General features: G+C 55.5%; 15 protein-coding genes across 20 annotated transcripts in view; 7 read left to right on the top strand and 8 right to left on the bottom strand.

Annotated features, from left to right (window-relative positions):
* The first annotated feature begins 4390 nt into the window (after nucleotides 1-4390).
* LOC144947253 (laminin subunit beta-2-like) lies at nucleotides 4391-50535 on the top strand. 2 transcript variants are annotated; one of them, XM_078876474.1, is made up of 36 exons: nucleotides 4391-4657; nucleotides 7792-7855; nucleotides 12581-12768; nucleotides 13446-13584; nucleotides 13917-13990; nucleotides 14148-14336; nucleotides 15917-15980; nucleotides 23674-23876; nucleotides 25818-25938; nucleotides 26703-26891; nucleotides 27215-27394; nucleotides 27982-28094; nucleotides 28433-28512; nucleotides 28638-28782; nucleotides 30127-30213; nucleotides 31227-31385; nucleotides 31543-31670; nucleotides 32186-32306; nucleotides 33033-33225; nucleotides 33407-33550; nucleotides 35980-36211; nucleotides 36474-36637; nucleotides 36868-37092; nucleotides 37546-37766; nucleotides 37947-38043; nucleotides 38671-38852; nucleotides 39325-39515; nucleotides 40065-40249; nucleotides 40808-41049; nucleotides 41588-41791; nucleotides 42228-42372; nucleotides 43539-43746; nucleotides 44323-44464; nucleotides 44724-44900; nucleotides 45097-45256; nucleotides 46492-50535. In XM_078876474.1, exons 2-36 carry the CDS (start codon nucleotides 7831-7833, stop codon nucleotides 46626-46628), a joined length of 5454 nt encoding a protein of 1817 aa, XP_078732600.1. In that variant the 5' UTR covers nucleotides 4391-4657; nucleotides 7792-7830; the 3' UTR covers nucleotides 46629-50535. The 2 variants fall into 2 exon arrangements, with proteins under 2 accessions (XP_078732600.1, XP_078732601.1); XM_078876475.1 differs by lacking the exon at nucleotides 30127-30213.
* A 2837-nt stretch (nucleotides 50536-53372) lies between these two features.
* Nucleotides 53373-66398, top strand: LOC144947254 (protein shisa-4-like). Its single transcript, XM_078876476.1, has 5 exons — nucleotides 53373-54019; nucleotides 57613-57790; nucleotides 58969-59105; nucleotides 59278-59535; nucleotides 59941-66398. The coding sequence occupies exons 1-5, from the start codon at nucleotides 53956-53958 to the stop codon at nucleotides 60012-60014; spliced, it is 711 nt and encodes a 236-aa protein (XP_078732602.1). The 5' UTR covers nucleotides 53373-53955; the 3' UTR covers nucleotides 60015-66398.
* A 2444-nt stretch (nucleotides 66399-68842) lies between these two features.
* Nucleotides 68843-80476, top strand: LOC144947255 (NF-kappa-B essential modulator-like). Of its 2 annotated transcripts, XM_078876477.1 has the most exons (7): nucleotides 68843-69465; nucleotides 72754-72824; nucleotides 73925-74035; nucleotides 74880-74946; nucleotides 75453-75578; nucleotides 75933-75974; nucleotides 76689-80476. In XM_078876477.1, the coding sequence occupies exons 1-7, from the start codon at nucleotides 69298-69300 to the stop codon at nucleotides 76920-76922; spliced, it is 819 nt and encodes a 272-aa protein (XP_078732603.1). In that variant the 5' UTR covers nucleotides 68843-69297; the 3' UTR covers nucleotides 76923-80476. The 2 variants fall into 2 exon arrangements, with proteins under 2 accessions (XP_078732603.1, XP_078732604.1); XM_078876478.1 differs by lacking the exon at nucleotides 75933-75974 and having other exon boundaries at nucleotides 68846-69465.
* TAFAZZIN (tafazzin, phospholipid-lysophospholipid transacylase) lies at nucleotides 80023-90855 on the bottom strand. The gene is made up of 10 exons (XM_078876479.1): nucleotides 89432-90855; nucleotides 88044-88172; nucleotides 87349-87394; nucleotides 86621-86706; nucleotides 85667-85747; nucleotides 85013-85054; nucleotides 84252-84314; nucleotides 83673-83725; nucleotides 82861-82938; nucleotides 80023-82480 (listed from the first exon to the last, which is right to left on the bottom strand). Exons 1-10 carry the CDS (start codon nucleotides 89541-89543, stop codon nucleotides 82382-82384), a joined length of 789 nt encoding a protein of 262 aa, XP_078732605.1. The 5' UTR covers nucleotides 89544-90855; the 3' UTR covers nucleotides 80023-82381.
* A 3140-nt stretch (nucleotides 90856-93995) lies between these two features.
* Nucleotides 93996-110033, top strand: RBSN (rabenosyn, RAB effector). The gene is made up of 14 exons (XM_078876480.1): nucleotides 93996-94367; nucleotides 95767-95991; nucleotides 96161-96304; nucleotides 96802-96902; nucleotides 97899-97944; nucleotides 98294-98455; nucleotides 98955-99241; nucleotides 99764-99834; nucleotides 100095-100181; nucleotides 100345-100447; nucleotides 100992-101096; nucleotides 101699-102007; nucleotides 102834-103214; nucleotides 104276-110033. The coding sequence occupies exons 2-14, from the start codon at nucleotides 95838-95840 to the stop codon at nucleotides 105134-105136; spliced, it is 2811 nt and encodes a 936-aa protein (XP_078732606.1). The 5' UTR covers nucleotides 93996-94367; nucleotides 95767-95837; the 3' UTR covers nucleotides 105137-110033.
* MRPS25 (mitochondrial ribosomal protein S25) lies at nucleotides 109934-116811 on the bottom strand. The gene is made up of 4 exons (XM_078876481.1): nucleotides 116631-116811; nucleotides 115927-116033; nucleotides 111335-111422; nucleotides 109934-110799 (listed from the first exon to the last, which is right to left on the bottom strand). Exons 1-4 carry the CDS (start codon nucleotides 116765-116767, stop codon nucleotides 110610-110612), a joined length of 522 nt encoding a protein of 173 aa, XP_078732607.1. The 5' UTR covers nucleotides 116768-116811; the 3' UTR covers nucleotides 109934-110609.
* A 552-nt stretch (nucleotides 116812-117363) lies between these two features.
* LOC144947262 (carboxypeptidase A1-like) lies at nucleotides 117364-128103 on the top strand. 2 transcript variants are annotated; one of them, XM_078876485.1, is made up of 12 exons: nucleotides 117364-117535; nucleotides 120348-120590; nucleotides 121011-121092; nucleotides 122921-123055; nucleotides 123317-123427; nucleotides 123919-124020; nucleotides 124653-124754; nucleotides 125167-125277; nucleotides 125490-125580; nucleotides 126089-126288; nucleotides 126913-126997; nucleotides 127682-128103. In XM_078876485.1, the coding sequence occupies exons 2-12, from the start codon at nucleotides 120511-120513 to the stop codon at nucleotides 127867-127869; spliced, it is 1287 nt and encodes a 428-aa protein (XP_078732611.1). In that variant the 5' UTR covers nucleotides 117364-117535; nucleotides 120348-120510; the 3' UTR covers nucleotides 127870-128103. The 2 variants fall into 2 exon arrangements, with proteins under 2 accessions (XP_078732611.1, XP_078732612.1); XM_078876486.1 differs by having other exon boundaries at nucleotides 117364-117526.
* A 1247-nt stretch (nucleotides 128104-129350) lies between these two features.
* P4HTM (prolyl 4-hydroxylase, transmembrane) lies at nucleotides 129351-137489 on the bottom strand. The gene is made up of 7 exons (XM_078876487.1): nucleotides 136032-137489; nucleotides 134221-134302; nucleotides 133670-133889; nucleotides 133210-133395; nucleotides 132952-133042; nucleotides 132018-132141; nucleotides 129351-131364 (listed from the first exon to the last, which is right to left on the bottom strand). Exons 1-7 carry the CDS (start codon nucleotides 136290-136292, stop codon nucleotides 131078-131080), a joined length of 1251 nt encoding a protein of 416 aa, XP_078732613.1. The 5' UTR covers nucleotides 136293-137489; the 3' UTR covers nucleotides 129351-131077.
* A 1510-nt stretch (nucleotides 137490-138999) lies between these two features.
* On the bottom strand, nucleotides 139000-159398 carry ARIH2 (ariadne RBR E3 ubiquitin protein ligase 2). Its single transcript, XM_078876484.1, has 16 exons — nucleotides 159243-159398; nucleotides 151470-151589; nucleotides 150686-150844; nucleotides 150125-150192; nucleotides 149176-149239; nucleotides 147810-147957; nucleotides 146564-146685; nucleotides 146009-146118; nucleotides 144586-144703; nucleotides 144296-144346; nucleotides 144039-144060; nucleotides 143244-143395; nucleotides 142637-142780; nucleotides 142148-142216; nucleotides 141297-141380; nucleotides 139000-140658 (listed from the first exon to the last, which is right to left on the bottom strand). Exons 2-16 carry the CDS (start codon nucleotides 151539-151541, stop codon nucleotides 140584-140586), a joined length of 1458 nt encoding a protein of 485 aa, XP_078732610.1. The 5' UTR covers nucleotides 151542-151589; nucleotides 159243-159398; the 3' UTR covers nucleotides 139000-140583.
* Nucleotides 159399-161907: 2509 nt separating this feature from the next.
* LOC144947179 (uncharacterized) lies at nucleotides 161908-179470 on the bottom strand. Its single transcript, XM_078876370.1, has 7 exons — nucleotides 179356-179470; nucleotides 177049-177169; nucleotides 176230-176381; nucleotides 176022-176087; nucleotides 174724-174843; nucleotides 173228-173360; nucleotides 161908-164640 (listed from the first exon to the last, which is right to left on the bottom strand). Exons 2-7 carry the CDS (start codon nucleotides 177089-177091, stop codon nucleotides 163508-163510), a joined length of 1647 nt encoding a protein of 548 aa, XP_078732496.1. The 5' UTR covers nucleotides 177092-177169; nucleotides 179356-179470; the 3' UTR covers nucleotides 161908-163507.
* An 8968-nt stretch (nucleotides 179471-188438) lies between these two features.
* Nucleotides 188439-202828, bottom strand: LOC144947260 (ETS domain-containing protein Elk-1-like). Of its 2 annotated transcripts, XM_078876482.1 has the most exons (9): nucleotides 202412-202828; nucleotides 198378-198507; nucleotides 195212-195379; nucleotides 194210-194418; nucleotides 193171-193845; nucleotides 192682-192906; nucleotides 191197-191400; nucleotides 190100-190219; nucleotides 188439-189835 (listed from the first exon to the last, which is right to left on the bottom strand). In XM_078876482.1, the coding sequence occupies exons 4-9, from the start codon at nucleotides 194414-194416 to the stop codon at nucleotides 189740-189742; spliced, it is 1527 nt and encodes a 508-aa protein (XP_078732608.1). In that variant the 5' UTR covers nucleotides 194417-194418; nucleotides 195212-195379; nucleotides 198378-198507; nucleotides 202412-202828; the 3' UTR covers nucleotides 188439-189739. The 2 variants fall into 2 exon arrangements, with proteins under 2 accessions (XP_078732608.1, XP_078732609.1); XM_078876483.1 differs by lacking the exon at nucleotides 198378-198507.
* A 16723-nt stretch (nucleotides 202829-219551) lies between these two features.
* On the bottom strand, nucleotides 219552-233072 carry KLHDC10 (kelch domain containing 10). Its single transcript, XM_078876488.1, has 8 exons — nucleotides 232806-233072; nucleotides 225515-225736; nucleotides 224460-224763; nucleotides 223713-223797; nucleotides 222887-222953; nucleotides 222734-222781; nucleotides 222084-222223; nucleotides 219552-220775 (listed from the first exon to the last, which is right to left on the bottom strand). The coding sequence occupies exons 1-8, from the start codon at nucleotides 232870-232872 to the stop codon at nucleotides 220560-220562; spliced, it is 1149 nt and encodes a 382-aa protein (XP_078732614.1). The 5' UTR covers nucleotides 232873-233072; the 3' UTR covers nucleotides 219552-220559.
* A 4176-nt stretch (nucleotides 233073-237248) lies between these two features.
* LOC144947266 (cysteine-rich with EGF-like domain protein 2-B) lies at nucleotides 237249-252677 on the top strand. 2 transcript variants are annotated; one of them, XM_078876490.1, is made up of 11 exons: nucleotides 237249-237464; nucleotides 238938-239333; nucleotides 240736-240818; nucleotides 241687-241797; nucleotides 242205-242296; nucleotides 242473-242652; nucleotides 242835-242936; nucleotides 243430-243513; nucleotides 243765-243860; nucleotides 244119-244262; nucleotides 251899-252677. In XM_078876490.1, the coding sequence occupies exons 2-11, from the start codon at nucleotides 239208-239210 to the stop codon at nucleotides 251961-251963; spliced, it is 1083 nt and encodes a 360-aa protein (XP_078732616.1). In that variant the 5' UTR covers nucleotides 237249-237464; nucleotides 238938-239207; the 3' UTR covers nucleotides 251964-252677. The 2 variants fall into 2 exon arrangements, with proteins under 2 accessions (XP_078732616.1, XP_078732615.1); XM_078876489.1 differs by lacking the exon at nucleotides 251899-252677 and adding an exon at nucleotides 245381-245620.
* Nucleotides 252678-263659: 10982 nt separating this feature from the next.
* UROC1 (urocanate hydratase 1) lies at nucleotides 263660-281495 on the top strand. The gene is made up of 20 exons (XM_078876504.1): nucleotides 263660-263922; nucleotides 265901-266031; nucleotides 267803-267896; nucleotides 270631-270690; nucleotides 271284-271412; nucleotides 273124-273185; nucleotides 273779-273845; nucleotides 273974-274117; nucleotides 274460-274548; nucleotides 275081-275143; nucleotides 275655-275834; nucleotides 276599-276696; nucleotides 276834-276909; nucleotides 277468-277598; nucleotides 278418-278488; nucleotides 278906-279004; nucleotides 279222-279321; nucleotides 280140-280221; nucleotides 280593-280692; nucleotides 280888-281495. The coding sequence occupies exons 1-20, from the start codon at nucleotides 263797-263799 to the stop codon at nucleotides 281047-281049; spliced, it is 2064 nt and encodes a 687-aa protein (XP_078732630.1). The 5' UTR covers nucleotides 263660-263796; the 3' UTR covers nucleotides 281050-281495.
* Nucleotides 281496-282217: 722 nt separating this feature from the next.
* Nucleotides 282218-282812, bottom strand: part of BYSL (bystin like) — a 6651-nt gene continuing 6056 nt past the window's right edge. The window contains exon 7 of the mRNA XM_078876507.1: nucleotides 282218-282623. Within this exon, the coding sequence (XP_078732633.1) occupies nucleotides 282254-282623 (370 nt within the window). The 3' untranslated portion in view covers nucleotides 282218-282253. The remainder of the gene's footprint in view (nucleotides 282624-282812) is intronic.

The raw sequence follows: 282812 nt of genomic DNA on the forward strand, positions 1-282812 counted from the left end.
TTAAATAAATATAGACAAGACGTTCTGCTTAATTAAATAGACTTTTTAATGCATGTTTTCTCCTACAACATCAGAGTGCAGCGCCACATTAAATACGCACTACAATGACTACCTCCCTCCCTCCCCTCCCATTCCCCTGCCAGCGATATACACGGGGGAGTTGATTCTGATTCCAGTGGTGCAAGGATAAGGGAATGACCGAACACGGCATTTGGCACAGGGAGACTGACCACTGAGAGGGACTTCGGGCCCGATTGGCCTCGTGGCCAGCCACTTCCCGTCGTGGCCAGGAGACCCACGACCCCAGGCCCTGCGCGATGTCGCTGCTGCCACGAGGGAGAGAAGCCACCACGCGCGTCATCTCCATCACTCGCGTCATCTCCATCACTCGCTCCACACGCAACCATCGTGTCCACCACAACTACCACCGCCAACTCTCATAGTTTTCACCACCACCACTATCATCGTCATAACCACCACCATCGATCTTGTTTACGACAGCAGTCTGTATAACACCCCGTGATATCATTTACAAGAAGTTGCCCAGTGTGCACCTCCGAGGTTGTGGTTAAAATGTTTAACTGCAGCAGCTACAGCAGCCGAGTGGTAGTGGTTGTTGTTCTTGGGGGTGATAGTTTTGTTGGTGTTGTTGGAACTGGTATTGGTGGTGGTGTTGTTGGTGGTAGTGTTGGTGGCGGTGGTGTTGGTGGTGTTGTGGTTGGTGGTGTTGTTAGTGGTGTTGTTCCATGGCTGTACCGGAGGAATTTCCATCTGGTACAGATACAACGGGAGGCTGATCGATGCCCGGGTGTGGTCGGGGCATGGCTCCCTATTGGTCAACCACGTTATGTATGCCGATGACCTGGTGATTGCTGCTCAGAGGAGTTGGAGGCGCTGCTGCTGAACCTGGAGTGTGCCACTAAGAGGTGGGGCCTTACCATCAGCCCCACCAAAACTAAGCACCTGCCTGGGTATTTTGTGCCACCAAACACTCCACCCCCTTAGCTCCCCATTGGTGATGGAGCAGTTGTGGAGAGAGTGGAGAGTTTCCCATACCTGAGCAGTGTGCTTATGACCAGCTCCGGTTTGACAGTAGAAGTCTTACTCCGAATCAATCGGGCGGCATTATCTTTCAATCGGCTGTGCAATACTCTGTAAAAGCTACCTGGTCTGTCGCTCTGCACGAAGCTTCGGGTCTTCTCGGCCACAGTCATGCCGTCCCTTCTCTGTGCTTGTGAAACATGGACCCCTCTAATGGATCATCTGCGCCGGTTAAAAACATTCAGGCTGACATGGCTACGATCCATCCTGGGTTTAACCAGGCTGGATTGTGTGAGAAGCTCACAAATCCTTGAAATATCTGGACACATTCCCATCAGTGAGCTCGTCCGGCAGGCAAGGATGCTTTGGCTGGGTCATGTATCCCACATGCCCAGCCACCGCATGCCCAAGCAGCTTCTGTTTGGCCGAATAGAGGGGGCTAAACGGGTACGACATGGGCTGGAGAAGAGATGGAGTGATGTGGTACAGGATGTGGAGCTGAGTGGACTTGCCGATGACTGGTACCAGCGGTGTCAAGATCGGCCTCTGTGGAGGAGGCTCGTGAAGGACGCTACTGGGCAGTTGGAGGCAGTCGCCCTCCAACAACAACGGAGGGTGGAGGAACGACGCTCACAACAATGAGCGGAGCGCCGGGCGGCCCAAATGCAGCAAGTTGGCACAGTAGGGGGCACAGGTGGTGCATCAGCCAGTCGTCTCAGTCAGTCGACCCGTGGCACCTGCTGGGTCTGTCCCGAGACCTCCTGCTGCCAGCGGGCGTTTGGCACTTCACGTGATGGCCTCAAAGTGCACATGGCCTGGCTCAAGCGCCGTCACTTAGTGGCGAATGGCGGTTTAATTGGTATTGATGATGACGATGATGTTGTTGGTGGTATTGTTGGTGTTGTTGGTGGTGGTGTTTTTGGTGGTGGTGTTGTTGTTGGTGGTGTTGTTGTTGGTGGTGTTATTGTTGGTGGTGTTGTTGGTGGTGTTGTTGGTGGTGTTGTTGGTGGTGTTGTTGTTGGTGGTGTTGTGGCTGGTGCTGGTGGTGTTGGTTGTGGCGGGAGAGCATCAGGGCAGTCAGTTCATCATCAGAGTGAAATGGCGGCGGGGCTCCGGTTTGAGATAAAAACCCGCGCGGCCAAAACATCCACAGCCTCGCGCCTTCCTGGCGAGGTCAACCTCCCCCCTCCCTTCCTCCCCTCCCCCTTCTTCCCCTCCCCCCTTCCCCCCCTTCCTCCCCTCCCCCTCCATCCCCCCCTTCCCCGCCAGCGATGAACAAAGAAATCCGGAGTCACATTCCGCTTCCCGTCCCCCGCTCCCTCCCCTCCATCCCTCCCCCCACTCCCCTCCCTGCTCTCCACCCCTGCCCCCCCGCTCTCTCCCCTCCATCCCTCCCCCCACTCCCCTCCCTCCCTGCCCCTCCCCTCCATCCCTGCCCCCCCCACTCCCTCCCCTCCATCCCCCCCACTCCCTCCCTGCCCGTCCCCTCCATCCCTGCACCCCCCCCCACTCCCTCCCCTCCATCCCTGCCCCCCCCACTCCCTCCCCTGCCTCCCTGCCCCCCCTCCCTCCCCTCCATCCCTGCCCCCCCCCCACTCCTTCCCCCCCTGTAACGCGCGCGAGTCGTCTCCGGCGTCCGCCCAACGAACACGACGCAGGCGCCGGGGGGATGTCGCCCGCCGTCTTTGTCGTTCGACTCATCCCGCCAGGCCGCGCGGGGCCTCTGCGAGCGACGTCTCTCAGCCGTGACGGAGTCGTCACCTCGAGCCTCCTCCTGCTGCTGCTGCCACCGCTGATGATGCTGATGATGCTGCTGCTGATGATGAAGAGACACTGGCCGATGCGTCTGACGGGATGCGTAAAGACGCGTTGATTGTTGTTTGTTGTTGTTGTTCACGTGGAGGGCACCGATTCCGAAGGGCGAACGGGACGTGCCGCTTCCACGTGGCCTCGCGCGCACGCAGAGCCCCCCGTGAACCTCTCACCAAATAAAACTCCACGCAGCGAGTCGCCCCCCCCCCCCGGGAGGATCCTTCCCCAACTGCGATGATTTGGACCGCCACATGCACGCGGGCGGAGTCTCTCTCCCTGTGTGTGTGTGGGGGGGGGGCAATCGGCGACCCCCGAAAAACACCGCGGCCTCTTCCCCCCCTCCCTCGCCGCCAGCCACAACACTTTTCTCACCAACAGGAATCCCATAAACTCCGTAAAAAAATTTTTTTAAACAACGTTTTTATATTTAAAGTGCACTCAAAAGTGCAAAATAAAGATCTCTCCCACCCCCCTATGACCCATCGACAGACTGCTGGGGTCAAGTGCCGTTAGCCAGCAGCACCTACGGCACGGCGCACGAGGGGGTGGGTTGACCGACGCAGCGCCCGGCCGCCTTTGTCTCCCCTGTGGCGATGTTTACGCACCGCACCGGGTACTCATTTGAGGCCGAGTGGACCTAGGGGAGACCCAGGACCGGTTCAGATAATCGTAACTGGGTGTTGGCCGTGAGCGGGAATCGAACTCGGTTCGCTCGGTTTGTAGCGCAGGGCACTGAACCGGTCCGCTAACCCGAACACCCCCAACCATCACCAACACAAGACAAAGATCCCCCGTGTAGCCTTAACAGACGGTAGGGGCAAGTGCAGTTAGCGAGCACCTATGAAGGCCGGCATGGCACGCGGGGGGGTGGGTGGCCAGCACCACGCCCCACCGCCTTTGTCTCCCTAGTGGCGATATTTACACACCGCACCAGCTACTCATTTGAGGCTGAGTCTACCTAGGGGAGGCCCAGGACCGGTTCAGATAATCGTCACTGGGTGTTGGCCGCGAACGGGAATCGAACTCGGTTCGCTGGGTTCGTTGCGCAAGGCATTGAACCGCTACACGGCCGCTAACCCGAACACCCCCAACTAGGGGTCGGCACGGTTTGAACCGACTCAAACTGGTTTCAAATTGAGCAATCCAAACCAAACCAGCGACGACTGAACCAAACCAAACCAAAACCAAACCAAACTAAGCTAAACCAAACCTCTTAAGTTGGCTTGAACCAAACTAGTTTGAGCCGGTTCCACCCTGTCCAAGCCAAACCGAGTCGGTTTTCGTAGCCCCAAACCAAACCGAACCAGTTCAAACAGAGCCAAACCAAACCGATTTGGTTCGGTTCAAACCGCGGTTTGGTGGTTTGAGCCAAACCGTGCCGACCCCTACCCCCAACCATCACCAACACTGTACTACATTCACCAGCACCTCCACCACCACTTTTTTCCAACCACGCCAGCCGCCCAGCCATGCCCCTCTCATCCCGTGTTCCCCTCCCCCCATGCTCACCCCCCTCCTCCTCCTGACTCCCCCCCTCCCCAATCATCGCCGCTCGCTCCGAGCCCCGCAACGCACAGAGCGACTCTCACACAGAGAGACTTCTCACACAGAGACACACACACAGAGACACACACAGACAGAGAGAGAGAGATACGCTCACACACAGAGAGACACACACAGAGACACACACACAGAGAGACACACACACAGACACACACAGAGACTCTTGCACAGAGACACAGAACCCTCGCCCAATCTCCAGTGGCAAGCCGCGTGCAGCAGAAAACTTCAGGCGAGAGTCGCGGTGAGTGTCACGGGGGGGGGGGGGGGGTCTGTGTGAGAGTCACGTGGGGGGGGGGGGTCTGCGTGAGAGTCACGTGGGGGTCTGTGTGAGAGTCACGTGGAGGGGGGGGTCTGCGTGAGTGTCACGTGGGGGTCTGTGTGAGTGTCACGGGGGGGTCTGCGTGAGTGTCACGTGGGGGGGGGGGGTCTGCGTGAGTGTCACGGGGGGGTCTGCGTGAGTGTCACGTGGGGGGGGGGGGTCTGCGTGAGTGTCACGGGGGGGTCTGCGTGAGTGTCACGTGGGGGGGGGGGTCTGTGTGAGAGTCACGTGGGGGTCTGTGTGAGAGTCACGTGGAGGGGGGGGTCTGCGTGAGTGTCACGTGGGGGGGGGGGGGTCTGCGTGAGTGTCACGGGGGGGGGGGGGGTCTGCGTGAGTGTCACGTGGGGGGGGGTCTGTGTGAGAGTCACGTGGGGGGGGGGGTCTGTGTGAGTGTCACGGGGGGGTCTGCGTGAGTGTCACGTGGGGGGGGGGTCTGCGTGAGTGTCACGTGGGGGGGGGGGTCTGCGTGAGTGTCACGGGGGGGGGGTCTGCGTGAGTGTCACGTGGGGGGGGGGGTCTGCGTGAGAGTCACGTGGGGGGGGGGGTCTGCGTGAGTGTCACGTGGGGGTCTGTGTGAGTGTCACGTGGGGGTCTGCGTGAGAGTCACGTGGGGGGGGGGGTCTGCGTGAGTGTCACGTGGGGGTCTGTGTGAGTGTCACGTGGGGGTCTGCGTGAGAGTCACGTGGGGGGGGGGGGTCTGCGTGAGTGTCACGTGGGGGGGGGGTCTGCGTGAGTGTCACGTGGGGGGGGGTCTGTGTGAGTGTCACGTGGGGGTCTGCGTGAGTGTCACGTGGGGGGGGGGGTCTGTGTGAGTGTCACGGGGGGGTCTGTGTGAGTGTCACGTGGGGGGGGGGTCTGCGTGAGTGTCACGTGGGGAGTCTACGACTCGCCGCAGCGCCAGGCTGGGTCACGGGTCGTCAACTCCGCAGGAGCGGCCCCCATCTGCGTTTCGCACCGACGGGGGCTTTCAGTTCGAGCGCTGCTCACCGCTCCGTGTCACCACCCGGGCGCGGCGGGCGGCTCCCACGAACTCTGCTCGCTCTGCCTTGCCCGCCGATGACCGCCACGCAATGCCGCGGGGTTAACCGCGGACGATGGAGAGGTGGCGCGTGTAGGTGGGGGGTAGAGTGCGGTGTGGGTGCCCTCGTCAGTGTCGAGACGTCTGGCCACCAGTGGAAGAGTCGGAGACTCCACACAGCCCTTCAGAGGTGCTGCCCATAGCTCCCCCGGCAGGATGATGATGACGATTGGTCTCGATGATGATCGTCTCGATGACGATGACGAGTTTCGAGTTCCAAACGAGTGGGAGCCGAGCGGCCAGGCTCTCGCGCACTCGCGACCCCGCCAGCCACACGGACCGCCCTTCCCCGCCCGCCCGCGGGAGCGCATCGCCTCGGCCACACCGCGGACAGCCGCTCACGCCTTTCAGTGCCTCATCAGCAGCGCCGGGCTCGAGCGAGGCACAGTCGCGTCGCCTCTTGCGCTCTGCCGCCAGCAGCACCCTAGGAGGCTATCACAGACGTTGAGTCGTCGTTTGTGACGGTTTCGTGGGTTCGATCCCGACCCTGTAGCCTGCTGTTGTAGATTTGGAGTTTGCGTGTCTCTCTATCAATCATCATCATCACGGTTGCTAGGAGATGTTAACTACCTCGCCTGGTGTACAGGAGGTCATGGGTTCGATCTCGACCCTGACGTCTGCTGCAGTATATTTGGAGTTTGCATGTCTCTCTCTCTCATCATCATCACGGTGGCTAGGAGATGTTAACTACCTCGCCTGGTATACAGGAGGTCGTGGGTTCGATCCCGACCCTGTAGCCAGTATATTTGAAGTTCGCGTGTCTCTCTCACTCCTCGTGGTCGCGTGGCTTTTTCTGCGGGTCCTGCGGTGTTTCCCCCTCCACGTTTAGAATCGACATCGCCACGCGTTCAGAGCGTTTGGTCGCTATCAATGTCCACGTGATGAGTCCACATTTCGTTGGGCTCACGTGTGTGACCGCGCCGCTTCTGAGAAGGAGCTAAGTAGCACAGTGGGCCTTACCTGGTGAAATAAAAAACAATTGTTGGGTATCTTCTTGGTTCTTTCGGTAAAGTCACGTAGAAGGGAAATAATAAAATAATAAAATTAAAACATAATAAAATAATTCTCACGACGTTTCGGTCACAACGCAAGCAGCTGTCCTCAGGTGAAGAACAGGTCTGTCGGGGAGACAGCGTCTGAGGACGGCTGCTTGCGTTGTGGCCGAAACGTCGTGAGAATGATTTAATTATGTTTTATTTTTATTATTTTATTATTTCCCTTCTACGTGACTTTACCGAAAGAACCAAGAAGATGAATCCCTGCAGTCACGAAAGCTTCAAATCGAAATTTAAATTGTTGTGTAGTTTTCACTCCCCCTCTCGCCCAGCACACTAAGGCCCAAAGGTCAGACCCGTCAAGCGACCAGCAACAAAGCGGCACTAAGTTGGAATAGACAAGGACACGTTGTACAATATCATCCATAAGAGGGGTGTTTTTGGGGGTTAGATCGCGTAAATATATAAATGTGTCGTTAAAACCCGCCACCACCCCACACAGCCAACTAGTGAGGGTTGTCACGTAAAACAGAACGTGGCCAATTCGTCACATTTACGCCTCTACAGTGAGGGAAACAAGTATTTGATCCCCTGCTGATTTTGTACGTTTGCCCACTGACAAAGAAATGATCAGTCTATAATTTTAATGGTAGGTTTATTTGAACAGTGAGAGACAGAATAACAACAACAAAATAATAATACTTATTTCCCTCATTAAAATGCAAATCAATTTATAACATTTTTGACATGAGTTTTTCTGAATTTTGTTGTTGTTATTCTGTCTCTCACCGTTCATATAAACCTACCATTAAAATTATAGACTGATCGTTTCTTTGTCAGTGGGCAAACGTACAAATTCAGCAGGGGATCAAGTACTTTTTTCCCTCACTGTATATAAGGAACGAAACAAGTGGACTTCTCCACAAATCTGTCTGTCGAGCGAGAGAGAGAGACGATGATGTCCCTGTCTGTCCCTCCACCAGGACGCGCCCACTGACAGCGACCGGACGGACGGAGCCGCGATGGGGGTCTCTGCCGTCATCCTGGGTGAGTCTCTCTCGCGTCGTCCACCCCTCGGTGCAGCCGCCAGAGTAACACGCAGACAGACCGGGACATCGCCCCCCCCCCCCCCCCACTTGTACAGCGATGCGGACCGCCAACATACGGGGGGGGGAGACCACGACTCCTGCCTGTCCCGTTGGGCGTCTGCGCAAAAAACGAAGAGCTTCATCGCTCATCGGATTCCTCGGGTGTAAAATTAAACGTTCAGAGACCTGTGGATCTCGGCGAGTTCGTTTCCACCCCCCCCCCCCTTTAACCGGTGCCGCTCACCCCCACCGCATCCCTCGTCCGCTTCTGGCGGTGAAGTTTGAGCGTCAAGAGAGAGGGTGGTGGTGGTGATGGGGGTGGTGATGGTCGAGAGGGTGATGGTGGTGGTGATGGGGGTGGTGGGGGTGGTGGTGGTGGGGATCGTGGAGAGGGTGGTGGTGATGGTGGAGAGGGTGGTGGTGGTGATGGTGGTGGTGGTGGTGGAGAGGGTGATGGTGGTGATGGTGGTGGGGGTGGTGGTTGTGTTGGTGGGGTGGGGGACGGTCATCCACATCGTAGCTATCATCGCCACTATCATCACCATTATCGCCATCGTCTTCATTATTTATACCATCGCCATCATCATCGCCACCACCATCGTCACCATCATCATCGGCGCCATCATAGTCGTCATAATTTCTGCCATCGCCATCATCATCGTCGTCACCGTCATCATCGTCGCCATCGTCGTCACCATCATCATCATCGTCACCATCATCATCATCACCATCGTCACCACCATCATCGTCACCACCATCATCGTCACCATCGTCATCACCACCGTCACCGCCTCGTGACCGTGCCCCCCACCGGCCGTGGTTCCTCTCCAGTCTGCGTGTGTCCGGCGTCGTGTTGGTGATCTTCCTGACGCATAAACACAACCTGCAGCAGACTGTTGGGGCAAGTGCTGTTAGCGAGTAGCAGCACCTATGAAGCACACGAGGGGGTGGTGTGGTCAGTACCATGCACGCCCGGCCGCCTTTGTCTCCCCCGGTACTCATGTTTACATACCACACCGGGTACGCCACTGGGGAGATAAAGGCGGCCTGGTATGCAGGAGGCCGTGGGTTCGATCCCGACACTGGCGCCTGCTGTATACTTGTAGTTTGCGTGTTTCTCTCTCTCATCATCATCACGGTGGCTAGGAGATGTTAACTACCTCGCCTGGTATACAGGAGGTCGTGGGTTCGATCCCGACCCTGACAATGCCTGCTGCTGCTGTATAATTGACGTGTGCGTGTCTCTTTCTGTCCCCGTGGTCGCGTGGATTTTTCTCCGGGTCCTCCCGGTTTTTCTCCTCCACATTGAGAAATCCCCCCTTCGTTTAGAGTGTTTGACTGCTGCTATACATTTCCGCGTGATGATGATGGTTGCGATAAGCCACTTCCTTGAGCTATCATTTGCAAAAACACTTTTAGCTCTCTAGATCCGTGGGTCTCACATCTGGTGGAATCAATTAAAGTTGTTTTTTTAGTTCAGTTCAAACGAGAGGGCCGCGGGCGCATTGTCGGCTTGGACCTCCAGCCCGCCCATTCTGGCCACAAACTCCATCTAGGCCCGCAGGGGCGGGGAACGTCCGGCCCGCGGGCCGTATGAGGCCCGCGAAATCATCTGGTGTGGCCCTGCCAAGGCAACCGCAGGCAGGACTCGAAATTCAATAAATCTCGGAGCAAACCTGGAGCAGCAGTTGCGAGTAGCAGCGACATCATCACCAGCAGCTAACATCACACGTCTCGCCAAAGAGAAGCGGTTCCAGCCATCGCATTCGGGGTGAGTTAATTCAATGTTTGACCAAATATAAACGGGCTAATTATTAAGTTGATAATTTTGTATGGCCCGCGAATGATGTTACAAATATCCAAATGGCTCTTGACAGAGAAAAGGTTCCCCACCCCTGTTCTAGGGCCACCACCACCACCCACACCAAGACAAAGATCCCCCGTCTAGCCTTAACAGACTGTAGGGGCAAGTGCTGTTAGCGAGCGCCTATGAAGACCGGCACGGCACACGAGGTGGTTGGTGGCCAACACCACGCCCGGCCGCCTTTGTCTCCCCAGTTGCGATGTTTACACACCGCACCAAGTACTCATTTAAGGCTGAGTCGACCTAGGGGGAGGCCCAGGACCGGTTCGGATAATCGTCACTGGGTGTTGGCCGTGAGCGAGAATCGAACCCGGGTCACCAGGTTCGTAGCGCAGCATAGCACTAACCGCTGCACTACCGCTCCCCACACACCACAACCACCATCACCACCACTCCTCTTTGCTTTCATCAAGAAAACTCATCGCCACAGACTCACCGCCCCCACCGCCCCCCACCGCCCCGCCCCCACCGCCCCCCACCGCTCGTCCTCTGCGCGCGCGTCTGGGAATGCGCTCGTCTCTCTCCCCGGCCGAGGGCCCCCTCCTCCCACGCACCACGTGGGCCGTGGCCCGGCCGGCTGGGGTTTGAAGTGGGGGGGATGGGGGGCGGGGTGGGAGGATAGGGCGGCGGGGGGGATGAGAAGAAAGGGTGGGTGGATGAGGGGGATGAGGGGGGGGCGGGGGAGGGCGGGGCGGGGGACAATTTTCCAGTGCCCCCCCCCCACCGGGGGTTTCCGCCACGAGAGGGTTTTTTTCGTTATCTGATTTTGAAAAAACCCCAAAGGCCTCCCCCTGCCCCTGCTCGTGTTTGCGGGGGGGGGGTAGTGATGGTGGTAGTGATGGTGATGATTGCGGTGGTGGTGGCTGTAGTGGTAGTGGGTAGTGATGGTGGTGGTGGTAGTGATGGTGGTGGTGATGGTAGTGAAGGTGATGATTGCGATGGTGGTGGCTGTAGTGGTAGTGGGTAGTGATGGTGGTAGTGATGGTGGTAGTGATGGTGATGTTTGCAATGGTGGTGGCTGTAGGGGTAGTGGGGAGTGATGGTGGTGGTGGTAGTGATGGTGATGATTGCGATGGTGGTGGCTGTCGTGGTAGTGGGGAATGATGGTGGTGGTGGTGGTAGTGATGATGGTAGTGATGGTGGTGGCTGTAGTGGTAGTGGGGAGTGATGGTGGTAGTGATGGTAGTGGCTGTAGTGGTAGTGGGGAGTGATGGTGGTAGTGATGGTAGTGGCTGTAGTGGTAGTGATGGTGGTGGCTGTAGTGATGGTGGTGGTGGTAGTGATGGTGGTGGTAGTGATGGTGGTGATGTTTGCGATGGTGGTGGCTGTAGTGGTAGTGGGGAGTGATGGTGGTGGTAGTGATGGTGGTAGTGATGGTGGTGGTGATGGTGTTTGCGATGGTGGTGGCTGTAGTGGTAGTGGGGAGTGGTGGTGGTAGTGATGGTGGTAGTGATGGTGGTAGTGATGGTGGTGGTAGTGATGGTGATGGTGGTGGTAGTGATGGTGGTGGTGATGGTGGTAGTGATGGTGGAGGCTGTAGTGGTAGTGGTGGTAGTGATGGTGGTGGTAGTGATGGTGATGGTGGTGGTAGTGATGGTGGTGGTGATGGTGGTAGTGATGGTGGTGGTGGTAGTGATGGTGGTGGTAGTGATGGTGATGGTGGTGGTAGTGATGGTGGTAGTGATGGTGGAGGCTGTAGTGGTGTTTGCGATGATAGTGGCAGGGGCGCTATGAACCCGTCTTCCCAAGTCCGATTCCCAACACCAGCGGCGATTCATTTTAACCGGTCCTGGAGCTCCCCTAGGTCGACTCGGCCTCAAATGAGTACTTTGCGCGGTGTGTAAACATCGTCACAAGGGAGACAAAGGCAGCCGGGCGTGGTGCTGCCCACCCATGGCGCCCGCTACCAGCACTTGCTCCGACAGTCTGATGGTGGTGATAGTGGAGGTCAGCATGATGGTGGTGATTGATGGCTTTGTTGGTGGTAATGGTGGTGGTGGAAATGGTGGTGGTGGAGGAGGGTTTATTCCCCCCTCTGGCCTTTGTTGTGGGGCCATGCGGTGGAATTTATCAAGCCCCTTGCCACCCAGGGATAGTGGGTGGGGTGGGTGGGTGGGGGGTTAATGGGTAGTGGGTGGGGGGGGTTAATGGGTAGTGGGTGGGGTGGGTGGGAGGGCAGTGGAGGAGGGGGTGACCCCTGTAACTATTGACCCCCCCCCCCACACGAGCCCCAAAACGAACGATGCCACGTGATCTGGGGGGGGGGGGGTCAGGGTTCGCTTCTGGAATCGGTTGCACGTCCGTCTCGTTCCGACCCCCTGCTTCGAGTGCGCACCCCCACTGCCCCCCCCCCTGCCCCCCGCCCCCCCCCCCCCATGTGCATCGTGAGCCCATAAAAAAAAATCGACTTTGATGATCAGCAGGGGGGGGGGGGCGGGAATCGGTGGCGCACAGGGACAGACTGCCATCAGCAGCAGCGAGTTCCCCTGGGCGAAAAGCAAAAGCGCAGCTGCGCACTGAAACGATTCGCCGCTCGCCGCAGAGGCTCGCGGTTCAGATCCGGCAGGCCGCCCCGGTCAACATCGCGGCACGCATCCACCGGTAGAACGCCGTCCGCTTGCCAGCGGACCGTCGTACGCGTCCCGCGACGCCATCCCGACCGAGTCGGACGTCATCATCGCGCGACAGCGCTCGCGGTCCAAATTGCGCCGCCCGTTACTCGGTGGGGACAACATCGAACGTGTGGTCGCGGCCGCTCGCCCCCCCCCCCTACCCGCCACGTGAAACCGCCACGTGAACGCGCCCGTCCGTTTCCCGCAGCGGCGTCCGCGCTCCTGGCCCTGCTGGGCCCCGTTTCCGGCGAGCCGGAGATGCCCCACGGCTGCGCGCAGGGCAGCTGCTACCCGGCCACGGGCGACCTGTTGGTGGGGCGCAGCGACCGCCTCGGGGCCTCCTCCACGTGCGGCCTCGCGCAGCCGCAGCCGTACTGCATCGTGAGCCACCTGCAGGTGCGCACGACGCACGACACTCGATGCTCGCCGCTCGCCGTCTGTTTACGAATTCCACGGTGCCACCGTCGGCACCCGGAGTCAAAACAGACCCCACGCAGTCACCGTGCCCACACACACACGCACGTTCAGTCACCGTGCCCACACACACACGCACACGTTCAGTCACGGTGCCCACACGGACTACACCCGTCTGTGAAACACACGAACAAAGCGACCGTAATACGAGTCGAGCCAACGCCTCCGTCCCGACCGGCCAGCGTTGAACGACCCCGCGGCGACACCCCAATTCAGTCGCTTCCAACGCGGGCGCCAAAATTCTCAGCCGCTCTGGATTTAGTTTTTTTGCCGAGGGGGGAGAGAAGGCCCCTGATTGGCCGCCTGCTTCTCGTTCTGATGGCGCGACCCCCGGCGCCGGGAACGGAGCGGCGGGGGGCCCCTCGTTGACGAGCGGCTCGCGAGGAAACCGCGTCGCAGCGACGACGAGCCGACGTCGATGACGTTCCGCGGGTAGAGAGTCGCGTCGCTGCTCGGGAAATCTTCCCGGAGAAGCGAGTCCGCGGGTCGTCCGTGTATGCGAGCCCGGCCTTAATAGGCGCTCGCCAATTCGCTTTTGCGCGGTTTCACGCGGTTTCACGCGGTTTCACGCGGTCACGTGGTCACGTCGCGCCCGGCAGGATGAGAAGAAGTGCTTCACGTGCGACTCGCGCGAGGAGGTGGGCGGCGGCGGCTACGGCGCCCTGAGCCACGGCGTGCACAACGTCATCACGGCCTTCGCCCTCGACCGCAAGAAGGCCTGGTGGCAGAGCGAGAACGGTGCGGCCACACCCGCTCACCCCGCTCACCACGCTCACACCGCTCGCACCGCTCACCTCGCTCACCCCGCTCACCTACTCAACTATTTGCCTGCTCGCCCCTCTCAACTGCTCACCCGGCTCGCTCACTCACTCGCCTGATCAGCCCTCTCGCTCACTCAACCCACTCACCCCGCTCGCTCTGCTCACACCGCTCGCTCACTCACCCGCTCGCTCACTCAACCCGCTCACCCTGCTCGCTTTGCTCACACCGCTCGCCCACTAAACCCGCTCGCTCACCCACTCACCCCAAGTTTCCATGTCGCATGTTCCCATGTTGCGTGTCGCGTGCAGGCGTGGAGAACGTGACCCTGCGTCTCGACCTGGAGGCTGAGTTCCACTTCACCCACCTCATCATGACCTTCAAGGTCAGAGGTCAAAGCGATGGTGGTGGTTGTGATGTTGATGATGATGACGATAACTGTGATGACGGCGGTGATCGTGTTAACTTTACGATAATGACGACGATTCTGTTCTCGTTACGACGACGGCGCTGACGGATGTCCCTTCGCGTGCCGCGTGCAGACGTTCCGCCCGGCGTCGCTGCTCATCGAGCGCTCCGCCGACTTTGGCCGCACGTGGCAGATCTACCGCTACTTCGCCTACGACTGCTCCGCCGCCTTCCCTGGCGTGGCCACGGGGCCGCTGCGCCGCGTGGACGACGTCATCTGCGAGTCGCGATACTCGGACATCGAGCCGTCCACCGAGGGGGAGGCACGGCAACGCCGCCACCGCACACCGCCACGGCACAACAACACCATGGCACATCACTATGGCACAACACACAGCACAACAGCACGTCACAACACACAGCACAACAGCATGGCACAACGCCACGGCACATCAACACGGCACAACAGCATGGCACAACACCACCGCACAACACACAGCACAACAACACGGCACATCACTACGGCACAACACACAGCACAACAGCACAGCACAACACACGGCACAACACACGGCACAACACAAGACGTGCGACCCACATCGCGCACGCGCGCACCCGGGGAGAACCTCGCTGTGCTGATGAGGACACGCGCACGTACACGCGCACGTACACGCGCACGTACACGCGCACGTACACGCGCACGTACACGCGCACGTACACGCGCACGTACACGCGCACGTACACGCGCACGTACACGCGCACGTACATGCGCACGTACATGCGCACGTACACGCGCACGTACACGCGCACGTACACACGCACGTACATGCGCACGTACACGCGCACGTACACGCGCACGTACACACGCACGTACACACGCACGTACACACGCACGTACACACGCACGTACACGCGCACGTACACACGCACGTACACGCGCACGTACACGCGCACGTACACACGCACGTACACACGCACGTACACGCGCACGTACACGCGCACGTACATGCGCACGTACACACGCACGTACACGCGCACGTACACACGCACGTACACACGCACGTACACGCGCACGTACACACGCACGTACACACGCACGTACACGCGCACGTACACACGCACGTACACGCGCACGTACATGCGCACGTACACGCACACGTACACACGCACGTACACACGCACGTACACACGCACGTACACGCGCACGTACACGCACACGTACACACGCACGTACACGCGCACGTACACGCGCACGTACACACGCACGTACACACGCACGTACACACGCACGTACACGCGCACGTACACGCGCACGTACACACGCACGTACACACGCACGTACACGCGCACGTACACACGCACGTACACACGCACGTACACGCGCACGTACACGCGCACGTACACACGCACGTACACACGCACGTACACACGCACGTACACGCGCACGTACACACGCACGTACACACGCACGTACACACGCACGTACACGCGCACGTACACACGCACGTACACACGCACGTACACACGCACGTACACGCGCACGTACACACGCACGTACACACGCACGTACACGCGCACGTACACACGCACGTACACACGCACGTACACACGCACGTACACGCGCACGTACACACGCACGTACACGCGCACGTACACACGCACGTACACACGCACGTACACACGCACGTACACACGCACGTACACACGCACGTACACACGCACGTACACACGCACGTACACACGCACGTACACACGCACGTACACACGCACGTACACGCGCACGTACACGCGCACGTACACGCGCACGTACACACGCACGTACACACGCACTGGGGGTGAGAGCCGGGGGGTCCCCGAGGTGATGTGAGGTGAGCGTGCGGTGGCCCGGTCGGTGTCTCCGCAGGTCATCTTCCGAGTGCTGGACCCGGCCATCAAGATCACCGACCCCTACAGCCCGGCCATCCAGAGTGAGTGACCTCCGGCTTGTGTGATTCTGCGCGTGTGTGTGTGTGCGATTCTGTGTGTGTGTGTGTGTGCGATTCTGTGTGTGTGTGTGCGATTCTGTGTGTGTGTGTGCGATTTTGCGTGTGTGTGATTCCGTCTTCGTCTTTTGAGAGCGGTGGTGCACCGGTTAGCGCGCTGTGCTGTGGACCCGGCGACCTGAATTTGATTCCCATTTGACTCCCGCTCACGGGGCAACACCGACGACAACTATCTAAACCGGACCCCTAGGTCGACTCGGCCTTAAGCGAGTATCTGGTGCGGCGTGTACTCATCGGCGCTGGGGAGATCAAGGCGGCACCGTGGAGCGCCGTGCCCGGCCTCAATAGACGCTCGCTAACCGCCCTGCGCCCGGCATGCTGCAGGATAGTGTTGTGTGCGCAGCTGCGAGAGAGCGGGGCGGTTTGGGATGAGGTTGTGCGTTAGTCCGCTACTCCCTCCCCACCTCCTTCCCCGCCCGCCCCCCCAGGGTCTCATTTAACCCCTTCCCACAGCCCCCACCACCGGCCCCCACCCCCCCCTTACACGTGTGCACCCCCGCCCGCCGTGGCTGATTCAAGGATGCTCGGCCTTCGCGTGGCCTCCGGTCGCACAGCCCCCCTCGTTGCCCAGTGGGAACAACCGAAATAACCCGCAGCACGCGGCACGGCCGAGAGAATGGCGGCGCGTTCTCAAACTATCGACGCGTTTTTATTTTTTTTATTTTACCAGGTAAGGCCCCGATAGAGCTATTGGACGTTTTTGTTTCAGAAGCGACCTGGCCACAAATGGTAGCTGAACGAAGTGGGCTTATCGTGTGGAAATGTATTGCGGTCAAATACTAAATGTGGAGGGAAAAAGCGGAGGACCCGGAATGGAAATCTACGCGACCACGAGACGCCGCAAACTCCAATTATTCAGCAGCAGCAGGCGTCAGGGTCGGGATCGAAATCACGACCTCCTGTATACCAGGCGAGGTAGTTAACATCTCCTAGCCACCGTGATGATGATAAGAGAGAGAGAAACACGCAAACTCCAAATATACAGCAGCAGGCGTCAGGGTCGGGATCGAACCCACGACCTCCTGTACACCAGGCGAGGTAGTTAACATCTCCTAGCCACCGTGATAATGATGATGAAAGAGAGACACGCAGACTCCAATTATTCAGCAGCAGGCGTCAAGGTCGGGATGGCACCCACCACCTCCTGCACACCAGGCGAGGTAGTTCACAATAGGCAGAGGCGCAGCCCTGCAACGGCTGGTTGGCGCCACTGCTGGTCGAAGGAGCCTCCACTGGAGGAAGCTTTTAGAGCCCCTCCCCCTCCTTGCTAGAGGGTGCCTGGCCTCCTCCTCCGCGTTGTACCGCACCGCTGCGCGGTCCACGCTGCTGGGCGGACAGTGCTGCACGAGCGTCCAGAGGTTACGTCCGCCAAACGACGGGTTTCTTGTGCGGGGAGAGGTTGGCAAAAGGCCTGGGGGCGCGGCCTTCATCCAGCAGCGGACCGATCGTGGCGGGGCGAGGAAGCCACGGCGTCGCCATTGCGCACGTTTACCCAGGAGGGCCTCGCAGGCTCACAAGTTTTCCCAAGTTTGGTGTGATCCCAAATTTGAGCGATGGTGGAGGTCGATTTGTTCGGCGTTGGGACCTTTGGCCGACAGCGGTTCCCGCTGTGTGAGTGTGTGTGTGGGTTTAGCTATGGGATGTGGTGGCAGCCGGAGGGAAAACCCCGTGCAGGACAAGGGGGGGAGAACGTACGGACCCCGCGCAGCAAGCGGCACCCGAGTCAGGAATCGAACCTAGGCCCCTCTTGCTGCGAGGCGCCGCCGGTCCCGACAGCTGTAGCCACCAGGCCCGCTCCCCGCCCACGTTGTTGTCGGTACAAGGCGTCAGCATTCACCACAGCGGCCGGGCCCAGCTGGGTCCGAGTTGTGTATTCGGGTTTTTTTTCCGTCCGGCTGCTCATTCTTAATTACTTGCAGAGACATTCCAGAGGTTTGGGAACGTGGGAAGAGTGGCTCCAAGTGTGGTATTTGTCCTCGGTGGGGCGTGGGCCAGAGATGATGCAGTGGGGTGGGGGTTGGATGTTCTGGGCTAGCGCTGGGTGCCTCCCTCGTGGGAACGGCTTTCGCGTGGTTTCTTGATGCACGACATCGCGTGGAGGAGTGGAGAGAGTTTTATGACGAGGGTGTTCTGGCAAATCTGGCAGACTCTTTTTTTGAATTTTGTGCCTCGTGTCCGCGAGGCCACCGGGGAGAGTTGGCTTCAAGTGCGTGCGTGCGTGCGAGCATCACCGGTGACGATGAACGAGTCGTCGTGTAAGACATCGCCACTGGGGAGACAAATGCGGCCGGGCCTTCGTAGGCGCTCGTCGACAGCACTTGTGTGTGTGTGTTTGTGTGTGTGTGTTTGTGTGTGTTTGTGTGTGTGTTTGTGTGTGTGTGTTTGTGTGTGTGTGTTTGTGTGTGTGTTTGTGTGTGTGTTTGTGTGTGTGTTTGTGTGTGTGTGTGTTTGTGTGTGTGTGTTTGTGTGTGTTTGTTTGTGTGTGTTTGTGTGTGTGTGTTTGTGTGTGTGTTTGTGTGTGTGTGTTTGTGTGTTTGTGTGTGTGTGTGTTTGTGTGTGTGTGTTTGTGTGTGTGTGTTTGTGTGTGTGTTTGTGAACGTGAGTCCCGATTCGAACCAAAGAGCTTGACAATTCCGGGTCCAGCCGACCCGTGGGAGGGAAGGTTCGAGATCTGGACTCTGCTTTCTCACCGCACAGCACCATGGGAAGAAATCCCCATGGTGCCTTGCGGGTCCAACACAGTTGTGGGTAGCTGGGGGGGGGGGTGAGAGAGGGGGCTGCGTTGCGAGTGCGTCGATGGGAAGAGAACGGCGCCTCTGTGTTTCACCGCAGAGCAGAACTCACAAGGATGCCACTGTTCGTGCCCACATATGGCCGTTGCGCTCGAGTGGATATTTAGTGACACTGCCTGTGGGGTAGAGACAAGGCGGTTGTGGGTCTCGCTCGGCGCACCACCCCCCCCCCCCCGTATGCTGGCGGTCATGAGCGGAGTTTGGAGAGGTGGGGGGTAATGCAACCCCCCCCCCAAGAAAAAAACTGGTCAACTTTATTAACTTATTTTCAGTAAAAAATATGATAATTGTTTTTTTACACTCTTATCTGTCAACAAAACTGACACTTTTTTTTTTAAACATGACTCCTCGTAAAAAAAGGTGTCAGTTTTGTTGCCAGATAAGAGGGTTAAAGACCAATTAACTTATTTTCAGTAGTTTACAATTAAGATGTAAAAAAAATGTGATTGTCTCGACACGCAATTCCTAATTCGAGGGACAAAGCGAACCCACTGCACCCCCCAAATACAGTAGTCGAACTCCGCCTATGCCGGGGGGGTGGGGGGGGGTCACCACCATCGCATCGCTGGGAACTCTTTTAGGTCGAGACCCGAGAGGTGCCGGGGGGGGGGCGATGTGTGGGGTCGCCGCGTCACGCGTCGGCACACTCGGAGAGGCAAAGACAGACACCGCCACACGCTACACAGAGCCTTGTTCCATGGAGCCTTGCTCCATAGAGCCACGCTACATAGAGCCACGATACATGGAGCCTTGTTCCAGAGCCTTGCTCCATAGAGCCACGCTGCATAGAGCCACGATACACAGAGCCTTGCTCCATGGAGCCACACTACATGGAGCCACGCTGCATGGAGCCTTGCTCCATAGAGCCTTGTTCCATAGAGCCACGCTACACAGAGCCACGATACACAGAGCCTTGTTCCATGGAGCCTTGTTCCATAGAGCCACGCTACACGGAGCCACGATACACAGAGCCTTGTTCCATGGAGCCTTGTTCCATAGAGCCACGATACATGGAGCCACGCTACATGGAGCCTTGTTCGCGCTGTTGGGGGTGGTGGGGTCAAGCGCCGTTAGCGAGCGGAGCCCGTGAAGGCGGCGGGCACGGCGCGCGAGCCGGTGCGGTGACCTGCACCCGGCCCCCTTTGTCTCCCCCCCCGTGCTGACGTTTCACGCCACTGCACTGTCCACAAGAATGCACTCCCTTCCTCTCCCTCTCCCACACGCGCTCACGCAGTCACTCCGCACACGCGAAGCGGCGGCTCTCTCACACAATCACCCACGGCACTCGCTCTTTCCTCGCTGTTTGAAGTGGATACTGGGGGGGCGGGAGGGGAGAAGTGGGGGGGGGGCGACTTTGACACACACACAAAAACAAACACTGCTCTCTACTTTTCCACACCCAACTGCGACCCCCAACCCAATCCCACCACCCTCTCCTCTCCCACTCTACCACCAACCACCACCACCGCGCAGTGTCGGATTATGTTATAAAGGGGTCCTAAATAAAAAAACATGTAAATATGAAAACACACACATTTCTTACTTGCACAGTAAAGTAATTGTATTTTTTTCATTTGCTATACAAACGGATAATACGACCAATCGCTAACCTTCGACACCCAGTCGTTCATAAAAGTTGAAGGCGGTATAGTACTATAGTAACAGAGCAAGTGCAGAATCACTGAACCGGAATTGATAGCTCGAAAGCATTTAGCGCGGGGCCCTTGAAAGTGCGGGCCCGTGGCTACTACACATGTAGCTGCTACTACACATGTAGCTACATGTGTAGTAGTAGCTACTACACGTGTAGTAGTAGCTACTACAGGTGTAGCTACTACACATGTAGCTACTACAAATGAGTAGCTACTACATATGATGTAGCTACTACACGTGTAGTAGTAGCTACATCATGTGTAGTAGTAGTTACTACACGTGAAGCTACTACACTACTACTACACGTGTAGCTACTACATATACAAGTAGCTACATTATGTAGTAGCTAATGTAGCTACTTGTGCTACTGGGATAATCCGGCACCGCCACCACGATCACAAAGACAAAGATCCCCCGAATAGCTTCAAAATAGTTGGGGCAAGTGCTGTTGGCGAGTAGCACTATGAAGGCCGGCACGGTACACGAGGATGGTGGATGGCCACGCCCGGCTGCCTTTGTCTCCCCAGTGCTGATGTTTTACACATCGCACCGGGTATTCATTTGAGGCTGAGTCGACCTAAGGGAGGCCCGAGACGGGCTCAGATAATAATCGTCACCAGTGTTGGTCGTGAGCGGGAATCGAACTCGGCTCCGCTGGGTTCGTAGGGCAGCGCGCTAACCGCTACACCACCGCTCCCCCACCACCCCCACCACCACCCCCCCCACCACCATCACCTCCACCACCCCCACTCCACCACCACCCCCACCACCATCACCTCCACTCCACCACCCCCACCACCATCTCCTCCACTCCACCACCCCCACTCCACCACCCCCACCCCCACTCCACCACCCCCACCACCATCTCCTCCACTCCACCACCACCACCCCCACACAGCCTCCCAATCCAAACATCCTCTCCCCCTCTCCTCTCCCCCTCCCCAACCCCACCACCAACCCACAGTCTCTAAAAGCCCCAGCCTTGAAAGGAACCTTGTTTGGAAATGGAACCTGTTTACACCGCGCTTACCCCCCCCCCAGCACACACGCACGTCTACAAAGACAAAGACCCCCCGTGTAGCCTAAACAGGCTTTTGGGGCAAGTGCTGTTGGCGAGCGGCACCTATGAAGGCCGGCACGGCACACGAGGGGGTGGGTGGCCAGCACCACGCCCGGCCGGCCGCCTTTGTCTCCCCAGTGCTGATGTTTTACACACCGCACCGGGTCCTCGTTTGAGTCTGAGTCGACCTGGGGGAGGCTCAGCACCGGCTCAAGTAGTCGTCACCGGTGTTTGTGACCGTGAGAGGAAATCAAACTCGGGTCGCCGGGTTCGTAGCGCAGCGCTCACCGCTGCGCCACCGCTCCCCAATGCGCACTTGTTCGATGGTTCCTCGTCGTTGTTCAAGTCCCGCTGTCTACTCACCTCGAAGGTGGCACTCCCCATTACAACAAAGACAAAGATTACCCCCCCCCACCCCGCCCGTGTAGCCTTCACAGACTTGTCAGGGCAAGTGCTGTTAGCGAGCAGCACCTATGAAGGCCGGCACAGCACACGAGGGGGTGGGTTGCCAGCACCACGCCCTACCGCCTTTGTCTCCCGACTGCGCACCGAGGGGGAGGCCCAGGACCGGTTCAGATAAATCGTCACCGGGTGTTTATGACCGTGAGCGGGAATCGAACTCGGGTGTCCGGGTTCGTGACCGTCGCGCCACCGCCCCACGGCGCTCTGCAGGTGTACGGGCGACGTGCCCGTCACCGCAGCACGGGTCCCTGCGGATGTCCACGTCCCCCAGCGGCACAAGCGCCGCCCTTCCGTTCTATTCCTGGATCCGGACGGATGACGGCAGAGGCCGCGGCTCGACCCTGAATCTAGCCAAGGGGCGGGCGGCCTCGCCGAGTTGCTGTGGCCTCGCCGAGTCGCTGTGGCCTTCGACTAACGAGGGGGGGGGGGGAGACGTTGGGCTTGCGGGTTGGCGAAGGTCACCGCGAGCTCGTCGCTTCGTTCTCGAATTCTTCGGGCCACCGACGCGTGAGAGAGCGGTCGCTCGCTCCTGAACACTGCCCTCATCGCCTGAACACTGCCCTCATCGCCTGAACACTGCCCTCATCGGGCTCGGGATCTTTGTTGAAGACTGCAGGAGGAACTCGATGAGCTGCGAAGCGCTTTTTCACACATGTCCAGTGGGGGGGGGGGTCAGCGAGTTGCAGCAAGAAACAAAACAACAAACGCAATAGGAGTGTGAAGAATAGCAACGGTAGGCAAATAAGAAATGTTTTAAAATAAAGTATTTTTATTTTACTAGGCGAAGCCCACTGAGCTGTTGGCTTTTCTTTTTTTCAAATGTGACCTGGCCACAAATGATAGCCCAACGAAGCGACTTATCGTGTGGAAATTTATAGCAGCCAAATAATTTGAATAATCTCAGCGCATGTTTTCAAAATGCACGCGACCACGGGGAGAGAGAGACGTGCAAACTCCAACTATACAGCTGCGGGCGTCAGGGTCGGGATCGAACCCACGACTTCCTGCATAGCGGGCGAGGGAGAGCAGGTTTCACCTGGTGAGTTTAGAGACCACATCTAGCAGCGGTTAGATCCGCGACGTTTCGCGATGGGGAACCCCAGGGATGCCATCGCGTGGCCGGTCCAGACCAGGCGATTTGTAACGTGACCGGCTGGCCGCGGGAACCCCACACGCGCCGTGGCCGTCTCGTCCGTTCAGCGATGTTCATTTAGCGCGGACACATCGCGTCACGATCGGCCGCGATCTCTCCACTGCTCGATCAGGGCCTCTCTAAGCCGTCGACATCCCTCGGGACCTTGCGATGCGACAGTCCGTCGATCTCCTGCGCGCCAGCTGGTTCTACCGCTCCCATCTCCGTGTTGGACGCGCTCTCGGTATCGCCCCCCGCCGCCGCCTCTGGCTGCCGCTCTGTCGTTCCTCTCGACCGCCGGCCCTCGTTCCACCCGAGCGGCCGGCGCCGTCACGCCCGCTCGCCCTCTCGCTCTCTCGACCGTCGCGGCGATCGTTCGAGTAGTCGACGCGACGCGGCACGGTCACGGCGTGCGGTCGCTGGATCGCCGATTCGTTGCGAGCCTCCTGTGGACTAACTCGACCGCTCGTGTCCCACGGCCCCCAACCCTCCTCCGCTCCGCGCGTCGCCGCGGCCCAGGCCTGCTGAAGATCACGAACCTGCGCATCAACTTCACGCGGCTGCACACGCTGGGGGACAACCTGCTGGACTCGCGCGTCGAGATCAAGGAGAAGTACTACTACGCGCTGTACGAGCTCGTCGTGCGCGGCAACTGCTTCTGCTACGGCCACGCGAGCGAGTGCGCGCCCATCGACGGCGTGCGCGGGGACGTCGACGGCATGGTGGGTGCACGCGGATCACGCGCACACGGACACGCGCACGCACGTGGACACGCACACGGACACGCGCACGGACGGACACACGCACACGGACACGCGCACGGACGGACACACGCACACACACGCACGCACGCGCACGCACAGACACGCGCACGCACGTGCACACGCACGCCCAGGCCAGGCCCGCTCTTGTCTCTGCAGCGCCGCTGTTTACACACTGCACCGGGAATTCATTTGAGGCCGAGTTGACCTAGTGGAGGCCCAGCGCCAGTCTAAAACTAATTTTTATTTCAGCAGGTTATGCCCACTGAGCTATGTGGCTCTTCTTCAGAAGCGATCTGGCTACAGATGATAGCTCAAGGAAGTGGCTTATCACGTGACAATTTGTAGCAGCAGCCCAATACTCTGAACGCGTGGCGACGTTGATTCTAAATGTGGAGGGGGAAACCGGAGGACCCGGAGAAAATCCACGTGACCACGGGGAGAGAGAGAGACACGCAAACTCCAAATATACAGCAGCAGACGTCAGGGTCAGGATCAAACCCACAACCTCCTGTATACCAGGCGAGGTAGTTAACATCTCCTAGCCGCCGTGGTGCCCCCAGTCAAACATTCACTGCCGACGTTTTTCGGGAACATAACTCAGCTTGCGGTGCGCTAGCCACTGCCCCACCGCTCCCCACCAAACAAAGACAAAGATCCCCCGCATAGCCTGTAACAGACTGTAGGGGCAAGTGCTGTTAGGGAGCACCTACGACACACGCACACCGTGACGCGCCGCACGCCCGTGCCACTGCTCGCGGCACATCTCCTCTGCTGGGGCCTCTCGGTTCGTCCGGTGAGAGGTCCGGTGGTGGAAATTCCCAGAAGCCCTCACATTCCGGCGGAGCAGCCAGGCGCACCTGCGCCGGGGCGCACCTGCGGAGCGTGCCGGCGTCTGTAATCTTGGCAGCTGCGGCCGCATTGTTTGCGTTGTTTTGTTCTCGGGCTTTCAAGGAAAAATCCGAGCGAGCGGCCGATGGGTTAGCGATAGCGGCGGCGGCGGCGGCGGCACAAAGACGCGCCGATCGCGCGCGCGGAGCCGGAGAGAGATTCGAGATGCGAGCGAAGCAAAGGTCACACGCAACAAGTTGATGGAGTGGGCAGAGGCCGTGCGTGTGGGAGGGACGCAGGCACGGAATCACGACGCTGGGATAACGGGGTGCACGGGAGAGGGGGAGCAGTAGTGTAGTGGTTAGCACGCTGCGCTACGAATCCAGCCACCAGAGTTCGATTCGAAAACGTCGCCACTGGGGAGACAAAGGCGGCTGGGCGTGGTACTGGCCACCCACCCCTTCGTGTGCCTTTCTGGACTTCATAGGTGCTCGCTAACAGAACTTGCCCCAACAGTTTGTTACAGGCTATACGGGAGATCTTTAGCACCGCAAGCCGAGCGATGTTCCCGACAATGTCGGACGGTGAATATCTGACAGGCGCTGGGGTCTCCCCGAGGTCGACTCGGCCTTAACACCTGGTGCAGTGTGTGAACAGCGGCGCTGGGGAGGCAGCAGCCCCCTTGATCCGCGGGTTCCACGCGTGCACCTCGGGCACGCTTCCCTGCCCACCCGTTTGCCACGTGTCTGCGCGTATTTGGCGCCGCTCGCCGTGACCCCAAATCGCCGCTCCCTCTGCCCTCGCCCGCCCTGCCGTTCCATCTTCCATCGCTCCGACCCCCCCACTGCCTCCGTCGCCGCCCTGGGTACGCGAACGCCGCAGAGTTCCCCCAGTCGATTTGCGTCCCCCTCCCGCAGCCGTGACGAACGACGCAACGCGGCGCGGCGGTCTGTCGCTCTCTTCTTTTTTTTTACGATCAGAGGAAACAAGAAGATGCTCGGTGTAGTCGGCACTTTGCTTCGTTCATTGTTTCGTTTTTTTTCTCTCTCAATGCTTTGCTCTCTGCTGCAGGTGCACGGGCGCTGCGTGTGCAAGCACAACACCGAGGGGCTCAACTGCGAGCGCTGCGAGGATTTCTACAACGACATGCCGTGGCGCCCGGCCGAGGGGCGCAACACCAACGCCTGCAAGCGTGCGTGCACGCTCCATTTATCACGCGCGCGCGTGTGTGTGTACGTGTGTGTGTGTACGTGCGAGCGTGTGTGTACGTGTGTGTGTGTACGTGTGTGTGTGTGTGTACGTGCATACGTGTGTACGTGTGTGTGTGTACGTGCGAGCGTGTGTGTGCGTGCGAGCGTGTGTGTATGTGCGTGTGTGTGTGTACGTGAAGTGTCGAACGCCCGCTGGCAGAAGGTCATGGGGCTGGGTCTGCCCCGTGACCTCCTGCCAGCGGGCGTTCGACACTTCACGTGGCCTCAAGGTGCACTTGGCCTGGCACAAGCGTCGTGGTGACGTCACTGCCAATTTAGTGGCGAATGGCGGTTGTTGTTGTGTGTGTACGTGCAAGCACGTGCGTGCGCGTGAGGAGGTGCTCGCTAACAGCACTTGCCCAAACAGTCTGTTAAGGCTATATGGGGGATCTTTGTTTTTGTGGATCGGTAGTGTGGCCGTTAGCGCGCCGCCCTACGAACCCGGCGCCCTGAGTTCGATTCCCGCTCACGGCCAACACCGGTGACGATTATCTGAATCGGTCTTGCAGCGGTGTGTAAACATCACCACTGGGGAGACAACGGTGGCTGGCCACCCACCCACTCACGTACTGTTCCGGCCTTCATAGGTGCTCGCTAACAGCACTCTCAGGCTATACGGGGGATCTTTATCTTTGTGTTTTGCGTGTGCATGCGTGTGTGTCTCGCCCCGCGCCCACCACCCCCACCCCCACCCCCCCTCGCGCAGGCTGCAACTGCAACAACCACGCGGTGCGGTGCCACTTTGACGGCGCGGTGTTTGCCGCGACGGGCAACGCCAGCGGCGGCGTGTGCGAGGACTGCCAGCACAACACGGCCGGGCGCAGCTGCGAGCTCTGCAAACCTTTCTTCTACCAGGACCCGCTGCGCGACATCCGCGACGCCGCCGTCTGCGTTCGTACGTCGCCAACACGCCCCGCGTCGCTCTCACGCCGCCGGTGCCGTGCCACCGCGCGGTACCGCACTCGGCCGTGTCATCGTTTTCGTTGCGTGCACTCACGTTTTCTGCGCGCGTGCGTGGGTATGTGTGCTTGTGTGTGCACCTGAGTCTACCACGTGACCTCCTGCTGCCAGCGGGCGTTCGACACTTCACGTGGTAGCCTCAAGGTGCACATGGCCCGGCACAAGCGTCGTGGTGACGTCACCGCCACTTAGTGGCGAATGGCGGTCGTTGTTGTTGTTGTGTGCGTGCTTGTGCGTGCGCGTGCGTCGGGCGGGCAGCGTGCGACTGCGACCCCGACGGCTCGCTGAACGGGGGGATGTGTGACGGACACACCGACCCGTCGGCGGGGCTCGAGTCCGGGCAGTGCCGCTGCAAGGCGCACGTGGAGGGGCCGCGGTGCGACCAGTGCCGGGCCGGGTTCTACGGACTCGACGCCGAGCAGCCCGACGGATGCCAGCGTGAGCAACCGCCACCTCCACCACGGCCATCACAGTCATCGCCTCCACCACCGCTACCACCACCACTGCCTCTACCACCACCACCACCACCGCTACCACCACCACCGCCTCCACCGCTGCCACCACCACCGCTACCACCACCACCACTGCCTCCACCATCACTGCCACCGCCATGATCACCGCCAATCACCATTAACTGTTACTGACAATCACCATGGCCATTACCGCGAATCATTGCACACGTTAACACCGATAACCACACCCAACGTTCATCCCAGCAGCAGCAGCAGCAGCAGCACACATTGCCGCCCGGTTATTACCAAGAATCAATCATCATCATCATCAGTAGTGATCTATCCGCTGCTGGACGAAGGCCTCCACAAGCCGTTGCCATCTCTCACCTTCTTGCGATGCCACCACGCTCCGTCTGGCTGCCGCGCACGGCCAGCCGATCTCATCGTTGTTGCGTCTCGTGTCCCGTGTGGTGCTGCGTTTGCGTGGCACGTGTCATGCGTGCTCCCCGTGCGTGCTCGTGCTCCCCGTGCGTGCGTGTGTACTGACCGCGTGCGCGTGCCGTGTGCTCTCAGCCTGCCACTGTAACCCGCTGGGCACGGTGGGTGGTGCCGCGGCATGCGACGCCGTCACCGGCGAATGCTACTGCAAGCGTCTCGTCACGGGGCGCAGCTGCGACCAGTGCCTGGTGAGGGTCGCGGTGTGGGGGGGGTCAGGGGTCGCGGTGTGGGGGGTGGGGGTCAGGGGTCGCGGGGCGCCGCGGGATCGGACATCGCCGATGACGAGCGCCGATCCGACGGCGGCTTCTTCCGGTTTTTGAGTTTTGCCGACCGCCGGGCGGTGCCGTGGGGGTGACCCGCGGTGTCGTGAGGGTGACCCGCGGTGCCGTGGGGGTGACCCGCGGTGCCGTGGGGGTGACCCGCGGTGCCGTGGGGGTGACCCGCGGTGTCGTGAGGGTGACCCGCGGTGCCGTGGGGGTGACCCGCGGTGCCGTGGGGGTGACCCGCGGTGTCGTTCTCCCCGCAGGCGGAGCACTGGGGACTGAGCCACGACGGGAGCGGGTGCCGCCCGTGCGAGTGTGACGTGGGAGGCGCCGTCGACAACCGGTACGGGTCTCGCACCGGCGGCGCGCGGCCGCCCCCCCCTCGGTCGTCACTTGGCGCGACGTCCCCGCGGTGCGGGCCGTGTTGCGCCGCCGTTTGACCGGTGCCGTCGGCGCGCGTGCCCGCAGGTGCTCCGTGGAGTCGGGGCAGTGCCACTGCCGCGGCCACATGGGCGGGCGGCCGTGCTCGCAGCCGGACTCGGGCTTCTTCTGCATGGCGCTCGACCACTACACGCACGAGGCCGAGACCGCGCTGCCCGTCGACTCCAACGGCGTGAGTTCCCGCGGGGGGGGCGGGGGGGGCGGGGGGGGAGGGGTTTGGGGGGTTCGTGGGCGGACCCGGCGGACGGTCACGGAATCACGGGAACCGGGGGTTGGGAGGTGGGTTTCCGGCAGAGGTCGCAAACGGGTTTTGATTCCTTACCCGTACCCGGCCGCACCAGGGTCGCAAACGGGTACCCGTACCAGTACCCGGCCGGGTACGGGTACGGGTACGGGTATCGGGTAGGGTACGGGTATCGGGTAGGGTACGGGTATCGGGTAGGGTACGGGTATTGGGTACCCGATTGCGACCTCTGGTCTCCGGGGAACGAGAGAGGGTCATGGTGGGTGACCGGGGTAGTGGCCGGAGGAAGAGGGGGGACTGGGGAAATGCAGGGTGGGGGTCGATCGACCTGGGGGCACCTGGGGGGGGCTTCTGATTGGACCAGGGCCACGAGTGGGCAGCGTCTGATTGGTCAGCGGCGCGCCTGGAGGCTGCGCTGTCACGGCACGAGGTGGAGGGCACGGGGAGGGACGATGGCGGAGCGGCGGCCGGGGCCGGGAGCGCGCGCCCCGAGAGGAAGACGTCCCCCTCGGAGACAGAGCCGCGAAATCGGTTTGGGTGCTCGTCGGGGTGGGGTCTTTGGGGAGGGCCCTCATCCGGCAGTGGATCGATCGTGGCCGATGCCGGCGGTCGTGAGTGTACCGATTCATTTGCAGGGATGGTGCCGGAGGAGAGGCCACCTGTTCTGTATCGGTCGCTCCGATGTGGCTGTGGTTGGGTCATGGCCGATACGATCCTGGCCCGGCCTCTACCCCTCACCTTACCCTCAGCCTCAGCAGTAACCTTTGGTTCCCTCTACCAGAATGTTCATCTCCTCCTCGTGCACCTCAAACTCCGCGCTTGCCTTCTCCAAGCTCAGGCGACGTTGGGTCCGCACAGCCTCCGTCGTGAGCGAGCGAGGGTGTGAGTGACTTTGTGCATGGGCGTCTCGGTGACAATGCGAGTGAGCGAGTGTTTGTGTGAGTCGGTGCGATATTGAGTGAGCGCCCGTCTCTGTGTGCATCTGGATCCACGTGCATGTGTGTCAGTGTGCGCGTGTCTCTGTGTCAATGTCTATCCATGTGCATGTGTCTCTGTGTCAATGTCTATCCATGTGCATGTGTCTCTGTGTGTGTGTATGTATGTATGCGTGTCTCTGTGTGTGTGTCTATTTATGCGTGTCTCTGTGTCAATGTCTATCCATGTCCATGTGTCTCTGTGTGTGTATCCACGTGCGTGTGTCTCTGTGTGCGCGTGTGCCTCCGTGCGTGCCCCCCCCCCCCCCCCCCGTGACCGGACGGCGCTGGGCCCCAGACCCCCGGGGGGCTGGCGGAGTCCCTGCTGACCCCCTCGTTGTGTGAGGAGCGAGAGCGCGTCAAGCAAGGCCTCCCCACAGGCCGGGTAAAAACCTCCGCGGCCTCGTCCAGTTTGCGCGGTATTACTCACCTCTGACCTCGGGCTTTCAGCACAATAACAACAACAACAACAACGCTTCGTGTTTCTCTCCCCCCCGAGTTGCGCGCCGTTCGCGCAACTCGGTGAGACGACGCCTCCGTTCGGCATCTCGTAGAGCAGCGCGGCGCTTCGTGCCAAAGAACGGCCTCGGATATCGCAAAAGCGCTTCTGAGATCGCTTCGAGCGACCTCTGGGCCGCACGGCGGCGGGCAGCGCCGCTCGCCGCTCGACCTCTAGACGGACGCCGCGTCCCGCGACACCGAGAGCCCGGTTCGGGTGGAACCGGGACCCGGGCTCAAAGTTTTTTCGACCGGCTCCGCGAGAGAGGCGGTGGTGGCCTGGACGCTCGTGCTGCCCCCTCGTCACTGCCACCACCGCTGCCCCCCCCCGCCCGTTGCTGGCTTGTGCATGGCTTGCTGCTGCCCTCACTGCAAGTCCCACCAGACCTGAGCTGCCCGTGTTCCACGATGTCTCACCGTGTCTCACCCTGATTCACAGCGCCACGCTGTCCGATTTTGCCAGACCAGCCTTGGGGTCGTGGCTGCCAGTGCAGAAGGCCTCTCATGTGTGACCCTCCTGTGACCTCTGATCCTTAACCTTGCACCTCCTAGCGTGACCCCTACAGTGACCTTGACCCTTAGCGTGCCCTAACGTGAACCCATGCCTTGACCCTCCCCATGGTCTCTACCGCAACCCTTACCTTACCCTGACCCCAACCCTGAGCCCTACACCGCGACCCCTCCTTTCCACAGGACGCACACCGGCTTTGCCACGCGGAGTCCGCTTCATTAACGCATTAACGCGGCGCCGTGCGCTCAGCTGCAACCGCGCGGCCTGAACCGGCACGGCTCCCGACGCGTCTTCGCGCGACGTGCAGCGCCGTGCCGCGTCGTCACACCGCGCCACGTCGTCACACCGCGCCACGTCGTCACACCGCGCCGCGCCGCGTCTGTCGGCAGGGCCTGGCGCTGGTGCCGCGAGCCCCCACGCCGGGGCGCGCGCCCACGTGGACGGGGCCGGGCTTCGTGCGGGTGCCCGAGGGCGGCCGCCTCGAGTTCCGCGTCTCCGACGTCCCCCACTCCATGGACTACGAGCTGCTCATCCGCTACGAGCCGCAGGTCAGCGGGCGGCACACACGCGCGCTACCGTGCGCACGCACCCGCACGCACGCTTGCGCAGCCACCACGCACGTCCCTGTCGCACGTTCTCATTCCCCGCATGACCTCGTCCCTTCCCCTCCCGCCTCGCCCTCGTCCCGCCTCGCGCGGCTCTCAGCTGCCGGAGGAGTGGGAGGTGGTGCTGGTGACGGTGCTGCGCCCCAGTGACATCCCCACGCACTCGCCGTGCGGGAACACCATCCCGGCCGACGACCACCTCGCCGTGTCGCTGCCGCCCGGGTCGCGGTGAGACGCGGCCGCCACGCTGTGTGTGTGTGTGTGTACGCGCGTGCGTGACGCGCGTGTGTGTGTATACGCGTGTGTGTGTGTATATGTGTGCGTGTGTGTGTATACGTGTGCGTGACGCGCGTGTGTGTGTGTGTATACGCGTGCGTGACGCGTGTGTGTGTATACGCGTGTGTGTATATACGCGTGCGTGACGCGCATGTGTGTGTGTGTATACGTGTGTGTGTGTGTACGCGTGCGTGACCCACGTGTGTGTGTATATACGCGTGTGTGTGTACGCGTGCGTGACCCGTGTGTATACGCGTGCGTGATGCGCGTGTGTGTGTATACGCGTGTGTGTGTATACGCGTGTGTGTGTATACGCGTGCGTGACGCGCGTGTGTGTGTGTGTATACGTGTGCGTGACCCGCGTGTGTGTGTATACACGTGTGTGTGTATACGTGTGCGTGACCCACGTGTGTTTATACGTGTGCGTGACCCGCGTGTGTACATGTGTGCGTGACCCGTGCGCCCAGCTACGTGGTGCTGCCCCAGGCCGTGTGCCTGGAGAAGGGAGTGAGCTACGTGATCCGCGCCGACTTCACGCGCTACACGACGCACGAGCACACGGAGAGCGCCCACGTGCTCATCGACTCGGTGAACGCCGCCACCACCACAACCGCAATCACCACCACTGCCAACACCTCTACCATCACCACCACCACTGCCAACACCACTACTATCACCACCACTACCATCACCACCACCACTACCATCACCACCACCACTGCCAACACCACTACCATCACCACCACTACCATCACCACCACCACTACCATCACCACCACTACCATCACCACCACCACAACCGCGGACATCACCACTGCCAACACCACTACCATCACCACCACCACTGCCAACACCGCTACCATCACCACCACCACTACCATCACCACCAACACTGCCAACACCACTACCATCACCACCAACACTGCCAACACCACTACCACCACCACTACCATCACCACCACTACCGCAATCACCACCACTGCCAACACCGCTACCTTCACCACCACCACTGCCAACACCACTACCATCACCACCACTACCGCAATCACCACCACTGCCAACACCACTACCACCACCACCACCGCAACAACAACCGCCATTCGCCACTAATTGGCGGTGACGTCACCACGACGCTTGTGCCAGGCCATGTGCACCTTGAGACCACCACAACCACTACCTACACCACCACTACCACAATCACCACCACTGCCAACACCACCACCACAACCACTACTTACACCACCACTGCCATCTCCATCATTCTCCACCGCCGACTTCCTCCGCTCTGTGCCCCCCCCCCCGACCCCCCCGTAGCTGGTGCTGCTGCCGCTCTACACGTCGCTGGAGATGTTCTCCGGGGACGATCGCGAGTCGACTCGCCGGCGCGACAACTTTGAGCGCTACCTGTGCCAGGAGAGCGGCAAGGCCGTGATGAAGCAGCCGGTGACGGAGGTGTGCGCCGGCCTCATCTGCAGCCTGTCGGCACTGCTGCACGACGGCGCCCTGCGTGAGAGCCCCGGCACACTCCTCCTCCACCACCGCCGTTTTCATCGCCGCCATCAGCAGCAGCAGTAGCATCTGTATAAAACTCCAAGATATAATTACAAACACAATCACCCTGTGCCCCCCCCCTCTGCCCCCCCTCCCTCTGCCCCCCTCCCCCCTCTGCACACCCCCTCCCCCCACAGCGTGCCAGTGCGACCTGCAGGGCTCGCTGAGCACGGAGTGCGACCCCAACGGGGGTCAGTGCCATTGCCGCCCCAACGTGGTGGGGCGGCGCTGTGACGCGTGCGCGCCTGGGACCTACGGCTTCGGGCCCAGCGGCTGCCTCTGTGAGTGCCCGACCCGAGCTACTGGGTCAGCTGACGAGCGACACTGGGTCAGCTGACTAGTGATGTGGGGTCAGCTGACTAGCAAAATGGGATCAGCTGACTAGTGACGCGTGGGTCAGCTGACTAGCGACGTGGGGTCAGCTGACTAGTGACACTGGGTCAGCTGACTAACGACGTGGGGTCAGCTGACTAGTGACACTGGGTCAGCTGACTAGTGACGTGGGTCAGCTGACTAGTGACACTGGGTCAGCTGACTAGCGACGTGGGGTCAGCTGACTTGTGATGTGGGTCAGCTGACTAGTGACGTGGGTCAGCTGACTAGTGACACTGGGTCAGCTGACTAGTGACACTGGGTCAGCTGACTAGCGACGTGGGGTCAGCTGACTTGTGATGTGGGTCAGCTGACTAGTGACGTGGGTCAGCTGACTAGTGACACTGGGTCAGCTGACTAGTGACACTGGGTCAGCTGACTAGCGACGTGGGTCAGCTGACTGGTGAGGTGGGTCAGCTGACTAGTGACACTGGGTCAGCTGACTAGCGACGCGTGGTTCAGCTGACTAGTGACGTGGGTCAGCTGACTAGTGACGTGGGGTCAGCTGACTAGTGACGTGGGTCAGCTGACTAGTGACGTGGGGTCAGCTGACTAGTGACGTGGGTCAGCTGACTAGTGACGTGGGTCAGCTGACTAGTGACGTGGGGTCAGCTGACTAGTGACGTGGGTCAGCTGACTAGTGACGTGGGTCAGCTGACGAGCGACGTGGGTCAGCTGACTAGTGACGTGGGGTCAGCTGACTAGTGACGTGGGGTCAGCTGACTAGTGACGTGGGGTCAGCTGACTAGTGACGTGGGTCAGCTGACGAGCGACGTGGGTCAGCTGACTAGTGAGGTGGGTCAGCTGACTAGTGACACGGGGTCAGCTGACTAGTGACGTGGGGTCAGCTGACTAGTGACGTGGGGTCAGCTGACTAGTGACGTGGGGTCAGCTGACTAGTGAGGTGGGTCAGCTGACTAGTGACACTGGGTCAGCTGACTAGCGACGCGTGGTTCAGCTGACTAGTGACGTGGGTCAGCTGACTAGTGACGTGGGGTCAGCTGACTAGTGACGTGGGTCAGCTGATTAGTGACGTGGGTCAGCTGACTAGTGACGTGGGGTCAGCTGACTAGTGACGTGGGTCAGCTGACTAGTGACGTGGGTCAGCTGACGAGCGACGTGGGTCAGCTGACTAGTGACGTGGGGTCAGCTGACTAGTGACGTGGGGTCAGCTGACTAGTGACGTGGGGTCAGCTGACTAGTGACGTGGGTCAGCTGACGAGCGACGTGGGTCAGCTGACTAGTGAGGTGGGTCAGCTGACTAGTGACACGGGGTCAGCTGACTAGTGACGTGGGGTCAGCTGACTAGTGACGTGGGGTCAGCTGACTAGTGACGTGGGGTCAGCTGACTAGTGACGTGGGTCAGCTGACTAGTGACACGGGGTCAGCTGACTAGTGACGTGGGTCAGCTGACTAGTGACGTGGGTCAGCTGACTAGTGACGCGTGGGTCAGCTGACTAGTGACACGGGGTCAGCTGACTAGTGACGTGGGGTCAGCTGACTAGTGACGTGGGGTCAGCTGACTAGTGACGTGGGGTCAGCTGACTAGTGACGTGGGTCAGCTGACTAGCGACGTGGGTCAGCTGACGAGCGACGTGGGTCAGCTGACTAGTGAGGTGGGTCAGCTGACTAGTGACACGGGGTCAGCTGACTAGTGACGTGGGTCAGCTGACTAGTGACGTGGGTCAGCTGACGAGCGACGTGAGATCAGCTGACTAGTGACACGGGGTCAGCTGACTAGTGACGTGGGTCAGCTGACTAGGGACGTGGGTCAGCTGACGAGCGACGTGGGTCAGCTGACTAGTGAGGTGGGTCAGCTGACTAGTGACACGGGGTCAGCTGACTAGTGACGTGGGTCAGCTGACTAGTGACGTGGGTCAGCTGACGAGTGACGTGAGGTCAGCTGACTAGTGACGTGGGTCAGCTGACTAGTGACGTGGGTCAGCTGACTAGTGACGTGAGGTCAGCTGACTAGTGAAGTGAGGTCAGCTGACTAGCGACGCATGGGTCAGCTGACTAGCGACGTGAGGTCAGCTGACTAGTGACGTGGGTCAGCTGACTAGCGACGTGAGGTCAGCTGACTAGTGACGTGGGGTCAGCTGACTAGCGATGTGGGTCAGCTGACTATTGACGCGTGGGTCAGCTGACTAGCGACGTGGGGTCAGCTGACTAGCAACGTGGGGTCAGCTGACTAGTCACGTGGGTCAGCTGACTAGTCACGTGGTTCAGCTGACTAGCAACGCGGAGATAATTATTGGGCTCGTGCCTCCTGCTTGTGTCCCCTGCGAGTAACCCCCTGAACCCTCCTCCCCCGCCCCCCGCCCCCCGCCCTGCGCAGCGTGCGAATGCAGCGACGAGGGCTCCCACCACGCGTTCTGCGACGCGCGCACCGGGCAGTGCCGCTGCCGGCACGGCGCGTACGGCCGGCGCTGCGACCACTGCCAGCCGGGCTACTGGGGCTTCCCGGCGTGCCGGCCCTGCCGGTGCAACGGCCACGCCGAGGAGTGCCACCCGGTCACCGGGACTTGCCACTCGTGCCGCGAGCACACCGCCGGGGAGAGCTGCGAGCGGTGAGGGTGACGCGGCGCGTGCGTGTGTCTCCCTGTGTCCCCCTGTGCGTCCCTACCTGTCCCCGTGTGCATCCGCGTCTCCCCGCGTCTTTCTGGGTCTCCCCATGTGTCTCCTGGCATTTCCCCGTATCTCCCCGCACCTCCCCACGTCTCCCCGCGTCTCCGTACCCACACAGATTGCCCCCGCGCGACTAGAGGCGCCGTGTAGAACCCCTCCTCTCCGTAACCGTGGCGCCCGTGTTCCCCGTTTCCCTGGCAACAGCTGTGCGGATGGTTACTATGGAAACCCAGTGCTGGGCTCGGGCGAGCAGTGCCGGCCTTGCCCGTGTCCTGGCGGCCCCGGCTCCGGGCGTCACTTCGCCAGCTCGTGCCACGAGGACCCGCACTCGCAGCGCGTCGTCTGCAGCTGCCGTCCAGGATACACCGGTACACCACTGCACCACGCCGGGTCGCACCGCACCGTGCTGTGCCGGCACCACGCCAGATCTCGCCGCACCCCACCACGCCGCGCCTCCCCATCAGGGCGGCACACACGAAGCAGCGGCAATGACCCCCAACGCCTCTCTCGAGTCACCGGCGATCCACGCGCCGCCGCTCTCGGTTTCCCCGCCGCTCACCACGCGCCCCCCCCCCCCACCCCCAAACTACCACGCCAGGATCGAGCTGCGAGGAGTGCGCCCCCGGTCACCACGGCAACCCGCACGAGGCGGGCGGCTCGTGCCGGCCCTGCCGCTGTCACGGCAACATCGACCCGACCGACCCGGGGTCTTGCGACCGGCGCTCGGGCGTCTGCCTGCGCTGCCTGCACCACTCACACGGGCCCGACTGCGGCGCCTGCCTGCCCGGTTTCTACGGCAACGCCACGCAGCAGAGCTGCCAACGTGAGCGCCGAGACGCGGATGACAAAACCGTGCACAGATTCTGTACTCGCTGTCCAACAACGCTCTGCGTGTGCGCGTCCCCACGTGCGCGCAAGTACCCACGTGTGCGTGTGTGCCCACGTGCGTACGCACATATTCGCGCGTATTCGTGTACGCGTGTACCTTGCATGCGTTAGTGGTGACCCGAGTTCGATTCCCAATCACGGACAACACCACTGACGAATATTTAAACCGGTCCTGGGCCTCCCCTAGGTCGACTCAGCCTCAAATGAGTCCCCGGTGCGATGTGTAAACATCGCCACTGGGGAGACAAAGGCGGCCAGGCGTGGTGCTGGCCACCCACCCCTTCGTGCGCCGTGCCGGCCTTTACAGGTGCTTGCTAATGGCACTTGCCCCAACAGCGTGTTAAAGGCTGCGAGGGGGCTCTTTGTCTTTGTCTTTTTCTGCGTGCAGGCTGCGCATGCAGCCCGCACGGCGTGGACCCGCGCCGCTGCCCGCCGGGCGGCGCGCTGTGCGAGTGCGACGCGGCGACGGGGCAGTGCCCGTGCCGGCCGCACGCGCTGGGACGCGCGTGCGAGCACTGCGCGCCCGGCCACTGGGGCCTGGCCGAGGGCGAGGGGTGCCGGGCGTGCGCCTGCGACCGCACCAAGGCGCTCGGCGACGCCTGCAACGAGGTGCGGACGACGCTCGCGCGCGCGACGATACCCTGCGGCGACTAATCTGAACCGGTCTTGGGCCTCGCCTAGTCGACTCGGCCTTAAATGAGTACCTGCTGCGGTGTGTAAATGTCACCGCTTGCCCCGGCAGTCCGTTTAAACGCGATCCGGGGGGATCTCTGTTTTCTGTGCGCGTAGTTCACAGGGCAGTGCGAGTGTCAGCCCGGCTTCGGGGGCCGCTCCTGCACCGAATGCATGGAGAACTTCTGGGGCAATCCCAGCGTCGAGTGCATCGGTAACTACGCGCCCACCGCACACCCGCTCACCCGGCCGCCCGCTGAACCACCCAAACACTCACGCATCTGCCCTTCCACCTACTGAAGCACCCGTCCACACAACTGCCTGTCCGCCCACCCAACCACTCACCCATCCACCCAACCACTCACCCATCCACACAACCACTCACCCATCCACCCAACCACTCGCCCATCCACCCAACCACTCACCCATCCACCCAACCACTCACCCATCCACCCAACCACTCACCCATCCACCCAACCACTCGCCCATCCACCCAACCACTCACCCATCCACCCAACCACTCGCCCATCCACCCAACCACTCACCCATCCACCCAACCACTCACCCATCCACCCAACCACTCGCCCATCCACCCAACCACTCACCCATCCACCGAACCACTCGCCCATCCACCCAACCACTCACCCATCCACCCAACCACTCGCCCATCCACCCAACCACTCACCCATCCACCCAACCACTCACCCATCCACCCAACCACTCACCCATCCACCCAACCACTCACCCATCCACCCAACCACCCGCCAGGCCTGTCACCCACCGCCCAACCCTCCGGCCTCCCCTCCCGCTCACCCGCGTGTGTCGCCTGCCCGTGCGCCAGCGTGCCAGTGCGACGCGCGTGGGATCTCCACGGCGCAGTGCGAGCGAGCGACGGGACACTGCGTGTGCCGCGCCGGCGTGGCGGGCGTGCGCTGTGACACGTGCGCGCGCGGATTCTCCGGGAGCTTCCCGCACTGCGAGCCTTGCCACCAGTGCTTCGGGGACTGGGACCGCATCGTGCAGGTGGGACGCGGGGGGACGCGGGGGGACGTGGGGACGTGGAGACACGGGGGGACGTGGGGACGCGGGAGGATGTGGAGGGACACCGGAACAAGGGTAGCGTCGGCCCTGACGATAACGACGTTGACTCTTTCCATCATGGGATCTCCTTTGGCAAAGGAGGTGCCATGATGTAGCTGCTCACCCCGAGCTCTCATTACTCTGATAGTGGCGTTGTCTTTGTGCTGTACGCCTTTTGGCGTCCTCTGGTCTAACACCGTTTTGAGACGAGGCTCAAAAGAAAGCCGTCTCTGGTGTGGACCAATCAGATTGAAAGACAATGCAAATATTATCAGAGTATGTTTTTGTGGGTTAATGCACACATGATTCCTTGTGAAAGGTTTCAGTTTGGTGTTGTAACATCTCAACACAGCTGTTTTGTTGCCAGATAAAAAGGGGGAAACCCTATTGTCGACGTCGCCTGTGTCGTGCGTAGTCGCTGGCGGAGCGGTCGCGCGGCCTGGCGGAGCGCGCCGCTCGCCTCGCCGAGTCGGGAGCCGTCGGCGCCTTCGGGGAGCAGTTTGGCGCCCTGGAGGAGAAGCTGGCGGAGGCGCGGAGGATCGTGGACGGGCGCGTCGCCACGGCTCACTCCGTCACCGCCCTCATCGGCTCCATGGAGGACATCCGGTGCGGGGCCAAGTTTACGACCGCATCTTTCACCCCCCCCCTCCCCGCTCGTTACGCGCGTTCGCAGTACGGAGAGAGGCGCACACTGGGAAGTACACAGCGTGTGGATGAGAGAACGCGCGCAGGAGGCCCGAGGCGTCTTCCCCCGGGTTAAATAAAGGCAGCAAAGTGTCAGAGAGACGGAGCGACGAGCTCGCGGGCGCCGGGCGGATCGACCGTGAGAGGTGGCCTCAGCTTAGGCGGGAGTCCTTCGTCCGGCAGTGGACTGATCACGGCCGACGATCCCTAGAGAAGGAACGTCTCGCTGGCAAGGGAGTGCAGAGTCGGCGTGGCACACCGCGTTCAATCTGATTCTGCACTTACCGTGGCTCGACTCCAGCTCGGGAAATCGAACGTGTTGGGTTTGACCGTCTTGTGATGAACGCTCCGCTCAGCGGCTGCGTGGCACAGGGGTCCATTGAAGGGGTCTGTGATATCCGCACCTGCGGTCACGATAAAATTGTCGGTACATTTTTGTTGTTATAATGAAATGAAAATCACCGCACGCAGGAAAATGATCGATGAGCTGACGAACCGGCTGACGCCGCTGGAGATCGACCTCACGGAAAGCCAGGACCGGAACGCCAACGCCACGGGGCGGATCGCGGAGCTGGAGCGCGACGTGCGGCGCTTGAACCGCACCGCCGGCGGCCTGGAGCACCAGCTGGATGTCATCAAGAACTCCAATTACCGCGGTGCGGCGGCGCACACACAGCATCACCACACTCGCTCACACCACTCGCACTCAGACACTCGCCACTCACACTCACTCACCACTCACACTCACCACTCAGACACTCACACTCACTCACCACTCACACTCACCACTCGCACTCACCACTCAGACACTCACACTCACTCACCACTCACACTCAGACACTCACCACTCGCACTCAGACACTCGCCACTCACACTCACCACTCAGACACTCACCACTCACACTCACTCACACTCACTCACCACTCGCACTCAGACACTCACCACTCACACTCACTCACCACTCTCACTCACTCACCACTCGCACTCAGACACTCACCACTCACACTCACTCACCACTCACACTCACCACTCAGACACTCGCACTCACTCACCACTCACTCACCACTCGCACTCAGACACTCACCAATCACGTGGTGCCACTGTTTCACCGAATCTCCACTCGGGCCACCCCTCCCTCTCGCCCCCCCCCCCCGCCCAACCTCACCCTCCTCGTTCCTCTCCCCGCCCTCCCTCCCTCTCCCTCGCCGCCACAGGCGCGTACGACAGCGTGCGCCAGCTGCACGCCGACTCGCTAGCGGCGGAGTCGCGAGCCAACGCCTCCGTGGCGGGCGACGGGAGCCCGGTGGGCCGCTCGGCCGACGCCCGCTCGCGAGCCCGGGCGCTGCTCGAGGCCTCGCGCGACGACTTCCGGCGCAAGAACGCGGCCGGGCGCGACGCGCTGGAGACGCTGGCGGACGACGTGCGCTCGCTCAGCCTGCGCACCGTCAGCGAGAAGGTGCGACTCCTGGCGGAGGCCGGGCGGGCGGGCGGGGTGGCGCTGCCGGGTACGGGCGGCGAGGTCGTCCGTGGGTCGGGGTGGGCGGACGCCCGAACTCGTGGAGGGAGGTCGGGCCCACAAGGGGTCGGACGGTCACTCACTCAGACGGATGTAGGTCAGAGGGGACGGAGGACGGAGGTCAGATGGGCGAGTCGGACGGATAGATGGTCGCACGGGTCAATGACGGTTCGGATGGTGGCACTGAAGGACGGAGGTCAGGTGATAAGCGGTTGGACGGTTGGACGGATGTAAATGGCGGAATACGGACGGACGATCGGATAGATGGAAGTCAGACACACGGACAAACAGGCTGTCGAACGGAGAGATGGAGGTCGGATAGACGGACAGAGGGGGGATAGGTGGTCAGACAGACAGGACGGTCACGTGACTATCCTCAACGTGGCTCACGTGCCTGTACTTCGCTGGCCATCACGTGACCGTGCGTGGCTGAGGGTCACGTGACCGAGCACCGCTGCCTCCCCCCCCGCCCCCCCAGGTGTGCGGCTCCCCGGGTGACGAGCCGTGCTCGGACTCCCCGTGCGGGGGCCCCGGCTGCCGTGACGAGGACGGCGCCCCGCGCTGCGGGGGCCTGGGCTGCAACGGCGCCGCCACCGCCGCCGCGGAGGCGCTGGAGCGAGCGCGCAACGCCGACCTGGAGATCCAGCAGGCCGCCGCGCAGGTGGAGGAGCTCAACAAGCAGGTGCGGCTGGGGGGGGGGGGGCGAGGGGGGGCTGGGGGGGTTTGGGGGGGGTGGCGCGCCCCTCCGCCGGGAGGTCGCCGTGGCCCTCATCGTTGAGTCGTTCGGAATCCCCTCCCCCCCCTCCCCGAGCCGCCCGTGCCGTTGACTCTCCGTGCCGGCACACAATGGTCCACTCGTTTCCGAGTGGCCGTGCGGGACCTTTCACGTCCACCGTGAGCGAAGCGGACGGCGCGTTGAATATTTGACGGTTAATACCACACTGCAGTATTAACTAGGGCGGCCGGCCGGATTTGAACCGTGAACCTCGGCAGCAAGCGGCGAGTTCGCCCGCCGCGTCGCCCGTTCATGCTTCTTGCGATGGTTTTGCTTTGCCCCTCTCCGCGCCGTGCCCTCTGACCCCGCGACCGCCGCCCCCCCCCCCCCTCCCACCGGGCAGGTCCAGGATGCGCGTGCGAGGTCGCACCAGGCCCGGGGGCAGGCGGAGGCGGCGCTGGACAGAGCCAACGGGACGCGGGAGCGCGCACAGCGCGCCAACGCTCAGCTCCGCGCCCTCATCCAGCAGATCAAGGACTTCCTGCAGCGTGAGTCACCGTGCCCCCGGACTTATCCGTGCCTCACCACGCCGGGCGGGGGCGTTGGCGAAGGGGGCCCAGGCTCCCGACCTGTTCAGACATCGCTCGCCACTGATGCCGACCGTGGCCGGGAATGGAACTTAGTTCCCCCCCACTCCCCACCTCCTCCACCCCGCTACGTGCCCCAGCAGAATCAGAATCTGTATTTTTCCTGGAGACAATCCGATGAGTTATGAAGCTCCTTTCCATGAGTACGCGCTCCCGATTCTGACGTCATTCCAAAAAACGTTGGAAAGCACAAAATGTCGGACGGTTTAAACCAATCTGGTTTCGTCAACATCAGCTGTTACTCCGCTCGAAGCTGGCGCCACGCTAAGCCACGTGGCACCGCATGGCGCCGCTGGTGTGAGCGCCTCTCGCGCCGTGTAAGTGATCGCAACCCCCCGGAACAATCCCAAACGTTCTTAAAAATCCGAATTAAAAAAACATCCAAATCCCATCCCTAGTGTTCGGCTCCGGGTCATTCACATCGCATGGAATGGGATTACGGGCGACGTGAAGTAGGTGTCATTTCAACGTTTGTTATTAACTGTTTCCATTACCACCACCGTCACCACCGTCATCATCGTCATCGTCGTCCCTTCTAGCCGTGACCGTGTCCTACCCACGGCACACTTCACGCCTCTTAGCAGTCACTGCGAACTTGCGTGGTGTTCTCCATTCCACGTGTTCCTCTCTCCCCCTCTATAAAACTACTATAAACTCGTTTTATTTGACCAGGTAAGGCCCACTGAGCTATGTAGCGCTTTTTCAGAAGAGACCTGGCCACAAATGATAGCTCAACGAAGAGGCTTATCGTGTTGAAATGTACAGCAGCCAAATACTCTAAATAATCTCAATGCATGTTTCTTAATGTGGAGGGAAAGAGACAAATCCACGGGGAGAACATGCCAACTCCAGATAAAGCGGCGTCAGGGTCAGGATCGAATCCCCGACTTCCTGCAAACCAGGCGATGGAGATAACATCACGCCATCACTCCTCGTCACTCTTCACGAGCCTCTCTCCGCGACCCTCACCTCCCCTCTCCTGCCTCACTCCCGAATCTCTCACCATCCCTCTACCCCCTGTCCGCCGTAACTCCTCGCCCATGCTTCTCCGTTGACCCGCGGCGCAGAGGACAGCGCCAGCCCCGACGACATCGAGCTGGTGTCGAACCGCGTGCTGGAGCTGAGCGTGCCGGCGTCGGCCGAGCAGACGCACGAGCTGGCGGCCGAGATCAAGCGGCGCGTCGCCGACCTCGCCAACGTCGACGCCATCCTGGCGCAAACGAGCGGCGACATCGCCGACGCCAACAGCCTCCTGCAGGAGGCGCGCGACGCCAAGTGAGGGCGCCGACGTCGCGATAGACGGTCGATTATCGGACAGCGGGCGCCGCCGGCCGTCGTCATGGCGCAGGGTGGTCGTCGCGCCGTGTTTGGCACGCGGCGCAGGCTGCGGTGCTTTCGTACGGGGGGGGGGGGCGGGGTGGGCAGCAACGTCGCTGTGCCGCGTGTCGTCCCAATTGAGGAGTTTGCGGAGGACGTTTTTTCAACTTTGGCAAACTCGGGCCGCGACGCCGGCACGCGATGGCATCACGGCATCTTCAACGGTCGCCGTGCAGCAGGCGGCGCACGGTGTTTTTATTTTTACGCTTTGCTCGCACGCGGTAATCGACCAGGAGCGGCCAGCCGGTCGTCGCCTAAACGCGGACCTTGCGCAACACGCGGCGAGCGCTGGGCCGTGTCGCCGCCGACAACGAGGAACGCGACGCCGAGCGAAGAGTCGTGGGAGCGACGGCGCGACCGGCACGCAGCGACACCGCGATCCACAGCATTATGCACTTCTGCCCGCGCGTGGGCGTGCGTACAATGCGTACAATGCGTACACGCGTGTTGTTGTGCGTGCGCGCGTGTTCGCAGGACGCGTGCCGATGACGTGTTGGCGACGGCGGAGGGAGTGAAGGGGGCACTGGAGGACGCGGAGATGGCGCAGAAAGCGGCGCAAGAGGCGATCAATCAGGCCAAGGGAGACATCCAAGGGGCGCAGAACACACTGGCATCGGTCAGCACATGCACACACATGCACACATAAAGACAAAGATAAAGATTCCCGTATAGCCTGAACAGACTGTTGGGGCAAGTGCTGTTAGCGAGCACGGGCCACAAATGATAGCTCAACGAAGTGGCTTATCATCTCGTGGACATTTATAGCAGCCAAATACTCTAATACCAGGCGAGGCAGTTAACATCTCGCCACCGTGGCATTGCCACGCTCCTCTGTCCTCTCCCCCACCCCCCCGCTCCCTCCACCCCACGTCCAGATCGCGTCGGAGACGGACTCCGCGGAGCAGCGTCTGCGCGAGGCGGCGGAGCGCGCGGCGCGCCTCGACGACGCCGTCGCGGCGCTCAAGATCAAGAGCAGCCAGGCCGCCATGGCCGGCACGCGCGCCGACAAGGCCGCGGGGAACGCCAAGCTCCGCGCCGACGAAGCCAAGCAGGTGCCGACCCCAGCACCGCGGGCGGCGGTCGCCGCGGGGGCGAGGTTGTCGCCACGGTCGGGCGTCGTTCGCAGTTGTCGCGGTTGTCGCGGTAGTTGCGGTAGTTGCGGTCGTGCCATTCGCGTCGGCGCCATCCCCCAATCGCGCCGCACCCTCTCCTCTTCTCTCCCCGTGTCCCCCCTCCGCCGGTCCCCAGATCCTGGGCGGGGAGCTGAGGGAGAAGTTCGGCTTGCTGGAGACGCAGGCTCGAAGCAAGGCGGACGGCGCCACCACGGCGCGCCAGCGAGCCGAGGCCCTGCGCGATCAGGCCCGCAAACTCCTCACCGGTGCACAGGACAAGCTGCAGAGGCTCATGGGTAATTTTATCTTGCTGATGCTTTGCTCGGCGGATGTGTGAGACTCGTGTGGAATTTGCTATGGTTTTACAGTTGCTTTATAGATTTGGATGGTTAAGGAAATTGTGTTTTTTAGAGGGCCAAGTGGCCCAGCGGTAGAACGGGCGGCTCAGCAAGGAAAGGTCGTGGTTGACTCAACCCATCATTCCTCTGGGGTCGATACAACGGGGACCTTTTTGTGGACTATCGACCCAAACTAAACTTCTCTCCCACCGTACAATGGAGCCCGCGCCAGGAGCCTGCCGCGGCTTAGGAGGCATTGGCTATTTTTATTCCACTGAAGAAACAGCCATTCCGCTGACATACGCCATGTGTGGCGTCGATGCGGTGATACCTACACTCGCGCACACGCTCAAACTGAACTCACACACACACTTACTCAAACAAAAGCCACCATTTGCCACTAAGTGGCGGTGACGTCACCACGATGCTTGTGCCAGGCTAAGTGCGCTTTGAGGCCACGTGAAGCGTCGAAGGCTCGCTGTTGGCAGGTCAATGTGCTGACTAGCAGCTGCAACGCGTGTGCTCACCACTGTGCTAATTTGCTGTATTTTAGCCACCTAGTGCTCCACTCATTGTTGTGAGCGTCACTCCTTTGCCCTCCGTTGTTGTTGGAGGGCAACTGCCTCCACTTGTCCAGTAGCATCCTTCACGATCCTCTTCAATAGAGGTCGATCTTGACACTGCTCGTACCAGTCATCAGCAAGTGCACTCAGCCCCACATCCTTCTGTACCACATCACCCCATCTCTTCTCCAGCTCGTGACAATCCCGTTTAGGCCCTTCTATCCAGCCAAACAGAAGCCAAGGATGTGTGAGCTCCTCACACAATCCAGTCTGGTCAAACCCAGGATGGATCCTAGGCAGGCCAGCCTGATTGTTCCAAACAGGGCGCAAACACTCGCTCTCCTTTGTTGATGTTGGATTCTCTTCACTTGTTTTGACGTCATTGACCGCACCGCTAGCCCGGCCCCTGGCCCTGCTTGGCTCCGAGCCAGATTTTGAGGCCAGCGAGTCACGGCTTGGATCTGGCTCACCACGGCGGCAAAGAGCCGGTGGAAAACCAGGCCGTGCCGTGCGCGATCGCCCCGCCCGGGGGTGAGCAGCTCGGCTGCGATTTTCTGAGCGACGATGCTGCGGCGTTGTTCCCCGTGTGTCCCGTCTCACCGGCGTCGCCCTCGTTGCTCGTGGGAGCAGACCTGGAAGAGCAGTACGAGAGGAACGAGCAGGCGCTGGAGGACAAGGCTCGCTCGCTGGATGGACTCGAGGAGAAGATGCAAGCCATCCTGCACGCCATCAACCGCCAGATCACCGTCTACAACACGTGCCAGTGATCGGCGGCACGCACTCGCACACACACACACGCACGCACTCACTCGCACACACACACACGCATGCACTCACTCGCACACACACGCACGCACGCACTCACTCGCACACACACGCACGCACGCACTCGCACGCACTCACTCGCACACACACACACGCACGCACTCACTCGCACACACACACACGCACGCACTCACTCGCACACACACACACGCACGCACTCGCACGCACTCACTCGCACACACACACACGCACGCACGCACTCACTCGCACACACACGCACGCACTCGCACGCACTCACTCGCACACACACACACGCACGCACTCACTCGCACACACACACACGCACGCACTAACTCGCACACACACACACGCACGCACTCACTCGCACTCGCACACACACACACGCACGCACTCACTCGCACACACACGCACGCACGCTCTCACGCGTGATAGGCATGCAATGATTCAGGGATCCGTCAACTAAGAAGCCGATCGCTTTGGTTTTGTAAAACGTTTTATGCGAAGGTTTGTGTTGGGTTACAGTCATTACGCGTGAGATGGCACGAACTAGACAGACGATTTGAGACAACAAATGAGACGGAAGAATTGAGATGGATAAAAAAAACAATCGGTTGGTGAAAACCGCATCGTGATGGTGAACTCGTACAATTTGTCAAATCGCGGGGGAGGTGGGGTGAACTGTTACATGCCTACTGCGCGCACACGCATGTTTACGCATCCACGCACGCATACACGTGTGCACGCGCGCACGATTCGATTTCGTTGCGGGAGAAGTCGAGATTTGTTTTTGCCCCAGTGCCTTCATCAGGTAACCTCAAGGCTCCGTTAAACCGGCTCTGTTTAGCGGCCACACCAATCAGCACGGCGATCCCACGGATGTTTACCAAAGCGGTCCGTTTGGGCGGCCGAAAAAAAAATGCGCCTGGCAGTCGACCATTTGGCACAGAGCAGTCGGTGCCAAGCCTACGCCAACAGCAAAGCATTATGGGAAGGGACGTACGCTTTGGTTCTTTCGGTAAAGTCACGTAGGTGAAAAAATGTAATAAAAATAAAAAAGTAAATAAATTTAATCACGACGTTTCGATTGCAACACAAGCAATCATCATCAGGTGTGACAACCACAGCAAGAATTATTTTTGTTTACTGAAGTGGGAGAGAAGCCGGAGTTAAGGCGTTTATATAAATCAGAGAGGGCGGTAGGGGGGGGGGGGTAAGGGGAGGGGGAGCTGACTTTACCAAAAGAACCAAAGAGTATGGATCCTTGCAGTCACGAAAACTTCAAGTCTAGGAAGGGAAGGGACGTGTTGGATCACTCTGATTGGTGGGATGCTCGTGGCTGCTCAGTGCGCAGACATTTGAGCGATGCTCCTCGCTTTGTGCCTTTTCACCGTTACAATCCATAACAATGCATCACGTAGCTGTTTATGCAGCCATAACATCAGGATTAAGAAATGAAATTTGTGTGAGGCCCACGTAACGATCTGGCCACATTTGTGTCGTTAGATGGCGGGGAGGGTGTTACCGACACAAATGTGGCCAGGTCATCACGTGGCCAAACCCAAAAATCAATTACAAATCGTAACAAAACAATCCTAAGCAACAACAACGTCAAACATACAGTGTGCACTATCATCACTAAACACACTTGTCGACCATACAGTTCGCACACAAACACGTGGGGAACCGTGGCCCGTTTTGCGGGCGCACTGTATATGTGTCCGCTTGGATGCCGTGGGTTTGGCGCTAGGACCCGGCGGCATCTTCTCACTCAACCAGCGCCACCACCACCAGCACCACAATCACCACGGTCCGGTCCATGCCGCGCGGTTCGCACAGAGCGACCGTCGCCTATGTCGCCGCTCGGGCGTCGATGGAGACGGAGTGGGTCGCGTGAGTCCCAGTCTTAGCGCGGGCAATGACGACCCGCGTCGAGGCTGTGAATTTCACGTCGCCCATTCTCCCTTAGGCTGCCTGGCTAATGCCAAACGTTGAGTTCAACGCTCAAGGGGAATAGATTGTGGTGTGAGGGGCGCGCAATTCCCCCTTTCGTTATCGTCAGGTCAGAAAATCCACGAGCTCTTGTCAATCTCTTCAGAGAGTCATCCTATGACTCTGCAATTAACGAGCCGCGTGCGCACCCCGCGGAATATATTCGTCACTAATTTCGCCGATGAGATGAACACCACCAATCGTGTCACTCTGCCAGCACTCGATCGACGATCCCAGCGAACGTTTCGCGGCTGACGATCCGAGCGACGCCCGGACCGACGGCTGTCCAAGCGAGCGCCAAACGTGTCGCTCTGTGAGAATCACGAACTGTGGACCCGGACCTCTACGCTTGAACCTGCCTCCTAAGCCTCCGCCGCGTGCCCCCCCCCCCCCCCCCCCCCCGTGTAAACGCAGTCAGAAATATCAACACGCAAAGGTGTGCGCTGTCCACAAACAGCATGAAAGGCGCGACTCCCATCCAAGTGCCTGGGTGTGGGGTGCCGGGGGCGCTTGCCACGCGACCACTACGTTGCACGCGGAACCCTCCCGGCCTTGTCCCTCTGCGTGTTGTGGTTTCTGGTCTGGGCCTGCACGGGTTCCCCTGTCCCGATGGGTGCCCCTGCGGTGGAGAGCTGCATCTGATTGGGAAAACGCGCGTCGCGCGCGGAGGCTTGAGACGCACGCCTGTAGGGTTGTAGCTGTAGCTGTAGTGCGGAAGCGGCCTGACCTGGCACGGCTTCACTCGACCCCGGGGAGAAGGAAAGATCCCCTCGCCTCAAACGGCCATAACAACCTGGCCAGGCCTGCCTAGGGCCTCGCCTGCTGGCGTTGGGGCCTAGCCGAGATGTCTATCTTGTTGGGGCCTGGAATTGGCGATGTTGGGACCACTTTGCCCGAAAGCATTTGATTTTTGTTAAAAAATTCCTACCTCAATCGATGGCACTGAACGGAAATTGGTCATTTAACACGTAGGCTTTTGCGACCAATATTCATGATAAAGGTGTTTTGGTTTAGATCGCGTAAGTATAAATGTGTTGTAACCCTCCACCACCCAACACAGCCAGTAAGGTTTGTTACGTAAACAAAACGCCAATTAGTTACTACTTAAGCCCACCGGTGCGTTGGAGAGTAAATCCACAACATTTACAATTTGAATAGGACCTTTCGCTGGTAATTACATCCAGCATCATCGGGCGATTTGTCAGAATAGTGCAGAAATTGGTAATATGCAGGAAAATTTCCCCAAAATGTTGGCAACTTTCGACCTGCTATGCTAGGGTGAGCGGGGCGGGCGGGGGGGGGGGACATTCTTCTTGTCCCCGCGATAGGTCCCGTTATTTTCGTTTGAAGGTGGCAACCCATCGGCGCGCACCAACCACTCATGCCCCATTCACCGTCGTCGCTAAGAGTTGACGATGGTGAGTGGGGCATTCCACGGCGCCGGTCGGACACCGATTTCGAGAGTGGCGGGACGCGGGTGCCAGGTCAGGGCGCGTTTATTGCGGTCGACCGTCAACATTTGCGGTCGCTGACGGTCACCGGAGTGTGTGGGGTTTACCAATCTGTTTCCGTGGTGACCAGGTAATGGACTCGTCACCTGGTTTGCTGCCTGGGTGACGGGTCCGTTGCCTAGGTAACCAGGTAACGGATCTGTCACCTGGGTAATGCACCTGTCACCTTGGCAACCGGGCAACTCGTGTGTCACCTGGGTAAACAGATGATGGATTTGTCAACCGAACTCGGTAATGCGTCTGTTAAATTGTTAACGGGGTGACGGGTCCGTTACCGAGGCAATTGGCCAGGTGAGGAGCTCACCTGGGGCCGTGGTGCACACCCGGTGAGTAGTGAGCCTTCACCGTCAGTGCTGGCGCGGTCGCAATAAAAGCAAAAATGAGCAATCATCAGGCTGGAGTCTTGCTGCTGTGAGCGCGGCGCTGCGAGGTGGCCGTGTGGTGGGTTCATCGGCTCGCGACGATGCCGACGGCAAGGACCGGCATGCGAATGTAGCCAGCTCTGCTGTCTAGGTAACCAGGTAGGGGATCTGTCGTCTAGGTAACCAGGTAGTGGCTCTGTTGTCTAGGTAACCAGGTAGGGGATCTGTCGTCTAGGTAACCAGGTAGGGGATCTGTCGTCTAGGTAACCAGGTAGAGGATCTGTCGTCTAGGTAACCAGGTAGGGAATCTGTCGTCTAGGTAACCAGGTAGGGGATCTGTCGTCTAGGTAACCAGGTAGGGAATCTGTCGTCTAGGTAACCAGGTAGGGGATCTGTCGTCTAGGTAACCAGGTAGTGGATCTGTCGTCTAGGAAACCAGGTAGGGGATCTGTTGTCTAGGTAATCAGGCAAGGGCTCTGTCGTCTAGGTAACCAGATAGGGGATCTGTCGTCTCGGTAACCAGGTAGTGGCTCTGTCGTTGAGGTAACCAGGTAGGGGATGTTGTCTAGGTAACCAAGTAGGGGATCTGTCGTCTAGGTAACCAGGTAAGGAATATGTCAAGGTAACCAGGTAAGTTACGGTAAGGGATTTAAACCGTGGGAAACGAAGCCACGTTTCACTCTTAATAGGGGATCATCCTCTATTAAACAATCACCCAACTCAAGCAATCACCAACTCTAACAATCACCCACTAAAACAATCACCAACTCAAACAATCACCAACTTGATCACCCAACTTGAACAATCACCAACTTGATCACCCAACTCGCACCCACCGACAAGGTCTCCGGGTGAGCGAGGAAGGAGCCCACCACCCACGACGTGGAGCAGCTCGCGGGCCGCAGCGTGAAGCCACCAGGGGGCACGGGCGTCGTGCCGGACACCGCGTGCGGAAGGCGCGAGAGGGCAGCGGTCACCGCGTGTGGAGGGTGCTAGAGGGCAGCGCGTGTGGAAGGCGCGAGAGGGCAGCGGACACTGTGTGCGGAGGGCGCTAGAGGGCAGCGGACACCGCGTGCGGAGGGCGCTAGAGGGCAGCGGACACCGCGTGCGGAGGGCGCTAGAGGGCAGCGCGTGCGGAAGGCGCGAGAGGGCAGCGGACACTGTGTGCGGAGGGCGCTAGAGGGCAGCGGACACCGCGTGCGGAGGGCGCTAGAGGGCAGCGGACACCGCGTGCGGAGGGCGCTAGAGGGCAGCGCGTGCGGAAGGCGCGAGATGGCAGCGGACACTGTGTGCGGAGGGCGCTAGAGGGCAGCGGACACCGCGTGCGGAGGGCGCTAGAGGGCAGCGGACACCGCGTGCGGAGGGCGCTAGAGGGCAGCGGTCACCGCGTGCGGAGGGCGCTAGAGGGCAGCGCGTGCGGAAGGCGCGAGAGGGCAGCGGACACCGTGTGCGGAGGGCGCTAGAGGGCAGCGGACACCGCGTGCGGAGGGCGCTAGAGGGCAGCGGACACCGCGTGCGGAGGGCGCTAGAGGGCAGCGGACACCGCGTGCGGAGGGCGCTAGGGGGCAGCGGACACTGCGTGCGAGGGCGCTAGAGGGCAGCGGACACTGTGTGCGGAGGGCGCTAGGGGGCAGCGGACACCGCGTGCGGAGGGCGCTAGAGGGCAGCGGACACCGCGTGCGGAGGGCGCGAGAGGGCAGCGGACACCGCGTGCGGAGGGCGCGAGAGGGCAGCGGACACCGCGTGCGGAGGGCGCGAGAGGGCAGCGGACACCGCGTGCGGGGGGCGCTAGAGGGCAGCGGACACCGCGTGCGGAGGGCACGAGAGGGCAGTGGACACCGCGTGCGGGGGGCGCTAGAGGGCAGCGGACACCGCGTGCGGAGGGCGCTAGAGGGCAGCGGACACCGCGTGCGGAGGGCGCTAGAGGGCAGCGGACACTGCGTGCGGGGGGCGCTAGAGGGCAGCGGACACTGCGTGCGGAGGGCGCTAGTGGGCAGCGGACACCGCGTGCGGGGGGCGCTAGAGGGCAGCGGACACCGCGTGCGGAGGGCACGAGAGGGCAGCGGACACCGCGTGCGGAGGGCGCGAGAGGGCAGCGGACACCGCGTGCGGGGGGCGCTAGAGGGCAGCGGACACCGCGTGCGGGGGGCGCTAGAGGGCAGCGGACACCGCATGCGGAGGGCACGAGAGGGCAGCGGACACCGCGTGCGGAGGGCGCGAGAGGGCAGCGGACACCGCGTGCGGGGGGCGCTAGAGGGCAGCGGACACTGTGTGCGGAGGGCGCTAGGGGGCAGCGGTCCCCAACCTTTTTGGCACCAGGGACCGGTTTCTTAGAAGACAATTTTACTGGTAGGAACCTCCTGATAACACCAGCCCACAGGGGATTCTTGTGTCCGTCCGTCGTGCAGGGAGGGGCTGGGTGGGGAGGGTGGGGAGGGAGGGGCTGGGTGGGGAGGGGAGGGTGGGGAGGGGCTGGGTGTGGAGGGGCTGGGTGGAGAGGGGGAGGGTGGGGAGGGGCTGGGTGGGGAGGGTGGGGCTGGGTGGGGGGTGGGAGGAGTGGGGCTGGGTGGGGAGGGGCTGGTCACCCCGTGGTGCCCTTATAAAACTCAACGTTTAACCTACTCACGCCGGAGGCCAGTCAGCCTCATGAATATTCATGAAGCCAGCCACCATCGTGAATATTCATGAGGCTAATTAACCCCGCTCGCGGTCACGTGGCGTCGCGCGCGACCCCCGGAGCGGAAGTGCGTACCGCGGCGAGTGACGTCGGTCTCGCCGTCGCCAATGAGAGCGCTGGGCCGAGGCCACGTGACGACCTCAAAGCAAACGGTGGGGGGTGGTGGTGGGGGGTGGTGGTGGGGGGGGCAGTCGAGGGGAGTGGAGGGCAGCGATAACGGAGGAGACGCGGGGAGAGTCGAGAGAGCGAGGAGAGAGAGAAAATCCAGGGGAGAGAGCGAGGGAGAGAGTGCAGTGGAGAGTCGAGGGGAGCGAGGAGAGAGAGTGGAGAGAGAGCGAGGAGAGAGTACAGGGGAGAGTCGAGAGAGCGAGGAGAGAGAGTAGAGGAGAGATTGGCGGGGAGAGTGCGAGGGGGGCGAGGGAAGCGGCACGCTTACGGGAGGAGCAGGCGAGGCGAGCTCTGAGTCGGGAGAAGACTCTGGGGGTGGGGTGGTGGTGGTGGCTGTGTGGGTAGGAGGGAGACCAGAGGCCTCTAGCAGCGGCAGGAGATAGGCGGGGAGAGACGCACGGGGGTTGTGGTGGTGGACGGTGGTGAGTGGTGGTGGTAGTGGTAGTGGTGGGTGGTCGTAGTGGTGGTGGTGCTGGTAGTGGTGGTGGGTTGTGGTGGTGGGTGGTAGTGGTGGTGGTAGTAGTGGGTAGTGGTGGTGGTGTTCTCGTCGGAATATTCGGGAGAGGCGGGGGGGAGGAGGAGGAGACGCCGCGTGGACGCGATGCCGGCACCGCCGCCGCTTCTCGTCTTCGCCCTGCTCTGCTTTCTGGCCGCCCACGGCGAAGGTAACAACGGGGGGGGGGGGGGGGTGGTGGTGGTGGTGGCTAGGGGGTCCATGCTGGGGTCCTTGGGACCAGGCTGCCGGGTCATGGTGCAAGCCTCATGAGGTGAGGGTTGAGTCCCCACCCCCAGGGGGCCTTTGGTGCGAGACGCAGGTCTCCATGTGTCTGCCTGGGCCTTTGAACCCGATAACCCCATACAACAGGGTCCCACTGTTGTATGGGGTTATTGGGATTGAGCCGGTGTGGTGTGAGATTAGTGGGGGTGGGGGGTCTGGGCAGGGTCCCACTGTTGTATGGGGTTATTGGGATTGAGCCGATGTGGTGTGAGATTAGTGGGGTGGGGGGTCTGGGCAGGGTCCCCACCTCGCCGCGGTGTTGACATAGCCCCGATACAATTCACGCAATTCCCACACAACAGCTGCTGCTGCTGCGACTACAGTTGTTGTTGCTCCTACGGTTGTTGTTGTTGTTTCAGTTGTTGCTCGTTTAAATTTGGTGGTGGGGGTTGCGGCTGTAGTAGCTGCTGCTGCTGCTGGGGCTGTCGTTTCATTGCGGTTGATGCTGCAACAGTGGAGGTTGCTGACGGTGGTGGTGGTGTTGAGTTATTTCCGCTGCGTTTGATGTTACACAGTTGTGGTGGTGGTGTTGTTGTTGTTGTTGCAGCAGCAGTTGTTGTTATTCCGGTTGTTGTCAGTGGCTGCGATTGCCGCGCTGTGCTTTGATGGCGGAGACGAGTTGCGTTGGCGGTGGCCCTGTGATGTGCTCGCTTGAGCCTCCATTGGCTTCCCGTTGCCCAACGATTTACGTTACAAGGGTCGCACTCATTACAGACACACACACACAGCGCCTGTCGCGAATGAACCACGGGTACATCGCTGATGTCGTCAATGAGTATGAACCACCACGCCAACTCCGCTCATCAGCAGTGTGAGAATTATTATATTATTTTATTATGTTTTATTTTATTCCATTCTACGTGACTTTACCGAAAGAACCAAGAAGATGAATCCCTGCAGTCACGAAAGCTTTAAATCGAAATTTACATCAGCAGCAGCTTTTGGCTGCAGGCCGCGTGGCGTTTTCAGATGCGCTGCTGCGGCCGTCTGGAACGTTCTTTGCTTCCCATGTTAGGAAGCTGCTTGCGCACTTTAAAATCCCACTCATTCCTTGAAATGTGCGTTGTGTGTGTGCGTTTGGTTGGTTGTCATTCCCCCGCACCCCCCAGACGATCATGGGTTTAGTACGTGCGGTGGCGACATTAGTTCTAGATTTGAAGCTTTCGTGACTGCACGGATTCATACTCTTAGGTGTTTTCGGTAAAGTCACTTGCTACAGTAAAATTTTGCTGTGGCGGTCCCACCTGATGACGGAGACTTGTGTTGCCTACGAAACGTCGTGATTTATTATTTTATTTCTGTTAGGTTTATTCGTAATTTTATTATTAATTTTTTACTACGTGACTTTACCGAAAAAACCTAAGAGTGCGACATTTAATTTCGATTTAAAGCTTTCGTGACTGCAGGTATTCATCGTCTTGGTTCTTTCGGTAAAGTCACGTAGAAGGGAAATAATAAAATAATAAAAATAAAACATTTTAAAATAATTCTCACCACGTTTCGGCCACAACGCAAGCAGCCGTCCTCGGGTGAAGAACAGGTCTGTCGGAAAGACAGCGTCTGAATGAACACCACCAGGCTTGGCAGCGTATATTTAAGCTGGGTGACTTTACCGAAAGAACCAAGAAGATGAGTGCGACATTAGTTGTTTAACACACAAACGCGCACGTGTCCGGAGCCCCACGTGGTTGGTTATCCGTCGGCGCCTGGCCCGTGGCTCAACGTTTGCGCTTTGCCCGCTTGTCGCAGATGTTCGAGATTCGATCCCTGGTGAATGCCGTGGCGTCTTTGCGGCTCAGTCGTAGCGGTGGAACGGCTACGACCTCCCTGTCTGATTCACTCAGCGTGGACGTTAAATACCTCCCCCCCCCCCTCCAGCGTTACGCGAAATTGAGAACGCCGCTGTGTGCCGGCATCATGTCGCCAATTTGCCAAATTCTAGACATTACTGAAATTGGGATGACACACGAACGATCAGTGCTCGCCTTGTGGGCATAGGGGACGGCTTGCCACTGGTGGTAAGACTGGGTGACTTGCATGCTTCCCAGACCCATCACAACACCGGTGAGCCAGCAGCAAGTTTTGTTGACTTCACCGAAAGAACCAAGAGTATGGATCCTTGCAGTCACGAAAACGTGAAGTCCAGAATAAGATGATAGTTGGTACGGACTATCATGGTGTGGTCTCACTGAGCACTGGCGGAGCCAGTGAGCGGGGTGGCACGTGCCTGCCCCACCCTCCCAATGATCCGATCGAAATCCATAATTTCGATCGGATCATTGGGGTTTATTAGTAATACATCGACATTTTGCGACCCGCACTGCCACTGTGTAGGATATTATTTCGTGCCAGGGACTCTATGAGATGATAGGACAATAGTCTGAGTCCATAATTGGCAATAAGTAACGGCAAAGCAGTTATAAGTAACTCACAGAATTGTGCGCAGTTGCGTATACAGCTTCAGCGAGCGCGATGCCGATCACACAACGCGGTTCGAATTCGACCCTCGATCGATGGCTGCGCCATCGCCGCACACGCGTCCAATAAAAAGCAAGGGACAAGTCCTTACGAACAACTCCTTACTTACTCACTAATAATTCCTTACTTACTAACAACTCCTTACTCACTAATAATTTCTTACTAACAACTTCTTACTCACTAACAACTCCTTACTTAGGAACAACTCCTCTATCATTTCTCATTGCTGGAGGGGTTGCCCCCCCTACCTGAAAATCCTGGCTCCGTCATTGTCACTGAGCACACACTCGGAGCCACACCAAGGCACACTGGTGTAGTGAAAACTCGTGTTATATAACCTGCTGGGTGGTTGTCTCTGCTCAGAGCCAACTAAAGGTTCATTGACATCTTACATCATTTCATATAAAACCCGGTGGGTCTTCCTTTGGGCTTTTAGAGACAAACTATAGCACATCGATGTTCTACAAACTCGAAGTGGTTGAGTTATTATTTTAGCCTATAGGGAGAAACTAATCCTCGTAGACGTAGAACAGAGATAAGTGAGTGACTGGGGCTTCCTTGAGGCTCATGCACCCCTATCCATTGGCACATCCAAGCCTGCGCGGGGCTCTCACGGCACGGGTGCTTTTCCACTGGCGATTTGCCGAGCCGGAAGCAAACCGTGCTGCGCTGGCCTCACAAGCAGATGTCTGAATCTGGCTCGGTTAGCCAAGCGGGGCCACAGATGGGGCTAACGATGCGTCCATCGCGTGACGTCAATCGGTACACCGTGAGGACATGACGTCGCAGGGTCCTCGACAAGAGCCTCGACTCGTTCGATGCACGTGATGTCGGCGGCACGATTCTGCTTCTGCAGTGGAAAAACCAACCTGGCACCTTTTGAGCCGCGCCGGGCTGCCTGGGCACGGCCCCGGGGCACGGCTCGCTCGCGCAGTGTGGGAAAAAAGGCAGTCGCCCCCTAATGCTGCACGTGTGGTGCCTCCGTGCGTCTCTGTCCGTTAGTCTCCGCAGACCGCGAGTGCCTGGGCTACTCGGACAAGAATGGAACATTTCACCGTGGCATCAACTGCATCTTCCCCGAGTCGTGCTGCGGCAGCTGCTACCAGCGCTCGTGCTGCTCCGTGTCCAGCCAGCGCATCTCCGAGCGCATGCAGAAGCACTGCACCTACTTCGCCGTGAAGTGAGCGCGGAGTTTGGGGTTCAGGGTTAGTGGGTTTGTGGGTCAGGGTTAAGGGTTCAGGATTCATGGTTGAGTGTTCGGAGTTTAGCGGTCGGAGTTGAGGGTTTTGGGGTGGTGAGGCAAGTTTCAAGTTTAATTTATTAGGTGTAGCCCTGTGAGCCATTCGGCTCTTGAATCGGGTGCAACCGCAACAAACAAAAAAACATGAACAAGAAAACATCTTAAAGTGACTATGTGCAAACAGAAAATCCAGAAAAGACAGCAAAATATTGCAGAAAAAGCACCGTACACCAACACTGTGTGCAAAAATCCCAGTGGGATGCAAGTCAAACAACAACAACCACAAGACAACTTAGATTAAGGCCATCAGTCTAACTCTGTTCTACAACAAACAAACATGGCCAAACCAAATTTTTTTTTAAAAATCACCAAAATAAAGCCATAAAAGCAATGAAACAGTGATCATAGAGGTGATGCTGTTAATGGTGGTGATGTGGTTTGGGGTAGCATTGTAACGTGTTGATTTGGTTCAGTCAAGACATTAGTGTTTTGGCTGTGGACTGTGGGTGTGCCGGGATTTCTGGGTAGGAGTAACCGCAATTTCACCGCAGGACCCATTATGCAGCATGAGGAATGTGGCTGGGGGAGAATGTTGACTCCAGTTCCTCCCAAATAACGAGGCCGCAATGTCCCCAGTGAGCTGTCCCACGATTCACTCGTCATCTCCGATTCCCGGGGACTTGACGAATCCTCAGGATTTTGAAAGTTGCCAACCATCCTCGAGAATCGACTGGTCCCGTGTCGGCCTTCTGTCTGGGTTTGATTGACAGCTGCACCCGAACGCTAACGCAACATTGTGCAACTGCACAACCGGTTGCAGGTTGTGTAGTTGCTCGGCAACGTGTTTCATCACGTTCTGCACGTTCACGATTTACGATTGGTTGTTACGACCCTGAACGCATCCCGCATAATTTCTTCACTGCCCAACTACTCGCTCGGGTGTGGACGAAAGCAGTCGCAGGCGACGAGGTTGAGCGATTTTCTTGCGCGGTTTGCCGGCGCAGCTGATGGCTCCAACGTGGACCCGGCTTAATTTGGAAAGCATAAAAAACGAAAAAACATCTTCACACTCCTACTCACGGCCGCCACCCCGTGCACCGCCCTGTCTCGCACCGCAGCCCCGGAACGGTCGCCGGGATCGCGTCCAGCATCTTCGTCTTCCTCGTCATCGTCATCACCGCCATCTGCTGCTTCATGTGCTCCTGCTGCTTCATCCGACGCTGGCGTCAGGGAAACCTCCGCTCCTACACCACCGGTACGGCAGGCGGCGGTGGGGCCGCCGGCCACGCGTCATTACGTGTGGCCGTCTGGCGGTGGTGCGATGACTTGGTCACGCTCGCGGATTTGTTCAACGTCGCTCGTGTTGTTGTTGTTGCCTTGTTCTTGTTTGTGTGTCTGACCGCGCGTCTTCGTTCTGTCCGTCACAGCTGAGCACATGCAGCTGAACATGCAGCCGGGCCCCGGACAGAGCGCCTACCCCCAGCAGCACCCGATGGGTCCCCCACCGGCCCAGCCGTACCCCGCCTACCCAATGGGGCCCGTCTACCCCGCAGGGCCCGGTTACCCCCAGGGGCCCGGGTACCCCCAGGGGCCCGGGTACCCCCAGCAGGGGCCTACTTACAACCCCCAGGGCCCCCCGTACCAGCCGTACCCCATGGCGCCGCCCTCCTACGACTCGGCCATGGGTGAGTAACCCCGCTGCTGGCGATGGAGCCCCGGCTAGCCGGCGCTCCTCCGCTGTGTGCGTTTGTGTGTACGTGAATGGGTACCTAAGTACGTGTGAGTGGGGAGCGGTAGTGTAGCGGTTAGCGCGCTTCGCTACGAACCCAGTGACCCAAGTTCGATTCCCGCTCATGGCCAACACCAGTGACGATTATCTGAACCGGTCCTGGGCCTCTACTAGGTCGACTAAGCCTCAGATGAGGTGTGTAACCATCAGCACGCCCTAGTGTGGTGCTGGCCACACCACCTGCTCGTGTGCCATCCTGGCCGTAATAAGTGCTCCCTATCAGCACCCTATTTGCACTTTTCCAACCGTTCAAGCCAATGCGGCTGACTTCTGTCTCTTTGTGTGTGCGTGTGAAACCCAGCTCCTCAGCCACCATACCCGGTGCACCCCACCTACCACCAGGGCTACGCGTCAGCGCCCGACAAAGCCATGTGAAGCTCATCGCCTGGCCGCTCGCTCGCCCGCCCGCCTGGCAACCTGTGAACCCACCTGCTCGCCCACACGCCCGCTGGCTCGCTCGCTCGCACACGGCTCACACAACACAGATCAACCATGCCCACCAAACGCGCAAGCTCATCGCTTGTGGTTTCATTTATTTATCTTGACCCCCCCCCCCACACCGCTCCTTATCGTGGCGGTTCGCATCACCGCGCCGCCAATTGCCACCCGCGCACAGGGTTTTCGGGGGTTAGCGACCGGATCGGCATGAGAGCTCGTGACCGTCTTGTCCTGGGATTCATTTCTTCACCGAGTATTCTCCGGGTCGCTGGTATAGACGGGCGCTGATATCATGTGCCGAGTAGTAGTGACAGCCATAGTGAGGCATACTGGATGTGGTGTCCCGGCTATGGAAATATTTTCTTGGTCACCAACCCACACAGACCCGGCCGACTAAGCCCCTGGTCATAGTTCACAGCCGACCCCCACCCACCACAATGCCAGCCCGGACGTAACGTTTCCACGGCACGGGTCGCCGCTGTCAACCGGGGCTAGTCCTTCCCACCAATCGTGGCTGTCTCTATTCCGCCGAGCGACCCGCCACACCGCTTGCGGTATTAAAATGAAAGTTGAGTTGTTTTGGAATTTCACTTTGCGAGCGTCTTGAACGCCTCCCTCTCCACCACGCCGGTCGTTCCTCCGGGTGGCCGGGCATCGGCACCGAGTGCCCGTGAGGTTTCTCGGGAGGGGGCAGGTGTTGCGTCGTGTTCTTGCGGCTCCGACCCACGCCTCGCTGGGCTCTGGGCGGACCTGTACGTTGTTTGCCCTTGAATGTATTGCATGCGCGTAGGGGTTTTGTTGATCGACTTGGTGATGCATTTTTTGTGCCAGCGTTGATTTCCCTAGCGGGATCGGTGGTGATGTCATATTCGTCACGCGTATTTGTTTTTACCTTAGTTGACGATTACCAGATGCCTGCCGAGTCGGAGGCGGCTTTAGAAACCTCCCAAACATTGGGAGGGGCGGCAGTCCGTGCGTTCTCAGAATGCCGAGCATTTTTAATACAATACGGCCCAACAAAGGTAAAGTAACACATTAAATACAACAATTTCTGATATCAATAAATTACAACTCTTTGGGGTCTCACGGAGGGGACAATCATCCCCCCCCCCTCCCACTGGTTTTGCCACGGCTTGCGAGCAGAGGAAATATCTGCGGAGCGTGGCAATGGCCAAGTCTACGCCCTCCTAGAGCCGCCAGTGTGCGCCTCCTGCCTCGCCTCTCGCTGCTGCAGCTACAGCTGCTGCAGCTGGTGCAGTGGTGGTGGTGGCGGCAGTGGTGCACCGCCGGGAGAGGAAACCAGCGAGGGTGCAGACGCAGGCGATGACCGTCGCCTTGTCAGAGCGTGCCAAGTGCGCCGAGGACGAACCGGCATGGTTAGTTGGCTGTGTCTATATTTAAAGGTTTATCGTGTTTGGCATTTGGCTGACCTGATGATATTATTTAGTTTTTAAATGTGAGGGTGAGGGGCGACAAACACTAAATGGCTGCTCTAGTCAGCCAGACCCCCGAGAAGGACGACTCGTGGACGAACTTGACTCCAAACTCCACAGCCTGTCGACGGCCAGACTGGAATTCCCTGCCATCGTCTATTTTTCCAGCATGTGGAGCGAAACGTCGGACGACGCGCCGGGCCAAACAACGCACAGTGCAACCTAATGCATGGGGGGAGGGGGGGGGAAAGCGATCCATGTTGGGATGTACCTGGACCTGCCCACAGTACTGCTGATGGTTTTTTACGAACATTCATTATATTGAACGCGATATACATTGCGGAGGTATCTATTTTTGGAGTTGTAATGCATGTCGTACATCGTGCAAGATCGTGGGAGATGCCAGCAGCTTTGTGAGGCCTTCATCCAGCAGTGGACTGACCATGGCTGATGATGTTGAACCAAATCTTGGTTGGCTATGGCCAGGCCGTCGATCGCCCGGCCTAAGAAAGGAGGTTCAGACCAGCGGTTTCACCGGCACGCTGTTCAGCCCATCATCGTGTCCCGGTGGTCGCTAAACTAGTACTACTTTGCAGGAATTCGACGGTGATTTTCGTCTGGATAAACTTCCCTCCGCCGTACGAACACAGAATTGACAGCACTGGCTCGGGATCGCGAGTGGACGCGAGCGCTGCTCCAAACTTAGCAGGGGACGTCTGTGGTGCCCTTGATAACCCACGGCGGCGTCTCATGGCCCCAGAGTAGCGGAGGCGCTTTTGTTGAGAGTGACGATGCGGGCTAAGTGGGGATCTGCTGAACGCGATTGTGCCTCTTGTGGGGCCGATCCGTCGGGGAGGATGCAACGACAAGGCAGAAACGACCTGCGCACGCATGGATCCTGTGGTGCTCTGCGATGTGCGTGAGAAGTATCTTCCGGTGCGCAAGCCGACGGGCAGCTGTCGTCACAGAGATGCGTCTGCGTACTTGTAAATGGTTAATATTTCTGTGGTTTGAGTCTCCAAAGTTCTGGGGAACCCCTTTAATCACTTTGGCCGATTATTAAGAGGGTAACTCGATAACACCGACGTGACTTCATTCCAAAGTTTAACGTCTATTTGTTCAGGTTTACGAGCGTCACCTCGCCTCCCCCCCCCACCGCGTTACATGCAGACGGACGGAACTCTGCACTGACCCCTTCAGCATTAGTGCGCGTCAAGAAGACGTGTGTGGGTTGTCACGTTCTTCGGGCATCGTCACCCCTGTCCCCATGGTGCGCGCCGAGTGTTTGCGAACGCATTATTGGCCACTGAGATTAACCCTGCGACACTTTCGAGTCTTGACACTGCACGGCTATAGGTGCGATGACGCGTCGATTTCATGTCCATTCTTACCCCCCCCCCCTCAACAAAGCCACGAGAGGCCGCGCGACATCCACTGCCGGTGTTAAAACAGTTGATGAATTTAGTTGCGAAAACGGAGTCGTTGGCAAATTGGCAGCTCGTGGGGGAGTCTGGATTCTGCCCATGAATCGCATTCTGTACACGTTCCCCCATCTTCGCATTGACTGGAAAATGGGGCCAAGATAGGAAATGGAGGAGTTTGCTTTGGCCCCAAATGCATACCTGTCAACCCATACGGTTTACCCCGTATTCTTGTACAAGGAAATTGAGTTTTCAGGTCCATACGGCGTACAGCCGTTTCAATACGGGGGAAAAGTGTTTTTTTGGTCTATTTGTGTTTCTGCCTTGTGATGGGACTTTGTAGGATGAACGTTGAGATGTATAAAGGGCACGGGGTTGACCACTAAGGTCTGAATTGGTATGTAATAAGGTAGGCAGCACTGATTAGGGGTTGACAGGTAACAATGCCGGATTAAGCTAGTTAGGGGCCTGTAGCATATGTTATAAAGGGGCCCTAAATATAAGAAAGCACAAATATAAAAAAAACACTAAAATTTTACTTGCCTAGTAAAGTAATTGTATATTTTCATTTGCTATACGGCCAGATAATACGACAAATCGCTAACCTTAAACACCCAGTCGTTCATAAAAGTTGAAGGCGGTATAGTACTATAGTAATAGAGCAAGTGCAGAATTACTGAACTGGAATTGATAGCTTGAAAGCATTTAGCGCGGGGCCCTTGAAAGTGCGGGGCCCGTAGCTGCTACATATGTAGTAGCTACTACACATGTAGTAGTAGCTACTATGCATGTAGCTACTACACGAGTAGCTACTACACATGTAGCTACTACGCATGTAGCTACTTGTGTAGCTCCATATGTAGCTACTTGTGCTACACGTGTGTGTAGTAGCTACTTGTGCTACTGGGATAATCCGGCACGACAGTTAAGCAGCAAATTTGACGTCGCCTCCCGAAACGTCGCCTGCATTTCCTGCTCCGAGTGGCGGCGCGTGGCACCGTGTTGACGATTGGCGCGTTCACTTTGCGTAAACTATTAACGTCTAAAAATGTTGACTTTTTTAAATAATGGAGCATTACTCTAGAAGTTCAAATTAAGCAATGAATGTTATAAAATTGATTCGATTCAATTGAGTGCATAAGCAAATGAAAGCTCTTTAAAGTGTAATAGTACATTTTACGCGTACGACTACGTGTACGTTGAACTTCTTTCGCACCGCACGTCGCCAGCCGTGCTAATCCGAGGTGCGGGGTAAGGACAACAAACAAACTAAACGCAACAAAAAAATCTGGACGATTTAAAAGAGCATGCCTCCAGCGGCTACCTAATATCGGAAGGAAAGAGAACGTTCCAGACGGCCGCAGAAGACCATCTTAAAAGCGCGCGATACGCGTGGGAACACGGGAGCCAGTACGAAATGTTCCCTTAACGGCGAAAGTCATCGCCACGCATAATCCATCCCGGGAGCGACCCCCATGCGTGTCGCGCACGGAGCACGCGACACGCATGGAAGGGGGTTTCGCGTTGGGTTCAGTAAAACCCCCTCGGCGAAGTGCAGCCAGCTTCAACTGCCTGGAGCTTGTCAACAAAAGACAACAATTGCCCATTGTGTCCATCAATCGCTCGTTCGCCGGTGTATTGTCCTCGGCGATGCTGCTCAAGCCCGTCTCGTCACCCCATTCATTCGGCGCAGGTGCTCGTCGTCTCGCCCAGCGGCGCTCTCCGATCGGACGCGTTCTCGTGATACTTGTAAACGTCCGCGTAAGAAGCCGTGGAATCGATGCCGAGTGTATTAATTCACTTCGTGCCCGCACTGCAGCCGTGCTTGATGTAACAGTTGATGCTTTTTTTTTTGCATTCCTGGTGAGCTGTACACTGGGTGCTTCGCTAATTTAACTCTATATATGAATTGGTGTCGACGTTTGAATTGCATGCGTGGAAACACGCGCCTTGCGACGATTTTGCCGGGCAGCTCGAAAGGCGGAGTGACGAGAGAAAACTGACGGAGTTACGTGGCGAAGGAGCGGTCGTTTGATCCCTTCGGGGATGGGCGGTTCGGGGTAGAGGAGCAGCCTCGAGTTCACATCGCACGCGACTCGCACGGTAGCATTCGCGTTAAAGGCGCAGCCCCAGCAACTACTCGCTCACGCCACCTGCTGCGGAAGGCACCTCCACTGGAGCATTAAAGAACGTGCAAGTGTTTGCGCGTAGGATTACAAATCCGCTCGCGATCCGAGTGTGGCCTTTTTTTTTTAGTCTGGCTCGGGCGCACAGACATTTGAGCGGTTCTGCGTGAGCCGCTCTCTTCCGCGCTGCTTGTGGACAACTCGACGAGTTGAGGTGACAGATCTCGCATTTGTTCTGAGAGTGGAGACCAGCCGAGACTCCTCACCGCAGCTCCTGAGGATGTCCAAAGCGGTACGCGAGGTTGGCGCATGCGACGACGTCTTCTCCCCCCCCCCCCCCCTCTTGGCCGGCGAGGCAAATGCATCCATCGAGTGCTGCTTCTAATCTCAAGGTGCGGGGAGACCCCCTTTGATCAATGTGGCCAGTGTTCTAGTAGGGTGGTAATAATCACAATTTGGTTATCCAGGAAAGCCGCACGACTGTTTTTTTTTTCTTTCCACGAGGGTCCTGTAGTTGGGTTTTCACTTTAAGATGTTTTCAACCAAATTAATGATGTGCTCATAACCAGCGGGAGTAAACCCCACGGGCGTTCGAGGTGCTACCACCCGGATGGAAACCGATGGCGCTTTGTCCACTTGCTGTACTGCCCCCTCCTGGCGACCCAGGGTATAGGCCAACCTCGGACGCCACCCACGGCCAGGATTCCCATCGCCACCCGAGACCAGAGGTCGCAAACGGGTTTTGATTCCTTACCCGTACCCGGCCGCACCAGGATCGCAAATGGGTACGCGTTCCCTACCCGTACCCTACCCGAAATGAGTGACAAACGGCTACTCACCAGTGACTCACGGTCTACCCGTACCCGGCCGCACCAGGGTCGCAAACGGCTACCCGTACCCGGCCGGGTATCGGGTAGGGTACGGGTATCGGGTACCCGGTTGCGACCTCTGGTCCCACCACCACCAAACAACCCTCTCCGCCTCCACTACCTCCCGAACAGCGGTACCATTTGATAGTCGACTGTTGTTGTTCACGTTCATCTTTACCGCAGTTGCCGTGACCGTTACAGACGGACGGAGATGATGCCACGAACGCGTTTGACTTTGGTTGGGAATGATTTTTGAGCAGCAGTGTCAACCCCCCCCCCCCCCATCCTCCCCCCGGGGTCAGTTTGTTGGCGAGACATTCGGCGGGCGAATTGAAATGTGGCGCGGTGACGCAACCGGACTTGGTGGTTACCGATAAATGTTTGCCCCCCGCCCCCCTTCCTTTTGTAAAATAGTACCTTTCGTTTCATTGGTTAAATGGTGATGATATTAAAAAGCCTGTCGCGTGTGTTACACAGCTCAACGTCTTCATGTGCCTGCGGTCACCCCCATTGGGCAACGGTGGATAAAACATTCGTCGGCCATGGCAAGGTGGAATCTATAGCCGCTACTTTAAGAACCCCCCCCCCCCCCCCCATTGGCTTCAAGATGAGCGTCGCCCCACGTTTGTTTTTGGGTGGAGAAACGCGTTGAAATTAGCTGTTTTATCTGAAACTAACCTCCGTTATTTGTCATTTTCCTTGGTAGTTGTATTCGGCGTGTTTACCATAGGGATGGTGATTCTATTTAACATTGCTGTACATTGGTGCAGTCATTTTGGTTTCTCTGGCATTGCGGTTATTGGCGAGTTTTGCTTTCGTACCTGGAACTAGGACGGTTGCCACCTCTTCCACAGAGCAAACCTAAAACTGTGTAGTTCAACATTGTCACCAAGATCTCGGTGGCAACCCAAGAGAGTGGGGGCAATTGAGCAGGGGAGTGAGAGTGGGTTGGTGATTGGGTGCATGTGTAGTGGGTTCCACGGAGACTGGAGACGTCTTTAGAGGCAACACGGTTTATACTGGTATGAGAACCACCTGGTTCCACCAGCCCACAGGGGATTATTGTGTCCGTCCGTCGTGCATACAAAAATGGGAGGTGGGGGTGGGAGGGGTGGGGCTGGGTGGGGAGGGGCTGGTCACCCCGTGGTGCCCTTATAAAACTCAACGTTTAACCTACTCCGGCTTGTGCCCACCCTCACAGTCGGCCATAGTTGCGGAATACACCACGCCGCCGTTGACCCTGGCCATTGACGAGCAACCCAACGTTCCTACCAGCTCCCTCCGCAGGAATGTGTTTATAAACTACAAACATAACTCCCCTTAACTCCCACTATCTAGGTAGGTACAGCCTCCGGGCTAGCGTGCCCTCTGGGTAACCTGGCTCTCAAGCCCTCCGGCTATCTGCCCTAGGGGAGGCTACTCTGACCCGACCCAGCCAAGGTACCCAGCCAAGGTACGGGTCCCGACCACTGGTCCCAGCTCGGCCCCAGCCCTTACAAGGACGTCGGGTTCCATGGTCCTAGCCTTGCTGGTCTTCGCTTCTTCGTCTTCAAAGCATTGCCCCGAGCTGTCGGGGGGTCTCCGCCCCCGGTACCGTCCCCTTTCTGGAACCTTCCAGGGGACTCTGGAAGAACCCCTCACCTGGGGTCGGAGAACCCGGCCCCTCAACGGTCCGGCTCTCTCTGTCCTTCCCCAGCTCAGGGTGGCACCCCCTATGGGCCTGTGCCCGCAACTGCAGGTAAGTAAATAGCGACGGTGTAAGATGTGCATTTCCGACGCTACACGTGAGTGAGAGGATCGGTCGGTCGGTCAATGAGTTGGCCGGAGGGTGGGTGAATATTTCTCAAGTCAACCTTGGTCCATCAAGACTGAAGAATTGAGTACAAAGGTTCAAACACTATGCTATCAGAGCTCGAAACAAATTAATTCCTGCCACCTGAACAGAGATACCAATGATCGAATTGCCCGGGCAAACCCGGGACAGGTGGCAACAGCGTGTATGAAATCCGAGCTACTGACAACGTGGATAGAAAAAATAAAACACGACCATTCGGGCGCAACACAAGCGTCAGAAACGTCGTGTTCTCTTTAATTCGTTTTTCTACCCACGTGACTTTACCGAAAGAACCAGAGTATGGATTCCTGCAGTCACGAAAGCTTCAAATCAAGAGAGAACTTATACTGGTAGGAACCTCCTGGTTACACCAGCCCACAGGGGATTATTGTGTCCGTCCGTCGTGCAGGGAGGGAGGGGCTGGGAGAGGTGGGGCTGGGAGGGGTGGGGAGGTGGGGCTGGAAGGGGTGGGGAGGTGGGGCTGGGAGGGGTGGTGAGGGGCAGGGCTGGGTGGGGCGGGGCTGGGTGGGGCGGGGCTGGTCACCCCGTGGTGCCCTTATAAAACTCAACGTTTAACCTACTCACGCCGGCTTGTGCCAGCCCTCACAGTCGGGCATATTTGCGAAATACACCACGCCGCCGTTGACCCTGGCCATTGACCGAGCAACCCAACGTTCCTACCAGCTCCCTCCGCAGGACAATGTGTTTGTGTGTGTGTGAATGAGCACACTGGAGAGAAGCACTGTGCACCTTATGAGAGATTACTGTACACCGAGACAAATAGGAACGCGTCGATTGCGAAGCATGCCAGGAAGCTTTGGCCGGGGCACGCCGTGGCTGCTAATAGAATGGCAGCGTCGTGAGAGCTGGCCACGGACCGGGGAGGCCGTCGTCTCCAGCAGTGGATGGGTCACGACTTTTGAAATCTGAAGCTCGCAGAGCAGCCAACAACACCACGTGGGATGGAACTAAGTGTCCTCATGTGGGCGGTCACGTGACTCGCGTGTTCGATTCCGGATCGCTCTCAACTCGAGTGCAAGCGAATCTAAGGTTTAATCGATTCCCCCTGTCAAGGGGGACCGGCGCGCACTTGAATCGATTCGTGTGTTACCGCGCAGTAGGAGTCGATTCCTAACGCGGAAGTGTTCCGTGTGTTTACGGGTCTTGGGGGGCTCCCACGTTCACTTCCTTACCGCCTCTACTGCCCTCAACCTCCTCATCTCCTGCTGCCCTCTTCATCTCCTGCTGCCCTCTTCATCTCCTGCTGCCCTCACCTCTCCATCTCCTGCTGCCCTCTTCATCTCCTGCTGCCCTCAATCTCTTCATCTCCTGCTGCCCTCAATCTCTTCATCTCCTGCTGCCCTCTTCATCTCCTGCTGCCCTCTTCATCTCCTGCTGCCCTCAATCTCTTCATCTCCTGCTGCCCTCTTCATCTCCTGCTGCCCTCACCGCCTCCTCACCGATGTACTTAGTCACCCCTGACCACCTGATCATCTGATTACACATCCACCTCGTCTCTCCTCCTCACCACCTCGTCATGGGAGACGACGAGCAGCAGGGGAATGGTTCGCGAGAGGTCGCGACCCCTCGGCCCGGCGCCGCGGGCCCCACGACCGTCGGGACGCCGCCTCGGGTCGACGCGGGCGACGACGCGGAGCTGCTGCAGCAGATCCGGGAGCTCCTCAAGCTGAGGCCTACTGAGCAGGTGAGGGAGGGGGAGGAGGAGGAGGTGGTGGAGGAGGAGGTGGGGGAGGAGTTGGGGGAGGAGGTGATGGAGGAGGTGGGGGAGGAGGAGGAGGTGAGGGAGGAGGAGGAGGGTTAGACGCTGTAGGGGGACGTGGTGGGTGTTTCTCGAGATGATTTGGTTTGATCAGAATGTCATTGGGACATTGTATACAGGTAGGCCACCCACACAGATTCCTACTTGAAACCTGATTCCCACCACCACCATCACCCGGCTCAAACGAATTATCTCATCAAAACGCTATACCACAGAGCTCATGGCATCTCTGACCAACACCACGTGGCCAGTGAATTGAGACATGTACATCGGGCCCATCAAGATGAACGGATACTCTGACCGTACTATCCGCCAAGCTGTTTCTCCCACCATGCAGAAACAGCCACTTGAAACTCCGATCAAAACTCTCACGTTGCCATGCATAGCAGGCGTGACCAAGAAGATCTCCAAAATTCTAAACAAACATAAGATCCAGGTCCGATTCAGTACGGTGCATAGAATCCGTGATCTAATTCCATCTGTGAAAGATGTCATTCCTGACTACAAACCAGAGGTGTGGACTCGAGTCATGTGACTTGGACTCGAGTCAGACTCGAGTCATGAATTTGATGACTTGCGACTCGACTTGGACTTGCATAACAATGACTTTGTCCCACCTCTGCTACAAACTGAGTTGCAGCTGTGGTGATGTCCTTGGGGGCCGTCCATAAATGACGTCACGCACCTGGGGTGGGGGGGGGTCAGACATTTGTGACGATGTGTGACGAGGGGGGGGGTGAGAAATGTGACGTCACATCAAAATGCGCAACTTTAAATAAATATAGACAACACGTTCTACTTAATTAAATAGACTTTTTTAATAAATGTTTTCTCCAACATCAGAGTGCAGCGCCACATTAAATACGCACTACAATGACAATAGTTTAAAGCGATTTGAAGCATGTTTTGTATATATTTTTTGGGGGGGGGGGGGGGGTAGAGCTTTGTGACGTCATATTTGAGGGGGGTCTGACTTTTTGTGACGCCGTGTGACTAGGGTGGGGGGGGGTCAAAAATCGTTCAAAATCGCGTGACGTCATTTATGGCACCAGGGGTCGACACCTGCCTGGCTTGAGGAAGATGTTTAGCGCGCTGCTGCGTTGGCAGCAGCTCCCAACTCGTCCCGTGTCAACATCGTTGCGGCTCTGAATGGGACGTAGCGGCACTGATTTGTTCACATCGCTTCGTGCGTGGTACGACCCCGGGTTTGCCGTCACTGCCAGCAATCCGTAGCCGCCCTAATCGGGTTCTAGAGAGCAGCAGCAGCAGCAGCGCCTGTTGCTAAAGCAGGCAAACGCACAGCTGTCAACCCCTTGTCAGTGCTGCCTACCTTACTGCAGGCCAATTCAGACCTCATTGATCACCCCGTGCCCTTTACAAATCTCTACGTGCATCCTGCAAAGCCCCATCACAAGGGAGAAACACAAACAGACGATACATTATTTGCCCAAGTATTGAAACGGCCGTACGCCGTATGGACCTGAACTACATTTCCCTGTACAAGAATACGGGGTAAACCGTATGGGTTGACATCTATGCTATATCTAGCTATCTCTATGGGTCTCTGTGGGTCTCTGTGGGTCTCTATGGGTCTCTGTGGGTCTCTATGTTTCTCTGTGGGTCTCTATGTATCGCTGTGGGTCTCTATGGATCTCTATGGGTCTCTGTCTATAATACTACCTGTCAACCCCTTATCAGTGCTGCCTACCTTATTGCAGACCAATTCAGACAACGCTCATGCAAAGTCCCGTCGCAAGGGAGAAACACAAACAAACCGACAAAGACATTTTTGAAACGACTGCACGCCGTATGGACCTGCAAACTCCGTTTCCCTGCACGAGAATGCGCCCCGAGACGCCCGGGTTCACGGATCTGCAAATCGCCACCGTGGCGCTGACGGTAGCGGCGTGCTCCACGGTCTGTGCCCACGCGCCGTTTCGTGCCGAAGAATGTGAGACCTTTCACCCTCGGTGCAAAAGAGGTCCCCTGTATGATGTGTGTGTTGGGGTGTGTGTGTGTTGGGGTGTGATGGTGTGTGTTGTGGTGTGTTGGAGTGTGTAGGGGTGTGTATGATGTGTGTTGGGGTGTGTGTTGGGGAGTGTGGGGTGTGTGTGGGGTGTGTATGGTGTGTGTTGTGGTGTGTGATGGTGTGTGTTGGTGTGTATGATGTGTGTTGGGGTGTGTATGGTGTGTGTTGTGGTGTGTGTTGGGGTGTGTATGGTGTGTGTTGGGGTGTGTGATGGTGTGTGTGGTGTGTGATGGTGTGTGTTGGGGTGTGTGGTGTGTGTGTTGGGGTGTGTGGTGCGTGAAGGTGTGTGTTGGGGTGTGTATGGTGTGTGATGGGGTGTGTGATGTGTGTTGGGGTGTGTGTCAGTATGTATATAGAATATACGACGTGTGTGTGCGTGTGCGTTAGTATGGTATGTGTGTGTACAGGGTGCTTCAGAGCCCGGAGGCCCATTTATTGTGGTGTTGTTGCAAATTCTTCGAAGTGTTCACATTTTTTGAAGGACCCTGTATTGTGAGTTATTTTGTGTGGTGTGTGTGTAGTTTGTATGGTGTGTGTGTATGACGTGTGGTGTGTGTGTGTAGTTTGTATGGTGTGTTAGTGTGGTGTGCATGTATGACGTGGATTTGTGTGGTGTGTATGTAGTTTGTATGGGGTGTGTGTAGTTTGTATGGTGTGTATGTATGGCGTGTGTTAGTGTGGTGTGTATGTCGTTTGTATGATGGGTGTAGTTTGTATGGTGTGTGTGTAGTTTGTATGGTGTGTGTGTAGTTTGTATGGTGTGTATGTAGTTTGTATGACGTGTGTTAGTGTGGTGTGTATGGTGTGTATGGTGTGTATGGTGTGTGTGTGTATATGTGTGGAGCGTTAGTGTGCCAATCCGAATTCGATTCCTGCTCACGGCCCACATCAGTGACGATTATCTGAACCGGTCCTGGGCCTCCCCTAGGTGGACTCGGCCTCAAATGAGTACCTGGTGCGATGCGATGTTTGGTATGTTGGCAGTTATTCCGAATATCTGATTTGCTCCTGGGGCTCCCGTAGGTCGACCCAGCCTTAAAACATCGGCACTCGGGAGACAAATTCGATCGCGCGTGGTGCTGGCCACCCCGTGCGCCACGCCGGCCTTGCCCCCCGAATTCTGCTAAAGGCAACGCGGGGGATCTTTGTTTCTGTGTGCCCGTGCGGTTCGGCCCCTCGTGCAGGAGGATGAGCTCAAGGCGTGCAAGACCAAGCTGGCGGCGGCGCAGAGCAACGCGGATCGGCTGGATGAGCGGTGAGTGCCTTGCAGAGCTCGCAACCGGGTACCCGATACCCGTACCTTACCCGATACCCGGCTACCCGTACCCGGCCGGGTACGGGTACCTGTTTGCGACCCTGGTGCGGCCGGGTACGGGTAGGCCGTGAGTCACTGGTGAGTCACCGTTTGTCACTCATTTCCCAACGTCTTGTCTCTTCTCACAATTCAAGTTCCTAGAATCAACCCACCCGCACCTGCAACATGGCTTCATCCCAGAGGTCGCAATCGGGTACCCGTACCCTACCCGATAACCGGCCGGGTACGGGTAGCCGGGTATCGGGTAGGGTACGGGTACCCGTTTGCGACCCTGGTGCGGCCGGGTACGGGTAAGGAATCAAAACCCGTTTGCGACCTCTGGTGCCTCGCGCAGCGGGGGCGGTCGCAGTGGTGCCGCGGTAGGCGGGTTCCTCATATCGCAGTCGTAGTTTCTCGGCCTCGTTGATTACAGCCGGTGGAATTCTGGCCGAGCGTTGGCGCCATATTCGCAGTCCTGGCTCGGCTCGGGCTCGGCTCCCGCGAATTCTGATAGCGCGGTTGCGACAGTGCGCAGAGATGGCTCGCCTGAGTCAAGCCGCGACTGAGCGTGCGGCCCTCTGAGGGTTTCGTGTCGTCATTCTCTCGCTCTGGTCACCGGGAGTGGTCTCACTGAGCCAGGCGTCCTTCGTGATACGAGGTCAGACGGTCGGTGAACTCGGCAGATCTTTATCTAAAGACACAGCCGGTCGCCCTGTTTGGCCTTCCTCCGTGCATTGCAGTCTCTTAATACCACTATTAAATTATCTTGAGTCTGCATCTTCATTCGGGCAGCGGGGATTCCGTGTCGTCACTGTCGCTCGCGCTTAGTCGCAGGTGGGCCAGCAGTCACAGTCGCCGTCACACTCGACATTCGTGCCCTAGGTGGACTCGGCCTTAAATGCGTGTACCTAGTATCGTGTGTAAACATCGGCACTAGGGAGACGAAGGCAGTTGCGCTGTAGCGCCGGTCTTCATAGGTGTCCGCTCGCAGCGCTTGCCCCAGCAGCCCCTTTGACGACACCGGGGGGTCGGGGGGGGGATCTTTGTCTTCATGTGCTTAGAGCGAAGTTGCTGGAGAGGAAGTTCCAGGAGGAGCGGAGGAGGCACGAGGCGGAGGAGCAGGCCATGACGATGGAGATCAACAAGCTCCGCACGGCGAGCGTCGCCGACAAGTGAGCCCGGCGGCAACCGCTCCGGAGCGTTCCTTGTGCTGAACCAATTCTGCCGAAAACATTGAAACATTGACTCCCACAAGGCCGTGGGGGGCCGGTGGGATGCCCTCTGATGACACTTTTTCAGGAGGGCCCTGCCAGGTTTTCACAGGAGGAGGCGATGCTCGCCGTGTGTATTCCAATCGAGTAAATTTTGCAGTGTAATTTTTGAAGGACTCTAGCCGCCCCGATGCCACGCATATAAAGGATTTATAGTGAAAAACTTTGTTTTTACGGGTTAATTTTTTATGGTCGATACCCCCACGGCGCTATGTGGAGAGACGGCTATGGGAGGGAGCCGTGTTGTCTGCTCGTTTAGGTACGGAGCAGTTTGGATATCGATTCAAAGGAGTGGATGAAGATGGTGCTGGATGTGCGTAGGGACAGCCCATTTCCCACTCCCTCCACCCCACCGGCCTCCAACCCCCTACCCCCCCCCTCCCCAGTAGCCATGACAATGGCAGCACTGTTCTCAGCACGTCACGGACGACGTTCGGAAACTTAACGAAAGGGAGCTCCTAATCTACCGCGTTTCCACTGCCCGAGGATTAGCTTCTCACGTTTTTACAAATTCACGTTTTCGGTGACCACCGTGATCTCCGAGCGGTGGCAGATCCAACGGGTGGGGGCGTGGTGTTGACGATGGCCCCGCCCCCCCACCGCCCCTCCCGAATGTCGGTGTTTTGCTTGTGTGTTTTGTTCTATTTAAAAAGCCTGACGCCAAGTTTCGCCTGCATTCGAGCCAGAATCGCCGCCTCGATCGTCGTCGATGCAATGCTCACATCGAGTTTCTCGCACCGTGCAGGAAGAAAATCCAAGAGATTGAGGCGGCCTACAAGAGGAAAATGGAAGCCAAGCCTGAAGGCTCCCAGGTGAGTGGGGGGGGGGGTTTGGGGTGGAAGGGAAGGCAAAGCTTTGGAGCAGATTGCCCAGAAATATTATCAATGCAGCCACAATTAATACATTTACGCTTGAGATAAAGACAAATTATTCCCAGGTAGCCCGGCCTCAAATGGTAAAGGCACAGCCCTGCAATTGTTCACGCCACACTTCCGGCAGAAGTGCCACCCCGCTCCCGAGGGTATTTGGCCTACTCTTCCATGCTTTCCAGGCGTCTTGGAGGATGTGGGAGAAGGCACACTTGACCCCCGCTTCACGCCACGTCGAAGCGGTAGGCCCCTAGGCCGGGGGCCGTATGAGACGGGAGGTTGCGGGGCACATCCGCCCCACAGGCCAAAGGCTCCCCACAGCCGGCGTAGTTGGTGGTGCCAGTGTCGGTCGCGAGTGGTGGCCAGCGCGCAGTCTCTACCGGGAGAACGTCCTGCACCGGCGTTGATACCCACGCGGTCCCCCCCCTGCCCCCTCCCCTCCTCCACAGTACGAGGAGGAGCTGAAGGACGCCGAGCAGGCCCTGGTGGCCAAGCAGGAGCACATCGACAAGCTGAAGGAGGAGTTGGAGACCCAGCACTCGAAGGTGCAAAATGTCGTCGCCCTGCGTGAAAAGGTACAAGTTCCAACATCCCCCCGTAGGCCCCACCATCGCCACCCCCACGGGCCCGGCCATCACCTCCCCCACGGGGCCCCAGCAGTCACCTCCCAATTTTGTGTGCGTGGACGTGTGCGAGTGAGTGTGTGTGGAGAGCGGCGGCACAGTGGCTAGCGCACTGCGACACAAACTTGGCGAGACCCGAATTTGATTCCCGCCCACGGCAAATATCAGTCTGCGTGGAGCCCGTGTGAGTGTTTAGGCCACCACAGCTTGATCTGTGTGTGTGTGCATGCGTGTGCATTACGCTAATATAAATAGAACTTGTGTTGATATTGTGTGTATGTTGAACTTCTTTTGCACCGGACATAGGCAACTGCGCTAATTGGAGGTGCGGAATGTTACAACCATCACGTAAGAAAACATCTCGGAGTGCAGCTCTTTAGCCACGGAGAGCCCCTAAATATACCAATTTTTCTGCTCGTTTTCCAAAGAAAGCCTCGCTGAGTCTCATGACGCTTTTTCAGGACACAGTATTTGTGTTTTTTCTAATTGTCGTATTCAGAGCGATTTTTTTAAATCCGTTATATTAAGTTCGCTTGCTTGCTTAGGACCGTGCAAATCTTTCGGTCGTTTTTTAACCCACTTCCCGTGATCCAATCGAGCTGACATTTTCCACACAGACTCGTTGTGCGTGACAATTAATGTTCGTGAAATTTTTTTTCTCCAAAATTTTACACTTTTTAGGACAAAAATATTATATTTAATTACCAATTGCTTAATGGTGCAATGCAATCATCTGACCCATAGGTGGCAGCCATCTCAAGCCAGAGGACGAGAGGACTCTAGCCGCCACGCATATAAAGGATTTAGAGTGAAAAACTTAGTTTTTACGGGTTATACTTATACAACTTGCCAAATGTGTACCACGACGCCAACACACATTTGCCTAATTTTCTTCGAATGACGTCACAGATAATAATCATAACCATTGCCGGATTGGAACCACGAACCCCTGCAACAAGCGACGAACGCGTTGCTCCTCCCGTCCCACGTCACCGCCCCCCCCCCGCCCCCCGTGGGCATCTCCCCCCTGCCCACCCCACCCGCGTCCTCGCTCTGCTGCAGGTGCACGAGCTGCAGGAGGACCTGAACGCGCACGAGCGGGCCCTGGCCGCGAAGGATCAGGAGAATCGGCAGCTGCTGTCGCAGCTGGAGTTGGCACGCGCCGAGATCGAGCGTCTCAAGAATTTATTGCCTTCGATTCCCGTGCCCAGCACGCAGTACCAGTGCCCCGTCTGCAACTACTGCGCGCCGGACTACGACACCATCTTGATCCACGTGCAGAACTGCATCACATGAGCGCCTCATGCCCAGTGGTGGTGGTGGTGGCGGCAGCAGCCGTAGTGGAAGTATTTTGACCCCAACTCACAGCAATTTGGAACCCGGTGGATCCAGAATACGATGCCTTGTTTTTTGACCCCGGGTTTGATTTATGTTTTTGGTAATGTGACTCCCACACTGCGGGGAAATAATACCCTTCCGCTTCCTGGGGGTTGGTGATACTTTATAGGATTTGGACGCCAAGGGGTGCAAATACTATTAGTTAGTGTCAGGGTCAGAATTACGGTGAGAGTTCTAGCCGGTCCCCCAGCTCGCCCCCTCCCCTGGAATCTGAATTAGGCTGTGGGGTTAAACTACCACAGGGGGTAGAGTTCAAATAATATATCAAAATCTGACCCAGGGTCAGAAGTCCATGGGGATCGAAGTACTATCTCCCACCGGGCTGCCAGTCATGGCGCGCGCATGTGTACGTGTGTGTGCGTGTGTACGTGTGTGTGCGTGTGTGCGCGTGTGTGTGTGCGTGCATGTGCGTGCATGTGCGTGCGTGTGTGTGCGTGCGTGTGCGTGCGTGTGCGTGCGTGTGCGTGTGTGCGCGTGTGTGTGCGTGTCCGTGCCGTTTTGTACGCCGGTCGGCACGGGTTGCTGCTCGTGTGCATAACTCGCCATCACCGCCACCGCAGCCTCCATTGCCGCCAGGCGTTGCGGCGGAGTGCTTGGCGGGGTTTGAGGTCGTCGTGTGATTTGCGTCGCCCACTCGTTGCTTCAGATGAATAGTTACGCATTTGTTTTACGCGTCCCAATCGTTCGCGCTCTCGATTCGCACAAGTGACTTTGGCAGCGTTGCGTTGAAGCTCGTAGGGGTGGTGAACGTGATTGTTTCAAGTGAGAGGGAATGGTTTAAAAAAATAAAGAATGTTTTAATGGGGCAATAGAATCAAACTAAACGAACGGCCGTTCAACGAAGTGGCTTATCGCGTGAAATTTTACAGCAGGCGAATACTCTAAACGCTTGTTTCTAAATGTGAAGGGGGAAATCCGGAAGATGAGAAAAATCCACGTGACCACAGGGAGAACATGCAAACTGACGAGGTGCAAACCACAAATGAGTGTCGCCGTTCAAATGAGATGGGAGTAGGACAGCCAAAACAAGATGACCAAGACCAGCCGGTTGAGATGGTACGAGAGAATCCGGCCTCGATTCGGAGTCGCTGGGTGGAGGGGATGGTGGTGTGATCGGTACACGCCGAGTCTGCACTGTGGTGCGTGTGGTAGACGAAACCCGCCGCCGCCGCGTGCACGTACCGCACTCTACGCCCGTAACGTGCGACTCGGTGCGGGGTGGGAGCGGCTTCACTGACTTCACCTGAGCTCCGTTTTAGTTCCGTCCGATCGCGTGGCCCAAACCCGAACCACCCGGTACGCGCCGGGTCTCAACCGATCTCGGAAAGCCAATCAAGGGTAGAACCTGGCTAATGCTTGGAAGGGCGACGGCCGCGTGCAAACAGGCGGTCAAAGGTCGCTGCGGGGCAGTGCGCCAAAGCCCGTTGTTGCGCAGTACAGGCGTGCCTCGCGACCAATTTGTTCGCAAAACGGGCAAAAACTTTGCTTAGCGAGTGGAGACGGACCGATCTAATGCAGGGAGCGCACTGCGGCCCACAGCTGTTTACCAGCTGCGTGCTGTGTGCCCGCGTGATTCGTCACATGCAGGAGGAGGCCTCGTGGTGGCACGGGTGGGTGGGTGGGTGGGCGGCGCTAATTGCAGACGATCAGGACAGGAAGTCGCGCTCCATCTCGCATTGTGGCTCTGAACCCAGCAAACGTGGTTCGATTCCAAGCCACGGCCGAGTGATATTTTAACCAGCGGTCCTGCATGGCCTCTGCTGCTACTCCCCTCCACCCACGAACATTTACCCTTCAAACAACATGCCAGGGGCACCTGCAAGCACTGTGGTTCCTCGTGTGGCATGGGTTACATTTGATGTTTGATTCTTCCATTTCAAAATTTTTTTTGTATTTCTCATGTAAAAAAAAAAGGTTATTATTACATCGGGAGTCAATTGGAAAACGACGATCGTTTAACGAGTTTTCGCTTTCCAAGCAATTTTCGCGCAATGTATCTCGCTCAGAGCCCTCCCTTCACGGAGCCCGCACTGCCACGTGTGGTCGAACAACTGCCATTCGCTACTAAGTGGCGATGACGTTACCACGGCGCTTGTGCCAGGCTATGTGCACGTTAAGGCCACGTGAAGTGTCGGAACGCCCGCTGGCAGGTCACGGGGCAGACCCATGTGCCATGTGGTCAAACGGCCCCCCAACGACCTGCGCGGGGTGGCCTTCATCCAGCAGCGGGATCGATGAGCGGGGCCGTGCACGTACGTGTACACGGCGGTGGTACACGTACGTGTACACGGTGGTGGTGCTTTAACACACGGTGTGACGTCTTCTCGGCAGTGGGACTGTGCAATCTATTCTCGGTGGGGGTGACTCTACGTGCTGTCGGTGTTGTGTGTAATCATTAAATGCTATAACGGTTCGCTGTGGGTGTCATAAGCCAGGGCTCTCCAGGGGAGAGGTCACGTGACCTGCTATAATGCAAATTAAGTGAATCCTGCTAGACGAGAATATGGCGACCACGAGTTGGGGGTTACCGACTGGCATTGTGTCGGCGCTAGAGCGGCCGACTTCTTGCGGCAGCCTTGAACCGGCAGACTTCTTCTCGTAGCGGGGGTTTAGGGTTGCGCAATGCCTTGTCACGGTGCGACTGTTAAAAATACATTTCGCACCGTCACCGACTGTGGACAAGGGACAAGTTTGAAAGGCCTCGAGTAGTCTTTTGATGTCACCTTCCAGCGCCTGTTTAACACGGGTGACGGTTTGCACTGCGCTCTGCAAAATTATTTTATTCGGTTTTTGCGTCTAAAAACATCTTCGTGGGGATTTGCTCCCCAATTTTATTTCCCATTTCGCCATCGGCATGCGTTCAGATCGCCCGCAGAGCAATGCGACCCACTGTCTTAAGAGAACGTCCCGTGGAAGTGGATCTCGCAGAGCTCCATCTGAAATCTGTGGTGTCTTCAGTACCGGGTATTGGAGGAAAACGACAATGAAAGGGGCCAGGTGTGCGCTTCCAAAAACACGACGTGCGCCTTCGTCGTCAAACTTTATTTCGCATTATTTTACAGAATAATCCCCAGGTTACAGTCGGGTGTAGGGTGCGGTTATCCCCGCAGCGAACCCACAAGTGGTAGGTCAGTGCCCGTCGGGCGACCTTGTGGGTCCATCCCGAGGGCCGCGGGTCCAAGGGGGCGCTGTCGAGCGAGTCACCCCGGCTCTGGTGCCTCGGGTGTCAAAGGAACAGAACCCGGGCGGACACAGCAGCTGGTGGTACTCGGACGCCTTCTAGGCAGCAGCAGCAGCGACTTGGCAGCAATAACGCCCCTTTTCCACTGGTGCATCCGAGCCAAGCCAGCGCAGGGCCCCTGACAGTACATGTGTTTTTTTTCCCCGAGCCAAGCCAGAACCAAACCGTGCTATGCTGGCCTTGCAAGAAAACCCGTGAATCTGGCTCGGGGGGGCCGAGCAGGGCCAAGGGGCTGGGTGAACCACTTTTGTGCCGTTGCATCGCTACACCCGAACATGTGACGTTGACATCACGCACCGCGTTGCCAAGTCGGTGGCACGGTTCGGCTTCTAAAGTGGGGGAAAACCTGGTGCCTCCTGAGTGGGGCTGGCTCGGCACGGCCCTTGGCACTGCTCGGTTGTGCAGTGGGGGAAAAACGAGGTATATACACAGCGGACAGCAGCTATGCCCAGGTGGTTGTAGGCAACTGTGTGCAGGGAAACGGACGTGCAAACACGTCCCTTGCATTGGAATCCTATTGCAACATTGGATTCCAATACAGGAATCCTATTGCATGATTGGCGATCGCTCGCTCAAGTGAGGCAGTCCCCTCGTTAAGGCAGTCAACTGTTGCTACTCTACACACGCACACACATGCACTATATTGTTCGTGCGGCAATTAGAACGCCGCATGGGAGCCATCGGTTCCATTCCCATATATCGTCGTGCAGGATATAGTGGTTAGCGTGCCGAGTTCGATTCCTGGGAAGCGATATCTGAACCGGTCCTGGGTCCAACCTCCCCCCCCCCCCAACAAGCCGTTTTCACCAACGCAAACAAGCCCCATGCCCGATGATACATTATGGGGTGGGGATGCCTTCAGGAGTAGATTGGCAAAGGTGTGGAAATGTTTAGTTTTTTTAACTCAAGTTTCCACTGTGTGTGTATATATACGTCTGGAACTTGTGAGTCTGGGAAACGGCATGTGATCACACACGGCCCAGGCTCAACAACACAATTCATGGGGCTTGTAGTTGGGCGAATGGCACTCGGCACAATCCTAGAACCCTGCCACCCCCTCGCCCACCACCCACTCCTGCCAAGAACAATCCAAGCGGCAGCACTGGAGCAAGAGGCAACTCTCGAATACGCGGGCAGCGGATCGCGTGTGCTCGCGGAAAAGTCAACGAAAAATTCTGCCCATCGCCGGTTTCGTTCAGAGCTGCCGCTCGCTCGTCGGAGATCGGCGACGCGGTGCCCACGCCAACCCGCAAACGCAACGACGCGCTAAATCGGTTACCGTCAGAAGCCATAAGAACGGAGGACGCGGCACGACACCTTCACCATTTCCCGGCGCGAAACCACGAACGCGGCTCCATAGACGAATGGACGCAAGCTTTGCATTACCAGCGATGTCAAAATCTGGACCAGCCCCTGCTCCTCGGAACTGCATGTAATCAAGAGTTGACCGTTGTGCGAACTCGGGCTCCCACCTGAGGTTTAAAAAATAAAAAAGTGAACATTCCCGAGGAAGAAAAGCGCACAGTCGAAATTAGAGGGGAGGTACGTGTAATTGCAATGTGCCGATTGGTGCGTTACTATTATTGCGCAACTGACAAACACTGGGACTTTTAATGTCCTGGGTCGATTTACCAGGACAGCAGCTGCCGTATTCTTTGGAGTATAAGCTGCACATTTTCTTTCCCTCTTATTTTCAAGCGAGGGTTTGAGGGTGCATCTTATAATGCAGTGGGTGTATAATTAAATTCATAAAACTTCATTCGGTGTGTCTTACTCTGGTAGGTGTGTATATATGTGACCAGCTCTATATAACTTCTTTTTGCGTACGTGTGTCCTGCTTTTAGGAGCGTCTCAATCCAGGTAATACGATGCCTCAAATAAGAACACGGTCCTGGAAAAACCAGGAACTGGTGGCAACTACATGTACCACCCGTGCGTACAGCCGATACGAAGGCAGCCGAGTATTAAGTGCCAGGTGAGGGCATTCATTTCCGCCGTCGTACTCGTGCGGTAGTGGAAACTTCTTCGGAGAGTTTAGGGGGCGGCTGACCGCTGGTGTGTCGTGAGGTCACGGTGGTGGTACCAGCGACCCTCGCTTAGGCCCAGGGCAGCGCCGTTAGCCGGTGCTGAGCGCGCTGTGCAGGGCCTCGGCCTTGTCTTGGAGGGCGCGTAGCTCCCGTTCCACCGCGTCCGTCAGCGCCTTGCGCACCTCCACCTGTGAACACGCATTATCAACGGCAGCAGCAGGAGGCATGCACAATCCACTGCTAGCTGAAGGCTACCCCAAGCCATCACCCTTTCTGATCAGCACAATAATTTGTTATCGATGGAGCGTCTTATATTTACGCCGGAGCGTCTTATATTTACGCCGGGGCGTCTCGAAGCGATTTACACCCGGCACGTGGCTTTCATTTCATCTCAACACATTTCAATGGGCACCTCCAGTGGCACCCAGCTGTACCTGTGCGGCACATGGGCATTCGTCTGCCAGGAGGGGGCGGTGACTGCTACGTGAACAGGAAACGACCAGGATGACTCATTCGCAAGCACGTCACCGATGTGCCAAAAGCCTCCGTTTTTCCGCGCCTCACTCACCGTGCTGTGGTTTTCGTGGCGCAGAGTCTCGTGGAGGTTTCTCAAAGTGAAGGGTTTGCCGACGACAACCGTGACCCGCTGTGACGACAGTGATCGGGCGAGACACACAGGCACACAGCGCCACCACGGCATGCACAACGAGTCACCAGTTAGCATGTATTCCTCACGGCTCGCGGTTCCAACATCGCAACAATTATTCACAGACTGTTCGTTTTAGGTTCATGGAGTGGAACACAACAGATGAGAAAAAAACATGAGAATACAAATGAGATGGAATAAATTACACAATAGATATAACACACAAAGGTGTTTCTCACAAACAGGGCACACGGCCGCCATGCCTCTTGTGTGCATGTCATGTGATCACCACATGTCTTGTACAATGCTATTGGCCTTGTCTGGACCACCGACTTAAAATATCTGAAGGTGTGGCCATAATTATTGTTTTGACAAATACAAGCAAGACGGGACACACACCGGAAGGACAAAATGAGCCCCGCGGAATGTACGAGAACGTACGAGACCAAGCGAATGATGGAGCATACGGGGAGACGCTGCAAATGAGGGAGGTGAAATGAAATTATTCTTAAATGGATTGGTGACCGAATGGTAGCGATGATCCACCGATGCTCAACTCGAGCCAGCAGGAAGTCACGTGCCGTGACTCGTGACCTTGCTGACAGAGCCTGGGACTGGCTCGATGGATGCGCGGCTGGCAAACGACGAGGGGGAGAGCGAAGGAGGGCGGTAGTGGCAGGGCAGTAGTGGCAGGGCGGTAGTGGCAGGGCGGTAGTGGCAGGGCCGGAACTCACCTGTCCTCGCCGAGGGACGTACGGGGGTTTGTTGGGGAGCACGTCGTTCATTCCTGATCCGGGCGGAGGGGGGGAACAAAACACAACGATGTGTGCAAATGTTTACCGATCCCTGCGAATCCACTGTTGGATGATGCATGACGGGGTGTTATGGTGGAGCATGGCAACGCGTGGCAGGGTATAACTACTGTGTGTAATACTGGTAGGAACCTCCTGGTTACACCAGCCCACAGGGGATTATTGTGTCCGTCTGTCGTGCAGGGAGGGGCTGGGTGGGGAGGGAGGGGCTGGGTGGGGAGGAGCTGGGTGGGGAGGCGCTGGGTGGGGAGGGTGGGGTTGGGTGGGGGGTGTGTGGGGAGGGGCTGGGTGGGGAGGGGAGGGGCTGGTCACCCAGTGGTGCCCTTATAAAACTCAACGTTTCACCTACTCACGCCGGCTTGTGCCCGCCCTCACAGTCGGGCATATTTGCGGAATACACCACGCCGCCGTTGACCCTGGCCATTGACCGAGCAACCCAACGTTCCTACCAGCTCCCTCCGCAGGAGGAATGTGTTTGTGTGGTGGGAGGGGTGGACTCACCAACGTGCCACAGCGGGAGGATGATGGGACTGAGCCGACATTCCGCTATGAGGCGGCCGATCCCTGCACGATGGTGAACACACCACCACACGCCGTCACACACCACGCTGCACCACACACGCGATCGTCGTTGGCCACACCGGCGAAGGTAACGTGATATGCCAGAATGACTACGGCAATCGTCGCTTGCAACTGTCACCGGCAACAGTTTCTCTGGAAGTTTTTCTGTAAAAAAAATTACTTTTAGTCACCCAAATGTGGACAAATCTCAACTCTGGGATAAAACTTCCAATCAGATCACAGACATCGCAGAGTGGGGTCACGTAACAACCCCAGGTTGTGTGCTCCATAGCCCAATTTCTGTTCATAACACTTCTCGACAAACTAATTTCTTTGGCCAGACTCAACTCCGTCGCTCCAGATCATTGCCGTGCCATGTCACCACCGTCGCTCATAGTAAACGCGGTGTAAATGCGTGGCGTGGTAAATGCGTGGCGTGGTAAATGCGTTGCGTTGTAAATGAGTTGCCGGTGACAGTTTCCGGCAGCGATTGCCCAAAGCGCACGGTGGCCACGAGGGGTGGCGTGACATCGCCGCGCAGTCGAAAAGCACTCGGCACGGCCCTCGGAACCCAAAGCTCGTGTTCTCCACGCCGACGCGAAGAGCCGCCCATTCTGTGCCTCGGTCCTTTACGCGACCGTGAGTTTCGCGGCGCCATCCCAGGCAAAGCGGCGTCGGCGGCAGCAAGAGCGGGCACGTACCCCATTTAATCCGGATCATGTCTTGGCTCATGTTCACCTTGCCTGGGGAGACAAAGGCAATGTTCAGCGGTCGACGCGAATCCTGCGTTCGGTGAACTTAATTGACAATGCGTCTGACGAGGGCGTCCCTCCTCGTCCAACGCCCCTTCTGCTCTCGGTCGCAGCAGCTGTTGCCCACTGGCCCCACTTGTCAAAGTCACACTGACCTCCCGCTGCTCAAACGAGCAGCCAGCGATGGAATTTCCACATTCTTATGGAGTGACAACCACTGTTGAGCAGTACTCGCACACACGCTCGCACACAGAATTTCACGCACAGAAACTCCACGCACACTCTCATACCCGACACATCTCCGATTGGCACTGTCGGCTACGTACGTTGCGAAAGAAGTTCAACATACATGCGTACATAGCCACGCATGCTAACTCCACACTCGAGCGCACTCAATCACTCGCGCTCTGCAAAAACAGGCAGAAAGTACAAACTCCACACACAAAGGCACCCGAGTCAGGCATCAAGCCCAGGCGTTCTTTCTGCAAGGCACAGGCGTCACCACTGCGCCACCACCCTGAACCCTCTCGTCTCCATTCCCCCCCCCCCGCACGCTGTGCTGTGCACCGGCTGGGGACTGCCGTGTGAGGCGAACGTGAGAACCTTCGGGGAAGACGTGGACCCAGTCTCCACGGTTCAGCTTCTCCACGAGGAAGTCCATGCCTTGCTGGTAGACGCCGTCACCTGCAGCCGCGCAGACACAGCACCCAGACACAGCCGCACCACCGTCGCCTCGTCCGTGCGCCCAACGCTCTCCAGGCGAGAAAAAAGGCGCCGATGCATGAGCTCATTCCGTCCGTGTAAAACGGGGGTCGAGATAACTCTCGTCAAGACGGTCCAATATGGACAAAACTTTAGCGTCAAGTCGTGTTGCTGTTAGGGACTCGCCCAGAGAAATCCCGACGCACCGATTAAAGCGTTATTGCCAAACACTAGTGGTGACAAACCAGAGCAAAAATAAACATTCGCAGACGCACTTTGTCCCGACGGCAAAACAGAAAACCCACACGTGATTGGCCACCAACGTTTCTCTTTAACGCTCTCCACCTACGGGTGGAGCAACATTGCATGAGCTCCGTCCAGTCTGGAGTGGAGGGCCGTGATATTGCTAGTAAAGAGTCGCCGTTACGAACAATACTCTGGTATAAGATTGCATTGTTGTTGGGGACTAAACTAAAACTATTCAACAATTTTTATTTTACCAGCTAAGGCCCAACTGAGCTGTATAGCTCTTTTTTCAGAAGAGACCCGGCCACAAATGATAGCTCAACGAAGTGGCTTATCGTCGTGTGGAAATTTAAAGCAGCCCAAATACTCTCAACGCGTAACGTCGATTCTAAACGTGGAGGGAAAAACCAGAGGACCCGGAGAAAAATCCACGCGACCACGAGGAGCACATGCAAACAACAAGCGTCAGGGTCGGGTTCAAAATCACGACCTCCTGTATACCAGGCGAGGTATTTAACGTGCCGCTACCATGGCGTGGAGAAACCCGCCCACGTCGATGAAAGCGTTGCTGCAACGCTCAGTGGTGTGCTGCTGCTGCTGCGGCCTCACCGCGGCACACCGGCACGCATTTCCCCAGGCTAAAGAAGCGCGAGTGCAGCTCCTTGGTGAAGCAGATGTCGGAGGCGGCTGGAGTCCTGGGGGGGAGGGGGGGGGGTGCAGGAGCGTGGCAGCAGTTTGGGGTGAGGAGCGGGGGGGTACCACCGTCACTCGGCTCATTACGATCGAGGCAGAGCAGGGCAGAGCGCACGAGACAAACGGTGCACGCGAGACACGCAGAACCGTACCGATCGACCTCTGATTGTGGGTTAGGCCACGTGGTGATTTTAAGCCAAAATTCTTGTCGTGAACGCTCAACCACCCGACAGGACGGTCACGTTTACAAATGTGTTGTTTATACGTGCGGATGTACTCGTCAAATTCCGACCGATACAGATCTAAGGATTTCCAACGCATGAGGATTTGGGGCATAAACTACGATGTGGTCTCACCCAAAAACAGATATGGATCGTGGAATTGTCTACAAAACCATGTTTTGAAATGAAATGCATCCTCGAATCCAACTGCGATCCCAAATCACGAAAATTCATGGGATCGTCGGAGATTGAATCACTGTGCACCTATTGAGCACCGACTTATTCCTTAAGAGCCATACGTTCTAAAACTAAGCGCAGTCACAATCAATACGATAACCACCGATTGTATCGCGATGGCGATTGTGAAGCTAGGACTGCGAGGTTTGCTGCCTGGTTTGTGGAACTTCCCTGAACGCTACTCACCACCTCATCAGCTTTTGGTTCCACAGCTGCTTGAGTTTCAGGGACCCTGCCATGAGCATGACACACCACACAACATACATGTAACACAACACAAGACGTACGTGCGAGGTGAGGCTCCTTCAAAGATCACTCTTGCGTTGGGGCTCACGGGGTCCTGTCTCTTCCACTGCACAACCGAGCAGCGCCGGCGGGAGGTGCCAGATTGTTTTTCCCCACTGCAAAAAGCCGAGCCGTGGCGCTGACGTCACGCGCAACCAACGCGTCTTTAGCCCTGGCCCTGCTTGGCCCCAAGCCAGATGCAACCAGTTTGCTTCTGGCTCGGCTCAGGAAAGCTAGGGCGCCATGAGGGCCCCACGCTGGCTCGGATCGGAGATGACAGTGGAAAAGGGAGCAAGGCTCCCAGGGAGGCAGGGGGGGCAGCCTCGGCTGATCATAACGGCGTCAAGGCCCACCTGGGGCTGAATATGGGGGCCTAAACAAAAAACTCATCTCTTGTTCCCACGTGTGCCGCTGGGCGTGGCCTGTAGGAGGTTTCCGGCCTTCGGGAGACAGGATGTCGGGGTGTGCTCGCCCTTTGTAATGGGGCCGAGTAATCGAACAAGCAGTCGATTACAAACTCTTTGTCGATGAAACGAGTTCATCGACCCACCTCTGTGCCAGTCTCACCACACAGGTGTCGGGGGGCAGTTGCTCACCCCACAGGTGAGGGTCGTCCATGCACGAGGTGTGGTTGGCGAGCGTGATGAGCGGAGTTCCGGGCGGCCGCTCGGCAAGGGCCTCGTTCAGGGCGGCCGCGTTGTGAACCTCCAGCCGGTTCACCACTCCTGCGGGCAGCGGGAGCCACAATCAGAGGTCGCAACCGGGTACCCGATACCCGTACCCTACCCGATACCCGGCTACCCGTACCCGGCCAGGTACGGGTACCCGTTGCGACCCTGGTGCGGCCGGGTACGGGTAGGCCGTGAGTCACTGGTGAGTAACCGTTTGTCACTCATTTCGGGTAGGGTACGGGTAGGGAACGGGTACCCGTACCCGACCAGGTACGGGTACGGGTACCCGATTGCGATCCTGGTGCGACCGGGTACGGGTACGGAATCAAAACCCGTTTGCGACCTCTGGCCCCAATCAAGGGTCAAGCAAATGCTGTTTGGCCAGGTGAGAACTCCTAGCTAAGTGAGAACTCTCATCTTCTTGGTTCTTTCGGTAAAGTCACGTAGAAGGGAAATAATAAAATAATAAAATATAATAAAATACAATTCTCACGACGTTTCGGCCACAACGCAAGCAGCCGTCCTCAGGTGAAGAACAGGTCTGTCGGAAAGACAGCGTCTGAATGAACACCACCAGGCTTGGCAGCGTATATTTAAACTGGGTTAGAGGAGGAAGGGCGCCTTGACAAAGGAATTTGCATATCAACAGAGGAATTTAGCATATTTATGGTAAATGCAGATATGGGATTAGTCACTACTTGTGGAATGTGTAGGAGGTGGGGGGGTCTCAAAGTCATATTATGCCCGTGCATTATGTAGGATTAAATATACGCTGCCAAGCTTGGTGGTGTTCATTCAGACGCTGTCTTTCCGACAGACCTGTTTGTCACCTGAGGACGGCTGCTTGCGTTGTGGCCGAAACGTCGTGAGAATTGTATTTTATTATGTTTCATTATTATTTTATTATTTCCCTTCTACGTGACTTTACCGAAAGAACCAAGAATATGAATCCCTGCAGTCACGAATGCTTTAAATCGAAAAATGATAATTCTTAGCCCAGTAAGAACTCCTCGCTCAGTGAGAACTCTTAGTCCAGTAAGAACAACAACCACCGCTCCCCGCACAACAACCACCGCTATAACCACCGCCACAACCACCGCCACAACCATCGCTCCCCGCACAACAACCACCGCTACAACCACCGCTCCCCGCACAACAACCACCGCTACAACCACCGCTCCCCGCACAACAACCATCGTTCCCCGCACAACAACAACCACCGTTACAACCATCGTTCCCCGCAGAACAACCGCCACAACCATCGCTCCCCGCACAACAACAACCACCACCACCACAACCCCCGTGTTACTCACGCATCCACAGGCGGCTGTAGGAGCCGACGAGTCCCATCACCACGAGGCTGGCTGCGCGCCACGTGACCCCGGGCTGCCCCCGCGGGAACGGCCACTTCACCTGCAGCGGCATCGCGGCATCACGGGGCCACCACCAAAGGCCACCACCAACCACCACCAAAGGCCACCACCACCGCCACCACCAAACGCCACCACCAACCACCACCTCTAACCCCCTGCCGCTCACGACTCGGCTGATACAGTGACCTCCACGTGAGGTCGTGTCTATGTGATGGTGACAGGTTGTTGTTGTTGTGTTGTTGTTGCTGCTGCTGCGTGTGGTGGTGGTGGTTTACTGTTGTGAGTTTTGTTTGGGTCGAGGTGTAAGCCGTGTGGAGGTGCTCGTGTTGAGAATGTGCAGTTGTAACGAGTTATTGCAAAGGTGGAAGTTATATGCGGGTTTTGTTTAGTTTGATGGCTCGGCCTAAACGCTGCTGTGTCGTTGTGTGTTCGTGTAAGTATTGCTGTTATCTCGTTGTAGCGCGGGTGTAGTGTGTGTTGTATTCGTGAGTAGGAGCGACTTGAGTGTAGGTGATGGTGTAGTGGTTGTTTTGGTTGTTGTGGTCTGTGTGGTTGTTGTAGTCTGTGTGGTTGTAGTCTGAGTGTGGTTGTTGTAGTCTGTGTGTGGTTGTTGTGGTCTGTGTGTGGTTGTTGTAGTCTGAGTGGTGGTTGTTGTAGTCTGTGTGGTTGTAGTCTGAGTGTGGTTGTTGTAGTCTGTGGTTGTAGTCTGAGTGTGGTTGTTGTAGTCTGTGTGGTGGTGGTTGTTGTGGTTGTAGTCTGTGTGGTTGTAGTCTGTGTGGTTGTAATCTGTGTTGTAGTCTGAATGGTTGTAGTCTGTGAGTGGTTGTTGTTGTAGTGGTTGTAGTCTGTGTAGTGGTTGTAGTCTGTGTGGTTGTAGTCTGAATGGTGGTTGTAGTCTGAGTGTGGTTGTTGTAGTCTGTGTGATTGTAGTCTGTGTGGTTGTAGTCTGAATGGTGGTTGTAGTCTGAGTGTGGTTGTTGTAGTCTGTGTGGTTGTAGTCTGAGTGTGGTTGTTGTAGTCTGTGTGGTGGTGGTTGTAGTCTGTGTGGTTGTAGTCTGTGTGGTTGTAATCTGTGTTGTAGTCTGAATGGTTGTAGTCTGTGAGTGGTTGTTGTTGTAGTGGTTGTAGTCTGTGTAGTGGTTGTAGTCTGTGTGTGGTTGTTGTAGTCTGTGTGATTGTAGTCTGTGTGGTTGTAGTCTGAGTGGTGGTTGTAGTCTGTGTGGTTGTTGTAGTGGTTGTAGTCTGAGTGGTTGTTGTAGTAGTTGTAGTCTGTGGTTGTGGTCTGTGTGGTTGTAGTCTGTGTGGTGGTGGTTGTTGTGTCACGTGTCCCCGCGTCTTCGCGACCCCAGCTCTGTGACTTTTGGCCCACACCGAGGAAAGCGCCGCAATGCGCATGCGCAGAACCGTTTCCATAGACGCACATTCGTGTCAGTAAAAGCTCACAATAACATTTTATTTTCAAACTTGCCTATTTGCCTATCATTGCTGTCGTAAATTATAACATTTTAACGATCAATGTATATTTTTAATATCGTATCAAGTGAACGGTAATACATATTCGTGATGTCATCTTCGGTGGTTTTTGTCGGCCATCTTACATGAGGCACGAGCCCGCCAAATCTGAACTCAAAGGCATCGTTCGCGTCGCCGCGTGATGACGTCGCACTGCATTACAATGAGGCGGGGGGGGGATTGGTGTGGGGCGGGTGTGTGGGGAAGGGGGGTGAGACCGGGGGGGGGGGGGGCTGTGAGGCGGGGGGGTGTGAGACGGGGGGGGTGTGAGACGGAGGGGGGGTGTGAGGCGGGGGGGGGGTGTGAGGCGGGGGGGGTGTGAGGCGGGGGGGGGGGTGTGAGGCGGGGGGGGTGTGAGGCGGGGGGGTGTGAGACGGGGGGGTGTCAGACGGAGGGGGGGTGTGAGGCGGGGGGGTGTGAGGCGGGGGGGTGTGAGACGGGAGGGTGTGAGGCGGGGGGGCGGTGTGAGGCGGGGGGGTGTGAGACGGGTGGGGTGTGAGACGGAGGGGGGGTGTGAGACGGGGGGGGGGTGAGACGGGGGGGGGTGTGAGGCGGGGGGGGGTGTGAGGCGGGGGGGGGTGTGAGGCGGGGGGGGGGGTGAGACGGGGGGGGGTGTGAGACGGAGGGGGGGTGTGAGACGGGGGGGGGTGTGAGGCGGGGGGGGGGTGTGAGGCGGGGGGGGTGTGAGACGGGGGGGGGTGAGACGGGGGGGGGTGTGAGGCGGGGGGGGGTGTGAGGCGGGGGGGGGGGTGAGACGGGGGGGTGTGAGACGGAGGGGGGGTGTGAGACGGGGGGGGGGGGGTGAGACGGGGGGGGGTGTGAGGCGGGGGGGGGTGTGAGGCGGGGGGGGGGGTGAGACGGGGGGGGGTGTGAGACGGAGGGGGGGTGTGAGACGGGGGGGGGGTGAGACGGGGGGGGGGGGGTGTGAGGCGGGGGGGGGGTGTGAGGCGGGGGGGTGTGAGACGGGGGGGGTGAGACGGGGGGGGGTGTGAGACGGGGGGGTGTGAGGCGGGGGGGTGTGAGGCGGGGGGGGTGTGAGGCGGGGGGGGGGGTGTGAGACGGCGGGGGGGTGTGTGAGACGGGGGGGGGTGTGTGAGACGGGGGGGGGATGTGAGGCGGGGGGGTGTGAGACGGGGGGGGGTGTGAGGCGGAGGGGGGGTGTGAGGCGGGGGGGGGGTGTGAGGCGGGGGGGTGTGAGGCGGGGGGGTGTGAGACGGGGGGGTATGAGACGGAGGGGGGGTGTGAGGCGGGGGGGGGTGTGAGGCGGGGGGGGGGGTGTGAGGCGGGGGGGGGTGTGAGGCGGGGGGGTGTGAGGCGGGGGGGTGTGAGACGGAGGGGGGGTGTGAGGCGGGGGGGGGGTGTGAGGCGGGGGGGGGTGTGAGGCGGGGGGGGTGTGAGGCGGGGGGGGGGTGTGAGGCGGGGGGGGGTGTGAGGCGGGGGGGTGTGAGGCGGGGGGGTGTGAGGCGGGGGGGTGTGAGACGGAGGGGGGGTGTGAGGCGGGGGGGGGGGTGTGAGGCGGGGGGGTGTGAGGCGGGGGGGTATGAGACGGAGGGGGGGTGTGAGGCGGGGGGGGGGTGTGAGGCGGGGGGGGGTGTGAGGCGGGGGGGTGTGAGGCGGGGGGGTGTGAGACGGAGGGGGGGTGTGAGGCGGGGGGGGGGTGTGAGGCGGGGGGGTGTGAGGCGGGGGGGTGTGAGACGGGGGGGTGAGACGGGGGGGGGGGGTGAGACGGGGGGGGGGGGTGTGAGACGGAGGGGGGGTGTGAGGCGGGGGGGTGTGAGGCGGGGGGGGTGTGAGACGGGGGGGTGAGACGGGGGGGGGGTGAGACGGGGGGGGGGGGTGTGAGACGGGGGGGGTGTGAGGCGGGGGGGGTGTGAGGCGGGGGGTGTGTGAGACGGGGGGGGGGGTGTGAGACGGGGGGGGGGTGTGAGACAGAGGAGGTGTGGGAAGTGGGGGGAGGTGTGAGGCGGGGGGAGGCGGAGGGGGTGTGGAAGGTTGGGGGGGGTTTCGGAAGGAGGGGGTGAAGCGGGGGGGGGGGGGCGGAGGGGGTGTAGAAGGTGGGGGGGGGTATCTGGAGTAGGGGGTGTGGCGGGCGGGTACGCCTTCCTCTGCACCAACACGGCCCCACATTTGTCTCAGCGACGGCGAATCACCGCGCGCCCTTTCCCCAAGCGAGCAAACTCGTCGCCTGTCCACCCGCGAGACAATCGGAGGGGGATTTGCCGCCTAGAAGTCCGCACGCAGCTCGGTCAATGGGACGTCGGGTTGACGTTGTGGATGGATTAATTGATACAAAGTACGACAAAATCGCCAATCGTTCAGATATTAGCCAATCAAAAAAGGAGGGGGGGGATCATGTCACGCGACACCATACGACCCAATGGGATCACTCGATCCGTGAATCGATTGGGGATGGTTCGACACGACGATTAACCCGCAAGTTCACGATCGACTTTGAGCTGGCTTGCTACGAATCGGCTTAGCCGAGTCGATACGATTAGCGTCGATTCACGATCCCGCGAGGAACCATATACAGGCAAGATCATCACCCATCGACTATTGGGTCTGGCTGTCCGATTTGTTGAATTCACAGGCGCCGGGGGTAAAACGACCTCCCACCCACAACCCCCCCACCTACAACCGCCCCCCCCTATCCACCCCCCCCCACCTACAACCCCCCCCCCCCCCCATCCACAACCCCCCCCCACCCATACCCCCCCACCCACAACTACCCACAACCACTACCCCCACCCACAACCGCCACCCCCCCCCCACCCACAACCGCCACCCCCACCCACAACCGCCACCCCCCCCCACCCACAACCGCCCCCCCCCCATCCACAACCCCCCCCACCCATACCCCCCCCACCCACAACTACCCCCACCCACTACCCCCACCCACAACCGCCACCCCCCCACCCACAACCGCCACCCCCCCCCATCCACACCCCCACCCCATCCACAACCGCCTCCACCCAAACCCCCCCACCCACAACCCCCCCACCCACAACCACCTCTGCCCCCTCCTCGCCGTGATTGGCCGAGTGCGGGGATCCAATCGGACGCGCCGACACTGAGGGGGGGACTCGCGCCCCGCCCCCCCCCCCGGCCAGAGAAGTGTCGCGAGCTCCGTGAAGAACCAAAACAGAGGGGGTCGTGGCGACCGTGGGGACCGTAGAGGCGACCGTCAGTCCGGGGGTGTAGGAGGAGGGGGGGGTAGCGAGGCAGTCAAACACGCTGCTGGTGGTGGTGGTGGCGGTGGTGGTGCTGGGTCCACAGAGCGTGGCGCTGGGCGGTGGCGCGAGGGCGGGAAAGGCGACGACGCCTCCTCCTCCTCCTCACGAAATCAAAGCAGAGGGAGCAGCAGGTTACCTCACTCACTACTACCACTCACTCTACTACTACTATACTACTACTACTATACTACTACACTACTATTACTACCACTACTACACTACTGCCACTACTCTACTACACTGCTACTCACTCAGTACAACCACTCACTCTACTACTACTACCACTACTCTACTACTATACTACTACCACTACTACTATACTACTACCACTACTACTATACTACTACCACTACTACTATACTACTACCACTACTTCTCTACCACTACTACTACTTTACTACCACTCACTCACTCTACTACTACTCTACTACTACCACCCACTCTACTACTACCCCGCACTCACTCGACCCCACTCACTCCACGACCCCCACTCTCCCCTCCACTCTATTCTGCACTCGCTCCTACCAACTCCTTAACCATCGCACAATCCCCTAGACACCATCCCGACAGAGTTCCCGTGCTTACTGTAGAGCGCTTACCAGAGGTGGGACAAAGTCATTGTTATGCAAGTCCAAGTCGAGTCGCAAGTCATCAAATTCATGACTCGAGTCTGACTCGAGTCCAAGTCACATGACTCGAGTCCACACCTCTGGCGCTTACTATCCCTAGACACCATCCCGACAGAGCTTACTGTAGAGCGCTTACTATCCCTAGACACCATCCCGACAGAGCTTACTGTAGAGCACTTACTATCCCTAGACACCATCCCGACAGAGCTTACTGTAGAGCACTTACTATCCTCTCTACAGTCAGCCGCCCACTCATCAGCCGGATAGCTGTCGTGTTTGCTGATAACGCACCGCTGTTTGACGGCAGCAGTGCTTCCTAATAGCTTACTCGCCACAATCCGTGCTTAATAATTAATATTTATTCATAATCAACGTTTTTGGGTTAGATCGCGTTATTTATAAATGTGTCGTAACCCTCCACCACCCGACACGGCCAATCAGCAATAAAATGTCAGTGAACTATTTTGTCTTTTGTCAACGTGATACTTTTTTTTTTGCTGATTGGCCGTGTCGGGTGGTGAAGGGTTACGACACATTTATAAATAACGCGATCTAAACCCAAAAACGTTGATTATGAATACTATTGGTCGCGAAAGCCTGCTACGTGTTAAACTAATTACTATCTACCTACTATAGTGCTGACGGGTTGCTTACTAATCAGTCGGCACGAAACTAAAGTGTGGACTTGACTGATCCCTTACAAGTAGTGCTTGTTGATTTTAGACTTTGAGGACTGTGATCCTCTGGCTGTTGATGAAACATTGAATTTCACGTCATCATCAGCCACGGACAATCCACTGCTGGATGAAGGCCTCTGCCAATACAGTTTTCAAATACAAACGTAGACCAGCAGGCTTCAACTTGCCATCACAACTAAAGATTTCCGATCTCAACCCCGCAGGTCCGTCTGCTGCCGGCTAGCACCTGGTGCCCCCCGGCAAGGAGAGAGGATTCACCTCTACCGGCCGTGAGATGGGGGACACGGACGGAGACACGGGGCCCGAGATCCGGGAGGGTTTCCTGTGCCCCATGTGTGTGCGCGACTTCCCCTCCGTGTACCAGCTGCAGGCGCACTACGAGGACGCGCACTCGGAGGACGACCGCCACGTGGTGCACCACATCAAGAGTGCGCGCTCGCCCTCGCTACGACTCCGCACGTGCTCACTGCACCACGGACATGCCCCACAGACTACGTGCCTGCCCTGCTACGACACCGCACGTGCCCACTGCAACACGGACATGCCCCATACACCGTGGATTTGCCCTCACATGTGCCTGGTGGCGCGTGTGTTTAGATCTCCTCGGCAGGGCCAAGAGCAAGCTGCTGAAGAGGGACGAGAGGGTGGACCCGGGCACAGATGGAGCAGCTGACTTGGTGGCAGCAGCGGTGGTGACGACGGGAGGCATTGACACGTGGATGTGGGAGCCCCAGGAACCCGGTAGGTGGGACCGGGTCGGACCGGGTCAGACGAACTCTCGTACCCTCGGCCTGAATTTTTTATCACTGAATATATTTGGGTCATTGGTCGACTGGAGTAGGTGGCCCACGACTAGTACTTACCACAGCCACAATGAGAGGTATGGTGGATGTGGTGTGCCGATTGCGGATATGCTTCCCAGCTCGTCGACTTTGCTGGACTTAATCCCTGGTCCCATGTAAGTCGATGAGTCCGATGTAAGTCTGTGGGTGCTATGCAAGTCTGTGGGTCCTTTATAAGGTTATTTAGCCCAAGTCTGGGTTTTTTGTAAGTCTATGGGTTCATATCTACCGATTGTGGAAATATTTTACAGATCGCTGACCTGAACTTGCCCGGCTGGAATGAACCCTTGTCCTCGCCCCGTGACCCTCCCATGAGGTTCAGTGGCTACATGGACACGTGCGGCTGCTCGTGCGTGCGTCTCGTGTCACCGAGCGGAGCTGATGTTTGTTTTTTAGGTTTGGAACGAAGTCACTTGGACGACTTTAAGAGGGTGAGGGCGGCTCGAATTGACCGCTCCGTCATCGAGATGAACAGGCTGCTCATCCGCCTAGAGAAGGTGAGTCCACCCTTCGTGGTTTCTCTCTCCCCACGCGTAACGCCGCAACATCTAAACGTGGACATGCAGAGCCCCTTGTGTTAAGCCACTGCCCGGCACGACGCGGGGAGTCCGTCGCCCTGCAGGTAGAGGCCGAATACAAAGAGCAAGAGATGTGGACTAGACTTGGCAATAAAACAGGTGTTAAGTTGTTTAAACACTAAATAGATAAAGGCACGTAGAATGTAAATAATAAAATAATAAAAATAAAACATAATAAAATATTTCTCACGACTGTCTTCTCGACAGACCTGTTCTCCACCTGAGGACGGCTGCTTGCGTTGTGGCCGAAACGTCGTGAGAATTATTTTATTATGTTTTATTTTTATTATTTTATTATTTCCCTTCTACGTGACTTTACCGAAAGAACTAAGAAGATGAATTCCTGCAGTCACGAAAGCTTTAAATCGAAAACTGCATTAGTCACACATACTTGCTCTGATAATATAAACATTGTATTTGAAACTGATTAGCCTACACCAGAGACAGCCTTCTTAACGCCTGTTTTATTTCCAGAAAGGGTAAAGCCTATTCTGATTTTCTCATCATTCTTGATACTGCCAAAAAAATCTCATAGATATAAGAGATGTGGACCTTGGACCCCCGTGTGGCACATTGTCTGCCCAGAATGTAGCCATGCGGCAGCCTACAAACACCTGTTTTGTAGTTGGTGGTCGCCAATCCAAGAACTATCCAGGCTTAAATCAGCTTAGCTTCTGAGATTTGCTGCATTTCAGGTGATTTGGTGAACGGGTGATCCGGTAATTTTATTAAAATCTAAATCTCCGCCGTAATTGCTCACAGTGCTGTGAAGACGGAGGGGAGGCACATACGTTTCTACACGTAAACCCTGTCACGGTGTGAGAGCCCACGCTGATGAAAGTTCAAGCTGAGTGGAGCGGCAATGTCTCGCTGAGCATGTTTCCCACTGTGTTGTCTCCGCTTTCTCTCAATCAGCTGACGTCGTTTGATCGCATGAACACCGACCCGGCCAAGAGGAAAGGTGAGGCCTCCGCTTTCATCTTCTTGGTTCCTTCGGTAAAGTCACGTAGAAGGGAAATAATAAAATAAATTTTATTCTTTTATTATAAACTTATTTTTATTATTACTTTCCTATTTCCCTTCTACGTGACTTTACCGAAAGAACCAAGAAGCTGAATCCCTGCAGTCACGAAAGCTTCAAATCGAAATTTAGGCCTCCGCTTTCCTTGAAATATTTCTGCACGAAATGTCGCTGCGTTCGAACAATATCGAAAAATATTTACTCGTGCCAGTTATTCACCCAGGGACCTCTCTCTGCTGTGCTGTCTCCACTGCCCTATACTCGCCCCCCTCTTCACACACGGCGGTAGTGCTGGAGCGGTCGGTGGTGACGTGGGTGAGCGACGAGGACGTGCCGTGCTGCCCCGACTGCGGCCGCGGGTTTTCGGTGACGAGCCGCCGCCACCACTGCCGGCTCTGCGGCTCCATCATGTGCAAGCGCTGCACGCACTTCCTCACCATCGCCTTCGCCGGTGCGTCCCACTCTGCTGGCTGCAAGGCACCGGCTGCGCAGCGCTAGCTTGAGTTTAAAGGACAATGTAATTCGGGCGGTCAGGTGGTCCGAGGTGCGTAATTATGCGTCGATTAAAGTCTTCTCTTATGCTCGAGGTATAATTCTTCATATCGTGCGAGTCAGAATCGATGGTTGTAATGGATTCGAATGATCTGCTAACAGTGTGCGAGTGTTGCATTTCGTGAACGCATCTGTACAGATGAGACAGACTATAGAGAGGAACAAAACAAGAAGCCTTTTTGAACAAAATATGACAAAATATTCGACTGCCGAATGGAATTGTGATAATTAATTGTGCTGTCGTGTTTGTGAAAAGCGCGCTGTAGGCAAAACCACAGGACCCGCTTTACTATCTACTGGCGAGTAACAGCGCGACCATGAGAGACGGGCTCGGTTTCATCCAGCAACATACAGACGATGGCGATGAGCGACCCTAAACTCCCCTCTGTGCGACGCAGACAAGCTGACGAGCGCCAACCGCGTATCGAGCTTGGCCGGATCATCCGCGTCTCTGCCCACGGCCTGGTCCGGTGGCAGCGCCGCCGGTGCCAGGGCAGCTGGCCGGCCCGGCGAGGGCGGCGGGCACCGGCGGCGCGGCAGCACCAGCAGCGTGGGTTCGTTGCTCCTGGAGGACAAGGACGACGACCGGGTGCGGTGCTGCCGGCACTGCCGCGAGGCGCTGGTGCGGCACGAGCACCAGATGGACGAGCAGCACCGGCAGCCGGCCATCGTGGCGCTCTATGAGGTGCGGGTGCCGGCAGGAGGGGCGCTGACAATCAGAGGGTCGGGATGTGGAGATGCGGAGCTGGCGCTGCTGAGATCACGGGGTGGAACCGTGGTTATTCCGGGTTCTGTAGCGTAGGGAGTGTGTATCAGCCTTGTCGCCATTGACTCGCATGGAGTACAAGAGACGTGCTTGGAGATACATGGAATGACACCGAGGGTCATGGACTTGCATAGCCTCACATGGAGACTCATAGACTTACGTAGACTTGGTTGTGATTAAACCGGGTTTTCAGTGGTAGAAAGTTGGTGGTCTCAGCCTGGTCACCAGTGACATACATTGAGACACATAGACTTGCATGGAGATCCATAGACTTGCATAGACTTTGTTGTGATGAAACTAGGTTGTCAGAGACCTATCGACTCGCATAGATACCCTTTGATTTATTGAAACACCCATAGACTCACATATAGACCCATAGGCTCAGTGGTCCGTTTTTAATCTCTTAACATTCTGCTCACACTGCCCACCTTAATCCTTCAGAAGCTGCATCAGAACATGGTGAAGGTGGAGCAGCTGGCGCCCGAGTACGGCAGGATGGCCGACTCCCTGAAGTGAGTGGCGCCACAGCACTGAGTAGTGACGCTCCCGCCCACTCCGATCGTGACAATTCATCGCAGCGTGCGACGATCCGTCGTGCGTGACCACCCATTGCCGCACACCAAATGTTGACGATCCTGACCCACTACGCTCGTGCTGCCCTCTCCCCTACCCTGACCGCCCCTCATCCTCCCACCTCCGCTGTACGTATGTTGAACTTCTTTCGCACCGTACGTAGCCAACCGTGCTAATCGGAGGCGAGTTGTTGTTGCAGCGCCGGCGAGACGACCTACACCCTGGACCAGGGCAATGCGATGCGCATGGAGCTGATGAAGCTGTACGAGCTGGTGGATATCATCAGGTGAGCGCTGGGGTCAGAGGTTAATCGGTTCGTTAGCGTTCAAACGAGTTGGCTCCATGAACCAATCCATCGTTACGCGCGCGCCGAGATCCGTTCCCGCTGGCTGTGGCCTCTCTCCCCTCTAATCCCCCTCTGTGCGCCCCTCCCCCCACTTTCTGTACAGCAAGAAGATCCTGAACCTGGGTGTCAAGGATGACCCCCCCCCTCATGCCAAGGCACTGAAGCTGCAGAAGATGATTCGCTACAGTGTGAGCCTCTTCGTGCAGGTGCGGACACTTTTGCTGCCTCCGCTAGCTGCTGTTGTCTTGTCATCTGTGGGACGTCGTCGTCATCATTATCCCCAACATCATCATCATCATCATACTCCATGATCTACCCACTGCTGCACATGAGCCGATTTCGTCGCTCAATCGCCAGGATGAATATATCCCCTGTTGGGCGTGTTCCATCATGTGGCTGTTACTCAGCGTCTAGTAATGTACAATGCATTTGCGGTGTACTGCAGATATTAACGGTACAGAGCGAGTTGATAATGCGTACCTTGGCTTGCACTTTCCTGTCCCCAAGGAGTTGTGTTGAGGGGTGAGGAGGGGGCTGAAGTCTATTTTTGCCCTTCTCGAGTCTACCAATTTACGGGGCACTCGCCCCCCTGCCCCCCCTCCACTGGCGCTGCCTTTGGCTGCCTCGTAGCTGCCGGATTGGCACCAGAACGGCGGAGGGGAGTCGCTGGGGGGGGGGGGGGGGGGGGTTGCACCGTGAGCCGGTGCTGTGGGGAGTTGACCGGTCGCGGGTGTCGCGCGCACGCCGCAGGAAAAACTGCTGGGGCTGCAGTCGCTTCCGACGGACGATCGCTACGAGGAGCTGAAGGAGGGGCGGAGGCGTGAGGCGGAGAGCCGCGTCATGCAGGAGAGACAGGCGAGCGCACGCAGACACACGCACGCAGACGCACGCAGACACGCGCACGCAGACACGCGCACGCAGACACACGCACGCAGACACGTGCACGCAGACACGTGCACAGGCAGGCACGCGTGCACAGGACAGAGATGCACAGGTACACGTGCGTGCGTACAGGTGTGCGCGCACGCCTCCACAGGCAGATGCTTGCATGTGGATAGATGTGCACGGACGCAAACGCACACAGACGCGTGTATATGTGTGGATGCGCGTGGGCAGACGCACACGGACAGACGTGTCCACGCACGCACACGGGCAGATCCACTTGCACACAGGGGGGACACGTGTGGACAGATGAATGCACAGAGGCAAATGCGGACACAGACACACGCATGAAAACAGACACGACAAAGTGAAAGTCACTCGTGCACGACTGGGTTAATTGCGCAGTGCTCAGATCACTGCTCCACCCCACCCCCTGGTCAGGTACTTTCCTCGTAATTAACCTCAAGGGAACGATCAACATTGCATTTTTCTTCACCTGCCATCGTCACGTAACCTGACCATCTGAGACCCGCACGATGACGTACGAACCGCGTGCGTCTGCATTCCGAACACAGACTTCGCTCGACTCCCAGCAGCAGCGCCAGCAGCAGCAGCGCCAGCAGCAGCAGCAGCCCCAGCCCCGGCACCAACGGCCCGCGGTGGACAGCGCTACCGGGTGGCTGCCCGAGAGCGGCGTGCCGGCGTCAGGCGTGGAAGGGCACGGCGGCCCCATCGGCGAGTTGGACGACCCGCTGCTGCAGCAGATCGGCAACATCCGCAGCTACGTGCGGCAGGCGGTGGCGGCGGGGCGCGTGGACGAGGCGCGCACGCTGCGTGAGAACCTGCAGCAGCTGCAGCAGGAGTACGACGCGCAGCAGATGGAGGTGCGGGCTCCACCCAACGCGCCCATGCCGTGCTGTAAACGCGGCGATGTTGCCGCTAGATTTTAGTGACTTTTTGGGTTCCCCTAGCGGTGCAGTTTAGTCAAAGCGACCGGCGACTTTCTAAGATGGAGACATCCTCTGATGCCTCGGGCATCTGGCCAGCTATTGACTTTGTTTTTAATGCGTACGCATGGATGATGTAACTCCACTTCCGCATTTGTCCTCGGCGGCAGAGCTGTCAGAACAAAATGCGATCGCGTATTTTCCAATAGTTTCTTATCGCCCTGGTTTTTGCCTCCTATATTTTGCGCAACACTATGATCCCTTTTTGCTCTCGGTTGAGTGCCTCGCAGCAATGGAACCTCGCCCTGTAATTCTGTTCACAACGGATAATCTTGTACTCTTAGTTCTTTCGGTAAAGTCACGTAGGTAAAAAATGAAATTAAAATTAATTAAAATAAAATAATTAAATTTAAAAATCACGACGTTTCGGAGGCAACACAAGTCTCCGTCATCAGGTGGGACCGTCACAGCCAGATTAGCTGCATCAAGTGATCAAGTGAGGCAGCAAATCTAGCTGTGACGGTCCCACCTGATGACGGAGACTTGTGTTGCCTCCGAAACGTCGTGATTTTATCATTTTATTTTTATTAATTTTAATTTCATCTTTTACCTACGTGACTTTACCGAAAGAACTAAGAGTATGAATCCTTGCAGTCACGAAAGCTTCAAATCTAGGATAATCTTGTGACGGACAGACGGACGTACAGAGCTGATGCTCGCTGTTAAGATCCCCCGACGCTGTGTGCGCTTTCTTCATCATCAGCTGGCGCAGCGGGTGGCCCTGCAGGCCGAAGAGGACGAGGAGTTCCAGGCTCGCCAGCTCCACCTCCTCCGGGAGCGCAGCCACCGTGACAGCCCCGCGGGGTCACCAGCGAGGTCGCAGGAGCACGACCCCACGATGGGGTCGCCCGCGAGGTCGCAGGAGCACGACCCCACGATGGGGACGCCCGCGAGGTCGCAGGAGCACGACCCCACAAAAGGGTTGTCCGTAAGATCGCGTGGGGATGGTGCCACCGCCACAGCCCTGGCACCGTCACCGTCGCCGAGGCCGGAAGCCGCACAGCCGGAGCCCATGGTCCGGGGACAGCCGGAACGACCGTCGCCGCCCGGCGGTCCCTGGCATGACCTCTCGTCGCCGACCAAGGTACCCTGTGGCATGGGCCTACCCCTCTGTGCGGGTCTCCCTTGCACTTGACTTGTGTGAGCCGGGGTAAACGGAGGAAAATCACGACTGCCTAACAACTTGTGTTGGCGTCTTGTCAGTCCACTGCTGGATAAGGGACTCCACATGCTGTGCTCAGTGCAAAGTTGAAGGTGGGGAGCATAGAAGTGCAGTCCAACAGTCAATATTGCCGCATTGCCAGGATGCATCATCGCTCGAAGGAACGGTAAGACGGCGGTCAAGATTCACGATGGATTGGCAGCCGTGGGAAACAACACGGCCTAGAGGGCGTCCATGCGTGGGACGGAGCGATGAAATTAGGTCGCGTGCAGCGACGGTTTGTGGATGCTACGAGACTTTCACCCACCAGATGATAGATTACAACATGACGCTGAAAACGCAATTGGGAAGAAGACCACGAAACCTAAAACAGGAAATATCTCCGCCTCTTAAAGTCGTCCCCCTTTTACGTCGTTAAGCAAATACCTCGTCACTCTATGAATACCACCTCCTGGATTGCGTTGCCTCAACCCCACGCCTAAACAGCGCCGGCAGCATCGTCCGTCCTTTTTCTTCTTGGTTCTTTCGGTAAAGTCACGTAGAAGGGAAGTAATAAAATAATAAAAACAAAACATAATATAATAAAATAATTCTCATAGTGAGAATTATTTTATTATGTTTTGTTTTTATTATTTTTCTCATAGTGAGAATTATTTTATTATGTTTTGTTTTTATTATTTTATTACTTCCCTTCTACGTGACTTTACCGAAAGAACCAAGAAGATGAATCCCTGCAGTCACGAAAGCTTTAAATCGAAATTCGTCCGTCCTTTCTCGTGTCCGTCGCTTCGGCCTCTGCCTCCACTTACCTCGTAAATTCCTTTGATTCACTTCGTTTCGATATTGGTCGTCGCACCTTTCAGGAACGCATCCCCGACGTGAACTGGGGTATCGCCGTGTTACTCCAGTGTCGAATATGCACCGATGCTTCTTACTCACCCAGCAGTGGACTGATCTTGGCCAATGGTGATGTTATCTGGCAGATGACGAGACAACAGCACCCGGCGAAACGGCAGCAGCAGCAGCAGCAGAGTGGAGCGATCGGTGTTCCGTGGCAAACGACGGCCCAGGTTCACGCAAGCTCACACGACGCAGGACCCCGGGCCGGCGCCGCCCTCGCCAACTCCGGCTCCTCCATCCCCTCCTCGGCGGCAGCAGTGACGGTACCGCCAGGCCCTCGCACGGCGGACGCCACCGCCTCCTCCACCTCCTCCTCACTGCCAGCGCCTGAACCCTCCTCGCTCAACCCGTTCGAGTTGGACGAGGCAGACGGCGTCGCCGGCAGCGGAAGGAGGAAGCGGGGGTCATTGGCGGAACTGATTCCGGTTCGGGGCTCCCCGGATGGGAACCCCTTCGCCCAGACACCGTCCCCGAAGAGAGCAGGCGCCAGTCGGCACGAGGCGCCCAATGGGAGCGGAAACCCATTTGAGGAGGAGGAGGAGGTTGGTGCCAACGGCCGGAGCTCGCGTCGCCCTGACGAGTCGCCAAAACCGTCGCTGGCAAACCCGTTCGAGGAGGACGCGGGCGACGCCACGAACCCCTTCCACCAGGACAACTCGGGGAGGCGACGTGGAGCCCACCCAGTCGCCAGCAGCGGCGGCAGCAACCCCTTCGAGGTGGACGACAATGGTGACGATGGCGCTGGTAACGTCGGCGCCATCGACCCCGAGCTGCTGCGCCAGCAGATCGACAACATCCGGGCGTTCATCTTTGACGCCAAACGCGGCGGGCGCTCCGAGGAGGTGGCCGCGCTCACGCAAAACCTGCGCGAGCTCCAGCAGGCGCTGGTTGTCTCCTCTCGCCGGATGCCATCGGCGGCGTCGCGGGGGGGGACCCTGCCCTGACCAACCAGCAGTGCTGCTCCGTTCTAGCCACCGCCCGTCCGGTCGGGCGGATTCCATCATTTTCTGTCAAGGGCTTCAGTGCGCTCGGGTGGCCAATGTTGTTCGTCCGACCGGGACGCCGATGACGGGGGGGGGGGGTGGTCCGATCGCCGTTTTGGTGTTTCACTCACACGGCCCGCGGGAAAGCTGCCACCTTCCACTCTGGTGCCTAGACGTCGGCTGGCATCCCGCCACGCCGGCCGGTTCGGTGGAGTGGAGACGACGCTGGTTGTATTGCGGTAGGTGCTTGGATAAGTTAATTTTTTTCTTGCGATATGAGAATGCCAAGTTTGGCTTTAGGCTGGCTTTTTGGACTTGATTGCCTGGCTTGTTTCATGGGTTGGCGTAACATTCCCATCGAGCGGAACCCACCTAAGCTAGGCAATTTGACGCCGGGAATGTAACGTTAACAATTGTGATGTTACCGTCTGGTACCATCCGTTACCGTTGTGTTATTGCCAGGGCTCAGTATTTTCCGGGTCGCTAGTAGAGACTTGGAGTAGGTGGCACGTGACTGGTAACCACCACAGCCATTTGAGTGGTAAATACTGGATGTGTGGTGTGCTAGATGTGCAAATATTTTGCGAGTGGACGACTCTGATGGAGTCGTCCTGTCGTGGTGTCAGTGGCTGCTTTTCTACCCATAGCACAGCGAGTTGGCTCGATTCTGAACTGGGCGACGTGGGATGTTGGGGGGGGGGGTCCCCCGTTAGCGTCTGGGAAGAGTGAAGTGTCAGGTTTACACAAGTCCCCATTAACGTTTACCTCTCTTTCCACTGCACAACCGAGCTGCATCGGGAGCTGTGCCGAGCCAGCCCAGCGCGGCTCAGGAGGGTGCCAGGTTGCGTTTCCACCGCAAAAGCCACTGGACATCTTCGCTTGAAATGACGAAAACTCTCAGCCCGGACCGTGGCCATGTTTGAGGCCCCGAGGCAGTTTCAGGCGTCTTCCCGTGAGGTCAGAGTTTCCTCGTTTGGTTCTGGTTCGGCTTGGGAAATAGCCAGTTGGGAAGACGGCGCGTGCCGACAGGCCTGTGCGTTGGCGCACCACCGTAGAAGAAGGGGCATTTGGGGCCTCGACCTTCCAAACGACCATTTATTATTTCACGGTTGCCCGTCATCTCCGTCCGCTTTGCACACTAGTTGATGACGACGACGATGGGAAGTGTCGGAAACCTGCTCTGTGAAGTGGGATGGGAACTGGGTTTGACGAGCCGGTCTGCGTGACCCGCCATGGTTCAGCTCCCTTGTTATTACTAACCCGTGCTCTCCGATTCGTAAAGTAGTCCGTGACTACCGATTATCGGCTCCATTGCTCAACTGATCCGATAACACGAAAACACTTGGGGAATAATGTCGCTTCTGTCGTGTGCCGGTGGACGGGAGGTGTCACTCTGCCACTCACGGTTAGCGTGGCGGCTCGGTGTGGATTTCCCGCCCTGGGGTGGCCACGAAGAAGTCATCGATGACGATTTCCATCGATTTAAGCAACGCGACCGACTCGTCGTCCCAGCGCGCATAGCAGAGATCGCAAACGGGTTTTGATTCCTTACCCGTACCCTACCCGTACCCTACCCGAAATGAGTGACAAACGGTTACTCACCAGTGACTCACGGCCTACCCGTACCCGGCCGCACCAGGGTCGCAAACGGCTACCCGTACCTGGCCAGGTACGGGTAGCCGGGTATCGGGTAGGGTACGGGTATCGGGTACCCGGTTGCGACCTCTGGCGCATAGCGACCGTTGGGAAGATTGACAACGGTGTGCGGGCCGTGGCTGAGCTTGTGCACAAATATAGAGCTCGGTCATTGCGGAGGTGGGTCCGTGGCGGTTCGCGGGGACTGGGGAGTCCGTCCTGGTCTGGTTGATGCCGTAGCGCTTGGCGCCAGACGCCGGTGCCAACAATTGCACGCCTGGGATGCGAAGCCGCGTGTCAGCACAGCACGCGGTGCATATTGTGACACTGCCCTGTATGTTGACTAAACGCGGCTTGGACCGCGGTGAAATTAGCGTGGCCGGAATAAGCTAAACGGGTAGGATCCTTTCCACAGTGGTCGTAAGCACGACACTGCTGTAAATGTGTGGTCAGGTGCTCCGCAGATCGTTACATCGCAGGCTTGTAAGAGGTGGTGACAGCTTGAAGAGGCCTTCATCCAGAAGTGGATTGACCATGGCTAATGATTACCGCGATTGGAGCCACACATCCAGGTTTCTGCCCACAGATGTAATCATCGCAACGCTGCTCGACGCGATTTTAGGCGACAACGCGCAGAGGGCGGTGGGCAGCGTCAGTAGTGGGTGGTCAGCTTGCACGCACTGCTGTCTGGTGCTGATGATGAGTGCAACTTATTTTACAGAGTGTGTTAGAATTGGCCAGTCGTGGTTCCTATTGGATTGAATAGCATTGAGGAAAGCGGTAAGTTACTTGAATACAAAAAATATTCGATAGGCATTTAAACCCCGGGGTACAAACTTTACTGTGACAATGACACCCCCTCCCTGATATCACAATACTAAGATATTATTTTAACCCTGGGGGTAGCCGAATTGGGGTTAAGATTCTGGGTTCTGATCGACAGAATAGTAAACGAACGGTGCCACTCCTCGAGAAGCGTCCGTCGCACAACTGCCCGCTGCCTTTATTGACGCGCTGACCCCCCTCCCCTCGTTAGACCAAGTCCAACGTGTAACACTAACGCTGCGCTCGCGGCTCCGTAGCGCCGTTCGAGGCGTCGCCTCTAAAGTATTACACTGCCTGTGAATTTAATTTAGTTTCCCAACACTAACTCTGCGTGCGTGCCGACGGACGGTCGTGCGCTGCGAACCCCCGCCCGCTGCTGTTGTGGTTCGGAGAAGGCCAACGCTGGTTTCTGTGACCCAGAGCCGCCCGTGGATTTTGAAGGTGAAGTTTGTTATTCAGGAGTTGCCCAGACGATCGCCGCCATGTTTCCTGATTTGAGTAAATTTTCGAACGTGGCTAATTTGGACTGTGCCGCTGGCCACGCGTGGCCGACGGCTGTCGAAGCACTTCGCGGCATCGACAGCGTCCACTGTGAAGCGGACGGCGCGCAGTCTCGCTACGGTTCATGCAACCGCAGCGTTAACCGGGACGGCAACAGAGGCGGCGGCTGCTGCTGCTGCTGCTGCTGCGTCGCCGGGGGCAGAAGCGAGTCGTGGAATCTGCCCATCCCCGCCATGCCGCACCCAGCTGAGAATCCGAGACCCCGAGCAGCAGCTGTTCTCTCCCACCACGACTCAATGAGTCGTCACGATCGCAACACTCGATTCTCCATCCCGTTTGCACTGCCTTGTATCGTAGGCGTTGCGTCTCGCTCCGTTGTTCCAAATTCCGTTGGTGTATAATCTTCGTCAGTCGTAAAATCGCTTGGTTCTTGCAGATGCGATTAGGTGCATGCGCTGCGAGCGCAAGAACCTGCCTGGGCACGGAACAACAGCGCACGACCAGATGCATCGTCGCGATGTGGGGCCACGATTCGTCCCATAATAGTAAGCTTCACTCGTGTCGATTTGCTCCATTATCCTAAATACGTCATTTACATAAATCTCACGTTACAAATTCTTACACTTGCATGCGTTGCCAGAGTAATAACCGAATTTATATTGACGTTGCCCGGCTACTAACCAGGCCTGGTCCTGCCCTAGTGCCCATGCTGCAGGTTGTTCCTCCCTGTGGGTGTCGTCCATGGGCCAGAGCAGAAATGGGTTTGAAGGTAGCAATACTTTTACTCGCATCGACTAAAATACAAGCGACATGTACAACAAGAACTCGCTCATTGCCATTGGATATCACGTAGAAATCCAGTGATGCCATCATAGGTGGTACCGACAAGGGAGGCATCTACTCTGGGCTTGTCGAGCGGCAATGGGAGCTTTGCGTTCATGATGATGTCACTTTACCCACAACCCCTCCCTCCAGAAGCCGCCGTCGCTGTCAATCACTCTAAAGTTGCACAATTAAACAGGGCGGGAGTAAGGAAAGGCGGCGTCCACGTTATTTCTTTGTGCCGTGCTGGGCGTCAGCCGGTGCCAGGATGCGAGTTTGTGTTTCTTCTACTTTATAAAAACCAGAGGCGGCTGGGTGGTTCGGAGGTCAGTGCTGAGCCTGGCACCAACGGGGTCCTGGGTTTGAAGCCCGGTCCGAACATTTGGCTCCGCGATCAGTTTGCGCGAATTCCAGCTCTTGAGGCTTGCGGTTTGATTGCCAAGTAACGTTACATTACTCTGTACATCAAGACGGTTTGCCCCCGACTGTGTGCACCAAACGTCACATGAAGGGATCTCAGGTAGCTCTATAGTGTCCGCTTTGTGGGCCGGGCTCTTAACAGGGTTACTGCTGCCCTGCGCGGGATGCAGATGGATTCATCACCTCGTGGTGCAATAGCAACACTATAATCGCGAGGGGTAAAACCAGTGCAACCATCACCCCCGTTGTGGATAACGGCCTCTGAAGTAAACATCACAGAACGACTCGTGAGATCCCGTTGGTCACCTCTTGTCCACAGTAGGTGGATGGTGTACCACTTTCTCAGTCTGTGCTATCGAGATGTTGCTTGGCAATCAAAACGAATGCTTTTAAATTCCCATAACTAGAAGTTTGCAAATTAAGCGAATTCACTTTGAAGGGGCATTGGCTGCGGTGTGGATTAGAACCGAGTCAACTGACTGGGTGCCCTGGAGTTTGTGCCGCCACTCTGTGCCAGTGGTTTACCGTGTGGGGAACAGACCACGATGATTTAAGTCGGCATCGCCAACCCAGGCAATGTGTTTATTAAACGCTCTCCAGAAGCGGTTATGGTTAATGTCGTTGCACAATAAACATAAAGTACAAACATGAAAAACCTGACGCACAGCTCCGATTCCTCTCGTGTACAGCGCAGTGCACAGATTTCAGAGTGGCGTTCATTCCGGGATGAGAGTTTAGGGCAAGAGGGGTGGGAAACCGATAGCCCAATGGGCAGATGGATACGACCCACGGCTTAATTTCACACGGGCCACGACCACTTTTAAGAGGGCCCATCAACGACAACGATCCATTGCTGCACGCATCTTCGCTGCACTAATCGGGTACTGGAGAGGAAGATTGTTTTACCTCGCAAAACCGCCGTGTTTCCCGCATTCAATCTTTCCTCCCGTCACTGCAAGGGCCTCTTCACCAACCAGCGTGGTTAAGTACGGTCAAGCAACCCGTCGTGGCCCACACGGCGTGGAGAGGCCATCATCCAGCAGTGGAATGACAAAAAGGGGGCCACGTCACGTGAAGCGAGTAGTGAGGCAGGGGAGAGGGGGGGGGGTGCCATCGTCCACCCAGTTTCGCCGACATCGCCCGCACCACACCCACCGCTGCCCCGGTGCCCGCGTGGTCATTGCTGCTGCCCGCGTGGTCATTGCTGCTGCCCCCGGCGTCCACCCGTCGTCTACGCAGTGTCCTCCATTTTGGCGTTGCGGTATTTGCCGCGCATCTCCTTGGGCAGTGGCACAATGGCCGGACAGGGCACCTGACCCTCGACCTCGCACAGGCACTTGCGCTCGTAGCGAGCGTTGCGGCCAAAGTTTGCGGGGTTGGACAGCACGAGGCGCGCGCGTTCGTCCTCCGCCAACTGCTCCCTGTGGGGTGACAACATTCGTCGTCGTCATCGTCACACTGGCGATTCACTTTGTGACTGTTATCATCAGCATCGTTACAATCAGCATCGACCGTCGTAATCGCCAAGTTCATCGTGGTCATTGGTCGTGTTTTGGGTCAATGGCGTTCACGTTGGTGATGTCATACATCTTCTTGGTTCTTTCGGTAAAGTCACGTAGAAGGGAAATAATAAAAAATAAAACATTCAGACGCTGTCTTTCCGACAGCCCTGTTTCTTCACCTGAGGACGGCTGCTTGCGTTGTGGCCGAAACGTCGTGAGAATTATTGTATTATGTTTTATTTTTATTATTTTATTATTTCCCTTCTACGTGACTTTACCGAAAGAACCAAGAAGATGAATCCCTGCAGTCACGAAAGAAGCTTTAAATCGAGATGTCATACATGTACAGTCCTTTCGTCATCGTCGCAATTGTCAGCATTGGCAGCATCGTGCTCGTAATTTTCAATCGCCATCATTGTCATCACCGTGGCCGTCGGACAGAGGAGATACTCACGGTGACTTTCCCATGAGCTTCTTGACGTGCGCCGTGATCTCCTGGTTCGTTTTGTCCTCCACGTCCACCAGGATCTGCTCCCCGGTGTCTGCTCGCACCGCGCATAACCACACCGCCACAGCCAGCGTGACCCAGTTGGCGGTGCACAACTCTCAACGGCAGCTGACCGTGGGCAAACACGAGACAATAATGGGGCTAAATTTCGATTTAAAGCTTTCGTGACTGCAGGGATTCATCTTCTTGGTTCTTTCGGTGAAGTCACGTAGAATGGAAATAATAAAATAATACAAATAAAACATAATAAAATAAGTCTGTCGAGAAGACAGAGTCTGAATGACGCTGTCTTCTCGACAGACCTGGTCTTCACCTGAGGACGGCTGCTTGCGTTGTGGCCGAAACGTCGTGAGAATTATTTTATTATGTTTTATTTTTATTTTATTATTTCCCTTCTACGTGACTTCACCGAAAGAACCAAGAAGATGAATCCCTGCAGTCACGAAAGCTTTAAATCGAAATAATGGGGCTGTCGGAATGCAAACTCTCCCCGCTTTTCTCAGTAAAATGGCATTTTAACAATCATATTGTTGACTATATGCTAGCGATGCCCCAGTTCTGCATGTACCGAGTATTGGCCAAACATGTCCCTGCAAATGACTCAATTGGGATCACACACAGCAGCAACATCGCCGCCTACTGCGGTAACTTGGTAGGCCCGTCATAATAAAGAGTCATTAGACTCCGTAAACGAATGGGAATCGTAATTTAAAAAAAAAATATTCAAGGAGCGTGAAAGATGGGAACGGCTTGGGGGAGTACTTAATCCAGCAGTGCCAAAGGGTCGGCAACCAAAATAACAATGAGCAATTCTTTTTCTAATTCGGTAAAAACAAAAATGTCAACAGCCTCAACGCACGTGAATAAGGTCACGAAGCAGTCCTCAAGGAGCCGCAGGTCGCAGACTCCTGACCATGGCCGATGGGTGAATGATGCCCATGAGTGAATGATGCCGATGGGTGAATGATGCCGACGGTTGAATGATGCCAATGGGTGAATGATGCCCATGGGTGAATGATGCCGATGGGTGAATGATGCCCATGGGTGAATGATGCCCATGGGTGAATGATGCCGATGGGTGAATGATGCCGATGGGTGAATGATGCCGACGGGTGAATGATGCCAATGGGTGAATGATGCCCATGGGTGAATGATGCCAATGGGTGAATGATGCCGATGGGTGAATGATGCCGACGGGTGAATGATGCCAATGGGTGAATGATGCCCATGGGTGAATGATGCCCATGGGTGAATGATGCCGATGGGTGAATGATGCCAATGGGTGAATGATGCCCATGGGTGAATGATGCCAATGGGTGAATGATGCCCATGGGTGAATGATGCCCATGGGTGAATGATGCCGATGGGTGAATGATGCCGACGGGTGAATGATGCCGACGGGTGAATGATGCCCATGGGTGAATGATGCCCATGGGTGAATGATGCCGACGGGTGAATGATGCCGACGGGTGAATGATGCCCATGGGTGAATGATGCCGATGGGTGAATGATGCCAATGGGTGAATGATGCCCATGGGTGAATGATGCCGATGGGTGAATGATGCCCATGGGTGAATGATGCCGACGGGTGAATGATGCCGACGGGTGAATGATGCCCATGGGTGAATGATGCCCATGGGTGAATGATGCCGATGGGTGAATGATGCCGACGGGTGAATGATGCCGACGGGTGAATGATGCCCATGGGTGAATGATGCCGATGGGTGAATGATGCCAATGGGTGAATGATGCCCATGGGTGAATGATGCCAATGGGTGAATGATGCCGATGGGTGAATGATGCCCATGGGTGAATGATGCCCATGGGTGAATGATGCCGACGGGTGAATGATGCCCATGGGTGAATGATGCCCATGGGTGAATGATGCCAATGGGTGAATGATGCCCATGGGTGAATGATGCCCATGGGTGAATGATGCCAATGGGTGAATGATGCCGATGGGTGAATGATGCCGACGGGTGAATGATGCCAATGGGTGAATGATGCCCATGGGTGAATGATGCCAATGGGTGAATGATGCCAATGGGTGAATGATGCCGACGGGTGAATGATGCCAATGGGTGAATGATGCCCATGGGTGAATGATGCCAATGGGTGAATGATGCCCATGGGTGAATGATGCCGACGGGTGAATGATGCCAATGGGTGAATGATGCCCATGGGTGAATGATGCCAATGGGTGAATGATGCCGATGGGTGAATGATGCCGATGGGTGAATGATGCCGACGGGTGAATGATGCCGACGGGTGAATGATGCCAATGGGTGAATGATGCCGATGGGTGAATGATGCCGACGGGTGAATGATGCCAATGGGTGAATGATGCCCATGGGTGAATGATGCCAATGGGTGAATGATGCCGATGGGTGAATGATGCCGATGGGTGAATGATGCCGACGGGTGAATGATGCCAATGGGTGAATGATGCCAATGGGTGAATGATGCCGACGGGTGAATGATGCCAATGGGTGAATGATGCCGATGGGTGAATGATGCCCATGGGTGAATGATGCCCATGGGTGAATGATGCCAATGGGTGAATGATGCCGACGGGTGAATGATGCCAATGGGTGAATGATGCCAATGGGTGAATGATGCCGATGGGTGAATGATGCCCATGGGTGAATGATGCCGATGGGTGAATGATGCCAATGGGTGAATGATGCCGATGGGTGAATGATGCCCATGGGTGAATGATGCCCATGGGTGAATGATGCCGACGGGTGAATGATGCCAATGGGTGAATGATGCCGACGGGTGAATGATGCCAATGGGTGAATGATGCCGACGGGTGAATGATGCCGATGGGTGAATGATGCCAATGGGTGAATGATGCCCATGGGTGAATGATGCCGATGGGTGAATGATGCCGATGGGTGAATGATGCCCATGGGTGAATGATGCCCATGAGTGAATGATGCCGATGGGTGAATGATGCCGATGGGTGAATGATGCCGATGGGTGAATGATGCCGACGGGTGAATGATGCCAATGGGTGAATGATGCCGATGGGTGAATGATGCCGATGGGTGAATGATGCCCATGGGTGAATGATGCCACTGAGTGAATGATGCCGATGAGTGAATGATGCCCATGGGTGAATGATGCCACTGAGTGAATGATGCCACTGAGTGAATGATGCCGATGGGTGAATGATGCCCATGGGTGAATGATGCCACTGAGTGAATGATGCCCATGGGTGAATGATGCCACTGAGTGAATGATGCCACTGAGTGAATGATGCCACTGAGTGAATGATGCCGACGGGTGAATGATGCCGATGAGTGAATGATGCCACTGAGTGAATGATGCCGATGAGTGAATGATGCCGACGGGTGAATGATGCCCATGGGTGAATGATGCCACTGAGTGAATGATGCCACTGAGTGAATGATGCCGACGGGTGAATGATGCCGATGAGTGAATGATGCCGACGGGTGAATGATGCCGATGAAGGAGCCCCCCAATTGCAGCGTTCGTCACTCATTTCCAGAGAGGGGCCACTTTCGCCGTCAGTGTAACGTGTCGCCACACATTTAACACCAATGGGTTTGACAGCACGCCGGGGATGTTTTCACATTTGTGTATTGACTGGGGCCGCACGAAAGACCAGTAGGGGCCAGAATTTGAATATTTATACTGGAGAAATCCGATAAGCTAAAACGCTCTTCTTTTCCACAAATGTCCAGTCGGGGCGGGTAAGCACGTCACAACAAAACAAAAACACGACAGTAGTGCAACGTACAAGGTAAACAAATCACCCCTCCCCCACAAAAACATGCAAATAAAACTAAACCATCCCCATCCTACCAGGCAAAGCCCACCAAACTGTGAACTTAAATATTTTTTTTAATTTAAAGCTTTCGTGACTGCAGGGATTCATATTCTTGGTTCTTTCGGTAAAGTCACGTAGAAGGGAAATAATAAAATAAAAAAAATATTAAACAATAAAAATTCTCACAACGTTTCGACTGCAACACAAGCAATCATCATCAGGTGATTGCTTGTGTTGCAGTCGAAACGTCGTGATAATTTTCTTGAAAGAAAATTTGAAAAAAGTGGCGTTTTAAAAAATATTGATTTTTAAATCCTTTATATTAAGTTCACTTGCTTGCGCGCTTACGACCGTGTAAATCTTTCGGTCGTTTTTCAACCCACTTCCCGTGATCCAATCGAGCTGACATTTTACACACAGACTCGTTGTGCGTGACAATTTATTTTCGTGAAAATTTTTTTCCATAACTTTACACTTTTTAGGAAAAAATAAATTATATTTAATTACCAATTGCTTAATGGTGGCAGGCAATCATCTGACCCATAGGTGGCAGCCATCTCAAGCCAGAAGACGAGAGGACTCTAGCCGCCACGCATATAAAGGATTTCTAGTGAAAAACTTTGTTTTTACGGGTTAATTTATTCTTCCTTTAAAAGCGGGGGGGGGGGCCTTGCAACTGAGAGCCACTGGCCCCGAGTGTGGGGATCTCCGCTCTCGTCAGCGGGTGTCGCTGTGAACGCACCCAGGTAGAAGCGCACGAAGGGCGAGGGGGTCACGTTCTTGAACGCCACGATCTGCACCCACGGGTTCTTGAACTGGATTTGCGGCACCGTGAAGAACACGAACTTCCTGCGGGACACGGGGGCGCAGCCGCGTTAGTGGCGGCGGGGGAAGGTGGAGGGGGGGAGGCAGAGCTTGACCCCATCATCCAGCAGTGGAGAGAACCTCGCTCCGGGTTCGCTCCGACATTCACTCTCGTTCGCGGCACGTGCGCGCGAGGTCGCCCCCCCCGCCCCCAGCCAATCGCGACGCGCCTCGCGCTCCACGTGACAGCTCGGGAACCAATGAGGGCGTCGTCCGGACCACGCGATCCAGCAGCTCCTTACACCCCCCCCTCCTCCAACCCGTCCCGTCCCCACAACACGAAGTTGGTTTGACGCATCCCGTCAGCCGCGCCGCCTCGCCCCGGCACTCCATCGTTGCGGTGGTGCAAGGCAAGACACAAAACAAAAACCAGTGAACCGGTGTCGACATTCAGAGTCGGGCTTTTATTTGAAACTGAATGTTTGTGGACACGCGTTTCTCTACCCCCCCCCCCACCACGTCCCACGTCTCTATGAGAGAGAGAGACAGAACGTGGGGGGCTCCGGGTTCCTCGCAAGGGAGAGAGCTCTTAAACAAACACGAGCGAAGCGCCATCGCAGGCGGCTTGCAGGGGGACCGCACCTGGTGCCGTCGCTGCGTGTGCCGCTCGTGTTGTAGTTGATGGCCATGATCTTGACGGCGCTGCGGAAGATGACGTCGCCCCGCTGCAGGTAGTCGAGCGTGCGGCGCACAGCCGCGCGGCCTTTCATCAGCGGCATGGCGACCCACGCAACCACACAGCCAAGCCGCGCTTTACGGCAGCGGTCACGCTTTACGGCGTCGATTTTTACGACTGCCTCGATGCCTTTACGGTAGAAACTTTACGTCGCCGATTTTACGACGGCCTCGACGCCTTTACGGTAGAAACCTTACGTCGCCGCTTTTACGACGGCCTCGACGCCTTTACGGTAGAAACTTTACGTCGCCGCTTTTACGACGGCCTCGACGCCTTTACGGCGGCAACTGTACGTCGCCGCTTTTACGACGGCCTCGACACCTTTACGGCAGAAACTTTACGTCGCCGCTTTTACGACAGCCTTGACGCCGTTACGACAGAAACTTTACGTCGTGCTTTTACGACGGCATCGACGCCTTTACGGTAGCAACTTTACGTCGCCGCTTTTACGACGGCCTCGACGCCTTTACGGCAGACACTTTACGTCGCCGCTTTTACGACGGCTTAACGCCTTTACGGCAGAAACTTTACGACGTCAACTTTACGTCTCCGCTTTTACGACGGCAGCCTTACGACGGCAACTTTATCTCCGCTTTTACGACGGCAACTTTACGGCGGCAACTTTACGGCGGCAACTTTACGACGCCGCTTTTACGACGGCAACTTTACGGCGCCGCTTGGAAGGAGGGATAAATCCGATGGTCTGTAAAGCGCTTTGTCGCAGGGCCGTGACAACCACCAACAACAATAACAACAACGACAACGACGACAACAACAACAAAGAACACGGCAGGAGTGCAAAGTACGAAGGGTAAACAAATCACTTAACACATTTATACAACTCGACTCCTCATAATAAAGGTTGTTTTGTGTTAGTAGAAACGTTGTGTCGCGAAACCCCTCCACCACCCGACACAGCCAGGAAGGATTGTCGTGTAAACACAACGCGCCAATAGTTACTAGTGTAGTGTATAGTGTAGTGTATAGTAGTGTAGTGTATAGTGTAGTGTATAGTAGTGTAGTGTATAGTAGTGTAGTGTATAGTAGTGTATAGTGTAGTGTATAGTGTAGTGTATAGTGTAGTGTATAGTAGTGTAGTGTATAGTGTAGTGTATAGTATAGTGTATGGTGTAGTGTATAGTGTAGTGTGTAGTGTATAGTGTAGTGTATAGTGTAGTGTATAGTAGTGTATAGTGTAGTGTAAACACTACACTATACAGGATCCGCATGAGCCCATTTAGGGGACGTCCATAAATGACGTCACGCACCTGGGGGGGGGTCAGACATTTGTGACGATGTGTGACGAGGGGGGGGGGTTGAGAAATGTGACGTCACATCAAAATGCGCAACTTTAAATAAATATAGACAACACGTTCTACTTAATTACTTTTTAATAAATGTTTTCTCCTACAAAATCAGAGCGCAGCGCCACATTAAATACGCACTACAATGACAATAGTTTAAAGCGATTTGAAGCATGTTTTATTTTTTTTGGGGGGAGGGGCAGATCTTTGTGACGTCATATTTCAGGGGGGGGGGTCTGACTTTTTGTGACGCCGTGTGACGAGGGGGGGGGGTCAAAAATCGTCCAAAATCGCGTGACGTCATTTATGGACGGCCACTGAGTGATGATTCGATTCGCGCTCACTTCTCCAGGAACGCATCTTTGAGCGCTAAACGAGGTCTTGCCTGTCCTCTATACTGACGTTTCGGACAAGGGCCTTTGCCGGTAGCGCATACAACGGTATAAAAGGCACCCGCCCCCCCTTTGCAAGACGCAAGGTAGCATCGCTCATCACAATCTTCAGTCGCCTGACGACAAAACCCGCGACACTTTCAAGAACCCGCAGGACTGACGCATTCCCCAGCACAGATGTCGCCTTCCCCACCAGCGAGGGGAGATTCCGGGCAAAACCAGGACAGGTGGCAACCCCACCCTGACCACCGCGCCACCGTTTGTGTACCTGTCAACCCACGATGGTTTAAGGGGTTGACAGGTACGCTACTATACACTACACTATACACTACACTACTAAATAGCTGTCAACCCATACGGTTTATACCGCGTATTCTTGTACAGGGAAATTGAGTTTTCAGGTCCATACGGCGTACAGCCGTTTCAATACGGGCAAACAAAAAAAGTGTGTCTGTGTGTTCTTGGTTCTTTCGGTAAAGTCACGTAGAATGGAAATAATAAAATAATAAAAATAAAACATAAAATAATTCTCACGACGTTTCGGCCACAACGCAAGCAGCCGCCCTCAGGTGAAGACCAGGTCTGTCGGAAAGACAGACCTGGTCTTCTTCATTCAGACGCTGTCTCCCCGACAGACCTGGTCTTCACCTGATGATGGCTGCTTGCGTTGTGGCCGAAACGTCGTGAGAATTGTATTTGATTATGTTTTTATTTTATTATTTCCCTTCTACGTGACTTTACCGAAAGAACCAAGAAGATGAATCCCTGCAGTCACGAAAGCTTTAAATCGAAATACTAAATAGCTGTCAACCCATACGGTTTCACCCCGTCTTCTTGTACAGGGAAATTGAGTTTTCAGATCCACACGGCGGACAGCCGTTTCAATACGGGCAAACAAAAAATGTGTCTTTGTGTGTTCTCCCTTGTGATGGGACTTGGTGTGGTATGAACATGTAGGTGTATAAGGGGCACGGGGTGACCAATACGGTCTGAGTTGGTCTGTAATAGGATAGGCAGCACTGACATAATGACGTTGACAGGGACACGTTTGGCACCGGCACCGCGGGAACCTCAGTGACCCCCCTTTACCTGAAAGGAGAGAGAGAAAAAAACCCCCAAGTACTCCTCAAACAGGAGGCTCGCCACCCACCTGGGCAGATCAATAACCCCATCCGTGGCGATCGATGTGGCTCCGTGCGGGCAGGCGAGCGGTGAGTGCAGCTCGTGTTGGGGTGAGGGGGTGAGGGTCAGTGCCAGCCAGCTGTGTGCGTACCCACGGCTGGCTGGGGTGGGTGGGATCGGGTCAAACATCGTCGGCTTCCAACATCGCACGGGCATCGTTATCGTGGGGACGCCAGGGTTGTGAACGCCTTTCGCTTCAAATCAACAATTGCACGGGTCGATTCCCGACCCGGGCACCTTTCTGCGTGGCGTTAGTCTCGTGGTGCCTTCTCCCCAGGGTCCTGCACGGGTTCCCTCCGTGTTCTCCGGCTTCCTCCTCCCATAGCTAAACCCACACCCACAGTGGAACTGCCGTTGACCAAAACATCCCGACGGTGTAAAAAAAAAAAACTATAAAAACCTATTGTATGTAAATCATTTTAATGGGACCGCACAGCGACATAGCCTCCTATCGCAAACAACTTGACAGGACCCTCCCGACAAAGAGGCTCGAGACTCAGTGAGGTTCTCCTGGCCAAACGAGCGGGAATCGTCATCCAAAAATAAATCGGCCGCAAAAAAACTCTCCGTAAATCTGAGCAGAAAGCGATTCGCGTTCGCTACGAAATCTCGTCGCGATAAAAAGTCCCGTGTCCCTCTTCTGCGTACCGATGTATCTCTCCGTGCGCGTCTGTGTGTCCCCCCCCCCGGTGTATCTGTGCGTACCACCTGTCCGTACCGTGTCCGTACTGTGGACCCACCCCAGTGCCCGAGCACCTGGCCCTGTTTACCTGCCTCCCGTCTGCCGACGTTCTCACGCGATAACGGCTCGGTGACGATGACGACGCCGCTGCTGCTGCTGCTCCCCGCGGATTTAAAAGGCGATCGGCGCAGTGGGCCAAGTCACCTCGTCGCGCCCTTGAGACGCCATGGCTCCCCTCCTCCTCCTCCTGCTCATCGCCGCCACGGCCCTCGGGCCCGCGGCAGCCAACCTGCGCATCTTCGCGGGGTGAGTGGGGAGTCTCACCTGGGTTGTCACCGGAGTCTCACCTGGGTTGTCACCTGGGTCTCAGTTGGGTCATCGCCTGGGTCTCACCCCGGGTTCCCCTGCGCACACCGAAGCTCACCTGGGCGAGATGAGATAGATCGAGGTGATGCTCATTGATGAGCTGGTAAGGGGCACACTGGATTTGCAATAGAGAGGCCGTATTAGCCAGGGCGGCCGCTGGTCTCGAACCGCGAGCCTCTGCAACACGTGGCAAACGCATTGCCGCTCGCCTATGTCACCGTTCAACATGGCGGGGGGTTGGGGGAGATGATGATGATGTTGATTGTGGTAATGATGGTGATGATTTTGATGGTAATGATGTTGGTTGTGGAGGTTGTGGTGGCCATGATGACGATGGTTGTGGCGCTGGTGGTGACACAGGCAGCAGGTGCTGCGGATTGTGCCCACGTCGGAGAGCCACGTGAAGGTCCTGCAGCAGCTGGAGAGCGACGAGTCGCTGCAGGTGACCGCTCCACACGCACACTCGCCCACTCACCACCCGCACACTCGCCCACTCACCACCCGCACACTCGCCCACTCACCACCCGCACACTCGCCCACTCACCACCCGCACACTCGCCCACTCACCACCCGCACACCCGCACACTCACCACCCGCACACTTCCCCACTCACCACCTGCACACTCGCCCACTCACCACCCGCACACTCGCCCACTCACTACCCGCACACTCGCCCACTCACCACCCGCACACTCACCACCTGCACACTCGCCCACTCACCACCTGCACACTCGCCCACTCACCACCTGCACACTCGCCCACTCACCACCAACACACTCGCCCACTCACTACCCGCACACTCCCCCACTCACCACCTGCACACTCGCCCACTCACCACCCGCACACTCGCCCACTCACTACCCGCACACTCGCCCACTCACCACCCGCACACTCGCCCACTCACCACCTGCACACTCGCCCACTCACCACCTGCACACTCGCCCACTCACCACCCGCACACTCGCCCACTCACCACCCGCACACTCGCCCACTCACCACCCGCACACTCGCCCACTCACCACCCGCACACTCGCCCACTCACCACCCGCACACCCGCACACTCACCACCCGCACACTCCCCCACTCACCACCTGCACACTCGCCCACTCACCACCCGCACACTCGCCCACTCACTACCTGCACACTCGCTCACTCACCACCCGCACACTCGCCCACTCACCACCCGCACACTCGCCCACTCACCACCCGCACACTCGCCCACTCACCACCTGCACACTCGCCCACTCACCACCTGCACACTCGCCCACTCACCACCTGCACACTCGCCCACTCACCACCAGCACACTCGCCCACTCACCACCTGCACACTCGCCCACTCACCACCCGCACACTCGCCCACTCACCACCTGCACACTCGCCCACTCACCACCTGCACACTCGCCCACTCACCACCTGCACACTCGCCCACTCACCACCAGCACACTCGCCCACTCACCACCTGCACACTCGCCCACTCACCACCTGCACACTCGCCCACTCACCACCTGCACACTCGCCCACTCACCATCAACACACTCGCCCACTCACCACCAGCACACTCGCCCACTCACCACCTGCACACTCGCCCACTCACCACCTGCACACTCGCCCACTCACCACCAGCACACTCGCCCACTCACCACCAACACACTCGCCCACTCACCACCTGCACACTCGCCCACTCACCACCAACACACTCGCCCACTCACCACCCGCACACTCGCCCACTCACCACCAACACACTCGCCCACTCACCACCTGCACACTCGCCCACTCACCATCAACACACTCGCCCACTCACCACCTGCACACTCGCCCACTCACCACCAACACACTCGCCCACTCACCATCAACACACTCGCCCACTCACCACCTGCACACTCGCCCACTCACCACCAACACACTCGCCCACTCACCACCTGCACACTCGCCCACTCACCATCAACACACTCGCCCACTCACCACCTGCACACTCGCCCACTCACCACCTGCACACTCGCCCACTCACCACCTGCACACTCGCCCACTCACCTACCCACGATCTCATCAACAACACACACTCTCAATCACAATCGCCCCTGATGCCCCCCTCCCCTTTGTAACCCCCCTACTCTCAGCTTTGGCTGGGCCCTTTCCTCCATGACCCCTTTCCCGTACCCCCCACCCCCGGCCCCCCCCGTGTTCCCATTCCCCCATGACCCGGCTCCTCCGTGACCCCCTCCGTGACGGTGCCCCCCCCCATCCTAACCCACGTGCCCCGCCCCTCGCAGCTGGATTTCTGGAGGCCCGCGTCACGCGTGGGCCTCCCTGCGGACGTGCGCGTCCCCGTGGAGGCCCAGGAGGTCGTGGCCCGGACCCTGCAGGGGGCTGGGCTATCCCCCCAGGTCATGATCCCCGACATCGAGGTGAGGCTCGGGGAGAGGGGGGGGGGGTGGAGTGACACGGGGACACGGGGGGACGGGGGACCAGCGAGGACGTGCGGATATATTCTGCGACATGGAGACGAGAGAACACGAGATATGGGGGCAGAGTGACCAGTGGACGTGGGGAGAAGGTGATACGGATACACGGGGCCATGGCGAGAGGGGGACATGGAGACTCTGGGATGTGTACCAGCCCCACACTGAACCCTCTCTGCTCCCCACCCCCCCCCCCACCCCCCACAGTTGCTCACGAAAGCGGAGCGCGCTGAGATGGCAGCGGCCCGCAGGGCGCAGTCGCCGGCCGCTCGCAGCACCGACACCTTCAACTATGAGAGCTACCACGTCCTGCCCGAGGTACGGACGCCACCGCCGACGACAACTGCAGCGTCACGCACAATGCCACCATCAACAATAACAGCACAATAGCACCACCATCGTTAAAACCGCCAAAACAAACAAATAATGCCAACATCGCCACCGCAAACGTTAGCAATGCGACCAATATTCTTGGTTCTTTCGGTAAAGTCACGTAGAAGGGAAATAATAAAATGATAAAAATAGAAAACAATTAAAAAAATGTTTTATATTTTTGTTATTTTATTGTTTCCCTTCTACGTGACTTTACCAAAAGAACCAATAATATGAATCCCTGCAGTCACGAAAGCTTTAAATCAAAATGCCACCAATGTCAACAGGTGCGACACAAACACCACCAACTGCGGCATTAACGCCACCAGCGACAGCATCAATAGCAACACTCAAGTGGCCTTGCCTAAACATGGCAATTTTGAATCGAAGAAAACAACATTACGGTATCAATCTCGTCGTCATGCGGTCGTGCGCAGATCAACACGTGGATGCAGGACATGGTGCGCGAGTACCCAAGCCTCGTGAGCCTCATCAACATCGGATCCACGTACGAGAATCGCGACATCCCCGTGCTCAAGGTAACGTAGTCCCCCGCGTGGTGCCCCCCCCACGTGGTGCCCACCCCCACGTGGTGCCCCCCCCCGCGTTGTGCCCCCCCACGTGGTTCCCACCCCACGTGGTGCCCACCCCGCGTTGTGCGTGCTGATAATTGAACCCTGACGGGGGGGGGGAAACGTGCGTCGGAGGCTATCGAACCCATGTGTGTGCCACGATCTCTCCTGCCACGTTGTGCCACGTTTCTACCAAACGTACCAATTGCTCATTGGCTTCATTTGGTCCGTTCGTCGCGATGTATCGACGACGAACGGCTTGCGGTGCCCACTCCGCATTTCCACCTTGTCCAAAACGCGCGGCCGCTACGCGCATACCCTCTAACACTCGCCCAGTATCCAGCGCTTCGCTACGAGCGGATGGCAGCGAGGCGGTGCCGTGCCGAGCTGCCCGTTCTCGCCGTTTAAACGTGGCGGCCACGGCAGGGGGAAACGCGGATGAGCGAGGTCACGTCCACCGCGGAGACGGAGCGACGAGACGGATATCGGCTCGTGCACGGGCACCGGCTCAGTTCAGGGCCCCGAGAGGCGGCGACGGCCTGGCGAGGCCTTCACGTGCCAGCGAGTCGACCGTGACCGCCGTTCCTGCGTGCATGCAGATCGGCGCTGGTGGCGGGTCCAAGCCGGCCATCTTTGTGGCCACAGGCATTCACGCTCGCGAGTGGGTCACCGTGGCGACGGGCATCTGGATCGCCAAGAAGGTACGCGAGCCCCGGTGGCTGAGCGGCGATGCCGACGATGCCGACGATGCCGACGATGGTGAAGGGTGAAAGCGGTGATGCTGCTTGTGACGATGGTGGTGATGGTGGTGGTGACGTGGATGGCGACTGTGAGGATAATGATACCGGTAGTGATGACTGTGTTGTCTCTGATGGTTATGATAATGGTGGTGATGATGCAGACGGTGACAATGGCGATCATGATCGCGTGTGGCCGTGACTGATGATGACTGCTGACCAGTGGTGCCGATTATCCTAGGAAGCACTGTGGTGCTTTCAGATAATGATGATAGTGGCATTGTAGCGACATGAATGGCTCGTGTTTATCATGATTAACTCTGATGACCAAAGCCGATGATGATGATGATGCTGACCAACCCCCCAACCCGCGCAGCTCGTGAGCGAGTACGGGCAAGACTCGGCCATCACCTCTCTGCTCAACACCATGGACTGGTACTTTGAGATTGTGGCCAACCCCGACGGCTACGTGTACACCCACGAGCGCGTGAGACTCCCCCCCACTTCCCCACACACACACACAAAGTTGCCCCGTGCAGCCCACGCAGGCCGTCGCGAGCGAGGTAGCAGCGTACGGTTTATACGCACACACCACCGCCACGGCGTTAACCAGGGCGGCCTGGCACATTAGAACCGTGAAACTCTGTGCCACGTCAATTCCTCCGATGACCCCGCTGACCTCTGAACTCCGCCGTGCAGGACCGCATGTGGCGCAAGACGCGCTCCCAGTACTCTGGAAACTCCTGCGTGGGAACCGACCCCAACCGTAACTTCGCCGCTGGATTTGGAGGTAGCCACCCGCCCCCCCCCTCCCGCCCCTGCACCACACCCGCCCCCTCATGTGCCGTGCCGGTCTTTGTGGTAGCTCTTGTTCCAACAGCGACCTTTACGCGTTTCGATTTAAAGCTTTCGTGACTGCAGGGATTCATCTTCTTGGTTCTTTCGGTAAAGTCACGTAGAAAGAAATTAATAAAATAATAAAAATAAAACATAGTAAAATAATTCTCACGACGTTTCGGCCACAACGCAAGCAGCTACTTGCGTTGTGGCCGAAACGTCGTGAGAATTATTTTATTATGTTTTATTTTTATTATTTCCCTTCTACGTGACTTTACCGAAAGAACCAAGAAGATGAATCCCTGCAGTCACGAAAGCTTTAAATCGAAACAAATACACAATATTTTCTAAACTTTACCGTTTTATTATGTTTTATTGTTATTATTTTATTAATTTCTTTCTACGTGACTTTACCGAAAGAACCAAGAAGACTTTGCGCGTTGTTTGACTCGCGAGTGCAGGCCCGGGCTCCAGCAGCAGCTCATGCACGGAGACGTACCGCGGGCCGAGCGCGCACTCCGAGTCGGAGGTGCAGGCCATCGTGAACTTCGTGCAGGCTCACCCTGAGATCACTAGCTTCATCGACGTCCACTCCTACTCGCAGATGCTCATCTTCCCCTTCGGATACAAGAACCAGCTGGCGCCGGACCACACCGAGCTGGTGTGTATGCCACTGTGTGTGCGTGTGTATGTCTGTGTGTATGTCTGTGTGTGTCTGTCTGTGTGTGTGTCTTTGTGTGTCTGTGTGTGTGTGGGTTTGTCTGTATCTGTATGTCTGTGTCTGTGTGTCTGTGTGGGTGTGTCTGTGTGTGTGAGTGTCTGTGTGTGTGAGTGTGTGTGTCTGTCTGTGTGTGTCTGTGTGTGAGTGTCTGTGTGTGTCTGTGTGTCTGTCTGTGTGTGTGTCTGTGTGTGTGTCTGTGTGTGTGTCTGTCTGTGTGTCTGTCTGTGTGTGTGTCTGTGTGTGTGTCTGTGTGTGTGCGTTGTGCACCGGTTAGCGTGCCGCGCTATAAACCCGGCGGCCCGAGCTCGATTCCCACTCACGGCCACAGACGCCAGTGACAATTATCTGAACCCGTCCCGGGCCTCCCCTAGGTCGGCTCAGCCTTGAATGAGTACCCGGTGCGGTGTGTAAACATCGCCACTCGGGAAACAAAGGGCGGCCGGGCGTGTTGCTGACCACCCACCCCCTCTTGTGTGCCGTGCCGGCCTTCACAGGCGCTCGTGAACAATACTCGCCCCAACAGTACGGCGAGGCTATACGGGGGATGTTTGTCTTTGTGTACAGAACAACCTGGCTAAGTCGGCGGTGACTGCCCTCACCTCCCTGTACAACACCAAGTACACGTACGGTCCGATCATCACCACCATCTGTGAGTACTCGCCCTGGTACACGACTCATGCCGGGGGACTCGCACGCTCACGGGACTCACGGTGGCTCGACGGCGGCGGTTCTCAGAGCACGAGTGGTACGCGACGGTCCTGCACGTGTTCCGCTGGGCTGCGATGCAAACGCAGGTTGACCCGGACACAAATACGGAGGTCGACAAACCGAGCACCACTTTGTAGGGAAGTTAACAGCGGTTGTCCGTTGAAGTCTCACCCCTGCTAGCTACAGGAAGGTGGAATTTCTACCACTGTCACAGATGACCACCGCTTCCATGCTCATGTGAGCAGGAAATCACTTTCTCTAACTTGACACCAGCATTTCCCCGTGCATGCCCCATTGGATAAGTCTGTGTGTCCCTCCGTGTCTGTGTTCCGGCCTTCATAGGTGCACGCTAACAGCACTTGCTCCTACAGTCTGTTAAAACTATATGGGGGATCTTTGTCTTTGTGTACCCATGTAGCCCTCTCAAGAACGTCCCTCCGTGTGTAACCGTGTATCCCTCCCTCCGTGTCCTTGTGTATCCCTTTGTGTCTCTGTGTGTGTCCCTGTGTGTACCCATGTATCCCTCTCCACGTGCACCAGTCAAGCAAATCACTTTGATCAGTGGACTCACCGACTGACCTCACTCACCTGTGTATCGTTACCACCTCCGTCTCGTCGGACACAGACCAGGCGAGCGGCGGCTCCATCGACTGGACCTACGAAGCCGCCAAAGTCCGCTACTCGTACTGCTTCGAGCTGCGCGACACGGGCCGCTACGGCTTCATCCTCCCCGCCAACCAGATCCTGCCGACGGCGCAGGAGACCTGGCTCGCCATCAAGGTGATTGCCGAGCACGTGCGCGACAGCTCGTGAGGGAGGCGCGCCGGGGGGGGGGGGACAGTCACGCGGAAGAAGCCGTGATGGCGTTACCAGTTCACGTGTCAAGTTGCGTTCGCCTGTGCCGCCGCATTCTGCCCCGACCTCTCGCTGTGACGCGACCCCCCCAGGGGTCGTGACACCGTGACCCCTGTTCCAAATGGAAATAAAACTGGCACATTTATTTGATGCAACACCCCCGGGTCGTCTGTGAAGGTGTCCGCACGAGTGGTGGTGACGATTGGGATGATGATGATGATGATGGCAAAGAATATTTGTGGTGATGGTCATGGGGGTGGTGGTTGTGAATCACGATGAATATCGTGGAGTTGATGGTGAGAATGTATGTTTGTATGTTGAAATTCTTACGCACCGTATGTAGCCAACCGTGCTAATCGCAAATGCAGGGAAAGGACAACAAACACAAAGAGCAGTTTTAAAGAAATGAATTTTCAATCTGGATGATTGAAAAGTGCATAGTTTCAGTGGTTTCCTAATATCAGAAGGAAGAGCATTCCAGAAGGCCGCAGAGGCGCATCTGAAAGCGTGCGATGCAGTGACCGTCTTTGTTCAATGGCTAGCGAAAATCCGCTGATGGTGGTTGTCATGGTGATGATGGTGGTTGTCATGGTGATGATGATAGTAATCAAATGTGATGATAATGATAAGATGATGGTGGTCATCAAGATCATGGCGGATCATGGTGATAATGATCACAACGGCCGCTCATTACAGAACCACGAGCACACACTCTAGGAATTATAAATTAATTGTATTTAAATAATTCTTCTCCACATTGCACGCGGTCAAAATTCACTTCCCCCCCCCCCCCTCCACACCGACACCTGCCCGGGTATCGAACCCTCATCCCAATATAAAGTGCAAACCTCGCGCTCCCAAAACAACGAACGAGACTCTACGCGACTCCAGCAAGACGGCCGGTCACAAAGTCCCGAGAACAGTTCGACGCCGCTCTGGACACGGCTCGAAAGGTGCAGCCCGGCAAATTTGCTTCTCGGGCCGCTGCTGGTGGGAAGCTCTTCCACTCGAGGGAGCGCTCGATCCCTTCTAGAAGGTACTTGGCCTACTCTTTTGCGCGCTGAGCCAGACGTCTCCGAAGAGGTAGAAGCCACACTTGACCCCACCACACGCAAACCCAATTCAACTGGCTTGAGGCTACCACATTTTTGGAGGCTCTACGGCAGGAGTGGGGAATGTCTGGCCCGCGGGCCGTATGAGGCCCGCGAAATCAGTTGGTCTCTGGCCCTGCCAAGGCAACCGCAGGCGGGACTCGAAATTCAATAAATCTAGGAGCAAACCTGGAAAAGCAGTTGCGAGTATCAACATCATCATCAATAGCAGCTAACATCACACGCCTCGCCAAAGAGAAGCAGTTCCAGCCATCGCATTAGGGGTGAGTTAATTAAATGTTTGACCAAATATAAACGGGCTAATTTTTAAGTTGATAATTTTGTATGGCCCGCGAATGATGTTACAAATATCCAAATGGCCCTTGGCAGAAAAAAGGTTCCCCACCCCTGATCGAGGGTGACACATGCAACACTGTCAGCTCCTCCCTCTCTTTCGCGACCAATATTCATAATATAGGTTTTTGGGTCAGATCGCGTTATTTATAAATGTGTCGTAACCCTCCACCACCCGACACGGCCAAACAGTAAAACATGTGTCACGTTTTTCAAAGGACAAAATAATTCACTTTTTTAGCCCACCGGTGTGTTGAAGAGAGAATCAACAGCATTTAAAGATTTGAGTAGAATGCTGTTGATTCTCTCTTTCTTCTCTCTTGTCAGCCCCACTCACGTTTTAGACATCCCCACTCATTCACTAGCCCTGCGCCCCACCCAGGAAGCTCCACCTCCTAGTCGGGTAGCTCCACCCCCTACCCAGGTAGCCCCGCCTACTACTTGGGTAGCTCCACCCCCTAGTCGGGTAGCTCCACCCCCTACCCAGGTAGCTCCGCCTACTATCTGGGTAGCCCCACCCCCTAGTCAGGTAGCTCCCCCCCCCAGGTAGCTCCACCTACTACTTGGGAAGCTCCGTCCTCTGCCCCCATCACGAGTTGAGCAACAGCAGCAGGTTGTGCAGGATGCTTCGGGAGCTACATTGTGGTCAGTAGAAGTCAGTACAGCAAACACGCGCTGTTGTACCGTTGTGCTACCAAGCTGCTACGTCTATGCTCCCCGCCTTCGCCAACCCACACTAGCGAGCACGGTGAAGTTATGGTCAAGTAACCCCCCAACGCAATCGGCGCAGTGTGGGGGGGAGAACCTTCACGGAGCAGTGGATTGACGCAAACATTCTCAGGACCTTCCGCAAGCCCCTGCTGACCGCCACACAAGCACACGCGTGTGACACACTGTGCACACAAAATTGAGGACCTGTCACTTCAACTCTTTAAAATAGTGACTCCATCCCAGCATACGGCTGTAACAGTCGGACCTCAGCAGCTAAGCGGGTTTAAGCCTGGTTAGTACTCGGTAGGGGTAGACACGCCACAAAAGGCGAGTGCTGAAGGCTTGAACTGCAAGGTGCGGCCAGAACATGCCAGAATATATTATTGAATCCATCTGTGTGGAGAATTCAGTGTTCCCCCCCGTACGCGATGGGGTTTTCTCCGGGTTATCCTGGTTTAACGCCAAATGACATTCGCCAAAATAATTGGCCAAACATCCCAATGGAGCAGAACAGTCTGGCGACTCAGTGAGGCTCTTCTGGGTAGAGGGCATCATTATTTATGGCCATAGCCTTCGCCCTAGCCTAGGCCTAGGCTAGGCCTTGCCCAGGCCACCCACTCGGTGATGACCAAGTGAAGTGATGCCAACCCCTGCAGCATTCAACATTCCAGGACCCACAGGGTGCCGCTCGCTACAATTTCAGTCACATTCTGGGGCCCATGAATTCGCCGAGACAAACACGGGTTGCACACACAAGGGGAACCACTACTGACCAACAGCAACACAAATGAACAAGCACTAATAAATAAAATAAATATAAGATAAACGCACACAGTCATACACACACAGACACACGGTCACACAACAAGGGCTGTGGCCGAGCCAATATCACAGCCACGCTCTGGAATTTCGCGTTTCTCCTCCACAAGCGGTGGACACACGGGTGAACTGAAAAGAACGACTCCACAGTCTTAAGGTCGCCATCCGTCCCTCAATCCATCTGTGCGTCCTCACAGCTCCGATCGGCCATCGGGGGCAGCACCAGCGGAGGAGGAGGAGGAGGGGGGAACCTCATCATGGCCTGGGCCCCAGGACTGGGGCTTCAGACCGGGCCAAGCGGAGTCAGGGTGGGCGGGTCGCACGGGGTCACGCTGACCCGGCCACGCGGGGTCGAGCAGGCGGGACTGGCGCTGGGCGTCCGGGTCGACGTTCACCCAGAGTCGTGCGGTCCAGCGGGCGCCGCGCATGACTGCGCAGTCGCCCTGCAGAGAGTAGTCGTCCAGCTCGCCCACCCAGCCTACACAGACAAAGACAAAGTTACCCGGTTATCGCCTTTAACAGGACTGCATGGCGTCATCTGGTACCAACACCATGTGAGACTGGGCTCTAGGAAAAGCTGTCTCGGGTGTGGACCAATCGATTTCAAGGAGAGTGCATACATGATCAGAGTTGTGTTTTTTGTTTGCATTCTGACCGCAGGTATTGTGGTCAATGCAAACATGACTCTATACTCTTTGGTTTTTTCGATAAAGTCACGTAGGTAAAAAAAATGAAAATTTAATTTAATGAAATCACGACGTTTCGGAGGCAACACAAGCTTCCGTCTTCAGGTGGCACCGTCACAGCAAAATTACTGTATCAAGTAAAGAACAAACATGACTCCTTGTAAAAAAGGTGTCAGTTTTGTTGCCAGATAAAATGGTAAAAAAAACAATTATCATATTTTGCTACTGGCAAAGGAGGTTTCAACGATGAGCAGATGCCGTGAGAGATTACCTACTGAGGCCGGTCCGGCGCACGACGGGGTGATGTCTAGCCAGCACCACGCCCGGCCAGCGCCGATTAATTACAACTCGCATTCGGTGCTCATTTAAAGCTGAGTAAACCTATGATCTACGCAGCAGTGGATAGAGCACGGCTGATTGCGGTGTGCGACCGTCCCGGACCCACCACGGCCATCCGACAGGTGGTTGTACCACAGCAGAGCGCTGCCGGCGTGTGGGGTGACGCGCAGGTTGGCGCGGGAGCAGTGGGCGCGCATGTCACTCATGTCCACGTCGCCTCGCACCAGGTCCTGCGCCCACACGCACAGACACACAAAGACAAAAATCACCAGCTTTAACGGACTGTTGGGGAAAGTGCTGTTCGGGGAGCACCTATGAAGGCCGGCACGGCACACGAGGGCGTGTGTGACCAGCAAGCACGCCCAGCCGCCTTTGGCTCCCTTGTGGCGATGTTTATGCATCGTACCATGTATTCATTTACGGCCGAGTCAACCTAGGGGAGGCCCAGGACTGGTTCGGATACACCCCACTGTTATTGGCTGCGAGCGGGAATCGAACTTGGATCGGCAGGTTCGTAAGGCAATGCGTTAACCACTGCTGCACATTCCGCAAACACGCACAGACGCATGCACGTGCACATGCGTGTGATCACACTTGGACTCAAGGCTTTATTTCTTATCGTGTGAATATTTGTGGAGCACGATGGGAGAGTCAACTTAGCCACGGCCAGAAATAGCACAGCACACACAGACACACGCCTCGCTCACCATTCATAAATACTCAGACGCACTGCTCACTCACGCATGCATCACCACTCACACACTACTCGCACATACATCACCACTCACACACACACCTCACTCACCACTCACACACACTTCGCTCACCATTCATACATACTCAGCACTCAGACACACTACTCACTCACGCATACCTCACCACTCACACACACCTCACTGACTACTCGTACACAATACTCACACACACAACTCACCACTCGCACACCTTACTTACACATACCCCTCCCCACTCACCCACCACCCACACACCTCACTCACTGTCCACTTACACCCCTCTCCGATTCCCCTCCCTTCGCTCACCGAGGAATCAAAGGTCCGGTTGTCCGCAGCAGGAAACGCCGTCTCTCCGCCCTCCTCCACGTCATTTAGAAACACCAACACCGTGACATAGCTACACACACACAGGTGACACCAACACCCTGACATAGCTACACACACACAGGTACCACCAACACCGTGACATAGCCACACACACACAGGTGACACCAACACCGTCACGTAGCCACACACACACAGGTGACACCAACACCGTCACGGTGCGTGCCACCCCCCACGTACCGGCATGGCGTTTCCGCCGTGTGGTGGTGCTGCGCCAGCATGCGCGTGTGGGCACACACGGTGCGCGCGTCCGTGGCTCCGCTGTCGCGGTGGGCGCGCTCGTGCCCGCCCTCCGCCAGCACGTGCACCTGCACGGGCTCGCCCGCCTCCACCAGCGCTCGTGGCAACCCCGTCAGGTGCACCACCCTGCGGCGGCGGCAACAGCAGCAGCAGCGGCAGCAGCAATATCACCGGAATCAGCGGTGTCAGCATCAGCAGCACTGCAGCAGCGCCAGCACTTCACCATGTCACCACGCCCACGAGTACCGCAATCCCCACGAGCAACACCGCCACCGCTGGGCTAGCAACACCAGCATCAAAACCACCATCAATATCGCCACGAGCACCACCATCGACACCACCATCACCACCCACACCGCCCTCTCATCCACCGGGTATGCCCGCACCCCGCCCGCCGTACCTGTCACTGAGCGAGCGCAGCACCTGCGGGGCGCCGGCTCTCTGGTTGAGCCACGCGTTCCACGCGTTGGTGCGGTGCGCGTCGGCGGCGGCGGCAGCGTCGTCGCCCGTGGCGGCGTCGTGGCTTCCCGCCGGTGGGGCCCGCACCTCGTGCAGTCCGGCGCGCCGAGCCAGCTCCTCCAGCTCCCGGCACTCGGCAAGGGAGAGCATGGCCGACACTTCTACATGCGCGGGCACACGCACGGGTACACGCATGGGCACACGCGGGTATACGCCGGGTACATGAACACAGCGGCGGCAGCAGCAACTGCAGCCGCCACGCGCCACCGACACCCCTTTTCCACTGGCACATCCGAACCGAGCCAGTGTGCGTCCCCCTCATGGTGCGGATCGTTTTCCACTGACCATTTGCCAAGCCGAGGTGGCCTCCAAACTGCGCTACGCCGCCCTAACAAAACGACGTCGGAATCAACTCGGGGCCAAGCAGGGCCGTGGACAGGGCTTGGTAAAGGGCCAGAATGCATCATGGTAGCCGGGGTGCCTCGCACTCACCAAACAGCAGAGGCTTGAGGCTCAGCGTGGTCACATGACTCAGCACCCCGGGCACGAGGTGACTTGCGCGCACGTGACCTACCTGTGGGGTAACGGGGGAGGGGTGGGGGTTATTTTGAAGCACCCATTTCATTCTCACACTTCACATCTCAAATCGCCTCCCGTTTACTATGCCGCCATCTTTTCAAATACCTCGTCCTTACATCTTTCCGTGGCCTTGACGCACCTCATCTCACCTCTTTTTATGTCCCCCCTCATCCTCTTGGTTTCCAATCTTCTCTCGGTCCCTCCTCCTCCCAGTACCCAATCCCCTTTCCGCTCCTTCTCCCTCCTTGCACCCCTCTGCTGGAATCAACTCCCCCTGTATATTGAGCAGCACAGCCTATAGACTCAGCACAGTCCATAGACTCAACACTGCTCATAGACTCAACACTGCACCGTAGACTCAGTACTGCACCGTAGACTCAGCACTGCACTGCACCATAGACTCAACACTGCACCATAGACTCAGCACAGTCCATAGACTCAACACTGCTCATAGACTCAACACTGCACCGTAGACTCAGCACTGCACCGTAGACTCAACACTGCCCATAGACTCAGCACTGCACCATAGACTCAGGACTGCATCGTAGACTCAGCACTGCACCATAGACTCAGCACTGCACCGTAGACTCAGCACTGCACCATAGACTCAGCACTGCACCAGACTCAACACTGCACCATAGACCCAACACCACCCATAGACTCAACACCACCCATAGACTCAACACTGCCCATAGACTCAACACTGCACTATTGACTCAGCACTGCCCATATCTACAACACAGCCCATAGACTCAACACTACACCATAGACTCAGCACAGTCCATACACTCAACACTGCCCATACACTCACTGCCCATAGACTCAACACTGCCCATACACTCAGCCCCCCCACCTCCTAACCCCCCTTAAGTCTCCCCCTTAAACCCTCCCCACCTCTTCTCCACTGCCCATTCCCTTCCTCTTCCCTCCCCTGACCCCTCCACTGCTTGGCGTCCCTCCCCTATCGCCCTTTCGTGTGACCCCCCACCCCCCGGGCGTGCCCTCTGTTACGGTCATCCCCAATTCATCGGCCCTGGCATGGCCACCTTGACACCCAACTCGCTCGATCGCCGTCACCGCCGTTCAACTCCGTAAAGCGCCTTAAGCTAAGGCGGTGCGCTCCGGAGAAACCTAAAATAAGATCGGATTCCATGGCTACCAACCCATACGGTTTAACCCTCTTGTACAGGGAAGTTGAGTTCAGGTCCATATGTGTTTGTGTATTTGTTTGTGTTTCTGCCTTGCGATGGAACCTTGTAGGATGAACGTTGAGATTTGAGCGGCACGGGGTGACCAACAAGGTCTGATTTGGTCTGTAACAAGGTAGGCAGCACTGATAAGGGGTTGACAGGTATTATTATAGATAGAGACCCATAGAGATCCAAAGAGACCCACAGAGATACATAGAGACCCACATATATTGCTTACCTGTCAACCCATACGGTTTACCCCGTATTCTTGTAGAGGGACATTTAATTTTCAGATCCATACGGCGTACAGCCGATTCAAATGACCAAAATAAAATGTGTTTGTCTGTGCGTTTGTGTTTCTCCCTTGTGATGGAACTTTGTAGGATGAACGTTGAGATGTATAAGGGATAAGGGACACGGGGTGACCAACACGCCCTGAATCTGTCTGTAATAAGCTGGGCAGCACTGAGAAGGCATTGAGATCTATAGAGATGTGGGCGTAGTGGGGGGGGGTGGTGGCGAGGGGGTCCCCACCTTAATCCCCTCCATGCGCGGCAGCTGGAAGGGGGGCAACCGGGACCCCCTTTGCTCATCCCCTTGGTGTCCCCCGGGTCCCGTGGTGGGGGGGGGCGGCGCGGACCCCTCTGCGTGGGGCTCGGGGGGGTCCCCGCGCGGCCCCCCGCTGTAGTGCACGTACATGAGTAGCACGATGATGTTGAGGATGTAGACGTGGGCGAACACCATCACCGCCACGAAGTAGGCGCGCGAGCACACGCCGCCGTCGGCGCGTCCCATCGCGGCTGATGGGGGGTGGTGGTGGTGGTGAGGTGACTGTGGTGGTGGTGATAGTGGTGGTGGTGATAGTGGTGGTGGTGATAGTGGTGGTGGTGATAGTGGTGGTGGTGATGATATTGGTGGTGATATTGGTGGTGGTGGTGATGATAGTGGTGGTGGTGGTGATAGTGGTGATAGTTGGGGGTGGTGGCGATGATATTGATCGTGGTGATATTGGTGGTTGCGATAGAGGTGGTGATGATGATTATATGGTGGCGATGATAGTGGTGATGATGGTGGTGATGGCGGTGAAGTTGGTTTTGATGATGGGTTGGTCTCCCTTTTTCGTGTGGCTTTGTTGATGGTGATGGTGTTTGTTGTTGTTGGTGGTAACCGGAGCGACGGCGATGATGGTGGTGGTGATGTTCCTAATGCTTGCGGTGATGGCGCGGATATTACAGACGATGATGATGGTGGTGAAGGTGATGGTGGTGAAGGTGATGGTGGTTGATGTTCGTAATCCTTGCGGAGTTGGTGATGTTCGTGGTGATGGGGGGGCGGGTTGATGGTGGCGATGGTCGCGTCCGTGTCCACGTGATCACGTCAGCAATTAAAACCCCGTCACGTTGCTGCCGATGGCGATGTTGTTGATGATGTTGTCGTTGTTGATGATGTTGTTGTTGATGATGTTGATGTTGTCGTTGATGTTGTTGTTGATGATGTTGTTGTTGTTTCCCGAACCGCGATGAGGCCTCGCCCGCAACCCGCCCGCGACGACGGAGGCTGCGCGCTAATTGGTCACGTGACGCCAATTAACTCGGCCCGGATCACCAGGCGACGGCCTCACCACCCAAACAATAAACAAACAACAACAACAACGACGTGCCGCGGCTTTTAGCCTCCTTCCCCCCACAATGAACGCACAGAAACGTCGCGAATTGCTCGATGTCGCCCGCGATTTGTCGCCGTTCGCCGGCTGCAGCCCTGAGGCCCCTCAGCTGATATCGCCGCCGGTGACGTCACGCAGACAGAGGCAACGCCACCTGGAGGAGGGGGGGTGGACCTAAACCTTGGAGCGAGGCGACCGCGCGACACGAGTCGGTGTTTTTAAAAGCGTGTGGGCCACGTCTTGAAGAGGCAGAAGCGCAGCCCCTGCAATGGGTCGCTCACTCCGCCGTTCGCCGGCCGGGCGGCTGCAGCCCTGAGGCCCCACGGCTGAAATCGCCGCCGGTGACGTCAGCGCAGACAGAGGCAACTCCCAACCTGGTGGGGGAGGGGTGTGGACCTAAACCGTGGAGCGAGGCGACCGTGGCAAAGCGTCGGTGTTTTCAAAAGCGGGTGGGTCACGTCTTATAGAGGCAGAGGCGCAGCCCTGCAATGGCTCGCTCACGCCGCCGCTGGTGATGGAATGGGCCTCCCACTGGGCGGAGCTCTGGAAGGTGCTTTGGCCTACTCTTCCACGGTCTTAGCACCAGGACCGAGCTTCTTTCTCACCCCCCCCCCCCCCCCAAGGATGAATAAATCGGGAGTTTCGTCATTTATGTTTGTAACCAGGTGAGAACTCACAATCCCGGTCACGAGCCGGCGTAACCAATCATCTCTCCTGGGGGTAGATAGAACGCGTACCACCTTGCACTTATTTCACAGCGGCGTGCGGCATAGGAATGTGGATTGTTCACCGCTGGGCTTGAGGCTGCCAGCCGTGACGATTTTGATCAGTGGTGGTCAACGTCCGGCCCGCGGGTCGTACGAGGCCCGGAAATCATTTGGTGTGGCCCTGCCAAGGCAACCGCAGGCAGGACTCGAAATTCAATAAATCTCGGAGCAAACCTGGAAAAGCAGTTGCGAGTAGCAGCAACATCGTCAATACCAGCTAACATCACACGCCTCGCCAAAGAGCAGTTCCAGCCATCGCATTAGGGGCGAGTTAATTAAATGTTTGACCAAATTTAACAGGATCATTTTTACGTTGATAATTTTGTATGGCCCGCGAATGATGTTATAAATATCCAAATGGCCCTTGGCAGAAAAAAAGGGTTCCCCACTCATGATTTGAATAAACACTTCTTCCCACCCCGCCCCCCATGGAACGTGACGGGAGGGAACACGAGGCTTGGGAGGGAGTGACTCATTGTTCCCCCGATCGGCCTCGGGTTTCACGCGGGAGCCGCCAAAACAGCGGCGGATCGGGGGACACAAGAAATGGGCGTCAATACAACCCTACAACCACCGGTAAAAACGGATTGAATTTGTCAAATTAATATATTGGTGACATTTCGTATCGGGCCGCAGGGCGACGTTGACCGCCCTTCCACACACGGGAGTCCTCCGCCAGCAGCAGGGGTGATGCTGCTGCTGCTGCCGTAGTCGTCCCAACAGAGTCATCCACGGAGCAAATTTTCACACGTTGACCGCGACGCCCGTGCACGATGTCAGACTTCGTCTCGAACGGCATCGCGGCGATCCGACACGTCCGCCGCTGTGAAGGAGATGGCACGCAGCGTCTCGCGTGGTTGACGCGCACCCGCGGTAATTACCGGGGCGGCCTGCCAGATTACAACCACGCACCCCAGCAACAAGCGGAGAACAAAGTAGGGCCCTGGTTAAATTAAAGAGCTTGAAATTTCAACACTACCCCTACCCTCCTCCCACCTCGGCAAGTGTCCATGTCCAGTCTGGGTCAGACCTGCGAGTCAAGACGCGCACACGGACGGGACAAAGCTCGCGATAAAATTTGTACAAGGTTTATTTCGTTTTTTTTAATTCGCTATAAATTAGTACAACCTGCGAATACAAACAAAAACAAGAAAAATAATAATACAGTAACAATAATGAGAAAATTAAACCCCAACGAACCCTCTCGGTGCAGAGCGGGAGACATCAAATCGTCCACGCGACATCAGAAACGGCAGCATGCCCAGCTGCACCGACATCACAACTCAGACCGATGGGGGGGGGGGGAGGATTTGGGTATTGCAAGGGGGGGGATTCCCCCCCCCTCAAGAGGTTGGCTGGGGGACTGGGAGGGAGAGGCATTTTAAAAGTTTTGGTGGTCTGACAGATTCCACATGGTAGGGGCTGTGATGATGCCGCAGATGTTAGAAGCAGGGCAGCATCTACTGCGATGAGGAGCTGTAGCCAAGGCGATGGGCAGCTGTAGCCGAGAGGGTAGCACAGAAAGTGGGTTTAACTGCGTGGAGGAGCTGTAGTCAAGGGGATCGCACGCATGGTGGCTTCATTTAACACACAAATGAAGCCAGCAGTCTGTCCAATGAGAGAGGTTAAATTGGGGGCGGGGGACGGGGGGACCACTGGGGGCAGCTTTTCTGAAACCACCAGGACCTGTCTTGGCCAAACCAGGTTATTTGGTGGCCCGAGGTCAATAGCCCTCCCCCCTTGTAGAGCCCCCTAGGTGTGTGGACTGTGTTTGACTCCGCTCAGTGGTTGTATCTGGCTTGAGGGTCAGGATCCGGTTGTAGGTGGTGAGGAGGGTCGGTGCGCCCCAGAGCCAAGCTATACCTTTTTTCCCACTGGCCGATCCGATCAGAGCCATCACTGGTCCCCCTCATGGTACGGGTTGTTTTTCCACTGGCCAATTTCCAAGCCAAGCCAGAACCAAACCATTAAAAACTTTGCCCAGGGACAGGGCGAATGACTCGTTCGCTGCGTGCAACGTCAGCGGTTAGCGCCTCCATCTTGCGCCGTCCCGAACCGTGCCGGGCTTGGCTCAGCAAGGCCCCGGCGCGGCTCAAGTTGTGCAGTGGAAAAGCGGTAGCAGGGACGAGAGGCAGGAGGGAGGGGGGGGGGGTCTCGAGGTGGTGCCATGCTTCTCTCCCCCGAGAACCTTATCTTTGCACCGCGCCGCGCTCACTCGCGCGCAGAGAGACAAGGTGGGCGAGGAAACTCTCGCTTGCGCACGCGCTGGGAGCAGTGGCGCGCGTGCCGCACGGGCGCAAGGTCAGGAGGGCGCGCGTGCAAGAGTGCGGTCGCCAGTCGGTAACGCTGCCGCGAGCGTCGATGCATTCCGATGTGGGTCTGTGACGGCACGCGCTGCGCGCACGTGCCGGCATGAGTGCGCAAGTCGGGTGTGCGTGTGGCAAGAGAGTTCGGGTGTGTGTGTGTGTGTGCCGTGCGTCGGGGTCTTCGACACAACTCCGGCAGGTGTGGGCATAGGTGTGTTTGTGCGTTCCAACAGGTGTGTATGTGTGTGCTGGCGTCTTCACACACTGGAGTGGGCGTGAATGCGTGTTTCGGCATGTGTGCTTACACGCGAGTGTGGGTGGTGTGTGCGTGCGTGCATTCCCTGTGCCACTCAGGACATGTCGTGGAAGTCTTTGAGCAGCGTGAGTCTCCTCTTCTCCGCGATGTTCATCTGGTTCTCAAGGTCCTGACGACAAACGAACACAATCACAATCCCCCTCATCATTAACACCGTTAGCATCGACATCCGCATCAGCTGACTGCCGTGGCGTTAATGGCAGTTGAAACAATGGGGCAGGTTTCCGAAATCCCTCCCCACTGCGTCCGCTGTCCATCCAGCAGTGACCAACCGCAGTTAGTCGACCGGGAGGTCGCGCGTGGGTGCACCCACCTCTTTCGGGCCGTGTGGCCAGCCTGGAAGAGTAGGCCATATGCCCTCTTATGCTAGCAGTGGCGTGAACTAGCCGTTGCAGGGTTGCACCTTTACCTTCATCATCATCATTAATGTGTATGACCCAACCAACTAGAAAGTGCCTGGGTGTCAGGGCGCGGAAGCCAAGCAGCGTTGAGCCTTGATATACCGTCTGGATGGGCGACCACCACGGACAGCAGCTGATTATAATATTATAATATAGCTACACGGCAGGCAGCAGTAGTCCCGTACTTGTACGCTACCACGTCAATGCTCCCCACCTTCGCCAAAAACGAACATTGACCCGCCTGGTGAAGTAAGGTCAAACAACGTCCACGGCCCACACGGAGTGGCGGGAAGGCCCTTATCCAGCAGTGGAGTGACACAAGGGCAGTGCGTGCAAAAGCGCTCACCCCGCGATCGTAGCTGTCTGCTCGCTCCACCTTCCAGGACAGGTTCTCAATCTCGGCTTCGAGCTGTGCCTGTTGGTACTCGAACTGCATACAGGCGGACGGGGACACACACGCAAACGGTTCATACATGTAAGACAGATAGGACACATACACTGCCTCACACAGTTACATCAGTCACACACACAGTTACAGAAAGACCCCCTGTAAAATGTACATACTGATAAGGCAAGATCTGTAAGAGCACCTACAAAGGCAGGCGTGACAAACAAGCACACGGTGTAGTTGACATCATGCCCGCTGCCTGTATGTATGTTGATGTAGCCAACCGTGCTATCCGCCGGTGTGGGGGAGGGACAAAAACTAAACACAAGAAGCAGTTCTAAAGAAATGAGGTTTCAATCTAGATGATGATTTAAAAGTGCATAGCTCCAGTGGCTTCCTAATATCGAAAGGAAGAGCGTTCCAGACGGCCGCAGAAACGAATCTAAAAGCGTGCGATGCAGTGACCCGCCTTTGTCTCCCCAGCGTCCATGTGTTTTTTTTCATACACAGCAGCAGCAGGGACTCATTAAAGTCCGAGTCGAACGTGGGGAGGGGGCCCAGATCTGGTTCAGATTATCGCTCACGGCCGAGTATCGAACATCGGTCGCCAGGTTTGGGGCGCAGTGTAGTGCCAACCACAGCGCCCCACCGCTGGGCACAGACCATCACTCCCTCTGTCAAACGGACGCACACTCGTACGTTGGTGGAAGCCAACGCGCGCGCGTGTGGCAGGAGCGCGACCGGGTGGACGGTGCTGCAAGCGCCTATTGGGCGTGCGAGGAGGAGGGGAGGACGATGTTGTCACTCACAAGTCGTTTGCGTGGCCCGGCCTCCATGTAGTACGCGTAAGGGTAGGTATACTGCAGTGTGTACCGGCACTGCATACACACACACACACGGGCACATGAGGGCTTGTGAACAACACAGGAACGCACAAACACAAAGACGGGTGAAAGGGCAGTGGGGGGTGAGAGCTGGTGTGGTACTCTGAGGGTCAGAGTAGTGGTGCGAGGGTGCAGGTGAGCGTGTGGATGAGGAGCATTGGCCGGTGGGTGAGAGTGAAGGTTGTGGGCGAGTTGAGATGACGGGTGGGTGAGAAGGTGGGGGCGGATTGTGAGGGTGCAGGGGAGGAGGGTTGGCGCGTGGGTGAGCAGGCAGGTGGGATAGTGAGGGTGCAGGTGAGGCTAAGGAACCGGGTGTGGATAAGAATGAGGGTTGGCAGGTGGGTGAGCGGGTGAGTGCGATGGCGAGGGTGAGGGTCAGGTTAGTGAGTGAGCGAGTGGGTGAGCAGTGCCCACCTTGGCGAGCAGGCGGGCTGCATTCTGAAGGTATTGCCAGTCGATCCACGTGCCCAGGTTGTTCATGACGCGCTCCGTTATTTTCTCCTGGATACGCGTGTACGTCTGGGCCTCCAGCTGCAGGCTCTTATTGTGGTTCTCCCACTGAGTGGACAAATAAAAACAAAGATCCCCCCCGTATAGCCTTAACAGACTGCTGGGGCAAGTGCTGTTAGCGAGGACCTATGAAGTCAGGCACGGCACACGAAGGGGTGGGTGGCCAGCACCACGCCCGACTGCCTTTGTCTCCCCAGTGGCAGTGTTAACACATCGCACCAGGTACTCATATGAGGCAGAGTAGACCTAGGGGAGGCCCGGGATCAGTACAGATAATCGTCACTGGTGTTGGCGGTGAGTGGGAATCGAACTCGGGTGACCAGGTTCGTAGCGCAGCGTGTGCTACCCGCTACGCTACCGTTTTCCAGAGATCTCGGTGAACCTCTGCTGCCCTCTGACCTAACCGCCACCCTCCGACGGCGACGCCCACCACCGATCGACCTCCAAAACCGCGCTCCATCTCCCACCGGCGGAGTAACCCGTGCACCCTCTCGCTCCGCACCCCCCTCACCCTCTCGAAGTAGAAGAGGTACTTCTTGAGGGCCTCGCGCGCCTGCGCCTGCTGGCTCTGGTTCACGATGTCGGGGTTCTCCTTGTAGCGGCTGCACTCGTAGTACTCGCTGCCGTGCGTCTTCCAGTCGCCCAGGCACATCCAGCAGAAGTCTGCGCGCACAGCGGATGGCGGGCGAGTCAGCGGCGGCGACACTTACGATCCGCCAACCCGCCGCCCTCCACGGTGCTGGATTAGAACGGGAGAGATTTCCCGCTGCTCGAATGAGCTTTGAGGTTGCTCACCTCCTGCTTACCGCCCCGTTTAATGCCAGTGCTGGCACTAAATGCCAGTGCTTCATAACACATCGGATTTATCCAGAATAATTAAACATTCTGAGTCTGAATTTCGACATTCCAATGGCGGAGGGCTAGTCTATCCATAGGACAACACCACTATTGATGTCCACCCCCCACACAAAATGGTACTCGTTGTATCGACCCCGGACGGAGGGATGATGGGTCGAGTCGACTCCCAACCAGGATTTTAACTCGCCACCTTCCGATTTGGGAGCCGCTCTCTCTACAGCCGAGCCACGCGGCCGTGCTGGTTTACGGGCGTGCGGAGCCACCAGCACCCAGCTGATGGTGGTGGTGGTGACGATGATGATGGTGGTGGTGGTGGTGATGGTGGTGATGATGATGGTGGTGATGATGATGGTGGTGATGATGATGGTGGTGGTGATGATGATGGTGGTGGTGGTGGTAGAGACACGTCGACCCACGGGGTAATGCGCGAGAGCCGTGCACCACTCACCGTGCTTGCACTTGGAGCATTGCTGTGGTTCCGCGTGGAGGCGGCCAGTCGAGACACACGGAAGAGGAGGGGGGGGAACAGGGCGGAGCGGGTGGAGGGAAGGGAGCAGAACAGCTCGTTAGGAGACATGAACTCAATTAGTGCTTCCATCGCGAGGTGGCCGCCACCGCTGAGGCTATCGAAGCACATTTTGCTCGAGCGTCGTTACTCTTAAAACCGCGCGGTCGTGCCAAGGCCGCCGTCAAGACGTCGCTCACCATGTGGTTACAGCCTCCGTTCTTCTCAATGCAGATATTGCACTTGGGACACTGTGGGGCACAGCAACACAGAGTTAGAACACACAAAGCAGGAAACACAATGCACGCAGGCAACGGTGAAGTCTCACGCACTGGCACAACAACACACACAGCACCAATGGTCTTACCACATTGGGCACCACACCGAGTGCGACATACTGACCACCGCGCCGAGCGCCACGCGCTTAGCACCGACCCCACTTAGCGCCACTGGGCACGGTACCTGGCACCACAATGGGCACCGCACTCACATCCTTGGTGTGCGCGCTGATGTAGTTGGCGGTCTCCGAGTCATCGGCACACTTGGTGAGCCACCGGCGGATCGTGTTGCAGTCCGTGGGAGCGTGGTACATATGACGGCACTTAAAGCTACACACCGGCACAGCAGACGCACACACAAGAGTTACACACGCGCACAGCAGAGTTGAAAACACACGCACATACAAAGACAGAGACGTGTAAAGTTAGACACAAAAAAGACACGCAGATACACACACATGCAGCTATCACACATGCAGGTACTCACACACGCAGCTATCACACATGCAGGTACTGACACATGCAGGTACGCACACACAGACACACGCAGGACGAATTCACCAGGTGCGCTACTTCGTCTCCCCAGTGGCTACGGTGGTTCTGACCACATCACCCCCTTAGCCCCAACAGTCTGTACAAGGCTTCATATGGAGGATCCCTGTCTCATCATTGAACCTTGTCTTTGTGTGCATGCGTGTGTGGGTGTAGGAGGAACCGGTCGTGGGCCTTCCCTAGGTCGACTCAGCCTCAAATTAGTACCTGGTGCTGTTTGTAAACATCGCCACTGGGGAGACAAAGGCGGCCGGGCGTGGTGCTGGCCACCCATCCCCTCGTGTGCCGTGCTGGCCTTCATAGGTGTTCGCTCAAAGCACTTGCCCCTACATTCTGTTAAGGCTATACCTGGGATCTTTGTCTTTGTAGGTGGATGTGTATGCAGGTGTGTGTACGTGCTCGCTCACAGCACTTGCCCCTACATTCTGTTAAAGGCTAGGGAATATCTATCTAGGTTGTGTGTTTATAGGGAGTGGAAGTGTAGCGGTTAGCGCGCTGCGCTATAAACCCAACGTCCTGAGTGCGAGTCCAACCCACAGCCAACACCAGTGACGAACTCGTCCTGGGCCTCAATTGGTCGACTCAGCCTCAAATGAGTACCAGGTGCGGTGTGTAAACATCGCCACTAGGGAGACAAAGGCGACGGGCGTGGTGCTGGTAACCCACCCCCACGTGTGCTGTGCTGGCCTTCATAGGTGCTCCTCGCTAACAGCACTTGTCCCAAATGTCTGTTGAGACTATACAGGGGATCTTCGTCTTTGTCTTGTGCAGGTGTGCAGGTGCGCGTGTGTGCGGGTGCGTGTGTGCGGGTGTGCGTGCATGCGTGTATGTGTGCGTATGTGTAGGTGTGCGTGTGTGTATGTGTAGGTATGTATGTGTGTATGTGTGGTGTGTATGTGCAGGTGTGTGTGCAGGCGTGTGTGTGCGGGCGGGTGTGTGCGGGTGCGTGTGTGCGGGTGCGTGTGTGCGGGTGCGTGTGTGCGGGTGCGTGGGTGCGTGTGTGTGGGTGCGTGTGTGCGGGTGCGTGTGTGCGGGTGCATACGTGTAGGCGCGTACGTGTGCGTGTGTAGGTGCGTGTGTCACCAGAACGCGTGGCTGCAGCGGCTGCACTGCACGCGTCTCGCCTTGGGCTCCCCGACCTGGATGACCACGGGGCAGTCGGGCCCCGGGCACATCTGCAGCTGGTAGTGCGACTGCACAGCACGCACACCGCACGCACAACGCACGCCAATTCATAACGCAGTTCATAACGCGTAGCCCTGTGTGACACGCGTGGCTGTCACGTGGGACTGATTGGATCTGTTCGTATGATGAGTGGACATGACGATGACGTGGTAGTGTTTCTGTAGTGGTGGTGGTTACGGTGGTGGTATTGTTGCGATTGTAGTTGTAGTGACGGCATTGTAGAGGTAATGACAACAGTGGCGTTGCTGCAATAGTGGCGACGGTGGTGGTGTTATGTTGGTAGTGGCGGCAGTGGTAGTATGTCGATAGCGGTTGTGGCAGTAATGAAGATGAAGACGGTGTTGCTGCGGTAGTGGTGGTGTGGTTACGACTATGGTGGCGGTATTGACGATGATGGCGGTGGTTTTGCTGTGGTGGTGGCGGTCGTAGGCGGTGATGTGTGTGGCTGCGCACCTCGATGTAGTCGCGGAAGAGGAACCTGCGGTATCTGTCGCGCAGCTCCCCCTCGCCCAGCATGGGGAAGACAAAGTCCTCTGGGGCACGCACGTGGCAATCACGGGCCATGCAGGAGATACCTACACACTCACACACATACACACACACGTGAATATTAGCACACAGACACCCCCCACCATAGACGCCTACTGTCGGGGCCAATGCTGTTCGCGAGCACCTATGTAAGCTTCTTTCGCACTGTTCGTAGCCAAGCGTGCTGAACGGGGATGGGGACCATGCTAAAGGCCACAACGGTGGACAAGGGGGTGGGGAGGTGTGGCCAGGACCACGCCCGACCGCCTTTGTCGCCCCGGTGCTGATGTTTACACACCGTGCCAAATACAGATTTCAAGGCCGAGTCAACTCGAGGGAAGCCCAGGACCGGTCTAAATGTTCACCACCGATGCTGGCCTTGAGCAGGATTCGAACTTGGGTTTCACCGGGTTTGTCGGGCAGTGTGCCTACCACTCTACTACCGCTCCCCACATACACATACACAGACATATGCACATGCAGACATATCTAAATGTACATAAACATTTCGATTTAAAGCTTTCGTGACTGCAGGGATTCATCTTCTTGGTTCTTTCGGTAAAGTCACGTAGAAGGGAAATAATAAAAATAAAACATTATAAAATAATTCTCACTATATTATTTTATTATGTTTTATTTTTATTATTTCCCTTCTACGTGACTTTACCGAAAGAACCAAGAAGGTACATAAACATGTAGGTTTTCTCAGCCAATTCCATGATTCAGATGATTTTTAGGTTAGGCCACGTAATGATCTGGACTAAAAAAAATGTGAGACCTTCCACCACCCGACACATCCAAACAGACTGTCACGCGGGGGGGGCGTACAAGCGTTTAACAACGCGCCCATTACCACTGCTTCAGCTCGTTAACTGTGGGCGAATTGCAGAACATTTCTCACAAACCAAATTTCGCAGCAATTAGCTACGATGCTTCGTTGGAAACTACGCCAAGCATCATCAGGATCAAAGAAGTCAGACTAAAAATCCAGGAAGTCAGGGAGATTTTCCACTCCAGGTGTTTTATGCAACTGGTCAGTGGCCCGTCTGTAAAAAAAAAAAAAGCACCACAACCGTCCCACCCCTTGGATACCGCACTTCACACGGCGTCAAGCTCAGTCCGCCCCACTCCCTTGTCCGCCCGCCCGTCCAGCCACCCGCCCCCGACTCACCGACGCCCACGCCGTCTCGCACCAGCACACGGCAGTGTTCCTCCCAGCATGCCTTGCAGTACGCGTGCTGGCAGGCGAGGCTGATCAGGGTCTCGCGCCGCGTCGGCTGCAGGCAGACGCCGCAATGCTGGCCCTGCGTGCTGCTCGGCTGGAGGAGGCGCGGAGGGGAAACGCGTCACACGAGGCCATCGTCGCACGCAGACGCACACCAAGCCCTCGACTACCCCGTGACAATTGTTTTTTTACCCTTCCATCTGGCAACAAAACTGACACCTTTTTTACAAGGAGTCATGTTTGCATAGACCACAATACCTGTAGTCGTAATGCAAACAAAAAACATAACTCTGATAATGTGCACTGTCCTTGAAGTTGATTGGTCCACACCCGAGACAGCTTTCCTTAGAGCCTAGTCTCACATGGGTTGGACCAGATGACGCCAAAAGGCGCAATAGGTGTCAGGCGCAAAAGTTGTCAGTTTTGTTGCCAGATGGAAGGGTAAAAAAACAATTACCCCGTGACACTTCAAGTAAAAACTTTTTATTTACCAGGTCAAGCCCACTGGGCTACAAGCTCTTTTTTGAAGAGATAACCTGGCCACACTTGATAGCTCATCGAAGTGGCTGATCACCATGTGGCAATATATAGGTCGAGCCCAATCATATTAAAGTATGGTTATAAATCTGGAGGGAAAACCAGGAGAATAATCCACACGACCGCGGGGAAAACGCGCTAACTCCAAACATACAGGCACCGTCAGGGTCGGGAATGAACCCACGAACTACTGCACAGCCACCACGGCACCCCTATTATACGCGATATAAACCCACAGCGGATTATGTGGCGGCTACGAATGCGAGTAGCGGCCAGTTGTAGCACATCTGCCGCTTGGTGCAAAGGTTCACAGTCGGCTACCCCGGTTAATACTGTGGTATGGATTAGCCATACAGGTACGAACCGTCCGCTTGACTCAGTGGATGTTAAAGATCACGTGACATCATTCATAAGGAATAGGTCATTGTGTTGGCGTAATGGTTCAATAATCGCAAAATAAAATAAATGACACTGCAAATTACTCCACGAGGATTACAGCAATATTGCTGCCTTGTGGAAGACTGAATCCGTCTGTGAAGAACAGCGCTCTCATCATGGTCCTGTGCAATAACAATGTAGCGAACACCAAATGCACTGAACTATTATATTCTCTGCATTACGAAGACACAATTTTTCCCCTGTACACATGCCAAGGCAAAAGTTGGGGATGCGTCTTGCTCTCCGGAACACCTTACAATCCAGAGAACGCGGTAATATTCGTTGTACTGCACTGCAGCAGCGACCCTGCGGAGAGGCGAGTGAAGGAGAGACTCACGGCCTTGGTCTGTCCAGGCAGGACCTTGGCCTCGATGAATTGCTGGCGTGGGTTTGTCCTGTGCCTACCGATACACATCGTGGGCACACAGCACAAGTGGCGTCACACACACGGCACCGACACAACACATGCTACGTCGTCGCGCACACACACCACCAACAAAACACACGCGTCGCACGAGTACCACACACGTGGCACATGCGTGAAAAACACGGCAGCACACATGCGGCACATGGGCCACACCACACACACACGCGTTCCACGCAGAAATGGTTTCTGACGCTGGTACCTAACCAGCATTGCTTCCACTGGCCGTGAAAATGTCTCTACCGTCCTCACATTTCACAAGCCCCCCCACTCAACCAAGAAACCAAGAATGGGTGGCTTCATCATAAAGAAATTCCAAAACCACCCCTGCCCCCACCCCCCACCCACGGTTTGTACGCGGGAGCGAAGCATCAGACATCACGCCGAACAACACGCGGCACAACCTGAACACCCGACGGAGAGCTGAGCCTCTCCTACCCCTTCGACGACAATCCACCCCCCAACCCCCTCTGCCCCCCCCCCCCGCTGTGCACGCGGTAACCAGAGCCCCCCACAGGCCGGCAAACACTGCACGGCTCTGGCTAAACTTAGCCGCGATGCGGACCGGCGGCCGTGGCGGTGACACCTGCGATATCGCCGCGCAACTCAATCCGTCCCTGGGAAGAGACGCGGCGGCGCTCCAGTGTGGATCGTTGCACGACGCTCGCTCCAAATAATCCTGGAGGCCGGGTGGCAAGATTGACTTCATTATCATCTGGCGCGGGCCAATGGCGTGTGTTTTTTGTCCATGCTTTGCACAACTAATCGGGCCCAGTTCCCTTCTGACATCACGTTTCCCCCAAGACGAAGCGACGCGCAACGGTCGTTGCGTGCGATGGCGCGGGTCGGCGCATGGACCCACCTCTCCATCATGTCGTGCAAGCGCCATTGGCATGCCACCAGCACCAGCTTGGCAACATCTGGCTGAACCTGGCGGGCGAGACGACACGGCAGCATAAACATAAACACAGGCACATGCCTGGGTAACTCGGGCAACCAGAGTTAGTGTCTCTCACTCCATGACCCCGTGTCCCCTCTCAGACCTACTGTCTCCTCTTTACACCCCTGTCTGCTCTCTGAACCCCTCTGACCCACGTGACTGTTTCTGACATGCTCCACAGCCCAATGCCTCCTTGTATCATCCCGTCATAGTGCTACCGCCTATTTCAAGGAGAAAGTAGCCAAACGAACCTCAAGGTAAGTCACCAGATGTCACTATTCGCTTTGACAACCATTTAGCCGCTAGATAAACCCAAAAACTCACTAGATCTGGTGACAATATTGCCGAGTTGCCCACACTGCCCCGTGACCCTGCCCGTGACCCTGCCCGTGACCCTGCCCGTGACCCTGCCCGTGACCCTGCCCGTGACCCTGCCCGTGACCCTGCCCGTGACCCTGCCCGTGACCCTGCCCGTGACCTCACCTTTAGGGTGGCGGCCGCCTTGCCCTGCAGGTCGGAGAGGAGGCGCTCAGCCTCGCGGTGCGAGAGGCACGAGAACTCGTACTCCTCGGGGTCAAAGGTCGCGTCGTCCACGTCGTCCACATCCCCGTCCACCCCCTCGTAGTAGTCACGGATGTCGCCCTGCGCATGCAAAGGTAAAAACAAAGATCTCCCGTGTATCCCCCCCCCCCCCACACAGACTGTCGATGCAAGAGCTGTTAGCGAGCACCTATTAAGCCCGGCAAGGGCTTAATAGTACATACACAAGAGTGAGTGAGCGAGGGAGGGAATGAGCGAGTGTATGTACGTATGTAGAACTTCTTTTGCACCGTACATAGCCAACTGTGCGAATCGGAGGTGCTGGGGAAGGACAACAAACTAAACACGAAAAGCAGTTCTAAAGAAAACATTTTTCCATCTAGATTTAAAAGTGCAGAGCTCCAGTGGATTCCTTATATAGGAAGGGCGTTCCAAACAGCCGCAGAAGCGCATCTTAAAGCGTGCGATGCAGTGACCGTCTTTGTCCGATGGTTTGTAAAAAGTCCCTGCGAGGATGACTGGAGTTTACGCGATGGTTTATGCTCCTTGAAGAGAGGGCAAGAGGGCGAGAGAGAAGGCGAGTGGGAGGGCGAGTGGGAGGGCGAATGAGAGGGCGAGTGAGAGGGCGAGTGAGAGGGCGAGCGGGAGGGCGAGAGAGAGGGTGAGTGGGAGGGCGAGTGAGTGGGCGAGAGAGGGGGCGAGTCAGGGAGCAGGGGGGGCAAGTTACCTGCTCGTACTCATCCTCCCCGTTGTCATCTGCATCCTCCTCCTCGCTCAGGTCCGAGCCCTGGCTGTTCATGGCGCCGCGAGGCGGCTCGCTCACCTCGCTCCCTGGCTCCGCGCACACCTACCGCACAGCGCAGCCAGCGTCATTCACAACATCATCAACATCATCAACATCATCAACACCACCGCAATGACGGATGCTTGGAAAGCCAAATAGGGGTTCACAAGAAGTCACAAACAGCTCGTAAAATTCTAGATTTGAAGCTTTCGTGACTGCAAGGATTCATATTCTTAAGTTTTTTCGGTAAAGTCACGTAGGTAAAAAATTCTAATTTAAATTAATAAAAGTAAAATTAAAATAAAATAAAAATCGCGACGTTTCGGAGGCAACACAAGCTCGTAAAATATTCGACGCAGAACATCACTGGCTTTGGCGAAGCTTATCGGCCACAACCCTACACTTACATCCGCGCACAAACCACGGCAGACGTGGATACCTGATGATACACAGATGGAAAACGTTTCATCCGGTGCCTTGAAATATGGCGTCTAACGCCTCCTGTATTATTGCCGGGAAGGGTAAAGCATGTTGTTATTTTTTCAAACATTTGATGCCGGCAAAAAGGGGTCCCCCCATAGATACAACTGCTCAACCTCAGCTTTTGATGCTTTGAACTTAGCATTGTCTTTCTGCTGTTCACCTTTTGGCATTCCCTGGTTTAACACTGGTGAGTGCAAGCCAAAGAAGGCTGTCTCTGGTGCAGGCCAATCATTTTCCAAGACAATGCTCACATTATTATCAAAGCACGTGTGCTTTGTGTCGTTAATGCAGACACGATGCCTTGCAATATTTCGTGGTTGGACATCTTCGCACCCGATGTATTATTGCCAGAAAGGGTAATGCCGATTGTTTTTCTCACCAAATTTAAATGTCTCCAGTGTGCAACTGTAGTCACCCAGAACAGACCGTGGAACAATATAGTAACTCGCTGTCCGATTCACAAACACAAAGTAGGCATCGTCACGGCGACACACTCATGACGCAATTATCACTTCAATTATCAAATCAAAGTAAAATCATAAATGTTGCTCTACAACAACATCAGCCAAACAAGAAGATCATAATCGATGTCTTCATTACCGTCACAACAGTTAACATCATTACAATACCATCATCATCACCATTGTCAAATCAACATTATCATCATAACACCCTCATCTGGTTAACATTAACATCACTGCGTCAATAACATACTTATCAACACCATCATCATCAGTCCCATCATTATTATCATCAAATTAACAACACGCTCATAGTCAACACCATCATCACGTTACCTTAGTCAGATCATACTATCAACGGCATTGCAACATCAGAATTATTATAATCATAACCACTACAAAAAAAGTGAACCACTGTGAAAATCAGTCAACCGCACAACCACGGAAACCAATTCCTGGCTATTTAATCCGCCCGGGATATACGAGCAATGTGCAATAATATCACATCATTCTCAATGTGATCATCAACACCATGAGCACATGAACACATCGACATCATCATCATCAACACCACGACCACCATAACAATAATAACAGCTTCATCAAAACCAGGCCGGGCAGGCCCAGCGCCCGTGGCAATTTCAACTCCCGTAACCTCAGATTAAAAAAAATATTCAAAAGCGAAATTCCAAAATAAGCCTGCACGAGTAGGCAATCTCTTCTGCACATGCGGGGCTATTCGGCCGTTCATCACAGTCACAACCCGAGGTCGGCTTTATCTCATCCTGCCCACAAAAGAACCGACCTACACCGCGCGTCCCATCGTCGGTCGGTCGCGGCGTTCACCGCAGCTCGGCGTTGAACTAGCGGCGGCGCCTCTCCTCGCCCGTGAAGATGTAAACACGAGGAGGGTGGTGGTGGTGCCGTGCGGAGTGGCCTGTCGGGAAGCATGTGTTTTTTATTTTGCCTTATAAATCCGCCTCTCAGCTGGCTAAATTTAGACCCTCCGGCACTGAGTCACTGCGGTGGAATGTGCTGTAGCAACGACGAGGGCTACAACAACACAGATCTTCTTGCGTACGCCTCGAAGGGGATGCAAAGTTTCGTTCACGTTCGTAGCACGCTGCCGTGGTGCGAGGGTTAACAGCGTACACTGCACTTGAAATCCAGAGGTTGCCGCCCGTTTGATTCCATCTCCCGGCACGGCAGTTGTAGCAAGTGGAAAAAAGTTTATCAGCGGTATAAATGCACGCAGCACAGTTAGCCGAGCAGTAGGTCACGTGTGGCGGGGTAAAAAGTGGTTGTACCCACACAGCGTGGAAGCGTACGGGAGGTCAAACACGCTCCAGAGGACCTCCCTAAAGCAGAACTCCATCTCGTGGATGCCCTTCTGACAGCAGCGGCGTCACTGAGCAATTGCATGGCTGTAGCTTTGAACCATTTCTATTATTTTTTCTATTATTATTTATTGTTTATTATTTATTTTTTACCTACGTGACTTTTACCGAAAAAACCTAAGAGTTTGAACCACCATTTCATTAATTTTTAGATGCATTTGAAAATGAAAACTTTAATAAGTTGGGCAAACTCAATGCTGACTTTGTACAGAGTGAAAACCCTCAACTCTGGGCTGTCGGTAGCGATAGACCTCAACGGAACGCAGTCAGATCGATTGACGATCCAGTATGGATCCAGCACTCACCGATTCTCTCCAGTAACTCACTAGCGGCCAGTCATCTCCTCATCACTCTTCTACTGCTACTACAATGGTAAATTTCCCCGTGAACTGACACTCAACAACCCACTCACTCATCCACCAACCCTCTCGCTCACCTATCCGGTCAACTCGCTTACAAGCAGACAGTCCCTTCCTTGTTACTCCATTGTTATCGTTCCCATTAACTGACACTCACCCACCTACTTAACTCGGTCATCACTCACACATTTGGTGGTCAGTCGCCTCGTTATCACTTTTCTTCTAATCCTTACAACTACTAACACGGTTACCGTTCTGACATACTACACATTCCTGCGGAGGGAGCTGGTAGGAACGTTGGGTTGCTCGGTCAATGGCCAGGGTCAACGGCGGCGTGGTGTATTCCGCAAATATGGCCGACTGTGAGGGCGGGCACAAGCCGGCGTGAGTAGGTTAAACATTGAGTTTTATAAGGGCACCACGGGGTGACCAGCCCCTCCCCACCCAGCCCCACCCCTCCCACCCCCCACCCAGCCCCACCCCACCCTCCCCACCCAGCCCCTCCCCACCCTCCCAGCCCCTCCCTGTACGACGGACAGACACAATAATCCCCTGTGGGCTGGTGGAACCAGTGGGTTCCTACCAGTATAACTCACCCATGTTGAGGACTGTCTATCGGGCTTGTTTCATCTGAGACTCTTCAACCAACACACTTCAGGGTCGCAACAAGACGCTCACCCACTCACTCACTCACCCACTCACTCACCCACTCACTCACCCACTCACCAACCCACCCACCACACTGCAGGCCACAAACACTTCCCCCCGTTCCGCTTCTCCACTCTCACCGCTCCACCGTATAATTCCCTCCCATCTTCTGTTCTCCCCAAGCGCTCACAATAACCTTGCTCAAGTCAATAAGCGCGCTAACGCTCATCTTTTACATCTTTCATCGTGCTGTTTGTTGCTTGCTGCCTGGGGCCATTGGGCCTGTGCTCGGCAACTGCGATTTTAAAACCGCGAATCACGTCTGCGCCGTGTTTACTCCGGTGCCGCTGTAAACATTTATAAGGGGGCAGCCCGTTCTTTTTTTTACGATGTTTGCTGCTCGCTGTTGGGAGGGCTCTCGGCTAGCCAGTTCGTCTGCCTCTCTCTCCTCCACTCTCCACCCCCCAAAGTCGCATTTCATCACCTCGCACCCAGCGACCACCTCAACTCTCTTGCCACTCTCCCCGCAAAGACAAAGATCCCCCAGTGTAGCCTTAACAGACTTTTAGGGCAAGTGTGGTGAGCGAGCACCGATGAAAGCCGGTACGACACATGATGGAGTGGGTGGTCAGCACCACGCATGGTCACCTTCGTCTCCCCAGTGTTGATGTTTACACAATGAACCAGGTACTCATTTAAGTCTGAGTCAACCTATGAGAGATCCAGGACTGGCTCAGAGAATCTTCAATGGTGTTTGGTGGCCACGAGCGGGAATCGAATTCGGGTTGCCAGGTTTGTAGCGCAGCGCTACCACTCCCCACACTCCCTCCCCCTCCATACACACCACCACCCACAGCACCAAGCACTTACATTTGGTATTCACACCAATCTTACCGCACGAAGCAATCACAAAAGCCGATGTTTCACAAACAAGTGCCGTCTACCAGTAGTGCGCGATGTTGCTAATGTGGTTCTACCCACTGTAAGTGGATATACGGTGTTTTTTTATGGAAGATTTTTCAGTTTTTTCCTGTTTTTTTCTTTGTTCATGGTTTTGTTTGTTGCGGTTGCACCCGAGTCAAGAGCCGCACGGCTCACAGGGCTGTGCCTAATAAATGAAACTGAAAGTAAGAATTATTCAAAGCTCGGCAAATTTGGGCCGTGAGGTCACCTCACACGTGCCCCACTCTCCTTCAAATCACGTCACGAGAAATGTAACATCCACTGTGAAGCACACGGCGCGCACTATTTTTTAGTCGATACACCCGCAGTGTTAACCAGGGCGGACATCTGGGTTCGAACAGCAAACCTCTGCAATGAGCAGCAAACGCCACTACGGCTTGGCCACATCACTTAGCGTTGGTGTACGGTGTCTTTTCTTGGATTTTCTGTTTGCACTTAGTCACATATTCACTTTAAGATGTTTTTTGTTCATGTTTTTGTTTTTGTTTTTTGTTTGTTGCGGTTGCACCCGATTCAAGAGCTGAATGGCTCACAGGGCTATACCTAATAAATGAACTTGAAACTTGACCACAATCCCTGCCCACGATCACACGCCCTGCACCTAGCGAGCACCCCAAGCCACACTAGTGCCGCTTTTACCGTCTATAAACACTATGTAAGCAACTATACATGCCTGTCAGTCTACTGGGGGCAGCATCTGTAGAGTCATTCTCCGGTTAGAGTGCTTCGAGAAGAACTAAACCTGATAATAAGAAGCGAAATGACAATGCAATGAAAGAATAATGTGTTTATAACATTTTATATTACCCGCTATCACTTATGGATCAAAAATGTGAAAATGGTGACAAGAAAAATAGGAAAAAAGCTGAAAAGTGTGAAAAGAAGCATGGGGAGATATACACTTGTAATTACAAAAATACGTGGATCAGGGATCAAAGGACAATGTTAGAGACACTGGAATGGACTTTTAAGAACAGCGATTATGATGGCCTGTGGTCCAGACCACAGGCCATCATCATCGCGGCTGGAGTAGGGTGGACCGCCACTTCGCAAGACCGTGAAAGATGCCGATGGCTTGGGGGAGGAGGCCTTCATCCAGCAGTAGATATAGCACTGTTGACGACAGTGACACTGTCTTGACAGTACACTTGAGTGCAGGCTGCCCTACGACTGTGGGTGATGCGACACTCACCCCTCACCTGGCACCAGACACCATCGTCTATTAACGATGAGAATTTGGAATTGTATTATCAAAAATAACAGTGCCATGCGGTGAACAATTAAGTTTTCAGTGGGGTTTGAGGGGACCTAATCCGCCAATTTTTTTGCAGGCATTTTAACACCGATAACAAGAGTTTTAAATGCAGCCGTCGGATATTCTCTTAATAAACCAGCTGAGTCATGACTCCTTAGACCTGTGTGGTGGCAAGGTTGGGATGGGCCCAGGTACGAGTAATTAAATGCCCCATCCCCCGTTGTCCAATTTCACACCTCTCGTTATAGTAGCCTGGCACATGGGCCTCGTGCAGTTGCCATCGCCCTCAGTGGTTGAACAACAAAAACATTACCCACTCTTCACAGCCGCCTCAACAGGGGCCCTGCCCCGACAGGGGGGCCCTGCCCCGACAGGGGGCCCTGCCCCGACTGGGGGGCCTGCCCCGACTGGGAGGCCTGTCCCGACTGGGGGGCCTGCACCGACTGGGGGGCCTGCCCCGACTGGGGGCCCTGCTTCAACAGGGGCCCTGCCCCAACTGGGGGCCTGCCACCAGGCCACGGAAAATAATCCAACAGTGCTGGTTGTTGCTGGCAGCTTGGCGTTTGAAGCCCCCAAGGGGCCTGGTGCTCCGTAACCGCGATTTTGAAGAAGAAAAACTAATTTATGTGAGACCCAGACCGCGGGGACATGATGGGGCCCAACAATGTCGAACGAGGCCTCCGGTTCATTTTGATAATCTTGTGGAAACCGAAGCAGGTGGCGGCGGCCTTCGTTCAAAGTCCTGGCCATTGTGTTTGCCCGGCTGTGACGCGCCGGCAGTGAATGACGAAGGCCAATTCGTGGTCGTCGCTCACACAAAGGGGACCCAATCAAAGCCATCGAATTGTACCTCGCTCTGAAAATCAACGCAAGGGAACGCCGAGTTCTGTTCTCGACCGAGTGCCGTGTACCCGAATGAAATGTAATGTACACAAGAGTTGCCTTAATGCTCCCAATACAGCAAGCGGGAGCGAAACGTCGAAACACAGCCGAATTACACTCGGTACAAACACACCTGAGAAAACCTAAACAGCCTGCCAACGACAAAACCACCACCATCACCCCATCGCCACCATCACCAACAACCGGTAAACCAACTCATATAAAGAGACCGCCAAATGTGTAGGACGTGCATGTGTCCATCAGCATCATCGATCCACTGCTGAATGGATTGAAGGCCTCCCTACGGCGGTGTTATTTCTCGCGATCATCATCAGCCGTCTTGCTCAATCCACTGCCGAATGGATCAACGCCTTCCACCCCCACGATCCTAGTAACAATTCACGCGCAATATTCCACCGCTCCGTCTCCTCCTTTCATATTTAATCCACCCCCTCATCATCCTCTACCTTGCGATCGGAGCACCACGTGCAAGACCTCAACTTCCACCAACGCATCGACCGTGAGGCCACGGTGACTCCCCCAACACCACCACCACCACCACCCCGTGCCCTCTCGGTTGCGATCTGTGGGAGCTCGCTGGCACGCGAGAGGCCCCACAAAGGGCCCACAGTGGGCCCACAGAGGCCCCACAGAGGGCCCACAGAGGGGCCACGCTTCAACTCCGCCGCGGTGAGACGCGAGCCGAACGCATTCCGACGGGCGGGCCTAGCGCGTGAAAATGGGCGCCCGAGCCTCGCCCTCGCCTGGATTCTCCGCCGTCTCCGCGCACTCGAAGCCCGCACACCGCAACGGCTCTCCGGTGGGGGTTGCCGAGAGTGACGATGGTGGTGGTGGTGATTGATGGTGATGATGATGGTGGTGGTGATGGTGATGATGATGTTAATTAAGGTGACGACGATGATTCTGAGTGTTACGACAGTGTTCTACAATGGTGGTAATGAGTGACGGTGTTAATAATGATGATGATGTTTAATAGTCGTTGATGACGGTAATGATGATGGTATACATGGTGGTGATGGTATAAATGGTGATGGTAATGATGATGGTGATGTTAACGATGATGGTGATTATGATGGTCATGTTAACGATGGTGATGACGCACTCCACGGCAGGCGTGTGAAGAGGAGAAAGAGGCGAGCGGACGGTCTAAGAATCGCGGCTCGGGGTGAGAGTGATGATGATGAAGGCGGTGGTGGTAACGACGATGATGTTAATGTTGTTGGTGGTGATGATGATGGTGGTCTCACCTCGTTGCTCACACGGACGCGCTCCAGGGCAGGAGGTGAGCGGTCGCTGGCTGCGAGTAGACTGTGGAGTGGGAGGGGGCTCCGTGTTGATAGCGAAGCCTCCTCCCCCTCTCCCCCCTCCTGCTGCTGCTCCCAACGTCACCTCCGGCTCGTGGCTCACGCGAGATCCCCGGGCGTCGAGAGGCCGGCCCTAAGTCCGGGGGGCGGGGGGCTTCGCTCGGGGGGGGGGGGTGTGGGCTTCGCTGGGGGGGGGGACGTCTCTCGGGGGGGGGGCGTCTCTCGGGGGGGGACGTCTCGGGGGGGGGGGGGCGTCTCTCGGGGGGGGGGGGCGTCTCTCGGGGGGGGGGGCGTCTCTCGGGGGGGGGGGGGCGTCTCTCGGGGGGGGGGGGGCGTCTCTCGGGGGGGGACGTCTCGGGGGGGGGCGTCTCTCGGGGGGGGGGGCGTCTCTCGGGGGGGGGGGGGCGTCTCTCGGGGGGGGGGCTTCGCTTGGGGGCCTTCACTTGGGTCCCGAGCGAAGGCACCTCGAGTGAGAGAGACCGACCTTCGGGAAGGCCCTTGTGAAGGACCCGCGGTGGGGTTGGAGAGAGACCGACCTTCGGGAAGGACCTTGTGAAGGTTCGTTGTGGGGTTGGAGAGAGACCGACCTTCGGGAAGGCCCTTGTGAAGGACCGTGGTAGGGTTGAATGGAGAGAAACGGGCCTTTGGGAAGGCCCTTAAGTCGGAGTGAACAGAGGGTTGATCTCTTTCAGTGGCTTGGGCGCTGCAGGTTGAAGGCTACAGATGAAGGTCCTTGTTTGGATTTGCAGATAGGGCCCTCGGTGAAGGAGAGTAACAATAGTCACGCATATTATTCATCATACAAGTTAAATCCACTGCTGGATGAAGGCCTCCTCCTACCCAAGCCTCCGCCGCGGGGCTCTCAATGACCCTGCGATGCGCGGGCAACTGGGAATTAACGAATGCCAGAGTTTGAGGAGGTCGTGAAAGACCGTGGCGGTGGTTTTCAACGAAGAACTGTCATCGCTCAAGGTGAAAAACGTAACGGTCTGGCAATTGCTCGGAAGAGATGGGAGCTACCTGCACTTTGCTCCACTGCACGCGGACCTGCCAGTCGACTGTGGAGGACCGTCAACAACCACGGCAGCATCAAATAACTCCAAGCAATTGTGTACTGTGTTTATATTCAGATGTAATGTTGCTGTATAATGATAATAAAGCTAAATAATTGCCGTAGACGTGGAGTAATACATTAATTCACTGCTGAGTGAGAGATCCCAATGGATGTCGTCTCCTCGATGCGGAGAGCCATCCGCACCTCCGATTAGCGCGGTTGGCTACGTACGGTGCGAAAGAAGTTCAACATACATCCGAGGGCCCACCCAGAGTCGCCAGAGGCAGCTGAAGTGAACACGAAAACATTCGGTGCTGATCCTGCATTGGCAGTGGCGCGCAGACGCAAACAACAACAACACTCATCCCGTTCGTCAGTTCTATTCAGAGGTGGGACAAAGTCATTGTTATGCAAGTCCAAGTCGAGTCGCAAGTCATCAAATTCATGACTCGAGTCTGACTCGAGTCCAAGTCACATGACTCGAGTCCACATCTCATAGGTGGGACAAAGTCATTGTTATGCAAGTCCAAGTCGAGTCGCAAGTCATCAAATTCATGACTCGAGTCTGACTCGAGTCCAAGTCACATGACTCGAGTCCACATCTCATAGGTGGGACAAAGTCATTGTTATGCAAGTCCAAGTCGAGTCGCAAGTCATCAAATTCATGACTCGAGTCTGACTCGAGTCCAAGTCACATGACTCGAGTCCACACCTCTGGTTCTATTCCTGCGTAAGATGATGGCAGCAAGATGACGAGTAGATGCCAATGTCGAGGTCTGCTCGCCAGGACGAGAGGGCTTCAGGAGAGAGTTCGCGTCGTTTTCCTATGACTCACTCTGTTGGAGTTTGGATGGCATGGCCAGTCACACTCCTGTGGCTTGTGTCTTTAATGTTCCATTCATGAAGATGTGCACATCGGCTCCGGTGGTGTTCTGGCGATGTTCTGATGGTTTCACGACCAGTGTCTTCAAGGAGGAGGAATGTCAAAGCCAGGAGGGGTGACGTTCCAGTTTTGAATGTGTTTATTCAGTGGCAAGATGTTAACTACCTTGCTTCTGCTATACAGGAGGTCGTGGATTCGGTCCCGACCCTGATGCCTGCTCTATATTTGGAGTTTGCGCGTCTCCCCGTGGTCGCCTGGATTTTTCTCCGGATCCTCCGGGGTTTCCCTCCACATTTAGAAACAAGCGTTTAGAATATTCGGCTGCTATAGATTTCCACATGATAAGCCACTTCATTGGGCTATCATTTGTGGCAATTCGCTTCTGAAAAAAGAACTATACAGCTCAGTGGCCCTTACCTGGTCAAATGAAAATAGTTTATTTTGTTTCGTTTTATTCTGGATGCTCGCGTTGTCTCGAGATGCCACGAGCCGTCTCACTCCTGCTGCACCAGAGGTCGCAATCGGGTACCCGATACCCGTACCCTACCCGATACCCGGCTACCCGTACCCGGCCGGGTACGGGTAGCCGTTTGCTACCCTGGTGCGGCCTGGTACGGGTAAGGAATCAAAACCCGTTTGCGACCTCTGTGCTGCACACGAGCCAATCGTCAATTGCACTGCGGCCTAAAAATGAAAAGTGTAGATAAGGCGACGTTTCGGACAATGACCCTTCATGGGACGAAGGAATAACGCCAGTACACAACGTGTCTTGTTCACCTGATACCAGAATTATTGCTAGTTACTTTGCCAGCACAAACATATCATCACCGACAAACTACGCCTGCACGGCTACAAGAGGCCCCGTCAGAAACCCGCTCCATCCTCTCGCAGGGCCCAGTCGACGGCAGCTAAGATCTGCACCTCGTGGTGACCCTGCTGCTGTTGCTGCTGCTGCTGCCCACGTGCAAGCCTCGTGTGGTGATACGGCCAGTCCAGCTTGACCGGGGTCTCCGGCACGGACACCAAGGACTCGGTTACTGAGCGGCAGATGTTCGGGATCCGTCCCCGAGTCTGAGCGAGTTTTGCAACTTGAGTGCTATTCCTGAGTGTCATTCCTAAGATAAATAACACCGAGGAATTCCTAAGAGGGATAACACTTAAAGTGGAACTCGTAAGAGTGCGTGATAACAAATATACCAACTTACTCGAGAACCTCGCCCAGAGCTACTTACAGACCAGACCACGGCATCATGTTCTGTGCGTGTTTAGTTTGTCATCTTTCTCCCGCACCTCCGATTGGCACGGTTGGTTACGTACGGTGCGAAAGAGGTTCAACATACATACATACATCATTGTCATCAGTGTGCCCTATACGGGACAAACCGGCGTCTGTGGTGACAGCACACGAGGATAACACCCTTACGGCCTGCCCTTTGTCGACGAGAAAACGTCATTTCACTCGGGAGACGTAGATACGGTTTTCACAAACAAATGGCTCATAAAATAAATACTCATTTAGATCAACCATACGGGTCGTGAACAAAGCGAGATCGTCTACTCTGGGACGGCATGCAGAGAGTAGCAGCGAGCGCGTCGGACACGGGAGTCGCGCACGGGCGCGCGTTGTCACCAAGGCGATTCACAGCAACGTTCCGACTGAAGATTACAGAATAAATATGAATGGGGCAAATATGAACCGTCTCAGATTTGCGACGTGACACTGTGACGGTGGAAACCCCAACGCAGGTACACGCTCCTGAACGATCCACGCCCATTCCAGATGCCAAACCGTCATGGCACCTCACCAGCATTTGTTTAAGCCAAGCTCGACTCTGCTGATGAGATACTGAACGTCGAACCAATGATGCTGAAGTTATGTGCTCCCTGAAGGCCGTGTGGCCGATGAGACGTGTAATGAAAATAAACGTTTTATTATTGACGCGCGTTCATTTGTTCTGTTCGACGCGTAATCTCGTGAGCGATTGCTTCGTGCGCAGGTTTTGCCAGGATGGTCCTCTCTGTCGAGGCAGCTGCTGTGCGGAGATATCTGTGCGGAGTCTTCTGGGGACATTCAAAGTCCCAGTGTTTGTCGGTTGACTAACAACAAAAATAATAATACCAGCACCGCACCACTCGAGACAACGCATTCACCACGTTGTAGGTCTCCCCTCTTCTGCTCCTGCGATATAATCTTGTTCCCGCGTTGTGTCCCGGTCTTGCGGGTAAGGCAACCCGAACACCCACCCACGGACATCCACAACCACGATCCAATCACGTCGCTGCCCCTCGCCCCTCCGCCAGGTGTCCCGCTGCGAGGTCACTCAAGTGGGGGCCCGGGAGAGGTCGGAGTCCCCTGGGCTGAACCGAGTGCCCGGTCCCTCCTCTGTCGGTGTCGGTCACCACCCCAGGCCCCGCCGTTGTCTCGTCGTCCTCGACCACGAACTCGCGGCCGTGCTCGCGCTGCGGGTCCCGGATAGTCGAACACCTCCCGTTGACCTTGAGGATGCTCCTGGGCGGCGGGGGAAGCTCGGGGATGGTGGGGGAGGAGGACGCGGGGCAGCTGCCCTCGGGGCAGCACGCTCGCCGCGGTGCCGCTCGACACGACCCCCTCGTGCGCCAGTGCGGCACCGCGCCCGCCCCGTCCAGCGCCCTCGCCGACACACCCCGCCACCGGGCACCGCTGTCCATCGCCACCCCCACCGGTGCCGTTGGGATCCACGCGGCGTCCTCGGAGGACTCGGGGTCTGGCAGGAGACCTCCGTGATTCTTGAGAATCCCTTTGGGGGGCTGCCTGGCTTCGTAGCCCACCGGTGATGACCCATAATGCCCCTGTGCGATGATTACGGTGGTGGTGGTGGCGTTGGCGGTGGCAATGTGTAACCACTGTTCTTGTGCCGACAAGGCCAAGGTGGAGGTGCCATCCTCTCGGATGAACGGCTGATGGCCAGGAGCCGTGTTGGGGTCCCCAGGGCCCCTTTTAGGGGTCTCACCGTGGTCCCCGTCAGATATCCACTGCATGGGAGGCCGTGGGGCCGCGGCGGCGGCGGCGGCGGCGGTGGTGGCGGCAGGAGTGTCGTCATCCTCGCTCCACTGCCGGTCAGGCATCGGCGAGGCCGGCAAGGAGGAGCCACCATCTCCGACCAACGGTTTGGGGTCAGCAGCCGTATTGGGGTCGCCTAAGTCCTCGGGGTTACCGGTCTCGCCGAGGTCCCCGTCGGAGAGCCACCGCGTGAGAGAAGTGGGCGGCGCGGTGGCGGCGGCGGCGGTGGAGACGGGCTCGTCGCAGCTCGTGCCAAGCGGCGTGTCGTAGCCCAAGTTGACCCACCAGTGAGCGGCGGCGTCGCGCACGCAGGCCCGGCGTGCCGGGTTCACCATGAGTAGCCAGCGGATGAGCCCGCACGCGTCTGGGATGGCAGGGGTGGGGGGCATTGTGGGTGTGATTGCGATGCATTGTGGGAGGCGTGTGCGCCATGTGGGGATTTCAGGAGCATTGTGGGACGGTGACGTGGCCAAGCAGCAGAGGTTCGCGATTCGAGCCCGGCGGCCGTCCCGGTGAATACTGGGGTGGTGCGATGTTAACCATACAAATACTACGTGGCGTGTGCTTCATAGCGGACGTTAAAGAACGCGTGGCGTTCATTATGCGTGGGGTTACGGTCTAAACATATTTGTAAAAGGACACGGCAAATCGCTCAATTGGGTCAAACTACACAGCAACTTCGCCTCCCGACTGCTAAAACTACTGCAGACGATACCCATCTGTGAAAGGCAGCAGCGCCTTCCTCCCCGATAGCCCTGCACCGTAACAATGTCGCGAATACCGAACCTGCTCCCGACACCTTTTCACTTGGAGCTTCAGGCTCGTGTGCGACGTTCCAGCAAACTGAGGCTAGGCGTGTCACAAAAAAATTAACCCGTAAAAACAAAGTTTTTCACTATAAATCCTTAATATGCGTGGCGGCTAGAGTCCTCTTGTCCTCTGGCTTGAGATGGCTGCCACCTATGGGTCCGATGATTGCCTGCCACCATTAAGCAATTGGTAATTAAATATAAAAAAAAATTCCTAAAAAGTGTAAAGTTTTGGAAAAAAATGTTCACGAAAATAAATTGTCACGCACAACGAGTCTGTGTGCAAAATGTCAGCTCGATTGGATCACGGGAAGTGGGTTAAAAAACGACCGAAAGATTTGCACGGTCGTAAGCGCGCAAGCAAGCAAGCAACTTAATATAAAGGATTTAAAAAACCACAGTCGAGTACGGGTGGTGGCATGGGCGCTGTCGTTCTTACAGCGCGGGGTGGGGGGAGTGGGGGATCATCGCGAAGGGCGTCGAGCGCTCTGGTTGCACACGAGACACGGCCTCCAGTGGACTCCGTGGCGGGCGATGCTGCCGATGCTCCTGTGCGTGTCAGCCCGATTGCATAACTTGCTGTGTCGCATTTCAAACGTGGGACCGTGAGACGGCCGCGACAATGTGTCTGCCCTCACAAGCGGCGACACGGGATGTCTCGGGTCCACGGTGAAGCCCAGCGCTATATAAATGGGACAAGTACCAGATATGTCCTGGTCTGTTGACACGGAGCAGGACATATAGTCACACGATTTATGTTGAAAGTTTCCGTGACTTTATGTTGTGATTGCGCTGTGATCGGCCTGAACATCATCTGCCCGAGCCGCCTCGCGCTACGGGGAGGTTAATGACAGTGATTAATGCTTGTGAAGTACCGGTAAGTACGCTGGACACCCAGGTTGAGGCACACGTATGTTTATTCAAGCTTGTCGGTACAGGACAGCACTAGAGGGGGTAGCGGCCCCCTCACCCGGATAACTGGGGATACACCCTAGCTAGTCCTGACCTATTCCCAAGTCCTCCACTAACGGGCTAGGGGAGGCTAACTGGCCCGACACTGGTGAGTCGGGCTACGGTCTCCGGAGTCCCAGGGTACTGACCCTGGTTCACGGAACCACGCCTCTGGCTCGATCCTCCGCAGCCCTTACAAGGGCGGCGTCGAGGGGAGTCCAGGGCTTCTAACTAGAAGATCTTCCTTCTTCCTCCTTCGTTCCCAGACTGAGCCACGAGCTCTCTCTGTCCTCCCCCTTTATACCCCCCGTCAGGATCACAACCCCCCAGGCTGCCTGATGCGGACGTCGCTGCGGGCACCCCCCCCGTGTACTCCCGGAGCTCCGCCCACTGTGTTTATTCCCCGTTGGATCCCATGCACCTACAGCCCTCCCGTAACAACCCTACATCACTCCCCCCATTACAGCTCGCAGCCGTCCCGGCTGCAACAATTCCAATAAAGGAACATTGACCCCTCAACCCCGTGTGTGCCTCATTTTTTTTCCAACAAAATGCAAATTGAACAACAACAACAAGAACAACAAGAAGAACAAGCACACCCCCGAAGGGAATGTCCGACGCACCCCCCCCCCCCGTATAAATACGAAATCCGTAAAAGCGCGTATATACAATTAGCCAGGAACTCCCCCAGCACACACAGCACACCCACGACACACAACGCACCCACAACACACACAATGTGGCAGGAGCGCACCACCGACGCAGCATACAGTAACCATGACACGTGAAATAAAAAAAAATTCTTCTTTTTGTATATTATAAGAGTCTGCGCATCTTAGCGCGCGTCCTTGCCGCAGGCCCGTCACACGGGGCAACCCCGGACGGCGGACCATCCGGTGGCGGCTGTCCCTTTCGAGATGAGGTCGCGATTGAAGTGGCGCGACCGTCGGCATCACCCGTGTGGGTTGTAGGGCATGAGCCCGTCATTCCCGGTGCACCTGTGGGTGGGACAGCCGGCAACACATCAGGCGAGAGCAGCGACGGACCCTCCGAGTCGGTCGACCCCCCACATGCTTGGCCCCGCGCGTGTGGAGTGGGCCCTCGCACCGCAACAAACGGTTTTAGCCTAGAGGGGTGTACAAACCACCGGCGCCTGCCCCATTTGATTCGAACGCACTGAGGCCTCAAAACCTCGACAACCTCGACGGGGCCCCGCCACGGGCGCACGAGTTTAGAGGAGGTCGCGAGCGGTACCTGGGGACAGTGCAGCCATGCCCTGTCCCCCGGCTTCCACTGCAGCACGTGCGCGCGAGCCAGCCTGAGGCGCTCGTTCGCCTTTTGACGCCTGTCAGAATTTAGCCTCGCAGCATCCCGCGCCTCAGTCAGTTTGTCAAGGTTAAATTTAACGTGTTCATCCAATTTAATTTTACCCAGCGGCGCGGGGATCTGCAGCTGTGCCGGAACAGGTGGGTCGGGTTCGCGGCCATACATAAGAAAGAATGGTGAAAATCCCGTCGCAGCATGGGGAGCCAATCTGTATGCCGCTAGAACCCCTTGAATTTGTAAGTCCCAATCAGTCTGTGAGTCCGAGACTTGCTGCGACAACATAGACGAGATGGTGCGATGCAGACGCTCGACCATCCCGTCCGTTTGCGGGTGATAAGGAGAGGTTCGAATTTTTTTCGTTCCTAGGAGATCACAGACTTGTTTTAGGAGTTTCCCGGAAAAATTTCTACCCTGGTCGGTCAGCAACCGCTCCGGAGCACCTTTGTCCATGACATAACCCTGGACAAAGGCGTCGACGATGGCTGCTGCCGACTGATTTGGCAGGGGCCAGGCCATAGGCCAGCGCGTAAAATATTCGACCCCAGTAAGCAAATATCTGTTACCCCTGGGGGTGGCGGGGAATGGCCCCAGAATGTCCAGTGCGACCAGTTCATTTACTCGGGAGACCTGGATGGACTGCAAGGGCGGGTTCGACTCCCGTGCCGGTGGTTTGCGCTGCGCACACCGAGGGCATGCTGCCAACAGATCAGTGACATCCCTTGTCATGCCTGGCCAAAAAAAATTCAGCTGGAGCAAGGAGAGAGTTTTCTGGGTCCCCAGGTGGAGGAGGCGCTCATGCGCAGCCCACACCACCTTACCCCGTAATCCCGAAGGGACCACCAGCCGGTGACGGTGGGATTTGCTGTCCCAATGCATGAGCAACCCTGCGTGCATGCCCCAAGCGTCGGCCTCACCCGTCCCCCGCCCCCTCTCTCCGGCGCGACGACGCAACGCGAGGAGGGAGGTATCCTCCATTTGGAGGCGCCCCCATTCATTAACGGGCAACCCAAGCAGGGAATCTTTCCCCTGTTCCGCGATATCATTGGTGACCAATGTTTCGTCATTGGCGGCGGCCGCCAGGACCGGAACCATCATGTCCCCTGCCGGCTTGCAACGCCCAGACCCCAGGAGGCATGCGCATTCGGAGGCGGTTGGCATCCGTGACAGAGCGTCAGCGTTGGTGTGGCGAACGCCCTTACGGTAGGTGGTTTCGAAATCGAAATCCTGGAGGACCTCCAACCATCGGGACAATTGTCCCGATGGCTGTTGAACCTTCAGGGCGTACTGCAGTGCCGCATGATCTGTGCGGACGGTGAAATGCCGACCGTACAGATATGGGCGATACTGTTGGATGAAATAGACAATTGCCAACAGTTCCCTACGGGTGACACAATATCTTTGCTCCGCTGGAGACAACACCCGACTGCCGTACGCAACCACCCGTTCCACGCCGTCAACCACCTGGGAAAGCACACCTCCAATACCCGTGTTGCTCGCGTCGGTGTCGAGCAAAAACGGCCTAGAAAAATCTGGGTAAATCAGGGGAGGAGCCTTCACCAGGGCGTCCCGAAGGGAGCAGAAAGCAGCTTCCTCCTCCTGACCCCAGTGGAACCGAACCCCTTTAGATGTTAACGCGTGTAGGGGTTTGGCAATCGTTGCAAAATTAGCGACGAAGCGTCGGTAATATGATGCGAAGCCAATAAAACTCCTGACCTCTCCCACCGAGGTGGGAGTCGGCCAGGAGCTGACACACTGCGTTTTGGCGGGATCGGTAGCAATACCCGAGCGCCCTACGATGTGCCCCAAATAACGCACCGACTCGCGTAACAAATGGCATTTCTGGGGCTTAAATTTCAAATTAGCAGCCCGCATCTTTAGGAAAACCGCCCGCAACCTCTGGAGATGTTCATCAAAAGTTTTACCAAAGACAATAACGTCATCCAAATAAATCAGGCACGATTCCCATTGCAATCCAGCCAAAACCAATTCCATCAATCGCTGGAAAGTTGCCGGCGCTGAGTGTAAGCCCATCGGCAACCGGTTGAATTGGAACAGGCCGTGCGGTGTACGGAAAGCAGTTTTAGGCTTAGAATCATCGTCCAGAGGAAGCTGCCAGAATCCCGAAAGTAAATCTAGTGTGGAGAAGAATCGCGCTCCTGCCAAGGCGTCCAGCGATTCGTCCATCCGTGGGAGCGGGTATGCGTCGGCAACCGAAATTTTATTAAGGCGCCGAAAATCCACGCAAAACCGCAACGAGCCGTCCTGCTTTTTAACCAGGACGATCGGCGCTCCCCAAGGGCTGGTGGAGGGAGAAATGATGTCGGCGGCTAACATGTCATCAACAGCCGATTTGACATGGTCCTTTTCGGCGGGACTTAACCGAAACGGATTTTGGCGAATTGGCGCGCTGTCACCCGTGTCAATATGGTGACGCAGCAGGTGAGTGCAACCCAAATCATATTTATCCCGACTGAAAACGTCGGAAAATTCCCTCAGTAGCGTTCTAAGCTGTTGGCGCTCTGAATTTGTCAGGTCCGTCGATCCCGCACAAAGCGCGTCGAGCCACCCTTCATCGCTGTCCGAATGTGGGAGCATTCGGGAAGCAGTGCCAACATGGTTCGCGACAGGTTCCTCGCAGGGTACCGGCGTCGCGTGAGCGAGCACCGTCCCTTGAGGAACCACCACTGTCTGCGACCCCACATTGAGGACCGCGATGAAAGGGTCCTCGTCCCCTCTTACGACGGTCTGGGCCGGAATCAAATGAGGTGCACTAACCCCGGCCCTAGACGGTCCCAGCAAAACACCCTGATCCCCTACGCCCTTAGCGAAGGGCTTACGAAGTTTCAGAGGCACTAGCATTTGAGCTCCCGGCGGCACACTAACTGTTCTGACGACGAACGCCGGTACCGTCGCGAACGCCGTCCGAGCCGCCGCAGGGGAAGGCAGGAAGGCCATGCGTCGCCCTGACGGAAGCTCAATGCATCCTTGGTCGATCAAAATACGAATTGGCATTTTGCCTAAGAAATCCGTCCCCAGCAGGCACGGAACCGCCAGCGAGGAGGAAACGAAAATCGGCCCCGACAATTTGATGTCCCCGATACAAATTTGCGCGCGAATCTGTCCCATGATGCCCAGAGAGCCCCCGTTAGCGGCATAGAATGGGACGTTAACCGGCAGTAAGGGCCGGCTTTGTACAGGCAGAATATTGTAAATTAACTCCGAAATGATTGTCGCCGATGCCCCCGTATCGACCAGGATGCGTACCTCTACCCCGTCAATGTGTCCGACCACGGCCGACGACCCTGACGACGCGGCTACCACGCGATGGGCCAACACGGACCACTGTTTGGGCTCGATTCGAGTCCCCGCAGTGATCCGCGTTGGGCCGTCGCAACGCAACATCGGCCCCCCGTTCGTTGTGGTGCGAGAGTGTGCAACGGGTGGGTGCTTTGGCCAAACATGTGTGGTGCCGCGACTCGCCGGATCATGTTGCTGGAGCTTGGGAGGAGGAGGCCCGGCGTCCCGTCGAGGCGTCGTCCCGCGCTGTCGAGGCGAGCGGCACCCCAAGGCGACATGGCCCCGAACGCCGCAGTTGAAACACCGCGGACCCCCCGGTGGAGACGATGGACGGTCGAACCGGCTTGAGCCGTCCCGGCCCGCCCGTGCTCCTTGCGCCTGTTGCCGTCGGTGGTCGACGGCGTAGAGCTCCTCCGTCTGAAGGGTGGCTGCAGCCACCGCACGCCCGGCCGATGCCCTGCTGGCTTTCCGCCGCAGGGACAGAAGGTTGGCGTGAAGGAGGCGCGCCGCCTGAAGAGAGGTCATCTCGGCGTCCTCCTGTGCGACGACAGCGATGTCCAGGTCGTCTGCCAGGAGGAGGATTTTCTCCGTGACCATCGCGTCCACGCCGTCGTCGTCCATACGGGGAAAAGCCGTTTTGGCCAGCGCCAGGAGGCTCGTCCTGTATGCCAGGGGCGACTCCTTTTCACCCCGCTTGCGGTCGTAGAACTGCTGTCTGCATTCTGCAGATGGTCCATAGACCCCAGCCAGCAGTTGTAGCGCCCTCGGCAGAGTAGAACGCTTCTCTCTTGGCGCCGATGTGAGGGCGGCGAGCGCGTCGGCGTCGAGGAGCGCCGGCAGCGCGCAGAGGGCTTCATCGTCGGACCACCTTGCCATTTCTTGGTGGGCGATGAAGCGTCGCTGGAAGCCGCCCCAGTCGCCCTCTGCACCAACAAATTCTTTCAGCGGAGGCAGCCGTTGTTGCAGCGCAGCGTTCGCCTTGGAAGTCTGCAGGCTGTTATTCCCGGGACTCGGCTGTGCGTCGGCGCGAATGGCAGATGGAATCGCCTGTCGCCGATGTGATGACGCTCCCTCCGCTGGTGATGATGCAGCTGTCCCAGCGAGAGCGGTGTCGGACCCAAGGTTGAGCCCGGCCACGCCCTCTGCAGCTGCCGTAACGATGGCGGGAAATTCAAAGTTGGAGTCTTCAGAAATGGCGGGAAGGCGCTCAGGTCGACGACTCCCCTCGCCCCGTGGTGGACCACCAGCCCCCAGCCGCGTGATGTTTTCCAGCGTGGCGGCAGCGGCGTACAGTAGCTCCGCCAGTCTCTCGTGAGCCAGCCGTAGCGCGTCTGGCTGCGGCCCCTCCTCATGCCGATGCCCCGGTAGGAACGCGTCGGCCCCCGGCTGCGCCATGTCTTGGTGAGCCGTCTCGGGCTCAATGACTTCAGCAGTGTCCTCCTCCGGTACTCTGGCTCGAGCTGTCTGGCGTGTTTCCATGTCCGTAGTTCTTCTGACACCAGATGAAGTACCGGTAAGTACGCTGGACACCCAGGTTGAGGCACACGTATGTTTATTCAAGCTTGTCGGTACAGGACAGCACTAGAGGGGGTAGCGGCCCCCTCACCCGGATAACTGGGGATACACCCTAGCTAGTCCTGACCTATTCCCAAGTCCTCCACTAACGGGCTAGGGGAGGCTAACTGGCCCGACACTGGTGAGTCGGGCTACGGTCTCCGGAGTCCCAGGGTACTGACCCTGGTTCACGGAACCACGCCTCTGGCTCGATCCTCCGCAGCCCTTACAAGGGCGGCGTCGAGGGGAGTCCAGGGCTTCTAACTAGAAGATCTTCCTTCTTCCTCCTTCGTTCCCAGACTGAGCCACGAGCTCTCTCTGTCCTCCCCCTTTATACCCCCCGTCAGGATCACAACCCCCCAGGCTGCCTGATGCGGACGTCGCTGCGGGCACCCCCCCCGTGTACTCCCGGAGCTCCGCCCACTGTGTTTATTCCCCGTTGGATCCCATGCACCTACAGCCCTCCCGTAACAACCCTACACTTGTGCAATGTTTTCGATTTGTCACTTGAAGATTTATATTCGCGTCATTGTTGTACCTCGCCCCGATTTATTTTGCTGCTGTTGTCATTTTGTTGACCCAGCGTCACTCTTGAAAACGACTCTCATCCTCGCCTCTCGAATTCTCACAAAATACGCCCAGAAGCCGGAACGCGACATTCTTGCTATTTCCAGGTGCACTGTTGGATCTCGACGGCGGTGCGCATTAGGGGGCACCGGTGGTGCATCGTCCAGTCATCTCAGCGACCTGGGCCTGTCCCGTGACCTCCAGCCAGCGGGCGCGCGACACTTCACGTGGCCTTAAAGTGCACCTAGCCTGGCACAAGCGCCGTGGTGACGTAACCGCCACTGAGTGGCGAATGGCCGTTGCTTGTTATTGCATTGTGGGTCTCTCCGCGGGGGTGCATTGTGGGTCTCCGCGGGGGTGCATTGTGGGTCTCCGCGGGGGTGCATTGTGGGTCTCCGCGGGGGTGCATTGTGGGTCCCCGTAGGTGGGCATCACATGGGGCCTCACCTGACGGCTGCGCCGGCTCTGCGTACTCTCCGCGGCTGATGTGCCGTGTCAGCGCCTTCAGGTGGCGCCCGTGGAAGGGCATGGAGCCATAGACGAGGATGTAGAGCAGCACCCCCAGCGCCCAGCTGTCAACCTGAGAGAGGGAGAGTGGCGTGATGGGGGTGGGGGACACGCGGTGCAGGATTTGCAGAGCCTCTGGATTACGTTTCTCATTACGCGCGCGCGTTACGGAGATGAAGCCGTGATAGGCTGAGTCGGAGAACACGCGCGCACAAAGACAAAGGTCCCCCGTGTAGCCCACACAGGCTGTCGGGGTAAGTTCATCGTGCTTCAGCCGCAACGAACCTCACAAAAATAATATTCAGGGCCTACCTTGGCTCCTCCCACCCTCAACCAGTATATATACAAATACTGTTTCTTGGAATTTCTCTCACTTGATACAGCAAGCGTGCTGTGACGGTTCCACCTGAAGACGGAAGCTTGTGTTGCCTCCGAAACGTCGTGATTTTTATTTTTTATTTCATTTTTATTTTACTTTTATTAATTTTAATGTTTTACCTACATGACTTTACCACAAAAACCTAAGCATATGAATCCTTGCAGTCACGAAAGCTTCAAATATAGAATTGTTTGCGAGCGCCTGTTACGAAGGCACGGCACGGCACACGAGGGCGGTGGTTTTGGTGTCTCCAGCACCACGCCCGGCCATCTCTGTCTCCCCAGGGCGATGTTCCCACACCATGCCAGGAACTAATTTAAGGCTGAGTCGACCAAGGGGCGGTCGAGGACGGGTTCAGACATTTGTGACTGATGTTGTTGGTCGTGAGCGGGAGTCGATCTTTGGCTTCGTAGCGCAGTGCGCTAGCCGCTGCGCCACCACTCCCCCCACGCAGACACACAATTACATACAAAGAGAAAGATCCCCCGTATAGCCTTAACAGACTGTAGGGGCAAGTGCTGTTAGCGAGCACCTATGAAGGCCGGAACGGCACACGAGGGGGTGGGTGGCCAGCACCACGCCCGACCGCCTTTTTCTCCCCAGTGGCGATGATTACACACCGAACCAGGCACTCATTTCAGGCTGAGTCGACCTAGTGGAGGCCCAGGACCGGTTCAGATAATCGTCACCGGTGTTGGCCGTGAGCGGGAATCGAACCCGGGTCGCCAGGTTCATAGCGCAGCGCGCGAACCGCCACACTACCGCTCCCCTACATACACATTTACATACACCCTACTGTATACACACATGCGCGGAGGCATGCGTACACGCACACACGCGCGCACACACAATTACACGCGCGTGCACACAGTGCGAGACCCATATAGACGCGGTAATGAGATCTGTGCGCGTGCCTCATTGTGCCGCGCGGGTTTAAATCCGGAGCACTGAGCTCTCTCCGGGTCCCGCACCACCGAGGGCCCTCCAGTTCCGACCCGGGTTCTGACCCCGGCGGCGGTGGTTGGTGGGGGGTCACCGGGGTTTTCGCGGCGCGTACCTCGGGCCCCAGGTAGGCCGTGCCGTTGACGATCTCGGGCGACGCGTACAGGGGGCTGCCGCAGAACGTGCTCAGCAAACGTCCGTTCCCGAACTCGCTGGAGAGGCCGAAATCGGCGATCTGGGGGGGGGGGGGGCGCCCGTAGGGATAGTGGCAGGCTTACTCTTAGTTCTTTCGGTAAAGTCACGTAGGTAAAAAATTAAATTAAAATGAATAAAAACAATAAAATCATTAATTTGAATTTCATTTTTTACCTACGTGACTTTACCGAAAGAACTAAGAGTATGAATCCTTGCAGTCACGAAAGCTTCAAATCTAGAATAGTGGCAGGTGTCAATCGAAAATCGACAGGTTTCTGGGTTAGTTTGGTTCAACCGTGGAGGTGAGAACTCCAGAAATTCGTGGGTAGGCCCCACTGCCAAGCGTGGCCGACCTGGGTCACCAAAACGACAAAAAAGCTAAAATCACGTAAACGCCACGCATAGCGATGAAGCAAACAGAAAATTGGAGGAAAAACAACCGCAGAGCAGACAAACTTTCCACGCTCTAACGCAGAGAATCCTGGACAAAGGAGACGCAATGCCCCACAGCAACGCACCGTGCTCGTATGGAACAGGGCCCCGTAGTTTGGATTGAGTGCTCCTGCCAATGACACACGGTGATCCAGTAGCATGTGTTTAACAAGCCAGACCCTGCCAAAGAGGCCCAAGATGTTGAAACCAATCCAGAGTTTTCTCGCCCACACAATCGCCGCTGCTGCTGCTGCTGCTGGAAGTGGCAGAGTCGGGGTTGAATTTCTCACCGAAATGTTTTCCAGGTCGCAGAAATTCCAGGAATATGCACGTGACTGGTAGCCACAGCCACAGTGAGAGATATACTGGATGTGGCGTGCCGAGGCTGGGAAGATTTACAATCTACAGGTCGTTTAGTTCACTATGCACATGGTGGGTCACTGACGACAAGAATACCGCCACCTCAAGCGCTGTGTATCACCATCATCGTCAGCCAAGATCGATCCACTGTTGGGCGATGGCCTCCAAAAGCCGTGGTCGGTCACAGGGGATCATTTGACCATACTTCACCACGCTGGTCAGTTTGGGTATAGGTGAAGGGTGGGTGGGGGCCACTGACGTTGCCATAACCGGCAATCGAACTCGGGTCGCCCCGGTTGGCAGTGCAGCGCCCACCGCTGCACTACCTCTGCCCCCCCCCCCCCCCCCTGCGATTTGAAAATCGGAAATGAATCTCCTGGATCGCACGCCCTCGTGTTCCCCTCTCCCACCTCCTCCACCTCTCACCTTCACGTTGTAGCTCTCGTCCAGGAGGATGTTCTCCAGCTTGAGGTCACGATGGACGATACCATTCTGCCGGGGAAGGGGGGGGTAACAGAGGGGCCGACATATGATGGGGCGCGATTGACACCCGGTGATGATAAAAACAAAAACTCCCGTTGAAGCGCCCTCTGGGCGGCTGACGTCCCCAGCCCGTGGTGGGCGTCTCGCTCACCTGGTGGCAGTAGAGCACGGCGGACACGATCTGGCGGAAGAGGCGGCGGGCCTCGTCCTCCGGCAGCCTGCGCTCGTGTGAGACGAGGTCGTAGAGCTCCCCACGGCTCGCCAGCTCCAGCACCAGCACCAGGCGCTCCCGGCTCTCCAGGACTGAGCAACCGTCATCACCATCACCACCATCACCACCACCACCACCACCATCGCCACCATCGCCACCATCACCATCACCACCACCATCACCACCACCACCATCGCCACCATCACCATCACCACCATCATCACCACCACCATCACTACCATCACTACCATCACTACCATCACCACCACCACCACCACCATCACCACCACCATCACCACCATCACCATGTCAACCGACCACCAAAGACAAATAGGGCAAGTTGCTGTTCGCGAGCCACCTATGAATGCCGGCACGGCCGCGTTTGTCTCCCCAAGTGGCGATGTTTGCACACCGCACCAGGTACTTGTTTGAGGCCGAGCCGACCTTGGGGAGGCCCGGGACCGGTTCAGATAATCGTCACTGGGTGTTGGCCGTGTGCGGGAATCGAACTCGGGTCGCCCGGTGCGAAGCGCAAGCGTGGCGCTCACCGCTACACCACCGCTCCCCACACAGACACACAACCACCAGCACATCCACAACCACCCCCCACACTTTCTCTACTCAGTCACCACTTTTTTTTATCGCCCCATCGCTATCCACTTTTGAACCCCCAGGGCCCCCCCCCCATGGGCCTCCCATGCCCCCCCCATGGACCCCCCCCCCCATGCCCCCCCCTCATGGCCCCCACGGTCCCCGTACCCTCGTGGACCCCAATGATGTGGGGGTGTCGCAGGGTGGCCATGAGGCGGATCTCCCTGCGGATGCGCGCGATGCCATCTTCCCCCGGCACCTTGTCCTTGCGGATTGTCTTGATGGCCACCTGGAGTGCGAGAGGCGCGGGGGGGGAGGCCGACAATCACCCAGCTCGCAGCTCGCAACACCTCGCCTCCTCCACAGTGCCGGATGAAGCTATTGCGGGGCCTGTAGCATATTGTTGTTATAAAGGGGCCCTAAATAATAAATATAACACAAATATTAAAACACAGTTTTTTCACTTGCACAGCAAAGTAATTGTATTTTTTTCATACAGCCAGCTAAAACGACAATTCGCTATCCTTAAACGCCCAGTCGTTCATAAAAGTTGAAGGCGGTATAGTACTATAGTAATAGAGCAAGTGCATATTCACTGAACCGGAATTGATAGCTTGAAAGCATTTAGCGCGGGGGCCCTTGAAATTGCGGGGCCCGTAGCATATGCAGCTATTTGTGCTACTAGGATAATCCGACACTGCTCCTCCATCCCTCAACAAACACACCCATCACATCAGCCGCACACACACACACGGCTCTCCACCCAGGAGTGCATCAATTGCAGGTCGCCCGCCGCATCCGTGGCGAGCGCGTCTCGAGGCTCAACTCCGCCCGCAAATCACGACACGGCGGCTCTTTTCGGAGCCACCGCTTGTACGCGAAGGGGTGGGCCGGGCGTGTGTGCCGACATCGCGGTCCAAATTTGACAAATGACTCGCGCAAGTTGTCCGATTGCGCCGCGCTGGCTAGGAGATGTTGACTGCCTCGCCCAGTATGCAGGAGGTCGTGGGTACGATCCCGACCCTGACGCCTGCTGCTGTATATTTGGAATTTTCTTGTCTCTCGCTCTCTCTGTTGGCCATGTGGATTTTTGTCCGGGTCCTCCGGTTGTTTCCTCCACATTTATACAGTAATCAACAACACGCGTTCAGAGTATTTGGGCACTATACATGTCCACGCGATAAGCCAACTTCGTTGCGCTATCATTTGTGGCCAGGTCGCTTCTGAAAAAGAGCTAAATAGCTCAGTGGGCCCTTACCTGGTAAACGCACCGATTAGCACGGTCGGCTACGTACGGTGCGAAAGAAGTCCAACATACCGTACATACACACGTCTGAGCAACATCGGTTCCACACCAGCACAACTCTCTGGACCGGTTTCGACATTCAGACGTCTCATCAGCGGTCAGGCTGCCTTGAGACAACGTTGGTGAACTGCCAGATGATGATTACAGGCAAGAGACTCTCTCTCTCTCTCTCTGTGGGGCGATGGTGGTGTCGGTGGTGTCAGTGGTGGTGGTGGTGGGAAGCGGTGGCGGTTAACAATGCACTGTGAAGTATAAACCACGGTAATTGAAATCGATATATTTGCGTACGGGGTAACCGCATGAAAAAAACCCGGTAAAAACCGGTTACCGGTTTGTGGCCCATACAGAAATGTATGTAAAGGTGCGTTGTGAACTGAGACACGTCTAGAGATGCTGCTGTGGTGTAATGGTCAGCAGCAGCAGCACCAAGCGAATTGCGAACCAGAGGGACGCCGGTTCGATTGCATCTCCCAGCGCTGCAGCTGAAACGACGGGGCGAGTTTGTTAAATCCCCGCCGCCCTCGCCCCCCGTTCACCCAGCAGCGGACGCGTGTTCACCACAGTTACGGCTCTCATCGGAAGGTCGCGTGAGGGTCCGTGGCTACTGCCCATTTCGGAAGAGTAGACCAAGTGCCCCCTCCAGAGGAGGGCCCCTTCCGCCGCCAGTGGCGCGAGTGAGCCACTTGCAGGGCCTGCATCTTCACCCGTCATCGGAGCCCGCAACGTGACCCCGTGCGGTTTGTCCATTGGCGCGTTGGCAGTCGGCGCGTTCGTCACCAAAACTCCACCCGTCAACGATGGCCGGTAACCGCCCGAGGTGGCAAATGCCAGTGGTGTCCGGCCGGGCAGTACTCTGGGTCGTGCACAAAGCCCGCGTTCAACAGACTCAGTGCGGCTTCCCATTCATCGCACGTCATGTCTCCCCCAGACGTTTCAGTTCACGTTCTTTTCCCTCCCCCGCCCAAAGTGACATTCTCTCCGAAAAAAACACACTACCGCCTCAATCTTGCTATCACACATATTTGCGATCCAAAGATGCAATTCTTCAACAAAAGCTTTGTTAGCAGTCGTCACCCCGAGCGGTACCCAATATCTGATTTTTTTGGCCCAATTGGCCAAGCACCACCGCCGAGGCCAAGTTCACGGCCAGGTCCACGCCCAGCACTCACCTGTCGGCCCGTGAGTCGCTCCACGCCCTTGTGAACCTTGCCGTACGTGCCACTCCCCAGTGGCCCCAGAAGCGTGTACCTCCCTCCCAGGGCCTCCCTGCCCCTTCCCTGATGCTGCTGCTGCTGCCCCACGTGCCCTCCCGGCTGCCCCCGTCCTCCGCGTTGCCCGCATGGGGGGAGGACCATTGTTGGTCCCAGGAGCAGATTTTCTTCCTCTGGTGGCAGGGACAGAGAGAGAGAGATGAGAGGTGGTGGAGGTGTGTGTGTGTGTGCCAATGTGTGTCAGCGAGTGTGTCGGTGCGTGCATCAGTGCGAGTGTGCATTCGGGTGTCGGTGTGTGGCAGTGAGCCTGTGTCAGTGTCAGTAAATGTGTCGGTGTGTGTCACTGTTATCAGTGTGTCACTGCTATCAGTGCTTCGGTGTCAATGTTGTCGAGTGGCACTGCGTCAATGTGCTTGTGACAGAGGCGCTGCCTGTAGGTCTCCGTCTTACTGTGTGTTCGTGTGGCTATATTTGTGTAGCTATGCGCGTGTCTGTGGGTGCTCGTTACCAGCACTTGCCCGAACAGTCTGTCAGAGGCTATACGAGGGATAATTATCTTTGTATGTATTTGAAGGTGTGGCTGTGTGTGTGGTGTGTGTGCACGTCTTTACCCCTGTACACGTCTGTGCGTCTGTATCTGGGTGCGGATAAATGTGTGTTGCTATGTGTGCGTGTGTCTCTCCGTCTCCACCGCTCCACGTCTCACCACGTCTCCCTCCTCTCTCTCCCTCCTCGGATTATCTCAACGAGTGGAAGAGCGCGGGGGGCATTTATAGCCGGGGGCGGGGAGGGGGATCCGAAGGGGAGGGGTCTGGGGGAGGGAACCCCCCCCTCCTCGTCACTGCCCATATATGGAGTGGAGGCAGAGCGGGGGTACAACGGATGACATCATCCGCCCCCCTCTCACATTAAAGTGCGCGCGCGTGCGTGTGTGGGGAGGGGTGGCGCAGTGGTGAGCACGCTGCTCAACGAACCCCGACCGCCCGAGTTCGACTCCCAGGCCACGGCTCACATCCAAAGTGATTTCTGAACCGGCCTCTGAGCCGCCGATAGGTCAACTCAGCCTTAACATGACAACACGTGGTACATTGCCTGCGTGGCGTGTGGACATCAGCCCTGGGGAGATGAAGGCGGCCCGGTGGCGGATGGAGCAAGTGCTTAATTGAGCTCTAATTAGCTGCATCCAGCCCGCCCCCCTGTAAGGCAGGTCGCGTTACACAGCGCCCCGCTCCCACGTCCCGTGACCTCGGCTAAAATAAACATTCAAATATGTGGGGCGAGGGTTACACAATGGACACGGGGTGAGGTCTCATCGCAATGGCGCTGCATGGGAAGGGGCGGTGGTGGTAGTGGCTACGAGATGCCTTCCCTAGGGTACGATGAATGGGGGGGTGGGGGGGTGAATGGGAGGAGGTGAATTGGAGGGGTGACCGCCCCGGACCCCGCGCCTTGGGGGGTGCCCACGATGTCACGGTGTCAGATGTACTAGTTTAGGGTTTAGTTTTCAAGGCGTTGGGTGGGCTCACACGGTGGGGCTCGCCGGTAATCTCCAGCGCTGTGCAGGTAAGAGGGTGGGTGGGTCACCGCGCACATACAGATGCTGTTGGTGTTGAGAAACTCCCAATCTCGCCGTGGGTGGCGTCGAGGAGTTTGCCATATTCCGGCTCGCCATGAGGCGGAAGCGCATCAAGTGGGCTAATCGCCATTTGTTTCAATCTGTACGGGGATTGAGTTGTTGTCCTTTCTCGCGCGCGTGGGGGTTACACGTCCGGGTGTTCCGTTTGCCCCCCACTTGTATCAGCACTCGTTCATTGGCTGAAAACTTCCGAAAATAAGAACGCAATACAGGACCCCTCCTGAAAAAGAATCGAATGACTGTGTGGCTCTGGTGGATTGCTATAATATTACGAGTCATACAAACTGTGGACCACGGTCGCACAACCCTAACCATATATCTAAGCCGTACACTCAACACAACAACCCAACATCACATTCCTAAGCGTAAAAGCAACCTTAGCCATATCGGACTCTGGTACAAAAAGCTGTACATTTCACAACACCCACGTCGTCCAACCATAAACGTATCCAAAAAGTTATCGGACAATTAATTTAACCACACACTAAACCATCTCTATGGCTCTAAACCAAGGCCTGAACGTGAACCTGAACCACGCGCATCTCGAAACGAAGGGATAGGTGAGAGGAGATGAAAAGGAGAGGGCATCTTCTTAGTTCTTTCGGTAAAGTCACGTAGAAGGGAAATAATAAAATAATAAAAATTAAACATAATAAGAGGGCAGTTGAGGAGGTGGTGGGTGATGAGGAGAGATGGTGAGAAGCGAATAGGAGCAGAGGAAAAGGAGGCAGATGACTGGGGGAGAGGAGGGAGCAGCACTGGAGGACAGAGAACGCGTGATGTGCACAGGAGGTATGTTCAACTTCTTTCGCACCGTGCGTAGGCCGAACCGTGCTAATTCGAGGGCTGCGGGGGAAGAGAGGAGTGGAAGAGACGCTTCGACGCGTGTGGGCGAGCGGGTCGCGCAGTTTATTGTAACACAGCTGCCGGGCGGGGTGCACCCCCCGCGCCCACAGAGATAGAAAAAAAAACACAAATCAGAGAAGGACCCCCTCGCGTCTCCCGCGTCGTCGTCGTCAAAGAGTTCATTCGTTTCGAGTGCAGCAGACGCGAGCCAGGAGACCGACATCCCTTCTCGCGTAGCTGCGACACGGGTCGCTGTAAGGACCCAGCGTTTGCCGCTCGTCTGCGACGAATCGTGATCGCCGGGAAGGAGTCGCCCCATTCTTCTCGGATGTCAGCCGTCCGTGCTGTCGACACCCGGCCACTCTACGGATCCAGGCTCAGGACCGTCCCCTCCTCCTCTTCCTCCTCCGCCACCGCCTACGGCTGCCTCGCGGGACATCACGCCGAGGCGGTCTCACTGCATGGCGATGTTCTCAATGCGAGTTTGAGCGACGCTCTTAGGCGAGGCTATACAGCCACAGTTTGGCACAGAGTCGAGCCGATGCTCATACTGAGAGCACTACAACCATCGATTATTTATTTAGGGCCCCCAAAAATGTGGAGGGGGGGGTGGGGTTAATTTCACTTTTTTCGTTCATGAAACTAGGCGTACAAAATGGTTGTAGTTGGATGCCGAGTTAGAAAAACTAAAACATTAAAAAAATTGTACATTTTTCAACCTCCCAAAATGTGGTGGCCTCCCCACGCTGCGACGGTCACGAGGGAGGGGGGGGGGGGCTGTTTGACCATACTTCACCACGCTGGTCAGTGCGAGTTGAAAATAGACGGGGAGGCCAGACGTAGACGTTCGCTACACAGGGTGCAAAGCAGAGGTCGCAAACGGGGTTTGATTCCTTACCCGTACCCGGCCGCACCTGGGTCGCAAACGGGTACCCGTACCCGGCCGGGTATCGGGTAGGGTACGGGTATCGGGTACCTGATTGCGACCTCTGGGATGAAGCCATGTTGCAGGCGCGGGTAGGTTGATTCTAGGAACTTGAATTGTGAGAAGAGACAAGACGTTGGGAAATGAGTAACAAACAGTTATTCACCGGTGACTCACGGCCTACCCGTACCAGGCCGCACCAGGGTCGCAAACGGTTACCCGTCCCCGGCCGGGTACGGGTAGCCGGGTATCGGGTAGGGTACGGGTATCGGGTACCGGTTGCGACCTCTGGTGCACAGCACAACAAATGGCACGTGCTGCATGGCCCTCCTCTGCCACGCGTAGCGTCTATGCCCCCTCGCGGTGCACGGTGAGTGGCACCCGACTGGTGCAGGGGGGGGGGGGCACGTACCGCCCAGGGGGGGGGGGGCCCTACCCCGCTTAGCTTCCGATGGGAAACATTCCCCGTGAAATGTGGTCATAGGCACAAATAGGTGGAGTGAAACCAAAAATGTCGGGAACATTCGATCCGTAGGGTCCAAAGATCGGGGAAAGCCAAAACAAATTCTACGCTGGGACTCACGGACGAAAGGGGGGGGGGGGTCGGAACCCCGGTTCGATTCCCAGCCACGGCCAACACGAGTCGTGAGCGCGGAATCCGAACCGGCCCTGGGCACCACCCCTCCGCGAGCGAGCGCGGTGAAGTATGGTCAAAACAACGCCCCCGACACACGGGACCACGTGCACAGGAGCAGTAGGGCGACGGCGCGCGGCAACGAGAGAAGAGCGAGCGGCTTGGGGGGGGGGGTGTCGCGCCGCCTCGCCACTGAACGAGGCAGCAGCAAAGGGGGAAGTGTGTACACCCACGGCTTACACACGAGTAGACAGGTTGGCGAAGGTCACCGCTGGGCCGGACCTCGACCGCGCGCAAGCTACACGCGTCTTTCAACACGGGGAGAAACTACAGCTCTCGGGATGAGCGTCAAAACGTGCACACTTCTCCATGGCTTCCCATCGTCATCATTACCAACAACATCATCATCATAATCCACGTCGTGTCTGCCTGCGTAACGAGCGCCACGATCAGTTTGCAAGTCCTAATCCTGTTGGCAATTTGACCTTATCGAGGCGCGGACTGGTGCAGACACATTCACACCCGCGGACGACTTCCCACCACGTGGCACTCGTTTTTAGCAACCCGGCAAAGACGACGACGATTGGGTGAAGGATGGATCGCCAGTCCTGGTTTTGCGAGTCAAGTTCTGCGATGACCATCGACGCTCACGGTGTATTGGTCAAGAATCGCAACGGAGCAGCTCCTGACGACATCGGAGACGTCGCGACGGGAATCGGTTCGCGTGCAGCTGCGCAGTTGGACCGCGGCGAGAGGTGGCCGTGGATTTTGGAGGCATTCATCCAGCAGTGGATTGAAGGGTTGCATCACTGCAATTGTTATTAGTGTTACTACTCTGGTATGTTGTACAACCCGATTTGGTGGGGCTCGGTTTCTCTGACCGAGACACGCAGCGTCGATTTTGACTTATTACAATTCATCGTCGGCTCTTTGCGTTTGGTCACAACATAACTTGGGTAATAGTTTGTCGTGAAGCCCTCCAATTAGACACGATGCTCTTATGTTTGGGTGGCGGAGGGTCTTGCGACATACATTTGACAACATAATTGCGTGGCCGAACCCAAAATTCAGGAATGAATCCGTGACATCGCCTGCGAAAAAGGTGCCTGTTAAGTTGAGCAACGGGCACGGTGACAATGGGAGCAAGTGGGTCCTGACCAGGGTCCCAATTCACGCGGTCCTCATCGTCCCGTGCACAGCTATGCTCCCGACAAAAACACAAATTTACATTTCCATAAAAAAAAACACGACACAAATCCACGTTCACCTTCGAACCACGCACGCACGCACGCGATGCCGTTTCTCTTTGGTTCGTTTTGATTTCTAGAAGAGCTGCGAAGTTCAGCTACAGCGGACCTCCGCCGGCCCCCTACTCGACGATTTCCGCTGGGTGTAAAGAGATAAAACCAACAACAACAAAAACAAAAACCAGAAATCACTCTGCGATCAATCGCGACGACGACGACGACGACAACAGTACCTCGAACTCGGCAGCAATGGCACCAACGCACCCGCTCCGCCGCATCGACCGTCAAAAGTACGAACGGAAACCGCCCGGAACAATCTTTAAAACAAAAAAAACCCGACGGAACTTAATTATCGGTATTAATAGTAAAGTACGAATAACCCGCGCCCTGTTTGCGGGCAAACGCGCGCGCAATAAAACAAACATAACATAAACTAGCAAGTGCCATGTATCCGGGACGAGGAGCCTGCCAATACTGGGAGGCAAACGGGCAGTAACCCAACGGGCGGATTCGATTTTGGATCTGCGTCCAACTAGGACCCATGTCTGACAGAGAGAGAGAGAGCATTTGCCTCTAAATATCCGGCAGTTCAGCGGCGTTTGCTCAAGCGAGCCCGACTCTGCTGATGAGATACTGAACGTGGAAACCGATTCTGAGTTGATCTCGTGTTGAACCAATGCGGCTGAAGTTCTACACTCCCACCAGAAGGCCGTGCGTGTGGCTGATGGGGATGTGTAAAACGTTTACATTTTCTTAAGCGCAGAGACAAATCTGGAAGGCGTATCTGCTTAGTTTTGCGTTTAAGTCACCGATCAAAGGTGCGTGGTTGTTTGACCAAACTCCACCACGCAGGACCAGTTGATAGTACCAATCGCCACCGTCATAACCGGCCGGATTCAGAGCCCAGTGCACTTATCACCGCATCACCACATCGGTCAAGCACGAGCTACAATTATAACGACAACACTTTAGTGAAGCCGCCGCTGTGGTGGGATGCTCAGCAGCAGCAGCACTGGGCCTTGCAATCCAGAGGGCACCGGTTTGATTCCAACTCCCGGCGGGGAAATTGAAAAGATTGGACACATTTCTGAAACATCCCCCCCCCAGCCGCCACCACCTTAGTCCATCCAGCAGTGGACATGGGTTCTCTGTCGATCGGCAGGTCGTGTGTGGTGGGGTAAAGTGTGGGTACGCCCGCCTCTACCAAGACGTCTGCTTAGCGTGGAAGAGTAGACCAAATACCCTCTCTTGGTAGTGGTGGGGTGCTTTCTAGAGCTCCCTCTAACGGAGGCTTTCTTGCCAGCGTGAGCGAAAACTTGCAGGGCCGCGCCTCTAGCTTTAGTTACAATCGCGAGGACTGCGAATGACCGGTGGGGGCTCGGGGGGGGGGGGGCTCGAGGGGGTGGGGGCTCGAGGGGGGGGGGGCTCGAGGGGGGGGGGTCCGTGCGCGTCCCGAATGTGGGCGCAGCACGGCGAGACGCAACGCCGCCGACTCGCTCAAGGAAGAGCAATAAAAACATCGTTATCACTGATCGTAGTTGTGTAAAATATATATATACTGTATATATATACCGTGTATTTGTATATATGCAAATTGTGTATAAAAATATTTTGCTAAGTGCAGTAAAGCAAGCACGGAGCGTCAGTATGTCACTCACGGAACCCTCCCAAGTAACCACCCCCACACACATCTCCCAGTCCGAGACAAAACACACGTGACCCAATGACCTGGACTTTGGGTGAGTTCAGGGTTCAACAGGAATGGGTGGGGGTGGGGGTTAAGTCAGGGGTCACCTGGTCACTCCCTCCCCACCCTCAGAGGTGGGGGTCACACTACCGACGCACGCACTCATTCCTCACAATCATCGTAGGAAACTTCTGAAGTTACGCATTACCTCTTTAAATTAGCGTCACAACTGGGGTGAAGGGGGGCGGCTAAATAGTAGGAGTGTGGAGGAAGGGCTTCGTGGGTGTCAGAGGTCAAGTGTGACAGTGCAGGGGGTCAGAGGGTTAATGCTGCCGGAGTTGGTATGGTTGTAGAGTTGGGACGTGAGAGTTCACGTCTACGCTACAGGCCACTGCCCATGCCGTGCGGGTCGTGAGTGTTGTTTGACCATACTTCACCAAGCTGGTCAGTGCGGATTTCTGAAAAGGGGGGGGGGGGGAGGACGCAAGTTCGGATAATCGCCCTCCCAGGACCCAAGTTCGGATAATCGCCCTCCCAGGACGCAAGTTCGGATAATCGCCCTCCCAGGACCCGTTCAGGTGTTCGCCGCCGGCATCGGCCGTGGCCAGGAATTCGAACTCGGGTCGCCGGCTTCTAAGTGCAGTGCGCTAACCGCTGCGCCACCGCTCCACCCCCCAACAGGGTCACATGGCAGAAGAGCAGACGATTGGGGTTGTGGTGCAAGGGTCACAGGTCATTGCGATCGGATAGGGGCGGGTTCAGGGCACGGGGGAGGGAGGGGGGGGGTCAGAGTAATAAGGCAGAAGTCAAGGGTCAAGGACACAGCACCAACTGACGGGCGGCAGAGAACGCCGGGTCACAGCGGCCGGTACAAACAGCAGTGACGTCCGAGCCGTATCGACTTCGGATGCACGGCGCGCGTGCGGCACGCTGTGACTACGCGCGCACACGCACACTCTGCAACACACAGGCACTGGGGGACAACACGCGCGCATCACACACGCAACACACACCAGGACACGGGCACTGGGACAGAAACGCACGCGTCGAGTGAACACGCACGCACGCGCGCACTTAAAAAATCCTCACAATGCGTAGTACATGGGCATTCTATCTGACCGCAGAGGGGAACGACGCATACTCTGGAACAACGCGCGCATTAAGAGAATAATGTACACGTTCCGTAAAAAGACGCACACTGGAACATCTCGCGCGACACGCATTCTACGGAGATGGAACACACACTCTCTGGAATCGGCACATACAACACTCTGGAACAAGACACACTCTCTGGAACTGGAACAAGACACACTCTCTGGAACAACACACACTCTCTGGAAGTGGAACACACACTTTCTGGAACAACACACTCTCTGGAACAACACACTCTCTGGAACAACACACACTCTCTGTAACACACTCTCTGGAATAACACACTCTCTGGAACTGAAACACCACACACTCTCTGGAACACACACTCTCTGGAACAACACACACTCTCTGGAACAACACACACTCTCTGTAACACACTCTCTGGAATAACACACTCTCTGGAACAACACACTCTCTGGAACAGAAACACCACGCACTCTCTGGAACAACACACACTCTCTGGAACAACACACACTCTCTGGAACAACACACACTCTCTGGAACAACACACGTTCTGGAACCGGCACGCACATACACACACAACTGCTAAAACACCAAGCACGCTGGAATGAGGCACACACTCACTGCCCTGCCCCTGACAATCTCCCTCACAGTGAAGGCGGTGGTGGAGGAGGCGGTGGTGGTGGAGACGGTGGTGATGGTGGCAATTTGAGGCACACGGAGTCATGCTCTTAGATTCTGAAACCCAAGCCGTGCCCGCCCCTAACCCCGCCTCCCAGCACACGAAGACGACTCCACGCCTGGGGGGGGGGGCAGCACTTGTTACCAGCGGAGGGAAATGGGCGGCCTGTGCCTCTCTACCCTTTTACACGGATTCCCACCGCAGCACCCGGTTCCAAATCAAACCCAAGGTGGTCACCCACCTCCCCACCCCCCCCACCCACCATGACCTCCCTTGCCCTCTAACCTGATGGCCCTCTCTTCCAAGGGTTACCTCTGTAGTTTGGTGACTGCCGTCGCTTTACAATGGGTCCCCAGTGACACGTCACACGTTGGGCCCAACGACCCTGAATACTCGACACCAGTGTCACTCCTCGCAGAGTCCCAGTCTAACTGGAGACTCACACCAGCGTCACCCCAGACACACACACACACATCACAGTGTCACTTCAGACACACACACACCACCGCAGTAGCACTGCAGACACACAGCAGTGTCACTCTACAGTGGGCCCCAACAATGTTACTCCATCTCCGCACCAGACGTCCCCCGTTCTTCTGGACTGGGTCTCAATGTTTGAGGCGGCACATGCGTTGTCGTTGGCACATGGATTTGATTAACTCCTCCTTGAAAGACTCTGCTTGCTGTCCACAGTAGAGTCACAAAGCGGCTCCCTTCTTCACTTTTCGTCTCCACATCTTCTCAACACGAAGCTTCCTTGAGTTGACAGGAGAGGTGCGACCACAGTCAAAGGAAGCCAGGGTTCCGGATTAAGCCTAGAACTGAATTGCCAAAGAGGAACCTAATTACCCCTTTTCCACTGACACATCCGAGCCAGCACGGGGCACCTTGTGCTACGCAGGCCTCACCAGAAGACGTCTGGCTCGGAGCCAAGCAGTGCCAAGGCCTGGGATCGTGGAGCGTGCGCAGCCACAAGACGTCAGCGGCTCGGCTCCCGCAGTGGAAAAACAACCCGGCGCCTTCTGAGCCAAGCCGGGCTGTCTTGGCATGGCTTGGTGGCGCAGTGGAAAATATGTATGGGTTCCAGCTCAAACCCAGAACCAGATTCTCTGAGGAGCCTGGATTCCAGCTCAAACCCATAACCGGATTCTCAGAAGAGCCTGGGTTCCAGCTCAAAGCCAGAACCAGATTCTCTGAGGAGCCTGGATTCCAGCTCAAACCCATAACCGGATTCTCAGAAGAGCCTGGGTTCCGGCTCAAACCCAGAACTGGATTGTCAGCGGCAAGTCCATGACTGACGTCCGCCCTCTATGGGCGACAGACGGAGCCGTGAGGAGGAGGGGGAGTTGGTGGCACAAGACACTGACGATGATGAAGACGATGATGAAGACGATGATGTCGGTGAGAACAATGATGAGGGTTCATGATATCCCCAAACCACATTTCGACATCTCCAAAAAGTTGGCCGAGCAGGAAGAGGTGAAGAGGTGAAGATAAGTGAGTACGGTCATTATGGTGTTGGTGATGATGTGGTGGTAGTGATGATGATGATGACGGTGAGATGCGACGAAGTTAGTTTTTCTGCGGCCCAGGAGAGAGCACCACGGGGGTAGAGAGGCCATCCAGCGTCGCCAGGGGGATGGTCGCCATGGATCCTGCAGACGGGAACTTCACACGACGGCGGTGGGGGGGGGTGGTGAGGCAGAGGTGAGACAGTGGTGAGTGTGCGTGTAGCGTATTATAGTGTGTAGATGGTGAGCTGAGTGGTGATTGAACGCTCACCTAGAGGGATTTCCTTGCCCGTGTGCGAGCTGTGTTGTGTGCGATGCACCGCGTGCGTGCGTGCGTAGTGTCCAACGAGTGGCGTGTGGCGAAGGAGTGATTGACGGCTGGTGGCTTGCGTGGTGAGCTCAATGGTGAGTGAACGCTCACCTGGAAGGAGGAGTTGCCAGCCTGCGTGCGAGCGGGGCTCTGCAGGGCCAGGGGGCTCAGCGTGCTCCAGAAGTGGATGCTGCCCGATGGGATCAGCGGCGACGGCGTCAGATACAGAGGCTGAGGATCGCACACACAGGAACATCACCACCGTGACCCAGAGGTCGCAACCGGGTACCCGATACCCGTACCCTACCCGATACCCGGCTACCTGTACCCGGCCGGGTACGGGTACCCGTTTGCGACCCTGGTGCGGCCGGGTACGGGTACGGGTAGGCCGTGAGTCACCGGTGAGTAACCGTTTGTCACTCATTTCGGGTAGGGTACGGGTAGCGTACGGGTACCCGTACCCGGCCGGGTACGGGTACGGGTACCCATTTGCGACCCTGGTGCGGCCGGGTACGGGTAAGGAATCAAAACCCGTTTGCGACCTCTGCCGTGACTGCTGCCATTGTCACCATCACATTAACATCATCACCGCTGTTATCATCACCATCACCATCACCATGACATCGCCACCATATCAACAGTCAGTCATCGACCACTATCATCAGTCGCCACCACAATATTATTGTCGCTGGCACTAGCACCACTAACCACAATGATCCAAACTTCAGGTTTCAGCTTTCAAACGTCAGCGGTGGGTCTGGTGTGGTGAGCATGGTGTGCGTGGTGAGTGTGGTGTTCAGTGTGTTGAGGGTAGTGTTAAGTGCGGTGAGGGTGGTGGTGAGTGTGGTGGTGAGTGTGGTGATGGCGGTGAGGTGGTAGTGAGTGTGGCCAGTGTGGTGGTGAGTGTGGTGGTTGTAGTCAGTATGTTGGTGAGTGTGGTGATGGTGGTGAGGCGGTCGTGAGTGTGGTCAGTGTGGTGGTGAGTATGGTGGTTGTAGTCAGCATGTTGGTGAGTGTGGTGATGGTGGTGAGGTGGTCGTGAGTACGGTCAGTGTGGTGGTGAGTGTGGTGGTTGTAGTCAGTATGTTGGTGAGTGTGGTGATGGTGGTGAGGTGGTCGTGAGTACGGTCAGTGTGGTAATGTGGTGGTGTGGTCAGTGTGGTGGTGGTCAGTGTGGTGAGTGTGATGGCGCAGCGCTGCCCTCTGACCTGCCCCAGCAGCGATGCCCCGGTAGTGAACGGCATCAGGGGGCTGGGGATCATGTCGAGGGTGCGGCACCCTGTGCTGGTGAGCACCCCCCCAGAACTCAACGAATCCGACTCGGAGATGATGAGCAGGGGGGGCTGGGGGGGTTTGGGTCTCTTCACGCGGGGGGCCTCGCCCCCCTCTGGGGACGATGGGCTCATCGCCATCTGCGGTGCGACAGCGACGACATGGCGACGGTTACCGGTGGGGGGGGGGGGGTGAGTGCCTTAGGTTACCAATGCAATTAACGACCCATCAAATCTAAGTCAACCCATGTCCGAATGTTCAAGTTGATCCCGTTTAACCAGGCGCCAATGCAATTAACGACCCATCAAATCTAAGTCAACCCATGTCCGAGTGTTCAAGTTGATCCCGTTTAACCAGGCGCCAATGCAATTAACGACCCATCAAATCTAAGTCAACCCATGTCCGAGTGTTCAAGTTGATCCCGTTTAACCAGGCGCCAATGCAATTAACGACCCATCAAATCTAAGTCAACCCATGTCCGAGTGTTAAAGTTGATCCTGTTTAAAGTAGGCGCCATACTTGCTTGCACCTTTACCTAACTGTTTCTGGCACCTCTTGCTTTCATCCTGTATTTTGCACTGTTCTTTTGATTTGCGTGCGTTTCGTTTACGACCGTAGTTTGTTGGTTGTGCAATATCGCTGGAGGACTCCCCGTACTTGTTCTTGGCAAACGTTGATGTTTTTTATCTTTGATTTGATTGTTGCTGCTGTTCTCATGAAACCGCTCAGATCTCCCATCTAAAATAGCCGGAGAAACTGGCTAACAAATCAAATAAACTGTCTGTTGTCAATAAACTCACCCAAGAGACCAGTATGAGTCTCATTTGCAAGAGTGGCCTGGATCGCTAAAATAACAACAGCAGTTACGATGCAATGAAGCGAATAGAAATCAGAGTAAAAAAATATTGAGACTAAAATCCATAAAGTCACGTAGAATGGAAATAATAAAAAAATAAAAAGAATTATGTTTTATTTTTATTATTTTATTATTGCCATTCTACGTGACTTTACCGAAAGAACCAAGAAGATGAATCCCTGCAGTCACGAAAGCTTTAAATCGAAAATTTAAATCCATAACTTTATGGATTTTCTGGAAGATGCTCAACACAGTTTCATGCAAAAAGTCGAATCTAATTTCGAGATCTGGCCGTGAGGATTTCTCTCTCGCCCGCGGTGCGTGAGCTAAAACGCTCATAATCGGCGTGTAGTTAAACGCTTGCACACCTCGCGACAACGTGATTTGTTTGGCTGTGTTGGGTAGTGAAGGGATTTTACGCCAAAATATAGAATATTGGCTGGGAAAACCTACGTGTTGAGTTGTTGTGTTGTCGTTATTATTATACGCTTGTAATTGTGGTGGCGGGGGGGGGGTGGCGAGGTGGTATCCGCACTTAGCAAGCTTTGCCATGGCGACCCCTCACCTGTGAGATGCCGGATGACTGCAGTGTCGCCGTAGTGATGGGTGTGCTCGCCGCGGATACCAGAGTCAGCTGGGCGCCCGTTGAGAATTGGGAGGGTGCCTCCTTCACGACCACCATGGGCAGCGACGGCCCCACCTCCTCTTCGGGGGTACCCGGTGACGACTCAGGCCGCATCACCACAATCTCCACGTCAACCGCATCCACCTCCTCCTCCTCCTTGGGGTTCTGAACGCAGTCAACAACAGGCGAAAAAACACAACGAGAGGTTGCGATGATGCATAACAATCAGATCCACGTCGATACTATCTCCTCCGCGCATTGATAACACATCTTTACGTAATCACCTCCTCATCACCACCAACAAACATCACAACCTCTACCCCATTACATAATCATTATCCTAACAACACACAGCAACGCGAACCCACATTCATACACCATCACAGAGGACCACATCACAACCACTACAGCAAATGAACGTGCCCTTACCCTCTTTTCGCCTTGCACCTCGTGAGCGCCCAAGTGCACCGTAGCTGGCACGGAGGCTCCGTGCGGCAGGGGCGCTTCCCCTTCGGTCCGCTCGGTGCCTTCCTGCACCACCGAGGACTGCGCTACCCCGTGCGCCACCGTCTTGGCCGGTTGCTGCACCGGCAGCGACATTGGCGTCGGCGCGGCGGGCTGCTGGGCGGCACCGGTTTGCACGCCGCTGGGCGCCGCCTGCAGCGAGTAGATGGTGAACGTGGAGTACAGCCCCGACGTCTTGTAGTCCGAGCCGGAGGTGCCACCGCCACCACCGCCACCACCGCCACCGCCGGCGGACGCGACGGCACCCCCACCCACCTTCCCGCCGGATCTCCGTGCCCCTCCGTCCACCACGCCCCCCCAGTCGGTGACGCCGGCGGACGCCGCCACCCCGGCCACCGTCACCGCGCCGTTGCCCATGACGACGGCGGGCGGCTGAGCGGGCCCGGCCGCTGTGGCGGCGGTGCTGGAAGAGACGGTGGAGGGCCCCGAAGGCCCCGTCTTGCTGGCGCCCTCCAGTAGGAGGGTCGTGACACGCTCGGCGTCGGCAGACGTGAGCGACGCCGTATCCAGGTTCACCGATTCGGGGAACGAGACGAACTTGTAGACAAACTTCTGACCGTTCACCTTCTTGATGATGTTCTACGCGACACGACACACGGCGCTCGACTCAGTGAACGCGGCACGCACAGCTCTCTAAATTCACCAGGCTTAAATTGCCACACACCACACTGACACGCCCAGTTCACCCATTGTGCTGGTGTGCCACCACGTGCCCTGCTAGCGATAGCCTTGGACCCTCTGGTTGTTGGACAGTAATTGTCTCAACAAATTGAATTTCACGGGCTCATAAATTACGTTACTCTATCTGTGTGTTCTTCATGTCCCACCAGTGTACCCGTGTCTCCCTACCGTCTCGTACAAGTATCTACTCGTCACATCGGTCTCGTTCTCTGATGTTGTATCTCCCTGTCCCTGTGACATGTCCCCGTGTCCCCCCCCCCACCTTCTCGTAGTAGTATCTCAGCGCCCTGCTCAGCTTGTCGTAGTTCATGTTGGTCTTGTTCTTGCGCAGCCCCCACAGGCGCGCCACCTCCTCGGCCTGCAGCAGCTTGAACTCCCCGTCCGACGAGGTCCACGCGATGAGGTTCTGGTTCCGCACGTCCAGCAGCAGCTGCAGCAGGAACTGCCACAGTGTGATGGTCGAATCCATCCCTATGCAGACACACACACTCTGTTGGGGCAAGTGCTGGCCGCATTTTGATTCCCTATTTATTAAATCTTTTATATTAAGTTCACTTGCTTGCTTGCGCGCTTATGACCGTGCAAATCTTTCGGTCGTTTTTTAACCCACTTCCCGTGATCCAATCGAGCTGACATTTTGCACATAAACTCGTTGTGCGTGACAATTTATTTTCGTGAAATATTTTTTTCCATAACTTTACACTTTTTAGGAATTTTTTAAAAATATTTAATTGCCAATTGCTTAATGGTGGCAGGCAATCATCTGACCCATAGGTGGCAGCCATCTCAAGCCAGAGGACGAGATGACTCTAGCCGCCACGCATATAAAAGATTTATAGTGAAAAACTTTTTTTTACGGGTTAATTTATTCCCAGTGCTGATGTTTATCCACCAGGTTCTCATTGAAGAATGAACCACCTATGGGAGGCCTTGGGACTGGTTCAGATAATCGTCACTGGTTTTGGATACGAGCCATACTTAGTCTCCGGGTTCGTAGAGCAGTGCGCTTACCACTGAGCTACCACTCCCCACACGCAACAATTAACTACGCACACATGCCTGCCCAAACACGTACGTACACCGGATTAACCACAGACACACGCAAACAAACGACCACAGTGCCAGCCAAGGAATGGAACACGTATAAGATTAGGGCCACCGTGGAGATGGAGCGATGAAATCAGCTCAGTGTACAGGTGCTCGGGTGAGACATAGCAACAGATTGGAGAGGCTTTCGTCCAGCGGTGAACCGATCAAAGCTCACCTGCACAGGGCCGGCGCTGAGAGCGGAGTCACGCGATCCGGGCAGCCCTGGTGGTGCTCCCATCGGCGTCAACCGGGGCACCACCGTTCCCTTGCTCAGGGCACCGCCCCCACGGTCATCTCCCTCTGGATGCGGGGCCCCTCGCCCCCCACGGCAGTGGGGGTCTCACTGCTCGCACAAGAACACAAAGATAAAAGATCCCGCTTGAAGCTCACTTAAAATGTAGGGGCAAGGGGTGCGAGCGAGCGTCTTTGAAGGCAGGAACCGTCACACGACGGGGTGGCGTGGTCAGTTACGCGCTCAGCCGCCTTTGCCTCGCCAAGGCTGATATTTACACACCGCGCCCGGCGCTCATACAAGGCTGAGTTGACCTTGGAGAGGCCAAGGACCGGATCAGATATTCACCGTCACTGATGGTGGCCATGGGTATGAATCGAACTCGGGTCGCCAGGTTTAAAGTGCAGAGGGCCAACCACTACACCACCGCTCCCAACAAATATACAAAGACCCCCCATATAGCCTTTAACAGATTCTTGGGGCAAGTGCTGTTTGTGGGTACCTATGAAGTCCGGCACAGCACACGAGGGAGTCGGTGGCCAACACCATGCCTAGCCACCTTGTTTCCCAGTGTTGTTTACACAAAGCATCAGGCACTCAATTAAGGCTGAGTCAACCTCGCAGAGTACACATCGTGGGCACACAGGGTATGTTAGCCAAGTGTAAATACACAGGTACACAAACATGTGTTATGATAAATATGTGATGTTAGATTGTTGTGAAGTATGATGATGCGGGACAACGTGATGTGACAATGTGTGGTGTTCAGGGTCGGCTGAAACGATGACGTCTTGAAACGTCACACACTCCCTCCCTCTCCGTTGTCACGGCAACCGCTCCGAGAAGCATTGCCATAGCAACCAAGCTAAATAGCAACACCATAGCAACCGAACCAAGGAGCGTCGTCATGGCAACAACGCCAAGCAGTATCTCAGTAGGAACGACGCCAACGAGTTACGCTAAAGCAACCATGCCGAACAGTGTCACCGTGGGGAAAAATAGCCAAGTAGCATCACCTTAGCAACCAAACCAAGTAGCAGCACCACCACCGCAGCAACCATTAAGTAAAGAATCACCATAGCAACCCCGTTCAGGTTCACAGAATCTCTTAATTGAGTAGGCGGTATGCAAACGGTACCCAACGCACAACGCCCTGCAGACGGTAATCCGTAAGCGAGCATCTATTAAGGTATTAAGGTCAGCGAAACATCCGTCAGAGCGGTGTGTGTCGAAAACTACACGCGCACATCCGGCCGCTCGATCTCCCACTGTGCTGCTGGTGGATGTCAAACGCACGCTGGTGTTTTCGTAATGCCGAATGTATTTGTGGATGCAAGTGGGTTTAGGCTGAGGTGACCTGGCGGAGGTTGAGATGCCACTAGATTTGAAGCTTTCGTGACTGCAAGGATTCATACTCTTAGGTTTTTCGGTAAAGTCACGTAGGTAAAAAAATAAAAATATAATTGCAATAATAATAGAAATAAAAAAAGTTATTTTTTATTTTAATTTTTCGGTAAATTCACGTAGGTAAAAAAATAAATAATAAAAATATAATTGCAATAATAATAGAAATGAAAAGTGATTTATTATTTTATTTCTATTATTATTTCAATTATATTTTTATTATTTATTTTTTACCTACGTGACTTTACCGAAAAACCTAAGAGTACGAGATGCCACTGTTTGTGACCGCCGTGTGGATGGCGAGCGTACACATCTCATTATAGTGCATACTTCCACCAGAGTACAAATACATCAAAGCACACATAAAAGCGTACACATCGTGAACACACAGGGTCTGTGTGTGGCTAGGCATGGTGGGGCACAAACAAAGTGACACAAAAGCACAGCTCCCCAAACAGAGACACAAACACAGGAACACAAAACACAGGGAAACAGACACAAGCATAGGGGCACAAATAATAACATAAATACACACAGCACTGGATACACAAACACGTTAACACACAAATAGCCACAAAGACACGAACACCCAAGGACACAAACACAAGGACATCAACATGTAAACACAAACTAAAGTACTGTACACACGCACATACACAAGGACACAAAACACAGGCACAAATATAAAAACACTAGCAGAAGTACCCGGCGTTGCCCGGGTGAAAAATATATTTCTTAATAACCTTACATATATACACAGAAGAAATAAATAAATAAAGTTGAATAACACTAAATCGATCATTAAACCACTTTAAAGGTGACGGATAAAAAAACTGACATGCCTATTCCCATCGCGGGGCACGGGACGTGCCTCCCGGCAAATCCCTCGCAAGCGAGCGTACACAGACGGACAGACAATTTTTGGGTACGACGTTTCGCTGGTAATTGCATCCAGCATCAGCGAAACGTCGTACTCTGAAATGGTAATTGTTGTGGTTTCACGCTTCAACACACCGGTGGGCTAAAGCAGTGAACTATTAGTCTTTTATCAACGTGACACTTTTTTACTGATTGGCCGTGTCGGGTGGTGGAGGGTTACAACACATTAATAAATAAGGCGATCTAAACCCAATAACGTTGTTTATGAATAATGGTCGCGAAAGCCTACGTGTTACAAATTGACTCACTTTACTTAATAACCAGGCTACAGTCTACATTATAGACTGCCAGTACACCCACCCAGCTTAATAACCAGGATACAGTCTACATTATAGACTGCCAGTACGCTCACCCAGCTTAATGACTATTTGTACAGTCAACATTTAAAGAATCGATTCTTGGCGCGTCGGGTTTAAAAGTAATTACACAGTTGTTTTTTCATTGGTATGTAATGTTTGAAAGTTTTCAGAAGATTTTAAATGTATTTTCCCCCCGGGCAACGCTGGGTATATCGAGTTTATACCACAAAGTCGTCGCTTGACACGGGTGGGGTGTCGAGGCCTAGTACCGTGCAGAGCCTCCGGCCTCGCCTAGATTGCCCACCCGGCTGAGGCTGGGTACTGGGGCCGTTACCCCCCCCCCCCCCGCGCTACAATAATACTGTCTAATCGCTATAATTGTATTATCTACCGACCCTATAATAGTAATTGCACACATTGGGGTGGGGGGGGGGAGTGAAGAGGACGTGAAACTTTGATGAATTTACCTCAGAATCGCGTATTAATGCGTGCGCATATTTTTAACGGGAATTAAAAATGGCGTCCACCCCGCAGCGAATGCGTCGCTACCCGTTGCCAGGAGCAACCACCGTGTTCCGCGCCGGTCGTCCAATGAAACTGCGTATGGTCCGGCAACACACAGACAGACAGACACACACACAGACAGACAGATTTGCGATTTTATATATATATAGATACATAAGTACACCAACACACAGCTACGTAAAAACGCAAACACATAAACACACAGGGACCCAAATAAGAACCCCTTATCAGGGACCTTAACCCTCAGACTGGCAGCCAAAGAGCACGCACACACGAACCCTATAGCCTAGCCCTGCCATACCCATAACCTATACACCTAGCCCAGCCATACCCATAACCTATACACCTAGCCCTGCCATACCCATAACCTATATACCTAGCCCTGCCATACCCATAACCTATATACCTAGCCCTGCCATACACATAACCTATACACCTAGCCCTGCCATACCCATAACCTATATATCTAGCCCTGCCATACCCATAACCTATATACCTAGCCCTGCCATACACATAACCTATACACCTAGCCCTGCCATACCCATAACCTATATATCTAGCCCTGCCATACCCATAACCTATATACCCAGCCCTGCCATACACATAACCTATATACCTAGCCCTGCCATACACATAACCTATACACCCAGCCCTGCCATACCCATAACCTATATACCCAGCCCTGCCATACACATAACCTATATACCCAGCCCTGCCATACCCATAACCTATATACCCAGCCCTGCCACACCCATAACCTATATACCCAGCCCTGCCACACACATAACCGATATACCTAGCCCTGCCATACACATAACCTATATACCTAGCCCTGCCATACACATAACCTATACACCCAGCCCTGCCATACCCATAACCTATACACCCAGCCCTGCCATACACATAACCTATATACCTAGCCCTGTCATACCCATAACCTATATACCCAGCCCTGTCATACCCATAACCTATACACCCAGCCCTGCCATACCCAAAGCTCTAACCCTATAACCCAGCCCTGCCATACCCAAAGCTCTAACCCTATAACCTAGCCCTTAACTCTAATGCTCTCACCTTGCCGTACCCCTCAGCCGACCACACGGTACGTTAGGGAAATGACCACGCTAATACTGTACACAGTCTCAATAACCTTAACCCCATAGGCCTATACACAGCCGATAGACCCAAACAACTATGCACTAATTTAACCCGAACTGTCGTTGCGTGCAACATTTTTTGTTTGTTACGAAATAAAGTTTTGTGAAACCGAGTTGGCGATTGTCTAACCAATAGCACAGGGCCGGAGCCTGCGACTACCGTGTTCACCAGGGTAGGGTTAGCCTGGTACACTATAGGTTCGAGTCACAGCATACAGGCCCGACCCCATAACTCTTACCCTATAGCCTGGACTATATGGCCCGAACCTTACCCAGCCTACAAAGCTGGCCCTACAAGCACAAACATTAACCCCAATTCGCTGATACTAGCCCTATATCTCTAACCCCAGCCCCACCATACCCCTAACACTAACGCTGTAGTCCTAACGTTGACTTAACCACAGCCTTATATGTACAGTAGGGCTAGGTTAGAATTCGAGCTACAGGTTAGCGTTATGGATATGGGATAAGTCCGACCCTATAACCATAGCTCTACCTACAGACCCCTAACCCCCTAACCCTGTCACAACAAACAAATATACCCCCAACAACAACACAACTACACCCCTCACAACAACACAACTACACCCCCCACAACACAACTAACTACACCACTAACACAACTACACCACTAACACAACTATAACCCTGTCCTTATCACAAATATACCCATAACCCAATTACACCCCTAACCCCAACACAATTGTACCTCTAACGCAAACACAACTACACCCCTCACAACAACCCAACTACACCCTCACAACACCACAACAACAACAAAACTACACCCCTCACAACAACCCAACTACACCCTCACAACACCACAACAACAACACAACTACATCCCTCACAACACCACAACTACACCCCTCACACAACATAACTACAACACCACAACTACACCCTTACAACAACACAACTACACCCTCACAACGACACAACTACACCCCTCACACAACAACACCACAACTACACCCTCACACTACAACACCACAACTACACCCCTCACAACACAACCACAACAAAACTACACCCTTCACACAACACAAATACAACACCACAACTACACAACTACACCCCTCACAACAACACAACCACAACAACACAACTACACCCCTCACACAACAACACAACTACAACACCACAACTATACCACAACTACACCCTCACACAACACTACACCCTCACAACAACTACACCCCTCACCACAACACAACTACACCACCACAACAACAAAACTACAACACCACAACTACACCCTCACAACAACACAACTACAACAACACTACACCCCTCACAACAACAAACTACACAACTACACCCTCACAACACAACTACAACTACACCCCTCACAACACCACAACTACACCCCTCACAACACCACAACTACACCCCTCACACAACAACATAACTACAACACCACAACTACACTACAACTACACCCTCACAACACAACTACAACTACACCCCTCACAACACCACAACTACACCCCTCACACAACAACACCACAACTACACCCTCACACTACAACACCACAACTACACCCTCACACTACAACACCACAACTACACCCTCACACAACACAACTACACCCCTCACAACAACACAACCACAACAAAACTACACCCCTCACACAACACAAATACAACACCACAACTACACCACAACTACACAACTACACCCTGACATAACACAACTACACCCCTCACAACAACACAACCACAACACAACTACACCCCTCACACAACAACACAACTACAACACCACAACTATACCACAACTACACCCTCACACAACACTACACCCTCACAACAACTACACCCCTCACAACACAACTACACCACCACAACAACAAAACTACAACACCACAACTACACCCTCACAACAACACAACTACAACAACACTACACCCCTCACAACAACAAACTACACCCTCACAACACAACTACACCCCTCACAACACCACAACTACACCCCTCACACAACAACACCACAACTACACCCTCACACTACAACACCACAACTACACCCTCACACTACAACACCACAACTACACCCTCACACAACACAACTACACCCCTCACAACAACACAACCACAACAAAACTACACCCCTCACACAACACAAATACAACACCACAACTACACCACAACTACACAACTACACCCTCACATAACACAACTACACCCCTCACAACAACACAACCACAACACAACTACACCCCTCACACAACAACACAACTACAACACCACAACTATACCACAACTACACCCTCACACAACACTACACCCTCACAACAACTACACCCCTCACCACAACACAACTACACCACCACAACAACAACAAAACTACAACACCACAACTACACCCTCACAACAACACAACTACAACAACACAACTACAACACCACAACTACAACACTACAACAATACCACAACTACAACACAACTACACCCCTCACAACAACACAACTACAACACCACAACTACAACACTACCACAACTACAACACAACTACACCCCTCACAACAACAACACAACATCACAACACAACTACACCCTCACAACAACACAACAACAACACCACAACCAAACTCGACCCCCTGTCCCCCCCAGACCGCCCACGCCCTAGCCGCGGGCTCCGACTCCATGCCTCGGCCTCCCCTCCCTCCCCTCTCACACAGCGGGGGGGGGGGGGGTCAGGGCCCCCCACGACGCCCCCACCCCGAGACCCCCACCCCGCCCCCCAGTAGCTCGGGGTGCCCCCCCCCCCCCCCGTGGGCCCCCCCCCCCCCGTGGGCCCCCCCCCCCCCCCTTACCTCGCGGGGGAGGGCGGCGCTCAGGGGCCTCCTCCTGCTGCCCTGAGTGAGGGCCGCATGGCCCCGGGTCGAGGCGTCGCCTTCGATGTGACCCCCTTGGTGACCCCCTTGGTGACCCCTTGGTGATCCTTTAAAGGGTCCCAAAGGGGGTCCACACAGTAGGGCTTTCTGTCGACGAGAACGATCGCGCGGACTTGTGTATGTTGAGCTGTCAAGATGTGGCCCCCGTTGCTGCGTCTCTCTCCTCCCTCCTCCTCCTCGTCGTCCGCTTCTGTGGCCCCTTGAAGTCGCCTTGCGTCTTGGGGCAGGGGTCTCCCGGCCTCCTCCTTCTCCTGTCAGCGCGTGTTGACTCCGTGGTTGACAACGGCGCTCCGTCTCCCACCACCACCACGTCCACCACCACCCTCCTCCTGCTGCTGCTTCTCTCCCGCCGTCGCCGTGAGAGCGGCGGCGATGCGAGATGTGGACTCGAGGTGGCGCTCGTTCCACCACCGCCACTAACCACCACCAACAACCACCACCACCAACAACCACCACCACCAACAACCACCACCAACAACAACCACCAACAACAACCACCACCAACAACCACCACCACCAACAACCACCACCACCAACAACCACCACCAACAACCACCAACAACCACCACCACCAACAACCACCACCACCAACAACCACCACCAACAACAACCACCACCACCAACAACCACCACCACCAACAACCACCACCACCAACAACCACCACCAACAACCACCAACAACCACCACCACCAACCACCACCACCGCACACGACCACCAACCACCACCAACAACCACCACCACCACAACCACCACCACAACCACCACCACCAACCACCACCACCACCAACCACCACCACGAACCACCACCACACACCACACCATCACACACCACCACCAACCACCACACACCACACACTCCACACTTACCACTCTGCTTCTATCACAGCAGGAACAACAACAGATGTTCACCAACGTAATCGCTTTATTACTTTGTGAATAATATACACAACATGTACACAACACACACACACAGCACAATTGCAACTGGTATAGGTGTGCTGTTGTAGAGAAAACAGCAGAATGGTGACAACGCACTCTAACACCACTGCAGGTAGCTCCTAATGTTGTATGGTACACAAACACACAATTCCCATATTATAATGATGACTGTGTTAGAGGTACACTATAAGGTACACCACATTGTGTGCATGCATGGCCTATTGTTAATTCACTGCTGAATGAGTGCCGCGTGACAAACACGACATTGATAAACAAACACGTGAATGCTATAGGACACAAACTACACAATGCACATTATGATTCATGTGTGTACACAAATCACAGTCCCCCGTTGTTACACGCACGACATAATATGAATGCACAATCCATGAAGTGTGTAACAGCACTGCTGCTTTAAACAAACACAACACGCGATTTTACATAAGTTGACATCAAACCTGTCAACCCCTTATCAGTGTTCATTTCATTACTACAGAACAATTCAGACCTGAGTGGTCACAATGTGCCCTTATACATCTCAACGTTCATCCTACAAAGTTCCACCACAAGGGAGAAACACAAATAGACAATCACCACCACTACACTCACCACTAGTACACTCACCACTACACTCACCACTAGTACACTCACTACTAGCACACTCACTACTAGTACACTCACCACTACACTCACCACTAGTACACTCACCACTAGTACACTCACCACTAGTACACTCACCACTTGTACACTCACCACTAGTACACTCACCACTACACTCACCACTAGTACTCACCACTAGTACACTCACCACTACACTCACCACTAGCAGACTCACTACTAGCACACTCACCACTAGTACACTCACCACTACACTCACCACTAGCACACTCACCACTACACTCACCACTACACTCACCACTAGTACACTCACCACTAGTACACTCACCACTAGTACACTCACCACTACACTCACCACTAGTACACTCACTCACCACTACACTCACCACTAGCACACTCACCACTAGCACACTCACCACTACACTCACCACTAGTACACTCACCACTAGTACACTCACCACTACACTCACCACTACACTCACCACTAGTACACTCACCACCAGTACACTCACCACCAGTACACTCATCACCAGTACACTCACCACTACACTCACCACTAGTACACTCACCACGAGTACACTCACCACGAGTACACTCACCACTACACTCACCACTAGCACACTCACCACTACTACACTCACCACTAGTATACTCACCACTATACTCACCACTACACTCACCACTAGTACACTCACCACTACACTTACCACTAGTACACTCACTCACCACTAGTACACTCACCACTAGCACACTCACCACTAGCACACTCAACACTACACTCACCACTACACTCACCACTAGTACACTCACCACTAGTATACTCACCACTAGTACACTCACCACTAGTACACTCACCACTAGTATACTCACCACTAGTACACTCACCACTAGTACACTCACCACTAGTACACTCACCACTAGTACACTCACCACTAGTACACTCACCACTAGTACACTCACTACTAGTACACTCACCACTAGTATACTCACCACTACACTCACCACTAGTACACTCACCACTAGTACACTCACCACTAGTATACTCACCACTAGTACACTCACCACTAGTACACTCACCACTAGTATACTCACCACTAGTACACTCACCACTAGTATACTCACCACTAGTATACTCACCACTAGTACACTCACCACTAGTACACTCACCACTAGTACACTCACCACTAGTACACTCACCACTAGTATACTCACCACTAGTACACTCACCACTAGTACACTCACCACTAGTACACTCACCACTACACTCACCACTAGTACACTCACCACTAGTACACTCACCACTAGTACACTCACCACTAGTACACTCACTACTAGTACACTCACCACTAGTATACTCACCACTAGTACACTCACCACTAGTACACTCACCACTAGTACACTCACCACTAGTATACTCACCACTAGTACACTCACCACTAGTACACTCACCACTAGTACACTCACCACTAGTACACTCACCACTACACTCACCACTAGTACACTCACCACTAGTACACTCACCACTAGTACACTCACTACTAGTACACTCACCACTACACTCACCACTAGTACACTCACCACTAGTACACTCACCACTAGTACACTCACTACTAGTATACTCACCACTAGTACACTCACCACTACACTCACCACTAGTACACTCACCACTAGTACACTCACCACTACACTCACCACTAGTACACTCACCACTAGTACACTCACCACTAGTACACTCACCACTACACTCACCACTAGTACACTCACCACTAGTACACTCACCACTACACTCACCACTAGTACACTCACCACTAGTACACTCACCACTACTACACTCACCACTAGTACACTCACCACTAGTACACTCACTACTACACTCACCACTAGCACACTCACCACTAGTATACTCACCACTAGTACACTCACCACTAGTATACTCACCACTAGTACACTCACCACTAGTACACTCACCACTAGTACACTCACCACTACACTCACCACTAGTACACTCACCACTAGTACACTCACCACTAGTACACTCACCACTAGTATACTCACCACTAGTACACTCACCACTAGTACACTCACCACTAGTACACTCACCACTACACTCACCACTAGTACACTCACCACTACACTCACCACTAGTACACTCACCACTAGTGTACTCACCACTAGTACACTCACCACTAGTACACTCACCACTACACTCACCACTAGTACACTCACCACTAGTACACTCACCACTAGTACACTCACCACTAGTGTACTCACCACTAGTATACTCACCACTAGTACACTCACCACTAGTACACTCACCACTACACTCACCACTAGTACACTCACCACTAGTACACTCACCACTACACTCACCACTAGTACACTCACCACTAGTACACTCACCACTAGTATACTCACCACTAGTACACTCATCACTACACTCACCACTAGTACACTCACCACTAGTACACTCACCACTAGTATACTCACCACTAGTACACTCACCACTACACTCACCACTAGTGTACTCACCACTAGTACACTCACCACTAGTACACTCACCACTAGTATACTCACCACTAGTACACTCACCACTAGTACACTCACCACTACACTCACCACTAGTACACTCACCACTAGTACACTCACCACTAGTACACTCACCACTACACTCACCACTAGTACACTCACCACTACACTCACCACTAGTACACTCACCACTAGTACACTCACCACTAGTACACTCACCACTAGTACACTCACCACTACACTCACCACTAGTACACTCACCACTAGTACACTCACCACTAGTACACTCACCACTAGTACACTCACCACTAGTACACTCACCACTACACTCACCACTAGTACTCACTCACCACTAGTACACTCACCACTCACTCACCACTAGTACACTCACCACTAGTACACTCACCACTAGTACACTCATCACTACACTCACCACTAGTATAGATCCATAATAAATGTTTTTGAGATTAGATCGCGTTAAGTATAAATGTTGTGTCGTAACCCTCCACCACCCGACACAGCTAATTAGTAAGGGATTTGCCACGTAAACAAAACGCCGATTAGTTACCACTTCAGCCCACCGGTGTGTTGGAGAGTAAATCCACACCATTTACAATTTGAGTAAGGGGCTGTCCATAAATGACGTCCCGCACCTAGGGGGGGGGGTCAGACATTTGTGACGATGTGTGACGAGGGGGGGGGGGTGGAAATGTGACGTCACATCAAAATGCGCAACTTTAAATAAATATAGACAACACTTTCTACTTAATTAAATAGACTTTTTAATAAATGTTTTCTCCTACAACATCAGAGTGCAGCGCCACATTAAATACGCACTACAATGACAATATTTTAAAGCGATTTGAAGAATGTTAAAAAAAAATTGTGACGTCATATTTGACGGGGGGGGGGGGGTCTGACTTTTTGTGACGCCGTGTGACAAAGGGGGGGGGGGGGTCAAAAATCATCCAAAATCGCGTGACGTCATCCAGCATCATCAGGCGATTTGCCAGAATAGTGACGCAATCCACCCGCTTCAGGTCTTCAATGGAGCAGCAGCAGGGCGACGTCATCACGGAACCCAACCACTCACTAATCGGCTGTGTCGGGTGGTGGAGGGTTACGACACATTTATACTTACGCGATCGAACCCAAAAACCTTTATTATGAATAATATTGGTCGCGGAACCCTACGTGTATAATCATATCCTCCACATAAAACACTGAACAGTCTTGAAGTGTACTTTAGAAGTATAGACATTTTAAAAAGGGCAGTTAACGTTGACACAACTCAACAAGAACACAATTCACAGAGCACAACTACGAACAACCGGGCCTGTGTGGGCAGTTGTGCAGAAACAACAACACAACAGCATGAACACACAACAGCAGATCAACAACATAACAGCATTAACACAACATAATCAACAACACAACAGCATTAACAACACAACATCAACACAACATCATCAATAACACAACATCAACAACACAACAGCATCTCAACAAACACATCAGCATCAACAACACAACAGCATCAACAACACAACAGCATCAACAACACAACATCAACAACACAACAGCATCAACAACACAACAGCATCAACAACACAACAGCATTAACAACACAACAGCACATCAACAACAGAGATGCTGGTGGTCGATGCTGTGCCGTGATGCTGTGCCCGTGTACGAGTTCGTAATCGATGGTTGTTCACCCCCGCAGCCTCCCTCCCTATTCAACCACAACCAATAGCAACTCAGAGAAGGCTGGCAACCCCCTTGTGACGATTCCGGTGACGTCCGCAAAGACCCTCCCCCTCTCCCGTCTTGACCTCCCGTCCAGCGGCACACGTGTTGACGGAGAGTCTGTAGATATATTTGAAAGTCTGCTTTGAAAACCCATCTCTTTAAACTGAACCTTCAATATTTCGTTTTCTCGGCTGTACCTTTCTCGGCTGTCCCCTGGTTCGGTTTTAAGTTTCCTGATTTCCATGGATTGCGCATTGGGATCCGAAGATGGAATTCGAAATTGTACATTTCGATTTTTGTTGTAAATCGAACCGATGCACAGTCACAGATGGCACGCTTGCGTACAAAAAATATATTACTGGGAGGAACCTCCTGGTTACACCAGCCCACAGGGGATTATTGTGTCCGTCGTGCAGGGAGGGGCTGGGTGGGGGGGGGAGGGTGGGGAGGGGCTGGGTGGAGAGGGTGGGGCTGGGTGGGGAGGGAAGGGTGGGGAGGGGCTGGGTGGGAAGGGTGGGGAGGGGCTGGGTGGGGTGGGGAGGGTGGGGCTGGGTGGGGGGTGGGAGGGGTGGGGCTGTGTGGGTAGGGGAGCGTGGGGAGGGTGGGGCTGGTCACCCCGTGGTGCCCTTATAAAACTCAACGTTTAACCTACTCACGCCGGCTTGTGCCCGCCCTCACAGTCGGCCATATTTGCGGAATACACCACGCCGCCGTTGACCCTGCAGGCCATTGACCGAGCAACCCAACGTTCCTACCAGCTCCCTCCGCAGGAATGTGTATACATGTGTATACATCTTCTTGGTTCTTTCGGTAAAGTCACGTAGAATAGAGTAGTCATCCCGATTATAAGTCGCACTATCCCCAGACCCCCCCCCCCCCCGTGACTAAAGCAAACGTTGGCGGTGCGTCTTATAATCCGGTACGAGACACCGGATTTGTATAACTTTACCGGATCCGTCTTATAATCCGGTACGAGATACCGGATTTGTATAACTTTACTGGGTGCGTCTTATAATCCGGTACGAAACACCGGATTTGTATAACTTTACCGGATCCGTCTTATAATCCGGTACGCGTTTGGCCATGTTTGTTTGTTGTAGTACAGAGTTAGACTGATGGCCTTAATCTAAGTTGTCTTGTGGTTGTTGTTGTTTGACTTGCATCCCACTGGGATTTTTGCACACAGCGTTGGTGTAACGGTGCTTTTTCTGCAATATTTTGCTGTCTTTTCTTGGATTTTCTGTTTGCACTCAGTCACATAGTCACTTTAAGATGTTTTCTTGTTCATGTTTTTGTTTTTTGTTTGTTGCGGTTGCACCCGATTCAAGAGCCGAATGGCTCACAGGGCGATACCTAATACATTAACTTGAACTTGTATAACATTTCCGGGTGCGTCTTATAATCAGGAACTTGTTTGCCACGAATCGAAAACAATCGAGTCGTGCCACTGTAAGATTATTCGATTACTGTACTGTATCTGAACCGAGAGAATCGATTAGTGAACTGAAGCGATTCATCCCACGTCTACGATACATTACAGACGTCTTTAATCCGTATTTACAATTCGATTTCGGAATCTATTCTCACGGGACGTGCGGAGACTACAGCTTACCGCTGGGTTCGATCATTGCACGCACGATTATGTTTAAATTGGCCGTGCGAACCTACAGCGAATCTATATACATCGATCCACGCACACAAGTGAACGCGTGTCATCGGGTCTCTACGCATGCGCACAACGCGCGCGTGAGGGGAGATGGGAAGGGGGGGGGGTCCCGTGACGTCAGCGCCCACACTGGGCGTCGCGTGACGGGACGGAAACGGCGCGTGGCCTTAGATGGGAGCAACGTGGGCGGGGCCAAGAAGGGGGGTGGGGCCAAGAAGGGAGGGGGGCAACAAGGGGTGGGGTCGACGGGGGGGGTGCCAATAAGGGGGAGTAAAACTGGGGGGGGGGGGGGGGATATTGGAGGGGGGGGGGACGAAGGGGGGGGGGCAAGAAGGGGGGGGGGGAAGGGGGGCAACAAAGGGTGGGGTCAACAGGGGGGGTGCCAATAAGGGGGAGGGGGAGTAAATATTGGGGGGGGGGGAGAAGGGGGGGGGCAGTACAAATTAAACTTTTTTTATCTTACCAAGTAAAGCCCACCGTGCTATTAACCGATTTTCTTTCGTTTGGTGACCAAGAAAAGCCTCACCGAGTCTCAAGACGTTTTCTGGAGGTTCTTGTCAAGAGAGTGTTGCCTCCGAAACGTCGTGATTTTTGTTTTTATTTTATTTTACTTTCTACGTGACTTTACCGAAAAAACCTAAGAAGATGATTCCTTGCAGTCACGAAAGCTTCAAATCTAGAATTCTTGTCAAGAAGTTTTACGCAGTAGGGGGGATGGGGGGCAGCGATAGTTGTTGCCGCTGTGAGATGCCGAGCGCGTGGGCCAGGAAGTTTTGCAGCATTGGGATATTTCGACCAAAAGCAGTTCCACTGCGTGTGCGGCTTTAGCTATGGGAGGATGAAACCGGAAAACCCGGAGGAAACCCGCGCAGAACATCAAGGGAAGATATAAATTCCGCACAGCAAGCGGCGCCAGAGTAAGTACTCGAACTCAGTCGCCTTTTGCTGCGAGGCGCCGGCTGTTATCAGTGCGCCGGTCAGGCGAAGGTGACCTCGCCGTGGTCTACCTACTGCTGGATGAGCGCCTCCCCCCCCCCCCCCTCGTGGAATCCAACGCTGCTACCGTCCGTCTCACTTCGGCTGCATCGCACGTGTCGATTGCATCGCTCTCCCATCTCCTGTGGACACTCGCGACATCCCCCCAGGGCCTCGATACCCCGCCGTCGTCTCTTCTCTCCACTGCGTGCTATTTTCAAAGCGCGCATCTCTCCATGCGAACTTTGCAAACTTTTTCAGCTTTCCATTCGTTTTTTTTTTCTCACGGTCCGAGCCACCGGTGAAGAGTCCTCGTTTGCTGTGGCAGGGGGGGGGGGGCAGTGTTGAACTTCTTTCGCACCGTACGTGGCCAAATCACCCACCTGCCAGCTAATTCTAGATTTGAAGCTTTCGCGACTGCAAGGATTCATACTCGTAGGTTTTTTCGGTAAAGTCGCGTAGGGAAAAATAAATAATAAAAATTACTACTTGCAAATAATTATAATAATAGAAATAAAAGAATAAATCACGACCTTTCGGAGGCAACACATGTCTCCGTCATCAGGTGGGACCGTCACAGCTAGATTTACTCACTTGATACAGTAAATCTAGCTGTGACGGTCCCACCTGATGACGGAGACTTGTGTTGCCTCCGAAACGTCGTGATTTATTATTTTATTTCTATTATTATTTCTATATTATTTATTTGTATAAATGTCCAATATTTATTTCTTTTTACCTACGTTACTTTATCGAAAAAACCTAAGAGTACACCTGCCAGCTCATGCGACAAAAATGCATTCGTCAATAACGTGGCCCAAAGAGGGACATATATAATAGGCAACGTTTCGGGAAATGACCCTTCATAGCACAAAGGGGCCAGGGAGATAAGCGGCATCGCCTCATCAGTCACAATCTCTTGCAAAGCAACCGCTGTTCGCCACGAAGTGGCAGTGGCGTCACCGCTTTCCTTGCGCCAGGCTAGGTGCACTTGTGAGGCCACGTGAGGTGTAGAAGGCCCGCTGGCAGGTCACGAGACAGATGGGTTGACCGGCAGAGGCATCATCATCTGTGCTCCCGCTCGTTGTTGTGAGCGTCGCTCCTCTGTCCCCCATTGCTGCCGGAGGCCTCAAACACTCACCCACTCACAAAGACAAAGCTCCCCTGTATAGCCTGAACAGACTGTTGGGGCAAGTGCTGTTAGCGAGCACCTATAAAGGCCGGCACGGCACACGAAGAGGTGGGTGGCCAACACCACGCCCGGCCGCCTTTGTCTCCCTAGTGGCGATGTTTACTACACACCGCGCCAGGTACTCATTTGAGGCTGAGTCGACCTAGGGGAGGCCCAGAACCGGTTCAGATAATCGTCACCGGTGTTGGCGTGAGCGGGAATCGAACTCGGGACAACGGGGTTCGTAGCGCAGCGCGCTAACCGCTGCACCACCGCTCCCCTTACTCACACCCACCCACTCACACCTCATCACGCAGGGCCACACCGTGGGGTGGTGCATTAGCATCGACGTGAGACCAGACCCCCAGGTTACGTAAAACTCTTTTTCATTTCAGGAGAAGAAAAAAAACTCACAGTGGCGTGCATTTACATCGTTCTCCAGGACACGAGTGCGCGGGGAGGAGGAAGGCAGAGGGGGTCCTGGGAGCCACGGGGGCCGAGTTGGATACCAGGACCAGGGCAAGGCCCATCGGTTATGACCATTGCACACATTTTGTAAACAAGAACCCACACGCAGCAACAATAAAAATAACCATCAGAAAATCATCACCATGACCACCATTGTCATCATCATCAGCAGCAGCAGCATCACCCCAAGCATGCGCTGTCTCAGCGCCGCATTCCGAGTCACAAGCTCGGCTCAGGCTTGAGCCGCTCAGTTGCTTCAAAAGATGCAGCAGCAAGCGGGCTCATCCGTGGCTCGGCTGCGTTCATGTAAACAGAGCGCAGCTTAAACCACTTGAGCCAGAGCCGTGACTAAGAATGCGGGCCCAAGCGTAGTGTGTACAGCTTTCAACGCAATGGAACAGGCCACCTCAGCATGGCCTTGTTACGTACTCAGATTTGGAATTTGGGCCATTCCTACGGCGCAAAGCCATCACGGAGATGCAGCGTCTCACGGACGGGCAGTGTGCCAGGAAGAGGCGATGTTGCCACGTGGTTTAACTCAACAAAGCTCATTCTCATGCAATGTTTTAATTGATGGGTCACGCAAACCAGCAGTAGACTGAGAGCATGGATGATGATGATCGTAAAAGGGCGGTGTGACACGGCCGAGCAGAGATTTGCGGTTCGGGTAGTCGCGGCCGCCCTGGTTAATACTGCGGCGAAACAACCAACAATACTCCGCGCCGTTTGCTTCCCAGTGAACGTTAATGATTCTGCGACTCGATTAAAAATAGTAGCAGGCCATGCATGCAAGCGTTGCGGTCCACGCGATTGCCAAACATGAAAAAATTCCGTAAATTTTACTCAATTGGGAAGATAAAACATTGCACCCACCGCACAACTTAGCAGGACCCTCCTGAAAACAATCTAAAGTCTCGACGAGGCTCTCCTGGGTCAATGAAGGTTGACCGTAATTAGCAACGATTGGGCCAAATGACGCTCTCCGATGATTGCTTCATGTGGTCTCAATTCTTAAGTCATCTTTTACGGCTGCATCTGTTACCTGCTTTTCTGCCTTTCCCTACTCCTTATGGATGTCTATGTGAATCTATTGCTATGTGAATGTATCGGTCACAAAGGACATCTTATTTGTCTCTCTGTGAATCTATATATTGATCTCTATGCGAGTATCGGTCTATTCAGGTTTTGTCTCTATAAATCTATTGCTGCGTGACTAGCTATCAGTCTCTACGGTAATCTATTGTCTGTGAATCAATGGGTCTCTGAAGTTTATGGGTCTCTCTCCATCATGTCCCTGCCATCAGCTCCATTGCGACAATGGGGCCAGCAACACCACTCTGTTCAGTCTCGATCACCTTCCTCGAGATGATATAGCCCTGGCATAACAAAGGCTCAGTCCCAGCAGCAGCAGCCGTACTAACCATCGCACAACAATTCCTCCCCCCCTCAACCAGTATATACAAGGTCGGGTTCTCTTGAGACTTCTCTTTACTTGATACAGCAATCGTGCTGTGACGGCTCCACCTGAAGAAGGAAGCTTGTGTTGCCTCCGAAACGTCGTGACTTATTATTATATTTCTATTATTTTTATTATTAATTTTTACTATTTATTTTTTTCCTACGTGACTTCACCGAAAAAACCTCAGAGTATGTATCCGGTTCCGTCTTCCCCCTCCTGTATCATTTCCACATTTTCGTCAAATCTCCCGGGCCGAGGATCCGCCTGCCTTCATTCATTCTCGCCACGTGTCCAGAGCCTCCCTCGCCTTCTTTACGCGACTGCTTAACAAGTCGGACGCTGCTGATGAGAGACCCAGAAGGCGAATCGCAAATGCAATTCTGCCATTTTCAAGAGGGGGGGGGGGGGGGGGTTATGTCGGTACAGTGCACGTGAGCACTAAAACATTAACCCGTAAAAACAAAGTTTTTCACTATAAATCCTTTATATGCGTGGCGGCTAGAGTCCTCTCGTCCTCTGGCTTGAGATGGCTGCCACCTATGGGTCAGATGATTGCATTGCACCATTAAGCAATTGGTAATTAAATATAATATTTTTGTCCTAAAAAGTGTAAAATTTTGGAAAAAAATTTACACGAACATTAATTGTCACGCACACCGAGTCTGTGTGCAAAATGTCAGCTCGATTGGATCACGGAAAGTGGGTTAAAAAACGACTGAAAGATTTGCACGGTCGTAAGCAAGCAAGCGAACTTAATATAAAGGATTTAAAAACAATTCTCTCGAGACCCCCCCACCCCGTGTAGCCCAACACGGAGCGTTGGAGAAAGTGCTGTTAAAGCGCACGAGGTGGTGGTCTGGCGGGCACCACGCACAGCCGCCTTTGTCTCCCTGAGTGCCGATGTTCTTACACACCGCAGCAGGTAACACCTGCCGCTTAAGGTTTGTGGGGAGTGGCTTGGCGCAGTGATGAACTCAGTCGTTCGGAGTTCATTCACAGACTCAAACTAAGCGAGGCCAAGCACCCGGTTCAGATATTCGGCACCGACGATGACGGCCGTGGCGAGGAATCGAGTGGAGGACACGGGGTTTGCGGTGCAGTGCGCTAACTGCTGCACCACTGCACCCAACAGAAGCAGCACATACTCTTAGGTTTTTTCGGTAAAGTCACGGAGGGGAAAAAATAAGTAAATAATAGAGATAATAGAAACAAAGTTTATTTCTATTATTTTATTATAATTTTTTTATTTCTTTTATTATTTACTTATTTTTTTACCTACGTGACTTAACTTTTTTTAACCTCATTTTCTTTCATATTCTTGGTTCTTTCGGTAAAGTCACGTAGAAGGGAAATAATAAAATATCATAAAATTCTCACGTTTCGGCCACAACGCAAGCGTTGTTTTTATTATTTTATTATTTCCCTTCTACGTGACTTTACCGAAAGAACCAATAATATGAATCCTTGCAGTCACGAAAGCTTCAAATCTAGAAGCAACACACACACACAGACACGCGAGACACAAACCAGACTTAGCTCTTGCCAAGCATTAGGGCCGATGGCACACGTTTTCACAATGGGATGTGAATCTCAAGGGTTTGTATCCTGATCAGATGTATATTTTATTTTACAGATGGGTGAAGGTGCAGCCCTGCATTGGCTGGCTCTCGCTACTGCTGGTGGATGGCGCTCTCAAGAGTGTTTTTGGCCTACTCCTCCATGATGGTCACACTTTGCCCCACCCCACGGGGCCTACCGATCGACTTCCGTGAACCCATTAACGCTGATGGGTCGACAGCAGCGGTGTTGGTGGATTTAAAAAAAACTCGCTCCATTATTTCAACTGCCACGCCAGGAGATTGAACCAGCGACCTCTGGATTGCATTTCTCGTATCATTTACAGAGTGAACGTGCCATTTGCAAGCGCCCAATTTAAATTTCCCAAAATAATGCACCCTCTCAATGTCTGTACCTGGGTGTGCGACTGATTCTGGTTAAATACAGACTAATTATAATAATGAGGCGACACCTGGCTGATGAGTGTCGGCAAAGTCGAAACTCAGTCCGGGATTATCTGACGTCTGCACAGCATTGGTTTTTTGCGAGGCCACAGCTCAACGGCGAGACCCAGATAGTTGCCTCCTCCACCACCAAACGCCACGAGGAACCACGGACGTGGAAGATTGTCCACGACTCGACGGGTCGAACACTTCGACACTCGCATTGATACCATTGGAACCTCATTTGCCAGTAAAAAAAAATTATAATTGGTTTTTTACCCTTCTATCTGGCAACAAAACTGACACCTTTTTTTTTACAAGAAGTCATGTTTGCATAGACCACAATACCTGCAGCCATAATGCATGTTTTTTTGTTTGCATTATGGCTGCAGGTATTGTGGTATATGCAAACATAACTGCTTGTAAAAAAAAGGTGTCAGTTTTGTTGCCAGATAGAAGGGTAAAAAAACAATTATCACTCGCATTGATTTCCACAAAGCCCGCGGGGGGGCCCAGCACTCCAACGTTGCGGCCCGGGTCGCACCGTGGTGTCCGTCGCAATGTCCGATGCTTCGCTCGAGGCGTTTGGGAGCTTCCGTAGAAACTTCGGAAGCTCCGAGCGCACGGAGCAAAACGTCGGACATCGTTGAAGGACAACACGCGGTACGACCCGAACGCACGTCAGAGAACTACACAGCACAACTGCAACAGTCTGCGTTAGCGATAGGAGGCAGCGTTAGAGATAACGGACGGGGTTAGAGATTTGAGTCAGGGTTGGAGATAGAAGGCAGTGATAGGGATAGGAGAGTGTTCGAGATAGGAGTCGTTGTTAGCGATACGAGCCAGTGTTAGAAATAGATCGGAGGCAGCGTTCGACAACGGAGGAATCGAATTGGAACTCGATTTTGAATTGGAACTCAGTGCAGTTCTTAAAGAAGATCCCGGCACGCGGGAGCAGAACGTCAGACAGCATGCCAAGCAACACGTAGCAGCACAACCTAAAAACACACGGGGGAGAGCGACACAGCAGCACAACAGCGAGAACTCAGGCAGTAGTAAAACCCCCATGCCTATGCGACGTGCATTCCTATGTACAGGTCACCATCATCACGATAAAAACAGCCATAATACAGGCCCCGTGTGTTCTTGGCGCACGTCAAGAGAACGCATGGATGTATGCCACGGCTCATCTCACCATGCCGGTTCCCGAGCCAGCAGTGATTCATTCCACATGAGTATGGCAGGGCCCAGTCTATTCTGATAGATTCCGAGCGAATCGACAAAAAACGGCAACAATAACAGCCGACCTCCTGGTACAGCCCTGCGACAGCCTCACCCGGTGCCGAGAATTTCTCTGGTCCTCTTTTGGAGACGACGACGACGATGACGAAATGATGCGGACGCTGCAGGTGGCGGTGATCATTTTGCTGGTAAGAATGCCGATGACGACGACGATGGAGTTAACGACGACGATCTCCTTCGCGTGGCTGATGTTGGTGTGGCGCAGAAACTCTAATTTTACATCGGAGGCGGTTGAGCCAGATAATTGTCAATGGCTTAGCACGACAACATTTGCAGGAGCTTATCCATATTTACACCCACAATGATGTCCCTGAGATCTTCATCGCCTTCTTCTAAGGACTGCGAGGTCAAGGCTCTGTTCCTGGGGTGGTCAGGCTTTTTGCCAGTGCAGCTCCCAGACTGTGGGGCAACGCTTTGCCTTTGGTAATAAGACAATCAAGAATTAAGAGTCGTTAGAGCGGTTTAAATGAGTCCTGAAAACTCGCCTCTTTAAATTGGCCTTTATTCCCGCCAAGTTCTGGATGTTTTCCCTGGTTCTATTTATTCCCTGCTTTTCAAACACGGTGCGTTGGGATTAAATGCGCCTTAAAATGTAATTATTATTAAGAGTGTTGCTTCTAGATTTGAAGTTTTCGTGACTGCAAGCATTCATACTCTTTGGTTTTTTTCTACCTACGGGACTTTACCGAAAAAACCAAAGAGTGTTGCTGATGATGCTCGATGATAATACCAATTGTGAAATGATACTGCAGACGGTGATGACGCTGCCATATACGAATGTTACTTGCATTGTGCCGACTACAATATTGACCAGCAGTGCATCACATTAATTACGAGCTCAAGAATCAAAAGCCAGGTTGAAAAGATAACATTGTAAACGCTTTCCGAAACGCATTTTAATTTTTATCTACACGCAGTTTGCTGCTAAGTTAATTCCAAGCCTTGGGGCCCAGGGTACGAAAAGGCGCGCTCCCCAAATGCGTTTTGTACACGCGGGCCATTGTAGTCAGAGCTGTATGCAGAGTCAAGACCAGCCCCGTGATGAGGTTTTCTATGGGTGTGTTGGAGTTTTGGAAAAGGCTGAAAATGTGTTTATCTAAGCCGTGTGCATAAGTAGGCAAGAGTTTATACACGATCCGGATGTGCACTGGGAGCCAGAGCAACTCTTGAAGCGCTGGTGTGACTTGGGGTCATGGAAGGTGAGAAATCCCATAAGCAGGCTGGCTGTAAGGGAGCGATTGTAGATTTGGGCAAACCAGCAGTTGCAGTTGTCTAAACGACTGAGAATAAAAGCGGATACCAGCTTACCCATGGTGCCACGGATTATGATGGCAGTTGCTAGATGACGCCAATGATGATGGTGCAACCGATGATGCCGATAACTGATATATGGTGACGATGGTGTCAATCCTGAGCCTCCCCAACAAGGATTGGAACCTAAGGCCTCAGGCTCCCGGACCATCACCGCGTTGCCGCCACACGCACACTCGTGTGGGTGGGTGGGTGTGTACTATTGACGCGCACACCTTGTGTCTGTATGTATATATGTACACGCGCACATCACACAGCCATTAAATAATGAGTTCGTTAATTATAATCGCAGCTCAATTAAATCAAAACCATGCAACACGACACTGACCCTAGGCTCCACTACTCCTCCTCTTCCTCCTGCTCTTCTCTTACCAATTTTTCCACTGGCACATCCGAGCCGAGCCAGCACGGGTCCCTCGCAGCACCGGTGGTTTTTCCACCGGCTATTTGCAGAGCCGAGCCGGAACCAAAGCATGCTACAACGGGCTCACAACAACTTAGATGCGGTGCGCCCATAACAGGACAAATGGCTTGGAGCGACATCCGAATCTGGCTAGGGGCAAAGTAGGGCCGTGACGTCGTTTGGTGAACTCAAAAGACGTGTCGCCTCATCATTTGCACGGGGCTCTCGGCTCCTGCAGTGGAAAAACAACGCTGGCGCCTCCTGAGCCGCACGCTGGGCCAGCTTGGCCCTGCCCTGGTGCGGCTCGGTTGTGCAGTGGAAAAGGCATGCTGGAGACGGTGGAGCAGTGGGAAGGAGCGTCCGGGAAGCGTGGGGGAAGCACAGGAAGCGTTAGGAAGCACGGCGGTCTCTGTGGCGGGGATCTCTGCCCCCCCCAGCCCCCCACTTCTCCCATGGCTGCCCACCACCCCCCCCCCCCCACACTCTTCGATCGCCTGTTTTGGTTTTAAAATCAAATCTACATGCGTAGTCACAATTCACCTTCTCCCTCCCTTCCCGAAAAGTGCAAAAGAAATTTTAAAAAGTCTAAACCATCACTTTAACGACGACGACAACGCTCCTCGACTGCCAAATTACTCCTTCTCTCCGCTCACCACTCGCCCCACTATTGAGTGAAGCTGGTTCCACACCCGAGCGATCGGCTATGCAACCGAACTGCTCTGGAAATGACACGGATCGATCAGCGTCCGAAGCCGCTTTGTCCACGTCTGGGTGAGAAGTTGCGCGACGAGGACTTTCAACAGCTTCAGACAATCAGGATCCTAATGGCGGATCGACCAATCGCTGCTCGCGAATGTGTGGCACAAGGCTAAACGCGTCGCTACATACTGGATTCGGTCTTTACTGCGAGAAACAGAGTTGCAGAGATGTCCACACGTCAGCGGTTCCGTTGCACACGAGGACCCAACCGAGTTGCAGCAACTCATCGCTCAGGTGTGGAGCTGGCTTAACGCACACACAACAACACTCCCCCCCGCCCACCATCCTACACCCCACGGTAGCGCCCCCTATGCTCACCGGGCGGGTGAGCGAGTGGGCGAGTTCACGGGTCGCCCACCCCGTGACTCGCCCACCCACTCCCTGCCCAGCTCCCTCCATCCCGGCGAGTGGTGAAGTGGACGCTTGAGTGGGGCGAGCGGGTGAATGAGCGGGCGAGCGAATAGACAAATTCATGTGTCACACAGCCTGCCATTGCGTGTCTCCCCTCCTCACCTCATTGTACACCCGTCTCCTCGCCTCCTCACCCAGTGAGTTGGTGAGCAAATGGGTGAGTGGGAATGTTCACGGGTCACTGCAGACTGGTTTGTGTGCGTCCCATCTCATCCCCTCCACCCCGCCCTCCCACTTTCCTGGCTCGCTCGCTCGGCAGGAAAGTGGGCGAGCGGGCGAGCAAGCGAGCGAGCGAGCGGGAGAGTTCACGTGTCGCGCAGGCGATCGATGAGCTGCCAGCTGAGTCCGAGCTGCAGCAGGTGGCGTGGGGAGGCGTGGGCGAGGCACGGCGCACTGGCGAGCAGCCGCTCCCAGCACAGCTCCAGCAGGCTGGGCGCCGTGAGCCAGGCGCGGTACAGCGACGGCGTACGCCGGTTCTCCTGGATGCTCACCACACCGCCGTGCACGTACATGCAGCCAGCCTGCACACGTGCGCACACGCACGGGGGACGCGTGGATATGAGACACAAATGCACAAAGATAAATATCTCCTTCCTATCTTGATTTGAAGCTTTCGTGACTGCAGGAATCCATACACTTTGGTTCTTCCGGTAAAGTCACGTAGGTATAAAATGAAATAAAATAGATCACGACGTTTCAGGCGCAACACAAGCGTCTGTCAGCAGACTGTTTCCACTCGCACTTCTGATTTAGATGCTTTGTGGGGCCAGCATAGCACGGTTTGGTTCCACCAGCTCAGTTGGGCTCAGTAAAATGAACCTTATGGCGGTACCCCGGGGTGCTGTAGTACCCCGGCTCTCGCATAATGTCCGTGATGCAGTAATTTTTAGTCTCTTGATGGTCGGCGATGCGGCAATCGACTCATCTCGACGAGCTGTACTCACGATGCTCCACTACGGTGCGTACGAGCCTTCAGGGTTTCAGCGCAATCGTCCTCGCTGCGTTTCGACATCGTGGAGTAGCACTGATTTCAGATTGATTGGTACCCCAGTCGCGGACTTAAGTACTCCCCTGTAAAAATCGTGTCCCAGAAATAAAATATTTTATTGTCTCGGCCATTTTGTATTATTTGGTACCCCGGGGTACCGCCATAAGGATCAAATGCCAGTGTTTTTTATCGATTTATTTTTGCCTCTGGTCAAAACCATTGGGCAATGCAACCCGGTTACCACGGCTCCAACTAAACACGAACAAAATAATCCAAGGTCCACCCGTGCCGTGCTGGCTTCATCCCGACCTCGTCCTGGCCCCGTGCTGGCACGGTTCGGGTGTGCGAGTGGAAAACGAGTCAAATAATTTTTTGCGTAGCCCTTAACAGAATGTTTGGGAAATCGCTGGTTGCACCCATTTACACGTACATACACATATTGAGACATACAGGGTTAGGTGCCACGTTGCTTTTAGTCCACAGCAAGGAAAGGGATGGTCGGTATTGGTTAGGTTAGTGTTAGATTTATGGTTAGGGTTAGGATAGGATTAAGAGTGAGGTTATGTTTGAGCTATGTTAGAGGTAAGAGTTAGGTTAGAATTTGGTTATGGTTAACAGTTAGGTTAAAGTTACGCTCGGGTAAGTTTATGATTAAGAATAAGGTTCGGATTAATTTATGGTTGAGTGTTAGCTTTTGGTTCATGTAGGATTAAGAGTTATGTTAGGATTAGATTAGAGTTAAGAATTAGGTTAGGGTTAAATTAGGGTTAGGTTATGGTTAAGGTTCAGTGCCACGTGGCGTTTGATCCACGGCAATGTGACGGATGGGCGGGGAGTTTACCGGCGTGACAGCAGCACAGTGGAAGTACGCCGGCTCGGGCATCTCCGCGGGCAGCTTTGTCCACTGGAAGGACCCCAGATTCAGCCGCCACAGGTCACCAAAGATTCTCTCTCCATCATAGCCTCCACAGATGAACACGTCTGGGACAAAGACAAAGATCCCACTTATAGCCACGCAGACTGCTGGGGCAAGTGTTGTTCGTGAGTAGTGTCTGGCGCACAAAGACACACGTACGTACGCTCAGGCAGACAGGCACACGGACAGACAGCCAGAGACATACGGATAGACACACATGATAGACTCACAGAAACAGACGTACAGGCAGGTGTTAATTTCTCACCGAATATTCTCCGGGTCGCTGGTAGACCAGAGTAGGTGATCATTACCACGACGGCAGAGTGGCCATGCACTCGTGCACTACTGGAGGAAGGCCTCCCCACACGGTGTGGGTCACGGTGATTTTATGGCCATACTTCACCAGGCTAGTCAGTGCGGCTTGGTGAAGGTGTGCCATGCTGGCTTTAATTGGTGCTTGCTAACAACACTAGCCCCATCAGCCTGTTAAAGGCTATGGGGGGATCTTAGTCTTAGTTTGCAGTTGGTGTTGGTGGCAATGTGGTGGTGACACCTCGGCACAACGGTGGCCGTACCTTTGCCGATCTGCACGCAGCTGTGGCATCGCCTGGCAGCCGGGAATCCTGGTGGCACACGGACACACCGTCACACACTCACGTCATCACCTCACCTCAAGCTACCGTTGCCACAAACCAAACTGAAGGTGTGCTACGGAGAAGTGAGCTCACCGATCTTATCATGAGGCTTGGTCATGATCTCCTCCCACATGTTGTTTTCCAGATTGTAGGCGTTGATCTGCAGACATGGACACACACGTGCAGATAACACAAAGACAAGACCTCCCATATAGATGTAGCCACTGTTGGGGCAAGTGCTGGCCAGCACCACGCCCGAATGATGATGTTTACACACCGCACCAGGTACTCATTTAAGGCTGAATTGAACCTTATGGCGGTACCCCGGGGTACCACAGTACCTCGGCTCTCGCATCAAGTCCGTGATGCAGTCATTTTTAGTCTGTTGATGGTCGGCGACGCGGCCATCGACTCATCTCGACGAGCTGTGCACGATGCACCACCACGGTGCGTACGAGCATTCAGGGTTTCAGCGCAATCGTCCTCGCTGCGTTTCGACATAGCGGAGTAGCACTGATGTCGGATTGATTGGTACCCCAGTCGCAGAGCTTAGTACACCCCTGGAAAAAATAGTGTCCCAGAATTAAAATATTTAATTGCCTCGGTTATTTTGTACTATTTGGTACCCCGGGGTACTGCCATAAGGATCAATTGATCTTAGGGGAGGCCCAGGACCGGTTCAAATATTTACCACTGATGTTGGCTATCAGAGGGCAGAAAACTCGGGTCACCGGGTTCGAAGTGCAGTGCGCCAACTACTACGCCACCGCTCCCCAAGCAGACACATGGGCACACATTTATTAGAAAACACACGAACACAGTGGGGACAGTGGGGAGGTGGAGGGCGGTGAGGGGCCAGTGAGAGGGCGGTGGTGGTGAGGAGGTGACGAGGCGGAGGAAGAGGAGGTGGCGTGCTCACCTTGTCGAGGGGGTAGGCCATCCACGAGGTGCCCCCCCCCAGCACGTAGATCCTCGTGTCGTCATGCGCAATCTCGTGCCGGTACCTGCAGCACAACGCGAGCGACACAAACGAGGGGAACACAAAATCAGCAACACAACACGAGCAGCACAACGCGAGCTACACCACACTAGCAACACGACACGGGCACTAGAAATACAATAAAAGCAACAATGCTAGGAACACATCATAGGCAACACAACGCTACTGGCTCTAACCCCCAACACCAACCACACACCACAATCCCCACTTCTTTGCCAGGCATCTCGTCTCAGCCAGGACACGGCTCGCCATCCAAAGCCAAAGATTGCCTGTATAGCCTCAACAGATTTTTCTGGCAAGTGCTGTTAGCGAGCAACTATGAAGGCCAGCACGGCACATGAGGGGGTGGGTGGCCAGCACCATACCCGGCCGCCTTTGTCTCCCCAGTGTAAATGTTTACACACCAAAGCAGGTACTCATTTGAGGCCGAGTCAACCTTTGGGAGGCCGAAGAGCAGTTCAGATAATCGTCAACGGTGTTGGCCGTGAGCGGGAATCGTACTCGGGTCGCCAGATCCGTAGTGCAGCGCGCTTACCGCTACAGTACAGCTCCCCACTCACCCACACACCATGCTCGCCACGCTCACCCCTCTACTTTCCCACACAGCCCAGCCCCCCCCTTACCGCCAGACCCCCACGCCTGACCATCGCCACCGGCGGCGCTCACCTCTCGCCGGGCATCTCGTCTCGGCCGTTGCAGGGCTCCAGCTTGACCCACTCGTGCGTGCCGAGGTCGAGGCGGTGCAGGTCGGTGTTGTACACGTAGCCCGTGGTGCCGCCGAACACGTACAGGGCGCCGTGGATGATGGCCATGGCCTGCCCGTAGATCTTGCTGGGCTTGCGCCCGCGGCTCGGAAGCCGCGTCCAGCAGCGCGAGCGCAGGTTGCACACGTTCACGTCGTTGCCGCTGCTCTCGCCAAACGGCACGCCCGTGCCGCCGAACGTCAGCAGGCTGCTGCCATGCAGGACGACTGCACACGTCGACGCAGAAAAATTAACCCGTAAAAACAAAGTTTTTCACTATAAATCCTTTATATGCGTGGCATCGGGGCGGCTAGAGTCCTCTCGTCCTCTGGCTTGAGATGGCTGCCACCTATGGGTCAGATGATTGTGTGCCAGCATTAACCAATTGGTAAATAAGTATTTAAATTTTTTTCCCTAAACAGTGTAACATTTTGGAAAACATTTTTCACGAAAATTCATTGTCACGCACAACGAGTCTGTGTGCAAAATGTCAGCTCGATTGGATCACGGGAAGTGGGTTAAAACACGACCGAAAGATTTGCACGGTTCTAAGCAAGCAAGCAAGCGAACTTAATATAAAGGATTTAAAAAGACAGAACATCCCCAATTGCCCCCCGCCGTACAGCGTTGGCAGACTTTTGGGGCAAATTCTGTTTTTTAGCGACCGCCACCGATGGAGGCCGGCACAGCACGCGAGTCTTTGTCTCCCGAGTGGCGACATTTACACACCGCTGCACCAGGTACTCATTTGAGGCCGAGTCGACCTAGGGGACTCCCATTACCGGTTCAGATAATCCTCACTCACACACACACCAGGCATCAGCAGGCTGTTGCCATATAGGACCATTACACACACACACACAAAATACACGCAGCCTCCCGCAGGCCGGCCGCCTAACCCAAGGCGGCAGTGGTAGCCGTCAACACTCCCTGCCACCCGCCCGCCCCCCCCCTCCCCTGCTCTCACTCCTCACTCACCGGACATGGAGGCGAGCTCCTTGGGGGTGTAGCCGTCGGTGGGCACGCGGTGCCACGTGCCCGTCGCCAGGTGGTAGCGCCACAGCTCGCGGAACAGGGGATACTCAGCGTTCCCAGGCCCTCCCGACTCGTCAAAGTCCGGGTTGTAGCCCCCGAACACGTAGAGGTTCGCGCTGTCCGCGATGCAGCGGTGACCGCTCCTAGCGGGGGGCTCGGGTTCACCTGGGGGGTGGGGGAGGGGGCGGTGGACGAAAGGGGGGCGGTTTTGGGGTTCACAGCGGATGAAGAGTTGGGGGTGAAGAGTGGGGTTAGAATGAAACGTGGAGTCAGAATTGTGATGAGGGCTTAAGCGAGAGGTCAGGTTAGAGGTGAGGTGAGGAATTTGGACAGCTTCGGTGTGTTAAGGTGAGCAGTGGGGCTTTGTATGGAGGGTTGGGTGAAGAATGGGGTTGTGGCGAGGAGTGGGGTCATGGTGAAGAGTGGGGTCGTGGTGAGGAGTGAGGTTATGGTGAAGTGGGGTCATGGTAAGGAGTAGGATCATAGTGAGGAGTGGGGTCGTGGTGAAAAGTGGGGTCGTGGTGAAGAGTGGGGTCATGGTGAAGAGTGGGGTTGCAGTGAGGAGTGGGGTCATGGTAAAGAGTAGGGTTGTAGTAAGGAGTGGGGTTATGGTGAAGTGGGGTCATGGTAAGCAGTAAGATCATAGTGAGGAGTGGGGTCATGGTGAAGAGTGGGGTCGTAGTAAGGAGTGAGGTTTTGGTGCAGAGTGGGGTTATGGAGTTTGCAGGAATTGTGGTTTTTATGTTTGTATAAAAATTTACACTAGGTTTGCAATCGTGTTTAGAGGCAGATCTTCGTCATTTTATTAACATTATTTTTTTACTTGTTTACCCTCGCATAACGATAATGAAATTCATGTTATGGGCTAGGTTAGGTATTTGGCTTAGGGCTTAGGATTAAGGGTACGTTCATGAGTTGGGTTTATGGGGTACACTAATGCTTGGCCTATATCTTAAGCTATGAGCTGTGTCTGGGCTGTGTCCAAGTTATATGCTGCATCAGGGCTTCAGGCTATGTCCAGCTATGGGCTGTGTCAGAGCTGCGTGCATCTCTCTACACCAGATGGATCTGCACAGGGAGCAGCAGGAAATAATGGAGGCAGTTTCACTCACAGACGGAAAACGAGCAACGAGCACCGCCTCTCCGCAGCATTGCACCACCTCCCTGGCCGCGACGCCAACGCCGGTTAACCGAACCGCCAAAGGACACGGCAAACAAACGCGGAGGTCTTTTGCCGGACCAATCGGCCGCTGATCACATGGGCCATCAAAGACCGCCACCCAAGGAGGAGTGGCGTTGCCGCTGTTTTCAAGCGGGCGGCTCAACTAACCGTGTTGCTGGCGATTGTGGCGATGGCCGTAGCGTTGATGGTTCGTTCGCCGCTTGTTGGAGAGATTCGCGATTCAAATCCAGTGGGCGAACCTGATTAATGCTGTTATTTTTATGATCATTCCACATGGTATAGGTGAGAGACGGGTACAGCAAGGCCTTTATGTACAGTCCTTATGTCAATCCACTGCTGAATGAAGTTCCGTTTGGAAAGTCTCAGAAAAATGGTCAAAGAAGACGACCTCCAATATGATTGGAACCAAACAGTGCAAGAAGGATAGAGCATCCACGACTTCTTTTACACTGCACAACCGAGCCACGTTGGCCGTGCCGAACCGGCCCGGCGTGGCTCAGAAGGCGCAAGGTTGTTTTTCCACAGCAGTGAGCCGAGCTGAGGTGCCAATGTCACACGTAATGAACGAGTGGGAACACATACAGATGACGCGGTGACGTCGTCCTCAGTGGACTGACATCCCACCAATTGAATGCGTCAAAAACCCCCCACCCCTGGCCCTGCTTGGCCCCGAGCCAGATTCAGACGTCTTCTTGTGAGGCCAGTGTAGCATGGTTTGGTCCTGGCTCGGCTCGGCAAACAGCTAGTTGAAAACCACCCCTACCACGAGGGACCCGTTCTGGCTTGGCTCAGATGTGCCAATCGAGAAGGGGTATATAAGGCTTCAGCCGGGTCCACACCTGAACGATCAGTTGTGCAACAATGATGTCTCTACACCTGCCCTTGTGCTGGCTTGTTCCAAACACCTCGCCCACATTTGCCACAACCAATCACAGTTCGCAAACGTGCAGCACGTTGCTACAAATCGCTGAGCTAAAAAGCAGAGTCTGTCTCGACCGGGAGCAACCGATCATGGGAATTGTTGTAGAGACATCCACACAAGCAATTCAGTGGCACAACCGATCGCCGGAGGTGTGGAGCCGGCTTTAAGTGGGAGGAACTCCAGGTAATGAGTGGAGGCACTCGGTGGGTTGTCCGACGTTTCAGTGACACGGGCCGGGGCTACGTAGGTAAGAGAAGCGGCGAGCGGAAGAGACCAGGCGAGCACCAGGCCTCTTGCTCACCACCGCTCATCGTCAGCAAGGCTCACCTTGATACAAAAACCTGTTAGGGACATGCAGACTGGGGTCGCGCTCCTTAGCAGCCCCGATTCCCATAATCTTCTCGCAGCCTGCCGTGATATAACGCAACGCGGGCGATGGCTTTAGTGGCGGTTGGGTGGCGGCGGTGGCGACACGCTCGCGGTGAAAGCGCGGTTAAAGCTGTGGCGCCAGAGGCGGTGGGGTAAACCGCGGCGGTGCTCGGGATAAACAACCGCCGTCGCCCCTGCCAACTAGCAGGGGCGACGGCGGTTGCAGATAGCATTGGAAATATATAACAGGTGACATTTCAGGCAATGGCACTTGTTCACGAGCTATAAAGGGGCACTGCTCAAAATGTCGCCTATCCTATAGAAACGTGGCCCATATTTCTTCAATTGGTTTGGATGTTAAAAGCTCTTCTTGCTTTACCGGTAACAGCACACAATAAACACGTCCAGAGCAATAAACAAAATTAGTATTTAACTCTTCAACTGAGTAGCGCAAGAAGTTGCCGCAGTGGAGTAATGGCAAGCATTGCAGAGGTCGACATTTGGGTTCCATCTCCTGGTGAGGCAGTTTAAAAAATGTCGTACATGTCTTAAATCAGTGCATCCGTTATTAAAATGACACTGGAAAGGGTTACTGGTCGTTTACTTTTGGAACCGGTGACCGATTCTGAAAATGGTTACCGGTTATCATTTAGCAGCCCTAATATATACGATAGCTGACGTTTCAGGCCATGCTCTGTCTTCATGAAGAAGGGCCATTATCCAAGACGTCACCTCTCATACAATGTATCCTTTGGCCAGTGTTTTATGATTGACAGGTACAATGAGTTTTTGTTATTTGCGTTTGTGCACTCCTGACAACTGTGTTATCACCAAATATATGTTTTTATTTTGCAGATGTATTTGGGTCGTTGAATAATTTCCCATCCCAAGGTAAAACAATCAAGGTGGTGCAGCCCTGAAATTGCCTGCCTACTCAAGCCACGAGAGAGCCCCTCCCCTGAGGATATGCTTGGCCTACTCTTCCACGCTGACAAGACATCTTTGAAGAGGTAGGAATACCCACCCTTTACCCCACCACACACGCCCTGCCGATTAACTTACCGTAGTGCAACCTTTTACACTGCTGTTTGGTGGACAGATGCAGGGGGGAGAGGGCATTACGAAACTTGCAGCATAGTACACTATGAGACCTCCTTTACCAGTGGCAAAATATAGTAATAGGTTTTTACCCTTTCATCTGGTACAAAAACTGACACCTTTATACAAGGGATCATGTTTGCAATAACCACAACACAAGCAGTCAAAATGCAAACAAAAAGAAACAACTCTGATAATGATATGGACCCCTTTTCATCTGGTCCAACACCAATGGAGACTAGGCTCTAAGAAAAGCTGTCTCGGGTGTGGACCAATCAACGTCAAGGACAGTGCATATCATTATCATTATCAAAGTTGTTTCTTTTTGTTTGCATTTTGACTGCTTGTGTTGTGGTTATTGCAAACATGATCCCTTGTATAAAGGTGTCAGTTTTTGTACCAGATGAAAGGGTAAATACCTATTACTATTGCAGCATAGTTTCAACTGCCGCACCAGGAGATTGAATCAAACCGGTGACCTCTGATTTGCAAGTCCACCGCGCAAACCATGACACCACGTCACATTCCCAGTTTTTTTTCCATTACCTAATTTTGGCACCGACTAAAATGTATTTTCATGTTGCAAAATGAAACGTTACCTTCTTGAAATCGTGAGTACGGTAATTTAGCTAAAAATGTATATTAATATAAATTAGAAATGCTATGCAATAGTTGAAGCCAACTCATGGGGCTATGCGTTACACTCAAACTGCAACAAAAACGTGTTCGAAACGGACAAATACTTTTGGTCTTAAAACCCCGAAAAAATTCTCAATGAGAACGTTTACATATTTCTAATTCTTCCAAACATTATTGTTATTTAAATTCCAATTGGAAGCTAAACCACACACCAGATTCTCAGTACACATGACCGAACGTGCCTTCATGGGCCGCCAAGGATCACGTGACGGCCACTGAACCACCGAGCGTGTAATCAGACTCGGTATGCAGTGCAAATGCCGAGTCGAATTATTATTATGATGCGTTAAACGTTATTTTCATAAGCAACTCGTATATTGATTTTTAAAAAATGTATACAACACCCAGAACGCAGAGCAATAATCCGCTAAAATGTTGTTACCAGGGTCGACAATATTTCACCCCCCTAGATTTGAAGTTTTCGTGACTGCAAGGGTCCATACTCTTTGGTTTTTTCGGTAAAGTCACGTAGGAAAATAAATTGAATAAAATTACGACGTTTCGGAGGCAACACAAGCTTCCGTCTTCAGGTGGCACCGTCACAGGAGAATTACTGTATCACGTGATACGCCACCTGAAGACGGAAGCTTGTGTTGCCTCCGAAACATCGTGATTTAATTTATTTTAATTTTATTTTTTACCCAATGAGTGCCACAAAGATGCTACTTGCAGTGACGTATAAACATCGTCTGCGGGACCCTTTCAAATGTGTTGGGGCCTCTTGTGGCCACCGCGGGCCGTATGCACTGCAGCGTTGGGCTCTCTGTGTGTGGAGGGATAATGAACGCTGACGATTCCCTCTTGAGCAACCTGGCTGGTTTAACCAGGGTTTGATTTCCCAATCAATATTTTCTGGGTCGCTGGGAGACTGGAGGAGGAGGTGGCACGCGACTAATGCTGTAAGAAGAACCACAGCCACAGCAAGGGGTATGGACACTGGATGTATAATGGATATGCCAGGGGAGGAAATATATTCTGAGTTGCCAAACTTGGCAGACCCAGCTGAAATGAGGCCTTGGAATTAATTGTCGTTTGCGAGAGGCTTTCATCAAGAGTGGATTGTTCATGGCTGATGATGATAATGGAGATAACCCCTATGACAACTATATCCCTAAACCTAAATGTTATCGTTAACTGTAGCCCTGATGTCACGAGTACTATCACTCACTAGCAAGTATCCATGACTAGGAACATATTCTGAACTCAGGAAATTGGTATGATCTTCTTTCACGTTCAGTTCATGTTTCCGTTTTAATGTCACCCAAAAATAATTGAACTGGTAATGTATAACGCAAACAACACCGTCCCACAGCCTCAACACCAATAACATCTGTCACGTTATGATGTTCGCCCATCCAAGCAACCTTTACAGGCTCAAACATTCTTAAATCCTGGGAGATTCAATGAATCAGTCACGGGCCAAAGAAAATTAATGTGACGTTACCGTCAACATGGAGCACGTGAAGGTCACTAAAAGTCAGTTGCAATGAATATCTTCAGTGCCATTTCCCTTAATTCCCTCTGAGTTTCAAATGTAAGCGACGAGGGGTACATTTAAATCAATGTTATGCAAATTGACCCTCGTTTTTCACAACACGTTTAAAAGTCAAAACAACGCAGTCTAGGAGTGTAGTAGGGTGGCCAACTTTTCCACTCATGTTTTGACCAAACCGGATATATTTATCCGTTAGCCTTGGTCTATTATCAACACTGCAGTATTGTGTTAAGGTCAACACAATGCCACATCAGATCTCGGCGCAAATTAATTCCTGCCAACCGAACACTGATGCCAATTCTCGAACTGTCCCGTGCCAAACACCAACTTGTGGCAAGCAACGCGAGTGTGTAACCATGAGTAGCAATCTCTCAAGACCCCAAAAACCACCCCCCCTCGGGAACCCCCGAAACCCGAGAAACCTGAGTCATCGAGACCCGTGAAATATCTGCCACCTCAAAACACCACAAACCCTACGTTTCCGGAAAACAGATATCCCAAGACCCCTGGACCACCGACACAGTAATCCCAGTGATATGATGACCCCAGAAACCCACAGATTACCAGGACCCCTGAAACGAACCTACTTTAGCAGGTAAGGCACACTGAGATATAGAGCTCGTTTTCATAAGCGACCGGGCCTCAAATGATAGCCTTATCACGTTGCAATGAATAGCAGCCAAAAATGTGCAGAGGGGGAAAAACTGGAGGACCCAGAGAACAATCCACGCGACCACGGGGAGAACACGCAAACTCCAATTATACAGCAGCAGGCGCCAGGGTCGGGATCGAACCCACGACCTCCTGTATATCAGGCGAGGTAGTTAACATCTCCTAGCCACAATCAGAGACCCTGGGGATCTAAAGATGCGAGAGTTCCCAAAGTACCGCAGACACTCCGTGCTCGCAAACCCCAATGACCGCATGAATCCCATGGTTCCAAGCAACCACGGAATCCCTAGGGACCTCAAAATCCCATAACCCCCCCAAATAATCCAAGAACCAAAGACCCCGAATACCCGGAGCCAACAAGGACCCTAAACCATGAGCTTCTCACGGTTTGCAAAGCCCCCAACGTAGCCAAGGGTCACAGGGACCCACGAAAACCGCCACATTGGACCCCTGAAAACCCCCCTAGAGTGGTCCACCCACCCACCCCGGTCCCCTAGAAATCCCCCCACAAGTGGTCCACCCACCCCCACAGTGGTCACCTGAAAACCCCCCACAGTGGTCCCACCCACCCACCCCCACAGTGGTCACTGAAAACCCCCCACAGTGGTCCCTCCACCCACAGTGGTCACCTGAAAACCCTCCACAGTGGTCCTTCCACCCACCCACCCACCCCCACAGTGGTCACCTGAAAACCCCCCACAGTGGTCCCTCCACCCACCCACCCACCCACCCCCGCCTCGCTCGCTCGCTCGCTCCCCGCAACCACCTCGGGCCCTCTCGCCCAGGCCTTACGCACCTGCCGCGCCGAAAGGCCCCCACCCGGGCAGCCGCACGAAGCCGCTGATCGGCGGCGCCTCGGCCATGTCGGCGCGGGGGATCTCGGCGATTTCAGTGTCTCGCGGGGGTGGTGGTGGTGGGGGGGGGGGGTTGTTGGTGGTGGTGGTAGTGGTGGTGTGGGGGGGTAGTCTCAGGAAGGGGGTGGGGGGCCGCCGATAGTGAGGACCCCCGAAATGTCGCGGTGCCTCCTGCCCCGCGCACAATGGCCAGGCCGGGGCGGTTGGGCGAGCGAGCGGGGGAGGGGAAGGGAGGTGGTGGGGGGGCGGCGAGGGGGGAGGAGCCAACAGGACGTAGGCGTTCAACGTCATTAAAAACACGCGACGTCGATGTTTAGTCGTGCGCCATCTTGCTAAGGGGAGACCCGCGCCGCGCGCGCGTTTCCCGGTGTGTGGGGTCACGAGAGTCTACGCCGGGGTCCGACGCGCGTGGCGATGACGTCGCGTGAAACGTCGTCGCCGGCGTTTTGTTCGTTCCCCCGAGCCAAGATGGCCGCCGCGGAGTCATCCGTTGGCGTGGGGGGAGGGTGGAGCACGTGACCGGCCCGACAGAGTCTTGATGACGAGACATGAAACAAAGACAAAGACCCCCCCCGTGTAGCCTGTGGCAGACTGTAGGGGCAAGTGCTGTTAGTGAGCACCTATGAAGGCCGGCACGGCACGCGAGAAGGTGGATGGTCAACACCACACCCGGCCGTCTTTGTCTCCCCCAGTTGCGATGTTTACACATCGCACCGGGTGCTCATTTGAGGCCGAGTCGACCTAGGGGGGGGGGGCCCGGGACCGATTCGGATAACACTGATCAACACACTTTGTCTGGCATAATGTATTCCAACGGTTTTAAGGTAATTTTGGGGTGTTTATTCCAAATCTGGCATCAGTTTTTGTCTATCACATCAGGTTTTTTAGATATCAAATATTGCATTTTCAATAAAAACTGCAGAAGAAAAATATTAAATAAATGTGGATATCTACATAAAATGATATTATAAACACACTGTCCTAAAAATACAGCACCATATTTTAACACTAAAGCAGTCACTGACTCGCAACAACTTGCAATCATAAGTGACAGAGTTAATTTGGGGTAAAATCAATGAAAATGGGGTATGCCGATAGCATAAAAATGAGATGTGATAGAGCAAATCTGAGATCAGATTTGGAATCAGCACCCTGAAATTAGTCTAAAACAACTGCAAAAGTCCAGGCCAGAATTTTGTTGTTGTTGACCAGTGTAATCGTCACCGGTGCTGATGGCCGTCAGCCGGTTTGCACGAGGTCGTGGGTTCGATCCTGAGACCCTGACGCCTGCATTATCTGGAGTTCGTGTGTTCTCACCGTGGTCGCGTGGCATTTTCTCCCGAGTCCTCCGGGTTTCCACTCCACGTTTAGAAGCATGCGTTTGGATTTGGCAATCGCTATAAATTCCCACTTAATAAGTCATTTCGATGAGCTTATGTGTTGCCACGTCGCCTCTGTACAAGAGCTAGATAGCTCAGTAGGCTTGACCTGTTAAGTAAACGTTTAGCTTACACAATAGGGCCCTGATGAAAAATATAGTTTGAAAATGTTTCCTAATGAAGGCTTTTATTTGGCAATAATAGTTACCTAATAGTATCAAACACATTCCTGCGGAGGGAGCTGGTAGGAACGTTGGGTTGCTCGGTCAATGGCCAGGGTCAACGGCGGCGTGGTGTATTCCGCAAATATGCCCGACTGTGAGGGCGGGCACAAGCCGGCGTGAGTAGGTTAAACGTTGAGTTTTATAAGGGCACCACGGGGTGACCAGCCCCTCCCCACCCAGCCCCACTCCTCCCCACACTCCCCACCCTCCCCTCCCCACACAGCCCCTCCCTCCCCACCCAGCCCCTCCCCACCCTCCCCTCCCCACCCAGCCCCTCCTCTCCCCACCCTCCCCACCCAGACCCTCCCTCCCCACCCGTCCCCTCCCCACCCAGCCCCTCCCCACCCTCCCCACACAGCCCCTCCACACCCAGCCCCTCTGCCACCCTCCCCACCCAGCCCCTCCCCACCCTCCTCACCCAGCCCCACCCCACCCTCCCCACCCAGCCCCTCCCTCCCCACCCAGCCCCTCCCTGCACGACGGACACAATACTCCCCTTTGGGCTGGTGTAACCAGGAGGTTCCTACCAGTATAAAAATATTAACATTTGCTGGCACATTGCATCATGGGTGGACCTGTTGCAGTGAGGTCAATGGGACACATTTTTAGGCTCATTAATTATACATTCCTAAACACATTCGCATAATAAAACTTGCCTTCAATTATATATAACTGGCTTTACTACCCGGCTTCGCCCGAGACTTGGATTCTTGTCTTGGATGAGTACACGGCCTACGCGGAGGGTGGGGGGGCGTGACGTCAGCAGGCACACTGCGTAACGCTGCCGCATGCGGGTGACATCACAGATGTTACGTCACCGCTCACTTGCCGTGAAAAATATATCCATTATTGCGCCCCCTTCTCCCCCCAAAATACAAAAGTATATTTTTTATACTTTTTGCATTGTGTAGAGTCTGGAAGCTACCCAACACGCCAAATTTGAAGTTTGTTGCATGTTGGGAAGTATGCTAAACATTTCGAACACACACATATTCACAAATTTCCCTTTTATATACAGTATATATAGATACGCTACTTGAGCTATTTGAATGTCGTGTGCTATGACGACGAGCCATTTCCCGAAAGTGTTGTGTGGAAAATTTGCATATGCAGATGACTGTGCCCTGGTACCGCAAGCGGCCCCCTTAAAATACATCAAGTCCACCTTGAACAGCGACCTAAACGCCACTGAGAGATATTTTTGGAAATGGGAGGTTCAAGCCAAACCATGGCAGACCCGTACGTTTGATGATTCGCACCTTCGATTAGCACAGTTTTGCAAAAGTGCGGTGCGAAAACACATTCCTGCGGAGGGAGCTGGTAGGAACGTTGGGTTGCTCGGTCAATGGCCAGGGTTAACGGCGGCGTGGTGTATTCCGCAAATATGGCCGACTGTGAGGGCGGGCACAAGCCGGCGTGAGTAGGTTAAACGTTGAGTTTTATAAGGGCACCACGGGGTGACCAGCCCCTCCCCACCCCTCCCACCCCCCACCCAGCCCCACCCTCTCCACCCTCCCGTTCCCACCCAGCCCCTCCCCACCCTCCCCTCCCCACCCAGCCCCACCCTTCCCACCAGCCCCTCCCCACCCAGCCCTTCCCCACCCTCCCCTCCCCACCCAGCCCCACCCCTGCCACCCCCCACCCAGCCCCTCCCACCCTCTCCTCTCCACCCAGTCCCACCCCTCCCTTTTTTGGATTCACGACGGACGGACGGACACAATAATCCCCTGTGGGCTGATGTAACCAGGAGATTCCTACCAGTATAAGTTCAACATACAGTTGAGGACTCAATGCTCGATTCACAAATACGCAGAGGGCATCATCACAGCGATGCAATCCGCTACTCCTGCCACAATGAGCTGACGCAATTACCTCAATGTAAAATCACAGAAATGTCCTCTACATCGACATCAGCCACGCGTGTGGCACGGTGCAGGGTGGCACAGCGCAGGGTGTCATAGTGTCGAGTCTTCTCTGTTTACTGGCCACTGCCCGAAACGTCGCCGATTTTTTTATGTAATTGTTTCCATGTAAGGCCACACGGGGTCGCATTGGCACGGAACGTGTCCTTCTCCATAGCTGTCAACCCCTTATCAGTGCTGCCTAGCTTATTAGAGACAAATTCAGAGCTTATAAATATCAATGTTCATTCTACAAAGTCATATCGCAGGAGAGAAAGACACATAGACAAAAACAATGTTTTGCCCGTATTGAAACGGCTGTACGCCGTACGGACCTGAAAACTCAATGTCCCTGTACAAGAATACGGGGTAAGCCGTATGGGTTGGACAAGCTATGTTATCACGGTTGGCTACGTACGGTGCGAAAGAAGTTCAACACACGTGTAACCCACGCAACGCACCCGCACGACGTCACCCAATCCCATCATAATTGATCAACGGGCAAACGATTTATCGGGGTGCATTCTCTCTTCGCCGACTCGGTGGGTGTGGGGGTGGGGGCACATGAACCTTGACGTTGTCGGTGGCGTTGTCTTGCAAGCGACCAACGCGGGGCCTCATGTTGATGCGTCCGCGCACCTAAAAAGGGAACCAGACGTGCCCTCGCGATTGGCTGGGCGCGTGGCGCCCTCCGATTGGTTGGTTCCGCAGCGTTGGGGGCGGAGTCGGGGATGGAAATCCTTGTCCCCACCCCTCCCCGCGTATTCGTCCAATGGGCGCCGAGCGTTTGCCGCACGCGCCAGAAGGCGGCGGCTGATTGGTTGGCGAGGTGGCGGCGCTGCGGCTATAAGAGAGGGGGTGGAGGGAGGGGGCGCAGTCGACCGCCACTGCCACCGCTGCTGTTGCTGTTTGGAACGTGGAGTCAGCAGAGCGGGGAAACTCGTCCACTTTGACGCACGCTCGAGGATTATAAAGAAGCCAACGCGACACCAACACTACCCGCTGGCTGCTGCTGCTGCTGCAGGACGTTAAGGGCGCGTTGGCCGATCAGAAGCGGCGGCGGTGATCGACTCGGATCTCGGCTTTTCACTGTACAGGTAACTGTAATTGAATTGGCACCGTAGCCTCATTGATGATGTGCGTTGATTGACGATCGCCTGTCCAGTGACAGGCGATCGACACTGTTGATTGACACCGTGGTGGCGACTGTGACACTGCGTGTTAATTGACACTGTACAGGCGACTCACGCTGCGTGTTAATTGACACTACACACGACTCACTGCGTGTTAATTGACACTGTACACGTCACTGTCACTGCGTGTTAATTGACACTGTACACGTCACTGTGACACTGCGTGTTAATTGACACTGTACACGTCACTGTCACTGCGTGTTAATTGACACTGTACACGTCACTGTCACTGCGTGTTAATTGATACTGTACACGTCACTGTGACACTGCGTGTTAATTGACACTATACACGTCACTGTGTCACTACGTGTTAATTGACACTGTACACGTCACTGTCACTGCGTGTTAATTGACACTGTACACGTCACTGACACTGCGTGTTAATTGACACTGTACATGTCACTGACACTGCGTGTTAATTGAAACTGTACACGTCACTGTGTCACTGCGTGTTAATTGACGCCGTGCATGCGACTGCCTCTGTTTTAATTGTCGCTCTGTGCCGTCGTTAACGATGTTGATCGAACATCCCAAAAAATCAATGCAAGGCAGGAAACCCTCTCCCGACTCTGCGTGGCTTTCCGACTGGAACCTCAACCACGCGTTGACCCTGCGCCCAGACTTGACGGCTTGGTTGAGTGGCTTGTGGTTGAAGCTCTGCGTGGTCTCACTCCGAACCTGTCAACCCATAGGGTTACTACCCGTATGGGTTGACAGGTTTGCTACTATGCACTACGCTACGATACGCTACACTACTACATACCTTTCGATTTAAAGCTTTCGTGACTGCAGGGATTCATATTCTTGGTTCTTTCGGTAAAGTCACGCAGAAGGAAAATAATAAAAATGAAACTTAATAAAATTCTCACGACGTTTTGGCCACAACGCAAGCAGCCGTCCTTTTACCCGTATGGGTTGACAGGTTTGCTACTATGCAATACGCTACTATACACCACTATACACTACTACATACCTGTTAACCCCGTATTCCTGTACAGAGAAATTGGGGTTTCAAGTCCATACGGCGTACAGCCGTTTCAATACGGGCAAAAAATGTTTTTGTCTATTTGTTTGTGTTTCTCTCTTGTGATGGGACTTTGTAGGACTAATGTTGAGATTTATAAGGGCACGGGGTGAACCAATATGGTCCGAATTGGTCTCTAATGAGGTAGTCAGCACTGATAAGGTGTTGACAGGTTTGTCTGACGCTTGCTCGACTTGGCGACGCGGAGTAGTCGGTGCTGCGTGGTGGCAGGAGCCCAGCATTCGGTAACTTTCACACCTAACGACACCGTCGTTGGCTGATGTTACGATTGTGTTGCCGTTAAAAGTTCATTACGGGAAACACGATTTCAATTTTCTGACTCCCGTGCGTAGGTGAACTCGCCCTCTGCCGGCAAAGCCCTCCTCTGTGCTTTGACGAGACACTGGCCAGGACTTGCAAGGGACACACCTGAGCAGAGGTTTGGAGAGCGCGGGGGCACTTGCGCGAAGGTTGGAGAGAGTGGACATTGCGGAGCGGAGTTGGGAGTCGAACACTGACGAGTGAATGTTGGAGAGTGGCCTCTGGAGAGTGGACACTGAGGAGTGATCATCGGGGGAGCAGCGGGGCTTGCAGAGTGTGACGCTGTGCGGTGGACACTGGGGATGGCGCGCTGTGCCCAGCTGTGTCTGCTCATCGCGGCCCTGATGGTGGTGGGCCGGCACGTTGTCGCCTCTCACGGTGACGAACCCTGCTCCATGTGCCGGGGAATCGTGGAGAACTTCAAGAAGGTGGGAGCCGTGGCCTCCGCGAATGGAAACGCTGCTTCAAACCAACAAAAGGGGGCTTTTGGTTGAGATTTTTGTGTGAACTGCTTTTTGCATTTAGTTTGTTTGTTTGTCCTTGCCCCGAATCTACGATTAGCGCGGTTAGCTACGTATGGTGCAAAACAAGTTATCTATGCATACATTTGAGGGGAGGCAGAGAGGAGTTTAGGAGGGAGCACACTTGGATGCTCACCTTTTCACTAACTGTAACCTTACACCCAACCAACCAGCCACTTCTAGTAGCCTCTGACTGAGCTTCATCCTAACCTACTGCTAGTCAACCAGACACAGGTATTAGTCTGACCCACGGGGCTTAGTTGTTCACTGGGCCAGTAAATTCAGCTGTGACGGTCCCACCTGCTGACGGAGACTTGTGTTGCCTCCGAAATGTCGTGATTTATTATTTTATTTCTATTATTTGTATTTATTTGTTATGATTTATTTTTACCTACGTGACTTTACCGAAAAAAACCTAAGAGTATGAATCCCTGCAGTCACGAAAGCTTTAAATCGAAAAATATTGATGATGTTGTGTTGACGACTAGGTGATTCTGATTATTGCCACGCTAGTTAGTTTTATACCCTTAGGTTTTTTCGGTAAAGTCACGTAGGTAAAAATAATAGAAGTAACAATGGAAATAAAATATTTCTTATTATGACTTCTATTATTTTTATTATTTATTTTTACCTACGTGACTTTACCGAAAAAACCTAAGAGTATGAATCCTTGCAGTCACAAAAGCTTCAAATCTAGAATCGAGACCATCGACTCGCTGCACTTGAAAACATGGGTGAGGAGCCGCTAATAATAGAAATTGGTGCGCGTGTAAAGCTGTTACATTTGTTTTTGCGCAAGCATGGCTAAATGTGCGACCTGGACAGTCTGCCCGTCCACGGCTAATGGAGACTTAACTGAGGCGGTGGCGCGGTGGTCCAGCTGCAGCCGTGCGGAGGTTCGTGGTTGGTATGTGCTAGGCCCCCCCCTGGTTAATGCTGCGGTGGTGGTGTGCGTATTAACCATGAAAATACGACACGCAGTCTGCTTCGTGTTGGACGGACACTAAAGGATGCCCTGACGTCATTTGACGTCACGTTCCAAATTTGAGAAATTACCTGGAAGTGGCTCCATTGGGAGCGTGCACAGCAGACCAACATCACCCTTACTTGAAGAACTCCTGCAGCTTGTCTTTGCGAAACACAGCAGTGCCTTGCGCTATAAGAAGAATAGCGCCAATTTCAAACGTGCTCGATCATTATGATTGTTATTGCTTTATTTTTATGGTTTACAGATAGACCCCACCCACGTCCGCCACCAGAGCTCGGTAATCGATGGTGCCATGTGTATCCCCCCCCCCAACCCTGGCAGGGCATAGAGAACACTGCCAAGAAGAACTTTGGAGGAGGGAACACGGCATGGGAGGCGGAGCGCGTGGCTAAGTACGAGCAGAGGTGAGCAGAGCTCCGTGCCACCGAGTAGCCAACCTCCGTTGAGCGAGGGGCGGCCCGGACCCCCATTCTTCAGGGATTGAGGCGCGCCTCTCTCCTGCATTGGAAAGCATTGCCGGTTGTTATTGCTGTAATGCACCTCCCCTCAAGTGCGTTAATGGGTTCCCCACAGTCGCTCGACAAGTCGAGCGGTGTGGGTACGCCCCCCAACCCTCCACCTCTTCCAACGCGTCCGGTCAGCGTGAACGACTAGGCCAAACACCTTCTCGTGCTGTAATCTAGTGGAGGAGGCCTTTCCACCAGTTGTGGCGTGTAAGAAATGGCAGGGCTGTACCTTTTCCGATATGTTCAGGTCTCCCTTGCGAGACATGAGCTTTTCACTGTTTGCTCAGCTGGTAAAATATAACATGCATGGGTGTGTGTGTGTTGGCTGTAGGCTACGATAAATAATGAATGAGCGCGTGCGTGTAAGATGAGACTTGGTAAGTCGTCAGCTCCCATCATTCCCCAGAGCTGTATGAACAAAACTGCTGATCCGACATCACCGGCCAATCGATAGCCATGCCTCTTACCGCCCCCCCCCCCCCCCACTTTCATCACCATCATCAGCCACGATCAATCCACCGCTGGATGGAGGCCCCTCTCCAATCTATAGCCATCTCTCAGAGTTGTGTGGCCTAATTTGCATGTGGTTGTGCAGTGCTTTTTCAATGGAGACATTTGAAATGGAGCCCTGGATAAATAAGGGAAGTGGGGTGCGAGGTGACCTGGATCGGTGTGAGAACGGCGTGCGTGCGATGTGCGGGTTGAGAGTGGTGATGTTGCGTGACGTCGTGGCATAATGGCGTGACGTGGTGTGACGCGGTGGCAGCGAGACGCGCCTGGTGGAGATCCTGGAGTCGCTGTGCGACAAGACCGCCTACGCGTGCCACGCCATGCTGGAGCAGCACGAGGAGCACCTCGAGAAGTGGTGGTTCCACAAGTACGACCCCTTCACCCACAACCCTGCCCCCACCCCTTAACCAGTTGAACACGTAGGCTTTCGTGACCAATGTAGTCCATAATGCAGTTTTTTTTGGGGTTAAATCTCGTAAATATAAATGTGTCGTTAAATCCGCCACCACCCGACACAGCCAATTAGTAAGGTTTGTCACGTAAACGGAACATGCCATTCGTTGCTAGTACAGCGCACCTTGACCCTCGCCTGCAATCTCTAACCTAACGTATCACCGACAGCCCTCACCTCACACCTATAGCCCATCGCCCGTTGTAATCATCACTCCGGTTGTGCACGGCGTTCCGGTTGTGCGCGGTGCGGCGGTTGTATATTGGTTATGTGTTGATTGTTTATTGGGTTGTGTGTTGGTTGTGTGCTGGTTGTGAGTGCAGGCAGCGTGCCCACCCTGACCTTTACAGCTGGTTCTGCGTGGAGATGGCCAAGGTCTGCTGCCCGGCCGGATCCTTCGGGCCCGACTGCAACCGTGGGTGCCGGCCCCTCCACACCACAATAATGCTACCCAACCACACCACCACTACTCTCAACCATACCACCACTTCCTACCGCTCTCAATGCTATCAACCCACGTCCCCCTGTCTCTCAGTGCCACCTGTACATATGTGCCCCCCCCCCCATTCCCCTGTGCCCCTCCCCCCCCAGAGTGCCAGGGCGAAGCGACGCGGCCGTGCGCGGGGAACGGGCGGTGTGACGGCGATGGGACGCGGCGCGGCACGGGGCTGTGCGTCTGCCACCCGGGCTACGTGGGCTCGCTGTGCCTCGAGTGCGAGGAGGAGGGCTTCTACTTGGCCCAGCACAACGACACGCACGCGCTGTGCTCCGGTACCCGCTCACCTCCACTTGCTCACCCTCTGACCCCCCACTCGCTCGCCCACCCACCGTGCCTACCTGCGTCTTCTCTCCGCATTGAAGTCCCCATTGTCGACATCATCGTTGTGCCACTGATGAGCGCTGTTGTGTGTGTGTGTGCTGTTACTGTTGGGTGGTGGGGGGGTGGGGTACAGCATGCCACTCGGCCTGCAAAACCTGCAGCGGACCACAGCACACGGAGTGCGGGGACTGCCGGCCCGGCTACGCCAAGCAAGACGAGGAGGGCGGCTGCGTCGGTGAGCCCGTGTGCCGGATTTCCACTGCCAGCTTATCTCGCACGCGTGCGGCCGTCGCGGTGTTTGACTTTGTTGTGGCTCTGTCTTCTCCAGTGTCATCCCGATTGTGCTCTTCGCGTCCTGTCTTGTCGTGTGTAACTCTGACTTTGTGTCGTGTGCGATTTCTGTGTCGGTGCCGTACCTGCGCGCGATCCCTTGCGCAATGAAATCGCGCAGATTAGTCGTCGTCTCCAACTGCTTTGTCCACATCTGAGCGAGTAGTTGCGTGACACGCCTGTGTCTAGGAGTTGCTAAAGTTTCTGGCCAGACCCTTCACAGCAGAGCGCTGCCCCTTTTTTGATTGAGCTCCACCCACGCCCCTTACCCCCCCCCCCCCATCAACATCAACGCTTGAGAACAGAGTCCATCTTTTTCTGGTAGCAAGCGATTGCACAACTGTGAGCAACCAGTCAACTGATCGTGTGTCTGTCGGTGTGTGTGTCCGTCTACGCAGACGTGGACGAGTGTGCGAGCGAGCCGACCCCCTGCCATGGAACCCAGTTCTGCTCCAACACCGAGGGCTCCTACGTGTGCAAAGGTAACGCCACGGCGACCGCCGCCACTTCCACGTAACGACCCGTGGTGCTGGACCGTAGTAACGATCACCTCTACCCAGAGGTCGCAAACGGGTACCCAATACCCGATACCCGTACCCTACCCGATACCCGGCTACCTGTACCCGGCCGGGTACGGGTAGCCGTTTGCGACCCTGGTGCGGCTGGGTATGGGTAAGGAATCAAAACCCGTTTGCGGCCTCTGCCTCTACCTCCCCCCCCCTCCGCATCACAGTGTGTGACCCGGCGTGCGAGGGCTGCAAGGCCGCGGGCCCTGACAGCTGCCACAAGTGTCTGCGTGGATACACGGAGCGCGACGGCGTCTGTGTGGGTGAGTAGCTTCTCCTGTATCCGCTCCGCTCGCTCTCTCTTTCACCCCGAGAGACCAGTGTGTTGGTGAAACAACATCTACCACACAAACAATAAACACAACACCTTGAGTTAGTGGAACAACAACAACGGTGTCAATGTTTGCGTGCGTTTCTGTGTGACCAGTAAATTTGTGTGTAATGACCATGTGTTCGTGTACTGAACATGTACGACGAGTGTGTAATGAACCTACGTGTGTTCAATAAACCCGTGTGTGTAGATGTGAACGAGTGCGAGGAGGGCCTCGCCACGCAGTGCGTGCGCGAGAACGAGGTGTGCGTGAACACCGAGGGCGGCTACCGCTGCGAGTGTGGGCCTGGCTTCCACGACCGCGCCGGGGCCTGCAAGCTCGTCAAGCCTCCAGGTACAGTGTCGCCCGCTGAGCGAGAGAGCAGGTGGCGTAGTGCACACGTGTCTGCCTGTGCGTGCAGAGGGAGCAAGGGGGTGTGTTGGCAGGGGAACGAGTGTGTGAACGGGCGTGTGTGCGCGGGTGAGCGAGGCTGGGTATGCGAGCGAGGGTAGAGCGTGTGCCGATCATCTTCTCGTCATCGTGGGTCCTGGGTGTAAGAGGTACCCGCGGAGATTCCTTGACTGTATCCGTCCTCGTTTAAACATTGTAATGAGACTGTGGCGAGGTGCACGCATCTTCCCGTTGAGCATGGCTGTCGTGGCGATTGTGGAAGCGCGTGAGCGTGTGTCCAACGCCCCTTTCCTAACGACTACAACCACCATTCAACACTGACGTGACTTCACAGCGCTTGTGCCAGACTAGGTGCACTTTGAGGCTATTGTGTGAAGTGTGGAAGGTTCACAAGCAGGTGGTCATCGTATAGGCCCAGGCCTTATGATGGGTTAACCGACTTGAGTAGCTCGCAGTTGAACCACCTGTGCTCCCACTGGCACGGTCCTTGACACAACAGACAAAGATCCCCACGTAGCCGACTTCGGCTGTTGAGGCAAGTGCTGTTAGCGGGCATGGCAAACGGGGGGTGATGTGGTCAGCATCACACACGGTCGCCGTGGTTTCCCCACTATAGGCTTTTGTGTTGTAGTATGGGGCATTGGTGTTGGTTAGCAGTGTGAGGCTCATAGCAATCGATGTAGCAGTTTGTAGAGTGTACGGATGAGATGGTCAGGTAACGGCAGCAGCGTCTTTTGATGACGTGACGACTGTCCACTCGGATGACCACGTGGTCAAGTGACGGCAGGATCGAGCGATGACTGCCACGAGATCGCGGTGTCATGTGACCACGGGGGTCAGCTGATGACGGTATCAGGCGACGGACGATGACAAAAAGAGGGCGACGGGGTTGCGTGACAACAGGGTCAGGTGACCGTAAGTTCATATGACCACGTGGTCAGCTGTGTTCACGTGGGTCACGTGATGACGGGGAAGAGCAAAAATGCACGGTCGGGCAACCGGCGCGGGGCGGCGCAGCAACGGAAGCCACGGTGACGGTGGATGGGCGGCGGGCGGTGCAGGCGAGCAGGGCCTCTTTGACGAGATCTCCGAGGACGAGCTGGTGGTGCTGCGGCAGATGGCGGTGGGCGTGGTGCTGTGCGCGCTCGCCACTCTCGCCGCCAAGGGCGACATGGTCTACACCTCACTGTTCATCGGGGCTGCCGCCGCCACCGCCGGCTACTGGCTCTCGGAGCGCGGGGACCGCCTGCTGGACGATATGCTCACCGTCAAGCAGTAGACGCGGTGGGAGGGGGGGGGTGGGGGGCGGGGGGTGGGGGATGAGGGGGTTGCCCCACTGTTGCCACCTGGGATAATGGGGGCGGATCGATCGTCAACGTCGGTGGGGTGCTCGGCAAAGAAGAAGCCATGGCAACGCCGCCGCTTATGGGGGACCCGACCGCTTCATGGGGATCACGTGATAATGGGCGGTCACTGCCGTCAACAATAATGGGAGTGACTGCTGCCGAATGATATAATGGGGAGGGGCCTACTCCCCTCAAACCTCAGAGCAGTAGACGCAGAGGTAATGGGAGGCCCACTGGAGCCGCCTGCAGTAACGGCGAGGGGGCCGAGTGCCGCTGCCAAAGGGGTCGTGGGGGTGGCGGTGTGGATGCTGTGGGTGGGGGGCACCCGACCTGACAGATGTCACACGGACAGCGACCGGGTGTTAACCACAACAGGCAACCGGGTCGCTCAACCACAACAGTCGCCCGGGTGGCATCCACAACAGTCGCCCGGGTGGCATCTACAACAACAGTCATCCGGGTCTCAACCACAACAACAGGCAACCGGGTGGCATCCACAACAACAAGTGCCCGGGTCTCAACCACAACACGCGACCGAGTGGCAATCACCGCAACAGTCGACTGAGTGGCAACCACAACAGTCGACCGTGGCAACCACAACAACAGTCGCACACGTTCTTTGAGCCACAGCAACAGTCGACTAGGAGAGTCACAACGACAACCGTCAACCCGATGTGCCGTTGCCGACGGTGTGCACTGGTTGAAAACTTTTCTGCGCTTCCTTCCAGCAGGGGTTTTCATACGCCGCTCCCACGAGGAGCGAACGCTAAACCAGGGCCTATTTTAAGGAGCGCGTAACCCTGCCCCTAGAGCTCTGTGGAGTGTTCTTGTACACGGGGAGCAGCGGGGGGGGGTAGCATAGCATCGCATATACCTTGTGGATTACACAGCATCTCGGAATCGGAAGCCGAATCTCGATTTAGACTTCAGGAAGCCGACAAGCTAGGAAGTTGTTGACAGATTTGCAGGGGCGGGTCGGCAAGTTATAACAAAGAATTTTAAACTACAGAAGTGTGAAATAGATGAAAGGTAAGCGAGTCACGATAAATAAATATACATCAAGTCCTGGGTATTAGTGCAAATTGCATAAGTTCCTTGCCGATTTTTCAACACGAATTGCAAGCTTGGGCAAGGCATCCAAAACAACGAATTCAGTCCCCCACCAGCCGCCCCGCCCAGACCACACCAAGACGGCACCACACAGTCCCTCGATTAGTATTGCACATCTCACACGGCTGCTGCGGCTGGGGCCTGCCGTACACGGTGTGACGTGTGCAGCACCAAGTTGGTGGCATCGACGGTTGGTGTCGATGTCGTGGCGAATCGGCGGTCACTCGTAGCGGCGGAGGAGAAGGTCCTGGGCCTGGGTTCGGACGGGGATGTTGGGGGGGGGGGGGGGGGGGGGCAGCAGCATGGGCAGCTGTGGGGAAGAGGGGGAGTTTCAGACTGTGGGGGCAGCAGTCGCAGCAAAAGTTGCTGTCGTCACGGACGGGCCCGGATGTCATTGCGAAAAAAATTAAACGCCTGCGTTTGTGACGCTGTGGCCTTAAAGGGTCGATGTAAGGCAACGGGCGCTGTCTTGGCTCCTATTGATTGCACGTGTGTATGTATTTTGAAATTTCTTTTGCACCGTATGTATTCAACCGTGCTAATCGGAGGTGCGGGGGAAGGACAACAAACTAAACAAAAAGCAGTTTTAAGGAAATTAGTTTTTCAATCTAGTTTGAAAAGTGCATAGCTCCAGTGGCTTCCTAATATCGGAAGGAACAACATTCCAGACGGCCGCAGAAGAGCATTTGAAAGCAGTAACCGTCTTTGTTCGATGGCCAGCCAAAAACAACTGAACAGTGGCCAGAACGTCGCCTCTTGGTGGTTTTCTCTCCACCCTCCCCCCACCTTTTTAAGGCCACAGAATTCTAGACACGGAACGTGTTTTTGGGTGATTTTCATATAATTTGCGTCTGCACCAATGCGGCACAACAGCAGCATCGCCAGATAATTTGTCCAGTTTCGTTACTGGCCATTGGCAATGTTATTTGGCACTGACCAAGGTCGGCTTGGCAACAGGTGCGTTTTGGTCATCGCCTACCGTTAGAGTAGTCCTCATTTTTAAACCCTGTGCCCCTGAAAAAAAATACTTGCCAGGACCCACCTGGTGAAAGAGACTTGAGACTCGGTGAGGCCTGCCTGGGTAAATATTTAATTTAATAATAATAATTTATGGTATTGCTCGACTCTAACCACAGGGGGGTCTAAGCCACGATTCACACCACATAAGGAAGCTTCTGTTATAACGTTGATGGCAAACCGGGCTACAGCTATGGGCTGGGTCTAGCCCCGGGTGCTGACCGCTCACCCTAGCCCAGCGCCGGGCTAAGCCGGGTCTGGCTCGCCCGGTGGAATATCGAAGTGATTTCTAACGACTGCAGTCATTGCCCTGATACTCCTGTCAACCCTTACTCTTTCACACACACACATGCGTGTACACATGCCTAACACACACACACACGTCTAACACTCGCACACACACGCACGCGTGTACACATACCTAACACTTGCACACACGCATGTACACGTGCCTAACTGCGCGCACACATACTCGCGCGCACACACTCGCACACGCAGATAACGCATGTCTACCCATACACATGTGTACACTATACCTGCCCCCTCTGACCCCTACCTCCGGTTTGAATCACTGAATCTTGTAGTCGGTGCTCATGGATCAATAAAGTTCGTGTCACCGTGTCGCCCGTGCCTGCGTGCGTCACCCATGCCTGAGTGCGCCTCGGCTCCCAGGGGTTCAAACAACACGCACGCGCGTGTACAAACAGCACTCGGCCCTTGTGAATTGTGCAAAAAAAACATCGCCTGTGCCTAAAGCGAAACTGCCTTGCGTTCACCATCAAAATACATTTGAGGAAATGTGACCGACTGACGGGCCGCAGTGGTGCAGAGATGAACATGCAGTTCTTCAGGAACTGTTGATGGTTTTTGCACCAGGGTTGAGTACTGTTTGTTGACAAGTCTTTGTTTTGAAGTGCACGGTTTGCCAGCCTGCACCATCACCGTTGTGATGCTGGGTGTTGCTCGTTAGATGAGGTGCGGTGTGGCTCCTACGGTGTGTGGTACGCCCCCGGGGCCACAGGAGGTCCACCGCCATCACCGATGTCATGGACCGCACGCTGGACTTGAAATCCACGCGTTGCCGATTCGGCTCCATCTCCTGGCATGGCCGTTGAAACGGTGGGGCAAATTTATTAAATCCACCCTCCCCTACTTTCCGCTTTCCACCGCAGTTAGTCTAGTGGCAGGTCACGTGTGTTGGTGGGCTAAAGTCTGGGCAAGCCCACCTCTTCCAAGACGTCTGGTCAGCGTGAAAGAGTAGGCCTGGTACTCCAGACCGAGTTGGATCTCGTGGGGGCCCTTCCGACAGCAGTGGCGTGAGCGTGCGCCATTGCTGGGCCGCGCCTTTGCAATTGAACCATGCGGTGCAATTTACCCATGCGGTGCTTTTTAAGGCGCGTTCCGGAGTCGTGGGCCGCGTGGTGGCCGCGCGACCTTCCTAATCTAGTTGATTTATCGAATCCGTGTTTGTGCCACTGACGGCGTGCCCGACCTCGGCGCCGTGTGCGGTGCGAGGCGAGCGATCGGGGGGAGGCTTGCGTCCGCTTGTGGCGAGCAAAACCGCGGGTGAAAGAACTCGTCGAGTACGAAATCTTCATCCCTGCCACGTGTGCGGAAAAGCTTCCGGCACCGGCAAGGCAACCCCTGACTCGCGGTTTAAAAATATGCGGCAGACTGATATCGCCATGATCGCCCCCTCGTGTCAAGTTTGTCGTGCATCGTTGGAGAATTTTACCGCGACACCCTGAGTAGATCAATCCCTGGGCTTGAGTCCACTCGGGTTTAAAAACTTCACTCGGTAGTGAAATAACATTTTCAGAATATACTGGAGGAATGCGATGCGCTATAAAGCTCTTTCACAGATGTCCAGTGAAATGTTTGAACCGGGGCTGGAGAAGAGTTGCCTGAACGAGATCCAAATAGTAAGCGCGTCTAAACGCGCTTACTCTCCACACGAGTGTGTGTGTAACATTGTGTGTACGTGACGTGTGGCACTCATGTGATTGTAATTCGCTGTGTGTGTGTGTAACGCATGTTTTTGTGTGTGTACATAACACGTGTGCGTGTCTCCCATTGCCGTCGAGTGGCCCGGATCATTCTGTTAAGGTCAGTGAAGTGCAGGGCAAGGGAGGGGCATGTGTTGAGCTTAGAGAATGGCCAGTAATTCCCCACCTCCCTCCCCGTACACACGCATGTGGTGTGCATGCATGGACCGTAGGAGTGAGTGTGGCGTTGCCGCTGTTTTAAAGCGGGTGGCTTGACTAACCGTGTTGCTGGTGTTTGTGGTGCCGCTTGTCACAGAGGTTCGCAGTTCAATCTGGCTGGCAGCCCTGGTTAATACTGTGGTGGTAGTGGTGTTTACAGTATTAACTATAATTACTCCGCCGTCTGCTTAACTTGCAGTGGACTTTAAAGATCCCGTGATGTCGTTCGCAAGTGGGGAGGTCCCTTATGTGCCGGAGTCGGGGTCCAAATAAAAAAAAATATTCTGCAAAAACAACGATTAGGGATCACACCGCAGCAATCGTTGCCTATTGGCAGCAGACTAATGCCTTGTGGGCCAGGTGCTACGCACAGGGACGGCTGGCACTGGGGGTGCCCTATGAAATGTGACGTGAGGTGTAAGGGGCTTATCGCGTGTCAGGTGCTGTGAGACGCCCCGGCGTGCAGCAGGGCGCCTCTATCAAAAACACGCAGAGCTGCACTGTTACTTTGATGGCAGTGATGGGGTTCTTACCTGTCGCTAAAGACAAAGATCCCCCGTTTAGCCTTAGCAGACTGCTGGGACAAGTGCTGTTAGCGAGCACGTGTCACCACAACCGTCACTGCCATCGCTGCCATCGACACGATCATTGCCACTACGGTGCCAATGGAACCGGGGGCCAGATTAGAGAATGACTTGCAACACGTGAGAATCGACGGCCCGTTCAAGACTTGACTTAACTCCGAGTAAGCAAGGTCGTTGCGACAAATGGTCGCGAGAAATCTTGCGATGATGGCTAGTCCCAATTTAAAGCTTTCGTGACTGCAGGGATTCATCTTCTTGGTTCTTTCGGTAGGTGAAGAACAGGTCTGTCTTCCCGACAGACCTGTTCTTCACCTGAGGACGGCTGCTTGCGTTGTGGCCGAAACGTCGTGAGAATTGTATTTTATTGTTTTATTTTTATTATTTTATTATTTCCCTTCTCCGTGACTTTACCGAAAGAACCAAGACGATGGCTAGTCCATCGGAGTTGCAACATCTTAAGAGCACCTTCTTCACCCAGGCCCACCCCCCCCCCCCCCTCGGATCTTGAGCGTGAATGCACGGATGCATGCGTCGGTGAGAAGAGCAATTTTGATTTTATTTGCCACCATTGCTTTCGGAGTAAACCTGAACTGCAAATTCGATTTTGAGTGACGTCGCATCGTACGACGAATGGAATTGAGTGGCGGTTTTTCACGCCAGGAGTTATGCAGCCCACAAGGTGCCGTGTGGTCGCTCCTCTCCGGGGCCTTCCTTGCCTCCCTGGAGTGCGGCTGTTGTTGTTGATTGTTGTTCTTGTTCGTTGCGATCTTGTTGTTAATGTTGCAGATGTTGTTGTTGGGTTTGATTTATTGTTATTGAGCGCCACGATGTAGAGATGTTAACCACCTCGCCTGGTATACTGAAGGTTGTGAGTTTGAGTCTGTTCCTGACGTCTGTATATTTGGAGTTTGCATGTTCTCCCCGTGGTCGCGTGGATTTTGCTCCGGGTCTTCCGGTTTTTCTTTGCATTTAGAATCATGCGTTTCGATTATTTGGCTGTTGTACATTTCCATATGATAAGCCACTTCGTTGAGCTATCATTTGTGGCCAGGTGGCTTCTGGAAAAAAAGCTCTCGTAAAATAACAAAAATAGTTTAGTTTAAATAGTGTTGTTGTTGATGTGGTAATGCTCATGATCTTACTTTAACTCGTGTAAGTTTTCGCGACCAAGGTGATGATTCGGGGATTATTTCTGATTTGTTTGTGGGTCACAATCTCTCTCGGCAAACCAGGGTTTCGTGGTCTCGTTCGTGTCGTGGATGTTGTGCATTGGTGTTGCATACCTTGGTGTTGACGACGACGTTGTTGTTGTTTGCAGATGAGGAGGAGGTGGGTGAGAGTGATCAGGAGAAGATACAAGACCACAATCACCGTGACCTCTGACCCCGAGGGTCCACCACAACCGCTACACCCCACACTCGCTACAAACGCAACCACCACTGACAACCACAACAACCACACTTGCAGCCACTACCATGGCCACCACTACCACCACAACCACACACGCAGCCACTACTGTTAGAACCACTGTTGCGACCACTCCCATACCACCCCACCCACAGCCCTTGTCACCATCGATCCCCCAACGCGTGGAGCTGCGTGGGGTCGAACACGGGTTTGGGGTTCGAGAGGTCCAGGGATTCGGGGTCTGGGACCAATAGAAATTTTATGGTGGAGGAAGGTGGGGATGATGGGTCTGTCCCCCCAGAGTATACAGCACTGCCCATCTCCTCGTGTGTGGCCCCCAATTCAGAGGCAGCTCCTCTGGTCGGGGGACCCGGTCCGGTTTTTAAGTTATTAAAATGATCACGGTGCTCGTGATGCCTCCGCTAACCGCGTCCCGCCACTCCTCGCCACGTCTCGCCATCGCATCCTGCTGCCAGATCCCTGCGCTGGCTCGCCCGGGCTGCACGCTCTGCTGTCCGCCCGCTCCACACCCCAGCGAACAGCTGCGCGAAACACTCTTAGTTCTTTCGGTAAAGTCACGTAGGTAAAAAATGAAATTAAAATTAATGAAAATAAAACAATAAAATCACGACGTTTCGGAGGCAACACAAGTCTCCGTCATCAGGTGGGACCGTCACAGCCAGATTTGCTGCATCAAGTGAGGCAAGGATTCAAGCCCTTAAATACAAGTTGGGGGGGGGGGGGGAGCTTATCAGAATGTGGTAGCCAATGAATGGAACGTATCGGGAGGGAGGGAGCAGGGCTAAAAGGAAACCAAACCGCTCCTGAAACTCGCGCAGATCATCGATCGTGGTCTGCAGCCGCTTTGTCCACGTCTGGGGTGAGTAGTTGCGCGACGGGATCCAAGCAGCTGACCAATCGCGCCTCGTGAATGTTGCCGCCCGCGTCGCTACGGAAAGCGTGGTCGGTCCTCTGCTGCGAGCAACCGAGTTGCACAGACGTGTCCGTGCAAGGGATTCGGTTGCGTGGAACCGAGTTGATCGCTCGGATGTGGTACCAACGCTACGTGCGGACCTCTCTGCGCAACGCTGTTGCTCGCGGCGGAGACCGACTGAAACTTTTGCGTCGCGACGAAAGCTGCTGCAGGTTCGCGAGTCCGCGATTTGGTCGTGAGGACCCCGAGTCCGTGCGGCCGTTTTTAAAGTCCTCGTCGCATGTCCACTCGCCCTGGCGCGGACAAAAGCGGATGCCGGCGACGGAGTTGGGCGATTCGATATCCGTAGCCGGGGGGTGGTTTGCTTGCGGAACGGACTCGCTGCGGTGTGGATCCGGCTTGACAGCCTCATCCCACTTGTGGAGGTTTTTAATCGTTTGGGGGGGAGGGGGGTAGAGTTGGTGCCCCTTCCTCCCCCGTTGTTCCATGTTTACAGTATCTGAGAATGACCACTTTTTAGGGGGCTCAGGGTTGGAAGATCCCACTGGGATTAGGGGTCTGCGCGGTGGGGTGCAGGCGTGTAAACAAGGGGGTTAATTGGGGAATGTGAGTCTCTAGGGTGCCCCGGGGTCTCCTGTACAAGGGGACCCTGGTCCCCTACAAGGATCCCCTAAAAGGATCTCTGTTTCAGAGATCGGCGGGTGCAGGGTCCCTGTTTTACAGTGGCATCTGGGGTCCTGGATCCCCATTTCACAGGGGACCTGTTGTCCTCAAAGGAGGGGAGGGGGCTGGATTTATGGGGCTCCTGTGCGACCAGGTATCTGTGGGTCCCTGCAAACAGGGCATCTGGGTAAATGGTGTCCCGGCTTCTGGATCTTGTAAAAGCGGGACCTGGGGTGCTCTCGGGGTCTCATGAGCTCGGGAGGTGATACTTGAAACGACTGCGCGTGTGGCCACTAATAAAGAGACATGATTGCGAGGAGCTGATGAGTGGGGGGGCTCCGATCGAACTGCACGGATTTTCAACATGCATCGAATCCTATTTCTTTTACTTCTCCCACGCGAGATGAGAAATGTGACCACGTGAAACGGCCCAACGTGGCATGCGTCCGTGGAGCCCACTTCAACTGGCCCTACCGCACACCCTGCCTCGAAACACGCACGGGCATTACAGCGGTGAGGGTGGGCCCTAGACTGGTTGGTAATCGAACCGCGAGGTGTGCAGGGGTGGTGGTGCAGTCTGCGGAATGGATACCGTGCAAGATCAAGGGCTCCATAGCGTGCGTAGGTTCAGGCGAGTCTCTGCCCTGCACAACAGTTGATCACAACCACACACGCGTGGGTGTTGTCGCGTCCGCAGCAGCTGCCACCGTGTCTGGGCTGGAACCTGCGGTGGGTTTTGACACTGGGTAAACAAACAAATCTGCCTCCCAGGGCAATAGGTGGCAACACACAGGGCGATACGAGGGCATCTCCTTCCAAAGGGTTCACAGCCGCATCCTAGATTACCCGGGTATATTATGGCCTAGACCAATGTATGCCCCTCTAGGCCAAATCATACCCCCATGATAGTAATAGTGTTGAGCGATATACACATAAATTACTAAAAAATGTCCAACATTTTATTTAAAACTGTAAACACACAGACTTTGATTGCTTCAACCAGAAATACTTTAATAATAATAACCTTAACCATATCCCTAACCCTAAAAATGCTTCCATTGAGATTTTTACTTCCATTTATACGCTTTTTAAATCCTTTATACAGTGTTAAGTTCGCTTGCTTGCTTAGGACCGTGCAAATCTTTCGGTCGTTTTTTAACCCACTTCCCGTGATCCAATCGAGCTGACATTTTCCACACAGACTCGTTGTGCGTGACAATGTTCGTGAAATTTTTTTCCTAAATTTTACACTTTTTAGGACAAAAATATATTTAATTACCAATTGCTTAATGGTGCAATGCAATCATCTGACCCATAGGTGGCAGCCATCTCAAGCCAGAGGACGAGGAGGACTAGCCGCCACGCATATAAAGGATTTAGTGAAAAACTTTGTTTTTACTGGTCATACTTATTTAGATATCGATTGAAGTTCGTTTGAACTTTCACATGGGGCATGTTCTGCCCTGGAGGGGTATGGTCTGGCCCAGTCGAGATTAAACCCCCGGGGGGTAGAGTTTAGCCGAGGAGTCGCGAAGTGCTTGTGCCAGGGCCCAGTCCCGGATTAGGGGTCGTCCATAAATGACGTCACGCACCTGGGGGGGGGGGGGGGGGGTCAGACATTTGTGACGATGTGTTGAGGAGGGGGGGGGGTGAGAAATGTGACGTCACATCAAAATGCGCAACTTTAAATAAATATAGACAACACGTTCTACCTTATTAAATAGACTTTCTCCTACAACATCAGAGTGCAGCGCCACATTAAATACGCACTACAATGACAATAGTTTAAAGCGATTTGAAGCATGTTTTATATTCAAAATTGAAATATGGTTTTGAGGGGGGGGGGGGCAGAGCTTTGTGACGTCATTTCAGGGGGCGGTCTGACTTTGTGACGCCGTGTGACGAGGGGGGGGGGGAATCGTCCAAAATCGCGTGACGTCATTTATGGACGGCCCCTTATCCTAGCAGCACAAGCAGCTGCGGTGCCCCGCGCTTTCAAGGGCCCCGCGCTAAATGCTTTCAAGCTATCACCCGACCGTGCCAATCGGAGGTTCCGGGGGGGGGTAGGACAACAACCTAACGGCAAAGAGCAGTCCTGAAGCAACGAGTTTTTCAGTCTCTACGATATTAAAGTGCATAGCTCCAGTGGCTTAGTCATATCGGAAGAAGAGCGTTCCAGACGGCCGCAGGAGCGCATGTGAAAGCGCGCGTGTCCACCAGAGGGCAGCACGTGACCGTGCATTGCAGGGCAGCACGTGACCACCCTCAGCCCCAAGCTGAACTCTCTGGTGGTAGCGGCTACCCCTGTGGCAGTGGCAGCAGCAGCAGCAGCCAGGGTTGGTGGATCAACACGCAGATGTTGCGAAAATCCCCTCCCGTGGGCAAGCGATGACGAGGAGGAGCCGTGCCACGGCTCGAAAGTGTGGACGAATCTCAATCTGTTCCATCTTCTATGGGATAGAGTGGTGCCCCCCTCGAACGCGTGTACAACACACGGGCACGTGTACGGACACGTGCACAGACGGCACACAGACACGTGTACGGACGTGTACAGATACGTGTACAGATAACAGCCTCTGTGCATGATGGTTTTTGCATAATAAATGTCTCGTATTTTTTCTGTGTAAAAGGTGGCAACTCACCTACTCACCCACCCACCATCACACTCACCTACTCACCAATCACACTCACCTACTCACCCACCCACCAATCACACTCACCTACTCACCCACCCACCAATCACACTCACCTACTCACCCACCCACCATCACACTCACCTACTCACCCACCCACCAATCACACCAGACAATCAATCACCTACTCACCCACCCACCAATCACACTCACCTACTCACCCACCCACCAATCACACTCACCTACTCACCCACCCACCCACCATCACACTCACCTACTCTTCCACCCACCAATCATACTCACCAGACAATCACTCACCTACTCACCCACCCACCAATCACACTCACCTACTCACCCACCCACCAATCACACTCACCTACTCACCCACCAATCACACTCACCAGACAATCACTCACCTACTCACCCACCCACCAATCACACTCACCTACTCACCCACCCACCAATCACACTCACCTACTCACCCACCCACCAATCACACTCACCAGACAATCACACTCACCTACTCACCCACCCACCAATCACACTCACCAGACAATCACTCACCTACTCACCCACCCACCAATCACACTCACCTACTCATCCACCCACCAATCACACTCACCAGACAATCACACTCACCTACTCACCCACCCACCAATCACACTCACCTACTCACCCACCCACCAATCACACTCACCTACTCACCCACCCACCAATCACACTCACCTACTCACCCACCCACCACAATCACCTACTCATCCACCTACCAATCACACTCACCAGACAATCACTCACCTACTCACCCACCCACCAATCACACTCACCTACTCACCCACCCACCAATCACACTCACCTACTCACCCACCCACCAATCACACTTACCAGACAATCAATCACTTACTCACCCACCCACCAATCACACTCACCTACTCACCCACCCACCCACCATCACACTCACCTACTCACCCACCCACCAATCACACTCACCACCTACTCACCCACCCACCCACCATCACACTCACCTACTCATCCACCTACCAATCACACTCACCACCTACTCACCCACCCACCCACCCACCAATCACACTCACCTACTCACCCACCCACCCACCATCACACTCACCTACTCACCCACCCACCAATCACACTCACCACCTACTCACCCACCCACCCACCCACCATCACACTCACCTACTCATCCACCTACCAATCACACTCACCAGACAATCACTCACCTACTCACCCACCCACCAATCACACTCACCTACTCACCCACCCACCAATCACACTCACCTACTCACCCACCCACCAATCACACTCACCAGACAATCACTCACCTACTCACCCACCCACCAATCACACTCACCTACTCACCCACCCACCAATCACACTCACCAGACAATCACACTCACCTACTCACCCACCCACCAATCACACTCACCAGACAATCACACCCCTCACTCAATGCATTGTTTTCCAAAATATCGTGACAACTTTCTGTAAATTAGCAACCAAATTCCTCTGTTAGGTAACCACAGCCCCCACCGCTCTCCCCCCACCGCCCCCCCCTACTGCCCTCCCCCCACTACACCAACGCCGCCCACACCGCCCACACCGCCCTCTCTCCACCCCCCCAACCGCCCCCCCCTACCGCCCTCCCCCCCACTACACCAACACCGCCCTCCCCCCACAACCGCCCCCCCTACCGCCCTCCCCCCCACTACACCAACGCCCCCCACACCGCCCTCCCCCCACCACCCCATCACCCCCCAACCGCCCCCCCTACCGCCCTCCCCCCCACTACACCAACGCCCCCCACACCGCCCCCCCCACAACCGCCCCCCATCGCCCCACCTACCGCCCTCCCCCCCACTACACCAACGCCCCCCACACAGCCCCCCCCCCCAACCGCCCCCCATCGCCCCCCCCTACCGCCCTCCCCCCCACTACACCAACGCCCCCCCTACCGCCCTCCCCGTTCCCCCGGGCGGGCCACCGTGGACGCGTGCGTTCACCGTCGCTGCTCAAGGCGACGCGACCGCTTCTCACTCAACACCGCGGGGCGACGTTCAACATCGCCGGGACGCGACATTCGCGGGAGAGAGCGGCAACATTGGAAGAATTGAAACAATTTGAGACATTTACACCGCAAGAGTGACTCAGTAGGGACGACACACACAGCAGCATCAGCAGCATCAGCAGCATCAGCAGCATCAGCAGCATCAGCAGCATCAGCAGCATCAGCAGCATCAGCAGCATCAGCAGCATCAGCAGCATCAGCAGCATCAGCAGCATCAGCAGCATCAGCAGCATCAGCAGCATCAGCAGCATCAGCAGCATCAGCAGCATCAGCAGCATCAGCAGCATCAGCAGCATCAGCAGCATCAGCAGCATCGCCCGAGTTGGCGAGAGGTGAACTACCTCGGCCTGGTATCACACCTGTAAACCCCCTTGTCAGTGCTGACTACCTGATTACAGACCAACTCAGACCTGAGTGGTCACCCCGTGCCGCTTATACATCTCAACATTCATCCTACAATGTCCCATCACAAGGGATAAATTAAAAAATAAACAATGTTTATTTTGCCCCTATTGAAACGGCTGTACGCCGTATGGATCTGAAAACGAAACTTCCCTGTACAAGAATACGGGGGGGTAAGCCGTATGGGTTGACACGGTATGTGGTGTGCTGGAGGTTCGTGGGTTCGATCCCGACCCAGACGCCTGCTGCTGTATATTTGGATTCATATTCTTGGTTCTTTCGGTAAAGTCACGTAGAAGGGAAATAATAAAATAATACAAAATTTACATAATAAAATACAATTCTCACGACGTTTCGGACACAACGCAAGCAGCCGTCCTCAGGTGAAGAAACAGAGCTGTCGGAAAGACAGCGTCATAATGTTGCTTGCGTTGTGGCCGAAACGTCGTGAGAATTGTATTTTATTATGTTTTATTTGTATTATTGTATTATTTCCCTTCTACGTGACTTTACAGAAAGAACTAAGAATATGAATCCCTGCAGTCACGACAGCTTTAAATCGAAATGTATATTTGGAGTTTGCGTGTCTCTCTCTCTCCCCGTGGTCGCCTGGATTTTTGTCCGGGTCCTCCGGTGTTTCCCTCCACATTTCGAATCAACATCACCACGCTTTTAGAGTATTTGGCTGCTATACATCAGCACGTGATGAGCCACTTCGTTGAGCTATCATTAATGAACCTTATGGCGGAACGCCGGGGTCCCATAAGCCCCCGGCTCTTGCATAAACTGCGTTGCGACGTTTTTTTAAATCCTTTATATTAAGTTCGCTTGCTTGCTTACGACCGTGGAAATCTTTCGGTCGTTTTTTAACCCACTTCCCGTGATCCAATCGAGCTGACATTTTGCACACAGACTCGTTGTGCGTGACAATATATTTTCGTGAAAATTTTTTCCCAAAATTTTACACTTTTTAGGAAAAAAAAAATTATATTTAATTACCAATTGCTTAATGGTGGCAGGCAATCATCTGACCCACAGGTGGCAGCCATCTCAAGCCAGAGGACGAGAGGACTCTAGCCGCCACGCATATAAAGGATTTATAGTGAAAAACTTTGTTTTTACGGGTTAATTTTTTTACGTCTGTTGAAGGTGAACGACACGGCGATCTATTCCTCTCGACGAGCTCTAAACGATGCGCTAATTAAAGTTACAACGTTGTGTTTATGACTACGGCGATTTTGGCAACGACGGGTGCGTGGTGAAGAACGAGAGGATTGATTTCTGGTGGGTCGCGGCGTTTATGTGCGTGGTGGGACGGAGTCGCCAACAATTAAGATTTTGACTTCCGTTTATTCGGGACCCCGGGGTCCCGCCATAAGGTTCATTTGTGGCCGGGTCGCTTCCGAAAAAGTTGCTACAGAGCTCAGCAGGTGACTTATCCTGGTAAAATTAAAATAGTTTTAGTTTATTTCGAGTTAAAGCTTTCGTGACTGCAGGGATTCATCTTCTTGGTTCTTTCGGTAAAGTCACGTAGACGGCTGCTTGCGTTGTGGCCGAAACGTCGTGAGAATTATTTTATTATGTTTTATTTTATTATTTTATTATTTCCATTCTACGTGACTTTACCGAAAGAACCAAGAAGAGTTTTTTGTTTAGTTTAGAATCGAAGGATCCACTGCAGGCCGTGTCTCGTGTGAAACACAGCGGGCGCCTCTCTTCGTCACGATCGCCCTTCGCTCTAAGAACGACAGCACTGCGGCGCGACGTGACGAGTCCGCGAAACACGGAGCATGGGCTCGAGCACGGGATCGAGCTCTTGCGGGTTTGAGAATGGGTTACAGCATGGAGTCGAGCATGGGTTACAGCATGGGCTCGAGCATGGGATCGAGCATGGGATCGAGCTGTTATGGGTTTGAGAATGGGTAACAGCATGGAGTCGAGCATGGGCTCGAGCATGGGCTCGAGCTCTTGCGGGTTTGAGAATGGGTTACAGCATGGAGTCGAGCATGGGTTACAGCATGGGATCGAGCTGTTATGGGTTTGAGAATGGGTTACAGCATGGAGTCGAGCATGGGTTACAGCATGGGATCGAGCTGTTATGGGTTTGAGAATGGGTTACAGCATGGAGTCGAGCATGGGTTACAGCATGGGATCGAGCTGTTATGGGTTTGAGAATGGGTTACAGCATGGAGTCGAGCATGGGATCGAACATGGGATAGAGCTGTTACGGGTTTGAGCATGGGCATGGCAGGTGGGCCCAGCCAGTGACCCAGGTCGTTGTGTCTGGCCAGAGGCGCGCACCGTCGCATGCCTCTGGCTATCGGATGGTTTAGCATCGCAAACCCCCACCCAGCCAGCCACCCACCATCCCTGATGCAGCAGTTTACTTGGTCAGCTATCTGCTGCTGCTGTTGCTGCTGCTGGCAGCGGCGTACAAACATCAAACAAACAACAACAACCGACGCGTTCGTCAACAACGCGCTGTCGCCTTATCTGGAAAACAAAGCCCCGTTATATAATAGGCGACGTTCCGGGCAAACGGTCCTTCTGCATGGCACGTGATTTGGGGGGGGGGGGGGGCATTGGCCCCCGTAACGTTGCTTGTGAGATGTTTATTGTGGGGCTGCGCTCTAGACGAGTTTTGTTGACATGTTGTTTGCGTTGTTGTTGTTGGTGATTTGCCCGCGCTGGTGAGCAACTCACACTCACCTCTCACCCTCTCACTCACCCTTTCTCACTCCACCCTCTCACTCCACCCTCTCACCCACCCTCACTCCACCCTCTCACTCACCCACACTCGCTCACCTCTCACTCACCCACCCACTCACTCACCCACTCACTCACCCTCACTCCACCCTCTCACTCACCCACACTCGCTCACCTCTCACTCACCCACCCACTCACTCACCCACTCACTGACCCTCACTCCACCCTCTCACTCACCTCTCACTCACCCACCCTCTCACCCACCCACTCACTCACTCTCACTCCACCCTCTCACTCACCCACACTCGCTCACCCGACTCACCTCTCACTCACCCACTCACACTCCACCCTCTCACTCACCCACTCACCCACCCTCACTCCACCCTCTCACTCACCCACACTCGCTCACCTCTCACTCACCCACCCTCTCACTCACCCACTCACCCACCCTCACTCCACCCACTCACTCACCCACACTCGCTCCACCCTCTCACTCACCCACACTCACTCCACCCTCTCACCCACTCACTCACCCTCTCACTCACCCACACACTCACTCACCCACTCACTCACCCTCACTCCACCCTCTCACTCACCCACACTCACTCCACCCTCTCACTCACCCACTCACCCTCACTCCACCCTCTCACTCACCCACACACTCACTCACCCACTCACCCACCCTCACTCCACCCTCTCACTCACCCACACTCGCTCACCTCTCACTCACCCACCCTCTCACTCACCCACTCACCCACCCTCACTCCACCCTCTCACTCACCCACACTCGCTCCACCCTCTCACTCACCCACACTCGCTCACCTCTCACTCACCCACCCTCTCACTCACCCACTCACTCACCCTCACTCCACCCTCTCACTCACCCACACTCACTCCACCCTCTCACTCACCCACTCACCCTCACTCCACCCTCTCACTCACCTACACACTCACTCACCCACTCACCCACCCTCTCACTCACCCACTCACCCACCCTCACTCCACCCTCTCACTCACCCACACTCGCTCCACCCTCTCACTCACCCACACTCACTCCACCCTCTCACTCACCCACTCACTCACCCTCACTCCACCCTCTCACTCACCCACACACTCACTCACCCACTCACTCACCCTCACTCCACCCTCTCACTCACCCACACTCACTCCACCCTCTCACTCACCCACTCACCCTCACTCCACCCTCTCACTCACCCACACACTCACTCACCCACTCACTCACCCTCACTCCACCCTCTCACTCACCCACACTCGCTCCACCCTCTCACTCACCCACACTCACTCCACCCTCTCACTCACCCACTCACTCACCCTCACTCCACCCTCTCACTCACCCACTCACCCTCACTCCACCCTCTCACTCACCCACTCACCCTCACTCCACCCTCTCACTCACCCACACACTCACTCACCCACTCACCCACCCTCACTCCACCCTCTCACTCACCCACACTCGCTCACCTCTCACTCACCCACCTTCTCACTCACCCACTCACCCACCCTCACTCCACCCTCTCACTCACCCACACTCGCTCCACCCTCTCACTCACCCACACTCACTCCACCCTCTCACTCACCCACTCACTCACCCTCACTCCACCCTCTCACTCACCCACACACTCACTCACCCACTCACTCACCCTCACTCCACCCTCTCACTCACCCACACTCACTCCACCCTCTCACTCACCCACTCACCCTCACTCCACCCTCTCACTCACCCACACACTCACTCACTCACCCACTCACCCACCCTCACTCCACGCTCTCACTCACCCACACTCGCTCACCTCTCACTCACCCACCCTCTCACTCACCCACTCACCCACCCTCACTCCACCCTCTCACTCACCCACACTCGCTCCACCCTCTCACTCACCCACACTCACTCCACCCTCTCACTCACCCACTCATTCACCCTCACTCCACCCTCTCACTCACCCACACACTCACTCTACCACTCACTCACCCTCACTCCACCCTCTCACTCACCCACACTCACTCCACCCTCTCACTCACCCACTCACCCTCACTCCACCCTCTCACTCACCCACACACTCACTCACCCACTCATTCACCCTCACTCCACCCTCTCACTCACCCACACTCGCTCACCCGACTCACCTCTCGCTCGTCCCACAACCGCGGGACTTTGCCCACGATCGATTCTCCGCCTCGTCCAATCGCAGCTCGTCCCCGCCTCCCCGCCCTCCACGATAAAAGGAATCCCCCGTGCAGCCACAGGCACGAGGGACGTTCATCTCCGTGAGAGGTGGGGGGTGGTGGTGGTGCCTCCTGGTCAACAAGCCGAGGTTCGTAGTCGGCCCTCTGGACACCGAATCCCCCTCGACGCCGCCGCCGTCGCCAGCGATGACGAGCTTGGCGGAGCTGTGCCAAGGCCTGCCCCTGGATCCGCTGCCCCCGCCACGCGGCCGTGACCCCAACTGCCCCCACGCTCCCGTGAGGACCCCCGGCCTCTCCCCTGCCCAGGAAAAGGTAGCACCCCCCCCCCTCTCTCTCTACATTCAGCCCCCCCTCTCTCTCCTTTCAGCCCCCCACCCCCCCCCTCTCTCTCCATTCAGCCCCCCCCTCTCTCTCTACATTCAGCCCCCCCCCCCACCAGCACGCAGTGGCTGTCACCTCCCCCTCCTTACCTCGACACGTGCACCACATACACCACACGCTCCACACACGCACCTCACACGCACCACACACCACATACACCACACACACCTCACACGCAGCACACACGCACCACATACACCACACGCTCCACACACACCTCACACGCACCACACACGCACCACATACACCACACGCACCACACACACCTCACACGCACCACACACGCACCACATACACCACACGCACCACACACACCTCACACCCACCACACACGCACCACATACACCACACGCACCACACACACCTCACACGAACCACACACGCACCACATACACCACACGCACCACACACACCTCACACGCACCACACACGCACCACATACACCACACGCACCACACACACCTCACACCCACCACATACACCACACGCACCATATACACCACACGCACCTCACACGCACCACATACACCACACACGCACCACACGCGCACCACATACACCACGCGCACCACGCACACCACGCACACCACACACGCACCACACGCACCACACACACCACCCACACCTCACACGCACCACATACACCACACGCACCACATACACCACACGCACCACGCACACCACGCACACCACACACGCATCACACGCACCACACACACCACACACACCTCACACGCACCACACACGCACCACATACACCACACGCTCCACACACACCTCACACGCACCACACACGCACCACATACACCACACGCACCACACCCACCTCACACCCACCACATACACCACACGCACCATATACACCACGCACACCACACGCACCTCACACGCACCACATACACCACACACGCACCACACGCACCACACGCGCACCACATACACCACACAGGAACCACATACACCACATGCACCACACGCACCACACGCGCTCCACACGAGGTGTCCGTGTGTCTGAACCTCAGCGTCAACTTACAACCCTCACGTCACGCGATCTCCGTCACGCTGTTGAGACATAGAAGTAACAAGGACGTCACGATGATCAAGGGATTATAACCTGTAAATGAAATAGGTCTGTGTCACCGCGCCCTTACAAATTGCACACGAATTGATGCAATGAATATCACGTCGCGGGCTGCTTTTCACTTGCAAGTTTCAGATTTACTGAAATACACCCGTCCTTGGACGGGCAATAGGCTAGTAAGTCAACACGCAGACAATACTTCGGTATATATATGTCTCTCCGCGTATAAAGGGCAGTCGCTGGATTCGAACCACAAACCTCACTAAGGCCGGGCCGCGTCACCGCCCCACGGCTGAAGGAGGAGACCGTGAAGACTGCAGCTCCTCCGGCTCTCAGTGGCCACGTGGCCAGGTGGTCACGTGACCAGGTGACCACGTGACCAGGTGGTCATGTGACCAGGTGATCAGGTGGTCATGTGACCAGGTGACCAGGTGGCCAGATGACCAGGTGGTCATGTGACCAGGTGACCAGGTGGCCACGTGACCAGGTGGTCAGGTGGGCAGGTGGTCACGTGACCATGTGACCAGGTGGCCATGTGGTCAAGTGACCAGGTGACCTGGTGGTCATGTGACCAAGTGACCAGGTGATCAAGTGGGCATGTGACCAGGTGGTCATGTGACCAGGTGGTTATGTGACCAAGTGACCAAGTGGTCATGTGACCAGGTGACCAGGTGGCCAGGTGGTCAGGTGGGCAGGTGGTCACGTGACCAGGTGACCAGGTGGCCATGTGACCAGGTGGTCATGTGACCAGGTGGTCATGTTATATCATCGGGTCGTGAGCGGGAGTGTGTCTGTGTGTGTCCCCTTGCCCTTCACCACCCTTCGCAGGTCGCCCTGCGCAATGCGCTGCGTTACTTCCCGGCCTCGCTGCACGAGCTGCTGGCCCCGGAGTTCCTGCAGGAGCTGCGGGCGTACGGACACATCTACATGTACCGCCTGTGCCCCACGCTCGAGATGAGGTGGGTGTCCCGCAGCCTGCACCGCCGCATGAACCCGGCGCCGCTCCCTCGAGGCGCGCCAGACCTTGAGGCACTGTGGGGCAATCTTACTTTGGAGCTTTCGTGACTGCAGGAATTACTCTTTGGTTCTTTCGGTAAAGTCACGTATAAAGATAAAATAATAAATTAAATACTACCATACGACGTTTCGATTGCAACACAAGCAATCATCAGGTACAAATGAAATAGAAACACAAATCTAGTATACTTAGAAATGGAATGTAATACAACAGAGAGTCGGATAACATAACAGTCAACACCCTACCTGGTTGATTACGTTCTTCCTGAGAATGCTAAATTTGAGAGAGAGAGATAAAACACAGAACCAGAGACATATAGACAGACATATAAGTAGAGACAGATATCACAGAGATACATAGAGAGAGAATAAACATAGGCACACAGAGAAAGCCACGTCTCTGTGTCGAGGCCTTAAATATAGAGAGGGTGCGGGGGCGGAGAGAGAGGGAGGGGCTAGAGAACATTTGCATGTCAATGAGAAGCACGACGAGGTGCGAAAGCTTGAAAACTAGGACGCAGGGAGAGAGACACACTCAATTAAATAACCTAGCAAAATATCCAAATGTAATGTAATGCAACACAGAGAGTCGGTCAACACACTGTGGGGCGCCACGGCTTGGAGGACGGGTGAGGGTGAACCCACTTTTTACCCCAACTGCCGATCGACTCACCTGCCGATCGACTCACCTGCCGATCGACTCACCTGCCGATCGACTCACCTGCCGATCGACTCACCTGCCGATCGACTCACCTGCCGATCGACTCACCTGCCGATCGACTCACCTGCCGATCGACTCACCTGCCGATCGACTCACCTGCCGATCGACTCACCTGCCGATCGACTCACCTGCCGATCGACTCACCTGCCGATCGACTCACCTGCCGATCGACTCACCTGCGGTGTACCCATTAGACCGATGCTGAGAGGATAGGAGCTGGCAGGGGACCTGAGAAACCCGCACCCGGTGCTTCGACTGCCGCGCCGGGAGATGGAATCGAACCTACGACCTTTCGTTTCAAGTCCGGTGTGCTGCTGCTGCTGCTGCTGACCGTTACTGTGGCAGCAGCTTCTCGGAGACGATTCCGAAATGGTTTTCACCCGAAACGTCGGACAATAGCGAAACATTTAATATTCATATATGTTTCCTTTTCGAGCCCCAGTGTTGTTGTTGACACGGGACGTGTTGGGTTGTTGTTGTTCGTGTCCCACTGCCCATGCTGGAGCAGTAGCAGCAGTATCAGGAGCATCAACCATCGTTACGCAAACTCCGCTCAATCTCGCAGCAGTAGCGGCAGCAGCAGCAGCAGCGGCGGCTTTTGGCTGCTGGCCATCGAACAAATACGGCGGTCACCGCATCGCGCGACGCTTTCAGCTGCGCTTCTGCGGCGGCCGTCTGGAACGCTCTTGCTTCCAGAAATAATGAGGAAGCCACTGGAGCTTTTCACTTTTAAATCATCCAGATTGAAAACGCATTTATTTCAGACTGCTTTTTGTGTTTAGTATGTTGTTCTTCCCCCGCACCTCCGCTTATCACGGCTGGCTACGTACGGTGCGAAGAAAGATTCAACATGCGTTGTGCAGGTAAGCTGTGTAAATTACCGTCGGTAGCAACGTCTGTTGTGGCCACGGACTCTGCGAGGGCGTGGAGGCGATCCTCTCTGTGCCGCTCACGGCTCGGCTCGGCTCTCTCTGTGTTTTTCCTTCCCACAGGGCGTACCCGATCCACGCGTACCCGTGCCAGTGTGTCCACGCGGCTGCCATCATGCACATGATCATGAACAACCTGGACCCGCGGGTGGCACAGGTGGGCGACTGGGCCAATCCGCGGCAGCTGCTGCAGCAGCACCAATTAAACACACTCACGCACAAAGACAAAGACCCCCCCGTGTAGCCTTAACAGACTGTTGGGGCAAGTGCTGTTAGCGAGCAGCACCTATGAAGGCCGGCACGGTACACGAGGGCGTTGTGTTGTGGCTAAAACTACGCACCGGCCGCCTTTATCTCCCCCCAGTGGCGATGTTTACACACCGCGCCAGGTACTCATTTAAGGCTGAGTCGACCTCGGAGAGACTCAGAACACACACACACATACTAGTGAGCACACATACACACACACCCACACACATACATACACACATACTGCATACGAATGTCATCTCCCCGATTGGGCGATGAAAGGGGAGCAGGTAAGAGGCTCGCGTGCTGGGAGAGAGGTGGTGATGATGATGATGGTGGTGGTGATGATGGTGGTGGTGGTGATGATAGTGGTGGTGGTGATGGTGGTGATGATAGTGGTGATGATAGTGGTGGTGGTGATGGTGGTGATGATGATGGTGGTGATGATGAGTGGAGGTGTGGGCACGTGTTGAGTCAGCGTGGAGCACGAGGCGAGTACTAATTGATGAGGGTTGCCAAGGGGACAGATGATTGGTTAATTGGAAGGTGGAGGTCTGGGGGAGGATGGGGTATTTCAGGAGAGAGGGGAGACACCGGTTTGTGGCGCCCCAGCGGGTTGGGAAGCAGCTCTTAGCCACGAAAGACTTTCGACCCATACAGGGAGTGGGGTGGGTAAAAGAGGAGTCCGTGGGAAGCCGTCAGTTCTTCGTGGGGAGTAAACGGGAGCGGCGCTCGAGGCGTTGTGGTGGTGGCCGGCCTCGCCAACGTTGTTGAGGCCGGGGTCGACCCCACGGCGTCCTGAGCGGGTGCGGTGCCCCCCTCCCCCAGCCAGCCCCGCGGGCAAGGACCCAGCCGCCCCGGGGGCTTCGCACCGCGTGCGTTGGCACCGGTCGCTGTCCACACGCGGCCCGTGGCGCTGCTCGTGGCCACGTTGGTGACCACGGCTTTCTGGCGAATGGAGGGGGGAGGAGGAGGAGACCTTTTTTTGTTGGCAGTAGCAAAATGATGGGTGGTGGTGGGGGGGGATAAGAATTGGCTGTTTGACCCTTTACGGCGCTAAAACAGGAGGCGTAAATATATAAATGTGTCGTTAAACCTGTCACTTATGATTGCAAGTTGTTGCGAGTCAGTGACTGCTTTAGTGTTAAAATATGGTGCTGTATTTTTAGGATAGTGTGTTTATAATATCATTTTATGTAGATATCCACATTTATTTAATATTTTTCTTCTGCAGTTTTTATTGAAAATGCAATATTTTATATCTCAAAAACCTGATGTGATAGACAAAAACTGATGCCAGATTTGGAATCGGCACCCCAAAATTACATTAAAACCGTTAGAATACCTTATGCCAGAAAAAAGTGTGTTGACCAGTGTAATGATGCCTGCATCGCCTTTGACACGGGTTGGCCCACACGAGAGAGAGAGATGGCGACCTCCCTAAGTGGCCGTGTCTCAAACCGACCAGTGTTGGGGCTCAGAACACAACGCCAAAAAGTGAACCCTCAACAAGGACGATGTGACTAACGCAGCGGCTAATTTGCTCGGGCTGAGCAGTCGTAGATTGTCTACTTGGCGTTTGCACGTCCTAACTCTGTTTTTGTTTTTATTTCTAGAGGGTAAAGCCGATATTTTTCTTCTTGGTTCTTTCAGTAAAGTGGAGAACAGGTCTGTCTTCTCGACAGACCTGTTCTCCACCTGAGGACGGCTGCTTGCGTTGTGGCCGAAACGTCGTGAGAATTAATTTTATTATGTTTTATTTTTATTATTTTATTATTTCCATTCTACGTAACTTTACCGAAAGAACCAAGAAGATGAATCCCTGCAGTCACGAAAGCTTTACATCGAAGCCGATATTTCTTGACACGTGGCTTGTTTGTAATAATTTAAACGGGAAGGCTCTAACCCCTGTTCGGCACTAAAACACGAGTTGCGTGAAGATGTTTCAACAACCAAATGGGTATCTGTTGCAAGGAATCGAATCTGCATTGACCACGTGTGCTTGTGGTTGACATGCAAACAAACGTTCTCCGGTAGTTGATGGCATTGTCGTTGAAACTGACCGGCCAACACCAGAGACAGCCGATGTCCGAGTCTCAGCAGTGTCAGACCAGAGAACGACGCCAAAAGGCGAACGTAAAGATGTCGCGTTGTATGTTATAGGCCAGCTGTGAGTGGTGCTGCTGCTGTTACGCACAATTCAATAGTTATAACTGGCACAAAGCCAAAAATGGTCCCCCCGTGTGTAGCCTAGAACCAGCACTGTTAGGGCAAGTGCAGCGAGCGAACATCGGTGTGGCCAAGACCACGCCCGGCCGCCTTTGTCTCCCCAATGCCCCCATGTCTCGCGCGCCGCACCCAGGCACTCGTGCAAGGCGTGATGACCGCTTCCCTCCGAGTGGACGTCGACAAATTCGATGTTGACATTCGCAGATGAGGCCACTGCTGGGTCGCCATCGAACTCCGAATTTGCGAAATTCGAAAAACGCCGCGGCAAATGACTCCGTTGTGATCGCGCGCACGCATCAGCGGTCACCGCACCCGCACTGGCAGTGAACCTCATTCCTCTCCCCGAGTGAGGGCTGCGTGCCGCTGTTTCGCGTCGGTCACAAACTCAACCTGCAACTCGCGCGCGCGTGCAGTTTCCACAGGAGCTGGTGACTTACGGAGGGAATGGGCAAGTGTTCAGCAACTGGGCTCAAGTGAGAAACGTGTACCCTCTACCCCTCACACACGTGTACCCTGTACCCCTCTCACACACTCACACACGTGTACCCTGTACCCCACACACACCCACACACGTGTACTCTCCACCCCTCACACACCCACACACGTGTACCCTGTACCACTCTCACACACCCACGCGTGTCCCCACGCAAACAACTCAACTGGGGTTGAAGGGGTTTTTCTGGGTAAATGAACATCACAAGAATAATTAACTAATCGAGGACATTGCCGCTTGCGCGTGCGTGTCCCTGGGGAGCAGTAGCGTCGTGGCGAGAGCAATGCGCTCACGGCAAACAACAGTGGTGATTACTTGAACTGGTCGTGGGCGTCCCCTAGGTCTGCTCGGCCTCAAACGAGTACCCGGTGCGACAGTGTAACCATCGCCGCTCGGGAGACAAAGGCGGCCGGGCGTGGCGCTGGCCACCCACCCTCGCTAACAGCGCTTGCCCCAAGCAAGTGTAGCCCACGGTCTGCGTGGGCCACACGATGGGAGAGGGTGGCGGGGGGGGGGTTATCGTTGTCTCCGTGACCCTCGCTGCCCGTGGTGGTGGTGGTGGTGGCGGTGCAGTTCTGGGTGGTGATGCAGCTGCTGGCCGAGATGACGGAGGAGCAGACCCTCGTCGTCTACAGCGGCCACCCCATGGGCCTGTTCCCCAGCACGAGACACGGGCCTCGACTCGTCATCACCAATGGCATGGTGAGGCGCGCGGGGGGGGGGGGTGAGGCGCGTGGGGGGGGGGGGGTGAGGCGCGCGGGGGGGGGGGGTGAGGCGCGTGGGGGGGGGGGGGGGTGAGGCGCGCGGGGGGGGGGGGGTGAGGCGCGTGGGGGGGGGGGGGTGAGGCGCGCGGGGGGGGGGGGGTGAGGCGCGTGGGGGGGGGGGGGTGAGGCGCGCGGGGGGGGGGGGGGTGAGGCGCGTGGGGGGGGGGGGGTGAGGCGCGTGGGGGGGGGGTGCGCGCGCGGGGGGGGGGGGTGAGGTGCGCGCGGGGGGGGGGGCTCGCGCGCGCGGGGGGGAGGGGCGAGGCGCGCGCGGGGGGGGGCAATAAACGAACCTCATCCAGTATTCATGGCCGAGCTGAAATATCTGTCCCCGGTGTGAGAGTCGCCGTGCAACTGCCCCCCGCGACGCATCGATGATTGGGTGCAGCCGAAACGTCTCTGGGACCCTTTAAATCAAACGCAGTGTCTCGTCAGCTGAGTTCCCACTGGCTTCAATCAACGCCGCCGCCGATGATGATGATGAACTCCCAGACGTGATAGGAAATGGGCGCTTAAAGGGGAATCTCGATCAGAAGGGGGTCCCACGTCCCTGACACCCCCACGCCGTCTCCTGCAGCACCCTGCCGCCACGGTCTCTCTCCACCCCACCCTCTCTCATCCTCCCGTGTCTCCATCATTTACCGCGCCCTTCCACCCAGACAAGGGTTCAGTCCTGTTGACTCAATTTACCTATCTGGGCTGTAAATTATTTCTGTGTTGGCCACCCTAATCGTTCCTCTAAGCCGCGCAATGAACACAAGACAATGGGTGTCGGTGCGGTTCTACCCGTGCACTGGGACTCTTCCAGTCGACCCCGTGGCGCGCAAACCATCGTCTTGAATCCCCTTGCACCCCCCCCTCGCCCCAACAATCACATTTAGTGAGCAAAAACAAAGATCCCCCCCCCGTATAGCCTGAACAGACTGTAGGGGCAGTGATAGCTCAACGAAGTGGCTTATCACCACGTTGGAAATTGATAGCAGCCAAATACTCTCAAACGCGTGTTTCTAAATGCGGAGGGAAAAACCGGAGGACCCGGAGAAAAATCCACGCGACCACGGGGAGAGAGACACGCAAACTCCTAATATACATCGAGCGTCAGGGTCGGGAGGGAACCCACGAACTCCCGTTTACCAGGCGAGGTAGTTAACATCGCACCACGTTAGCTTTAGCTGAAGATGGCAAGGGCATGCAAGGGCCGAGCAATGAGTGGCCGTAACAGAGCGCAACACACGGGGCTCACAATTGCTGGCGCAGTGACGCGTTAGAACCGAGTCCGTTCCATCGCGCGCACACCGCTATGCTACCGCAACCCCTCTCACAATTACCGGTCCTGGGCCTCCCCTACGTCCACTCAGCCTCAAATGAGTACCTGGGTGCGGCCGGGCGTGGGGCTGACCCCACCCACCCCTTCGTGTGCCGTCCCGGCCTTGATAGGCGCTGCTCGCTACTGTTTGCACATAGTCACTTTAAGATGTTTTCTTGTTCATGTTTTTTTTGTTTGTTGCGGTTGCACCCGATTCAAGAGCCGAATGGCTCACAGGGCTCTACCTAATAAAGGAAACTTGAAACAGCACTCGCCCAAAAGTCTGTTGAGGCTACACTGGGGGGGGGATCTGTGTCTGCGTGTCGTGCCGTGCGTGTGTCCCCAGGTGATCCCCAACTACTCCTCCCGGGAAGAGTACGAGAAGCTGTTCGCCCTCGGGGTCACCATGTGAGTGACCCCCCACCCACGCACACCACCCCCCCCACCCCCCGTGGCATATTTGTAGCTGGGCGACTGTCAACGCCACCACCACTTGTGCCTTGTCATCAATTAGCATGCCATAATTAGTCACGGTCACATCATTATGATGACTCCTGTTCACCGAGGAGAGCCTCGCCGAGTCTCGAGTCTCTCTTTCAAGGAGGGTCCTGCCAAGTCTTCGCAGCAGGCGATGCTGCTGTCACTGCTGTCGCTGCTGTGAGGTCATCGCGATCGAGTGATGGTGCAGGGAGTTGTTTAGCGCTGGGATGTTTTTAGCCAACAGCAGTTCCACTGTGTTTGTGGGGTCTCGCTATGGGAGGGAGGAAACCGGAGAAGCCAGACCAGGGGGGAGAACATCCAGACGGCACACGCAGCTGAGAGCCACACGGAGAGCAGTGATCTTGGTGGCGGATCGAATCCCAGGCACCGCCTGCGCTGTAAGCCGCCAGCGTCACCGCTGCCCTCCAGCAGAGGTCCACCGCTGCTGCCGTGAGCGTTCGCACCCAGGTGGCTGCTGCTGCTGTTAGTTGTTGATGTTGTGGTGGTGGTGTCTGCGCCAGGTACGGGCAGATGACGGCCGGCAGCTACTGCTACATCGGCCCGCAGGGGATCGTGCACGGCACCCTGGTACCCCGCGCACGACACGCACGGCACGCACGCACGCACGCACGGCACGCACGGCACGCACGGCACGCACGGCACCGCGCTCGCTCCGCTGCTGCCGTTGAGTAACCGTGGCGCTGCCGTGGCCGCAGCTGACGGTGCTGAACGCCGGGCGGCGCTACCTGGGGCTGGAGGACCTGCGGGGCCGCGTGTTCGTCACCTCGGGGCTGGGCGGCATGAGCGGTGCGCAGGCCAAGGCCGCGGTGATCGCCGGGTGCATCGGGGTCATCGCGGAGGTGAGCTCGCCCCACCGCCCCCTCAGCCTCACCTGGCTCGCCCGCCACGCTCGCCCGCCATGCTCGTGGGGAGCGGTGGTGCAGCGGTCGGTGCACTGCACTACAAACCCGGCGACCCCCGTTCGATTCCAGCTCACGACCGACAACACCGAAGAATGTTTGAACCGGTCCTGGGCCTCCTCTAGGTCGACTCAACCTCAAATGAGTACCCGGCGCGATGAGACAAAGGGCGGCCGGGGCTGGCGTTGGTCACCCCCGGCCTTCATAGGTGCTCGCTGACAGCACTTGCCCCAGCAGTCTGTTAAAGGCTACGCGGGGGATCTTTGTCTTTGTGCATCTCAGGTGGATGAGGTGGCCCTGAGGAAGCGGTTCGAGCAGGGCTGGCTCATGGAGGTCTCCACCAACCTGGACCACTGCATCACGCGCATCCGGTGAGCGCGCCCGAGTGCGTGGGGAGTGGTGGTGCAGCGGTTAGCGTGCCGCGCTACGAACCTGGGGGACCAAAAGTTGGATTCCCGCTCATAGCCAATAGCAGCGGGGAATGTGTGAACCGGTCCTGGGCGTCCCCTAGGTCGACTCGGCCTTAAATGAGTACCTTGGGGCGGTGTGTAAACGTCGCCGTTGGGGAGACAAAGGTGGCCGGGCGTGGTGCTGGCCACACACCCTCTCGTGTGCCGTGCCGGCCTTCATAGGTGCTACTCAAGTTCAAGTTCATTTATTAGGTGTAGCCCTGTGAGCCATTCGGCTCTTGAATCGGGTGCAACCGCAACAAACAAAAACATGAACAAAAAACATCTTAAAGTGAATATGTGACCAAGTGCAAACAGAAAATCCAAGAAAAGACAGCAAAATATTGTAGAAAAAAATCACCGTACACCAACGCTGTGTGCAAAAATCCCACTTGCCCCAACAGTCTGTTAAAGACTACATGGGGGGTCTTTGTCTTTGTCTGTGCGTGTTTAGTGATGCACGTGCCAAGAAGGTTCCCCTCAGTCTCGGTTACCATGGAAACATCGTGGACTTGTGGTGAGTTGAAAAGTTTATTCTGCTGAATATTACTCTCATTTAAAGCTTTCGTGACTGCAGGGATTCATATTCGTGGTTCTTTCGGTAAAGTCACGTAGAAGGGAAATAATAACATTAATATATAATATAAAACAATAAACATGATGGTGTTGCAGTCGAAACGTCGTGAGAATTTTTATTGTTAATATTATTTTATTATTTCCCTTCTACGTGACTTTACCGAAAGAACCAAAAATATCGCTCGCATTGGTGCAGTGGCACGGTGCGGTGTGGGGTGGGACGATGCGGGGTGGCGCAGGGTGGCACGTCGTGGTGGTGTGAGGGCGTGGTGCGGGGTGGTGTGAGGGCGTGGTGCGGGGTGGTGCGGGGTGGTGGTGTGGTGGTGCGGGGTGGCACGTCGTGGTGGTGTGAGGGCGTGGTGCGGGGTGGTGTGAGGGCGTGGTGCGGGGTGGTGCGGGGTGGTGGTGTGGTGGTGCGGGGTGGCACGTCGTGAGATGTGCTCTCGGTCCAGGGAGCGGCTGGTGCAGGAAGCGGAGCAGAGCGGGGAGCTGCTGGCGGACCTCGGCTCGGACCAGACCTCGTGCCACAACCCGTACGGGGGCGGCTACTGGCCCGTGCAGCTGGCGCACGGCGAGGCGCTGGGCCTCCTGCAGGCCCAGCCCACGCGCTTCCGCGCACTCGTGCAGGAGAGGTGCGCGCCGCACCATCGCCACACACTCCGTATGGCACAACCACACTCACCGCACCGCACCATCGCCACACACACACCGTACGGCACAACCACGCTCACCGCACCGCACTATCGCCACACACACCGTACGGCACAACCACGCGCACCGCACCATCACCACACACACCGTACGGCACAACCACGCTCACCGCACCATCGCCACACACCGTACGGCACAACCACGCTCACCGCACCATCGCCACACACCGTACGGCACAACCACGCTCACCGCGCCGCACCATCGCCACACACACCATACGACACAACCACGCTCACCGCACCATCGCCACACACCGTACGGCACAACCACGCTCACCGCACCATCGCCACACACCGTACGGCACAACCACGCTCACCGCACCGTCGCCACACACCGTACGGCACAACCACGCTCACCGCACCGCACCATCGCCACACACACCGTACGGCACAACCACGCTCACCGCACCGCACCACCACCACCACACGGCGCCACTGCACACGGAGTTGGATTCCCACTCACAAAACAACTTCAGTGACGAATATCTGAACCGGTTCCGGGCCTTCCCTACGCTAACTTAATTGGGTACCCGGTGCGACGTGTGAACGGTAGAACTGGGGCAACAAAAGGCGTTGGTGCTGGCCACCCATGGCCCTCGTGTGCCGTGCCAGCCTTCGTAGGTGCTCGCTAACAGCACCGTCTGTTAAGGCTACACCCGGGGATCTTTGTCTGTGTGCGTCTGCAGCCTGCGGAGACACGTGGCGGCCATCAACGCCTTGGCAGAGCGAGGCCTCTTCTTCTGGGACTACGGAAACGCCTTCCTCCTAGAGGCTAAACGCGCAGGTATTGCCCCTCCCCTCCCCAATGCTCCCTCCCTCCTACTCCTTCCCCGCCCTTCCTCCAACTCTCTAGGCCAACATGGGTCGGCATGGCTGGTGGTGTCCATGCCGAGCGTGCGACGTGGTGCGTGTCTTCTCTAGGAGCCGACGTGGAGAAGGCCGGATCCGGTGACCAGAGCGAGTTCCGGTACCCGTCGTACGTGCAGCACATCATGGGGTGAGACCGCCGCTCCCGGCAGCGGGTCCGGTCGGCACGCAGCAGTCCTCCTCTTGCCCTGGGGTGGCCTCCTGCCTGCCACTGGGGGCCACACACCCAGGCACGCCTCCTCTCTGTCGGCACTCGGCCCCATCCCACACCGCGCAGGTTACCGCGATAACGTCCTCACGGTAACCGACACAATGCCGGAACCAGATCCCCCGGCACAAATCCATCGCAGAAGCCAGTTCCTGGACTTGGTGGCAACGCTGCTCTGACCGTTCCGCCGTGACCCGGTCAGCCTGGACCGCGGGGTGACGCTGCGCCGGCGATGACACCGCTCGTGGCACCAGCGCGACAATCGCCCTCCAATCCGTGCTCCCATTTCCGCAGCTGCATTTTTACTCCGAACGCATTGGATTTGCCGGAGCCAAATTAAACATTGCTGGTGTCTGTCCGCCGTTATTTTTGGCTCCGATTTCAATTTTCGTCATAGCTACGGTTGTAAGTACACCAGTGCCATCGGTCTCCCAAATTGTCCGTGCCGGTTTTAACTGGAACACGACCGCGCGTGCCCAGGGACATCTTCTCCATGGGCTTCGGGCCGTTCCGCTGGGTGTGCACGTCCGGAGACGCCCGCGACCTCCTCGCCACCGACGCCATCGCAGCTGCCGTGCTCCAGGAGATCGTCGCCGACCGCAGCCACCCAGGTGAGACACGGGGAGAAGGGAGAGAGGTGTGGCGGGGGGTTCACGGTTGGAACCCAGCTGCCCTGCTTGTTGCTGCCGGTGTGGTCCCTGTTAAGCGCCGCTTCTCGTTGAACATTAAATGATGGCGTGAGCCGGCCAGTGCTCGCCGGCGTCGCAGTAAAAAATTTCCCAAATCCTAAAACGGTTGCCCCGCCGGTGACTCAATCGGGTTCGCACGAGGCAGCGACCACCGCCGCTCTCCTGGCAGACTGGCGCCCGCTTGCAGGCCGGCGCCGAGGCACGAACACGGGGAACCGCTGCCACCGTGGGCCACCCCCTCTCACGTCCGAGATGCGACGCGAGGCGCGAGGCGTTTCCGAGTCATTTCGACGAGCCCCATGTGCACGAGAATCTTGCCGCTCCTGCCCGTGCTGTCCGAGCGCCAGAGGTCGCAATCGGGTACCCGATACCCGTACCCTACCCGATACCCGGCTACCCGTACCCGGCCGGGTACGGGTACCCGTTTGCGACCCTGGTGCGGCCGGGTACGGGTACGTGTAGGCCGTGAGTCACTGGTGAGTAACCGTTTGTCGCTCATTTCCCAACGGCTTGTCTCTTCTCACAATTCAAGTTCCTAGAATCAACCCACCCACGCCTGCAACATGGCTTCATCCCTACCCGTACCTGGCCCGGTACGGGTAGGGTACGGGTACGGCCGGGTACGGGTAAGGAATCAAAACCCGTTTGCGACCTCTGCCGAGCGCACGGACACGGCGCCGGTCGCGCCGGCACCGCTCTGCAGTGACCTCCTCTGTCTTTGACTCCACGATCCCCCCGCAGTCGCCGAGTCCGTCCGGCAACAGTACCTCGACAACATCCGCTGGATCAAGGAAGCGCACAAGCACAACCTGGTGAGCCGGCGCGGACGCGGCGGCGGCGTTCGCTGCTCGTTGCCGAGGTTCGCGGTTCAAGTCCGGCGGCCGCCCTGGTTAATCCTTGCGCTGGTGGGCAGCGTATGAAGCAACCGTGATAACAGTGCTGCTGGGCACCGTCTGCTTCACTCGTGGTGGACGTTACAGATCCCGTGACGCCATTCGGAAAGAGTTGGCCATCGTGCGCCCCGCGTCACGGTCCGAATTTGAAAATAGATCGCTTCGCAAACGACTCGACTCTCCTGCTGCTAACGTGTGGGAGGACCCTCCTGGATTTGGCTCGAGGTACTCGGCGAGGCTCTCCTGGGTTAGCGAAGCGCGTGGGTGGCGGTCCCACCCCCGTGGCCGCGGGGTTGGTGTCACCGGTGGACGCGGGGTTGCCGTCCGTGGCCGCAGGTCGTTGGCTCGCAGGCGCGGATCCTCTACTCCGACCAGGTTGGCCGCGCCGCCCTCGCCGACGCCTTCAACAGCGCGGTCGCCGACGGGAAGCTCCGGGTGAGAATTCGCGCCGATTGACCGCAACCTCCGAAACCGCGAACCGTGTCCGGAGCCCGACGACCAGGTTCCCATAGTCCGGAGTCGAAGCGACTTCATCCCAGCTCGAAGACAACCTTGTGTTGCTGCCGGGGTCGCCAGCTCGCGGTGGCGAGCGTGCGTTGGCAAGCGCGGCGTGTAACGGTGACGACGCGGCGCTGCGTTCCGACTCCCGCAGGGCCCGGTGGTCATCAGCCGCGACCATCACGACGTGAGCGGCACCGACAGCCCCTTCCGCGAGACGTCCAACGTCTACGACGGCTCAGCCTTCTGCGCAGGCAAGGGGCTCGCGGTGGCATCGCCTCTCGCTCGCGCTCGTAACACGCGCTCGTAACACGCGCTCGTAACACGCGCTGGTAACACGCGCTCGTAACACGCGCTGGTAACACGCGCTCGTAACACGCGCTGGTAACACGCGCTCGTAACACGCGCTCGTAACACGCGCTCGTAACACGCGCTCGTAACACGCGCTCGTAACACGCGCTGGTAACACGCGCTGGTAACATGCGCTCGTAACACGCGCTCGTAACACGCGCTCGTAACACGCGCTGGTAACACGCGCTCGTAACACGCGCTCGTAACACGCGCTCGTAACACGCGCTGGTAACACGCGCTGGTAACACGCGCTCGTAACACGCGCTCGTAACACGCGCTGGTAACACGCGCTCGTAACACGCGCTCGTAACACGCGCTCGTAACACGCGCTCGTAATACGCGCTCGTAACACGCGCTGGTAACACGCGCTGGTAACACGCGCTCGTAACACGCGCTGGTAACATGCGCTCGTAACACGCGCTCGTAACACGCGCTCGTAACACGCGCTCGTAACACGCGCTCGTAACACGCGCTCGTAACACGCGCTCGTAACACGCGCTCGTAACACGCGCTGGTAACACGCGCTGGTAACACGCGCTGGTAACACGCGCTCGTAACACGCGCTGGTAACACGCGCTCGTAACACGCGCTGGTAACACGCGCTCGTAACACGCGCTCGTAACACGCGCTCGTAACACGCGCTGGTAACACGCGCTCATTTGCCAACTCGATCACCGATATACCTACCTCTCCCCCCCTCCCATCGACCTCTCACCCTCAGACATGGCCGTGCAGAACTTTGTGGGCGACGCTTTCCGCGGGGCCACGTGGGTGGCGCTGCACAATGGCGGCGGCGTCGGATGGTACGACGCCCGCCGCTCCGCTCCCCCCCCTCGCTTGCTCCTCCTGCTCCCCTGCACCCCCCCCCCCCGCTCCTCCTGCACAACCCCCCCGCACCACTCCCACTTACTCGCTCCGAGAATAGCAGAGGGGGGCACGTGGTGTGAGATGCTGTCAGGGCAGCAGCGGGCCTATGGGGCTCTTTGCGAGTCCACGAGTCTCGGAGCAGATGGTTGAGAGACTGTCCCTCGTGCAGGTCTTGGGAGGGCATCGCGCATCTCCGAGATCTAACGGAGGGGGAGAACGCGTCGCGATGACTTCTTGATTGATCCGAACATCACTTGCCCCCCAACAGTCTGCTAAGGGCCATGCGGGGTGGTTTTTGTCCTTGCAGGGGTGAGGTCATCAATGGTGGCTTTGGGCTGGTGCTGGACGGGTCGAGCGACGCGGCCCAGCGCGCTGCCCGCATGCTGCACTGGGACGTGATGAACGGGGTCAGTGCTGTGACCTCCCACAGCTCCAGACACCCCACCGCCACCTGCTGCGTCGGTGCGACGTGTCAGTGCGATGGGTTGGTGTGACGTCGCCATGACGTGCCAACCCGATGGGTTGGTGTCGGTGTGACTTCGCGATGACTTGTCAGTGCGTGCTTGTGCGACGCTTGTGTGACGCCTGTGCGGTCCCTGCAGGTGGCTCGCCGATGCTGGGCAGGGAACGGCACGGCTCGCGACACCGTCACACGGGAGGCAGAGCGGCACGCGGACCTGCGCGTCATACTTCCCCACCACCCAGCAGACTCAACGCTCCTGGACAGGGTCACTGGCAGTGGCTGTGGCAGCAACACCCTCTAGCTCCCGCAGCAACACCACCACCACTCTAGCAGCAGCAGCAGCAGCAGCAACAACACCACCACTAGCAGCAGCACTGATTACTGCCGCACGGCGAGAATGGTCCCGAGTGTCGCCGTGGGTTACTCGTGGAATTTAACTCGGCAACTCTTCACCTCCTTCGCCAACAATGTGTCTTACAAATCGCATCAGCCACATGGCCTCCTTGGGAGCACATTTCTTCTCAACAGCATTGGTTTAATACGAGCAACGCTGTGGCGGGTTTTGACTGTCAGCGTCCCATCGGCAGTCGGGCTCGCTCAAACCAACACTGATGGACTGCCAGATGTTAATTGGCAAGGGCCCTGTTCTATACAGGTGCTGGTTCAATGCAACACTTGGTGCTGCGCAGATCAATCTGTGTGGTGGCTGTGGTGTCAAGCAGAGGACAAGCAGGCCCCCCCCCTCCCCCCTCCCCTTGCTTGTGCTGAACTAATGCTGCTGAAAAAAAAAACTCACTCCCAGGTGGGCTGCACTGCTTCTGCCATTCCCCTAAAGCCCAGGTTGAATAGCTGTGCGCTGCAGAACTGATCAACACAGAACCCTCACACATCCCACACACGAGATTCGCGCACGCGTCCTGCTTGCTGGAAGAATGCCGTCTAAACAAGTGTGGACTCATCGCCTTCTGTAGGGGATGGCGAAACGACCCTGTGGCACACCTTTAAAGGCTCTGGTAATTATTGCCCACTGGATACAGACCAGGTAAATACATTCAATAAAATGCAGATTCAGAAATAAGTTAAAAGTAAAGTTCTGATTCAGATGACGTTTTAATTCCAAGTATCTGTACACAACAAATAAAAGCATACGTTTGAAGGTGGAGTGTCACTGCTTCCCCCTCCATAGTCACCAGCAGGTCTCCCGCCCCCCTCTAACTGCTGCCTGTGTGTCGCTGTGGCCCAGAGGTCGCAATCGGGTACTCGATACCTGTACCCTACACGATACCCGGCTACCCGTACCCGGTCGGGTATCGGGTAGGGTACACGGGTAGGGTACGGGTACCCGTTTGCGACCCTGGTGCGGCCTGGTACGGGTAAGGAATCAAAACCCGTTTGCGACCTCTGCTGTGGCCTCAGCATCACCGTCACCCCAGTCACTGTCAGCCCCCTCCCCCCGCCAATGTTGTCACTGTCACTGCCCCCCCCCCATCACTGTCACCCGCACATCACTCCAGCATTGCGGTGCCATCTGTCATGGGCGGCAGCTGCATCATCTCCACGTCCCTCGAGGCCGAATGCTGGAGCTCACGCCGCACCTCGCCCGTCACGGCGGGGTGGCCGTGCACCTTGATGAGCTCCAGCAGCGCCTCCTTCTGCTCGGAGGAGAGGTCCTCCTTGTAGCGCTGCGTCAGCACCAGCAGAGCCTGGTGCCACAGCACGGGCAGCGTGCGCCGGTCGGCGCGGAAGCGCAGGAAGTGGCACACGAGGGCGTCCAGCACGCGGTACGGCAGCGCGTACTTCTTGTCGAGGAACAGGCGCAGGAAGACGCTGTTGGCGCCGCTGTACTCCATCTCGGCGATTTTCAGCAGTGCGGCGCTGCACACGCGCAAAGACGATGGCACAGATTCGGCGAGCGGCCTACAAAAAAGCTGGTGGGGCAGGTCGCTGTTAGAGGGCACCTAGGAATGTTGGCACGGCGCACGAGTACTATATTCTGATTTCCTCCCACGGGTATACAACATCTCAATACAGCACCACCGAGCTTGAGAGGTTGTCTCCCTTCCC

The sequence above is a fragment of the Lampetra fluviatilis genome, chromosome 44 (genome assembly GCF_964198595.1).
Source record: "Lampetra fluviatilis chromosome 44, kcLamFluv1.1, whole genome shotgun sequence".
NCBI classification, from domain to species: Eukaryota; Metazoa; Chordata; class Hyperoartia; order Petromyzontiformes; family Petromyzontidae; genus Lampetra; species Lampetra fluviatilis.

Excerpts from the sequence above, each read along its gene's own strand:
- LOC144947253 (XM_078876474.1), top strand. The coding sequence starts at position 7,831 with ATGGGGGTCTCTGCCGTCATCCTGG. Across the intron at positions 26,892-27,214 it reads CGACGCCGCCGTCTGCGTTC|CGTGCGACTGCGACCCCGAC; the intron begins GTACGTCGCCAA and ends TCGGGCGGGCAG. Across the intron at positions 33,226-33,406 it reads GCTGCACGACGGCGCCCTGC|CGTGCCAGTGCGACCTGCAG; the intron begins GTGAGAGCCCCG and ends CTCCCCCCACAG.
- LOC144947254 (XM_078876476.1), top strand. The coding sequence starts at position 53,956 with ATGCCGGCACCGCCGCCGCTTCTCGTCTTCGCCCTGCTCTGCTTTCTG. Across the intron at positions 59,106-59,277 it reads CCTCCGCTCCTACACCACCG|CTGAGCACATGCAGCTGAAC; the intron begins GTACGGCAGGCG and ends TGTCCGTCACAG. Across the intron at positions 59,536-59,940 it reads CTCCTACGACTCGGCCATGG|CTCCTCAGCCACCATACCCG; the intron begins GTGAGTAACCCC and ends TGTGAAACCCAG.
- LOC144947255 (XM_078876477.1), top strand. The coding sequence starts at position 69,298 with ATGGGAGACGACGAGCAGCAGGGGAATGGTTCGCGAGAGGTCGCGACC. Across the intron at positions 69,466-72,753 it reads AGCTGAGGCCTACTGAGCAG|GAGGATGAGCTCAAGGCGTG; the intron begins GTGAGGGAGGGG and ends CCCCTCGTGCAG. Across the intron at positions 72,825-73,924 it reads GCGGATCGGCTGGATGAGCG|AGCGAAGTTGCTGGAGAGGA; the intron begins GTGAGTGCCTTG and ends TCATGTGCTTAG.
- TAFAZZIN (XM_078876479.1), bottom strand. The coding sequence starts at position 89,543 with ATGCCGCTGCAGGTGAAGTGGCCGTTCCCGCGGGGGCAGCCCGGGGTC. Across the intron at positions 86,707-87,348 it reads AACCAAAAGCTGATGAGGTG|GACTCCAGCCGCCTCCGACA; the intron begins GTGAGTAGCGTT and ends CCTCCCCCCCAG. Across the intron at positions 85,748-86,620 it reads ATGCGTGCCGGTGTGCCGCG|GTGACGGCGTCTACCAGCAA; the intron begins GTGAGGCCGCAG and ends GCGCGGCTGCAG.
- RBSN (XM_078876480.1), top strand. The coding sequence starts at position 95,838 with ATGGGGGACACGGACGGAGACACGGGGCCCGAGATCCGGGAGGGTTTC. Across the intron at positions 100,448-100,991 it reads GTGTGAGCCTCTTCGTGCAG|GAAAAACTGCTGGGGCTGCA; the intron begins GTGCGGACACTT and ends CGCACGCCGCAG. Across the intron at positions 103,215-104,275 it reads ACCTCTCGTCGCCGACCAAG|ATGACGAGACAACAGCACCC; the intron begins GTACCCTGTGGC and ends GTTATCTGGCAG.
- MRPS25 (XM_078876481.1), bottom strand. The coding sequence starts at position 116,767 with ATGCCGCTGATGAAAGGCCGCGCGGCTGTGCGCCGCACGCTCGACTAC. Across the intron at positions 116,034-116,630 it reads ACACGCAGCGACGGCACCAG|GAAGTTCGTGTTCTTCACGG; the intron begins GTGCGGTCCCCC and ends CGTGTCCCGCAG. Across the intron at positions 110,800-111,334 it reads AAGCTCATGGGAAAGTCACC|GGAGCAGTTGGCGGAGGACG; the intron begins GTGAGTATCTCC and ends GTCACCCCACAG.
- LOC144947262 (XM_078876485.1), top strand. The coding sequence starts at position 120,511 with ATGGCTCCCCTCCTCCTCCTCCTGCTCATCGCCGCCACGGCCCTCGGG. Across the intron at positions 126,289-126,912 it reads CGCCGGACCACACCGAGCTG|AACAACCTGGCTAAGTCGGC; the intron begins GTGTGTATGCCA and ends CTTTGTGTACAG. Across the intron at positions 126,998-127,681 it reads TCCGATCATCACCACCATCT|ACCAGGCGAGCGGCGGCTCC; the intron begins GTGAGTACTCGC and ends CGTCGGACACAG.
- P4HTM (XM_078876487.1), bottom strand. The coding sequence starts at position 136,292 with ATGGGACGCGCCGACGGCGGCGTGTGCTCGCGCGCCTACTTCGTGGCG. Across the intron at positions 132,142-132,951 it reads ACCGGACCTTTGATTCCTCG|GACCTGGTGCGAGGCGACGT; the intron begins GTGAGCGAAGGG and ends GTGTGGGCGCAG. Across the intron at positions 131,365-132,017 it reads CCACCTGTCGGATGGCCGTG|GCTGGGTGGGCGAGCTGGAC; the intron begins GTGGGTCCGGGA and ends TTGTCTGTGTAG.
- ARIH2 (XM_078876484.1), bottom strand. The coding sequence starts at position 151,541 with ATGAACAGCCAGGGCTCGGACCTGAGCGAGGAGGAGGATGCAGATGAC. Across the intron at positions 144,347-144,585 it reads TCAGCGCGCACACCAAGGAT|TGTCCCAAGTGCAATATCTG; the intron begins GTGAGTGCGGTG and ends TGTGCCCCACAG. Across the intron at positions 140,659-141,296 it reads CAGACAGCTACGATCGCGGG|GACCTTGAGAACCAGATGAA; the intron begins GTGAGCGCTTTT and ends GTTTGTCGTCAG.
- LOC144947179 (XM_078876370.1), bottom strand. The coding sequence starts at position 177,091 with ATGGCCACCCTGCGACACCCCCACATCATTGGGGTCCACGAGG. Across the intron at positions 176,382-177,048 it reads CATCATTGGGGTCCACGAGG|TCCTGGAGAGCCGGGAGCGC; the intron begins GTACGGGGACCG and ends ACGGTTGCTCAG. Across the intron at positions 164,641-173,227 it reads AGAGCCGGCGCAGCCGTCAG|ACGCGTGCGGGCTCATCCGC; the intron begins GTGAGGCCCCAT and ends CTGCCATCCCAG.
- LOC144947260 (XM_078876483.1), bottom strand. The coding sequence starts at position 194,416 with ATGGATTCGACCATCACACTGTGGCAGTTCCTGCTGCAGCTGCTGCTG. Across the intron at positions 193,846-194,209 it reads TGAGATACTACTACGAGAAG|AACATCATCAAGAAGGTGAA; the intron begins GTGGGGGGGGGG and ends CGTGTCGCGTAG. Across the intron at positions 189,836-190,099 it reads CTGGCAACTCCTCCTTCCAG|TTCCCGTCTGCAGGATCCAT; the intron begins GTGAGCGTTCAC and ends CGTCGTGTGAAG.
- KLHDC10 (XM_078876488.1), bottom strand. The coding sequence starts at position 232,872 with ATGGCCGAGGCGCCGCCGATCAGCGGCTTCGTGCGGCTGCCCGGGTGG. Across the intron at positions 222,954-223,712 it reads TGGCCTACCCCCTCGACAAG|ATCAACGCCTACAATCTGGA; the intron begins GTGAGCACGCCA and ends CCATGTCTGCAG. Across the intron at positions 222,224-222,733 it reads CTGCGTGCAGATCGGCAAAG|ACGTGTTCATCTGTGGAGGC; the intron begins GTACGGCCACCG and ends TCTTTGTCCCAG.
- LOC144947266 (XM_078876489.1), top strand. The coding sequence starts at position 239,208 with ATGGCGCGCTGTGCCCAGCTGTGTCTGCTCATCGCGGCCCTGATGGTG. Across the intron at positions 240,819-241,686 it reads GTGGCTAAGTACGAGCAGAG|CGAGACGCGCCTGGTGGAGA; the intron begins GTGAGCAGAGCT and ends ACGCGGTGGCAG. Across the intron at positions 242,937-243,429 it reads CGAGGAGGGCGGCTGCGTCG|ACGTGGACGAGTGTGCGAGC; the intron begins GTGAGCCCGTGT and ends CCGTCTACGCAG.
- UROC1 (XM_078876504.1), top strand. The coding sequence starts at position 263,797 with ATGACGAGCTTGGCGGAGCTGTGCCAAGGCCTGCCCCTGGATCCGCTG. Across the intron at positions 270,691-271,283 it reads TGTTCAGCAACTGGGCTCAA|TTCTGGGTGGTGATGCAGCT; the intron begins GTGAGAAACGTG and ends GTGGCGGTGCAG. Across the intron at positions 280,222-280,592 it reads AATGGCGGCGGCGTCGGATG|GGGTGAGGTCATCAATGGTG; the intron begins GTACGACGCCCG and ends TTGTCCTTGCAG.